The sequence below is a fragment of the Poecile atricapillus genome, chromosome 3 (assembly GCF_030490865.1).
Source record: "Poecile atricapillus isolate bPoeAtr1 chromosome 3, bPoeAtr1.hap1, whole genome shotgun sequence".
In the NCBI taxonomy this organism is placed as follows: Eukaryota; Metazoa; Chordata; class Aves; order Passeriformes; family Paridae; genus Poecile; species Poecile atricapillus.
In genome coordinates, this window is record NC_081251.1 from 91236342 (window position 1) to 91520973 (window position 284632).

Consider the following 284632-nt stretch of genomic DNA (forward strand, 5'->3'; position numbering starts at 1 on the left):
GAGAGAGGCCGACCAGCTACTGTGTGCAGCAGAGGCACCTCATAGATTATGCTCCGAAAGACACAGCATCCATGTGAATTTGCCGAGGACATTCAGGAACTGAGGACGGAGAGAAACTGCTCAGCAAGATACACAAGCTAAGACCGTCATGGGATACATCAAAGTTACCACCAATTTTTCCAGAGTTGAGACTACATTTAAATTAAGGAAAGACAGTCATGTCTTACAAAGTCCAGTACTCTGGATTGAGTCCAGAGAAGCGCAATGGAACTGGCCAAGGGTCTGGAGCACACATCCTATGAGAAGCCGCTGAAGGAGACAAAGTTGTTTACCCAGTAGGAGATGCAGGGGTGGCGTTTTCAGTCTCTACAACTGCCTGAAAGGAGGCTGCAGCCAGGTGGGTGTCGGCCCCTTCTCCCAGGCAACTAAAGACAGGACGAGAGGACAGCCTTAAGCTGTACCAGGGAGGTTTAGGTTGGACGTTAGGAAAAATTTCTTCAAAGAAAAGGAGATTAGACCTTGGGACGGGCTGCTCAGGGAGGTGGGGGAGTCGCCATCCCTGGAGGTGTTTAAGGAAAGACTGGACGTGGCGTTAATATATAATAATTTACATGGTGGCGTTCGGTTACAGGTTGGACGCGATGATCTCAGAGCCATTTTCCAACTTAATTTATTCGGTGACTCTCGTTGGTCCATCTTTGACTTAGGACAAGTATTTGCCAAGGAAGGGCAGCAGTAGCTGGGGCTCTGGTAACTGCGGCTGTGAGGGCGCTCGGCCGTGCGGCGGCGCCGGTGCCTGTGCAGGCCCGGGCCGGGCCGGGGGCGGGGAGCGCCGCGGTTGGCGGCGGCCGGCACGTGGTGGGGCGGGAGGCGGCACCGGGAAGGGACGCGGCGCCGCGGTGAGGGTCCGCTCGGGTAAGGGGCGGGCGGTGTTCCCTCGGTGCTTGCCTTGCCTGCTCCTGGGACGCTCTGTTTGCAGCCGCTTTCCTAGGCGGGCGCCGCCGTGCTCCGGGCCCGCGCTGCCGCCGCGGCGAGGGAGGCCCCGGGCGAGTGCCTGAGGTGGAGGCGGCGTGGCCCGGCCCGGGCTCCATCTGGGCTCTCGGTGCCGTCCTGGGCGCGGGCTTGTTCGGGCAGGGAGGGCGCGGAGCACTCGCGGGCAGCGGGGCCCGGCGGCGGCCACCTCTGAGGCCGGGCGGGCCGGCTCTGCTCTGCTCGTGGCCGCCCGGAGGCGCTGGGGGCGGCTGCCTCGGGTGCCACAGCTGGGGCGGGAAAAGGGATATGGAGGGCTTATCAGAGTTAATGAGTATGTGAAGAGGAGGCGCAGACAAGATGTGGCCAGGCTCTATGCCGTGGTGCCCGGTGGCAGGACAGGGGGCCATGGGTACAACTGAAACACGGAGGGTCTCTGAGACCATCAGAAGCGCTAGGTGTGGAGTGAAGGTGGCCGAGCATTGGCACAGGTGCTCCAGAGAAGCTCCAGAGAGTCTCCATCCTTGGAAACGTTCGAAAGATACCTGGACATGGGCGGCCCAGCTTTAGCCCGAGGTTGGCCTAAGTGAGCTCCAAAGGCCCCCTCCCGACCTCAGCTGTTCCATGATAACACGCTTTCAAGTCAGTGAAACTGTAGTGCGTATTAAATCACCATTGCCATTCGAAAAAGTACTTGCTATTTGTAACATCCATAATATCAGAGCCATTCGGTTTGCTGCACAGTTCTTACTTGACATTAATACAAGCTGAATGAGCTTTGAACAGTAAAACTGAGCAAGGGAAGTTGTGTGTCATTAATTCCTTGCTTCTGTATGATGTTTCCAAACGGTGATCCAGGGTCATGCCACCGACTATGTAACAAGTGCAGTGAAAACTCCAGTGAGACAGTATGTCATGTGTACAGCAATTCCCCTTCACTATTACTTCCATTTGCATTGTCAAGTTTGGGTGAATTTTGGATGAAATGCTGGAAATAGTTGAAGTTGTTAAAATCAAAGAGAGCTATTTCCCTGAGAAAAATTGCTCAGATAATGCAGGAAACATTATTTCAAGGCAGTGAAAAGGACACTGAAAAGACCGTTAGTGTAGGAAACGTTTGTAATTGTTTTTAAAACCATGTGACCTGTTGTTTTGATTTTTTGTTTCATTTGTTTTTTTGTTTTTTTTTTTTTAAGCAGGCATTTCATAATTGCTAAAATGGTTTTAAAGAAGAAGAAGGAAATTCGGGTGGATGCATTCTTTCTTGATCATCATCAGCTTGAAAAACTTCAGAGTAAGTAGGGTTATTTTTTCTGAACTTATGTGTGATTTCTCTTGCCTTTGAGTAGTTACTGAGATTGATCTGTTTTTTTGCTTGTTAAGTTTTATTTCTAGTGGTTTTGCTTTGTGAGTTTTAAGTGTGTTTGCTCTGTTGTGGTTTGTTTTTATTTTGTAATGACAATAACTTCTTATCTTGGCAGAGTAAAAAAAAAATCCTTTAGAACACTGTGACTTTAGTTTGAAAACTCTGCTTTGTTTTATCTGTGGTGTGAAGGTACTACTTATAATCCTACTTGCAGGCCTGTAATTCAGTGATATCTGATGTGTTAGCCTTAATATGTAGGGTAACACTGAATTTCCAAGAGTCACAGAATGATTGAGGTTGCAAGGGCTCTCTGGAGGTCGTTTTCCCAGTCTTTGTGTTTTCTGTAGTTAATTTGTTTTAAAGCTTCTGTTCAAATGGTGTTTTCTTTAGTGTTTTTTTTTTTTTTTTTATGGTTTGGTGAGAGAAACTGCCGGTGGTAGTGTTACAGTGTTACTACTGTAACAAACCCAAAACAAAGTAATACAAGATTTGCATGCTAGAGTTACTGTGAGGGGGAACTGGTGAGGTCCCACCTGGATTGCTGCATCCAGTTCTTGGCTCCCCAGTACAAGAATAATATGGACATGTAGGAGAGACTCCAGGTAAGGACTAAGATGATGAAGGGCCTGGAGCATCCCTCATATGAGGAAAGGCTGAGAGAGCTGGGCCTCTTTGGCCTGGGGAAGAGAGGGCTCAGGGGGACCTTAGCAGTGTGTAGGAAATCCTGAAGGGAGGACATAAGGGAGGCAGAGCCAGTATTTTTTCTATGCTGAATAATGATAGGACAGGAAGGCATGGGCTGAAACTGGAACACTAAAGATTCCCTCTAAACATCTTTTGTACTGTGAGGGTGACTGAGGACTCGCACAGCTTCAGCAGGGCAGTCAGGGAATCTTCAGCCTTGGAAGTGATATTCCAAAGCCAGCTGGCCATGGTTCTGTGCATATAGGTGACCCTATTTGATCTGTGGGGTTGGACCAGATGACCCCCAGAGGTCCCTTACTATTGTGTTTCAGTGAAACTGATTTTTTTACATTTGTTAAGGAAAACAAAATGTGTTAAGGTGTTGTTACATGACTTAAGGGTTTGTGGCAGCAGTGGGTTTATTGGAACTGGAAAAAGCCCTAAGAATCAAGCAGTCATTTCTTCTTTTTATAGATTGTGTTATTTATACTGCTTATACTGCTTATTAATTACTTTATAAAAAGATTCTGTTCTTCCAAATGTAGGATTTTCAAAGGCTGAAGAGCACAATCTGGCATCTCTGCTTTTGCGGTGGGTGGGCACAAAGAAAAAAAGGATCAAGCAGATCCGAGTAAAAAACTAAACAGACAAAACTGATACTTGCACAACTGAAAAATGGCATCCAGCAGATCCAGTGTATTAAACAGGTATGGTTTCACTGTTGTTGGTGTGGCTTTTAGTAACTGAGAGTGTGTCCTGTGTACTGTTAATGGCAAATACAGCTGTAAGATAAACTTCTAATGTTTTGTATGTTCCTGGAAACACAGAAAAAGCATCATCAGGTAGAAATGTAGTTTTAGTACTTAATTAGCAAGGGCCACAGTTACTGAAAATGGTGGAAGGCAAGTGACACTGTTTCCTACTTTGTATGGATTTTTTTTGTTTTGTTTTTAGAGGTGTTCTTGGAACATTATTTGAACTTGAAACTCAAGGGGAAATGGTAAAGAGGGGACAGTTTTGCACCATGTGCTTGGATGAGAGGGAAATTGGCCACTGTCAAAAATGGTATATCCAGAGTTTTTTGTTCATTGTGTGTTCTTTTGGTTATAGATGATGCCATTGGTGGAGCAGATGGATCAGAACTCTGCAGGTGATCCCATGGTTAAAGCTTGTTTGGATGTTTTGGGAGAGACTTATTTTTCACTAGGTGCAAAGAATCCTTTGAAAAAAGTATTAGCAAGGTAAAAGATTGAGCAGTTAGCCTTTATATTTTTTTAAATGCTTTCCTTATCTATAAGTCAGTAATTTGTCATTCACTATAAATTGCTGCAACTTAATTACTGAAAATTTACAGTACTTAATATGTGCATATATACTGTTTTTCTAAGTTAAAAATCTTAATTATAAATAACATATCATTGGATAAATAACTTCAAAGTGAAGCATTGTTTTGGCCTATTTCATTATTGGAAAGACAACATAGTGTGTAAGTAGTAGTTTGAACTTTAAAATTCTATGCTAGAATAGAAATTTAAAACACAAAATTTCAGCTTTGTCAAGAGAAGATGGTTCAGAGGAATCCTAACTAAATTGTTAGGATTCTTGTGCCTATTTTTATTGCAGTTTTTTTTAATTGCACAACTATTGCTGTATTTCTTTAGTGAGTTTATTATAACCTTAGCATTTTTTAAGATCTGGTGCTGAGATGCCTTCCTTTCTTTGTCTGAAAACATTCACTGTTGAACTGAGATGCAGGGCTTCCATCCTGGATTTGGTTGCCACCAGCCACCCCAAAGCTGGTGCACCCCTCTGGCAGGTTTTCTAGCTGCAAACTGAGAATGTGCATGATAATTTTAAAACAGACTATGTTTTCATGCAGGAAGAAACATCTGTCTGTTTACTGGAGTTTTAGCTGACATGGATTTTGGTGCAGTGGATGTTATACCACCTCAGGAAAACCAAACTAAATGTGCTGCTTCTTCATGTTGCAGTTCACTGAATGGTCTTCCTGGGCATTTGATGATGTCAGCTGTGCAAAGCTTTGTGTGCTGCCTTCGGGAAGAACTGAAAACCACAGATGTGTATTTGTACAGAAAAGTACTGGACAATCTTGCTTCCTGTATGGAGGACTTCAGCTTAGGTACAGTGACATTGGATGTCTTCTGGTAAAAATTGCTCAGCACTGGTGGCACAGCTGATAGTAATGTTTGCTGTTATGTAAAATAGATAGTGCTGGCTAGAAGTCAGTAATTAGAATATATTTTCTTTCCTCTAGGTAGAGCCTGTATTAAGAACCTGTTTGAAGAAGGTAAAGTTACATTTATGGTAAAATATGCTTCACTGCAGGCTATTGAGGGAGGGGTGTGGAGAAGTGACATGAAGTAGACACAATGATCTATCAGATCTGATTTCCTCCTGGTTAATTTTCAATAAACTAGTATCCTTACGTGGTACTTTTTTGTGAAAGACAGGACTTTTAATTAAACCTTTAATTTCCCAAGGCCAGTTTTGCTTTACTTAGCAACCCTGATACAAATCTGAGTACCAGGGAGCAATTATGGCAGGGACAATCAATATTAGGCCAAGTGCATTGGAAACTTGTTTTGTACCAGGTTGTTGCTAAACAACCTGAGATTTTGTTTTAGCATTGCTTGTGTTTGTCTATACTGAAATACCACTTTAATTTGTTGGTGGAATGGAAAAATCACCACTGTACTGGTAGCTATTCATTGTACCCTGGGTATGTGTGATGTGTTGAGATGTATGTGTAATTGCTTTGCTGGAAATTTTCTGTTGTATTTCTCTTGTAAGTAAATTTATACTATAATTATTTTCACTAGTTCTTCAGTTTCTGCAGAAGTTGCTGTTTGACATACAGGAAGAAAACAGGCAAGTGTTTTATATCTGGTTTTATTTCACTCTTGCAAGGTAATTTGATTTGGTTTGAAATATCACTTTGGTAGCCATACATTGATGAAAGATGGGCATAGCACTTTACAGTGATGTAGATTTTTAAATAAAAACTGATTTGTTTCTTTTCTTTTATGGCAATATGATAAGAGAGGTAAGGCACTGGTACTGTTAGAGCTACTGCTAAGGGAGGCCTCTGAGTTAAGGTTTTGCTATCTGAATTGTGACTGAACAGTGTAATTAATAGATGTGAAATTCAGGTAGAGTAAAACTCTTTCATGTTCCATGAGTGTTTAATTCAGTGTTGAATTAAACGTGTTGACATTTTCCAGCACTTCATAAAGTGAAGCTGCCTCGCTGTTGTCTCTCATTCTGTACTGAGAAGAGAAGGGTGCTTAATCAAGTGTTCTGTGCACTGAAAGTTTAGGTATTTTCTGTCTTCATGTTAGAAGAAAGTCAAATCATAGAATTAGCCTTCATACTTGGAGGAACTACTTGAAAAATTAGAAAAGAGCAGCACTGCATTCTGTTGGCCTTTTGGAAAGTTTCTGGAAAAATTCAGCTCTGCTCAGGCAGGATCACATGAATGAAAGTTTGTCACAGGAGCCTGCAGAAAATGTAGCAGAATTTGTTGTTTTTGTTTGTTAAGTCCATATTAACAAACTATCCTTGAGTCTGCTTCTTTCCTGTAGTTACATATCTGATCAACTCAAGCAATAAATTAGTTTGTACCAGTAATTCTACCTAAAGTTGACGGAATATGGTTTTCTGGGGATGGCGAAGACTGGTTTTAATTTGCTTTTTGTGTGCTTGCTTGTCTCTTTTTTTTTTTTTCCCACAGAAAGAATCATGGAAATCGTATTGTTCAGACTCAGCTGATGCACGATTTACTGATAGCTATTAAAGTTTCAATGATGCTTATCCAAAAATTTCAAGAAAATATCCAGGGAAGTCTTTGGAAACACAGTGAATCTTTTGTTTGGCAAAGTATGTGTAGTTTACTAAAAAGTTCCACAAACTTCCTAATGGATGGTAAGTTTAGTAACATTCAAACCCTAATATTTTTATTAACTTGTGTTTGTAGTAAACAACTTCTAGGTATAAAAACATAGTTTAGCTTGCATGGAAACTGAACTACTGAGATTAATGGAAGTGGGAACAGTAGTTGTTTTTTTGGTGAGCTATGATTTGTAGATTGCAGTTTTAGTGTACAGTTTAACTTGTCCCACTACAAAAACCAAGATTAATGTTGTTACTAATAGTTCAAAAACTAACAGAAATGCTTTTGAGAGTCACCTAATGTCTGTGCTTACCAGAAATAAGTACAACTCTATGAAATATGCTGTTCATAGACACACCATAAGTAATGTTTTCTTCTCATACAAATGTTTTTATATAGTAGAATTTAGCATGCATTAGTAGTCTCTGCCACAGCCCTCCTTGCTTTAGTGGTCAGTCTTGTGTTTTCTTCTGTTGAAGATATTAGCAGTTTCTTATTACACTGGAGGATAAAGTTATTAATATTTATTATCCAAGTGGACACTACAGATTTGTGATGATACAACTACAAGTAGTCTAGAAAAATCCAATACCATCTTAATTTTGCTGCATAGTTTTAGCACACAGTATTTGCTGTATTCTAATGTAAAATATTTCTGCTGTGTAGAGACACTCCTGCAGACTGTTCAGACTACCTCAGGACTGGCTGTTATTCTCTTTACCAGAGCTATGTATGAACCAGTTGAGGAATTACCTTCATTGGTAAGTGTATTTCTAGGCTGAAAACTGTGCAATATCATGGTGTTGTTATCCTGTTCTATTGGTATTGCCTATATTGTCTGGAGGCTATGCTGAGGCAGATACCATGGCTTGCCAGCCTCTCCATCAGTCCTTAGCCGAGGTATAATCCTTTCTTCTCTCCTTGCTATATGAGGTAATAAGACTTGGGTTTTGAATTTGATAAACACTATTGACAAGAAATCTCTTCAGATTTTCTAAGCTATGCACAAAACAGGTTTTCTGCTGTGCTGAGGTGCTGTAATAGGTATGCTTTTGGTGTTCCAGATCAGTGACTTGCTCCTTGGGACGGTAGAACACTCAGGTGTGCCAGCGTGGTTCGTGGGGAACTGTGGGGTTCTGTGCACGGCAGAACTCCCAGACTCGGTCCTGCTCTTCCTTTGCCATGGAGCACTGGCTATGCTGGATTGGAAAAATGGCAGCATGGGTGAAAATGGAGAGAAACTGTTGTTAGATATTGCATCAGTCTTGTTGTCTTTGAGTTCAGAGTAAGTTTCTGTTTTAAACTGTGTTGTTTCATGTTTGGGAGGAGAGGTTTATCTTTTTAATTCTGTTTTTGCATGACCCCTGTGGTCCTGGTGGAATATCTCTAATATTTTGAGTGTAATGATACTAGGTTTTGCCACAGATCATGCAGTCTTTTTAATATATTCATAAAAACTCTATAAATTTGAAAAATATAATGATATTGCATATGTAGTTCTAAGTTTCAGTTTTTTTCTTGCATGCTAAAATTTTGTTTTCTAACATGCATGGGATAAATTATAATTTAGTTTATCAATTCCTTTATGTGTTAGTATCAGTTCTTAGGCAGACAGATAAACTTCAGTTTCAGGACATCATGTCCTTTTCTTTTGAAAGTTTAGAGGAAAGCAAAGTGTGCCAGTGAGTGGAATACTTGAAGTGAGATGAGTTTTAGTTGTTTGTTTTTTGTTTTTTTCTGGCTGCTTGCATTTAGGGGCCCACCACCACTATTGGGTTGGAGAAACAAAACATGTATTCATTTCAACGTTTGATTGTGCCTTGGAGATCTGTTTTGTGATTTTGTTTTTGAACATAGGATACTCAGTTTTGATGGTTCTGTATGGCAATGAAAAGTTTTCCTTTTGTTTTCAAGAGGTGCGCAACAACATAATGCTCCTCAAATGTTAGCAGGTGCACAGTAGTTTTTATTTTTTTGTTTTATTATTGTTTCTTTTCCCCATTGTTAGGGGTTTAGCTACAACCACTTAAAAGCATAAGCATATACTTGCATGATCAATATCAGTTGATCACTTTTGTGTTCATTCCTTTTCCTCCATGAATGGCTTGTGTCTCCTAACCTGTTTTCATGTAAGGTAAATGAATGTGGTGAATAATTATTCTGAAATACAAAATTTATTTTTTTAAAATAATGATAAATGGAGATAGTGAACTTTTTTTGTGTTTGTTCTTTTTAAAAGGTTAAAAGAATCCAGTATGGCAACATCTTTGTCTAGAATCCTTGCTATTTGGACTAATTCGGCACTGGCTGCCCTTGTTCCAGGCTCTTCAGATCTTAAAATCAAACTTAATGGGAGCTCTGATGTAATTGGGAAGCTGCTGGAATACATTTATACACACTGGGACCACCCTCTGGATGCCATCAGACACCAAACCAAATTGATTTTCAAGAATCTTCTTCAGATACACCAAACCACCATTGCTGAATCCAATGGAAAATCAGACCCATTCTTTGCAAGGCTGATAAAACATTTATTGAGCTTGGATTGGCATGTAAAAGGGAAATATGCTTCTCTTGGCTGTCTGGTGGAGTGTGTGGGCACTGAAAATATACTGCAGTTGGACAGAACAATTCCAGTACAAATCTTGGATGTGATGAGTGATCAGTCTCTTGCACCTTATGCTAGTGATCTTCTGGAAACTATGTTTACAAATCATAAGGCCTATTTTACTTTGAGTTTTCAGGAAGGCACCTGGATTGACCAGTGGCATAACATCTGGGTTTCTCCTCTTCTGGTAATACTGTGTGAAGGGAACCATGACCAAACTACTTATATAATAGATTACTATTTACCAAAACTGCTCAAATGTAACCCTGACAGTCTGAGCTACATGATAAGAATTCTTCAGGCCTCTGCAGATGCTAATCTGGGTAAGAAAATAAACTTTGTATTTGTAATTATGATTTGATTTAAAAACAACAAACTTAGCTGTGTGATTTCTGGTCTAATTATTATTATTAGAATTAATTTGGGAGAAAAAATCCAGGTGGTTAGTATTGCAATTGATATTTTAAGGTGAAGGTTATAATAATCATATGTGTGACTTCATGCTATGAGCAAAATCCTTCTGTGGATGCCTTTTGGTTCTCTTTACCAGGGTTTGTTAAATTTCTGCATTTCCTCTTTCTAGTTTTCTTTTATTTCTTACACAGGTGTGTCCAGTAACAGATTGTCTATTCTTGTAAATATGTGGATACAAGATTTATGATTCTCTTGTTTTGAAGTAATTTAGTGTGACTCTAACATAATGGCTTGTGAGCCCTCACAGGGTCTTTTTTTTCATATGACATATTTGAGATTAAGCTTTTTGGGAACCAGATGATTTAGAACCAGTTTAATCTATAGCAACACTGTCTTTTGGGATTTATGGAGTAGAAATCAAAGGGGGCGGGTCATGTGTTTGAAAGTATTGGGAGTTTCTGACAAGCACTGCAAATAGTACATTTCTTGTGCTAATCAAACAATAATTATTACTGGTTTTCATTTTCTTTAGGCTCTTGCAGTACTAGAGGAGCTCTTGGAGCATTAATGGCATGCTTGAGAACAGCCAGGGCTCATGGACATCTGGAACTTTCAAATATCATGAGCAGTGGTCTTGTATCCACTGAGTGTATAAAACAGGGTCTGGTTCATCAGCACAGCCAGGTAAAGGGACAGCTGTTTATGTATCCTTTAAATGAGAATAATTGCTTTGATCCTGATTACTGTGTTAGTGTTGTATTAAAGGTGTCATCATAGTTGTCAATAACTCTCTTGTGGTGAACTTGTACATATCTTTCAGGTTTGCATTGATGCTTTAGGTTTACTCTGTGAAACCCATCGTACTACAGAAATTGTGTCTCTGGAGGAAATGAAACTAATTCAATTTTTTATGATGTACAACTTGAACAACCAATCTCCTTCCATAAGGCAACAGATCATTTCTCTGCTGAGAAAGGTAATTTTAAACTATGAGCAATGTCTAATGTGCTTCTTATGTTAGTTATAACACCATGTAAATAGAAATAAAGAGTATGTTACAAAGTTGCTCATTGGAGAGAGTAGAAGCTATGAGACCAGGAATGTTCTTTATGTATTACCCAGCTGAATGATGTTAAGTCATCACAGGCAAGGATGGCTTAAAAAAAATAAAAAGTGGCAGAGGCGTGGTAACTTAATGGATGGCGATGGGTGTTGCTTGACCTGCACACTTTGCTAATAGCAAAGCAGTGTGCCCTGGAGTCAGCAGTGAACCTTGTGTTGCTTTTGCTGGAGCCCAAGGCTGTGCTTATGTGGACTTGTCACACCTCAAGCAAATTCAGTCACTTCATCACCCTCAGAAACCTGACCAGAAACATGTAGCTCATGGTAGAATGATGGGGATAAAATGAGGAACTACATATGTATAAAGAACATCTTGGAAGATGTTTCTGGCAAAAAAAGGCAATGTGTAAGGAGAAAATAATTAATTTGAGAAGGGGAAAAATAAGGGAGTCATTTTGGCAAAAACAAGTGAAATTGCATCTCTTACCTTTCATACCTAGTGCAGATTGCGGAACCTGAGATGGAAAAGCAGTGCTAGATGGGAGTGTGGTAGGAAAGGACATATTACTTATGGGTAGTAAAAAGAGGTGGAGGAAGCACTTTTGAAGTGAGTCAAACTAAGAGACACTGAGGCTGTAGAAATTATCTGTGTTGAGTTTTTTAATAGATCAACAGAGTTCCACAGAAAATGAGGTAGGAGGAGAGGGCTTGGCATGAATTTAAGGAGGGAGGTGGAAGAAGATGTTGGAGGTGTAGAGGGAGGCAAGAAAAAGTTGGTCACAAGAGAGATGGGAAGCAAAACCTTGGGTTTGGAATGGAGAGGGAAGGATCTGTGTTATGCTGTATTGTAGGCAAACTTCCTAAAATTTACAAGCAGTGTGATTTGGAAAATAAGCTGAAAATCTGCCTTTCCCTTATTTCACTGTCAGTGATTCTTGTCTCACCTATGTTTTCTTTTAAAAGTTATTTTGCAGGATACAAGAAAGTTCTCAAGTGCTTTATAAATTGGAGCAAAATAAAACCAAGCAAGAGTTAGTTGAGAACTCAGCTAAAGTGCCTCCTTTGAGGATTTTGCAGCAATACAAAGTAAGTGGACTGCTAGAGATGCAGGTAATAGAGGTGGGATGGGATTTCTGAGGTTGTTCCTGAACACCACTGGGTAAGTTAGGCTCTGTGTGCATGTTGGGCAGTAGTGCAGTGCAGAAGGAAAAAATGTGTAAAGACAAGCAGTGCTGAGGAGCTCGTCCACTGTGATGCACTTCTGCAAGTTTGACTAAATACACTGTTGTTGATGAACTGAATGCCCATTGGTATTTGGAGGATGTCTTTAAGGTAAGTTTTGTTCAAAAGCAATAAAGGTTATTTTGAGAGATTGCTCTGTGATGTGCATTGAAACAGCAGGAGAGGAATGGCTGGAGAGGTACCCTCAATCAAAATAAAAAAATTGGGTAAGTGTCCTATCATGTGTTGGCCATTTAGTAGTGAGCTTTAAATGATGTATGTTACTTGGGCTTAAAATAGAGATCAGCTGAGCTTCAGTCTTCTTCTAGGTCTCCAGAATAATCAGTGAGTGAGAGAATAAATGACAAGAGCTTTAGCATGAAGAGTTCTTTTGTATTTGTCCTTTTTATCCTATTTAAAGGCTCACGTCATCCGTATCTTTGTGTCAATCTGTTCCTTAAGTTCTGCTTTTCTTGGTCAGCTAATTTTCCTGATTTGATACAATGGCTGTCTTTTTTTGGGGGGTTGGGGAAGGGAAACTGTTGTATTTAAAAACTCAAATGATTGTCCAGCCTTCAATGTACTGTTAAGAAATTATGTCTGTACTGTGAATATTGGCCTCCTGTTTTTCCAAAATTAACTCTAAGGTCATAATTTTTGGGGTAAAGCAGAATGTGCTGAATTCAGTTACTCAGGCTTTTGTTATAGGGCAGCAAGTAAATGGTCTTAATTTTTTTTGTTGTGATTTTTATTTTTTTTCCCCCCAAGGATTTCATGTCATCTGTATGTGCCAGACTTTTTGAGGTATTGTTTCCTGGTTCATCACACCCAACCAGGTTTTCTGCACTAAGTATTTTGGAATCAATAGCAGAAATATTTTCTGTTCCAAAAGGTAAGAAGTCTAATTTGTAGACTTTAATAGTAGGAATGGGAGGTATTGAAGAAGTGTCTTTTATAGCAGCTAGTCAGTGGTTGTCAAAGTAAAAGGATATTCTTACTCCTTAATTTCTATAGCATTTCCTGGGTTGCTTTTGTTTTACCTTTAGGGAAAGGATAGTAAGTTTTATTGGAAAAAGGAGTATTGAAGTAAATGCAAATAATTAATGTTTATTGCATTAATTGCATTATTAATTATCTTCTATAAATTTGGATATATATAAATTTTCTTACATAGCCTGTTTTTAGGAAGGTTTATTTTTTTATTATGAGGAAAACTTCTGGACAAGTTTCAATGTATTCGATAACTTCAGTCCTTTTTCCTGCACATATATCTTGATAGCTAGAAATGCTGAATTCACAAAAACTCTTGCTTGAAAACTAGTGCATATCCTCGTGATAGTATGCTAAATAAAAAGCAGTTTTATTGTCCATTTAATGATGACGTGCTTAAATAAATAAATGATTTTCATGATTTTATGAAAACCTTAATTCAAGAAACGTTTGTTAGAGCCTTGGAGTATTTTTATTCTTGCTAAATCTTGTCTCTGGATCATATGGCCAACATAAAAATATGTTTCAGTTCTAAATTGTAACACTTTTCTTTAAAGAAAGGAATTGTCTAAGATTAAGATTGATTTTGAGAGGGAATAAAAAATGCCATCTTTCTAAATCGTTTCTCAAAGCCCCTTGATAAATGAACACATTAATGTTGCTATTATGAGTATGTAGTATATTGTTGCTGCTTTTTTTTTTAAGAATAGAAAGTTATCCTCAGCTGTTCATAGTAGCAGCCAAGGATTTTATAAATTGGACATTACTTCTATAAAGGCGATTCAGCTGTTGTATTCTGTGCTGTAGTATGATGCAGTTGTTTACATCCTTAAATTTCTGCCTTCTTTATGGCATTAAGTCAAGTGACCAGAATTCACAACTCATTTGTATCTAAATTAAAACCAAAAGAAATTGTAACAGCTTGCATTTTAAGGGATTATTCCTATGACAAAATAACTCAAAACACCTGAGTGCCAAAACACAATGAAGCTTTCAACCTCTTTTTTGAAAGGAGCTATTTTCTAATATTACATACTTACAGGAAAAGAGTTTTTAAACAAAACTAAATAAAGATTATTTTTAATGCTGAATTTAAAGGGAATAAATGGGATTCTGTTTTTGGCAATAAGTTATTTTCTGTATTACTAAGAGTAGTTTTTTAATAAGGTAAGCCTTTCTTATTCCTAACAATGGTAAATACGGTATTTTAAGACCTATTAAGAAAAGTAATATTAAAATACAATTTAGCTAAAAATTTTAATGCTTCTTTAAGTATAGCAAAGCAGAATGTGTAGACAGTGGAAAGAGTTACAGCACAACTATCTAAGGCATTAATTTCTTTGAGCAGGCCAGACACAAATTTTTCGGTTGGATCAGGAGATTGATTCTGCTCGTGTCCAAACGTTGATCCAGTGTTTTGCCAGTACTTTTGAGGAAGTAAAAATTCTGGCATTTAGACTTTTGATGAAACTACGTGATGTTGCATTGAATTTACAGGTATGAACTTTAAGATTTTAGAGGGAGTAATTTTGTGGAAGATGGATGTTTTGTAGTATATCAGGTGCTTGTGTTAGGTACAGAGCAGGAATCCTGAACCTTAGAAGCTGGTCCAAGTTGCCTGCAGTAGTGTTCATCACTAACACTTTCTGTACATTTTTATACAGCTTCTGCCCTTACCTAAGGAGGCTTGTTTCACTAATGGATGAAGGAGTTTGGGATGTTCATTGGGTATGACTGTGAACTATCAAAGAAATAGTTAATGCGAGCTCTTGGCTTAGCTGTGACTTCCCTCTAGAAATGATTAAGACATTTTGACATGGTTACTCTGGTACTTTTAGGAAATTCAGCTCCCTGTTTCCTTTCTTTTCTGATTGATCTCAGATTTCATTATCTGATTTTTTTTTCATTTCTCACAAATTTTGCCCATTGAATTGATACTGATTTGTCTGTAATAACTTCATGAAAAGTTCTTTTTAAATTCATTAGTACAGATTAGCAAATACTGCTACCAAGTAAACTATCCGTCTCTTTAATGTCCATTAGCAGATAAAACACTTGAAATTTGAAAAAAACCCAAAAACTCCTGTGAGGTGCAGTGTGGTTGAATACTGCATTATAAATGGGTATCCTCATCCTCACTGTCTGTGTAATTGTATCCTTGCTAAATACATGCACATGCATGTTTTGCATTTAAGGTGATCAGTGCACAAAACAAGTGTTTCTTAAGAAATATGTACCAGCTAACTTAATGAAAAGCAGGTTCTCAGATTCCAGGGTGGTAAGAAGCTTAATTAAATCAATCCAGAAGCTCAATTAAATGAGCAGTGTTACTGTTTAGTTGTTTTTTTTTTCAGGATTCTGAACATCTAGATCTTCTATTCCAAGCAGCAATTGAACTTAGCACAAGTACCAAGCCATATGATTGTGTAACTGCTTCATATTTGTTGAACTTTTTAGTATATCATAAAGAACTGCAGCACATTTGTTTAGGAAAATGGCTTGAGCATAACCCCCAGCTGGATAAAAACACATCAGTGAGTACAGTGGAGAAGAACACTTTGGCAGGTAAGATTTTGGGGGGAAAGTTTTTTTTATATGTATTGGAAGTTTGCTGCTTTTCCATAAGGCTTTTGGTGGGAGGCTTGGTGAGTAAGAGATGCTTATTTTTAACAGGATTTTAAATGTATTGTGTTTTGCTGTTAAGCCTGATTCTTTAGTAAGATCTTAATCTAGTCCATGTTGTGTTGAGGCTGTTGAATATTCTCTAAGATGGCTTTTGTTATTGTTTTGACCAGTGACATTTGAAAGTGTTTTGGAGGCCCAAGCAGTGAGCCTGGTGAAGCTGAGTACATAAAGTGCAGGGCAGGACACTCTGTTTCCCCCGAGAGCTCGCTTACCCAGGGGGAAGGCAGCTGTATTTGGTCTGCATTTGTTTCAGTACTCGATGATTGCAGTGCTGCCCCTTGGAGCTCAGTTCACTTGGACCCATTTTGCTGTGTGATTTTGCAGTCCTGTGAATACGCATCCACATTAATGTGGCTTTGTTCACATATGGAGTATTTTTGTTCGTTTTAGTGCCCCTGGATGAAAGATGACAGGGCTCTAGATCTGGCAGGTTTGGCAGATTTGTTAATCAAATTTCCTCTACCTTGAGTAATCTTCAGTGAAACTAAAATACTTAAGTTTATTATTTGTAATAAAACATTTTATGTACTTTGCAGTAAACTCACTATTCTGTACTTTTTTGTGCTATTCTTGGCTTTTCTGTTAGTACTTTCTTTGTATGCAGTGAAATAACAATTTTGAGACATGGTTGTGGTTGCCATAAGTGAAGGAAATGTGTGGATAACCTCATGTCTCATTGCTCTAGGGTATCTGCTGCAGGTGGTGAGACATGGTTCCTTCTTGGAATCTGTAATTTTTTCTGATTCTGGCACTGAGATATCACAAGCTATAAATAGAATTAAAATAGGCGCATGTATCCTTGAAAATTGGTCAGGTTGTTTAGTGGGAAACGTAAGGTTCAAATGTATAATCATGAACTTCAGATCTTTAATATTCTGCTGTACTCATAATTGTATTAATTTAAGGGTGAAGTCTGACTTGCAGTATGGAGTAGGTAACTCCTTGTGACTTCATCATGAGCTGTGGGATTGTCCACGAGCATCAGATGTGGGTTGTGCTTTTCACAGCTGCCATTTGGTTCAGAGAGACAGATTAAATTGACTATAACAAATATTGCTGGAATTTAGGTAACTGAAAATCAATGGAAACATATATTTCAATGACAAAAGAGGGAAAAGTATAATAAAGGGAATTGCTGTGTGTATTCCATTGAATTGTTGTGTACACGTTTTATTCCTGTGTCTTGAAGCGGATGTGTTTCTTAGAAGATACCATATATGAATGTTCAGTACAAAACTGTGTTTTTTAAAATATTTTAGTTATCAAGCTTTTGTTGGTGATTGTTGAAGAAGAAGTACTCCAAGCCAAGAAGTCTCTGCTTCAAGCAGCAGCATCATTCCCCATGTATGGGAGAGTGCACTGTATAACTGGGGCTTTGCAGCAATTACCCTTCAAGTAGGTAAAATACACTAAATAAGTTATAACTCCATATTTTAAGCAAAATATACTAAATGGGAAGTTGTAACTCCATATTTAAGGGCAGTGGAAGTTAAGGAGAACAGAAAATCATGCCATATTATTTATAAGGAAATCCAGTACCTGTAGCTTTTCAAACACTTTCTGGCTGCTGCAGTGTTTGATACCTCCTTTCTATGTGTTAAACTCAGCCTTAAGACTTTTCAATCTCTACCCTATTTATAGTTTTCATAAATATTGTTGGACAAGTGCTTGTAATTTTGATTCTTTCTTTTAAATATAATATTATTTAAATCCATGTTGTGATGTGTTTTTGTTGTGATTTTGTTTTTTGTTTTTTTCCTTAAGTAACTTGACACTGGTGTCTGAATGGAAGGAAGTGGTGACCAGGCTCATTTTGATGTCATACAGCCTCTCTGCTGTAGTATCACCAGTGGTACAGAGCTCATCACCAGAGGGTCTTATTCCAATGGACAGTGATCCAGGTAAAGAATGAAACAGGATCCCAAAAGAATTCTTTCCAAATCTGGTGCTCCTGAAGGTCTCTTTGTTTTGCAGTCATTCAGAACTAGACAGAGCACCCCTCCCTTTCAGCTTCTCATTTTATGTCATAATTTTAGGTCACTTCTAATTTCTGATGAAGTTTTCTTGACTTCTTCACTAAAAATCCACAAACATTTGCAGACTGTGCTGTTGCATCTCTTTCAAAACTGGAGACTGTAAATTTGTTTTTTTTTTTCCTTGATTGTTCTAATCACCATAGAAATTTGTGAGTTGCTTTTTTTTAATGCTTATAGCTCTTTTTTGTACTTATACACCCAAAATGAATTGCATCAGTATAAAGAACTGGAACTAGAAGAAAAAACTATCTCAAATATCCCTCTTGTTTAATGTGCAGAAAGTGCAGGTCGCCTGCAGATGATTCTGCATGAGATACAACCACAGGACACAAATGATTATTTTATGCAAGCACAAATTCTGAAAGAACACTGCAAAGAAGAATCTGGAGAGCTAGCTGATCAGAGGCCAATGAAAAATATTTGCATGGAAATGAGAGGTAAATCCAAGGCATTATTAGTAATTAAATCAAGGTGTTTTTTATAGAGGAAGCCTTTTATGTGGATGATCAGTTGGCAATTGCTTGCTTGTGTAATGTTTCATTTTTTACCTGTCAGAAGCTAGTTATCCATGGACATGGTTTTAAAGACAAATTCACTGTGCTTCTGGAAGATTGTGATTAATCTCTCATAAGAAACAAATGAAAATTAGTTACTTTGATACTGGCTTAGACTCTGTTGCCTTAGCTGCTGCACTGGCCAGGTAATCTTGAAGACCTTTTCTGTCAAGCAGTGCTTCTAATGTATTTCTTGTTGAGAAGTGTTACTGTGATTTTTGCTCTCCAGTGTACACAAGGCTAGTGGAGACTATGTTCATGCAATGCAGCTTGTTGCACGAAATTACGTAAGTAGCAACTTGAGTTTGAAAGATTGCCGTGGTGAAATATTAGGTAGTATTTGTCTGTTTTGATGAATAGCAGCTATGAAACTGAACCTTACAACAATCAAGAAATTGTAAATTTCTAAGAATTCGGCATCTTTAGTTTAGACCAGAATAAATTTATAGAATATTCGTAAATTTTAAAATTTAATAGTTTATGCAAGCTTTTGAACTTCGTTTCCCCGGTTGCTTTTTCCCGTCTTTGAAATGTTTTGGTGGGGCCGTGTGTTTCCTTTCATGAGAAAGGTGAGTAAACACGTGCAAGAGCCGCAGTGGCCACCAGGTGGCGGCGGCGCGTCACAAACGCTTCTTCCTTCTGGGACGCGCCTAGAGAACCGGCAGGGAGCGATGGATGGGGGAATGCCTGCCTACTAAGTTGTACTTGTTTCTGTAGCTCAGTGTACAATAGTAATTGTGACCGAAAGACTACTCTTTAGAACAGAACTTCCCCGGTAAAATGTTTGTACCACTGCCTTTTCCAAGTCCAAGAAACTAAAGCAACTATTGAGCAGGGAAAGTAATTAGGGTCAACAAGATTAAATTATCTTTTGGGCAGGCAAGTTTAGAAGTTTTCTCGCGGTTAATTGTGTTTCGTAAGGCAGGGTAAATGAAGTTTAAATTACACACCTACATCAGAGAACCTTGAGTTACACTATTGCATTTGTTATTTTTTTGTTTTTAAGGCAAAGACAGGCAAGCGTGTGACGTCACAGCTCAAATGGTTCTTGTATGTTGCTGGAGAAGCATGAAGGAAGTATCTCTGCTCTTAGGGACACTGTGTAAACTTTTGCCTTCGCAGACCACATCTGAACCTTCAGATGGGTTGATTACTGTAGAACAGGTAGGGAAATAATTTTTATTATAAAACCTGCAATTTCTTCTTGGGTAGTGGTGAGGCAGTTTTCAGAAATTTTTTTTCTTAAATTTGTATTCGATTTGGGAAAAGTTGTAGCTTTTAAATTCCTTTTAATTGCCGTGGGCTAAAGATTTTCTTTGTTATACTTGGTTATCAGTCCTGTTTTGATCCAGTGGTATTCAGAAAGCATAACTACAATAGAAACAGGTAAGTTAAGAAGTTATTACACGTAACTAACAAACTCATTCATTCTAATTGTATTGGGTTATTTATGAGATGTGTGCTGTGTTTAGGGATACCAATGCCTGCCTGACACCCTCCCTGTTGTCCCTCTCTCAGGTTATATTAGTCTCTAATAGAATTGCTAAAAAACCTTCTAAACTGGCTTAATTTTGAACTCTGCATATTGAGATTCTGCTTAACGTTCTTCCTTAATTAGCCTTCAAAGTCAAGCGTTTTGAAAGTCAAACATGCTGACTAGTCTTAGTCCTGTCTCCCCCCTATCCATTGTTTTGAATAATTTGTATAAAATGTGACTGGATTTTTTTCCTGTGATACTTTGATCTGAGAAATCAGAAATCTTAATATGCTATCTGGGCCTCTTGCAGAACGTTGAGTTCAGTGTTTGCAAGAAATTAGATTACCACAGGCATTTATTTGGGAAATTTTTTGTGTTTATTAAATTTCTGTTTTAATTGATGACCTTTTCAATTCCATATCTTTCAACAAAACCAGTTTGCATGAAAGACTGAAATATGAAAGACCGACTACTTTTTAACCTCTTTCTTTGTAACAGAAAACACTTACTCAGTTTTTCCTTAGGTGTTAGAACTTTATATTTAAAAATAGGAAATAGCAATATGTACTCAAGATTTTATTTCTTATCTAATGTTGTGGTGTCACGGAAATAGTGTTGCTGTCTTTATGTTTGCATTGTCTCCAGTCCTCATGTTTTCATCTGGTTAACAGCTGTTCTTGTATTGTTGCTGGGGTCTGGAGGGCAGATGAGAGAACAGATATGCATTTCCACCATTACGTTCCTTAATCTGCACCAAGTCAAAGAGGAATTGGTGTTTTAGAATGAGTCAGTTCTAACTGTTGCATCTGTTTCTGAAAAAGCAGACGTTGATAGGTGCTCTTTCAGAAATAATACATTATTAAGGAAGGAGCTGGATTTCCATGGTCCTTGTGGGTCCCTTCCAGCTCAGGATTTTCTGTGATTCTATAAAGATACCTGCTTTTCCTATAGATGCTTCTTCAGCTTGTTTATGTTTCAGATGTCTTCCTGTAAAACAAAAGGCCTGCATTCTCATTTGGAGAATGCTAATGGATGAGAAGTCAGTTTGAAATCCTGGTCTTCCTCAGGCTTGCAAGGAAATACACAAAGAAAAACGTGGGCATCTTTTCTGTACTTTTTGTAACTTTAGGTCATTACCTTGTTTTATACAGAAACAAACAGGAAGAGGTTTCATCAGAAGTGGTAAAAAATGTCCATGCCATAACTGCTGGGGCTTCAGACTTATTAAACACTTTTCAGTTGACAAATAAGCAAATTGGATTTTGTTATCTTATGCATGTAGAACTTCTCTTTCAAGTTACCCATTCTTTTTCTTTGTTTTGTAGCTATTGGAAGAGATTTAAGAATACAGAAAAATAAAACTTTGAGAGAAACCTAGGTCAACTTGCCTTGAGCCAGGGCTAAGTAATTGTTGAAAAAAATCTGGTAGCATCCCTTGGCCAGTGTGCGTCATCCTGTTGCAAACCTTCCTCCTGTTGTACCCTGCTCCACATCTAGGCCAGTAACTGTATTGAATTGTGCCTTAGGGGATCAGTGCTGTCATAACTTACCCTAAAGATCATAATGAGCATTGAATTTGCTCACAGTCTTCTAACTGATTGTGCCTGCTTTTTTAATGGAGCATGCAGATGGAAAGACAGTGTCTTACAGTGCTGGTGTACATTAGGGAGTGGCACAACAGAACTGCTTCCTGGCAGGCAGTGGGGTGCTGGGGGGCTACTCTTTGCAGTAGTAATGCTGCCTATTGTGCTGTGTACCTGTGGGGAAGAGGTTGGCAGGGAGGCAGCTCCTGCATGATACTTTATTGCTGTTTGTGAGAAGTTGGGACGACATCAGATTTGCACTCTCCTTGTTTTTTGAGTAGGAGATTGGGTTTATGTGACAGTCTTCAAAACATCAGCTATTTTACATGGTGGCCTTGCCTTTGGAAATAAAACATAGGAAGTGCAGTGTGTAGCTGGAGCAATCTCTCTATTCAAGTGCGTATTCTACTTTTCATTTTCCATCTGATCCTAAAAATCCAGAGATGGCAGGCTCAGAGCTCTGCCTATTAAGAAAATCAATATAAATAGTATCATGTAACCGCCAGGTAATGGAAGGACATGTAATGAAGATTCTGTGTTGTTTTTGTCATATGACATGAAAATTGTGAATGCTTCAAGTCTGGAGGAACATTTAGCTTTTCCTCAAACTTCTGTTTATCTCACCTGGGAAGTTTTAAGACAAATTTGGGAGATAAGCTTGCCAGAGCTCTGTGCCAAAGTGAAAAGAAACAGGCAGCAGAAGTAAAGACTTGGTTGTCCCATGGCCTGTATTAATCTTTTGGAACATCTTTGAGAGAATTTTTATCTTGAATACCCAGACAATTGCTCTCAGCAGCAAGTGTGGCCCTGTTCGTTGTTGATCTTTGGGTTAGTAAGATTCACCTGTTGTATTCTGAGTTTCTGACCAAGAACTGAGTTATGGTGGTGCTGCTTCTAGCCTGTGAGTTCAGTTTGATGCAAGCTTCTAGTCTGTGTGGCTGTTGCAAGAAGCTCAGAAATATAAATAGTCAAGTTGTGTGACCAAAGAAAAAATAAATTCATGTGAATTCTAAAAGCATAAGTGTGGTACTGGATTGGTTAAATTATCTTATTTAATATATCTTATTATTACAGGCTGGTAAATTGATCTGTATGTGTATGGATTTTTTGATTTGGTTTTGTTTACACACCTGGAGAATTGCCCTGTCCGTGGGTCAGTTCCTTGTGAACAAAGAGTACTTACTCCTCCTTTTTGGACTAGAAGGCTGAAATGAAACCCTGTGGCTACAAAAGCTACATTAAAATCCACTCAGAAATAACTGTTTTAGCTCAAATATCTCCAGTTATTGTGTCTTTAACATAAGGTGGGTTTTAGCTGCAGGAAATAATATGTAGACTGTCTCAGATTATTTTTTTTTTTAAATTATTGTTTGGGTGATACAAATTACTTAACAGGAGGTTGAAAACCCATGAAGGTAGATACGACATTTACTTCCCTGACAACTTAATTACTTGTCAGATTATTAAAGTATTAGAGCAATCGTATAATAACTGAACAAACAGAATTTTATAAGCATCTTGCTGTGATTTTAGGCATATTTTTCATATAGAAGGTTTGGAAAAACTTATTGGAGAACTGAACTTATAGGAAGGACCTCTGAAGTAAATTTTGACTAATGGCATTAAGTATTTGCTATGCATTTTAAACAAAATAAGTGGGCAGTTTGATTTAGACCTTGAAAGTTGATCAGAATTAAAACAAAAACCCAACAAACAAGACAGCCTATGCTTCATGGAATGAGGTTGTGTGGATCTGTAAACTTCCAAACAGATTTAAAAGCTTTGTATTGTAATAGAGCTCTAGAAAATAACTATAAGTGAAAGTTCAGTTATCACATTTACAATTGCAATGCTTTTGAAAATAGCTCATGTTACTACAGCATCATCTTCATTTTAAAATTGTTTCTAATGATCAACAGCAATTATGCAGAATTCTGGAACATCAGAAAACTGTATTTATCTATGTATTACTTAAACTAATTTAGATTTGTTTCCCTTCAGTGCAACTTTTGGAGTTTGAATTTCCTATCTTAAATATTTTTTAGATTTTTTTTCTGCTGTTGTGCTTTAGTTGGGGTTTTCTTTGGGGTTTCAGGCAAGAGTGTAGGCAAACAAGAAGGATTCTGCATTTGTTTCCCCTGAAAATCAGACTTGTCTTTTTCTTCTCTTAAATCTGAGTATGTCCGTCATGGACAAATAACCAATTTCATGTCCTTTATATTTTTTGATTTTTAAAAAGAATAGAGAACTACTCGCTTAACCTAAGAACATGAGTTTAATATTTTTTATCATTAAAGTAAGTGGTTGTTTATTACAGGACTTCTAGTTGCTTTTTGCTTGTACCAGTGACCCTTCCAACCAGGGGAGGATTGCTGCTTTGAACTGGAAAATATTTTGCATATATAAATAAATTATGTATATGTAATTTTAAATGGCTTAGTAACTTTTTCTTTCTTTTTTTAGGTTAAAAATATTGGTGATTACTTTAAACATCATCTGCTGCAGTCAAGGCACAGGGGTGCATTTGAATTGGCATATGCTGGCTTCGTGCAACTTACAGAAATGCTTTCCAGGTAGAAGATGGGCAACTTACTGTGTTTTTAATATAAGTTTTACCAAATTTTGGCATTGATCCTGAATCCGGCTGTGCAAGCAGATCCTTGCTTTCATGTGGATTTTATTTAAGTTTGGTGTAGGCATGATTGTGACAGTTACATGATGTCTGTAACTGACTTGGACTGCAATATTTATGGTTAGAGATGGTGCTTAGGCATTGAAAAATGATACAGACATATAATGCTCGCTGCATTTTTCTTCATTTCTGGCATGTTAGTTTCCTGAATAGCTCTTAAAAACTCTTGGGAAAAGTAGAAGTGTAGAATTCTTCCATCTCACTCCCTTTTTCTGGTCCTTTATGAAAATGTATGCCAGACTTTTTGCTTTAGCCAGGACATTTTCTTGGAAGCTTCTATTACCTGTCACTGAGTTGGTTATTGTGACATTTGGAAGACTACTTGACAGTGCATCACAGGGTGTGATATGCACTCTGGCTTTTTTCTTTCCCCTTGTAACTTTTTAGTTTCTTAGAAGAGCTAAATTAACAGAATTGTCCTGAGGTCTGGGCAGGATCATTGGAATTTCCATTACGTGCTTAGTTACTGATTTCAAGTGCTGGTTATGTTTCTTAGCAGTATGAAGTGTTTATATCCCATCCATGTTTTAATAAGACAAATTAAAATTTCTACTGACTCGGGAGAGTTTGGTGGGATTTTTTTTTTTTGCTGTTGTTTTTCTTTTTAAATATGAAAGACCAGTCAGATTTTCAATTTGAGGTACCTGCATTTTCATACCAATGCCAGGTCAAGTAACCAATGTTCCCCTTTTGCCCCACATCAGCCAGTTTGAGGTGCAGATCTGTTTCTTCTTTACTTCATACTGGAAACAGTTTTGGTGCTTTTAGTACAGACTGGCTGGCTGATCATGTTCACTGTGTGTCCCCTCAGAAAATTTTCTCAACAGAACTGAGGCTTGGTCTCTGCTACAGGATGATGGGTGAGGCTGCTGCATCCATGTACCAGCACTGCTACAATAATGGTATTTGACACATGGTGGTGTTCATTCTGTGTGCCAGTGGGCTGTTAAACCGCATGCCATGATTCTCTTGGTGATCTTTCTCTCCAAGGTATATTGTTTTCTTTCAGGTGATAGCAATCTAAGGCTTTTCAAATTGGCCTGAGGAGTTTGTTGAGTGTTCACACAACCTTGCTTTAACACTTGGTTGTTTACTCAAAAAGAAAAAACAAAATAAATTACGGCTTATTTTTTTGCCTGTCCATATGTTTTATATCTACTTGTTAAGATATTGGGATATTCTTCTATACCATGAAAACTTGTTTCAGGAAGTTCTAAGGTGATGTTAAGTTTTCTCCCATCGACATGAAAAGAGAGTCTGGCCATTAGAGTAATACAGTTAAAAAAGAAAAACAACCAACAAGCAGACCTCTTACTACCACGAGTCTATTTGAGAGGAGAAAGGAGTAATCTAAACAGGTACAGCCCCACTGGTCTGATCTCAGTCAGTCTGCAAGACTGTCTTGTAGCAAAGGCAAAGTAAAAAGCAGGAAATAATGGAAAACATATAAAACATGCAGTCAGTTTATAGCAGACTTGCTGTTTTTCTTTGATTTGCAGTTTTTAAATTTCTTTTAAAAGCTGAGGCAAATAGAATAGAGCAAATCTACCCAGACTTTGGAAAAGTTGCTGGTGTGTTTGTTGCCTCTCCTGCTTTCTGCCATTGTATTTAATGGAGCACAATCCACTTAACAGCAACCTTAGGTTGAAAAATTAAGAGCTGAGAGAACTCTGCTTGCCTGAAAATTTTTCAAACATTAAGTGATATGTATGTATCATTCAAAACAAAAGCCCTTCAAAATTAAAGAAGCTTCCTCTTCTGAATTAGCAGGTGTCAGTTACAATTTTTTGGTTATCCATACTGCCTAGCATTTTTAAAGTTAAGGTATTTCAAGTAGAGCAAGTGTTCCTTTGGGAAGAAAGATTCATAAGAACTGGAGAGCAGCTCTGTGGATGTGCATTCATTTCAACGAAAGACAATATTTTCCAGGAACTACAGGTCTCAACACTTACATTTGTATTTAAAACAAAGGAGAAAGGAGACTGATACCAGAGCAGGAAATGACTCTTTGATTTGGTGCTCTGGGGATATGAGGAGTATTTTGAGACTCTCCTCCAAAAGGGGTGAATTAAGTCTTGGTGAATGCAGCTGCCTTGCAGGTCTGTTGATTGTCATGGAGTCTTTCCATGTCCCTGCTGCAGCTGGGGGCGCTCCATTCTGCAAGTAAATCACAACTAGCCTACCTCTCTCCATAGCTGAGTGGCTCATGGGCAGTCTTAAAGCATATATGTTGGAATCTGTATTAATTTACTGCTGTGTCCACAAATTCCAGAGGAGAAATTTTTTGTCCGAGGCAGCTTATAGTAATGTACAGCTCAGCATGATACCTTGTTGAACAGGATTGAACTCAAGATGTACAGAAGCATCCCTGACACTTCAATTTGTTCTTTCTGTAAAACACAGTGAAAAATCTTCCCAGGCATTTATGAATTACTGCAGTTGAACTTACTACTTACGGCCAAACACTTCTTTAAAACTTTATGCTGCAGTCTTTTATCTGAGCTTGCTTTTAGCTGTACAGCCCTTAAACACCAGTCTTTATAAGAACCAAGAGCGGACCTTTTTTGAGACAGAATGATGGTATTCAGACCTGTTTGACTTAGTGGTGAAAGAAAAATGTTTCCTCTGCTGAGAGTTCTTACAAACTTGATGAAATTGATCTGTCCTGAAATTTGGATGTAAATTGCTGAGTCTGCTCTAATATGCAAGTTACCATTCTTCTGTTTCCCTGTTGATACTCCTTCTGGGAGTGTAGTGCTCCCTTTGTCATGCCTGCTTAATGTTGCCTGCAGCTGCACCTTCAGAAAACCATACAGTTACATAACAAGCAGCATTCATATTAATGAAATAAGCCATGTGTTTTTTTAAAAAGACTATTTCCTGTCAAAGGCCTGGAGAAATTTAAAAATGCTCATTTGGTCTGATAACATGGTGGTTCAGGAAAGTCAGAAATCTGTTTTAAACTTGAAAACTCGAATCTCCTGTAATCCTTATTAGTCAAGCAATTTCTCTGTCCCAAGTGACGTTTTTCCTGCTTTGCATTTCTTTTTTCAGTGGTATCTTTGCTGAGAGACCAGGTAGATTTCTGGAAATCTACCCCTATTTTAGGGGATGTGGTAAGTTAGGTCCATAATTGTTTACTGGAAAACTGTAACTTAATAAAAGAAAGAGATAAAAATCACGCTTTTATTTTAAAAATGTGTGATCTGTCAGTATCAGTGAAAATTACTTACCTGTACCTAGTCAGTGTCTGACCTTCTGTAGTATTTCTTTTGGGGAACTGGAATAGACCCCTGCTAATCTTTGCAGTAAACTCTGCTTCTGTCTCAATTTGTTGCTCTGAAGTGACTGTAACTCTTTGCTTTCCCAGCCTGCTATGATCTGCCAGGAAGACTTGTAAAATGGAAATATCACTAATGGACTTGCTAGTGAAACTTACCAAAATCATAAATATTTTTTCAGCGAAAGTGTAATGACAGATGTAAAGGAAAGAGTGTTGAAGGGAGACAAAGAAAGTGGGGGAGAAAAACTGTTCTTATATATTGAGATGCTTGTAGCATTAGGAAATACATGACATAAGGAGGTATGAGATACAATGTTAAGACACTGCTCAGGTTGAAGATGTGTTAATTTTTAACACTGTTTGTATTTTCACTCCTATTTATTTTCCTGCTTGGTGTGAGAGAGAGATGGGGTAATGATAGTGTATTTCTGAATTTTTTAAGCCACCCAAGGTTCTCCTTGCTCTGCTTTACTGACAGAGAAACCTCAAGCCCTTCTGCATGCCCCTACGTAATCTGGATTTTTTTTTTTTTTTTCATGTGGAGCAGATGCTATGGAAAGGAAGATGCAAGTGGAAGGACTTTGTAGTTTCAGAGGAGTTGTTCTTAAAAGTTGTTCTTATACCTTGAATAGTAATGTGTTTCTGAAGTTAGATTCTGGTCTGTGAAGTACCAGGGGCAGTATTGTGTCTATAAAAAAAATGGTGGTCATATTACTTAGGTGAAAAAGAATAATACTATAGGCCTGTTGAGAGAGAAAAAATAGTGAAAGAAAAACACTTTTTCCCTAGATAGGAACTGCTTACAGTGATTTGAAACACTGGATCCTGGATATACACATGTAGAAAAATGCTTCTGGTCATGTGATGTTTATGCCTCCAGGCATTGCATCCAGCAAGGCCGAATTCAAGACTGACCCATTGTTAACACACCATTTATTTCACATAGGGGAAAATATAGTTATATGACTTAGGGAGAGGAGTTTAGCTTTAACTTAGGATTGCTAGGCTTTTGTACTCATTGATACTGACCACAGAAATGGTTTGGAGCATGTATGAAATTGTTTTAACAGACAGAAAATTGTGGGTTACACTTAATGTACTGCATCTTAAGTAATTAGTGTATCAACTTACTGTGTTATATTTTCATTATCAACAGTATTTGTTTGATCTGGTAGAAATAATTACTATTTCATTCTGGAGAATGACATTTGATCTTGAGACTTTATTTTTGTATTGTAAAGCTTCATTATTCTTAAAATTTAGGGCCACCTCCTTCTTATGACAATATTCTCTTTGCCAGACCACAAGCAGACTGAGCTGCCAAATGGAAGGGAGTAGTCATCTCCATTGCAAAGTCAATAGTCTCTAATGTTTCTAACTCTACAGCAGTAACTCTTTCACCTTCTAATAAATAAAAGTGCATTGGTAGGTGACTTAACAAGGTAGTATTACTTGTGGCAAGATTGAAGCAATATGGCTTTAAGAGAGTCTGAAGTCTATTTGACTTCAGTATACTTATCTTTCTACTAATCCTGAGAGAAGAAAAATCCCTCAGTTTACTTAAGAATAAAATATTCAGTGTGCTACATAGCAACTTCTAAATATTTCTCTAATGCTTTACTTTCTACTTCTCTGCGCCCCAGCAGATGTAGGTGTTTCTCATGAGGTGTTTGTGTTAAGATAACATAGTGAAGAGAGATGAGCACTGTTCTTTGCATGATTGAATGGAGACATTTAAATTCTGCTTAGCTAGGGAGGTAGGAGTAGGTGCCTCAATGATCAGAATGAGGAGATTTTGCAGAATGTGGATTTTGATGTGGATGAAGAGAACTGCAAAGTAGTGTTTTAACTGCTGAGGCTCGTGGAGGAGATCCGTGAGAAGTTTTGTGTGGTCTCAATTCTAGAGTTGTATCCTTGTTGTGTACCCAAAAGTGAGCTTAGGAACGCATCCTGAAAGTAAGCAAGGGCAAGGCACTTACCAGCAAAAGAAGAAGAGTAGTTAAAGAAAAGAGAGCTCACTGTGAGTTTCCAGCTTGATCTGATTGCCTCTGTCATAGGCTTGGGGCAGAAAGTGCCTTACTTTTTTGCTGTGGTATGAGGTGATGTATCGCTTGTGAAATTTAGTTCCTCTTGAGCTCTGGACTGGTGGTTTGCATTCTGACTGCCCTTTTGAAGAGGTGCTGCCCTTAAAAAATGGGGAGAATACCTGGCAGCAGTGTAGAAAATATGGTGAAAATCCTGCAGGAATTACTGAAGAATAAGGAGTGTTCTGTGTCTTCTGCTGACCTGTCTGGCACTTCCTGTGACCTCAGTTCTCTGCATTACTAGTTTTCTGGGTTTTTTGTGAAAGAAGGAAAGGAGTGTTTCACTGCAGATTAAAGCCTCATTTATTGTTCATGATCAGGTTTTTAGCCAATGTAAATTCTTGCTTTAATAAGAGGAGGAGGAAGAAGGGAATATATGCAGACCTTCCATTAGATTTTGGTTTTCACATCAGTACCTGTTGCCTTTTACCTTTTCTTTTAAATTATTTATTTCAGTCACCCAGGTAGAAAACTTGATTGTAAGGTCTCACTATTTAGTAATGAATTTAATTATAGTTTATATTTTTAGGTAAGGCAAGTCCTGCATGGTTTGATAATTACAGTTGTATTGCCCACAGTGATGAATTATTTCTTCTGCGCTGAATCACTTGTCAAACCAGTGTGACAGGATTTAATAACAGTGTCCTGTTAATAGAACTTTTTGTAACAATGAATGATCCTTTTGGAACATTGACATAAGATTAATGGGCTGGTGTTGCACACAGAATGTGGTGCATTTCATTGAACTGAACAGCACCAGTAATTGAAGCAGACTTGAGCTTTTCCTTGTCCTTGGAAGTCCTTTGCTTTCAGGCAATGCTGAGTTTTATAACTGCAAAGGGGGAGTATTTGATGATAGGAGAGCAATTTAGGTACTTTATGAGAAGTTTAACTGACTTAGTGATGAAAAGAGCACTATAGGTCTTGTTTTTGATTCCTTCCATTGCTCTGAGGTTTGCGAGGTTATTTACATTATGTGTACTTACTTTGAGGGGCTTCGGTTTCAGTTTGTATGGTTATGAATGTGATTATTAGTGTCAGGGTCTCACATCAGCTACTGTGTACTGATACAATTTGTGAAGTGTCACTTCCTACACAGTGGCTGATGTGCGTAAGTCTTTTTTTTACCTCGAGAAGATGGTAATAATTTTTGGCAGAAGAGAATTGTTGCAGCATGGAAGCAGAGAACCTTATTTTCTGTTCAGTTAAATATATTTTGCTAGTGGCTCTAATAAGAAGGGTTAATATAATTTGTACCAACACTGGAAAAATGTAATCTTTTTTTAAATTCCTTTTATTTCATAATAAAAATCAGTGTATATGCTTGGAGATGTTAACATACAGCAAGAAATACTTAAGGTCACTAAATGCTTTATTTGACTTTGTTCTTGTTTTATTCCTTTGTTTCATGTTTCTTTTGTATCTGTTTGATGTAGATGTAACAATGAGAGTCTGCACAAGATGCCAGAGCACTGGCTAAACTGTGTGTTAGAAGAAATCAAATCGTGTGATCATTCTTCCACACTGTGTGCAACCAGACGGAGTGCAGGAATTCCATTCTACATACAGGTACCAACTAATGTCACTGCTTCTGATTTAAATGTATTCTTCACAAAGGACATTTAAAAAAAGGAAATTATGTATTTATTTTCCTCACTCCATCTCCTTTTGATCAAACAGTTGTTTTTTTCCTTTTTTTTTTTTTTTTTTTTTTTTTTATACAGACTTTGATTGCTGTTATGCAACCAAGAAATCATTTGTAGTTAAACCATGTTTGACACCACAGTTCTGTTGGCTCTTGAGATTTTTGGTTTGTGGTGGATTTCAATGGCATTTCTAAAGACTGTGTTTAGGCTTTATGTTACAACTTTACATTATTATGACTGTAATAATTTTGGCAAATTCATAGATTAATTCACAGATTAAGTAAGGCTCTGTTAACCATGTAACTATGGGCTGCTTCAGTATGAAGCAGGAGGGGTTAAATATGAACAGAGCTTCACAGAATTGTAAAATAGTAGCCTATTAAATACTGCAAAGAATTTGGGAAGGCCACTCAACAGCAATAAAGCACAAGTTAATAGTGTCACACTAACTGGTGTTGACTGACAGTCTCAAGTGCAATGAAGGAGTAGATTACTGAAGACTTTTATCTGTGAATGTGGGGCCATGCTCCCACATTCTTCCCACTCCCTGTGCTACCTTCAGCTCCATTAATCCCAGCCTCTTTGACTTCTGCCAAGTTCAGAACTGATGGTGGGATGGCAGTGTTTTGTCCCTGCTTGATGTGTCACCTCTCACCGAGTGCCCCACATTTGTATGCAGCAGCTCTTCTACATCCTTGTGGGGTCAGCCACTGCAGAGTTGGTTTTGCATATTATACTTCGCCTATTTTCATTCCTTTGTTCCTTAAAGGAGCCATATTTGCTTTCCCCTAAATTAACCTCTATGATCTTGATTTTCCACCAGTTGTCTAAGACAGGAGTCCAAGAGTAACTATATGATTTTTAATTTACTCCACTCTGTGAAGTACAATCTCAAGCACGTTCCAAGGAACTGAAGGACTGCTGGGAGCAAGCTCTCCCTGCCAGAATAATTAATCTTGCTTGTTTTCTACTCTGAGTTTGCCCTGAGAAAGTTGAGGCAGCCGGCTTCTGTCTGACCCTCTTATGTGAGTGACAGCTTGTTCCTGGCTTTGCTAGATGTGTGTGCAACGCAGCAGAGATCAGAAGCAGGGAACTACTAGTGCCCTAGTAGGTTTTAGAAACACTTTTCCTGTTCAATTTCAGCAGTTAAATATTTTTGTGACTTCTGAGAGTAATTTGTCTGCAGATGGAATTTGGCAATTTCATGTTTTCTAGTTTCCCCATTCACACTACACAGTTTGAATCTGGTGGACATTATCTAGTTTTAGTCTTGACAATGTGGGGGGGAAAAAAGCATGTTTGAATCAGTTTTTTATGTGAAAAGTTAGGTTACTGCAAGGACTTGATGAACCCAATGATATCCCACTGCAGAAAACCTGTGTAGTCTTCAGTTGGCCTACTGACTCCTTAGGACAAAATTTGCACTGTGCCACAGCTCTATGGATAAACAGGTCAGAGGCTTCTATTTTGACACTTCTGGAAGAGTACTAAGTCTAGGCAATTAACAGGAAAGTTTGAAATTAACATTGGGATTAGTCTGAAATAAACTATTTTCAGATATAATGTTATAGTAAAGAGAGGTGATATTGTTCTTTGGCAGTACTTTTGAATAGCCCTGTAGACTCAGTACAATGGATTGAACCTTCAATGTCATGTGGCATTTAGATAATAAAAATCCAAGTTGTAATGTGTATCCTAACAGTAGTAAAAGAAGGTTATTTTATTAATGCAGTGTGATCTCTTTGCTAGTTACATCCTGTGATGTGTTCTTGTTAACCTAAAATACACCTATTTTAATAAGAATATGTAATTTTTAATGTTGTAACCCTTCCATGACCTCTTTAAAATAGGAATGTTATTACTGAATAGCACAAAGGTGCAGCTCCAGTTAGTGGGTGGGAAAATACTATTTTCAGCTTTAGCATTGTGAAATTTCAGTCTTCAGGTCGTTTGCCTCTCTTTTATACTTAACAAACACCTTTTTTTTTCCCACCTGCCCTCTCTGCTTCTCCTATCATTAAATATACTGATAAGCTGACAAACTACTACTCCGTTTCTGCCTAAACTCTGTAATTCACTTGGTTCTTACTGATGCTGAATAGACTCTAGGCCCCAAAGCACAAATGGATAATAATCTTTTATTGGTAATAAATGATTTATGATTATCCATTTGTACTAACTTGGAAAAATTCAACAAGAGCTACTAGAGAAAGAGAGACTAGTCTAAATTCAGTCCTGAATTTTAGAAGACTAGTTTAGCATATTTTCATCTCAGTTGGATATCCCTATGCACTGAAATACTATTTGGAGATGGATGCATCACTTCTCTTTTTCCAGAAATGCTCTGCTTGTTTCATCCTGTGTTGAAAACCAGAATTTATTATTTGGCTGGCCCTTGTCATCTCCAATAGATATTATTAACCTAAAAAAAAAAATAAATCCGTACTAGAAAATGTAAGTATGTATAGTACAGCAGATACTTTTGCTCTCCAAAATGCTATGGTTTTTATTCTGAGAAGCTTTGAACAAAGCTGAGTTGGAACTGAAACTTAATCATTTGCAAATTTTTCTTAGTCATTCTGTATGGTCAGAAGCTAGGCTGTGGTATGGTAAATACAGGAATGGGAGCAGAACTAGCAGGACAGTAAAATGGCTAGAAACATCGGATTTTTATTTTTTTCCCCTTATTTCTGTAGGCTTTGTTGGCATCAGAACCAAAGAACAGAACAGATTTGCTGAAAATGACAATGAAAGAACTGATATCTCTGGCTGCACCTTTGGGTGAATCTTTAAGTGTAATTCCACAGGTAAAATTCAGCCTCTCATTTGAAGGCATATGCCAAAAGTGTGTTTACACTATTTCAAACAGTTAAGGAAGGCATGTGTTTTTATTGAGGATATTCTGTTCTTGTTATCTATATCTAGATTTTAAAATGTATTTGCATGTGCAGAGGTTATGAAGTTACTGTAAAACATACTGAAAAATGGATTGGGCATAATTTCATAGGTTTTTTTCTAGTACAGTAAATGAAGTCATATGTGAGCAAATTACTGCCTAAAGTATATTTCTAAACAGACAGATAAGCAACTTCCTTTTTACAAGTTTGTAAATGAAGAAGCAAGCTTTGCTTACATTTCAAGTAAATAAATGAGTTATTTATGCATGAATCATAGTAAAACACTACATGAAAACTGATTTTAGTCATACTTAGTTACTTCTAAAACTGAAGTACATACATACTTCTAAAACTGAAGTACATTTGGAATACTAAAAAAACTTATTTTAAAGGCAAGACCTTTATCTTCAAAACGTTATCATTTACATTCTCTTTGTAAGTGCAAGCCATAATTTGTTCACAATACACAGGAGGATGTCCAAATGACTCTGCCAGATTTTCTGTTGGTATGAATTTATGTAGCTTTGCCAATGTCTATGAAGCCATGTGTATTACCACCTTCCCTTACAGAGGGTAGAGAAATATCACAAAATGCTCCACATGGTAAAGCTTGCCTTAAAAAGCTTGGCTGTCAGTTTTAGCTTAATATTGCCCTCCTGTGAGTTGTAGTTTATTTTTTCTCACAGTATCTACAGCATGTCAAGAATGTTGAAAAAAATGATTCTGAACTTCAAAAGTTATTTTTACAGCTATGATAAGCTAAGAATAAAAGAATGTTGGCCTTCACTTGCAATGCCTGGACTATAGTTGTTAGAGGATTATATTTTTAAACTGTAACTTTTTAACAGTGTTTACTGCAGCACTATTTTAATGCATTCTTAAGCAGCAGTATTTCCTGTATTTAATATGGAAATAAAGTGCTGTAAATGTGTATATAGATTGGTTTTGCTTTACATGTTCACTGTTGTAATTACATGAACTAAATTTAAGATACTTACTAATGAATTTGGTTTTTTCATATATTTCTTCTCCCACCACAGGTTCATGCTTTAAATATCCTCCGGGCACTGTATAGGGATACACGTTTAGGTGAAAACATCATGCCTTATGTTGCAGATGGAATAAAAGCATCAATTCTAGGGTTTACATCACCTGTCTGGGCAGTAAGTTAATAATTTTGCTTCTCTAGTTTAACAGGATATAGAGTGGTCCTGTTCAGTGAAGCTTTGGTCATGTTTATAAATGGCAGTACTACAATTGCTGGAATATGATATTTTAAGCTACAGTAAAAAATAATGTAGACCTGCAAAAAAGTCATAATTTTGATCATACTTTTTTTTGTTTAGTTTTTCTTAATGTGAAGTGCTGATACCCACAAAAAGTAGGGACAAAGGTTACATTATAGGTTAAAGTCTCTCTGGCTGTTAAATTTTGAGTCAGTGCAGTTAGCTAGTAAGAAAGGTATTTGCATTCATTCTGACTGTTACTTTGCTCTTGAATTTAAGATTCCCATATGGCATATTCAGGTAGAACACTTCATGATCTGCTGTGCATAAGGGTGAATCCTTTGAACCACTGAAAATCTGTATGCATTCCTTAAAATAGACATCTCCAAAGAACCTGCACTTTCCAGTAGTACTTTCTTCATTGGAAAGATGTTCTGAATTAATAGTTTCCATGTACTGACCTGTAGCATGCTTTTCACTGAGCTGTTGTTCTTTCGACTGTACATTAATGGCTGTATTTTTTTTAAAAATCGTACATTTCAAAGAGATTTTTAAAGTGTAGTTCTTATTTTTTCCTTTAGGTACGAAATTCATCTACGCTTCTTTTTAGTGCTCTGATAACAAGAATTTTTGGAGTTAAAAGAGGGAAAGATGAAAATTCCAAAAAAAATAGGTAAGCTTCACTTCATATCATTTAGAAGTTTGCAAAACATGACCTTAGCCAACAGCAATTTGAAAATGTTGCCTGCTTTCTGGATATATTTGAGTCATCATGTTACAAGATCATCAGTGCTTAAACTGTGCTGCCAAGAAGTAAGTGGTAGGGCCAAAAATATCTGCTGTTAAACACAGAGTTAATTGTACTCATGTGCAATTTCACAGGAGTGGAATGTTGCTGAGAGATTTTGCTACCAGTGGCTCTTCCAAAAACCAGGGGCTCTCATGGTCACAAAACAGACTTATAGCTCTTGAGTGCAAAGAGGAAGAGCGTAAAAGAGAAGAGGAACAGTGGTTACACATGTGTTCCTTACTTCTACAGAAGGGCTGGAGTTGATTTCACCCCTACTAATTTGAGATTTTCCCCTTTAGTCTTCCTGCTTTAGAACACTCTCATATCTCTTTCCTCAAAGCTCTAATAACTGCATCTTGCAGAGCCATTTCTCTTCCAAGGGATCCTGCCCTTGGATTCTGCAGTCCTGCTTCAAATCCCTTACTATTTCACTTTATGTAAAACCAGTTCTCCTGTGACTCTTAAAACTCCACAGTCCTGCGCATTCCGGTTTCTTTGCACCCTCCAGTTAGTGCACAAGGACCCCCATGTTTTCTTTGGCCTCTTCTGTTCGCTTTTTCAGCAAATGAAGCATATCCATGCCCTGTACTCTGTAACTGAGGTTTCTGCTCTAGCAGGGATGTGAAAATAACCCTGAATGTAGAATAAACTCAATAAAAAATATTCCTGGGTAAGCCCGTGGGGCCATAGAGTGGTCACGGTATGGATATTATGGTAACCATTTCAGTAATTTCTAATGTGTTTTCACATCACAGGCAAGGCATGCGGTTTCTGAAAGAGGGTAATTGTTGCGATTTACCTACAGAAATTCCACCTTTTTTATAGTGGTTCCTTACTGTTGATCTGTGTAACTAATAAAATTTTCATGGATATTTTGAAAAACTAAATGTCTTGGGATGATATTGGTCTGTCATCCTTTAGATGCTACATAAGTGACGTTTTAGCTGTGTGAAATAATTGGTTTCAGGTGTCACTTGAAAAACTTAGTTACTTAGTGCATGTATGAATATGAGAAAGAAATACAGGTGGGAAACTGGAGGGAGATTTCCGTTAGAAAATAACTCTTTCCTCAAAACAATTTGAACTGTTAGCTGCTCTACTGCATGAAATTATTTTTGTTTTGTCACATACCTGAGTCACTTCTAAATTCACTTCTGTAACCCTCCTGAAGCCCAAGCAGAGCAATAAAAAGTGATTTTAATTTCTTGCCTTCTGACTTTGGTTTTATAACAGCATTTAAAGCTGTTTTTTTTCTTTCTTTTTTTGTTATTGAGCTCTTACTGAAAGAGACACCCTGCCTTTTAAAATTTCTGTCTTTGGGAAAGATTTAGCACTAACTTCTGCAGTGGGGAGGCAAACTGACTTCTCAAATGCATGTATTTGATGATCTGTAGAATCTGAAATTTCTGCTTGTGAAGCTGCAGAAAGTAATGCATTTGAGCATTACTTTTAGTCTGTTGGGGATGGGAGATACCAGAATGAAGGAATCTTTTATGTAGCTGAATTAAAATTATTAATGACAATGTTATTTTTTATGTAACTGGCCCTGTTGACTTGCTTCTCTGAAACTTTTGTTTACAGTAATTCTCTGTAGTCATTTTAACCAAAAGATGTTAAGCCTGGGCTGGCTTTCTTCATCTGTTCATTTAGCAGTTGTGCATTAAGCATTGCATGTACTTCTGCTGTTTTCCATGTATTCTTGTCAAAACCGTGACACAGGGATTAGGAAGGCACCTCTTAAGACAGGTCAGTGAGATACAGAGGGTGTGAAAACAGGCAGAGATTTGGTTTGTACCTCCTATCTCTGCAGAAGAACCCCACAGGTGGGTATAAGGTGGGTTGTGTTTGTGAAGAGAGAGGTCTGTGTTTCTGTGGTTTGGAACCACGAGGTGTCACCGTTGCTGCACAGCTCCCTGCAGCTTCATCCCTGGGTGCAGCTGTGCTTGGGCACTTCTCTTTGGGAGCTTTAAACTCGGGGAGTGTTTTGCTGGAGTATAATTCATATATTAAAACAAATTAATTTTTTCCCCACTTCCAAAGCACTGGCATTTTAGCAACTTGGATCTATAGGAGCTTTTGTGAAAGTCACCTGGGTTTAAACTGCTTGTTCTGTTGCCTTGAGGATGTGCTGTTTACATTAAGGGACAGTCTGTCCAGAAACCAACTCTCTCATTAGGACCCTGCCTAGGGGTTTCCAGTTTACCTGATTTTGGATTAGGGGGTTAAATCTGTCACTTTTGTGTCAGTAGGGAATTAGGTTATTACTGGGCTATTCTGGGCATCTCTAAAAAAGGATGAACTTTCTGTCTGGTTTCTCAAGAATAGTTCCTATGATACTGATAGAAGTGGGGTGGTTTGTGTAGACTTTCACAAAGAAGCTTTGTTGGAACATGAAGTATTCATGCATCTTTTTAATTTTAGCATGGACGAAAAAGAAGATGAGTTGGAAAATTAATATGTGAAAAATAACAACTGTGTGCAGTCTTGCTAGTTGGAGAGGAGTTGTGTGAAGGCTGTTTACAGTGGTCCATGCAACTATATATGTTGAGCTTTCTCCTCTAGTGAAAATGAAGTTAGAACTCTTCTCTGATGTTTCTCTTTCTGAGAGACTGTGTCAAAACTTCTAATGCTGCTGCAAGTGTGTGTAATAGTGTCTTTATATAGGTGTATGTGTGTGTATTTGGCTAAATGACATTCTGAATTTCAGAGAATATACACTTGTAAAATGGCCAGTTAGCACTTACCTGTAGAGTGTTTAGTTTAGATTTTATATACTTGATTTGGCAGTACGGTTTTCTTAAATGCTGTAATGATTTAAAATCTGCAAGCCTTGGAATGAAATTCTAGCCACATAAATTCAATGTACTGAGGAAGGTTGGAAAGTTGTCTTTGCATTTTGGTATTTGGTTACAGCAAGTGTGTTCTACACAGGTATATCATGGTGTGCTTTAGAGAAAACAAAGGGCTCCCCTTCTCGGAGCCCTTCACAGCACAGGTGTTTCTGCTGGTGCAGTCAGTCACTTCATACTTGCTGTGTCCGCATCCTATCTTGCCTGGCTAAGGTGGGATCAGCTGTGAGCTGTTCCCCAGCCCCAGTGCTGTTCAGCACTTGAACTGTGCCCTGGGATCTGCCTTCCACCCAGGCAGTGACTCAGGAGAGGGTCCCACTTCCAGGCGCATCCTCCCTCTGCTGCTCTGTCATCACAGAATGATGTCAGTTGGAAGAGAGATGAAGAAACAGCTTGTTCCAACACCCCTGCCATGGAAAGGGACCTTCCACTAGACAAGATTGCTCAAAGCCCTATCCAATCTGTCCTTGAACAATTTTGAGGGACAGGGCATCCAGAAATTCTCTGGACAACCTGTTCCAGTGCTTCACAGTGAAGAATTTCTTCCTAATACCTGATCTAATCCTGCCCTCTGTCAATTTAAAGCCATTCTCTCTTGTCCTATTGCTACACACCCTTATAAAAAGCTCCTCTGCAGCTCTCTTGGAGGCACCACCCTGAGGGGCACATTGAAAACCTGAGTGCTGTGCTTGGTTTAATGTGAATTGATTGACTAGAACTTTGGACAGCAATGAGTTCTGTAGGCAAATGATTTTTTTTTATTAAGTAGCCACTTCTTTTCTTCTTGTGCAGTCAAATTTGCAATGTAGATTTGTTCATTCCATGCACTTTTAAAGACGCTGGAGTGTAGTGTGTACTTCACAGTTCTGTTTCTTCCATGGTCATTTCTTTTTTGACTTAGTGTTGCTACAGATTGAAAATCATCTGAAGTAGGTTTTTGCTGTAGTTGATTGTAGGTTTCAATGTCACATAAAAAACCGGGATGTCTTGATATGAAGCTATATATATTATGATAGTTAAGGCAGACATGAAAATCAAAATGAAAATCAAAATGAGTAAGTTACATGTACAGTTAACTGAAATTAATTTTGAAATGTGGTTAAATTGTTTGTTGTGGAGGAATTATCTTCTGTCCAAAGGAGTTACAGTAATAATAGTGGTACTTTCATATATACATACATATATACATATTTACACATACATACATATATATATATATGTCAGATACCTTTTTGGTCTGTAGTACAATGCAAATTAAAGTTGCTACTGCTTGTTAGTCAACAAGACACTTGCCATCAGACATTTGATGAGACTATTCTTATCAAATCCATGGTATTTCAGGCTTTACTTTTTTTTTTTTTTAAATTCCCCCTTCTCCCCAAACCAAACGATAATGATGATCAGGAATTGCCTTTGAGGCAATTTGCCATTTGACTTAGAACAAGCTTCAGTCTTTAGGGTAGTAAAAAAGCATCATCCTGGTTTATCTGAGAATGCAATTTTTTCATCTGGAACACGGATGTTCCAGAGTCCTTAGGAAGAGTCACCAATGTACTCAGGTGTAGGCAGAAAGAAAGAGTAGGAAGTCGGGAGAATTAATTCCCTCTGCTTCTCGCCTTGGTGGAGGAGATTTCAAGAAGGAAAAACTTCAACTCTTTAATTAACAAAGAGGGTTTTAAGCAAGGCTGAAATGGTACTGTGCAACCTGATGATTTTTATGTTTCATAAATAGAGTATATATGTATATATTTGCATTTTGGGAGGCAGGAAGCTCCTATGTATTTATAGCGTAGTGAAGGGATAATGCATATCCAGAAAAATACCTAGATGTCATCAACACAGATTTTCTGTGGATTTAACTCATGCTGCCTGGAATTTGAGTATGGATGCTGTCATGTTTTCAGTGTTGGTTTAGATCTATTTGAAAAGAAAGAAAACTCTTCTTGCCATCTGCATATTACCTTGTCTTTATTTTCATTTATAGCTGTCAACAGATGTTAATGGCTTCAAACTCTGGAAAAGGGAAATTTATCTTTTTAGTTGCAATAAGAGGAAAACTATGTAGATGTTAACAGGTTGTGAAGATGCCTTGCTGGCTACAAGGCAGTCACCATGCGTGACTGCTCTCTGCTTTCCTTGTTTTTATTTCAAGTTGAGTGTTCAGCACTTCTCAGTAAGTGGTTCCTTGCACACTTGAAAGTCACTGAGTAAAATCAAATTAACTTCTAAAAACACTTAAGTTGGTCTGTTTTTTTCCTTCTAAATTATATGCTTTTTCTTTAACGTTAAGATTTTTAAGACCCTAAAGAATCACATTTAACACTGAAAAGTTAGAGGAAAACACTAGATAGTGAATGCTGTCATGCAAACCTCTCTTTTCATAATATTATCTCTGAATTAAATGAATGTGATACTACCTTCCTTTTCTCTAAGCTGCTTTTGAGTTGTAGCTTCAAATACATGGAGTACATCATAAGAACATGATTCCTATTATATATTCCACTCCTGGCAGGCTAACAGTTCCAGTATTTCTAAGTTAGCACCTGAAACGTCTGTCTGACATCAAGGATGTTTTGTCAATCTTAACAGCAAGCTTTTTAGACATTTTTCAGTGGATCATACTACGCTCTGTAGGACTTGTGAGATGGGTCGGTGTTGCCCACAAGAGGAGTGGCCAGTCCTGTTTTGGGGTAAGCCAAAATAAACATTGGTGGTACTAACGTGGTCAGGCTATAGTGGCACATCAATATGGTAAGATGGGATAGCTCTTAGTTGAGTTCCCTGGAATGGATGCTCACAGTGACTCCAGCCCTTAAACGATTGGTGCCGACTTGGAGACGCACCAGTGGCAGAATTCCCTTGTGCCAGCTGAAGTACGGCTCAGTGTGAGGGGATGGTGACCACGGCCATGGCTCCAGGAATGCTGAGCCTCTTGTGCTGCCTCCAGCAGGGATACGCATGTACAGCTCGATTCACAAAACCAGCCTTGCTGAGCTCTGTGCCTCTTGGACTGCATGCTGTGCAAGGGTTGGGATTTGCTTTATCTTGGCTCTTGTTAGTGACTCCCTAGTGGATTTTCTCTGGCAGCATTGGCCGGTTGCAGCTCTTCAGTTGAAATACTCTGTCAGTGACATTGAGGTTTCATGAGGTGACTGTGCTGTTGAAATGCCTCTGATGGTTTTCCTCTGGCTCCTTCTGTGTCACCTTTTTCAGCCTGTTCCCTCCATGCCATCTCGGTTGTTCTGGTGAATGCTTTTGAGGTAGTTATTAAGGATTTGTTGCAGCACATTGCCTTGTTAGGGGTTATTTTTTTAAGGAAAAACATCCCTTGCCCTTCTGTGTGCCAAAAATAGGCCCCATTTATTTTGTTCGACTTTTTGTTTTTTAAAACTCTGGCTCTCTTTTTTTTTTTATTGATTTTGACAGATTTAGAAGACCTAATCTTAGAACTGTCTTAAGAAAACATGCAAAAGTTCAGGCTTACTCAGATAACCATTACAACTTTTGCTGATTAATTAGTTCAATAACAATATACTTGTTTAAACGTTATTTTGAACAGACTCCCCAAGTGCCTTTATAACAAGAATAATGATGATAAGGCGCTATTAATTTGTAATAATTTTCAAATATTTTAATTTGAAGGTAAAATTCATGGAAGTTGTGTGCAGAAACAGAAACAAATTGAAAACAAGCTCCTAAACAAATCTGTTTCCCTCTGTGTTACTGCTTTATTTACTCTGTTTGTTTTTGAGGTCTAATCTAAATCTCTAAAATTTCCTGTAGCAGAAAATAGCGACTTTTCTTCTCAAGGCTGAGGATGCTCTCTCTCTGTATGATTTCTGCTGGTATTTGGAACACAGTGTGTGTCTCTTTTTGATAAAATACCTAAAATCTACAGAAACATTTTTACTTCAAGGTCTTATCTTGTCTATATAGAGTCAGAAAAGCAATAACCCACATAAATCCCATTCACGTTTCTGGGGCCTAAAACACACTTAAATAATTGGTGGGCAAATGTGTATCTCAGTTCTCTGAATAGGGAATATCTTCATAACATCCTGTCTTAAGTCAGCACCAGAAAATAGAAAGATGAATGTGCTAAAATAACCTGAGTGAATGTTTACCCAAAGTGAAACACCCTAAAAATATATATGCTGGCCCAAGGTAACTCCAGTTCATTTGTTTCAAATAAATTAGGGGCATAACATTAATATTTATTTCTACCAAGTGAATAAAATGCATTCCATGAAACAAAAATTAATGTGAACTAGGCACATGAGTAGGTAATTCACTTTATGCTGTAGTGATAAAAGTTTTCATTAGAATGAATAGAGGTAATTATTCTGTTTTGATCTGAGCATGTTATACATATACCTTTTTCATTAAATTCACTGTGCAAAGTAAAAAGCAGCTACTCATCACAGAATACTCAGAGAGAAAATGTGGATTATTGCAGCTGAAATTAAGCATTTACAACACAATTTGTGGTAAGACTAGAGATAATAGTGTTATAGGCAGTGGTTGAACAGAATTCTTGGAGACTTTCTAGATATATATAAAAATATATGCATATCTCTTAATATTAGTTATATATGTTTGTTTACATCCATTTGTATGTATATATAGTCATATACACAGTTCAGTGTCCTAAAAAAAGTTTGTTAAAAGTAACTATATGTAAAATAATGATTTCAAACTTAGTTTTAGATATAGTTTTATATACATGTGTGTGTATATATATATGGGTACACTTGTCTATGTGTATCAAAGTTGAGTGGTGATTAATGTGTTGATACAGGTGCCAGGTTGTATCTGTGATGTTGGGTTCAAGTGCTGGTCCCCTCTTTTTATTCTGAGCCCATTGTATGCATACTTCTCTACCTAGCATCACAGCAAAACTGCTCTTGCAGAAGTATTCTTCACAAGTTACTTTATTGAACTGTGTTGCATAATTATTCCTCTTAAGTCATACTTTTCCTGATGTATTTGTTCTATGCAGGTGCTCTTTCCATACCTGATCACACAAAGAGTGTAATAAATAGCAAAACAAGAGGTAGAAAGAAACTTGTGCTTGAGAGATCAAAGCACACCAGACCATGCAGTCCTTTGGAAATCTTGGCTAGCTCTCTTGTAAATAAAAGTCCCTCTAAAGCAGAAAGTATTTTAACTACTGTATTTACACAGGTTTTGATTGGCAGTTCAGTTATTAACCTCATAAAAACACGACAACGTAAACTAGTACAAATGTTTATTCTAGCACTTCTGTCTGAAGGAAAATGAAAACCAAGATATAGTGGCATATTCTTAGTTCCTTTTAAGTATTTATTTTAGGTCTGTGTAGCATAAAAGAATGTTTTTTCAAGTCAATGAACTTAAACTATTTTGCTTACTGTTCTGGGATTTAAGTGTTTTCTAATCACTAACAAAACAAATGTTAGATTTATTGAAGGTAGAGTCACCACATCTTTATTAAACGTCCAAACCCCAAATCTTTATGATGATGCTTCTTTCCCCTTCATAGTGTTTTCCATTTCATGCAGGGTAAAAATGACATCTGAATTGCTTTTTTTTAAACATTTTTGTAACATTTGATTTGATGAGGTTACAGAAAAGTTGTGCCTTCTTGTCTTGGAAGAGGTGTCTTGTATCATGTTAGGTCTAGGAAAGTATGCAATAGTCTTCTGTATCCTTGCTCTTGGGCTTATTAGTCAATGCATTACATCAGTTTTTTTTTTACAGTTGTTTTTTCCAAGCTTCATTGTGGCCTCCCACAAAATTACATGGTCATTTTGCCTTCTGTGGCAGCACTGAAATTTTCTTTTGCGTGTGAAATGTTTTATTGAACGCAGTTTGTCATGAGTCCTGAGACAGCATGTGATTTCAGGAATTTAACCTTTAGGCATATTCTTTAGAACAAAATTATCTGAGAAAAATTAAAATTCGTATATAACCTCTATTTCTAAAGGAACTTTCCTGCTGCTGTTGTCTCTGTCTCTTAGTAAGAAAATAGTGATGGTTCTCTGGTGACTATCCAGAGGGACTGATAATCAAGAGCTTTCATAAATGCATGCTACTTCTGAAATAACATTTTAAGTGATTATTTTTATATCTACATCAAGCTCGTATTTTAAATACTATTGTACAATGTGGCAAAAATAATAGTTTGTGCTGAATTGAAGACTAAGTTACTAACTTAATAAGAACTGTTAAATCTCAAGAATTTTGTTCTGAGCAGGATTTACCGTTTACTGTACTTGTTTTGGCTTATGATGGTCAGCAAATGCAAGAAGACAAGAAAAACATTGATCTTTTAAGAAGGCAATGTTAAAACCATGGTGACAAAGTGGGAAGGTAGCTAAGTGGAACCATACAAATTGTAAAGAGATCTCTTTGTCCTGTTTCCTGGATTCCAATTGAGAGCATAACTGCTAGCAACCCTACATTAGTTAAAACCTCCAAAGCTTCAAGTATATTTCATAACTGATCTGAGTACTTCCTTTGCCCAATTTAAAACTTGCCCAGTTTAAAACTTCCAAGCTATGATTTGTGACCATTGGTCCTTTCTGCACTCTCTGCAGCTACTGCAAAAAGATTATTATCTCTCTAGTCTCTGATTCCTTCAAGTGGTTGTAGGCTGCTGTAGATCTATCCTGGACCTTCTCTTTGTCAAACAGAACAAACCTGGCTCCTTCAGGTTCTTGCAGGACATGTGTTGTAGGCCATGCCCATCTGAGCAGCTGTTTGCTGGAGCCTCTCTTCTAATCTCTCCTGAGCTTGGCCACCCAGAACTGTGATAGCGAATGCTGTGTTGTAGCCTCACTGATCTGTTGGGGCTCTCGTTTTAATGAGCACAGTCTTATGTGTGGTTTGCCCTGTGAGCAGTGAGGATGTGCCCTTGGCTCACACTGAGCTTGGCATCCACTGTAACCCATGTATTTTTTCCCTTGGGGCTGCTGCTTTCTGAGCCAGTTGCTTTTCAGTCTGTGCTGATGCTCAAGCTTATTCATTCAGGTACAAAATCTGTTGTTTTGTGAATCCTTCTCCTTACTACCACTTTTGAATAATTTCAAATGTTATATATTTACATTTGAAGTTGGATAATATTATGCTGTTTTGCTGTGTTCTAAAATAGAAGATAAACTTACCCCTTGAGTCAAATATAGTAAATTCTTTGAGATTTGCTTCCCCTGTAGCTAGAAACTTTGTGTTTTTTGTACCTTTATTGCTGTTACTCATCCTGTCATGGCATGAAAATGATTGTTATATAATTTAGTCCTATTAAAGGAGCAAAAAATTAATGTAATTCTTAAAGCATGTCTTTACCATAACCTCAACATAAATCAATCTGCCAAACATTTTTTCTTGGCGTGTTTTTCTGTAGTTGAAAAAAAAGTTTCCCATTTATTTTGAGCTTATGCTTCTGAAATTATCTTTGTTAGCAGGGAAATAGGCTTCCTATGTTTTGAGACATCATCTAACTCTTCAATATGTGATAAGGGTGATCAGGGAAAGAACAGGAATGTTCAAATGGGCAGCTATGACCTAGTCTAGTCAGGTTAACCTAGTTTGGTTGCATTGTGGGATTTTTTTCATAATTCAGTGATGTCAGAAAAAGCAAATATGTAAAATGTATATTGTCTATATAAATCTGTCGTTTTGAATGACAGTTTTGCCAAAGTCCATCCTGGTTTTCAGGTTCTTTCAGCAGCAGTTTGTCCTTGCAGTGCCAGGAGTAAGTTGGGTTCTGTTTCTGCATTACTGCTCTTTAACATAAAGGATCATCTGACATATGGTTAATGATTCCAATATAAGGATTGATGAAACAGAAGTAGATTTTACAGGAGACAATTAAAAATATTTAATTTCATCAAAACTATGTTCTTGGTGCTGATGTAAATGTGTCTTGTATATATTTTTTTCACATCCCAGTTCTATTTTTTTATTTTTAAATAGTGTTATTTTTCCATGTCAGATATCTGGCCATGCATTTTTGTCAGCTGACATGAGATGTTAGCAATATTTATGTTTCAAAAAGAACACCAGAAACGCTTGTTGCGCTTGGAAGATCTCATCTATACTATATTCAAATATGAACATATTTGCTGAAAATGTTCTTTTACATGTCAGTTACTAAAAATAGCCTACAAGGTAGTAAAGCTTTGTTCTTCTGAAAAATAAATGAAAGAACAGAAACAGGTAATCTCTGACACATGTCACAGTAAAATTATCTGTATGCCCCAGTGTCACAGCAGAATTTTAATCTCCTGGAGTGTTCTCTTAAGAGTACAGCACAGTTTTAGAAAGAACATTGCAACATACATGGTTTTATTCTTAAATGTATTTTTAAAATGCAGTTAAATAATGAACCCACTTGTTATGTATAAAGGTGGAATAGTTTATTAGAAAAACATTAGCTAAATAAACATAAATGTTAACCCTTGAGTTGTGTAGCATCAGGTTGCTACTGAGACAAACATGATGTGTAATCACTGGAGTTGTCACAGTTTTCAGCAGCATTTATGAATTGGTTCTAGAAGTTTGTTGTTACTGATATCTCCACATGCAAAGCACATGAAAACTTTAAAGCACATGATTCTTGGCTTAATTTAAGCCACTCCAGGTTCTGCTCTGTAAAGTGAAAAAGCCAAAGAACTGGTGCTAAATGAAGGGAAGAACTGCTGACACTCAAGAATATAATAAGAGCTTCTGAGTTAGGTTATTTCAGAATTAAGTAAAACAGACTTTGGTGTCTTTTCTGAAGAAGCATTATCAACACTCTAAACTGTGTACCATGCTTAAACCAGACTTTCCCTTCAAGTTTTATACACTTACAGTCTGCTTTGTGTTTTCTTTTTTTGTTTTCTTTTTTTTTTTGTTTTCTTTTTTACCCCTATCACTAGTTGGTTTTTTGGAACTTAGCTGTGACTCAGTTGTTTTCCAGGTGCTTACTGCTAGCTATTAACCTCTGTCCTTCCTGTCATCAAATGACTTCAAAGTAACTTCTTGCCAATTGATGTGACTTGTATATTCTGTGAAGGATTTTTCTTCCCCCCGCTTTTGCCTGCTCCAGAATCTATTTAAGAGCAAGAGTTTGACTCAAGGGCACATAGAGAATTGTTAGGAATGGTGGGTGTTGGTTTATTCTGTATGACATGGTACAGAAGATACCTCTGTATTACCATTTCTTGTAAATGGAACATCTTTTCAGGTGGGGAGAACTGAATGAAAATGGCAAATGTGTCTCTCTACATAAACATTCTTTGTCAGTCTTTCTTCTGAGTGCTAAACCATGACTGCAGTGTCTAGCCATCAAAATGAAACCTTTTGTGAATGGATTGTACTCTGTAATCTGGCTTTTGTGCGGAATTGTTTGCATGAAAAATAGTTAACATTGTTAAACTGGAAACTCTCTGAGACGTAAATATTGCATCTTTTTAAGTACTGCAGTATTCTGCATGTATAAAGTTTTTCAAATTATTTTTACAAGTGAATTTAGTAGGATGACTGCTTCCATCAGTTTCTCTCTTGGCCTTTCTACATCAAGCATAATTTTAATTATGTACTTAAATGATATTTTACACTGGGGAGAGGGATTTTATAGTAAGCATCATCATCCCATTGATAACTTTTCTGTTTCATTACTCTACTTCCTTTCTCACTAAATAACCTTTCACCAGTTGTGTAGGTCTCAGTAATCCTGTTTGAAATTCTGGAATGTGAAATTGTGCTTCTTTGAGTTATGAACAGGAAAAAAGAAAATACTATTACAGAGTCTGTGGTTGAACATACTATTAAAAGATGATCTCTGAAGCAATATAAAAATAGTTTCAGCTGGACACGGGGTAAAAGACTAGTATCTTAAGGCTCTTCTCTGTTACTTCTCTTATAAACACATTTTTAGGGGAGTAGATGTAAAATCTTATGATATGCAGAATGTTTGGTTTAAGACTTTAATTATGGTAGCTCTGTTGCCAAAAACCTGTGTTTGAACTATATCAGTGACTAATGGGAAGGTAGTTATCTGTATTTTTAATTTAAACCTATTGTTTCCTGTCAGATCTGTTGTAGAATAGGGAGAAAAAGTTTGTTTCATGAAGACTGTTGGCAGTGGCTTTTGGGTTGTTTCAGTCCACATTTACTTGACATGTTCTTTTATAGATACGTCAGGGATGTCTTTTAAAGATATATATAGCTTATTACTTGCAAAGCATAACTCACAGTTGTGTGTTTCTGCACATGCATGAATCTATATCACTAGCACGCATGGGACATATCTCAAAATGCTAGTATTTGTTTTTCAAAGGAGTTTGGTTTTTGATGAAATGAATATAAAATATGTGGCTTAGTGTCATGAACAGTTTTGAAGAGCAGAACCATTGTACTTTTTTGTTGTTTCACAGTACACAAATAGTTGTGTGTGCATGTTTCCAGGAGCAGAAAGCATGGTCAGCATTAAAAAGTGAAACAACTAAATTCCTCTCTTCCATACTGTTTAGCTGTTTTGCTTCCTGCTTATTCCCAGCTGTGCATCTCCTTGCCTTGACATCCCCAAGTAGTGGATTCACACTTAAATCAATGCTTTGTATTTTGAGCACACTTTTTAATTTTGCAGCACTTCTGATAATGTGTAGTGTTCCTTTTTCCCTTCTCAACTGGAGACCCTTTAACTGTCTGCTCAGACAGTTGTGTCTTCTTTTTTCTGAAAATGCCTGTGGATATCTTCTCTGCAGATAATGCCTGTCAGTGGTTTTGATTAGGCTGCCGTCTCCCATCAATAAGCTCAGGAGCAGTAAAGCAAGTAGGAGGTTATGTAGGTTATGTAAGTTACCCACTTCAGTAGTTATAATTTTCTTTTCCTGTCAAAAAGATTTATGAAACTATGCTAATTGCAAAGAATTTTGAGGCTGTGTAAGGATATTCAGTTCCATTATTTAATATTGATTCAAATGTGTCTGCTGAATTTTTAATACATTAAAAATGGACCTGGTTAAAAGTACTTGTGAGGTAGTACTTGTATGTAGTCCTCTCTTAAATCTCTAAGCATCCATTCCATAGGAAACTCTACTCCAATTCTGCTTGTTGCGCTCTGTAGCACAAGAGACGAAGATGTCACAGCATTTTTGGATAGACCTTTTTATTTTTAAATACTGAGTTCTTAATGTTTTGCATAGGAAAATTCAGTAGGACGGGCTGTTTGACCTGGTAGATCTTAGGGTTTGTGCTGTCTCTGGCTTTGCATCTTCAGTTTGCTACGTACTGTAGGTGCAAAAAAGTTGATGTAGTTTTGAGGACACTGTTAGAAAAAATGGCATGGGTGTCTTCTGCTTGAAATAACCAGCCAATTATTGTCAATATTGATGTCTTGAAACAGTTCTCATTATTGCTTCAATTTACATTATTTCACAATTTCAGTGCTTCCATGTATTAACTTCTGAAATCTTTTTTGTAGATATAACAGCTATTGCAGATTCCTTGCTTTTAGTTCTAGCAGTTCACTATATTGCATGTATATTCACAGAATTTTTTCTTATGTGCCTTGGGAAAGTTTCCTGTCCCTCTTTAAACATTTGTTTCCACCTAACAGTCTGGTTTTGCTTTGTTTATTCTGTGGCCTGTGGCTAAGGCATGTTATGTTAGCTGAGTGCTGGAAGGAGCTGTGCTGATGTTTGCCATGTGCTCGTTTACTCGTGCGTGATTTTTTTTGTCTGCTTATTTTTACGCACATTCATTCTTGCCATCTCATCGTGTTCTTTTTCCAAACCTGGATGTGTCTGCTTATTGGAAGCTTTGCAATGGAGTCACGCTAACATGGAACATTTATCTTGGTTGATCTTGTGGCAAGCAAACTCTGCACTTGGCTTTGTTTTTCTAAATGATGGCCTTTAGTTTATTTATTTTTAAAGGAAGTCTTTTTTATCTGCATACCATATATGTCTAATTAGAGCTTCCCCACATTCAAGTAACATTCAAGTGGTTCTTGCTTCGATGATGCTGAATGGTTTCGTATAAACCATGAAGCCATCCTTTATCTGATCAAAAGGTTGTAAAACAAATACAGATTTTTACTTACGTCTTTTTAGCTTGGATTGATTTGCTGTTGCAGCTTTAACTGTGCTGCCTTACTGGTTCTGGCTAGGGATGAGTTCATGAGGTGTTTGTGTGTTGCTGTGTTTTGAACATGGTTGCTCCATCTACAGAAGCAGAAATGTGGCCTGCAGTGTCACTACTGCCATGTGCTGGAAGCAGCAGTGTGGAAAGAGGGACTAGAATGGAAGCTCAGATTCTTCTGCCACTGCTTTTTTACAAATCTTCTGTGAATTACTGTTCTGAGGTGCTTTTTAGTATATCAGCAAGCTATGAGTATCTGTTAGTACGTGTCTATTAAGTATATTCTATGAGTGATTTAGGACATGAGCCATGCTGAAGCAAGTGTCGTCTTCTCTTGTTCAACCAGAATATTGTTAAAACAGTGTCAGAATTGAAACTGCTATATCTTTTTCTTTTTAGTGTGACTAAGGGGCTAAGATCCTTTTTTCCCAGAAAGGCCTGATCAGTTTAGCTGTCAAAGTGCTAGTGAGCACACAGAGAGAGACAGTTACTTAACTTGTGAAAACTACACTATATTACCATTTTTCATGAAAACATACTGCCTCATTTTAGAGTTCAGTGTGTGTGCTTGGTGCTTCTGCCTCTTTAGCTTCACTGTACCATCAGAAATACAACAAATGAACTGATACTTTGACGGTAACTAATTACTGCAGAACGCTAATTATGACTCTTCATAATTTTTTTTTCTGTAGAATGACAGGACGGGAGTTTTTCTCTCGGTTTCCAAGCCTTTATCCATTTCTTCTCAAGCAGTTAGAGGTTGTAACCAACACTTTGAACAGGTAAGATGATGTCTTAGAAAACTCTGAAATATAAAGTGAAGTGAGAAGGTTAAACTGAGTTGTCACTTACATACCCTAATGCCATTTTATGCATCAGTGCTTCTTGAAATGATACAGTTGTAATGTTCTTGCTAAGGCTTTTTTCATTTAACTTTGGCACATTGCATTAAGTCTCTAAAGATTGAACTACAGCTGACTAATTAAGAGTTGCTGTGTTCTTAGGATCAGATGTTAAGGAACTTACAATTTTCAGGGAAACAGAACCCAGGTGTTCGAGTGTCTCACATTTAACAATGAGGTTTCCCAGCTTGTTTAAGTGATACAGGGTCATAGGCCTCTAGTAACACCACATGAATACTTTCCAGCCTGTGGCACAGTGACTCTGGGAAGGTCCTTGATCTTGTTTTAAAGACTCCACAAATGGTGGCTGAGAGCTACAATTTGATCAATGCAGATGATACCATTTGGGATGACGCTGTTACCTCCAGGTTCATGAACTTTGAAAGTAAACCAGTGCAGGCTTTGTTTTTCCTTAAAATGCTATGATATAAACTGTGGAAGTTGAGCAGCTGATTTATGGGTGAGGTTCAGCTGACTGTTTAATGGGCCTAAGGTGGACACTTGGAAGCAGGAGTTTCACCAGTCATTCCATTTTGCAGTCTCTGGTCTAAGAAAAGAGGTTGTGTATTGCACAGCAATCCACGCTACCTGACGTTATAGAAGGTGACAGTGTCATCACTGGCAAATTTTGGGAAGTTTTTCAGTTGAGAAAGACTGAAAACTGCTGTTTCAAATGTTGGCCGTAAATGCTTTTTTGATGGAGATTAATAAAATAAATCAAAAAGTATTGTTTTTAACTTGGTTTTCTGATTGTTTTTACAATATGAATAGTAGACCCTTGGTGTTAATGATAAGAACTATTCCTTAGTAAAACGTATTATTTACTAAACACACATTTCCTTTTGAACTGATAAAAGTACTTTTTTTAAGCCACCTTTTTGTAAGTCAGCTCTTTGTTTCCTGGTTCATAGAGAAACATTATCTGTGCAAGTTTTTAATATTATGTAAAAATGAAAGCAGCTCACCACATTTGGGAATAAAGGAGGCTTGGAATAATGTAGGAAAGTGAAGGCAATACAGCCATGAGTGTCTTCATCAGAGGGGGCTCCTGCAGAAGAACTGGATGCCATATTTGATCCCAGCAGGGCTTGCACTCCCATGTAATGATCAGCCTAGGATAACTGCTTGAACCAGAAATGCAGAAGGCTATTTTGTGGGGAAGAGGCTCAAGACTAGCACGAAGGAGGATGCTTTTTTCACCAAATGCTTCTTACACCTTTTTATTTAGTGAAGCTGAGGAATTGAAAATCCATCCAAGCCTGTTTCTTTTGCTTTTAATCCTGGGAAGACTCTATCCATCTCCAATGGATGGCTCTCACTCAGCGCTCAGCACAGCACCGTTTGTCCCCTTTATTATAAGGTAAGGTGATTTTGTAACGGTTTCTTGTGTGATCGGAGTTCTTGCTTGAATCTTTGGAATTTTTTTTAATAGAATGCCTTTTTAAGTTCTCTTCAGTTTTAATCCTTAAAGGAAAAATAGGTATTCGTTGGTTGGACTTTCCTATACTATTAATAATTGTTTTGGAGAATTAGAAAGAATATTGACTTATGCAAATCATTGTATGATTCATTTGTAAATCTTCATCTGTAAATACTGTATCACTGCTGCCACTGAGAGGGTACATTAAAACTGATGAGCTTGACAGATTTAGGAATGCAAGATTTGCTATGCATGCTTCTAATGATTTTTTTCAGTCCTGCAGAATGATTGTTTGCAACATATAAATGTAGTGTCTGACATACAGATTTGTAGAGGTGTATGTATCTCTTTCCATATCCATCCATGAATATACATAGCTAGATAAAGATATGGATCTGTCCTTTATTTAACATGTTTCTAAGATGACTTTTCAAATATTTATTCGGCGTGAGTTTCATTTATATGGTGGTTATAAGAAGATATTCAGCAGATATTTTGCTACTGTGTATGCCTTCTGTTTGGGATTAGGAGCCTCATAAGGGAACCAGGGCTGTGGTGGGTAGGGAAAACTGAGCATCACCAGTGTTTGAGAGGAAGTATTGCTATCTGTGTGAAGGCTTCAGTGCAGTAGGGTAAGCAACTTCTGTGCTTAATCTTGCTTGTCCAGTAGTGAAACAAGACAAAGTTGTTACCCTAAGATCTTTCAAAATTATTTTAAACTGCAGTTCATGTTACAAAACAGCTTCTCTGTCTGCTTATTTTTCACAGCAGATGTGATGTATCTCCTGCCTGTTTTATAAATTTTCAAGAGTAAATAGTAATTAGCATTTTTCTCTGAAAGGAAAAAACCTGTAGTAGGAGTTTTTAAATATACTATATTAAACAATTAAATATGTTGGCTTTCTGCCATATCTGAATCTTAAATGCTTTTTGGGAAAATGTTTAAAACTATTTGTTACATGAGTCCAAAGATTGTTTTGATAAAGGCTCTGTTTTGATGCCTTCGTTAATGCACTGAAGAGTGCTTGGGTTTTTTGTTTTTCTTTTCTAATGTAATATTTCAGCGTTGTTTTGCTTTTTGCTAATAGATTAACTTTTGATAAACTTTTGGTTACAGCTTTTTAGTTCTGTCTTTGTTTCTGTTATGACCACTACTTTTTGCAAGGTACACACACCAGCAAAATAACTTTTCACACTTAGCTAGCTTTGATGATGCCTTGAGAAGCTACCTAGAGCAGAGGCTGCACAGTGCTAAAGAAATGAAGTAAGTATTTATTAAAAGACCTTTACAGGATACACCTTGGGCAGTACAAGAATGTGGCCAAAGCTCCATCCAAGATGGATGATGGGACACATGTTTTCACATTGTCCAGTTACAGTTTCAGGTTATGAAATCCCATCCTCCCAGATTGCTCTCCTCAGTTCGCTATTGTTTATCCTTTTTGGGCCTGAAGCTGCAATGGTGTCCTTGGTTCTTGGGCTGGAAAAGGATTGTTTTGTCTAACTACGCTGTGAAGAGAACTTGCTAACACTTTATATGAAGTTCAGAGTTATATACCAATGCTTCAGGCATCACTTATTATCTTGAGGTTATTTAAATTCATTCAGAAGATGTGGGGGGAGAACTCCAATAGAATCTTTAAGCTGAGAACCTGGAATATTTAAGAGACCTGTACTGTTAGACCTACTTTCCTTTAAATGTGTTCCTAAAGAGGCAGATAAAGATGATGTTTTCTGCACTTCCTTTCAATTGATTTTGGTAGTAAATGCTACAGATGCAGGTGTAAAACTAGCATAAAATTACTACATATTTGTGACAAAAAGCTGTAGGTGGGTGTATAAACATGCATTTTCTGTCTCATTACTTAGCAAAGTATTGAAATTTTTATGGTTGCTAGGGGATAATATCAAGGATTCTGCAGAGGTCAATGTATTTATGATGTAGCTCAGTGTGTTGTTACTGGCTGTATTTCTATCTACAGTTCTTACACCCTTGTTCTTTGAATGCTATGACTGTTTTCTGTTCATTCTGACTGCATTTGTTGGAATATGCAGGGATGATTTATCTTAGTAAAAAAATATGTTACTATTTTCCCTTCTATTTTTCATTATGCAGTAGCAAATTAACAAAAATAAAATTGCTTCCTATTCATTTGGTTGTTCTTCGGAAGGTTGTGAAGTAATTGATTAGAGAAGATCAAAGAGAAGGTCTGGTGCCAAAGGCCCCATGTACCAAAGCATTAAATTGTGTATATAAAATTTGAATTACTTGGTGCAGTGTTGTGTTCTATAACATTAGCACATACATATGATTACGTGGTAGTCCAATGCAATTATAACTTGTAATTGCCATGCCTTACCGTGAGATTTTTGTTTAGGATGGTGTACCAGGGTCAGGGAAGGATACAGCCATGCTGTGAGGAGAGAGGAGAAGTGAATGTGACCCATAACTGGTCTTAATGTCCCTTCCAGGGCTGAGCCTGCAGTGGGGTGACATTCAGTTGTTGCACTGAGAAGATGAACAGAATATTGTGTTTGCAAGCGAATAAGCAGTTCTGTGAACAAAACTGGGTTGAGCAGAAAGAATTCAAATTGAGCTTTTGAAGATTTTTGCTTAAGCTCAAGTGGAATTTTCCATCTAGTGGGAGTAGAGTTGTGGTTGCTCTGACCGTGCTGAGATGGATTGCACAATATGAACAGGATTAAATGCTGCAAGGACAAATCTCAATCTCTGTGCATAGTTGTTACTCCCTGTTGAACTAGGGCATTTGATCACCTATCTGCAGTTCTATTAAGCTGTTTTCCCCCTGCAGATGTTTTATTTGGGAGGGAACACTTTGATTCACAGCTTATTACCTCACTTTTTTTTTTTTTAAAAAAAAGAGCTAGATAGGTCTGCTTTAATGGTTACTTTCTAAGATGAAAGAATGTACAGCATGTTTTTGATTAACAAGGGAGTTAATCAGGAGGTAATGTTTTAAGTATGAAACAAAAACATAGCCTCCCTTTTGCCTCCCTCTCCCTTTCTCAAAGACCTGTAATCTCTTCAGAATGATCTAGAATTGAGTTACCTTGTGTCCTCTCGTACCATGGCATTGACAGAGTGTTTGTTTAGTGTTAAATGTTCTGGCCTGAATGCTCTGAAGGAGTAAAATGGATATTGCTTTATTAACTTGAATACTTTTTCACTAATTGAAGTCTAGCTCTATTTAAGGTTGTGACTTCATAATCTTTTAGAAAGTTTTTATAAAAATTAGCTTTAAAATGTCAAACAATATAAGGTTTTAAAACCTTGTTGGATGTATGTGCCTTGGCTTTCGCCTGACAAAACTTAATTCTTCATGAAATTTACTCTTTAAAACTTCAGCAAATAGATTTCAAAGCAGTGCTGCTTCTAGGTGTATTATGTTGCAAGAAATGTGAACATCTTTCCATTAAATTAACAGTTATGAAATAGACACTGTTTTCTTGGGCAGAATTTTGTAATCTGTAGTGTGTGTTCATGCACAATGGAGGAGCTAAATTCCCAAGTGCCTTGATGCTGTTTCCAGTCAGGGATGAGGGTAGGTGGCAGTGGGAAGCACTTTTTAGCTGTCCTCTTTACCCTTCTACCATTCTCCATCCACTAGTCTGGACTGATAGGGTTTTGGTTTTGCACTTGAGCACTTTGTCACTGATGTACATGGATAATCTCTGTGACTGTTAGTTAATGATAGACACTAAGATGCAAGGAAAACAAAACTGTGTGGGGTGAGGAAAAATTTTCTGTGTGATGGAGCATTGTCATTTTTTAATTAAAAAAATTAAAAAACCCTGTAGCCATTCCTTACAGAGTGTTTAGGGAAGGAGAGAAAAAATTCTTATCACCTATGGGTTTTGGAAATAGATTGATCTGGGTTTATTTTAGCTTCCTAGCAAGCAGAGCAGCTGACCTTGAATTCTGGGGTGCTCTGTAAGTTTCAGTTGTGTCTTAATGTTTCATAAATGTGAGAGAGCTCACTTCTTAAGGAAGAGGATTCTGATGCAGTAGTATTAATATTGCAGAAGGTAGTGTGAATTTAAATTTTCACCAATCAGTAATGTTACTTGCATGTAGGTTGCTCATTTGAGAAAGTTATTCTTTTTGACTTGTGCATATAAGTTTGATTGCTCTGCATTGTGTTTAATTATGTTAAATTCTATCCAGTCTGTCAGGTGACTGGTTCTGTTCCACTGTAGCCCTGTACAGTGTAGACTGCACACAGTCTGTATTGGTTTCATGGAAATGGGTCTAGGGTAAGATGGAATAATAAAGAAACATAATACAAATGTAAAATCAGAAGTTTCTGTGAGACTTTGCAATAAGCTCTAAATTTGAGATTTAATAAACAGCACAAGAAACAGGCAATTGGTGTAGTTCTAGTAACAAGATACCCTCAATTTGTTTGAGAAGAGCTTGGTGGAAATAATTCACGTATATATATTTTATAAGCTGAAACTGCTGTTTATGTAAGTTTAAATAGATTCACTGGTGATAGTTCTGTTTCACACATGTACACTTATATGTGTGGGTTTAGTGTATCATCCTGAATCCAACTTGAAAGCAGCTGATTTTCTGTAGGCTGAGCACTAGTATCTTTTGGTAAGTGGCCAGACAAGCTAGCTGACTGTGCTAACAGCTATGTGTACTTCCTCTTCCTTTCTTCTCTTTTCCCTGTATTTTAGTGTGGCATGGCAACACTAGGAGAATTAATATTAAAACTTCCCTGTTTTCAGCTGTCATTTCTGTAAGACTGGGAATCTTACCAGGGGTCTGATAAGGAAAGAGTTTTTGTGGGAATGTCTTTTCATATTAGATTAAAAGAACTACATGTGTTTGTTGTAGCCTTGTTGTACCAAAATAGCTGCTTTTGATTACACTTGTTTATGAAAGCATCTCCCTGGATTCCATTATCAATTGTGTATCTTCTCAGTCTTTGGTCTCTGGTTTTTTAATTTGTTTTGGGGTTTTTTAGTTCCTAAGGTTTGTTTAGTATAACTTCTCAGCATTAAAGCTGTCTGCATTAAATACTGCATTATTTGGAGTCCCTGTGAGACTGGGAGCAGGCTCTGACTCACTGGAATGCCCTGTCCTTCTTGAGGAAGCTCATGGGGCTGACCAGTTGTTGCAAGATGAAGACAGATATCCTTTTTATTATGGGTAAGGTTCCCAAAAGATGGGCTGGTCTAGACATTTGGAAAAAAGAAGCAATGAGCACCCCTAAAGTACACATTGTTTTTTAGATTTTTATTATATTTAATCTCTTGCTTGACACCTAAAGTTGAAATTTTGCATAGCTGGGGGAGAAGGAGGGAAGGATGGCAATCCATTTCCCCATGGAGTTTATCACTAATGAATTTGGGGCTGTATTGGAAGTCTCCAATTTCTGTTTAGTTCTATCCTGTGTGCAATCCTGATGGCATAGTGATAAATACTGACCTGTAAAAATACTTATGGGTAACTGTAAGTATTTATTCATTTATTCAGTCTTTTTTCTTCCTTTAGCAGTTCTAAATAACAAATTGTAAGCAGGTTGTAATTTTTTCCAGTGTGATTAAATTAAAATTGTAGTGCTAGGGAAGAATGCAAAGGACTTGATTGTCAATAGGCTACTCAAGACCCTCTGATCTACTAAAACTCTTCATCCATCTTGAACATTCTTTACTGTAGTCCTGTCTTTCCTTTGAAACTGTAGACAGATATGTCATAGCTAAGTGGTGCTGATGGGAAATAACACAACCCTTAGGTATTTGTTATTAATTTCTTATTCCAGTTTTCACTGTGCTCATCAGTCATTGGCAGATTATTGTCTCAAACAGTTTAGGAAATACGCACAAACTGCAGGGAGCTGTCAGATTCATGGGAAATAAAGGGTGACATCTAGCAGAGAGGCATTCATGAACACTGAGAGTAACTCTCTTTTTCCAGTGTTGCAGACTCCTGAAGAGGACCAATGGCTGGGATCCTGGGTTAAGATTTGATGTAGAGTGAACTTGATGTATACTTGAAACGTGATCCAGTAAAAAATATGACAGGGTGCTGAACTCTCAACATATGATTGGTTAAGTAATTTTATTATTCATTTATGTACTTGCAATTAACCACTAAGTACTTTGCTGGTCAAGGTAAGTATCCAAAAAATAAGATTTAGCTTATTCTGGAAAAGTATTTGCAGGGAGGAATAAGAAAACAGAGAGTTATAATACATTATTATACAAAAATACAATACAATACTAACTATCCAGAGGGTGATAAGGAAAACCAAGTAAAATGATGTTTTAAAAAGCCAATAGTCTTTAAAAAGAACAGTCTGAGTTTGGGAAGAGTCAATACTGAGAAGGCTTTTTAGCAATGGGCTATGTAGTTTTGGTGGGATGGCTGAAAGGGAAGTGTCTTTGACAGCCCAGATCCTTCAGATATTTTCATGAGTCTGGTGAAGTTTTTTTTAAATTGCTCATATTGCAGTTTTGCTTACAATCATCTGAAGCTTTGAAAATCATCACAAGGTGCTGAGACTTAATTTTTCCATTCAGCTTCCCTTTCGCAGAGTTCAAAATAATGATAGAGTTGCTAAGACAGAAAGTAGTCTTTGTTTTGCTTTTTTTCCCAATTGTTTGGATAGTAAGTGGTGTTTTTCTGTTATTCTGCAGTTTTGAAACATCATGGTAACTATTCACAAATTAACAAAGTAGAAATATGGTTGTGAATGAAATTGTCTTTTACATGATCTTGAGTTAAGAGCAGTTGCAGGCTCTACCCTTATGTAACTTCAATGATAAATAAACCTAGAGGCTTCCTACATAGACAAATTCTTTGAGATTTCTTGATAGGAATTCAAGAACAGATGCCATTTAAATTGTGTCAACATGTTCTATAGGAAATCTCCATTTGACAAGAACATATTTCTGTTGCTCTGAAGTTTATACCCAGTATTAGTAATAGTTTCCATAGACTCAGATATTAGAGATCCTAGGTGTTTTGGCTTGCTAAACCACAACAATTCAAGTTTCTGATGTTGATTCAGCTTGGTATCAGTTGGCCACATGTTTACATAAACCTGAACCTTGGTTACAAGAAGAGAGAAATGTCTGTAATTTTTCCTTAGAAAGCCCTTGGAAACATATGGAGAAACAACTCCTGGCAGGGCTTGTGGACAGCTTTCACAAATAAAAGCCTGTGTACTTTGCCTACATACTTTCTTCAGTATTTATGGCTACTCTGCTTCATTAAGTGCTTGTGTGGAAAATACTGCCCTTACAAAAACATGGGGTTTTATCTTAATTGCCCAAGTTGGAAGAATAAAATACTTAACACAGTGTATAAAGAGACTAGCAGTTTGGGCAACCATTAACTTAACTTTAAAGGAAATAGATAAGAATTTAGAGGTTTAGTACTGCATAAGTAACATGAAATTAAATTTGGCTTGTTTCTGTCCATGGTTTTGTTTAAACATTTTCTGAGCTACATTTATGTGTTGACTGTAGATCTAAAACCTCCAGCAAACTGTTAGGAGTTCTGTAGTATTTTCCTAATCTTCAGGTAAATATTGAGAAGCTATATCAAGTCTCAGGTTTTTCTGTGGTTTTTTTATCTTAATATTATAGAACAAAAACTATCTTCAGACCAATTACAATACAGGTTTCCACAGATAAATAAGTTTTTTTAATTAAATGCTTTGGATATTTTAATTGCTAAGAAACATTGAAAAAGCAAAATGGAAAGTGGTTGTATTTCCTTAAAAGAAAAACACAAACAAAGGAAATCGATAAATGAACAAAAGAAGCTATAGGTACATGTGTAGCAAATTACCATTGGTATTGCAGGAAACCTTACTCTCCCAGTAAAAAACAGGTACTGCCCTGCTGATTCATCTGCAGTATAGAAGTCCAAGAAGCATGAGTGTTATTTTTAATTCTATTTTAGGACCTCACTTAGCTTGGAAACCTGTCACACTGCATTTGAAGTTGCTAAAGGTATTCCTTTTGGCGATAATTTGAAGGGGAAAAAATGAACTAGTATATAATCATGAGGAATGCATACAATGCTCTTGAATCTTAATAACCAAACTCATTGTAACAGGAGCTGAAGCTGTTGCTAAATACTTTTCTCTCTGAAGAGAACGCCTCTGACTACCATCCATGTTTTCCCCTGCTCTGATTTCTTCGTTTTTATTCAGGCTTTGGAACTGATGACATAACTTGGACTATACAGAATCAGACAGACTTACCACAATTATTTTCTTAGAGTGCATTTGTTAGGATCTTGTGGCACAACTAACTTGAGTATTTAAAGAGTACCATTTGTGTGATTTTTGTTTATCTATATTTTTCAATCACCTTTACCTTTTAAAAGGCCTGGTGGCTCTTAAAATGCTTTAACCTGCAGGCAGGGGTGGTTGATTTAAATTGCAAGGGCTTTCCTGCCTCATGCTGCACTCTTCTCCCAAACTCTTTGTGATGGTGGTAGGATACTTGGTTTGCCTTAGAAGCTCAGAGACCCCTTCTTCAGAACATTCACTGTTTCATTAATAAGCAATGACATTGTTAGTAAAGCACAAATCATGTGACAACAGCCAGTAAAACCTGGAAATATACATTAATTTGTCTCCTTGTTAGTCTTTGTAACAACTGTAGGAATTATTTAATATAATGAACATATTTTCAGCAACAGGTGTAATTTTTCAAGTTAATTCTACTCATTTGTTTCTGTGACCTTTATCTAAAAGGCAATCCTTATTTGCGTTGTTAATTTGGGTAATATGAAGTCTGTTGAGGGGGAAAAATAAGATAGGGAAAACAAGCACACAGGAAACACCTGCAGGTTTGTTTTTTCTTTTCTTTTTTTCCTAAAGAAGCTTAAGATATTATTATTTACAGCTAGTGTTCTGTTGTTTGTAGCAAGAGTAATAAATTAGGTCCTTTGATGTGTGCAGAGGAGTATAGAATCTTTCTGCCTTATGAGAGTTGATCATAAATCATGTCAGTTGGGAGGCTGGTTCAGGATCTAAGTGTTGAAGCTGGAAGGGAGCAGTGGAAGTCCACTGAATTGAATCTACGGTTACATGGAGCGAAACCTTCTCAGATTTATTGACTTTTTGTTCTTGATCATGGACTGCTTCAAGTAAACATGTTTACATCCAATTCCTTATGCACCTAGATAAACAGTACTGAGTTCAAGGTGAAATACTACAGTTGTTAATAGTTGTTAATCCCTCAGGATTGAATAGAAGCATATCACATGAGGATTTTGCAAGTTCTTGTTGCTGCCTTGAAGCATAATAAAATTAGGTTGGCATAATAAATGTTGTTACATACAACAATATTTTATATAATTCCTAGATTTTCAAGTCTCCTTATATCAGACCTGCATGTAAAGGTAGTGTCATATATTTGAAACACTTCCCCACGCCACTCCCGAGCACCTTTCAAATCAAAGGAGAGGGAACAGTTTTAAATACAGCTTTGCACACACATCCACTCTGTCCAAATGGATGCAAAACTCCATTGCTTGTACTTCCTGCAGAGACGATGAGCCCGCAGCAGATTTGCGTTGTGCTGTTGCCAGGCGAAGCTCAGAGTCTGGATGGTGAAGTGCAGCATTTGGAGGGTCTTTTCTGCCAGTGTCCTGACAAGGCAACTGCCATCACATAAATGAAACTCATCTCAGGGATGGCAGTATGCTAAACTGCTGCAGGAGGAATAACCTGAATAGTTTCATAGTCTTAGAATGCTTCTTTCTTAAACAACTGGGGTTTGCTGCAGATACAAACTAAGTTACTGTGATTGCTAAAATTGTGCAGTAATATTTCTTGATGCAGTTTGTGAGATTGCTTCCCATAATGGTTGCTGAATTAAAGATAAAATAAATTTTTAACAATACTGGTAGAAGACTCAGTGTTAAAGTGTATGGTTTGGGGCTTGGTATAACAATGAGCAAAAAATTGATGTATTTGGTTAGAATGTTATTCTTCTATTCCTCAGTTTTTTTATTTGCATTCAGTCTTTCTGTCCCTTTTTGAGAATTGATCCTGTTTACTTTTATTTGCATGTGAGAGGTTAAATGTAAGGGGAATCCAGTAAAATCAAAACTCTGTTCTTCTGGGGTGCTGCTAGAGGATGGAAAAACTAGTGTATGTTTTGACATTCTCCTGGCAAACTTCTTGCATGATTCAAGAATGAAGCCAAGTGCCTTCAAAACATGAGGGATGTACACCTAAGTGCCTTCAGGGTATGCAGAAGTTCAGGGATAGGTCACTAGCTGGTGACTTGGCATGGCATCTGGCATATGCATGTGAAAGAAGGAGTATTTTTCAAGTATTATCAGTACTCTCTCTTGCTGGGGGCTAGGGATTGGAAACAACTGATTTTCTTTGAGTGTTGTATTTTAAAAAAAAATATTTTAAATAAATGAGAAGGAACAGTAGGAATCTTAACCCCTCGCAGATTTGGGAAGCTATTTGTTGATGTGAAATACCTTCCATGTGTTCCCATATATGTTCCTATAAAGCAGATGCATTATTGCTCCTAAACTTTTGTGATGCTTTTGTTCCTTTGTACAGACTTGGTAGACCTGCTGTTCTCAGGGTTCCCACTAAGGTATGAGTCTGTGTGAGCACCCTGCACCCTGCGTGGCAGCGTGGAGTGTGAGAAGTGTGCATGAATGTACAGCAGGTGTGTAGGACAGTAGCAAGCTAGTGGCTGGGTTACCCTTTGGGCAGGTAGGAGCTGTGGGATTACATTTCCCTCAGGCACGTGGTGTCTTGGGGGAGTTCTCCATGAATGGGCATCTGTGTGGTTGCTCTGCAGGAGGACTTCAGGCAGCTAGGAGAATTTTTTGCCTGTAATGTGAAACTATTTTCTTCTCTCTAAATATAGAGCAGTCACTTCTATTTTTATAATAAATTTGATAAAATAATAGAGTCGAACAAAATTTGGCATGTAAAATACTGTATCTCCATATATGTAGGGGTTGTAAGTCTTTATAAGTCTTTGATGTTTTTACAAGACAAAGTTAGACAGGTTATTTAAAAATATGTAGTAATTCATTGCATTGTGTTTGAGGAAAAAAAACAACCTCTTGAAGCATGTAGTGTTGGAAAGTACCCTTGTACTTTCAGGGTACTTTCCTCACTTTCCTCAAGTTAGAGGAAACCCTGGAATTTTACCCATTTTCCACTCCTCCTGTGAGAACATGTCAGATTCCTTGGGATCTGTGAAAGGTCATAAACAAAATCAAGAAAACGTGGTTCAGCAGAGCTGGAAGAATGGTTGCAGACAATAACTTCCTAGGTTTCAGTTTACCGTGAAGTAAAATTAAAATGTTTCTGTTTTGAAAAAGTAAAGGAAGTTCTTCTTGCACCTTGTCAATACAGGATTAAAGCTTTTCCCTATGGCAGAGCTTCTAATTGTGACTGTTCTGCTTTAGTATTCTGTTGTGAAGGACGTCCAGTCTGTGAAAAGGAAATGTAAAGATGGTCTTTCTAAAAATCATAATAGAACATAGAGTATTATTTGTAAGGGTGCAAATTGCCTCAAAACCTGTTGTTTCAGGGGTAGTTCCTCTCTCTAGTCCCTCTGAAGGAGATCTGTGTCTTTCAGGCATGCCATGGCATAATATATATATTTCAGTTAAGACTGTTTAGTTTCTTAGTGTTCAAAACCCTATTAATTTGGTTGCTGGTTCAAGATGGAATCTGTTCTCTGTATTTCTTTCATGCAAACTAAAGTAAACCACTACTTTGAGTAGAATTCTAAAAATCATAAATTTTGATTTAAATTTTTCTACAGATACTTGAAAATTTAGAATACCTTTTAATTGCTTTAATTTTTTAAATATGTAGGCATGACATTGCAGATTTTTTTGTTGGTTTTTTTTCAGCAGGGGTCAAAATAATTTTGGCAGGGGATAATCTCATCTACATTGTGTAGATTGCATAAGCTGAAAATACATAGGAAGCAATTCAGGAAAGGATGAGAGTATTGGAGTAGGGAAGGCCATCTCTCGACTCACCACAATCATCTGGGAGGCATCAGAGCATAACTTCAGCTGTCCTGCATTTTCCATCACCTAAGACATCTGGCCTTTTATGTCTAAACCATGTAGTAGTTTTCTCAGTTTTCTGGGTGGCTGAATTGTACCTGCATCACCAAAATTGACACATGCAAGAATTGCTGGCTTCAAAAGACTTAGTCTAATCTACTTAGCTGATTAGAGGACTCTTACTCATGTCAATTCAGTATGCACACTACTGAAGTAGTATATGACTTGTCAATGTCTTAATATTAGCTCATTCTCTATGTATTTTCATAAATCTACAGCCAGTTGTCAAAACCTTAATAGAACTAAAAGATAAGGTTCGTTTTCGCATTTGCTTTATATAGTCTCGCATCTTAGCAGTTAATTCTAAATAAAAAGTATTTTTCTTCTAGATACTAATTATAAATAACGGAAAATTATTTTTCCAATGTGTCTTTTATTTCCTGTCTTTAATTATATTCTAAAAGCAGCCAAAAAATGTTTGGCCCAAAATTCAGTAGACACCATGTTGTGTTCTCATGGAAACATCTGATGAACAACATGGAGCTAACAGTTTAAGTCAAACTCATAATACATTTGAATGTGATTAGTAAGTAACGTAGACATCCAGAAAAATGCTACAGGACTATATTACTTACCTGTTTAATGGCATAATTGCATTATTTCTATTTTATTTCTTCCTTTCTGTAAACACCAGAACTTGTGAATGAAAACAAATCCTCTGGAATAGCTCTAGTATGATTTACCTTTTACTACTGAGAAGACTGTATATTGGATTTGTGAGAAATACGTTTTAGTTTTCACTGCGTTATCCTTTGTTCTGTTTTAGGCAGCCCAGTGGATTGCTGGATGACAAATAACAGGTATCTCTCCTTTTTCCAGGTGTGGGCACTCCCCCATGTACCGCTGCCGGGAAATGTCAGGCCGGGCCCTTGTTCCGTTTGTTATGGCCAATGAAGTTCCACACATGGTGCTAGCCCTGCTGAGGGGGCTCCCAGACTCTGCCACTCATGGCATGAGACAGAACAGTGTTCATGGAACCCTGCTGCAAGTAAGTTTGGCAGGCTTGTTTTGCAGTGATTTGTTTCTGTTTTGTGAGGGGTTTTTTATATTTTTTTTTCTGTAGGGATTTTTAAAAAAATTTTTGGTCATACTTGACAGCCAGATAACATATTAAGTTGTGCTTAACATTCACACGTTGTCAAAACATACATGAAGACTGCTTTTGAGTTAATTCTGTCAGATGATAAATGTGGAATGCACATTTCAGCTGTCATTTGAAGGCAGTAAATTGTAAGTAGTAACATTTACATTTCATATAATGTTTCATCTCCAGAGATTAAAGTGCTTTAAGAGCAAATATCCCTATCTGAATGTATTTACAGAGAGATCTGTGTGACTTGCCCAAGATGATCGAGCAAATCCAAGGCAAAGCTGAACTCCATGCACCAATAGCATTGTATATATATTCAGACTTACTGCTTACCCACATAATTATTCATTTATTCATTTGCTTTTCCTGCTACACCAGCAGCTTCCTGTCAGTGTGCTGTACAAGTTGTGTTAAGCTTTATACTGTTGTCTTCTGAAAACATTCTGGAGAACAGCTCACTTACCAGAAATTTCTTCATTCTCCGTATATCATTCCCCTGGTTTATGGCAGTCAGTTCACTGTGTTTCATTTTTAAGCTATCATGGTAATAAGTTACTGATTTTTATTGCCTGTTTTTCACAAGCAGCGCTCCAACAAAGCCATATTGTATGCGATCAGCTCTGTTGGTCTGTCTTAGTTGGCAAGCTTTCTACGTACACGTTCCCACCGTAAGCTGTGTGCTGGGGCGTGTATAATTGTTTTGATTTGGTTTTTAAAGGTATGTTTTGCAGCATATTTTTTCCCCTTAAAATCAAGACCTTCAGGAAATCTAGGAAATGAGTGAAGTCCCTCTTGGGCTATTAATGTCACCTTTACCTGTAAAGGTTTTTGGGCAGTGGAATCTGGATTTGGATGATGGTTGGTCACAGTAAAGGGTTTTACATGGGCTCCTGCTCTGAAAAGCAGTTGATACACCTGATAACATGCAATTGATTGGACCTGTGAGCTACTGTGTCTGTGTGGGAAGGGGGAGATTGCCGTCCTCAAATTAGCTGTGCAGCGCTGGTGTGTCACAGCTCCTGAAGTGTTAGGAAGAGAGGGTTGTTCCAACAGGGAGAATGCAATGCCTTCTCAATCCAAAATTATTATAACTCTACTCATGAGGGTGTGGACTGGCAGTAGTGTATAGAGTTAATTGCCTTCTTTTCAGTTACCTGGAAAAAAATGATAATTAATAGTAATAATACTGCTGGAGGGTGGATATGAAAGAGGCCAAAGGATGACCTAATTTTTAATTCAGTTTTGCTAACATGATCTTATGCATAGGTATTAGGGAGCTTTCCATACCTGTGACATGGGAGATATTCCCAGAGCTTTAACCTGATTTTTCATCAGTTTTGAGCAGCTCCTAGGAGCTATTACTGCAGTTTGTACTGCACAGCGCTGTCAGAGAATTATATTCTTCCAAAAAATGTCAGTTGTACTGTAACAGTTCAGTGGTTTGGTGTCTCACATTTGTCTTGGGCTTTGCTGTTATTGCTTATGAATCAAGGATGCTCAAAATCTTTATTTAATGCTTAATTTAATTTAGTGTATGTCCAACATATATAGCAACTATCTGGTGCTAGTTTAAAATAACTAATTCAAAAGAAATACTTTAGGGTGGAAAAAGATGTGAAAAAAATGGAGGCAAGGCAGTGGTGTTTGTTGTAGCTCCAAATTACCAATGCCAGGTAGTTCAACCTGTAGTTAGCTTGCACCTCCAGTAAGCAGTACAAAGAGGAAAGTTTTTTGACTTTTTAGGAGTTACCGGATGCCTGGTTTCAGTTTTCTTTTTATCAGTGTTAATTGGGACTTGCAAATCTGCTGGTAAGGCTTACTGAAATATGCAAAATTACTTTATGGGGACTATTGGTTAAAGCACTGTTTCTCAGAAGGCTTACTTGAAGAGGTGGTGATCTGGCAGTGTTCAAAATTGTTTCCACTGCTTTTCCATGACACTGTGGAGGGTTTATCATCCTCCTTGATATAAAACCAAAGCAAAAAAATGCTAAAAGAGTGAGTCTGTACAAAACTCAATAAAGTACACATTTTTCCAGCAATGCAAGGCCAATATCTTATGAAAATGGAATTCAATAATTTTATTTTTCCAGTCACATGAGAAAAACATGAGTTTTTTATTTCAGTGTTTATTACTGTCAAGTTCTGAAAAGGAAGGCTGGAATTATTCAGAATTAGGTGGCAGTGCCAGATGTAAATGGTGAAGGTGTATTTCAGTTATGTTTCAGAGTTATGTAATCACTTCATCTGTTGCAAGCCAAATGTTAATTTATAGAAAGATCATTCAAAAAAAGTTCAGTATGTGGTGCTTGTCCAGACATGGCTTGGTTTTCAAAATACTGAGATTGCCAAGAAGTGTTTTTTTGACAGTGAATGTAGATGTGTTGTGTTTAACCTCAGACCTCTGCATTATGTGAAAACAAGTATTTTTCACCATAGTGTTTTAACTGTGGCTCAATTTGCATAGGAATATGAATGTCCATGAGGATAAAATAATGTTATGCTTTACAGATTTTACAGAATAATTCCTTTCAAGAATTATCTAAGAGGGGTGCTGCTGTTCTGTCACACTTGGGGAGCTGATGATGTTCTTTGAGAAGCATCTCTGTATCATAATCAAATGCACTGACTTGAATAAGGCAACCGAAAAATCTTTTCTGTGCTTAATGTTTCCTTTATGACTACAGTTTCTGCTTTGCTCTATAATCCAAATTGGCATGGACTGGGGGAAAGAAATCAAGTTTCCAATTCACAAGAAACTGCAGCAATTTTGTACTAGCTTTCTTGAATAATGAAACATTTCTGGCTTTTTCTGTTTTAAGATTTAGGCTTTTTAGATGATCAGCTGAAAGGAAAAGCTCATTCATAGCTTTATGTGGGGACTTCTGGAAGAGTATCAAAATTTGACTAGGGAGGCCTTTATGTTTGTGAATCTTTCTGACTTTTGGCAGTTGCCAAGGAACTTACAGATATTTGGAAAGTTTTCTTATCAGAGGATCAAATGTTCTTTTGACCTTCTGCTTCTTTAGTATTGGAATTTCTGCAGTATATATTTAATCTTTCAAAAAAAATTGAGAAATTCAGAATGAACTAGGCAAAGCTGTCTTTTACATTCACATCCTCCATCCTTGGATGTTCCTTGGTTGTGATTGAGTTCCAGCAAAGCTCTTCTCCTTGTTTCCTCTGCTGCTTTTATTGGGGAGTTGTCATCAGTGCTCTCTTGGAGGCCTCTGAGTTGCCTACATGGTGCAGTGAGTGTCACCCAGCAGCTGCCAGGGTGGTTGAAGCCCCTCATGAGGAGCAGGGCCAGGTGACACAAGGCCATTTCCAGCTGTTTGCAGAACCCCTTGTCCACTTGTTCTGCCTGGTTTGGCAACTTGTAGGAGACACCCCCTGCAGTGTCACCCACACTTCAGTCTTTAGCTGTAAGCTCCCAGCTGGCTCATCATCCATCCCCAGGCAAAGTTCTTTGCATTCCAGTTGTTCTGCTGCAGAGAGGTCAACACTCACCTTCTCATCTTCTGTCCTTCCTAAAGAACCTGTATCCCTCCATTGCATTACCCCAGACATGTCAGCTATTGTATCTTGCCTCCATGATCCCAGCAAGAGCACAGACTGCATGTTCACAAAGACCTTTTAATGCCTCTAATTCTTTAAACTCTTCCTTTGAGTGCTTTGAAGTGAAGAAGACTTACAGGGACCCTGTAAAGATTTGTCCAGAAAACAAGGCAGCAGCTTTAATTCATCTGGTTGTGGATTATTTATGATGATTAAAAAACCCTCCCAAATGCATAAACTTTCAGATTGGTTTGCCAAGGAAAGCAGATGTTAGACTTCAGCTTTTGTTTTAATCTTGAGACAGTCAGTTAACATGATTGATGCTGGATTTTGAAGCCTGTGTGATGTTCATAGATGGAGAATCCAGTTGTTTTTAGTACAGTGGAATAGTAATAGTTCAGTCACAGTTCTGCACCCATTAGTTTCCAGAAATCTTTTTCACATTTGTATACTGGAAAAATCTGTACTCCAATGAGAGTGTATATACCCTTACATGCTGTTCATATCAAGAGGAATCCATTGTGCAGCTGCCATTAATCATGAGCAGACGTAATTACTGGTAAGGTTTATTTGTTTTTCAAATGAATGAATCTGCACATCAGTTGACACTCATTATCTTCTGTTTTATCAGTTTGCTCTTCACATTCACTTTGGCAAGCCTACAGTTACATATTTTCAGAACACAGGGGATTAGGTCAATGAAAGTTATTAAAAGAGACATGGTGTTTTCATTAACTTGTCTGTGCCTTGTCCTGAAATGTTGGAGGTGCTGCCTTACTTTATACATGCTGACAGCATCTAGCTTGAGATTGGGATACAAACCAGTACAAAAAAGTTTGCTTCTCTTATTTGGCCATTCTATTTGAAGATCTTTTTGCATTCTCTTCGGCATTTTTTGAGCATGGATTAGGAGGAAAGAGGACTCAGTGTCTTCTCCCTCATCACTTGCTGCTTTATATATGGAGGGAACTACATAACTTTGTGTAGCTCCATTTTCTGCCTCCACCAGGAGATGGGTTGCACAGTCCAAGATAAAGCTTTCAATAGAAGTTTCTGGCTGCACATATCAGAACAATTTCTGTCTGGAATCTGCTTTGGTCATGCTGAATATTTACATTTTTGGTGGTACTTTGTACAAGCAATCAAACGATGACATAGAATAATTATTTTTATTTTTAAATCCTCTGCTGGTCTGTCATGTTTTTGCAGGTAGATCCTTCCTGTTGTGACTGGTTTTGGTCACTGCTGTAACTCAGAAGTCACAGAAATTCTGCTTGCTTTGCTGTGGTCCCTAGGAACATTTCTCTCTATCCCCCATCTTCTCATCTGAGGCCTAGCTGGTAGCTTCTCCTCACTGCCATCTTCCCACTTATTCCTGTTACTTTGTCACTTCTACTGATTTATCCTGAGATTTGTTCCCTGAGCATATGCCAGTGTTTTGTGTTGCAGGAGAAAAACTGTATCCCTTCTCTCTGGGGATCTGTTCTTAAAGACATACAAAATATAACTGGCAGATGAAATGGAGAATTTGTTATGCTTTGATGCATGGTTAAAACTTCATGAAGATAAAAATGGAAATTCACTTACTTAATGTTGTTTTGAGTGTCAGCAATCAGCAGTCATTTGCTCTTCACAAATTGTTATGCTTAATATTCAACCTTTCTGCAGACTTAATTTTTATCCACAAAATTCTGTGGTGTTAGAGCAGCCAGCTGGTTCAAAGAAGTGTGTTTGTGTGTGGAATTGATTTTTCCTTGTTTGTTTGTTTTTTGTGATCACTAACTCAAACAGTTCTGTTAGGCACGTGAATGCAAAGTTTCATGCAAAGAATGTTTTGGGATTTTTAACCTTTTTTGTTTAGTTTTTTTAAACAAGCAACACTTCCATCTCAAATTTAAAGAACAGAATGAGTCACATTGACTCAGCTGCATGTGACTGAAATTAGACTTATAGGACATACTGGGCTTCATAACTTCTTTGTTTTTAAAATTAAACTTCCTACCGACTTCATTGGGTGAAGAAGTTGTCAGTTACTTTTCAGGGAATAGCGGCATCTTATCGAATTAGACCCATTTCTCTGAAAATTCTTCAAAATGAAAAAATCTAGAGCCCTTGTATTAAGAAATAATATTATTAAAACATGGTTGCATGGTTGGTTTTTCTCTACAGGTGTTTTATCATAGAATCATGGAATTGTTTGGGTTGGAAGAGACCTTAAAGATCAGGTTTCAACCCCCCTGCCCTGAGCAGGGACACCACCTCCTACACCAGGTTGCTCAGAGACCCATCTAGCCTGGCCTTGAATACTATGACAGTTATCTACTATTTCTTTTTTTTATTATTTCTGGAGTTTATTGAATGCCTCAAAGTTTGTGCAATGGTAGAACTTTAAATTATCTGTATCACCTCTTTGGATATGCTGATTCTTTAAATCATAATGGAGAAAGTGATGAAATAAAGATGAAATAATTGATTTAAAGGATGGTTGGAGCTTTAATTGGAGCAGCAAGAAAATCAGGACAAGAACACAACCTTATAACAGCCATACTGGGTTGTGTAAAGATAGTTGTCTGAGTCAGGGTGCTCCCTCCAGCAAGGACTGATAACACAAGCCTAGGAAAAAGAATAAGGCAGACAAAGCAGCTGGAGAAACATCTGCATGTGCTGTCTTAGCTTCCAGCACTTTTGAGCCAGAGATGTATGGATGTGACTTTTTGGAAGATAAAAATTCAGTACATGGTTGTACTAATGAAAAGCAGCAATTCATGATGAAAACATCAGTATGTTAGGTTGTTTAATTATCTGGCAGAGTTGTATTAAGATAGGTTGTTGTTGATGAAAGCAATGAAAGTATTCTGTCTAATGAAGGCAGATGCCTCTTTCCTTTCTTTGAGAGGAGGAGGATTTTGGTTGAAATGGCTCCAAAGGAAGGTCAAGCTTTAGGTATTTCAGATTATGATCACTCTTGTGTTTTATGAGTTTAATACTTGAATACTTACTCAGAGGACTAAATGCAGTTTAAATAATTTGAAAATAAAGCAGGGAAGAATGATGCATGAAGGAGAACTCACAAACAGTCACTGGACCTTCCTTTTATTGGACTGAATAGATAATAAAACCCCATGGACTTCAGTGACTAGGGTGTGAGAATATGAGGTGACAAGTCAAATATATTTTGAAGGTCATTCTTGCATGTTGGTCCTTGTTGCTGGGTAAAACAGAGGTGTACTATTTATTAGTTTCACCTAAATATCCTTAATGTGAATTAGCAGCAGTGTTGTCAGTGACCATATTTTTTTCTTGTTTTGTTTTGAAGAACAGAGGATCTCTAGATTCTGAGAGAATTAATGGGGAATTAGTATATCGTTTACTTGGCTTTATTCAGTAGCCTAGAAACATTGTCTATGGTGAATTATATTTTATTTGTCTTGGCAGTAAAGTCTGAAGTGTAGCAATTCAATGTTGGCTTATAAAAACTCAATATAGTAAACAAACCTTACATTATCTACTGATCAAAGAAATAAACCTGTTAAAATTAAATGTTTTCCAATGCAACTTCCTTTCAGCTGTTTCTTTTCTAACCTCAGTTTTTATTGTTGAAGATAAGCCTTACTTTTAAGATTAGTACAAACAGAAGAAATACTGATGTCAACTTGGAAACATTCACTTATATGGAGCTGGCAATAACAGAATAGTTGTCTCATTTCTTTATGTTGTAAATTTGTACTGACTGTTACATAAGGGTACACTGATATAAGGAGGCAGTAAGCTTTTGAGAATGAGATTTGTATCTATGAATGCAACAGAAATGCATCTGAGTTCCAGGAATGGGAGGAGGCAGTCTCTGAAAGAGAGTCATTGATGAGATTTTGCCAGTGGTTTTCTTTCAGCTGTTCTTTTAATTAAAAAACACAAACTGAGAAAAAGACACATAATCCGACTGATTGACTGGGCAGCCCTGCTAGTTGTACATTGGCTTGAAGTTGCTTTAACTGTAATTCGTAATGCTCCCAAATATTGTCTCTGATTTAAGACATGTCATCACTTTTGAAAAGGACATAGATGTACACAGCTCTTACAACTCTATTAGGTCTTTTCAGTTTCTGCATCATTATTGAGTTCCTTTCTACAGCAGTTAAGGATATGCAAAGATGCTGTTGTTGTAAATCTTGTGGGGATCATATCTTTCTAGTTAAAAAAAAAAAACACGGTTTAGTACAGAATGAACATTTATCAGTCAGTGAAAACAACTGCTGTTTTAATTGAGAGGTAACTGTAATAATGATTACTCTGGGTTGTGCCAGGGAGAGCGTACCAGTTGCCTCTTCTGTACAGAGAGAGAGATGCCTTGATGGATGCGCTGCTTCCCTCTCGCTCATACCCTAGATTTTGACACTTGTTACTCTGGTTATGGTAAACACTTGCTTTGCAAATGTTTTTGCCTTCCTGTTCTAGTGTACCTAGTTCCATTCCTTTCTGAATAAAAGGTCCTGAAACCCTGCTGGCAGAGGTTTTGGGTGCCTCTGTGTGTGTGGCCATTTGAGGTAGCCTGCCTGGTGTTCAGTTACAGCCATCCATACAACCTGGCATCTCTAGCTGTGTTTGTGGATAATTGTGCAGTGACTGAAAACACTACCTATGAATGCAGTTGTATAAAAAAGCTTTGATTAAATGGTAACAAAGAGAAATCATCTTTATAGCTACAGTGGGTACATTATTTTGTCTTTAAATGATGGGCATGCGAGAAACAACTGTCAGCACAGTGTTTTACTTTTCATTACTGGAGTCTTCCTGAAGAGAGTTGAACTATTCTAGGCACTGGCTGAGTAATTTGATTTAGACCTCCCAGAACAACAACTGAACTGTTGTGAAGTCTGAATTTTTAAGTGTTCCATTCTGTGCATATTTCTTGCACCTGTTTTGTATTATGAATCTATAAGTATCCCTCATGATTAGTTAGGAAAGCAATCCTATCACTCTGTCACTGGCAGAGGATGTTTTTACAGTTGGGAAGGGAAAAGTTGAAACTTGTAAAGCTTACCGAAGATATAATATTCTCCTAGGTGGTGCAGTGGATTAATTTAGTACTCCATGGAGTTCATTTTTCATCACCAAAAACATGTTTTCCATCCAATCTGCATAGGATTTTTTCCCCCTTCCTTTTGATCTGGGAGCCATGTCTTTAAAACTTTCAGAGCCAAAAGAAAGACAATCCTGAATACACTTTCTGGATATACTTTTAAAAATACCAATCCATGATAAGTTTTGACTGTTTGAGGATGTATGAAAAATACTTACATATAGTGAGGCTTTTTTCCTATTCTCTGTGTTTTCAGAAGGTCAGGCTATACTCAGAAATAGGGGAAGGTGCCTTCTATGGGTTTTTTTAAGCCATGAAGGGAAGAGAAAGCTGGGGAAATGGGCTTTCAGAAGAATGCTGGCTGGGAGAACCAAATGAAGAGGGATGAGTGTTTGTAAGTGGGTAACTACTCAGTAGTTACCTCAGTAAGGACTTACCAATATTTAAGACTAGGATGCAAGAATCTTGACTAGTGGAACAACAAAAAAAAAAAGAATGGAAGAAAGGATGAAAAACCTGGATATATAAGGGAGACAAAATAAACCAAAACAAGAATAAGACACTTTTCCAGTGTGTGAAAATGGATATCAAGAGTGTTAATAAATATAGTTATAGTGTTAATAAATATAGTTAATAAAGCACGGTGTGTTTTAATGCAATTTAATGCATGTTAATTGCTTTGGATTTTTTAAATATTTGTATGTCATAGGCATTTCTTACAGTAGTGTTTCTTACCACTGTGTTTTCTTGCCTTCATATATTTAAGTATTTTAAAATAACAGCATTTTTTAAGTAGTTCTTGTGCTAAAATTTTCTAGGAATATTTTTTCACATGGGTGTTTGACTTAAAGTGTGTTGTTTTTTTTTTACTGAGGCTGTAGATGACTGAATCTGAACTTGAACATACTCTGTAAATGTGTTCCTCTGGTTTTGTTCCTCCAATGCTGTTTTTGCATAGGCCAGAAAAGAATGGTAAATGGATATTCAGGGATAGGAAGGGTTGTACAGAAATTTGACAGACGTAAAGAAAGTACATGGGACAGAAAGTTTATGTGGGTGTGTCTTTAACAAGGAGAAGCTGTGTTATGGTTGTACCTAGTGGTGGAAAGTTTATTTGGAGGAGTATGGTGCCTTGCAGTAAGGGTCTGTCTGCATGTTTTGCTTTTAGGTCAGGAGCAATGTGGGGAGCAAAGCTCTGCTGAAGAACAGTCTGTTTTCCACTGTCTAGTACAACATGCTTCCAGTTCTGGGGCATTTCTGCTCAAACCCTCAACTGAAAGCCAGTGACATTAAACTGGGAGGATCTGTCAACTCCCTTGAGGGCAGAGAGACCTCAACAAATTAGAGAGATGGGCAGCTGCCAACTGTATGAAGTTTAACAATGTTAAGTGCCCAATTCTGCACTTGGGACAGGGGTGCCCTCCTTGTGTGTATAGATTGGGAAATGAGAAATTGAAGAACAGCTCCATGGAAAGGGACCTTGGGGTCCCGGCTGACGGCAAGTTGAACATGAGCCAGCAGTGCCCTGACAGCCAGGAAGGCCAACCCTGTCCTTTGGAGCATCGGGCCCAGCATCACCAGCCGGGCAAGGAAGGGGATTGTCCTGCTCTGCTCTACACTGGGGCGGCCTCACCTTGAATATTGTGTGCAGTTCTGGGTGATGCAATATAAGAAAGGTAAGAAACTATTAGGGAGTGTCCAGAGGAGGTCCATGAGGTTGATGAAGGGCCTTGAGGGGAAGCCATTTGAGGAGTGGCTGAGGTCACTTGGTCTATATAGCCTGGGGAACAGGAGACTGAGGGGAGATCTCATTGCAGTGTGCAACTTCCTTGTGAGGGGAAGAGGAGGAGCAGGTGCTGGCCTCTTTACTCTTGTGACCAGGAATCAAGGAAACAGCATGAGTCTGAGTTGGGAGAGGTTTTTGTTGGATATCAAGAAAAAAGCAGAGAGTATGGCCAGGCACTGAAACAGACTCCCCAGAGAAGTAACAGCAGCAGCCTGACAGCATTGAGGAAGCATTTGGACAAAGCTCTCAAGCACATGGTGTGACTCTTGGGGATGGTCCTGTGCAAGGCCAGAAGTGATGATGTGGATTCTAAGTTGGGTGATGAAAAATGTGGCTTCCAGTGAAGCTGCAGGCAGCTCTTGGACTTCTAGTACCCTGCAGAGCCTTTCTCAGGTGCTGGAAACAGCCTAGGTGTGGTCTAACAGCAGAAGAGAGCAAGAAGAGAGAAGGGTGAGGGATGCTTCTGAATTTATCATCTATCAAGGTCCCTCCTTTTCTCTACTTCATGAAAGGTGCCAGTTGTCTTTGGATCATCAGAGTCTCCTCGATGTTTGGGAGTGTAGAAACCTCCCCCACATCTTTAAGCAACCAAAGAATTAATAAGGCTTTTGAGGGAATGATAAGCAGCAGGTGCTTCTATTCTGCCCTCCCTAATTCCTTCTCAAGCTTGTGCCTCTGTTATCTCTACCCTGTTTCCTCTGGCACCTTCATTATCAACTCCCTTCCACCACCTCTTGTTTCAGATGTTTGCTCCTTTTTATCTCTGTTTTGGACCTCATCCTTTCTTACAGAATAGCTGCTGTCGTGTCATTTTGTTGCTTATTGCACTGGAGTAATTACCATACTATCAGAAATGCATGCCAAATTTATTTGTATATTGATTTAAATCGGAAGTGTAAACTTCAGATTCAGTACATTTTCACATCTTCAGTGACTGTCTCAATCTCTATTTGGCAGGTTACCTCTGCAGATTGGACTTGTTCCTTCTGGCCAGTTTTTATTGTGAGAAATTAGCAATAGTTTGGTTTTTTCCCCCTCAGATATACACACGCATTTTCAAAGCTGCAGAAGGGTCTTTGTGACAGAAGTGTGTATTGGGAAAACTTTAAATCTTTAAAATCGGATTCATCCTTTTTTGGTGCAAATGCATCAACAATATTAAATCTTCTTTTGCACTTTGAGAAGTCACAAATTCAACACTAAAACATTTGACATAAACAGAAGATATTGAGTATTTACAGTTCATACTGAGTTTTACTTGAGTATTGTTGAATTCTCGTAGCACCTTTTGTTCCTTTCACCAGTCCAAATGCATGAATTTGTTTAGCTTTATAATACTAAATTTGTAGTCTTAAAGGAGAAAAAAGAATAAGCTAGGAAAAGCCATCTTCTACAAAACACTTCTATAGCAAACAAAACACCTGTTATGTGCTCATCTCACATTTGTAAAGTGCAGAAAATCTTTCATTTATTCTTTCAAGTCCATCTTGTTTCATAGGTGAAACAGATGCTGCTGGAAAATACAACAGGAAATTTAAAAAGCATAATGTTCACTATTTTTTTCCACATAGGTGGAACCATGCTTGAGTACATGCTTCATTTTTGTACCTATTGAATTATTTTGTGTCATAAGAAATAACCAGGTAGACTTTGCTGTTTGGAATGAAGTCACTTTCAAACCCAAAGCAACTCAAGACAAAGAAGAAAGGTTAAATCACATTGTCTGTTATGTGAAACATGCTACATGCTTAATACTTTTTAGGTTATTGTATTAATAGAAAAGTAAGTAATATCAGTATAAAAATGTATGTGCTCTTGTGATTCTCCTGTTTTCCCATCTCGTAAATACTACCCACTTCCGAAAAAAAGCCTCAGGAAGATGTAGATATGGACATAGTAACACTCTGAAAGACTTCACATATACACCCTGTTGCCAGATTTTTGTTAGACTTTATTTCCTGATGTAACATCTAATAAAAAAACATATGCTCTGTGTATGTATCCTGTCTTGCAGCATAAAACTGTAACCCCCAGAAAATGCTGAAGTATTTCAAAGGGAAGGGACTTGGTGTAATCACCTCAGGGTACCACTTTCTTACAGGAGCCTTGTTGAGCACGTAGGATTTCAAACCTCCATAGTGGTACAGATATTAAAAGTGGACATAAATAGAATTAAATGCATCAAGGGCTTCCAGCAATAGAAACACCTTTTTTTAATTTTCTGGTTTGAGACAATAACTTATATTTCTGAATATTCATATTGTATGCTATTTTATTTTATTAAAATAAGTGTGTAGATTTTAGGAACTGAGGAGGGAATGCAGTTCTGATTGTAGTTCTTTATCTTGGATTATTGTACAATAATTAGAAATATTTAAAGTTTCTATTGCAGCATCAAGCATCTTCAGTTGTTGGAAGTGAAAAAAAGATTATGAAAACCAAAATGAGCTTTTTAGGTTTAACGAGTTTTGAAATATATACAGTATGGTCTCTTGCGGCCATCAGTGGTCACTGGTGAGGATAAAAGTGCTGTTTTTGAAACATCACACTGCTTTTAGCAATAAAAGGAGAACATTGTTTTCTCTAAAAAATAGGAAGTGTTGGTAAAAGTGGTAGAGACATAGTATTAAAGGAGGAAATATAACTACAAAGTAGTGTAGCTCTTAGAGTTGTTTCATTTTTCTGAAAAATCCTATTGTGCTTATAGAGAAGAAAAAAATTGTGTTAGTCTTTCAGACAGATACATGGAATATATAGCATTGCCATTCAATCCAATTTGACACAAGAGTTAGTAGGTCTAATGACATTTAAATCTGTTTTCAGTATTGCATAATGTGCTTCGTGAACAGTTGAAGAATTTAATTTCCTGTAAAGCTGAATTTTTGAAGTTCTGTGATCACATGTTCCAAATAAATGATCTCATCCTAAATATTTCTTAAGTCAAGTTGCAAATGTTCCTAAACTCATCATGTCCACCTCTCAAATTATTACAGCAGTAACTTCTTGGATTTTTTATTCTCGGAGTGCAGTAGGCTATTGGATTTCCTCAGAAAGAGAAATATTTGTAACCATCACAGCCTTTAACACTGTCTTCCATCAAGTCTTTGACTAGTTGAGTCTTACTAATATTTTTGCATCAGCTTTATCCTTTCAGAGGAATTAATGTTCTATCCACATGTTACCTTTTAATTCAGTTTTATATCAGTGATATTTATAAAGATTGGGTAGGGCAACAGGAAGAAAGGCTGAGAAGTTGGGAGTCAGTCATATATTTTTGCATTCAGTCAAGAACAAGGCTTATAATGGGGTTTTCTACATATGAAATCCCCAAGGTTTTTCACAGACAACTTTGTTGAATAGAATTGCAGCAACGTAATTATGCACCACAAAAATCCTCAAAACAGTTGCAGCGCTGCAATTATAGAAGCATAAAGTACTTTGGAAGTGTCCCTGTACGATGCCATTCAGTTGTGGTGCTGTGAGCAGGAGGTGTTGTCACAGAACTGAATTGGACGAACTTGGTTTAGGCTTTTTTCTTTAATTGGCCAGGTTTCTTGTGAATAAAATGGGTTATTTTGGATGACAAGTATGAAATTTTCACAGTTTGTACAGTAACTAAAACAAAGGTGAATAAATTTGAGGAACTTTTTAATTTCTTTCACTGTTAATAATACAAAATATTCGTACTCAGTATTGCTACTGTATTGTAAACAATGCTGTCTATATCTTCACATCTCTACACTGGTTTATGTAGTGAAATCTGTAATGTCAACAATAAGTATTTTACTTTTAACTTGCTTATCAAATAGCTTTTACTCTGTTGTTATCTGTAACTAGAAGAGAACTCGTCCTCCTTAGCATCAAGTAAATAAATTTATAAATAGGTGGACTTCCCTTTTGCAGCTGGTTGATAATTTTTAATGTACTCTAAAGCCAACAAGACTGATCAATTGCACAGAAAATGCATTAAAAAATGGTGTTTGGAGAGGGGAAGAGGAAACTTTCAAATAAATTTCAATATAAATTTCAAGTGAGTTTCAAATAAAGTTATTTAATTTTTCCAAGTGTAAGTAAACTATGGAATTTTGTGGAATTTTAGTAGACTCTTAAACTACCTCTGTGGATTGCCCAACTTCTGACATGTTCTTCTTGTTCATTTTGTCGTCTTTTTTTGCCAAATTGAAATATTTTTAACATTTATGTTTATTTGAAGCAGTCATACTTCATACTGTTACATGTTCTTTATTGTAGTTTTGGCTCTTTAAATTCTACTGCTTAAAAACCAAAAAAAAGCAGCTTTATGGGGTGATCCTTCAACATAAACCTTAAATCTCCAGCATAAGCAGTGGATACTTGGTGATCACGACTGAGGACAGGGTATGGAACAGACACCTTTATAAAAATGGTGATAAGGGAGATGTACACAAGATCTGTGTGAAGAGGAGCCATTCAGTGTGCGGCACCTCTTCCAGCTACTTTGTATCAGAGATTATGAACAAAGTACTGGAAACATGAGTGAGGGTAGTGCTGCCTTCCACTCATTTCTGTTCTGCCAAATTCAGACTGTGAAGTGACTTGAAACCACAAGCTCTCCCTGGATTCTGGTTTAGTTTATCTAAAGGTAGTGAAATAGTGTTTAATCTGTTAACTAAAGAAACTGTTGATTTTAGTGGGTGATTTTGCAATTGCAGCCCCTGGTAAAATACAGAAGCACAGGATATGGCCTTTGGAGTGGTGGGTGGAGGTGAACACAAGCATGATGAGATTGCTACTGATTGCAAAGGGATAACACAGGGAAGAACCCATTGAGATACTCTTACCACTTGTGTTTGGTGTTTATTTGAATGAAAAAGGGTATGAAGTATCCTAACAGTCCCTTCCATCGCTGATGCAGGGTGGTTTTCATTTGCCTCGAGCCAATCTGGCATTTAGTGAAATGGATGCCTAGTTGTTCTCATTGCCAGTTTTGAGGCCCTAATGCCAGAGGATTTGTGTAGGCTCATGCTCTGCAAATAGCTTGTGCACAGCAGCTCACATGCAACTGATAATCACTAGTCCTCTGGCTGCTGGGTGTTGCAGCTGCCACAGATCAGCTGGTGGTCCTCTTGGAGCCATTTCAGCAGAAACAAACAAGATTTAAATATTTGGATGTTATTTAAATGTTCCAATTTTAGTATCAGGCCTCTTCTAACCTAAATGGTGTGACTGAAGGGAATGGGGAGCTTGCTTTCATTAGAAACTTGGGTAGGATGTTAGAAATTGTCAAACTTCAGTAGGATGTGGTGTTGAAAAAGTGGTGGGCATGGTAATATTTGCCACTGGCACCAGTGTGTTCAGAAGGCAACAACCTCTTTTTGTTCAATATCCAAAGCTAAGTAGAGGGTTAAGTGGCTTTAAAAAACTGGTCTTAGAGACAATAAAACAGCTGTACTCCTCTGGGATAATAAAATCAAAGACAAGCATGTGCAAATGTTGGAGAAGGTGGTCTTGAATAAGGGAACGTGTTGGAAGAACTTGCTTTTTAAAAAAACATTTTCTAATATAAAAACTCCTGTTGTTGACAATTCCCTTATGTCAAAAACACATCAATTGCATGCAAGTTGAAGAGAGAAGGGGAAAAAATAACAATAAAGAACACATCTTTCTGACCAGCTTCTAATTCCTCTGAAGAGAAGAGACCCAGGAAATTTCATTGTTTTATTCTGGGTATTGTCTGTTACTGGTGAATTCACAAAGGCAGTGTTCATCTGCTGTGGTGCTGCTGATTGTAAAACAAAGTGCATGGTCTTACTAGAGCTTGGAAAATGTTTGATAACTTTGAGTTTGGCACTTGCTATGATAGCGTAGGATGTTTGTTTGTCTGGGAAAAAAATCCACAGGGCGATGAAGCATTTTCACTAATTAAAATCAGAAGGAATACTTGAGCCGTTTGGGGAAGATGTAATCAGCTGAATAGTGAGATTAAACTTTGGAAGCAAAAGGCAAATACATTGCAGGTAGAATTCCAAATGTTCAAAGCAGAGATGAAAAATTCATTAACGTTGCTCTCTGATTATGCAGTTAGCCCTTTCCTTGCCCTTAAGTTTACCTTGGCTGGGGCACTTGCAGTTAAATGGCACTGTGGAAATTACTGGAAAACATTAACATTAACTTGTTATTGTAAGCTGACATCATGCTGAGCCTGATGGGAAGTGAAAATTTATAAATAGCTTGTCCATATGTGTAAGCAAAAATCTGCTGATCTTCAGCAGTAGCATGATTCATCTATTTGCTGTAGTTTAAACTTCATTGTGAGTTTTCTGTGTTTCTGTGAACTTCATAGTTTTAAAAATTTCAGGAAGATGTGGTCCAAAACTGACAGAACTCTGATACTCTGACAGAACTGTTGATATTTTCAGTGCAGTTTTGGTTGTACAATCTATGTTGTACTGATACTTGGGTATTTTTCCCTCTGTGTTTTCTGAAGAGCTAAGTGCTCCCAAAAAAGTATACTTAAAGCATAATTTTGGCATTTTCTTCTCCCCCCATAAATTCTCATGCACATGCCTACTATCTATGAACTGGAACTTAGAGGATCTGAATTGTCTGTCTCCGAGATGTATCCTGTGTATATCACAAATCACTTGATCTCTGTTTCCTTGCCTGCAAGACTTTATTCTATAATCTTTTGGGATTGCGGGGGGTGGGGTGGGCGGGGTGAGGTGTCATATTGAGAAACAATATGTGATTACATAATTGAAAGCTTTATTTCTATATCATTCACGAAAAATTAATGAAAGAGATGTGTATTTTAGGGAGCCAATCCTCTTTCCTATCAGATGCTTTTCCTTGTTGGAAAGTGGCTGTATACCACATACACCTGGGCTGAACAGTGCTGCTATGTAGTCCAATGAGACTGAAAATACAGGGGGGCTATTGGGTTGAGGATTGTCTTTTTTCTCATGTGTTACAACTATGTGGGATCCTCTCACAGAAATTAATTTCTAGATGTTACTGTAATAAAAGAAGAAAAAAGAAAAGGAGTTTGCATTAAATTCACCTTCTTTTTTCGAGTTGTCTTATGTACTGCCCTTGTAAAGCTGAACTCGTTATTTATGTTTATGCTTGGAATTCAATGTGACTTATCTGCAAGTTAAGCCCACCCATCAGCTATGCTGTCTAGACATAAAGTTACTTTTATTGCATGTTTCAGTTGTATGTTCCCTTTTATAGGGATAATTTTGACAGAGGAAAATTCTTGTGAGTTCTATTTGCATTCAGCTGTGTTGCTCTGTGTCAGAGGAATTTGGCATTTGAGGCATGGGGGTCTGGGCACCAACATGGATGGTGTTTGATGGATCTGCATAGCCGTAGCCCCCCATGTTCCCCATGTGACCTGTATCTGACTGTGTGAGAATTTTCTTTAAGGGAGGGACATTTGCCCTATTGTTTGCAATCAGGTGCGGCAATCCCTGTCTTGGAAGAGCGATCAGTCTTACCTAGGTTCAGCAGGCTTTGAAATGTTGGCTTAGAGTTCAAACAAAAGAGTGCAGTTGGTAGTTTTGAGTTCCTTAGATGCAAATGGAGCCATTAATGGTGACAGAATTCTTGTAAATAAGCAACAAGGGAAGGGAAGTTGATCCTCATGCACAGGGACATGTACAGTTACAGGTTATGACTAACAATGTACAGATGGGGAAGAACTTTCAGAAGTTGTAATACAACCTTGAAAGACATCACCTTTTTTTTTTTTTTTTTTTTTTTTTTTTATTACCATGGTTTTAGCTAGCTGCACTGGGACTTTTCATGTGTCAAATTATTCCTCAGACTTTAAAAATACTGAATATTTTTCTTTTGTTTGTGAGAGACCTATTTATTTATTTATTTGTTTCTCTTCTGTAAGTTTAAAATCATTAGTTGAGAGAAGTAAATAATTTTCTGTAGCTGCAAGCTTTATTTCACTTTATAACGTGAATTTTGGGAATTGATTTAGCTTACTTCTAATTATTTTCTCAGCTTGTGTGTTAATACAGACATTCCTGAGGCAGAAGATCACCTCTGCTGAAACCAGCAGAGCTGTGAGGTCAAGTGGCAGTGTACTTCTGAGCACTTGCGATAAACATGTTCATACTGTGTCTCTTACTGTGTCAGCTTGTTTGTGTCAGTGGGGACAATATTCCTCCAAATTGTAAATATCCCTCAGTAAACAGGAATGTGTGCCTTGGTCTTTTATTTGTATTTGTTTCCTTCATGTGTGCATATACAGGAGAGCTGTTACAAAGGCATAGCCTGGAAAAAAATAATTTCAAATTGTTTCACTGCCACCCCCCCCAGAAAAAGGAAGAGGGGGAAAAAAAAGCTGGGGTATGTATGTGTGTAGCTTTATATCTTTTGAGGTAGCTGGATTAGGACAATGACGGGTGGGTTTTTAGGATGGCAGAATATAGATTTGGAAGAAGAGACTTCATTGTATCCTTCCTACTGTTTGTTCTGATCAGAAATACAGGCTGAGGACAATTCTCAGCTGCTCCCAGCAGTCTGGTTTGTTCATTTCTCTAAACTTGCAGGTTTTGGTTATATGCTGTGGGAAGATAATAGGGATGTTTGTAGAGAGTGGAAATTCTGCCAGCTTCACACTAGCCTCTTTCATTTCTGGTCAGGGTGGTTGGTTAGGAGGTTGTGTGTGGGACCCATTCAGATTTGCCTTTTCTTTCTGTGACTTGTCAGGTAGACTGGCCTTTTCCTAGCCCCGTCTGCTTATTGGGGTTTTCTCTTTTCTCATCAGGCAGTCATGGCTGGGTTTCTCTGCCCAGCACATGTGCCTTTAGTTGAATGACAGCTTAAAAAGTACCTTAAATCCTAATGATAAAAAATGGTAAAAAAGTCCTAAGAATGATAAAGTGAGACCTCAGATTGGGTTTCTGTGTGAATAGGCAAACTGTTTACTTCGAAGAGAAAATTCAGCTGGGTCTTCCAAGTAAAATGAATCTGCTGTTTCCTGGCAGCAGTCTTCTCATTGTTTTGTTTTCTCCTAGTGAAAATTTTGAGTCACATACACACATTTCAAGCTGCAATTCATTTTCATCGTGACTAAAATAGGAAGAAAAACCTGGAGAAAAACCTAATGAAAATGGTATTGCAAGAATTTTGATCAGTGAAATTTCACATTTTTTGGGCTTGTTTTAGGCAAAAAATGGGTTTATCCTAAATGTGAACAACACGTTTTTAATGATGGATGTTGTGTGATACATGTCTGTCACTGAGAAGAAAGCAACTTTGCTATTTTTCAGCATCTTCTAACTTTCATTAGTTATGGCACTCATAATTTTCAGATGATTAAATAGCTGTGTTATTCTTCCTGAATTATACAGAATTAACTGGTATTGTATTTTTATTTATTAATTTCATTAATTTAGATGTTTTCAAGCTTTTATTTCTTAATTCAGTCAAAACATGCTTGCCTTCATTTTAATTAAAACAACTTTAATTAGTGAATAAACCCAGCTTCACAAATTTTGGTGGATATATTTGGAGGAAGGATTCAAGTGCCACAATTTCTCCTTAAGAATAAAGCAAAACTGGATAAGGAGATAATGAAATGTGCTGACAAAACAAAGCTAAAATTCTGGAAAAATTGAATTGTGAGCCAGCTGTTGCTTTAAAGAAAGAAAAAGATTTTATACAGTTTTCATAAAATTATTTGCAGAAGGAAATAGTTGAACCTCAGACTGAGTTTATTAGTCCATACAAAAACAAATTTAAGGAAGCAATATTCATATGCAATCATAATAACTCTCTGGCAGAAATAATAATCTGATCTGTTAGTTGTGAAACTACTATTATGACTAATATGTAATGAAAGACTTCTAAGAAAGAAAATGGTAGGAACAAAGGGGGTGATGCCTGTAATAATTTGGTATATCTAAATGATCTAGGACTGTGACAAGAACGATGGCTTTTCTAACACATTTGTTTGTGGGTGACAAGAGAATTGATAAACATTTGAAATTTCAGTATATTGCCATTTAAATGGGGAAATAAATTTAGAGTATTCACTTTTTCCCACAAGCATCAGATAAAAACTTCTCTCACAATTAAATACCTCAAGTGAAGAAAATCCTTAAAGACTGTAATAGAGTTATCTATCTGCAGAGTTGCTAAACCTCAGTATGACAGAGTCTGGGTCATGAGGACACAGAGCACAGGGTGCCACCAGCAGTGCCTGGTGCAGCACCTTTATGCCCCATGGTTCTGGATTCATTTTAAACTCTGCATGTGTGTGGCTGTCTTTGGGAGATCAGCATGGACAGCAGGCACTGTGTTCATGCCATATTCTCAGGTGATAAAACTTCATATTTCTTTTCCACAAATACCAATTTTTAACAGAGTAAGGTGCTAAGCGGATAGTTATAAATTCTTCCATCTATTTTTGGACAGATATCTTATTGGAAAACTGGGGGTGGTAGATGAGGTTTTTAGTCCCATTGTAATTATCACACTGACACTTTTCATCTTTAAGGAAAAAAAGGGGATTTTTAAGACTTGTTTTTCCCTAGAGCTAATTATTGTAACTTCAAACTTTTTATCATACTTATAAAAATGCTTTCACCTGTCATGGCAGCTTGCCAGTTTTTTATCTACATGGTTGTAGTAAAAAAAATTGGACCTAAGTTTCAAAATACAGAGATAACTTGGCAGCTGGTTTATCACAGAAGAAGAATAAAATTTTATCTGCCTTTAAATGAGAAAAGAAAAATTATGTTTGAGGGTTTTTTTACTAGGATGTTAATACTCAGGCAAAAGCTTTTGATGGGACTATTCTGAAAACCCACATTTAGCTTACTAAATCTTCTTACTGCTGCCATTTTGCAAATGCCTTTTTTTATTTTTTTTTGCCTTTGTTACTTCAACCTTCATAGCTTGGTGAGTGGCATATTTTTGAAAGCTCAGTATTTACAGTGTTTTCTTTCAGCAGCTGAAACATCTGTATTCTTTGTATTTTTTTTGGGAATTAAAGGATATATGTTGAGAATGTAAAGTTTTGTGTGATGTCAGTTTGGTTTTTTGGTTTGGTTTGGGTTTTTTTTCCCCTAGTAAGCACTGCATTGAACACTGAGAGCATTGTTTCAGTCTTGCACTTAGGAATGTGAATATTTGTACTGTATACTTAATTTCATCCAAATATAGCTGAGGGCATGCATGAAAAAGTTTTTATTGCTTCAGGTCATCTTAAGCGGGGGAGGAAAGCTCAGTGTTGCTACTTCATTGAGAAGTGTGCAACTGGATAACCTCCTGTTTTTGGCAAATCTCATTGTTTGAAAAAGGCAACGTGCTGTGCTTTCTTTCAAATGCAAACATGTGCTCATGTACGCCAGGTATCCACCTAATCATTGTTTTATGATGGAAATTAAAAGTTCATTATGAAATTGGAAACCTTAGTTCCTCCTATAAAATTATTGCTAATGGTATGAAATGTTAATTTTAATTTGTTAGAAAGTGTGTAATGCTAGATCATTTTTGTGGCTATTGAAAGTTTGTGCTGCATTTGCAGTGTCTCTATATGTATGCAGGGGAACTCTTGGCACCAAAATTAATTTGCACTAGGGAAATTTTGTGTTTGATACAAGTTTTCCTCCATCACTACATTGCTTCTTTATTTTGATTGTGTATTTCCCAGCAATTCAAGCTGATATGAGAGCTGCTAAAAGATAATGATCTGCTGCATATCATAGCAAAGTTAGTGTGGGGGAAAATATCTCTTCCTGCTTCTTGTGATTTGCATTTTTGACTTAGCTGATGTCTAACCATTTAAGTATTTGTTGTTTTTTTTTAAAAAAAAAAAAAAAAGCAATGTGCATTTTTTTCACTTAATCATCCAAAACGAACACTTAGAAAATAGCAGATGTTATGTCTTAAGGCCTTCTTGGGTACAAAGAAAGCACTCAACTTTCTCATGTCATGACAGGGCAACGCAGTGTTGCATCTCAAAGCACACTGTTGAGTGGGGGATGGATGTGAACAGGACAGAAAGATATGTGTGCTGATTGACCAGCTGGGAACCACGCTGGCTGTTCCCTTTTCTCTCTTCCTTTTTGCATCCTCCTCTGCTTTTTCCCCTTTTCTAGAGGCTTCTACAGCTGGAAAACCAGGGTGAAACATTGAGAATACTGGAAGTTGAGAATGGCTGAAGAGCAGAACGTCACTCCGTTGATGTGCTGAGTCCTTGGTTCTTGCTCATTAGGATATAGTGTCACATCTGGGTTGTCTTGGTGGAGTTTGTTTGGGTTTTTTCTGTGTTATTTTGCACTAAGTAGTCCTCCCATGCAGGTGGTTTTACCTGCAGCAGCATAGGACATGCTGGCTTAGAGTTGGAACCTTGTGGACTGAGTGGTCTCAGAAAGATCAGTCACTGGACACTGTTGCCCATCACGTATGCAAGTATCTGGGCTTCCCGTGGCTTACACTGTTTTAACAACTCTTGTCCAGGTTGATGGACAGTCTCTGCTGTCCTGTTGATGTATTATCCTGACTCCTGAACAGCCTGCATAGGGGGAGGAAAAGGTTTCTGAGCATACATGAACTCACCATCTTTAATGCAGGATTCCACAGAACTAGACTCCTTGTCCCAGTGAAGTGTTGTATATATTAAAAAGAACCATGTCGACCAGTAAGTCTTCATAAACCTTCCTCCACAGATAGTGCAAATCTTTGGTAAAACTACCTTTAAAAAAGAAAAAAAAATCATTAATATATTGCCTTTGTGTAATAAAAAAACCAATACTGCATACACAAGAACACCATGACCTCACTGCATTTACGTGTGAGGAATTCAGCAGAGGATTTTAAATCATGTAGTGTTTTGGACTTGAGGAGAGTTGTGAGCTGGAAAGCCTGTCTATTTTATTATCTATATCAAACAGTCTCGTAAAATGTGCTACCTCCTCATGAAAATATTGCCTGGCTTGTAGTCTTAGATCATGGAAGCCATATGGAAGCCAAAGAATGATGCATCACATGTGATGAAAGCGAAGAACTACTGAGGTTAAATTTCGCACATTGCTTTTTTGGTTGCCTCTGGTTTAACTTACATAAAGTATGGCTTTGTATAAAACAAGCTGACAATTTCCAGTTTAGCTTAGGCATTCTAAAATCTCATTCTGAGAAAATAATTTCTTTGTGTGGAAAGCTTTCTATGTGTCTAAAATTGGTGAGGGTGCCTGAATAAAAGATAGAGGGTTTGAAGTGAAATAGCAAGAAAATCAGGATTTTGTGTATGTCAAAAAAAGAACAGTCTAAATTGTGGTTGAACATTTTCTTTGATAGATGCAAGCACTTTTCAAGAGTGCATCAAACTCTCACATGAGTTGCACCCTCTAATTCTGCTGGTTAAATAGGGCTCATGTCCCATGATTTTTACCATCTGAATAGTATTGAAAGGATTGGTTCATACAGAGAATTAACTCCAGAGGAGTTTTGGTTCTGTTTTCAGTACTGAATTTCCTACCTGGACAAATTTAAATCCACCAATTTGACCTCCTTAGTACACACAGTTCTTTCTCTTTCAAGACCTTTAGCTTGAACTATCAAACTACTTAGGTTTCCTCTGCCTCTATATGGAAGGCACCTTGAGAGTTGTTTTCAGAGCTGAAGAGATTAAATTAATTTAAGCTTCTAGGAAAAAATGTGATAGCCCCTTCATAATTGTGAAACAGATTTTATATTATTGCTTAGAGGTAAATCCATTGTTGTTCCTGGAAATGAACACAAGCACAGAAGAATAAAATTGGAAAGGTTAAGGCACCAAATGGTTTCCAATTAGCAGAGGATATAAAAAGCAAAAAGAGCTTCTGAATAAATATTATTTTCCATTTTTGTTCTTTTTCTTCTGTCATGTCTGGGACTTAACAGGGATTAAGGGCAAGCCACAAAAAATATAGAGAAACTATTAGTAGTGGCAGCTTAGTACACTGGTTTTCATGAAGAAAATGAGTAGATACTTATGTAAACCATTTTAGTAAGCAAACACTTGCACACACCAGAGTAGACTAAAGGTAGACATCGCTGGTGACACTTTGTAATGTCTGCAAGCTTGCACTTCTGCAAAGTGTTTTGTAGAAAAAGATCAAGATTCAAAAAGGTCTTGGAAAGGCCATCTTAGAAAGATGCTATCAACAAAAGAATGTTCAGTTTAAAGGACTTCAGAAGATTTGAAAAAAACCCCAAAAGACAAGCTACTTCTCCAGGATGTCTTGCCTACACAGCACCTGCTAACAAAGAGAGATGGGAATTTATTTCATTTTTCCTATCAAAGGGCCCCAGTGGGATCTCTGTGTTTAATAAGTGCCTCAGTAGGAAAAAATCTGGACTGACTGAATAGTGTCCAGAGAACAGCTGTTTGCAGTGAGGGCAGTGGTGGGAGCAGACAGCAGGAACACCTTACCTCAAGAGCTTGGATTTTGAGGGTGGAAGACTAGAGGAGGTTGCATTTTGCTTTCTTGGCTGTTTTCAGGATTAGGACAGTCAGGCATTTGTTTCATTGAAGAATGTTTAGACCCTGCCTCAGTATTTGTATGGATTAGATAGTCTCTTGACATGTCTTTGGTTTCTGTGCTTATTTGAAATGACTGCAGCTGTTTTTCCACTTGAATGATTTCACAAAAAATAACCCAGATGAAATTGTGTCAAGTTAATGCTATGTGGCACTGCTTGTGTTTCCAAAACAAGCAAACAAACAAAAAAAAATATAACCCCCGGAGCAAGTGACAGCTGGAATGTGGAAAATCAAATTCGGAGATCTAAAAATCTGGATACAAAGGTTTTTCTTTTCCCAAAGTGAAGTGAAGGCCCCAGCTTGATCCATTAGTCGTTAAATTGTCACTTCGCAAGTATGAAGTGCTAATACTCTCACATATCAAGAGTGTTGCTATATGAAATGCTCACAATATGTATTTTCAGAAATGGTCTGATAACACCTCTTAACCTTCCTAAATTCTGCACATGGTCAGTTTCAGTAAATAATGGCAGATGAACTTTTTCAATTTGCATAGAAGCCCTTACTGTAAATGTAACTTAGCTGTATAAGTGAACAGAATTTCCAATTTTGAGGCTGTAATGCAGAATTCCTTATGATGAGTAAGATCTTTTCCATTAGGCTTCATTACTGCAACACACATTTCCATGTGTTTCTGTTTAGAAATCACCTTACCCAGGTGTTTACTGTTCACTTGCATGTGAATGGGAAAAGTTAAAACCAAGTGGGATGATGCAGGTAGTGTCACTTGTGTCAAGTGCGTGTCATGCACCCTCTGCCATATGCAGGATGGGCTGGGCTTGGAGAGCCCTTCTCCACTGCGTGGTTGCTATCAGCTTTCTTATACTACTGAATATTTTCATTTAATGCTTAGATAACTGTACTTTTTTTTTAACAAATTCTTTTCTAAACACTTTTCTGTAAATTCAGTGCTACCTGTTTTTAAATAGGAAGGAGGGTCTCTGAGAATATACATTTTTGTTTTAACTGTCTGACCAGAAAGCTACAGCTTTTGCTTTCTGTTCTGCTACCTTGAATTCTTTCCTTCATCAATGTTTGGACATGTCTATTAGGCTTTTACATAAAACTCTGGAGGAGAAAGTGCAGAACCCCAGTGCAGGAACTCAGTCCTTGAAAAGGGAAAACGTGAGCATCTCCCTGCTCTGTGAAACCCAGCTGGCCACGGTGTTTAGCTGGGGTCCAGAATGAAGGTTCTCAGGAGCAGGAATAAAGATACTTTTCTGTCACCACTTCAGAGTTGTTATAGATGGTAATTCCCCTCCATGTTTCCTTGGTTGTACTTGTACAGTGCGAGCAGTCCTGCTCCATCCAGTGTGCCAAGCTGCCAGTCTGTTCCCCAGGCAGTTGTGCTGGCAGTGGGGAGCAAATGGCACAGCAAGAAAGCTGAAAGCTGAGGGATGCTTAAGTTGGAAAAGGCCAGAGGAGTGATGTTCATCCAGCTGCCTTCTATTCACTTCATGGAGGTTAACACCTTCTAGCACTTCTTGTTGTTTGTGCAAAGAATGAGTTTTAAAGAATGGGTAACCTAGGGATTTAAGGATTCTATCTGCTGCAAGACCAAGTGAATACATGTCTTTCCTTGATTAATCACTGTTCATTTTGCAGGCGACTCTTTCATCTTTCAGTTATTTGAAGGAAAAGCAGTGGCTACAAACTTGTTTCAAAATTATTTTTTTTTTTTAATTTAGGTTTTTCACTTGCTGCAGTCATACCTGGAATCAAACCAGTTTGTTAGTTTGGACTTCCAGCAGGGACTGGGTGACATCATTACCTGTATGGGAACCAAGCTGTGGCTGGCTAAAAGGTAAGATAAAACACAAAATACCTGATTTATAAACACAGTTTAATGGAAGACTTGGTTGATTTTTTTAAGTTATTTTAGCAAGGTGGACAGATTTATTTGTCTATAAATATGTAAAAGTTAGATGCCTTATTGGTTTGCTGATTTTCAGTCGAGGTGATTTTTTTTTTTTCCCGAAAGCAAGGATGGAAAAACATTGTAGTCCAGTCATTAAAGAAAAAAATAACTGTGAATGAGCATTCTGTATGTTCTCCATTATATTCTACATATATTATCTACTGTTTATGTATTATATCTACATATAATACATATATGTATTCTACAGAAACAGACATTTTGAGGATAACTGTTACTTCTTGACTAAGAAAAATATGCCATATATATGAGGTTTTTATGTTTCTATTTTTCTGACTTTGACCTTTACAGAAAATTAGTAGGAAAATGTCATAGCAATTGTTTAAACTAAATTGTTTAAACACTAAGTGTTTAGCTGCCCACAAACAATCCAAGAAAGATTCAGAAACATTTTTCGTAAGTTCATCTTAAGGTGACTATACTATACTATACTATACTATACTATACTATACTATACTATACTATACTATACTATACTATACTATACTATACTATACTTCCTCCCTGTCTTCCTGCCTCCCTTCCCTCCCTTCCCACATGAGAATTCCTGCCCAAAACTCTAGAGAAATCAGCTGTGAACAAGAGCATGTGTCCTTGCATAGATAATTTGGAATATCCCACATTTTGCACTGTGGCGTGAGGCCCCAGTGCAGGTAATGTGGACCTCTGATAAAACCCGAGTCATTTTCTGATCATCAAAACCAAAATCTTTAGAGGTTTGGAGAAGAGGGGTATCTAGTGGGTGGGGAAAATATATCAGTGTTAACTGAATTGGAATAATGAAGATAGAGTTGATCTTTGGGAATTACAGAAGTGTCTTCTCAAAGAGTAAGAGTGATGATATGGCAGATAAAACTTGATGCAAATAATTGGAAAATGGTGCTCATAAACAAAGTCTGGACTTTACATGGGGAAAGAGTGGTTTACTGAGCAGATTTTTTTGTTTGAAAAAAGTTACTTTTTTTCTTGGTAGTGCCCAATCAGGGAGGGGGCAAATATCATTAAAAAATGAAGAAAACCACAGAAAATCCATCTGTGTTTGGGTATTAATCTGTGTTGTATATTTAAATATTGCTTAAATCCCAAAGGAAATACAGCAGGAATCAGAAGCAGTATAAAAACTGACAAGTATAGAACAGTTTCTACTTGCGGACTGATTAAATAGGCTGAGATTATTTTTTTTAATCATGGAAAAAGGACAATTGAGGGATGTGAAATATGAGTCCCATATAAAGGGACAGGAAATTAGCATTCTGTCCAAGGTGGTAGATGTAAAGGAAACCAACTAATGAAGTTTTTAATGTAATTTTAATTTGTCTATGGAACTCTGTCTCATAAGATAGTCTTAGTTTTAAACCTGTCTGAATTTTTAAACAACCATTTAATGGAGTCATGGAATGAAAGTCCAGTGAGGTTACTGAATATGTGGACATCACAATTGGCTCAAGAAATTCGTCAGCAACATTGGGGGTTGACACAGAGATTTTGGCAAGTGTCACTATTATGCTTCCATTTCCTGTGCATCTGCTGTCTGCCCCAACTGGAGGATATCATGGTGGATTTGGTGGACCTTTTCACTTGAATCACTTTTCACTTGAAATGTAAGCATTTTTAAATGTTTTAATGAGAATATTAATTTGTATAACTAAATTAAATTCACTGATACTGTTACAGAGAGTTAAAACCCAAACACTGAAGACCAAATTCAGTAGAAAGACACTCATGCAAACTAATTCAAACCTCTTTCTCTTTCAGCAAATACATAAAGGCTGGGCTCTTTCATGACAGATTTTAAATAAGTTCTATTTCCAAAATATTTTTTCAGAACTTCCCTTTTTAATACATCAGTCACCAACTGATGACTGGTTGGGTTTTTAGTAATTTTTTTTTTATTATTTTATTATCATCCCTGGAAATTAAAACTCTTCAGGCCCTCTCTAAGAAATTCTTGTGCACAGTAAAGGTGTTTTCCTGAAGAAAAGTGTTTTCTCTTTCACTTGCTTGTAGAGTCACAGCTGTATGTGCTGATAATAACTCCCTGATATTAACTAATGTCAGCAACACATTCTAATTTTGTCAGTTTGTTGTAGCCTTGTCATTGTTCTTCACAATGCAGTTAACGCTATACATAAAGGGTTTTAGAATGTCTTTCTCCCCAGATAGTAAAATTTTGTATTCTGCGCACGCAGCCTTGCAACACTTAGAGCATAAGGATTTTAGCTGACAGGAACAATTTTTGCCAGTTTCTAATGTACTTTGTAATTCCTGCACACTTTGAGTTTCCCTTCCCTTCCCTTCCCTTCCCTTCCCTTCCCTTCCCTTCCCTTCCCTTCCCTTCCCTTCCCTTCCCTTCCCTTCCCTTCCCTTCCCTTCCCTTCCCTTCCCTTCCCTTCCCTTCCCTTCCCTTCCCTTCCCTTCCCTTCCCTTCCCTTCCCTTCCCTTCCCTTCCCTTCCCTTCCCTTCCCTTCCCTTCCCTTCCCTTCCCTTCCCTTCCCTTCCCTTCCCTTCCCTTCCCTTCCCTTCCCTTCCCTTCCCTTCCCTTCCCTTCCCTTCCCTTCCCAACCCAACCCAACCCAACCCAACCCAACTCATTGAAGTGGTTTTAGTGTCCCACATTCACTGTGCAGCTTTACTGTTCGTAGTTGACTGGGTGAAGGTGAACAACTGCTCTGTGATCACCAGTGGAGTCTGAGGGTCTTGTTCTTGCTTTTCCTTTTTCTTCTTTTAAAGGAGTTTTAGAAGGTTGCTTGGCAACTGGGTTGTGAAACTTTGTGTGTGTGTTTCTGGATGTTGGGAGAGCCTATTGGGAAACAGCACTTAGTTCTTACCCTGTTGTTAGACCTCTTGGTATGCATCTGCTGTCAGAGAGGGTGATGGCTGTCTGGACCCTCAGTCATGTACAGACATTCTTACCTTATTTCTGTTCAGGCAAAGAGAATGAGCACCACAGAGAGAAGTTAATGGATTCCCATCTGGTTTTTCTGCCTTTTTCATAAGGAGATAACTTACCATATCACTGATACCGCAGGGTAGAGACTGTTTGAAAAGAGGGTATAAGAGGCACTCACTATTAATCTTAAATGGTTAAAAAAAAGTTAAAATAACAGGAAAGTGGTTTGTGAATCTGGGGAATTATTTCCAAACATCAATTTTCAGTCACATTTCTGTGCTAGTTCTGTAAAGTTCTTGTTGGTGTTCTTTCAACTATGTACTTCCTTTGTATTATGGAACAAACTTCTCTGAGAATCTTGAATTACAAAACTTTGGATTGCATATGTAGTTCTTAAAAATGAGGCTCAGTTGTCATGTGCATGTATTTGGAGGAAAGATTATCGTTCCTCAGTGGTTTCTTGAACTGGGTGGGGTTTTTTTTTGTTTGGGTTTTGGTTTTAGGGTTTTCTTTGCTTTTTCAGGGCCAGAATGTAATTTCCTTTCATCAGAATTTATTGGTGTAGAATAGCTCAAGATTCTATTGCATATTCCATGTAATATACTAATCTCTTTTTCCTTTTCCATGCTACAACCTGATTTTCCTTTAGAGAGTAAAATAATGGGTTACATTCCCCAAATTGAATTTCATAAAGCATTCACTTTCTCAACTGGTATTTTCTATCTATTGGCAAGGCAGACTTATTCTGATGGGGCATGGTTGCTTTTTCTCTTTGGCTTTTTTTATATATCTTCAAAGCACTAACTTTTCTGTGTATTCAGAATAACCAGTATTTTCATTTTTGATATTTTGAATGAGACATGCCTTCCATCCACTTCTCAAGGTGATGGTTGAATTTTTTCACTTTATTTGTATGTTTATACTTTGCTTGGTGTTTTTTATATGTTTTGAGATCAAAAGTGTTTAGTAATGTTACTGCTTTCCTTCACCTTCACATCAGTGTTAATTTACTTCAGTTTTTGAAAATGTGAGAGATGCAAGGTATTTGTGAATAACAGAAATTTAAAAATTATATAAAATCTGCTTTGTTGGAGAATTTAGCTGATGGAATGAAGTGAGGTAAATTAGTCTGATGAAAGCTTTAAAATATGAACAGTTTATCAAGCTAAATCTTTGGAAGAGTTCAAAGCTCTGTTATATGAATACATTTTTTATAAACAAGCAGTTTTTAGCTCAACTGCATACCAGGGAGTTACAAGACTAACTCTAGATGCCTTCTGCTTCATAAATACAGAATGCTGGAAGAGCAGCCTTTGAATTTGGTAATTTATTGTCCAGAACTCCCAGAAATAACTCTCTTGTTTAATTTGTAGCCTTTGTCATGACAAAATATTGGTATTGGAAAATGTGAGAAATCATGTCATCACATGGCTTTGCTGTAGGATGCTGCTTTTCAGTATTTTGAGTTGGATTTTTTTTTTTTCTCCCTTCCTACTTCCTGGAGACCACAGAAGAGGGAAGAGACTTGAGGTTCTGCCAGAAATCAAATTACATACTCCGCTAACCTCTAGCGATGTGCCGTTTCTTAGCTCAGAGCTTGTCTGCACTGGGAGAGTTAACATCTAAGAAGGTGGCTTTTTTGAAACTAACTTGTGGGGAGCAACCTTGTATAAAACCAGCTGGCTTTGTGTTCTGCAAGGAGTCGCTGGTTTGTGTGGAATGGGCCACCTGTGGTGTTTTTATAACCCAAATAACCCATGCTCTGCAGTGCTGCTGCTTGCAGCTCTCTGCTTTATGGTTGGCACTGTTAAAAATACAAATAGGTTCTGCACAAGATTCAAGCTTGCACAACAAATACATACAAAAGTTATTTTAGGCATGAGCTCAAAACAAGGTTCAGTGTTTGCTGAGGTATGTGCTGCTTGGATTTCCCCCGGCTGACTCTCTGATGATCCAGCTATGACTGCTTTGAATGAGGAAAATCTCATCAATATTTTGTAGCCCTACAGAGTATGGTAACTTGCCAAGTTCTGATGGCTATGGAACTCCATCAAGATTGTTGTATCCCTTTTCCCCCTCTGCTTTTGGCAGCACTATGTGTGTGACAATAGATGATCAGTCTTAGGTCCTTCCTAGGAGGAACTTTATGTGAGGTGCACTTAAGCCATATGTGGAGAAAGCAAGAATGTGGCCTCTGTGTTTTCAGAACCTCATGGCTCAGACTGTAACCTAAATATGCCTTTTTTTCTCATTTCCTCTTAGTGAGCAGACTATTACAAACAAAACAGGACCACGTGGAGGCATACCTAGACAGAGGTGCAACATGCCCATGGCTCTTTGCAGTTGGAAGTGTTGGGAGTTGGAAGTGTTTTTTTGTAGTTTCAAAACAACAAGAAGTGGGGAGAATGTAAGGTTATCCTCTTCAGCAGATAGAGGTCCTTCTCTTCTTTTACTACTCTTGCCTCTTCTTCTTCCACCACATTAAGATGAACCTTCTTGTCCTTTCAAGGTCCTGTTTTCTAACTTTTCCACTTTCTCACTTCTGTCTTTAAAACCTACACATTGAGATGTGCAGTTAATTACCTTCGTTCATTAGTGGTCTGTATGCGTTGTACAGCCAAGTTCAAAAGTTGAAAATAGTTTTAATGATTGAGCCTTTCTCTGCAGAAGTTTTTTCTCTGCAGAAGTCAAATTGAAAACTTAACTTTGTCAGCTGGAGCAATAATTCATGTTTACCCTTGCATACATAAAATATGAAGGGAAATTTTTGTTGTCCTGTTCCAGCTGAAAAATGAAGTGTACCAGTATGAACAGCTCAAAGAATCACAGATTATACTGAGTTGGAAGGGACCCACAAGGATCATCATCAAGTCCAACTCCTGGCCCTGCATAGGCCATCCCCCAGAGTCACACCATGTGCCTGAGAGCATTGTCCAAACACTTATTGAATGTTGTCAGGCTTGGTGCTGACTCACAAGTAATTTGTTAATCTGCACATTATAACCCATGGGCCTTGTTTAGCTTTGTTTGTCTTTGTTTTTGGGAACAGTCATAGCACATAATTGTTCATAAATGTATTCCTAGAGGCAGTATTTTAAATTTTAGGTGCTTTAGCAAGCTAATTTAGGTTTCTGTGCTGCTCCAAGTCCACTCTTTCATCAGTTTTGATAACACTATCCTTAACATGGCTACAAGCTGCTTATTTAGGCAGATTGGTGATTGCTTGTTTTGGAACATCCACTTTAGGTATCAGTAGAGATGTTTGGGCTTCAGGCTGAAGTTTAAGATGGACTTTGCATAAGATGAAATAGTGTTTGACTCTGATATATTCCTACACTTAATTACGAACATTTCAGGAATATTAAGTTTTGGCTAAGGTTGTTTAAGGTTTTTCCGTCTACCAGTGCAACATTTGGAGTAGGCAGAAATTACAGAGTTTGGACATAAATCCTCGCTTATATCTGAATATGCTCTTCAGTAAATAAACATAAGCGTTTTCATAGCTTTTTCTTCATAAGTAAGCCCCCTGATCTTAATTGTTTAAAATTCATTAAATTCGCACATGGGGGATTAGTTTGACCTTTTAAGTATTTTAGGATGTTGCTCAGGAATCACATGAGGTTCTCATTAAAAGAACAAAAAAGAGAACAGCCAGGATTATTTTATCAATCAAGTATGCTAAAAAAAACACCAACAAAACACAGCCTTTCAGTATCATTCACCAAGGACAGCTGGAGCACAAATTAATTTTTCTTAACAGCTGAAACTCAAGATGCTTTTGGTGGTATCACAATGAAAAAATAATTCGTGTAGCTTCTTTTTGAAGCAATAAATTCTCTGTCTTTACCAGGAAAACTAATAACAACATAATAGTCAGGCTTTGAGGGTGGTAAAAAAACTTAAATCACCAGACTAGCAACTCCCTTTGGAGACAATGCCTGCTTTAATGCCGGATGAGCTGTCCCTATAGAATGGGCAAGCCAGGGGACTGTACACATGGTAATTACTTGGAGAAGATCTCAACAGTACCAAGTAGGCAAGCAGATGCACTTTTACTAATGTTTGTATTTCTATTTCTATGCGGGTGTTCCTGCGCTTCCAGGAACTCAGCAAGGTTTACTTGGTAGCACAGGCTTCATTATTACTTTTTAAAATGCTTTCCATTAAATGTAGGTCTGTTGGCCGTGATGTTCATTGATGTGCTGGTTTTGTATTACATGGTTAAAAATGCTATGGACAAAGTTTAATAATTAAATCCATTATTAATGTCTCCTTAAGAAGACAAGAGGAAGGCCATGCATGTTGATTTGGTGCTACAGATGTGGGCTCTGAGAGAAAATATATTAAAATATGAATGCTGCCCTCTAAACAAATACACCCCCAAAAACCTCAGTCTTTAAAATACTGCAGAATTTGAAAGCTAATAACCAAAACAACAGGAGAAGATTTAATCTTTTAATCAGCCGCTTGCTGTATGTGTAGGAGTGATTTCCATAAGCTTTGTCGCCTCCATAAATGACAACTGATCCTTTCCCAGATCACGCTGCAGGTAAAATGTGGTCAGTACAAAGCCAGCTTGGCCTGGTTCATCAGCAACCCCCCAAGGACAGGGGTCTCCATGGACAGCCCTCAAGGATTATGTAGAGTTGACTGTATCGAGAGTGAAGACATCACAGATGATGCACTTTTTGGTGTGTTTAGAAGATTTTTAGCTGACACAATATCAGGTCACATATCAGAAGAATCTGGCCACCAGAAGTAGGAATACTTTTGGAGGTTTGCCCTTCTTCAGGAAGGAGTATGCTGGGAGCTGATAGAGAGGGAAGGATAAACTGAACCCAAAATTTAATTGCCAGTGTGCGAGCCACAAAAGCTGAGATTATGGAAGACATAGACACAGTGGGAAACTGAAAATAGGAAGTTACACAGATCCTGTCCCTGAGTACCAGCTATTAATGCATTGGGCTGGAGCTTATCTGGCTCTATAACTTCGGCCTGCGCCAGGAGTGGGTCACACCCCGGAGCAGGATGACCCGAGGTGTGACTAGAGCACTTGCTCTACGGCTTTTTGGCTGTCAGTCTGTAGTCTGAAGAGGCAAGGACGAGAGGGAGGTCTTTTGCATGGGATAATAGAGGATTTATTGCTCTGGGGAATCTTGGGGGCAAAAGACAGAAAATGCGAGCCTGCAACAGCTGAAATAGGGAGACAGTTCAAAGGGAGGGTACAAAGCATCAGTTAATCAGAGCTACCCTGGGAAGGATAAAAGGCAGGGCTCACAAAATCATCATCCATTGAGGGAGGTGGGGGGGAAAGTTGGGTCACATGGACTAATCAAGGGTCAAAGTTTAGGGGATTTCCGAAGTGGAATTCCAAGCATGCGGTGGGCTTAAGACAGATTGACAGGAGACTCAGGATAGATTGACAGTGTGGGGTGGGAGGGTCTCATTTGGACCAAACCATCAACTTGGGCAATAACAGAACATACCATTAACAAGAAACACACTGCAACAAGCTATGACATGTTTGACTTAATCAAAATTCTTTACTGTGTTTATGTGGAGCTCAAGATGAAATTCCAGCCTTAACTCTTCATAAAATTTTGACTTATCAGAAATGTTTATAAAGTTCAGAAGTACAAGAATTTGTACAGTTGCATCCTGTGCATTACCTTGAATATGATGTTCAGGAAGCAGATTCTATTGATGTGTTGGAATGAAAAACTGTATGTAATACTGATGGCTAGAGAGTAGGAGAATTTGGGGTTTAAATTCATCACTACCAAGCTGATCTATTTTCTGCCAGGTAAAATATAAATTTCTTTGACAATAGCATGTTATTTACACAGAAGAATAGGGCAGTGTTTAATAATTAGAGTGTTTCTTCTAATATGGGACTTTCTCTAAAACGTTATTGATAGGTTTAATCATAAGAACAGGTCTTCCTTCCAGGAGCTTTAGTCCTTTTCAGCCTTTCCAAAGTCTCCAGAACATTACATACAACATTACAGTAAGAGTGACTTTTTCTTTGAAGACCAGAGAGAGAGTTGTTGAGAGGCAGTTGATTTAATTAATTGATCACTTCGAAAATTGAAATGAAAACAGTCATGCAAGTCATTAAAATGAATCTCTTCTTCTTCACAAGGTCGCTGTGAATTGACCTTTGGAGGGGTTGCTCTTGTAGTCTTGACAGCTCTGGTGTCTTTACCCTGATGTTTAAGACTATGTTGTAGCATTTTTTGACAAAATAAAAAGATTTGTAGGTGACTTTGTAAGTTGTATAATATTGACTAAAGTTCTACATCAGTTCTACATCTAATCTAATTAAGGTTCATTATCTTAATCTTGTCATCAGTTTTTAAAGTTTGGACTTGAGATTAACCAATCTGAATTCCTAAGTGTCGCTTAAACACTGTATTAAAAAAAAATATTGTGTGACACTGTTAATTATTTACTGTTTTACTGTGACCAGACCTGGAATGTACATCTTACATTATTAGGAGAAAATTCTATTTTGTTAGTTATTTAATAAAGTTATATTCCCATTTCAGAAATAAGATTAGTAGTTAAAAAGATTGATAAAATAGCACTTGGTAAAAAATTTGCAGTCTTTGAGACTTTTCTAAAAGCTTGGAGACTGCAAAATGCAGAGCTTTTCTGAGACTTCTTATAAAAGGTTTTAGAAATCCGTAAGATAGCTAACTGCACTAAGATACCTGTAGCTAACCTCATCCACAAGAGAGATATTGTGGATTTTTATTTAAGAGACATTAATTGTCTGGTTGCATTTGAAATTTCTTAGTGCTTATTGAGAGTTTGATGAAATATGCTTTGATTTTTATGTTGTTAAATTTTTAGTAAATATTGTCAGTTGCTGTATATTAAGTAGTGCTTGTTCTGCTAATGATTTTCCAACATCTGTTTCCTAATGAGGGAAAATATGAGCAAAATAAACTACCTCTTTGTAAAACATTGAATTTTTAGAATAACCAAAAGCTAATGCAATAAACATTAACACAAACTGCTTTGATTTCATGATCACTAGCTTGTATCTGTCTTATTTATGTAACAAATGCAATAAATAAATGTTACGGTTGTTGTTGCCCATCTTGAAGTGAGGTGGAAAAAGAGGAATGATCCAGGATAAAATAGCTGTTAGCTTTGTAAGTCATCTGACTGTCACTGAAAACTGAGGCTTTGGGAAGATAATGAGTATCTGCAGAAGCTGTGCATCAAAATTCTTTGGTACTTGCTATAAAGGGGTGTTGGCATCCTGACTTTTATACAGAAATCTGGATGGTTATAAATGGTTCCCTTTAATAAGCAGAAATGCTGTTTAAGGACCTCTGCAAACCTTAGTGGTTACAGAAGCAAGAAATTGTCTTTTTCCCAGTGTTCTGACAGGACTGAGGCCAAATGTGTGAGCTTTCCATGTTCTTTGCTCCTTGTTGTTTCTCTTGGAAAAGAAGGTAATTTGCTCTGTAATTCATTGATGTTGATCTTGTTTAAATTAAACAGTAATACAGGAGAAACTTAATTTTAAAAGTTAAGCCATGTGTTCCTGATAGAGTTGAAGCAATGAAGTTGTGAGAGCCAAGTACACAGGACGTCTGTGACCACATATTACTGATTCCTTCAATAAATGCCAGTTTGGTTTGTGTTAGATCTGCCATCCAAAATAAGCAAACCGACAACTACCTCAAATTCAGCATGACTTAACTATAAAAGGTGAATCAAACATTTTAAAGATAATATTTGTAGAGCTCCAAGCTGTGAGAGTCTAGGATTGATTTCAGTTGCATAGACCTAAGCTGCAACCAGTGATACTTAGTGTAGGTAAAGGCAGAGCAGAAATGAAAGCAGCCCTACTGCTACTATGGATAGCCAAAGCCAGCTGGAGCAAACCCCAGTGTTGCACAGGGAACTTCTGAACCTGCCCAGTCTGATTTACGTCTCCAGAGAGGGAATATGTTCTGAAGGGTATGCTTCCTCATTCACCTACCAGGCAGTTCCTTGTTGAAAACAAATAGCTCTTTGTTACTCTGGTCATATAATATTCTACAAGTGCTTAACTTTGGCCTCTTCAAAGGCCTGTGAATTTTAATGGACTCTAGCTTCATTGACCTTTTTCTTTGAAAAAAAGTCCCTAGACTCTTAATCGCTAACAAAAGGTTTCCTCCTGCATGTGTCTTGAACTCTTTTTAAATTTTATATTCACATGCCAGAACTGAAAATGCAATTGCAAAGAAGTCTGCTATTCTGTCCCCAATTACTTGTTCAGTATTAATGACAAGAAGTTGAGTAGGTTTGGAAGACTTCTATTTTCAGGATCTAATCCAGAAATCTTCTATGAAGTGTCAGTAGTATGCAAACTGGGACCTGTGTTTTCAGATTTTCTACTGTGCAGCCAGGCTACCTAAAATAGTGAGGAAAAAAGATACACTTATTTCCTTTATACAGAAGATACTGTTAAGCTAGTGCTTTGGGCAATTACCCCCCCCCCAAAAAAAAAAAAAAAAGGAGTGTAAACCCTTTAAAATCTTCAGTTCCTTTAACTTCTTTGGCTTGTGTTCTTTCAATAACCTTGTATATTCTGTGGAGTTCCATGGTCATAGAATCCTAGAATCACCTGGGTTGAAAGGGACCTTAATGATCACCTAGTTCCAATTCCTCTGCTCTGAGCTTGGGACACCTTCAACTGGAACAGGTTTTTCAGAGCCCCATCCAACCTGGCCTTGAACACCTTCTGGGATGGGGCATGCCATTGTATCTGGGCAACCTATTCCAGTGCCTCACCACCCCCACAGCAAGGGATTTCTTCTTAATAAGTAATCTAAGCCTGCCTTTATTCAGTTTGAATCCATTCCGCCTTGTCCTGTCACTACAGGCTCTTGTAAAGTCTTTTTCTTTCTTGCAGGCTCCCTTTAGGTGCCGGAAGTCTGCAGTTTTTTTGAGGCTGAACAGTCCCAATTCTCTTAGCCTGTCCTCATAGGATGATCACGTCAACTCCTCCCATCGTCATTTCATTTTCCTTGATTAAATCAGAAATAAATTATCTTGTTCTTGCTAAGTAGTAATCTGAAATAGTAATTCTTTCTGTTCCTGCCTGTTGCAGGAGTCTTCCTTCCCTCTGGCAGGTCCAGTCCGTGACAGTGCTTGACTTTCACATTATTCAGGGCGAGACAGCCTTTGACCTCTCTTTGGTCAGATATGTTGAAACATTCTGCAGTATTAGCTGTTAGTGGAACTTAATGCAGCAGTTGCCTATGACCTGGTTTTTATTTCCACCTGGACGGTCAAACTCTAAGTGAGAGCATTATGAAGGAGTACTAGAAAGTGTGGGGCAAGCTCCTAAGCGCAGTAGGATTCCAGGAGCAGGCTGGCTATAAGCTCTATATCCAAACACAAAGCAACAAATTTGACTTCAGAAAATTATGTTTCAAGGCATCTGAACGCAGTATGTCAGGTGGCCATTGGGTCTTTGGTGCCAGCTTATTGACTTCCAGATGTGCTGTTGTTACATTAAACTAATGGCTAGCCTGGACAAAGCATTGCTTTAATCAGATCACCTGGCATCACTAGCCTGCTGTTAGTATAGATGTGTAATGGTATGAATATTGTTTTGATAGCTATTTTATATTTCTGGGTGGATATACCCTTAGATATGAGAGTCCTACCCATCTCTAGCTCTACCCCGTTCACAATCATGTACAGTTTGTCATCTGGAGTGAGGCTATGATGTATTTGTTTCCATTCATAACTAGGTTGGAAGGGAAATGAAATAATTCTTGGGTTTTGGAAAGAAAAAAGGAATGCTGTTCCAGATGTCTGGAGCTCTCACCTTTTGCTACTGCTGTGACTTTCTTGTTTGGAGGAAGGTTTCCTCAAATCTTGTTTATGAGAGCATCACTTTATTGGTGTTGGTGTTAAAAAGGAAACATCTTGTACTATTCCCACTCTCGTTGCTGAAGTTCTGCACAAACAGGTCATGTTAAATACTGTGCAGTGCATCATTTGAAATGTTCAGCACTGTGATTTTTGGTTGTCAGATCTGTTATGTAAATCACAGTTTGATTGTCTTCAAGATTGAGCTTTCTGCTACAGTCTGAACAATGCTGAGGTTTCTTGGTTTTGGAAAACTGAATTTCCTGTAGTGTCCATCTGGCACATATGGATGAGAATTCACTAGCATCACCAGAGCAATGGAACCAGCCAAGGACAAATGTTTGGCATGTTTTATGCTGGAAAAGTCTCATTTCAAAATCAAAACATGCATATGCACATACTTAAAATGAAGTGGTAAATGCTTAAAAACTGGACTAGAATAAAAAACATGCCAGTGTTGCTGTTGCCTCTTCTTCAGTAAAAGTTGCATGAGCTATATTTTGCCCAAGGCACAGTTTGTACATTGGAAATTTTCTTTCCACTGAAAACATGAAATGATAAGCAAGTCATCCATTTTTTGAGGGAGCTGAAGCGCAGTAGACCCATTAGGTTGCTCCTATTGGCTGAAAACTGTTGTGGCTGCTTTCATCCATTTGTGAGAGACCCCTTGTGGTTTGTTTTTCTTCTGAGCCTTTGACTGATCAGGCCCTCTGTTTTCTCAAGGCTTGAGCTCCCAACTCTGTGAGTGTTCCTTGGTGGCATTTTTACACGTTTGTGAAGAACAGCTTAGGCAGCAACTGGATGCCCAAGATACAGGAAAGATCTTTGCTTAACCAGGGTGGATAGAAATTAAGTCTGCCTAATACGACTTTTCAAAAACAGGCCATATTAAAATTGCTTTGGCTTTTTAAGGCTTTGGTTCTTGATGATGTGCATCTTCTCAGTAGGCAGCTCTTGTGCTTTAAGACGGGTGGTAGGAGGCAAGCATGAAGAAGTTTGGGGAGGTATGAACCTAGACTACTTCATTATTAAGAAAGTGTCCAAAAAGTCTCTTTTTATGCAAAAGGAGAAAAAAAACTCTTCTAAAGAGAGATCCTGGTAGCAGATATTCTGCTGTGCATTATGCAGATGAATAATATTGTAGTCCATAAAAGAAGGCGTAAGTATTTTAGACTTCTTGCAGAGTTTATTACTGAAAGTGAGAGCAATGTTTCTGGTTAAAGTTGTCCTTTTTAAGGTTTTTTAGGTTCATAGGCTAACTCTCCATAGGCAAATACAGCAGCCAAACTATGTAAGAACCTCAAACCTTCCATTTTTATGATCACATATCTTATTTGAAAAACATTCTATTTTCTTGAATTTTAAAGATGTTAGAGTTCAGAATGTTTGTTGGAACATTTTTAATTCACAATTTTTGGAAGCTTCAAACATCGAGATAAGCATACAAAGAAAGTGCCAGATAAAATAAAAATTAAATACTGAGCAGAATTAGTCATACTTCAAGCTTTTGCTGCTTGATTCTGGAAGTTTTTGTTTTAGTACAAGTCCCATTGGGCTCTTTAGAATAATTTCTGTGTTTTGAAATAGATTTCCTGTTTGTTCACATTTTAAGTTATATTTTTAAAGAGTTTTAATGGCTAAATATGTTTCAGTGATAGTAATGCAAAGAAAAATGAAGTTGTTAACCTAATTTTTTTTTTTCATATTGGAGAGAAAATAGATGTTTCTCACTTGCAAATTGAAAAAGTAGAGCAGAAAGTAGCTTATTGCCAGTTTCCATTATATACACAAAACCCCTAATATTCTCGTTTGGAAAAAGAAATACCTAATTTTAAAAACATGAACACCCCTGGTCATCATCAGAAGAGTGAGAGAGCTGTGGCCATTAAAAAGATGTACCAGGTACCTTGCAAGGGAAGTTTCTCATTTATGAGCTGTAACAGTAAGAACTGAAGAATTCTTTTTGTGGATGCATTTAGTTCAACACATTATCTATAAACAAGACAAAGACGATGTAGGTGCTACAATGAGCTGATTCATCCAGTAATAATGAAATTTATCAACTGCCATTTAGTGGAATGGCTGGAGGAGGAAGGTGTTGCCAGTTCTGCAAAGGTGACTGTCACTCAGAGTGGACCAGGAATTGAAGCTTAGGTAACTTGGCCTAATTATATTGTATATACAGTCTAATTTGACCAGTAGTTTATATATTAATTAAAACAGATATGCCAAACTAGTTTGTTTTACTGCTGTTTCTGAGCATAAGGTTAAAGCCTTAAAAGCTTGATTTATTTTTTTTAAGGCTAAATCCTTGTCTGGTGACCAGAGCTGCCTATCTTGATGTCCTTGTGATGTTGAGTACTCACCTGGAAAAGTTTCAAAAGCAAGGTAAGTCAAATGTACTATTCTATACGTTGGATTTAATATCTGTATCTATTTCTGAGCCCTGTTGAATCTGGAGAAACAATAGTACATTACTTGTGCTTAAGGTATCTACTGACTTCTGGAATCCTTTAGCTGCTTTGTAGAAGTAGGCCCTTTATTCTGCCTTCTCAAAAGCTAGTCCTAGGTTTTGCTGAGGAGAAAACCGAGGTAGAGCTCCATGCCAAGGCTTGAGGTGATGATCTTGTAGTATTCCTAGTCCTAGAATAGCCAGCAAAAAAAAAATCCTCTCCATGTTCCAAAATGTTTTTTTGATCCAAAATCCAAATCCTGGACTATTGCTACTTTAACCTTTCTATAAAGCCATAGAAATGTTTCTTTGTGAGACACCTGAAATAGTTTTAGGGAAAGTATTTTCTAATGTTTAGAAGTTTTATAAAATATAGCTGAGAGCTTATTTCAGCTTCTTTTTTTCATTTTTATTCTTTATCAATGGGAATTTTTTGAAGGACTAGTGAGAACTATCAGTGGTTTTAATGTTGTAGATTATAGTTAGCAACAGCACAAAACAAGCTGTGAACAATAAGAAAAACAAAGGTATGGAGGAAGGTATGTCTCTTCACATGTGCCAGCGTGTAGGCAGCTTTCAGTCAGCTGTAAGTAGCTTCCTTGTGGGCCTGTTTTGTTCATTTCTTATTAACAAGTGAGTAATAAATTACCTTGTCAGTCCAGGAAGGCAATTAATGAATAGTTCTGTCATTTCATTAGAACTCTTAACACTGCATTTAAGTCACTGGAGCCGTTCTTTATTTCAGGTAGTCATGTTGTGGGCACTGTTAATTTTAAAACCAACTCCTTTTGCTTGTTTTTTGCCTAGACCTTTAGTTGATGCACTTCCATTCTAATTCTAAAATTGCTATTGGTATGATTTCATGTTATAGTTCAAATAATCATACTTGTTAGGAAAGCAAATTGGTGATGAACATGTCTGAAATTAACTTCTTCAGACAGGTTGATGCAGAACTAGCCCTTACAACAGAAGAACAGACATACAGAGTGACCAGGCAAGCGCCACATGCTTTATCAGGTGGAATGTACCACCTTACCTAAAGAAGTTTCAATATAACATGTCTCTAGGGATAATTTTTTTCCAGGCTTTTTAGTGGTTTTTCTGAGGCTAAGCTCTATCTACCATCAATAATTCTGATATTAAAAAATATATTTTCTTATTTTTGTTATTACTACAAAGTAAAGCTTTTTAAATCCTCACATGCCATTGGCCTTAGTGATAATCCTTTGTACTGAGAAGTCTAGCTGTGTATCACAACTACAAAATAAACAAAACCAAGCCTCCTTCAACCATATTGGGGCTCATCACCCTTTTACTTTGAATGGTACTTTTAAAAAGAGAGATCCTTTTGGGAATATTAATTTTAACACTTTTTTAATGATTATCCTGTACCTCTTTTTCAGCTCCTTGGTGGTATGAATCATCCTGTTTTTTCTGTGTTCTCTTAATCTGAAGTTTTTTTACTCTTCTGATTATTCCTGTCGCTCATCCTTCAACTCTATTTTTGTATTTTCTTTTAGGAAGGAACAGCCAGTACTCCAGGGGAGGGCTCCTCTTTTGCTTACTTAGTGGTTAGAGATTTCCTTTATCTCTTTCCTATTTCAGTTATCCTTGGGGTTTTTTTTTTGTCTGTTGTGTTTTTTAAACAATTGCTGCACATTTGCAAAGACTTTTATGGACCTCTCCACACCAGGAAACTCCCCTTCTTTTTTTTTAATGCCCCTGACTTGTGAATAGTCCTTTGAGCCTGAGGGGCTGCACCATGCTGTGACTGGATTACCAAGTGTAGTGAATTCATTTATTTCTCAAAGCTTATGTGGACTGTACTGAACCTGGGTGCTGTAAGGTACAATTTCTGCAGAAGGAAAGCAATTATTTTTGCAGATTCTCTCTGCTTGGGTACAGTTCATTAGTATTGTTTTGCTTAAAAGTTTCATTCCTACATAGGTTTAAAATTACATTTTTCAGGGAGTGTCTACAGAGAGTAAAAACTTAGGCTGGAGGTACTGTTTTGAAAACTTGAAGATACATTGGGGACAATTTTATGTATCACAGGCAAGATGCCTTTCTGAAAGGAAGGAGTAATGTGTTTATATTAAATAGAAACTGAGTGTCTCATGACACAGTAAGAGAAAGACTAAACTCACCAGTTAAAGCTGAATGTTTTGAGTCTCCCATTTAAATGTTTGTAAGATATGATTATAAATTGAAGCGTTATACTTTTCTGAGATTAAATATATTACTCATATATGCATATCTCTGGTTATGAGCCAATTTTTCTCTGTTCTAATGTTGATTTGTAAAGTTGTTTCAATGAATAAAGGGTGAGGGACAAATCCAAATAAAACTCTTTCTTGATGTGTTTATCTAAGAGGCCCCAGGAAGTGCTGTATATGAGTTCCAGGCCACAGGCTGAAACTGATTTTCATCAACAGAAATGGGAATGCAATGTAATGAGCCTGCAACTGGTTAAAATCAGACCACTTCTAATTGATTATGCCTGTCTAAAGAGGCTACAATTACAAAGAGGTTTTCAGAGTACAGCTCTGCCTAGGCCTTTCCTACATTATGATTATTTTCTGTAAGTGATTTGTTATTTTCAATTAATAAAATCTGTCTCTTAAAGTGCGGGATAGCCCTTAGGGAATTTACTTCACATATTCAAAAAACGTCTGCTTTAAAATGTCAGCTAAGGAAGGCAGGGAGTAATGGATAACAAAAGCATCTTGTCCACCTAAAAATTTACTGCTGGTTAAATGATGATTATTTATCTTAAACAAAGCAAAACAACCCGAACTCCACAGTTATTTCTATTTGTTGGACTGGATGGAAGTGTTGCCTGATTCATGTTACTGGGAAAAGACAGTTTTCTTTCCTTGAGGTGATAGGCAAAATCTAGAACATTTTTATCAGCTCCTGATATGACTTGAGGGCTTTCAGATATGCTGAGACAATACATAATGCCAAGACCATAAAAACTGTAAAATATTTTTATTCTGTTATCAATTGTGGTTGGAAGCAAGTCTTAAAAAAAAAAAATTAAAAATATAGAAATACAATTTTTACCTTTATTGAGAGTGAAGAAAGCTCTTACCAGGTGTAGGATTATTTGATGAGCTAATGTCTATTGTCACTATTAATAATTACTAATTGCATCCAGGGAATTTGTTCTTGCAGTCCTCCTTGATGTATTTTCGCCACATTAACTGTTTTTATAGATGAAAAATCATAGATGTCTAGGGCCTTCTCATGGGAGAACAATGCAGTCCTCTTGCAGAGGATATTCTGGCACTTCTACCCTGATTCAAATATTACAGAGGAATAAAGTGACATTTGTAGGCATAATTAGGGTGGGGAAAATGACCCCAAGTCCAGGTGAGAACATGTTCAGCCTTAGCTGTGTGTATGATTATTTGCAAATTCACAAGTTTTGATCGGGAGGAGTTAGAAGCAGAGGTCTGTAGAGCTCCAGATCCATGTGTGCATCTGAGGTTACAGGCTTTCCTGTGCACTCAGAGATGGTCTTTTCAAGAGATGGAATACAGAACTCTGGTGTAGGACACTGTCTCACTAAATAAGATTCCTCTGTTGAATATGTGAACTTCTGAGAGGACCTGTTGTAGGCATTCCTGCTTTAGATCTTCTGGAAATTGGTATTTGAAGCAAAACAACAAGTTGAGAGTATTACTGTGGTTTGCAGTGCTGGTGATGCAGGAGCCAGAGTGTTGAATTGCAGTGAAAGCTCAGATCTGGGATGCTCTGTCTCTCTGTAATACGTGAAGTATGCCACAAGACGCAGCGGTCACATTTTCCTTCTTGCTCACATCTTGAAAAAGTTTTCTTGTAGTATTTTGTCATTTTGAGAAGGGAAAAATGGATGCAACTCTCTATAATATACTTGGCTAATAGAAGCGTATTTTGGCCAGGGTTGTGTTACAAAAAATGGCCCTTGTTGATAGAGCCCTGTCAACGTAAGTGAAGTAGGATGTAGAACAGAAGAGGGAAAAGATGAAAGAAAATTTTGCTGAAGATAATCCTGCCAAATTGTTGCTTTATCCTGTATATATGCTGTCAATGTTCTGGCTGGTTTGGCCTGTTGTCAGTGTAGTGTTTTCAAAATTCAAGTTTGGTGGGAAAGAGAAAATATTTTAAAAGGATGTCAAATAGGAATAATCAGTGATTTAGGAAAAGATGCCACTTGTAGTCTAACCAAGCATTTTTCTTTTCTACCTTTGAGGTGGAAGAATTTATAAAAGTTCTTGAAATTAACCAAATTTCAGTGTTGTTGTCAAACTTGGCAGCAGTTATTTTGTATTTACGTGATTAATCCTGTTAATAAAGAGATTGTTTGGTACCAAAATGGACCAGACAGTATTCTACTCTTACTTGTTTTCTTTCCTTGAGTTTTACAAAAACATACTTCCATTTTCTTGCTGTTTTCCAAATACCTAAACATTCTGTAGATGTGGCTTGGTTAAGATTCTCAAATGCTGCTCACAGTCTAAAGAAATGGTTGCAAAAAATACTGTGCACTGTATATGCGATCAGAAACATGGGCTGTAATTTCAGCTTTCTGCAGGCTTTGTCCTCAAATACAAAATACTGTTTTAAATAACATACAGTGCAAATACCATCCTCTTGGTTATAGATGTCCTTTTTAATTAGAAGTTATAAAATACATTTATAGAAATAGTACAGATTATCAAACTTCTGGATGCTTTGCAATGTTTTGCAAGGAAAGCACATACTGGTCTTCACATAGGAATCTCTTAAATGTTTGTCAGAATTTCATGATTTCTAGGACTTTTAAATAGCATTTGAAGGCTATGGCCACTTTTTTCTGTATCATACTTCTTAATATTTTCTTATTCTGGAAAGAAGCTAAATGATAGCCAAGTTCTTCCTGCAGGCTAACTTTAAAAAATGATGATTTTTGAATGGTGATAATTTGACAGGGATAACTAGGTCGATTATTTTAGCCGTACTTTAACTTTCTTTAGCTAAATTCTTAAGAAGTGTGGTCAAAGAAATACTTGAATAAAAACACTGGCAGCTTGTTAACGTGTGTTTTGGTTATTTGGTCTAATTACCTTTAAGTGAAATTTGCTCTTAACAAATTAAAGGCAGTTTTTGTTTATGTTGTCAAAAATTATATAAAGTTTGTTGGTGTATTAACTGTGGCACTGGGTAAATATTTTTATTTTGGCGTAAGGGAGGTAAAGAGTTAAAACATATTTACAGGATCATCTAAATGATGCTTAACTAAAGGTTCCTACTAACATTAAATTAGACAAGTCAAAATTAAATATTTTTAGGTACTCAGTGTTCTAATTCAATGCGGACAGGAGAATGAAGAAGTTGAGGGTGGGTGGCATTGTTGGAAGTCCAAGACATAGGGAGTGACTGGGAATTGCCTGGACAGTAAAATGCCAGAGGCAGAACAAGTAAGGGATGCTGAGGTGGTCCAAAGACTGACCAAAAGTTAGTGTGAGACAGAAGAACAAAACAAATGGGCCAAGGCTGAAAAGAATAAATTTTGGGAGAAAGGAAATGGATATGTGCAATACCAACAGCTATCAAAGAAACAGTGGAGGCAGAACTTGTGACACAGGTGGAGGAGGATGAAAGTAAAAGTGATTTTAGAAGGGTGGCAGAGACAGTAATCAGAGGAGGGTTGTGGAGGGTACGCATGATACTGCTGGAATGCTGTATTGAGCCGGGAATATGGAAAGGTGTTTCATGAAATAAGTGACACAAGGGGAAAGTGGAATTGGTCATGTTTACTAATGTTAGCAGTTAAAATTCTATCCCCACATGAAGACAGAGACTGCTCATCCTTTCAAAATTAGGTTCTGTTCAGATTCTAACCACTGACTGATTTGCACTGTCTCCATGGGGTTTTATGATTTTATATGAATGCACAATACTGGAAAACTCAGTGCTGGGCCAGAGAGAAGCTGTAAGAAAAAATACCTTTGAGAAAAAATAGCTGTTTCAGTGTCCAGATATAATGTGGGGTTTTTTCCCTTCTTTTTTCGTTTGGAAACTTTCCCTTATGCTGTACAAAATGCAATGGGATGCTTGTGTCCTCATCAATAAATGGTCTGTGGATTCTGGTAGTCACTCATGTTTGTAGTTTTGGATTGTATTGTGAGTTCTGATGACTAGTCTCTGATGTTGAAGAAATTGCAGATGTCTTTAAAAGAAAACATCCTGCTTAAAATACGCCCTTTTTATGATCATCAACAGTCACCTTAGTATGGCTGTGTAATGAAACAGACTTTTCTGTTCTCTTTGTGGTTTTATTTCCATTTAGAAGTGACTTTGCCTAATCCACTTTTAATAAAAAAGGAAAAATATGAAAGAAAATACTTTTCCTTAGTATTTGTCTAGGAAAATCTCTTCTTGGCACTGTTTACCTCTCAGCCTACTCCCTATTCATATGATCTGTTCAGATGTCTGTGGATGGTTGAGAGTGGATTTTAATCTCAGTTCATAAACAATTTCACTTTCTTGCAGGGCTTGTTGAATAATGATGAATATTCATATTTTTGATGCTCAGAGCCCCTTCCCATAACAATGTACTGCAGTCACAGCAGCATATTATTGCAATTTTAGTCTGCCCTTACACAGTGTCAGTAAGTTTTCTGATGCTGCTAGTAACCTCCCCCCTTTTCCCCTGCTTTGTTCTTTTTTTCTGGAGCCTCTAGTAGGGATATGGAAGATGGTTTGGATGCTTGAGGGCCTGCATACAGGATTTACTCTCAATATTTATCTAGAAGCGTGCAAATATTTAGAGCTATACTAATCACTTGTACAGAAGGTAGCCCCTCACACAGTACACCTGATGATCAGGAGAGTTGTCCATTTGGCAGTAGCTATATAATCACTGTGACATTACCAAATCCTCCAGAAGTGTATCAACTCTGCAAGGAGGTGAAGCAAGTTTAGATTTAAATATGGAAGGAAGTCAGATTACTCCTCTGATTTTTGAACACTGTAGTGCCTCTGAGATGAAATACCAGCTGAGCTGTCCATCAGCTGATGGTTTGTTACTCCCTGAGCAGGGACATTTTTCTGTCCTTGCTCTTTGTATCTGCTCACAGAACAGACTGAATAGGTCCTGCCTGCCACTGCAGGGAAGAGCAGAGGAGAGACAGGCAGGGTGCAGGTTTGGGAGCCACTAAATTTTCATGAGGTTCATAACTGGAGATTCATCCAGTCTGCTATTTCCATTTTGCTCCTCTTCCTTTCCTCTTTATTTTCAGATGGTGAAAGACCATTTTACTTCATATACCTGACTGAACATCAGTTGATCGCAAATAGGATTTTAAAAAATAGCCCCCCCAAACCTATATGCCATGACATAGATGATGCACGATCAGTGTGGGGGATTGAGGATGTTTGTGTTGGGTGTGGAGGAGAACCAAGTGCTTGTGTAAGATGTCTCCTGTACTAGAAGCAGCCTGAAATTCTTCCTGTCCCACAAATGAAGCAACCCTTTAAGGGAAAAAAATAAAATTAAATACACTTAATTCTTGGGGGCTCTTTTGCATCTGTCAGCATCCTGGAAAGACTGCTGTTTGCCAGGACCCTTCTTTGGTCAGCCAAAATTTGTTCTCCCTTCTCACAGCAGCTGGTCATTCAAACTGTACAGTGATGTTTGTTTGTAAATAAAAGTATGTAGTTACTGTATCATAACAACAGAGGCTGACATTTACTTTGGGAACCAGTGTGGTTTTCTGGTTTAGTTGGATATTTTGATGTAAGCCAAAGGAAAGAGTTTACTTAAAGCTAAGCAGAGGAAAAAACATTTACATGAAAGCCTTTTCTTAAAGCCTTTTCTCGTGATTTCTTTGTGATGAAGTTGAAAGCAGGAATATTTCCACTGCACTGTAATAAGACAGGGGCATTCTTTCCTTTTGTACATATTTGTGTGAAAAAAGAGTATTTGAGAGCATGTGGAGCACAAGATGAATGCAGAAGGATTTGCTTTCTGGTGTGCTGAGGCTAAGCAAATATTCAGACAGTCTTATTTTGCTGACAGCCTTGCCATTGAGACATCCAATTTTAAAGAGACTTTCTGAAAAATAGATGAGCCACAGTGTCCAGTCTTTCACAATTGCATAGGAAAAAAATTAGCCATCCAGAAGGCTTCCAAAGCAGAAGTATTTGATATGTACAGAAAAAGAGGATCTGTTGCCCAAGACTCTTGTATCACAGTCTCTGCAAGCAGTAGTTCTGGGAGTGAGTAGCTCTGCTATGTTTTTTATATAAAAGTAGTTCTTGCCTTCAAAGATAAAGGCATAAAGAGAAGTTGTGCTGCAACTTGCAAAATACAAGTGAAAGTTTGCTGAGTTGCAAGGTCACTGCATGGCCAGCTCCTGGAGTCCATGGGAGGGTCACCACTCTCTCTAATGTTGGGTTGCAGGCTCTGGCAAAGTTGACAATGTTGACACCAACAAAATGGAAAACACCCTCCCCCCTTCCCCTAATTATTTTTGTCTCTCTTGCTCCCTCGTTCTCTCTCTCTCTCTCTCTCTCTCTCTCTCTCTCTCCCTCCCTCAATGTAAAGCAACGTGGACAGGAGATAAAAGCATTTCTCTTGCAATTTACTTACAAATACACACTTGGTCTGAAGAGCTGAGCCAAGTGACGTGTGTATTGCTGGAAGGCAGCTGAGCAGGGGAGCAGATAGGAACCCGAGAGGGTGCGCTGCTCTGAAACTGAAGCTGTTTCTCTTCCAGAACTGAGGCGTTTGACCTTGAACCTTTTTCTTTCAGCTGCCTGGGATTATTTCTGTTGTTAAACTGCTGTCTGTGGAGTCAGGCTGTGTAATAACTGAGATGAAGGCTTAATCCCTCTCCAAGGCAACCAGACAGTTGAGAAATTAAGGGGTTCTGGCAGTTGGATACGTGTCGTGTGACACGAGCATTAATGCTAGTTTATGCTATGATGCCAGTGTGCAAAAGCAGTGTGTTTGGAGGGGTTTAGAAATGTAGCAAATAAAATATACAAGTTTGCACGGCTATGAGAAGGAAGTCAGCTGTGTCCTGTAGAGGATAATGCTCTGAGACAGCTTTGCAGTGATGCTGGAGTTCTTCTTACTGCGTCAAGTCCCTTCAGGAAAGAAAATGTAGCAAAAATGTGAATGACAGAGCTAATGGTTGGCCAATATGTCTGAATTTTTTTCACAACTACTAGATTTCTTTGAAACATGTCCAGAATTACTCAGAAATTATTCTGTCTTACATGCTAGATGGTGTACAACCATGTTAACTTTCTGTGTAAATGTCAAACAAATTAAGATGGCTTTGGAAGAATCTGAATATGAAAGGGCAGGATATTTAACTGTAAATGGAAAGCTTAGGGAAATGTCTTCATGGACAGCAAAATGAATCTATATTTGTGCTATGGCTTCATGTCAAATTCAGGAATTTAGTAGGACTATTTGGACAGGCTTCTAGCAGTGCTCAGTGTTTAATTATAAATAGCAAAGTTACATGACAATGAATTGTCTTCTTGCAGATACTGAAGAAATGTAAGTTTATTTAATCTTTGTATTTACCTTTAGTACATTTTCACATTTTTAAAAACCTAAACTTCCAACATCCCCTAGCACTAATGGCTCTGTTCTCTGTTCTTTTGTGATTTTCCTCTACTTGCATTTGAATTTTGTGGAGTATAGCATGTTCATTTTCTTGCAGTACAAGCTATACAGACACTGAACTCGGAAAAAAATATTTCAATATTATAAAATAGTTCATTCCTGCTGATGATGGAGAAGACTGAATTCAAAGCACATGAGTATTTCAGTCTGTGTGGGTGTGAAATAGGACCATTGATGACTTTTTTCTTTCATTTTGTGTCTACATTGCCAACTCTGCTAACGCCTTGAAACCCTCTGGTATCACAGATGGCAGTGGCCTCTGTTCGCTCCAGGAGGTGGCCAAGCACTAAAGAAGGTTCTTAGGCTGTGCTGGGCCATGTGGATAAGGTTGCACCAATGTAAATGGCTGAAATGTCACAGTTCTTGTGCTGATACATAAGAGGGGTTATAGTGCAGCTCCTTTGTTTTCTTAGCTGTATTAACTGTTCAAAATCAGTAAGAATAGGAAAAGTATCCTGGGTTTTTTAATAAATAAATTCTTTAGATTGATACACACAGGACAGGTCTATTTATCTTGAAGGAGCATCTTCTTAATAGCAATTTTTTCTAACTAAAATGATGAAGGCTTGAGATTTTCAGTGTTATCAGTATGGCCTCTGTGCTTATTTCTCCTGATTTCAGTTGAAGCCGAGTAGTCTGACAGACAGCACTTTGTTCAGTGTGGTCTCTGATTTTAGAGCTAACTATCTACATATTTTTCCTACATATATTTAATTTATTATTAATTTCCTATTTATATTTAGTTTATTTGTGTTAATCATTTCTGCAGTGGTAGAAATGGTAGGCTTGTACAATTTGCGATATTGTATTACTAGTTTGATTTAAAGAAATACTTACCAAACAGATGTAATTGGTAAAGATTACAGGCAATCTGCAAGGTACTGTAGCATTTTTAAGTTGTTTGAAACTTTCAACTCGTGTGTTGAACAGTCATGGTTCTCTGAAAAATTTGTGTCCTTGTTTCTTTTGATTTTAATATGAATACATGTGATATTTAGCAAAGCTTTTTTATAATTTGGAATCAATTTAAAATGAAGGAGAACTCTGATTTTCATCTCATGCCTGAGTTTACCTTTTGCATACCTGGTATTAGTCAACTTCATGATCTGGAGCAGATAGTAACATCATCTAATGTTCACTTTACTAAGTGTTACTCTCATTCCAGGGATGCAATTTCTTGACTTTTGGGAGGAGATGAAAAGAGTAATTTCAGACTCTGAATTAGTGTCTGGTATTCCCTACTCATCAGCAGAACCAGGACTGATACAGTATCTTCAGAGCACCACCAAACTTGTAATATCAGTGCTGTCAGTGAGTGCAGGTCTTGACATCCAGAGCTGTGATTCAGCTGCTGCAAGGGAAATGGCCAAGCCCTCATTGTCAGTAACTCATCTCCTGCACTGTGAGTTCCATGAAGTGCGTCTGCTGGCATTGGAAGCAATACTGCAGTGGCTGAAACAAAGAAATTCCAAGCGGATTGCAGAAGGAAGAGGAGGTGTATTATGTGTACTCACTGATTTGGAAGACACTCTTCTCACAATGGCTCTGACAGAAACAAATGCCCAGTGTTTTTGCAAGGTAAGAGGGTGCTTTTTTTATTGACATTTTGTATGTTTTCACTAAATCATGTTTTTAATTTTTTAATTATATTTGTAATTTTCAAAAATATATTTCAAACGTGCATTTTGCTTTTTAAGTAGTAGGTGAGTAGTTGAGGGTTTTTTATACTGAACAGGAGCTGTGCAATAATTTTGTAACATGTTCTTGTGTAAAAGCAAGAGCTTCTCTGCTTTCTTAGAACTGTCCAGAGAGAACCTTTGTGTTCTTGGAGTGGAGCTTAAGTCAGTGTTTTATTGATATCACATTCCTGTTGAGACTGTCTGTAAATTCTTAGTTTGTGAATTGTGTCTGCAGGTGCTGGAAATTCTTTATAATATGGATCTCAGAAATGTGGTTCCAAAGACTGAATGCTCTATAAAAACGCATCCAAATGAGCTCTTAACCTGGAGTTTAAACCTTGCAGATATCTCCAGCAGGTATGGTCTGTCATGCATGTTGAAATACTTACGTTTTAAAAACTTTCAACATTGAACATAAATATGTTGGTTTGGGACTGCCATTTCATTTAAAAATCTGTGTTTCAGGAAAGAGAGTGTGGCTTATTTGAATAAAGTGGGCTCTTGAGAATTTTTCAGAGAGGTAGGACCTTTATCTGAATTATTAAAAAGGCGCACAAGTCATACTAGCACCCTGTAAATGTCTAGTAGTACAGTTCCTGAAAAAAAGAAGTTATTCTGGCTGTCCTGTGATAGCCAGTGAGCATAGTTCTTCCTGAATGGTAACTGGGACATTCCCACTTTACTATAGAATTAACAATTAGTATCAATGATCCAAACATACACTCATTTGCTGTGAATCTGCTATCCCTCCTATCCTATCCTGGTTAATGGGCAGATGGTTCGTAGAAAGAATGACAGATCTCATTTAACTTGTTGGATTGGCAGAAATGTTTAATCCTAATCCTTAGGGTTTGCACTCCTTATACAGACTGTAAAGTCAGCAGAAAGCAATGAAAATGTGGAGCTAGTGTGTAGTTCCTACTGAATTAGAAACTGTGTCCATCCACTCATAGTGGAATGGGTAAACAGACTTAGAGTGTCCAGGCTCTAAGCATATGACATCCTATTTCTGATAGTTTTTTAAGCCATGCAAACATTGCAATCCAATGTTACAAACATTGAATATAGAAGGTATAGAGTGTAGAACAGCATTTTACAGCTGTGCATATTTGCTGCTAATTTGCACTAAATTGTTCAAGTTCAAATGATGATGACAGGGAATGCTCGTTTCTGTGATGAAGTAAGATACTGGTGGTAAAATAGCACAAACTGGTGCTGTTAGAGGGAAATAGCTGTAATAGCAGGCCTTGCTGCCCAGGTGTTGCCATTCCCCATGGTGGGAACAGGCTTCAGAAGCCAAGGTGCCAAGAGCCATGTCCTTAGATCCTGCTAGGCAGCAGGGAGGCTTGGAAGCTGGCAGTAAGCATATTCTTCACTAGGAGCATTTCTAGCAGCTGTAGAAGAGATATTCCTGCTGCTAAACACCAGCTTCAAGAGATGCACTTGTTCACAATTTAAAATAATGTCTGGTTTATTTATTAGACTCAGGTTCCATTTTCAAACATGTTCTTCTATGAGAAATATGTAAATAGAAAATAAACATGAGAGAAGTGGAAGTAAGGGCATGTTTCATTTACCTATCAGCTGAGAACTTAGCTAACATCTAGATCTCTAATGTAAAAACTCCAAGTGCTCAGCTTGAGATATACCCATTGGTGATAATCAGAAATAATTAAGAGCTGGCTGGTTTTCTTCTAGAGATGAAATGATGACAGAACTAGCTGGCTTTTTGATATGTCCTTTGCCTTGTTTTCTCAGCCCTGAAGGTCAAACCATAGCTCTCAAATTTGCCTCCAAATTGATTATCCACCATTTGCAGAACCATCAGCAGGTAAGGGAAATGGAGCTGGTTAACAGTTTTGTAATCCTGGAGTTTTTAGTGATTGCAGTAATGTGGCTTCTTTTAGATCCAAGCTCCAAGCTTGTGTTTTCTTGTGTCCATTCATCATTTTTGATATTATGTCATCCTCTCTGAATACACTGCCATGTTCTGAAATGACACAGCCATGAATGTCATCTCAGTACATCCCTCTCAAAGTAATTTCAAGTTAAATACATACATAAATATTTCTGATGGAGTAATTTCAGCTTCTGAGCTCATCCAAAATGGTCACTATAATGTGGAAAGAGAAATGCCTGTGGTGTTTAATGCTTGTTCTGAAACCAGCCCATTTAATGAAGTGCAGCTTTGTTGTGGTTTCTTGATTTTTGGAGAACCCACAGGAGAGCACATCGGGTGGGAAGGCACGAAGCTGAAGCAGTGGTTGGGTGCAGTTTGCAGTTCCCAGCCAGCTCAGATTTCTTTTGATTTTAAATTGTCAGTCTGTGATGTCACGTATGTATGTGTAAAACAGTGCAAAAGCGGCTTTAGTGATAGATATTTTAAAAAATATTTTCAAAGACACAAAACCCACTTAGTGGATATTTAAAACAAACAAAACTCTCATGATCTGTTTTAAAAGGAAGATTATTTTCCTTACAAAGCTATTATTTTTCATTGAATGAACAGTAGAATGGATTCATATTTTATGCCAATAACCATGTCTCATTATAAAAAAATATAAAATCAGATTTGCACACAAGAATTGAGGAACATGAATTATGATGTTAAATCCTTTTTGTTAAAGGAAAGGCATAGTGTGAGTACTTAAAGTTAGCATTTTTTACAGGAATTAATGAAAAATGCTGTAAAAATCTTAACTAGAAATGCTGCAATAACTTACTCTAATAACTTATAAATCATGGGAGATGTAAGATATACCTACAGAGAGAGCTTTTGGCTTTGGGAAAGACCAGGTACCTCAGTTTTCCATCTAAATTCTATGTTTGGGCTTGCACAGTATGTGCATCTGTGGAAGGGATTTTCTCTTCCATAAGGTAAAAGTTAAGTTCCATCTTTCTAGATAGTCTGTCCATGTGTCTGCTTGAAGTTTGAGTCATTGTAACATCTCGGGAGATTTTTAATTTTTGTTTTTGCCTGTTATAGAATCTATAGGACACGCTCTGGCTGTGTCCCTTTGTGCAGTGCAGGTACATGGCCCTGTACAAGGCAGAATGAGGCCGAGTATGACTGAGGTTTCATTTATTCCTCAGTTAATGAGGTGGCTTGAGAACTGGCTGAATGGCACATCCCAGAGGGTCATAAGCAGTGTCACAGGTATAGTTGGTCTGTCACTAGGGGTGTTCCAAGGTTCAGTGCTGGGCCCAATATTTAACTTCTTCATCAGTGACTTGGATGAAGGGGCAGAGGCCTCCTCAGCAAGTTTACTGACAACACAAAGCTGGGAGGAGTTGATGATACCCCAGAAGGCTGTGCAGCCCTTCAAAAGGACCTTGACAGTCTGGAGAGATGGGCAGAGAGGAACTCTGTGAAATTCAGCAAAGGACCAGCATATTTGTCCTTGGCTTGCATGTGTAGAAGGACTGAGGACACAAAACTACACTTTGACTTTTGTCGTCATTGGTGAGTCTGGTGTGAAGGGAAAGAGTGAAGGACTTGGCCTGTGAATACTGCTCTAACTAAAAGAAAATTTCCCAACTTTTTAATGTTCACATGGGGATTCACCACTTTGAAAAAACCGGGAATTTGCTAATGAACAGTATCTCTTAGGTAGACCATAGCTCAGTGTGATGGTAAGAGGTAAGACCAGCTTCTACAGCACACTTCTCACATGTTCTCTGCCTTCAGATTTCAGAAGAAGTCTTGAAAAAATGGGTTCAGCTGATAGTGTATTTTTGTGGAGATGAGCAAGAGACAGAGATGCTCTTAGCAGCTGCTGAAGTTCTTAAAAGTATAACATCATTCCTTCTGATCAATGAGAAGCTCATTCTTGGTAAGTAGCTTGAAAGTAATTTTCTGGATCTTTTTTGATGAAATCCATTAATACATTATTTCAAATGTATTGTGTGTGTATGCAGTCAAAACATAATTACTTCAAACAGGGGTTTTTGAAAATTTTGATAGGATTTAATTACTGAACATACAGATTTATTTGAATTCTGGTAGAAACAGCACATGTGCCCAGCCTCTGACAACAACTCTGCAGAAGGGGCACATAAGATGTTGTTATGTCTCCTGGTCACTATACACTGCTGTACAGAATTACTGGATTGCAGTTGTTCTGTGGCTTGAATCTTTCTGTAGTACTCTATTGGTGAGGTGGACAGAGTTTCGTTTAACACTGGGAATGTAACAAAGCTGTGCTGGCTGGATGTTGAAATGAAGGACTTCAGTCTAGAAATGAGACACGTTCTGCTATAAGAATGATTAATAATTGGATCACATTATATCTCCCAGGTATAAGGATTTTTGTTTTAAGTTAACATTAGACTGTCTCTTTAGAAAATAAAGAAGGAGAACAAGCAAAATCTACATGGCCTTATTCAACAGTACATTAGTGACTGGGAAGCAAAGCTAAGTGAAACTCTGGTTTGTTCTGGAGAATAGATGGGTTTTTTCTTTTAGCTTTCTTTCACTCCCTGCCTTCTGTGAATAGAGAATAGGGGGATTTTGTAACTAAAGGGCCAGGAGATATGAAAAAATAGGTAGTAATAGATGATAAAGAAATTATTTTGCATCCTGAACAGGATGGTCAGCTTTAGATCCTTTCAATTCTGTGATACTTCATTCCAGTGTAGTTATATAAATGTTTTTAGTTTAAGTAGCTTAAGTCCATCCATGTGGACTGGATACAAATATCTCTTACACAAAAAGAACAGTGTATTTCTTAATCTGTAGATAGTGATTTTGTGAAAAATTAGCTATTATTTTGAGATGTGCCTTTTAAGAGGTATTGATAACATTTACCAGAGCTAAATTTGCTATATGAGGTAGACATTGCACTATTAAGTGTTCATAGTATCAGCTCTGGAAATCTTGAGCTTCACCATCTAGATAAAGCTCTTCATAGGACAGACATTATTACCATTTTATGTCAGATGAAGACAGGGGAAGTATTGGAGTGGAAAACTCCCAAATGCTGTGCTTCTCATCTCTTGTTATTTTGATGTGGTCCATAGATGATGGACAACAGTTTCCTCCTTGATCTTGTCAAAACAGTTGCTGATTTCCGTGCTTTCCAGTCAGGCAGATGTGAAGGTCTGAAATAAAAAATAGCAGCAGTTTGTTCCCTGTGTAAAATCCTAACAAAACAAATGAAAACAGACAAGTAAACAAAAATAAATGCTCCTCAAATAGCCCAGAAAATAGAGCCCCAAGGCCTCAGTGGGCAAACCATCTGAATTAGCTCTTTGCTCTGAAAATTGATCTGGGGAAGAAAGATGCAGAGCTGACCCTTCATAGTACCTAGAATTGTCAGTCTGGGGGTGTTCACAACTATGAAACTGTCAGTACTGCAATGAGGAGTTTGGAAAATCAAGGGCGTGGGCTGGTGATTAGTGTTAGTGATATAAACCCAGAATAATTCCCTTAAAGGGGAATCAGCTTTGTAAACAGCATGTAAACATACTTTGACTTCTCTGCCTCCTTCTGCATCAGCTTGCTTGACCACATATAGTAAAAAGCAGATGTTGAAGGAAACTGGTTGTATGAAATGGAGTTGTAGTCATTCCCAAGAGCTTCCATTACTATGTTCCGAAGAGAAAGAGGGTGAATGCCAGTCTGTATATTCTGGGTGACCCCATAATCTCTTCATCAAGCTGCTTGAGGGTTCAGAAAGTCTTTATGCAAATTCTCTTTGTAGGCTTCCACTGCTTCTGGAGATACAGTGGAAACTTGTCTAGGTGGAAAATCTGGCAATTGAATCTGTAAGGGAATAATTATTCTGCCCTAGCTGTACCAGTGTAACATTATTGAGTGTGTCATGCTATGAATAAAAGCAACTTCTTTCTGAAATAATTATACTTCATGCCATTGCCACATAGGAAAGTTACAGGTAATACAGGAATGCTTCTTCTGCCTGTGTAGTAAAGCCTAGAGCAGTTTACTTTGTCCAAGCAGTGAAATACAGTTGTCTGGCTAGCCTTGTAATACAGATCTCTGATAAACCTGCTGAAAACATGGTAGAAGAAAACCAGCAATGAAACACAACTCTTGTATTGTCTGTGGTCACCAGAAAGTAATATCTAACAGCTGGCTGCATCTAAAAGTGACCTTCCAGTGGATTCCTTTAACCAGGATGTTTAACAAGACCTGAAAAGTCAGCTGAAAAATACCCCAGCAAACCTAGCTGTGTAGTACAGATGTGTGACTTGAGCTAGTCATGAATGGTGTGGCAGCAGTAAATGGCACAAGGGTTTGCAAGGGAAGGATGGCTTGTGAGGTGTGAATTGCTACTGGGGTGGTGTGTGCTGTCTGCCTGCCTTGGGCATTACCAGATGAGCACCTCCCTCATGGCACTTCTCTCTGATTAATGTTAGATGTGTACCTGTAATCACCCCATGAATTAAACTTGTTTCCAACAGAGAGTGGATGTAAGGTGTAAGGGCATGCTGGTGAGTAGTGGGGACAGGTGGAAGGAGGAGGTAAGAAGCAGATCCCTGAAAGGTGGAGTCATTTGCTGTTTCCGACAGGGAATGGCATTTGTGTCCAGCCCTACTGGCAGTATCTGAAGAAATCTAGGAAGTATCTGAAGAAAGCTTGTTTTGGCAGCCTCTGCTTCAGGCAGATTGCAACACCAAATCTGTGATCAGAGTGCGTTGGTCAATCTCCAGCCACAGAATTTTTGATGTTGCCAAACAGGAATTCTGCACTCCTAGAAATTGTAGAAAATTGAAAGCACTCACGACTAAAGTTGAACCCAGATAGAGAGGCCCATTCTCTTATCTGCTGCCCACTGTTTAAATCAAGCTGGGTCTGCCACCTAGATAAGGTTCACAGATGCTGTAAATACTTTGATTGTATTGCCAGTCTTTTTCCCAGTGGTTTGCCAATGCCTTTCACGTATTGTGTTTAGGTGTGGAAACAGAGCTCTCTAACTTCCTTGAATGCATGTGAAAAATAGAACTCTAATTTTTCTCCACAAATACAGGACTGTCTGATACCCTTGGTCTGTGGAAATGTGTGATTCTACTGCTGCAGAATGAAGACTTGGTAGTAAGGGATGCTGCTGCTGAAGTGGTACAAGTGGCACAGTTGGAAAAAAAGAGCAATGAAGGAACAGGTATGTTAATATTATATTATGTTAACATTATATTATTTTAAGTATTATGGCATGTTTGGGAGGCAAAAGTATTTCTCATCACAAATTTCTTGCTAACTGTAAAGTGCTTCATCCATCTCCTATAAATACATACCATAAAAGATAACAGCAAATTTGATGCCCACCATGCTTTATTATTTTGCTTTTACTGTTCTTGGTTTAATTTGCATATGGTTACATGGAGATGTAAAAAAGACAACAGCAGGACTCAGCTTTATGGTTTGTGCTGTGATGAGTCAACATTCACATAATTTCAGTTTGAAAGTTCTTTAATACCAGCTCTGCTCTAATATAATGCAGTACATGACACTCCTTGAATCCCACATTGTTGTAAGAGCCTAATCACAGAGAGATAGGAATCTAGGAAGCAGCATTCAACTCATTGATTCATTATTAGACCTTGAAATCCATTTAGATCCAGATCAACAAAGACAATTCACAGCATACCCACAATGTGCTTTTGAGGATGTGGGCCTTTTTGTCTGCTTGCCCTAATTTACTCAACCTTGTTAATTTTAGAATAGCCACAAAACTTGAGTAGGCTTAACTAATTAATGTGCTTCACTTTGAGACTCTGCTGACACATTCTTCCATGTGTTGTGAATAAATTAGAATTTACTTCTTAGCTCGTCTCTCTCTGGTGGTCCCTGGTCTATGCTACTCAGTAACGTCTGTACCAACTTGTCTGCAGTCAGTTCAAATTAGTCAGCCCTCTCCATGTGAACTTCTGCTAGGCTGGAGATAAAGTAGCTTTGTGGTTAAAAAAAAAATAAGAAAAGGCAGAAAAATCATGTTTGCCACTATTGTAGATAGAAGTAGCCAGGAATCTGCTCATGTGGCAAGTATGGTTTTGAGCTGGTGCAGTTCAGGCACAGAGCTATGGGGTAGAAGAAGATAAAAGGAGGGATATGGCATGGACAGCTTTCATCTTCCTGTTAAATCCCAGAGGCTCTGGTTCTAGCACTGGCATCACAGCTCTGACAGTTTCTCTAGTCCCAGCTACAGCTCTCTTGAGAATCAAAGGGCTTTGTGTGCATGTGCCTCAGGTCCTCAGTGCTGGCCTTTGGAGACATCCTGAAGTGTGTCAACATGATACTTTCTTTGGGAATAATACAGTGCTGGATTGTCTCTCTGACTCCTTGTATCTTCTTCCTTCTTACCTGTCATATCCTGGTGCCAAGGGATATTTTCCTCTAAATGGATAAGAGCTCTGTCCTCTGTCTCCTAATTAATATTAAGGTCACCTCAGCACTTGCTCTTATAGCTTACCACTTTGTAAAGCTGAAGTGACCATAATTGAAAAGCTGACATAATAATTGTTTTTTATTTGCTATGTTCCTAATTAGGATAGGGACCCTGCTCCCCAAACATCTGTTAACCCCTCAGTTACACTTAGCTGTGCCTTCCTGTTTTTTCATTTAAAGTTCTTGCAACAAAATGAGTGTCTGTCTTCTGTGACCAGAAAAGAATGCTGCATTTGAAAAGAGATAATTTAGTTTCCTTTCATGTCCATTTTTTATCATTGTTGTTTCTTCCTGTGATTTTTTTCCCCACTAAATTCTTTTCACTTTTTGTGATTTGCTTTCTAGATTTTGGAGAGCAATTTTGTCCTTGTGGGTTTTATTTATAACGAGATTAAAATAAGTTCACCTTTGTATGTTGTTTGTTTACTTTCATTTACCCCATTTCTTTTCATGTGCATGTGAGAGTATGCCGTATGTTTGGGTCTGTGGTGTAGACATTTGATGGATCACCAGACCTCTCTGTCATGGGAATTTTTAAATTACATTCAAATATCTGCTTATTTTTTTCAAGTTTTCATACCATGAAAGTCTGATTTTTCATCACAGCACTGACTTTAAAATAATTGAACCCATAGACTGAAATCCATAGATGTTGTGAAACAACTCTCTTTAAAATTCTTACTTTATAACAAATTACTGGATATCATAAATTAACTGGCTTTTCATTTCTACTATATGATGATAAATTAGTATTGTGGCCTAATAGTTTTATCATGATTTCTGATGTATTATTTCTATAATATAATTTTATTATATTATATATATGTAATTATATTATTTTCTATAATATATTCTTATATATCACTTCTGATCAAGAGATCAGAAAGATAACGTGAGATCAGAAAGAGGAATGGATGTTTAGAAACCTGTTTTCATACATTCTGTGATTGTTTTACTTTTATGTCATTACCATTACTACTAGCTAACATGAGAGTGTAAAGAGACAATTACAATTTCAGCTACATTTGTGCATCAAAAGTGTTGTGTCCTAGTAGCTATTACATTTCCAGAAACACTGCACTGTAAGGAATAGGTTATGGTGTGTTTCACCTTTTACTGCTGTTAATTTACCATACAGAGAGCAGGAATGCTGTTCACAAAATAGAAGCACGGGACTTGCCAGAAATTTTAGTGCTAGCATCTTCATATCCACTCCTCACAAAACCCACTTTTCTCACTGTGTACACAGCATGTAAGGGAGGAGTAGCCTATAGCTGCCTGCAGAAGAGCTGCATTTATTGTCAGCTTAGGGAATCAATGCCATAAGTGCTTTATTTATATTGAGATCCAGAAAAATCTGTAATTATAGCCTGACAACTGCCCCTGCCCTTCCTATGTGATATAAACTGGCAGCTTGTTTTCATGTGGAGGAGTAGAGTAGGAAAGGTTATGTACTTGGGTGCTACAGTTAGACCAAGGCTGAATTAGCATCCTGTTCAGCAGAGCAAGGTGAAGTTGGACTGTTGTTAACAGTAGCAAAGTTATTTGCATAGACTGTTCATAGAGTTGTTGTAGCATGGTTTTCCTTTATATGCGTGTTACTGAGTAACAGCACAAATGTGTAGCAGTATGATAGTGTCAAATAATTGGTATTTTCATGTCATTTATAGATGGTGAAACTGGAGGCAAATGATCCTGTCTTTTATGGTGTGCTTTCACTTCCAGTGACAGCTCCTATATTGTGTAGTTCTTTGAAATGCTACATGAGCTCCTGGAGGAGAATATGAACTTGGTTTCTTGTTGATCCCTTGTGGCTTTTGGTGAGAGCAAAACCCCTAGTCTCTTCATGCAGCTTTGGATCACTGAAATGATGAAAACAGTAAGGTTGTGGAGTCAGAAATGTGTGGCAACACATGTGATGCAAGAACGCTGTGGAAATTGCAACCCCCATTTTCGTTGGGAAGGAGTAAAGCTCAAAAGAGCAAACGCTGATACACCTCAGAGCTCCTATCCTCACTCTACTATTTATCCCCAAGTAAAACCCTACAAGCCCTATTTTCTTACAGAAGGCAAGGACTTCTGCTGTTAAAATTTATTTTATTCTTACAGAGAAGCTAGTTTTATGTTTTTAGAATGTGCAAAAGCTCATATTTAGTAGAGGAAGTTACTGAGGTTGGATGATGGCAGTCATTTTCTGAGCAGAGCAGGTCAAACAGAAGCCTGTCTCACCAGAAAGGAGAAAAGCTTCTGTTTTCCATGCTAAAAATACCAGTGTAGCAAGTTAAGGTTTTTCTAAGAACTGGAACAATATAAACCCCATCTGTAACTCAAGGTATTGTGTGTACACTTTGTTGTTGTTTCCTCATGCATTGAGGTGTAAACCTTTGGAGGATTGTTTTAGTCCTTTTAGTATGAGGGAGGGTACAGGAAGTATTGTATTCAAGGTAAAGGTGGAATAGTTGCTTTGAAATCTAATTAAATTAGTGACCCATGGCTGTGTAAAGTCTAGACCTATTCACAGCAGCTTTTTTTATACAAGAGGTTTACTCCTTACAAGAAAGTTGATTTAAGCTGGGGAAACAAGAGTGCTTTTTTCCTACTAGTGATCACTTTGCTAAATATCCTGAAAAATTCAAGTAACTGTGCTAGAACAAAAACTGTATTTATTTGTGTCATTTTCCTCTATGGCTTTGTTTTAATCTAGAGAAGAATTACATGAAGTAAAGTTATGTGCTTGTCAGTATTAGAGAAGTTCAAATAAAATAATTTCTACCATTATATCCAAGCCAATCAAATTATATAACATTCTATATAAAAAAACCACCTTTAGTCAATTTAACCTTTATGTTGGTAAATTACCAAATTAACCTTAAATGAGTTTAAGATAATTTTTAGTGTCATCAGCATTAGCACCAATTTAGCTGATTTTTAAAATTGAGCTGAATTAAGCTTAGATGAGCAATTAGATTTGCAGACTTGAGGAAATCTTTTGAAAGTGCCTGAATGATTTAACAGCCTAAATACTCTTCTGGAATATAATTGAAGGACTTCAGAAACTTTCTGCTACTTTTGTTGTGAAATAGCAGTTTTGTACAGAGATGAGCAGGTTAGCTCCTGGGCTCAGCTGTGCAGGTGCAGCAGAGCTTGTGCAGCCCAAGGCGGGTAAATAGCCCACTCTGAGTAACACCATCACTGGGTGCAGTGGGAGCATCTTTGAAAATCAGTCTAATGTTGTTATTGTTACATCCCTAAATTCTTGAGTAATTCTGAACATGATGTAGTCAGTTTTAATCCAGTGGCCAAAATTTCAGATATATTGACTCTGTTCCTTTGGTTCCATTCATTTACTGCTTAAGAAATAAGCAATAGCTGATGCTCCTGTGCCAGAAGTTTCTGAGCAAAAGGCAACGCAAAGTTCTTTTCTTCTCTTGATGGTTGCTCCCTTCTTGGTAGATTCTATGTTTTATCTTTTGGGAAAATAATCAGTGAAAATGACAAGTGTTCTGGGTTTTTGTTTTTTGGGTTTTTTTTTGATTCACCAGCAAGGAAAAACAGAAATTATTAGCTGACTGGTTTAAAGAAGCTGACTTCACCTTCAGATCTGACTTTCCACCATCCATTGGGAAGGGGATGGCACTACAGATTAAGATTCCTGTGGAAGTCTTCACTGCTGGGTGTTGGCTGTTTTTGTGGTCCACATTATTTCAGGCTTATCTTACTGTTTCAGGCATGTAGGAGCATTTCAGCCACTTTTATTTGGTTTTTTGGCCAGCGATATAAATGTGTGTAAAGGGAGAAGTGAAAATGTGCTGCTTTGGGTGGCGGTGGAAGGAAAGAAAAAATATCATTTAATTAGATTGAAGCACTAAAACATTTTCGAGGTGTCTCTGAATTCTCTTCTAGACTTAGAAAGACTTTAGACCTAACCATCTGACTGGGTAGAATCTTTCTCTTTGAACCATGCTGTGACCTCGGCATGGAGAAGAGCAAAGCTGCTTGTTTCTTGCACCTCAATTTTCTTTTTCACACATAATTAGTGTAGAAGTCAAGGCAAATTCAAACCAAACTTCTTCATTAGCCTAGAGTAGATGTGGCTATCATGATTGTAGAAGAACGTTTATGTGTGATTTTTGGTTTTTTTGGCACAGTGATGGTTAAAATAAGGCTTAGCAGAGGTAGGGGAGGTTGAGAGACAATCAGACTCGCTTTAACATTTGAAAGAAGCAAGGGGAGAATAAATCCTGTTCAGATTTATGTTTCTTGTTCCTGTCCTCTAAAAATCTTCTTGGTGAACCTAAAGCTGTGCAAAAGGTTTCATACATACGTGCCCTAAGAAGGTCTAGTAAATCACTTGAGCAAGAGATAAGAGATAGCACAGTGTGTGTAATGTTAATGCAGCACAATGGTCTGGCAGTCGTCATCAACACCATAGCAAATCATGGGTGAGTGGCATGATCCCAAAACTTGTACCCCAAATGTCCTTTACAACTAGTCCATGAAGCATTTCAGGACAATTGGCTCAGATTTCATCTACTCCAGTTTCTAGTGAAACAGCTATGAGTAAGTGCTAGGCAAGCCTAAAATGCTAAATGGACCTTGGTAGTGTCTAAATGCTAAAAATACCATTGATGGTGTGTAGCTGCACGATAAAAGTATCCCACGTATTGCATGGGAAACAGTAAAGATATTTTACTTTATTCATTGCCTCATTTGATTGTTGGCATTTGAAACTGTTTCCAAACTGTTCATTAAAGTAAGTGCCAACTTTGTCCATAGCAAAAGGAGCTTTTCTTTCCTCATCTTTATCATTGGGTAAATGCATTAAATAGATTTCTTAAAGCTTTAGTTCATGGGCATGTCAAGCTAACCCCCCTCACCCCGGACCTGTTTACTTACCAAGTGCTAAGTCTGCGCTGTGGGATTGGAGATGGGAAAATAAGTGGAGGTTAGAACCTGTGCCCCACTGCTGTGTAATATGTAATATGTAACATGTAATATGCATGTTTTGAGCCTCTGTGTCTCTCTCAATGAAATATAAAGAAGGGATGCCAGCAAACTGTTCAGAATTCTCCTTTTCTTGTGACAGATGTGTTCATCCTCTTGCCAAACTAGGGGATAGATTAACCATGTTTTGCTCTACTTGTGTGCTGGTGTAGCCTTCCAGTGAGGCAAGTGGGAGGACCGTGGTGAGTAAAACAAATGTCAGTTTACTCTGATCCTGGACAAAGATTAGTGTGTAGGGTTCTGCTTTTCTCATGCACTAGGTGACTTGCCTTGATGTTCATGTTAGGCTAATGGGCCTCTGAGGCCCTAGACAGCTCCTTTAGTTGTGGCTCTTAAAACCAGTTCTGGCAGCTGCCTGGCTTTGAGGAATAAGTGGTAATTGCCCAAACATAAGCTAGGGAATTGCATGCATGCAAACTGGTTTAAGGATGCATTAACTGGCAAGATCATAAGTGATAAGATTTCCTTTGCTTGATTTAAATCAAATCTGTGCATTTTCTTCTCTATTCTGGGAATAAGAACAATATTTGATTTTCCTCTGTTTAGAGATTTGATGGAGGAGTTACAAAAAGCATGAAGTCAGAACCTGGCTGTAGAAGGGGCTTGCTGACACTGCTGCCTGGAGCTCTTCCACTAGCCAGCCTGAGAGTGGAGTGGTTGCTAGTGCTGTGGGTGGGTGGCTACAACTGCATGCAAGAGACTGCATACTTTCATTCTAGACATGTGACTTGCTGGGATACAGCTGCTATGGTGTGGAAAGTTAACAGCTTCCCTCAAATGGATGAATTTCAGGTCCTTGCTAATGCCATGGGTAGGTAAAACCAGCGGTTTGGAAAGACCATTTAAAATGCACTTATTGCCTTCCATGATGTTCAAGCTGCCTTGAGAATTGCTTATAATTTTGGAATCTCTTGCTCAGAAATATCTCCCAGACAGATCTTGTGATATGCCACGGGTGCTTGGGCACAGTCCAGAAGTTCTCACAGTGTTGTCTGGGTTACTAATGGAAAACTGCTAAGCATATTAGCCAAAATATGTTTATGTTCCCTGTACTGGGGACAACTGGAAAGAAGGTTAATGAAATTTTTTTCTGGGATCAGCTCAATGATTTCTTCCGCTTTGTGAGTATTCTTGATAACTAGATGGTAACTAGATGTGCAGCTCACTAAACAGAATTTCTAAGCCTGCTATGAAAGAGGAGCCTTTTGAGCTGAATGTTAGGATTTAAATGGGAGGCGTTTATCCAAATGGCCTTTAAGCAGTAGAAAGCAGAATAGACATAGACAAGATGCATCCAGGCAGAAGAGAATATGAAAAAGATGCAATAGAGTCAAAAGCAGAAAAAAAGACAGCAAATCAGAGCTGCTCCTGTTGCAGAATTATTTTCAACAATTTTTTTTTTCAAAAGATTGTGTTATGGAATCTATGTGATACCCTGTTAAAAAGCAATACACCTTGAGGCTTCAGTGGAGAGGTGTAAAGCAGTGGCAGCAGTTTGCAGTATTCTATTCAAACACGGTGTAGAACTTTGTATTCAGACACTGTAAGGTGATGACATCTCTTCAGTTCCATTAGATAAGGCCTGTTGAGGACAGGGGGAAGGTCACACAGCTGTGTGTGTATTCTGGGAATGCTCTGACGTGGGCCCTGGCAAAGGAGGCAGTGGGTGCTGCCTGGAATAACCAGAACACTCAGCAGGGTGATGTGCACCACATGTTACTGAAGTAACTGGTGTAAACCATGGAAGGACAGACACCCTTAAAGTGTCTGTAATTGTAAGATCATAAGTAGATAGTGTTCAAACAGAAAAAAAAGACAACATTCTCCTTAAAATGTTAAGTGTTGAACCTTATGCTTAAGGGACCCTGATTCTGGCTGCATTATTTTGTTCTTTCCAAGCTTTTAATAGTCAGTACTTCTCATGCAGGGAGAAGGATTTATGTGGAGAGACAAATAGGTAACAATGACCATTTAAATCGTGGCAAACTAAATAAGTGGCAAGCACCTGTGCTATTTGGTGACTACCTGATGACTATGATGACCTCACATTTAAGAAGTTTCTTCCAGAGAGCAAAATGACACGTGGTAGACATTATGAAACACTTACTGTGGCTAGAAGCTGTAATTTGGGTGTTTTTTACATCTTCTGTAGTAATTCCAAGAAGGTAACAATTACAGGTCAGTTGCAAGGATGAAAGAATTGAGGTCTAGGAGTGTAAGTGAATTCATCTGGTCTTTCTGCTAGAGTAAATTCAGGGCTGTTTCAGGAGCAGATTTGACCTATAGGCTGGATGCATCTTATTTTTGTGCTAATAGGTATATTTTGTGTCTTTGAAATAGTATTTCTGTTATGTGTGTCATTCTACTTTTGCATCCTTAAAATATCTCCTGTTCTTATGAAAACTTTCAGAAGATCTGATTGGAAAGTAATTAGGTCTTAAAATTGCATTTGCAATAAATCGTTTCCTGGTTTAATGGTGACTCTTGAATACTGTTTAAGTATTTTCCTTAGATACAGAGGAATAAGAGTTGGCTGAAAATATGGCTTAAATATTTTTGTTCAGAAACCTCTTAAGTGATTACTTTTGGGCTCAGTTTCCTAAACTTGGGAGTCTTTGTGTGTGAGTAAAATACTGATGAAGAAGCATTGACTTGAAGCCAAACTCAATACACACACTCCTGCAGTTTTTTATGAAACTTCCTAAGCTTATGAAGCCAGGTTTTCTGATAAAAGTGTAGAAGTGTTGCTCCTGTTAGCTTAATAAGTGGGTGCCCTTTTGATATGAGCAAAATAGCACCATTGATGATCATCTTCTGCTTTGAAAGCATTTCATTTATTTCTGAGAGAGATCGATGATGTTTTAGTTTTTTAAAAATTGCTTAGATTTTTACTCTTGATTAATTATAGAAGAAGTAAGCAGCAGTCTTAATTCTCTTCATTGAAAAAGTATTTTTGCAAATTAGGCCAGTAAACTGTGTGAAATCAGCCTCTGCAGAAGTAAACAAAAACTGAAGGAACTGATCATATTCTTGTGAATAGAGCTATTTTGTACTCTATCTAAACAAGCTGGAAGTGCAGAAGACTCAGTGCTTTGGAGCAAATGTACTCTGCTCCACAAGAGCGTGACAGATTGTCAGGGAAGGCCAGGGGAAAATAAGAAAATAAATTGTACTATTCACCCTACATTGGCTAGTTTTTACAGCTAGTCCAGGAAGAGTTTGCTGTTTTGGTTTCTTGTTTGCTTTTTGTAGCTGGCATTCTACATTGCTAATTGTGGGCATGCTAATAATCAAGAAAAATGTCAAGCTCTTAAATATCTAGACTTGTCAAATATTATTTTAACAGATTTACTTAGAGATGTAATTTAAGTTCTGTGATACATGAAGTGTGCAATAGCTGGTCTGTAGTCTCTATGGCATTTTGCTACTGTATTCAGCTCTTGTTGCACCAAGGTTCAAATGTTTTATTTGAATAAATTGACTCCGATTTTATTAATTAAAAATACTGAAATGAAACTTGCACTTATAAGGTTTTGGCTTTCCTTTATCTGTAAAAATAAAGTCTGGGCACAAATTGTGTTATTTTGCTGACCAGTTGCTGCAGTTCTTTTATTAATACTGCTTTTCTGTTTCACTGGTTCTGTGAAAGGGTAAAGATGTCCTAAGCAGTTTCTTTTTGAAAAAAACAATGGCTACCTGAGTAATTTGATATAGGGGACAGGTACTATTAAAAAGTAATCTTTAAAGCTAGGTTATATTGAAAAGTAGTCAAGCAACAACAATAGAAAAGAAATCTTGTTACTTCAAGAAGAATTGTTCATTGGTTAGGAATTGAGAAGAGGGAATAAGGGAAAGAAGAATACTGGAGGAATTAAGGGGAGTTGTGTACAAATTAAAAGAAAATAATTTCATTTTAAATGGAGCTCACCTTCTCAGAGCATCCAGCTAAGGGCTAGACATAGTTAGAAACTGGAATATGGAAGCTGGTGGTAGCTTTTTGATCCTTTGTTACCTGGCACAGGTGAAAGCTGGAACAAATAGGGTGCTGTTCAAGGCTTTGGTTATCCATAGCCTGTGACCACCCCACTGCTCCTCAGATTGCTTAAGATGCAGGAGTCCAAATGGATATGGACCAGCATCTCTGATATTTTTGGTATCCTGCATATTAACTTCCCACACAGAACAGTTGAGTACTGCATGCTAGAATTTCTGAAGGAAAGGACTTGGGAGAGCCCTGGGCAGGCACATCCACACACACATGGAATTCTTTATAAAGGCTGAGCTGGAATGCCCGTCAGATCCCACAGGTATTTCACCAAGAATGAGGAGAGGATCCATTCCTGCAAGCAGATTTTTGCACACAAAATTTCATTTGTGTGTTTGTGGGTGGAACTGAGGTAGAGGATATAAATACCTTTGCAAACTAATGTAAACCACCACCTTGTTTTCACGTAAGTCAGTCAAGATTTTTAATGACCAAGATAATTCCTACCTGTGACAGAGTCAAAGTGGCACCTCAGAATCAAAGTTGGTTTTATTATATTACTGATTTCCTGTGCCACAGCCTTCCCACTGATTTGGTTACTTTAATTCCTGGTGTGTTGGTGGAGGTTGAGGGAAGCAGTTGTGGGACACAATGGGCTCTTACTTCAAAAACCTGAGATGTGTAAAACTCAACCTTTTTTTTTTTTTTTTTTTTTCCTTCTCTATAATCAGTTCCAAATGAGCGCTTACAAGGAGAACTCGGAACTGGCTTGGTTGAACAAATTGATTTCTCATGCTTGAGAAAGTAAAGTTAAATATCCTTGGGAAGCCTAGAAATTTAAATTTTGAGAACTAGACTTTTTATAAAGGGCTTTTGATTTATTAGATTTAGAGCAAGACTGTTGAAATCACCTTGAGGAGCAGAATTATTTATGGCAGCTGCTTACAGTACCAGTGTAATGCCACTTTCGCATGTTTTTAATTTTGTTCCTTCACATGGTCTGTGCTGTGTTAATGATCACCTTGTCATGCTGCCAGTGGAAAGCAGCTTTATAAATAATTCCCACTGGTAAGATGAAAGTGTTAACAGAAATACTTCAGTGAAGGTCTTGATTAACTTATACACTTGGCTTGATCACAGTGAAGCTTAGACTTACAATATCTTGTTACCAGAACTAATAAAACCCATTCATTTTTTCATGTACTGTGTTAATTACCCTTTTACTTACCCTCATGGGCAGACACACAGAGGCAGATTTCATGTCTGTATTGAAGACCACAGTTACACTTTTGGACTTCTCCTTGCTGTACTTAAAAGTTCCTACCCAAACAAAACTAACCTTCCCTAATTCCAGAATCTATATAGTAAACCTTCAAGACTATAGATTACACTTAGGTGCTGTATTTAACCTGCCTTTTCTATAAAAAGCTGAAGAATGAACTTTTAATTTTTATTTTTTTTTCTCATACTTACTGAAAGCTTGCTGTCTTATGTTGCATGCACTAAGAAGCACAACTAAAAACGTAATTTCCAGAACATCTTTCTTTTTTAATTCAAATTCCCCAGATGTAAATATTCCAGTCAATTGCCATTTTGCAATAGAGACTACTAACATATCATATTCCATCACCACCACCTCTGAGAAACATCAGGAAAACAGGCATGTGCCACCTTCTCTGAAGCTTAATAGCAATAGAATCACATCAACTGTGTTAATGAAGAAAATTTTTAGAAATTTTTTCTTTTAGAAAATATGTTCGCCATACTGATTTCCATCCCCTAAAGCAAACTCCTTGGGGTTGGACTAGATGATCTCCAGAGGTCCCTTCCAGCTGTGAGGATTCTGTAAAAGCAACATATGTTGGCTAGATCAGTTTAATTAGGCAAGATCATACTCAGGTGGGCAATAGTCTTTAAGGTTATATACCAAAATACAGATTATTTGATACTTTGGGTCACTGCCCTCATGCTCCCCTAAAGCAAGCTTGGAGACCTTGGAGTTCAAATACTGTGGGTGTAGGGAAAGCCTAGGGATAAAATGATCTCAGGGTGAAGTAATACTTAGATATACACAAACTGAATTATTTTCTAGGCTGGTCTATAAAACTCAACAGTGGTTTCATTTCAAATTTGTATGAGTAGAGGCAATACAAGCAGCCTTTCCTTGTTAGCTGCCTATTTTTGCAATGTGTTTTGGTTTTTAGCGTGGTCGTCTGTGTGTCATTGTGAAAGGCTGTCACCAGGTAGAGGTAAGTTCTCCAAATTAGTTCTCCATGAGTCTCACAATTTGTGATTAAGTCTTACCTAGTGCCATCCATGGCAAGGTGAAGTAGAATGTTGTCTTTCCTGAAGGAAATTCATTTGAAATAAACAGATTCAAAAAGAAGATGTTAAAGACAGAAAGAGTCTTTATGTTAAAATGCACATTACAGTCACAGTGTGGACTGTAACTTCAAATGGCATTACTAAGTAAAAAAGGTAAAAAGTTCCTTGAGCAGTGAAGTGAGTGAAGCTTAGGTTTGGTGGGTTTTTTTCATAGATTTGTTTTGCAGGTAAATGGATTTCTCATGTGTGATGACTCAGGTTTCATCCTTTCAGTAGGCATGACAGCAGTAGGGTCTTTTTTCTTTACCCAGATGGCTATTTCATAGAAACAAAATTAAATGTTTCAGTTTCCCATATGTTTTCTTGTCTGGATTGAAACTAGCTCACAAGTTGTGGTGGGAAACACATACACAGAAGTGTGCCTCCTGATTTCCTTATTTTGTTTAAAAATGGGGGGAAAATCCCTTTGGTGTTGTTTATTCTTTCAGATAGCCACTCTGACTGAATAAAATATACTAGAGCTGTTATTCTTTTCTGTGCTCTGAGTGCTCTCTTCCTTTCTACCTGCTCTCACATTTCATCTCCCGTGGCTCTTTCACCTTTTCAACAGATCTTGAATTGACCTCTGTAAACTTACAGCCTTCTGCTTTTCTGTCTCATTTGTGTCTTTGTAAATTTAATTGTGTGAACTGAATATTTTTATAAGGAGGGTTGATGGGCTGTTGTTATTAGGGTTGCCTAACACTCCTCATTATAAAATCCTAGTTTTCAACTACTTGTATTAATCCTTACTAGTTGGTAATGAGATTTTTCTTTACTGTATTTTTTTAAACTTTAATTATTTGGGTTTTGTTGCCATAGACATGATTCTACATTTGAAATTTAGAGGAAATACTATATTTATGCAGGCTGTGAAAAAGACTGAAGGCCTTTTCTTTGAATACTGTTAAACGTATATGCTTTAGATATGCACGCTCTTTTTGGTAAAATATGTACAAGTTTGACTGAGAAATAGTATAAAATGCTATACTTTTCATAACTATATCTCAATAGAGATTAAAAGGAGCCTAAAAGCTAAAGCCTCAGAAGATATTTGTGCTCACAAAGCAGCTTAAATTTCTCTGCTCCTGAAACGTTTATCTGCATTCTGAGCAGGGCTACTGAGGATGCTCAGTGCCAGGAACACTGCCTCAGGATTGTGTAGCTCTGGCTGTAGGTAGCTCTGGTCCAGGCTGTGTTTAGATACTTGAAATCATGAAGGTACAGATCTCTTTTTCTTTTTGGTTATTCGCAAATTATACATATATGTTGCCATCTTCCTCCTCTAGCCTTTCTCCACGCCAAGAATATTCAGGAGATTGCAAGGTCAGGTATCCAAATGTTAGGAAATTCAACTTTAATTCAACCTTATAATGCTGCATCTATGAAGAAGCAAGTTTCACTATCGCTTCACTGCCTGGGTATTTTAATAGAAGTTCTTTTACAGTTCATTAGACAGTGCAGATTTGCTCTGGTGGTGAATCAGGAACATACAGTGTAGGAAACTATCCTCTCCAGCGGCATTACTGCCTCAGCTGCAAGCTGCATGTGATAAAGAGAGTAAGACTAGGATCACAAGAAGGGACGTGCCAAAGCTGTTTAATTTTGCCCTTGTGATTTTGCATTTTGTCCCTGCCTCTCCCAGAGAGCTGTTTTGTGCAGGTAAGTAAGTTATTCCAAGCAAAGTTTGGAAAGGAGGTCACCATGCTGAATGCTTAGCTGTATACCTTGCAGGCATGATTAGCAGGAGTTCAGAGCTCACACAGCTGAAGCCAGAGGGAAGGGCATTTTGAATATTAAAGTATTATGGGGTGCTGACTCCTCAGTGAAACAAGTCATAATGTCTCAGATCAGTCATCTAAAACCAGTCAAGATTTTTTAATCTTCATGACTGTCTGCTCTTCCTGCAGAATAGATAGTGCCATTCCTTCTTTCCGTGTATATCGTTATAAGTGATTTATGAAGCACTCCATATCACGATGAATGACTGAGAGCCCCAGGTTACTTAGCCATTCTGTCTTCCATGCCTATTTAGAATATTTTGGAATATTTTGAATAAGAAAGGTTCAAAGCCATTACATGTGTAGAGAATAGGAAGAGAGATTTCTTCCCTGTGGTGGGGAAGTCCCTGGTGTTGTACAGTTCATGTCTGTGTTACTATGTGAGACACAAATGTTTTTAATTTTTGCCTTGTGCAGAGAACACTTCCATACAGCACATTGGGGAGAACAGTCAGCACTTAGTTCCTTCTCAGTTGAAGAGGCATAAACTAATTCCTCAAAGAACTTTGAAGGAAATGAAAAAGACAAATGTAAAATCTGTATTAGACAAATATATTGCTATCTATGCTGGATTTTCAGTTGAAGAACTCTGGTTCCTGACTGAATACTGTTTATCAGTCAAAGAGTTTGTGTATATATTTACACTTTATGCAAAACTAAGCAGCTCCTGCTCCTTACGTAAATTTACTTGGATGAGGGCCTTGAAGTAATTCATACAAACCATGTTACAATTTACTGATCCACCTGGGCATGCCAAGGCCTCTGGAATGCCATGTCTGCTGAAGATGCAGATGAAGATGCAGCCACCCCACTGATATCTGGGATGGAGATACACTATCCAAGTCCCTTGGAGCCTGCTAGAGGATGCCCTGATGACAGCTAGAAGTTCCCTAGCAAATCTTGAGCTGGCTGTTAACACATTTAGACTACAGCTGTAGGGAAATGCTGGAGCGTGAGGTATTTCAGCCAGAGAGATACAAGTAAGTCATGTGACTTCCAGAGAGGGGTAGACCTGCCCATGTAAATAGAAGTGTACTGGGTCACTGAAGGTGCAAAATCCAGAGGTCACCTAGGTGGCAAGAACTTGAAGGAAAGGACGTGAAGGAAAAAGGGTGTGAACCACTCCTTTGGATTTCTTTAATGTGAACATCGTGTTGGGAAGAAACATAGAGTCCCGATTCTAGAAATGGCTCAGTCACAATACGGTGGTTAGGATCAGCAGGTCTTTAATGTGAATCAAAACTTTTGGTAGTAGAGTGAGGAATATGTGTATGTAATCTCACTTTAGAGTATTTCTGAAAGAAAGGGCAAAAACCAATTTGCTCTCAAGTGAAATCACTGGTGCGTCATCTTCCCATTGAAAAGAGCCAGTGGTTGTGTCATGGAGTGAAAATGCTCTTGAAAAAATCTTTGGAGATAGATATTTTCCATTCAGGATTGACACTTGGGGCTGTTTACCTGTTACACACCTGCAGGGGAACTGGCCCTAAGTTCTCCGTAGATCACTAAGTGACCTGTAATCACTGTGTTGTTGAATAGGATAAACAGCACCTGCCTGTCTGTATGACTGCAGCTCAATAGTCCAGCTGACTTTTTTGCTGGAATGTCAGAAAACTTAAAACAGATCCCATTATACTGCATTGAAAGCAATTTGCCAATAGGCATTGGAAGACATTTTGATCTTGACAGAAAAAAGCAAGAAAATTCTCTTGGTCACTTGTACATCGCACAGTGTGAATGTTTTGTGGTCTTGGTAGCTTCTCACATTACAGAGCATTTGCAAATTTAGTTGTATTTTCATAGCATTATGTATCTGTGTCCATATATCACCAAAAAGATAAAAATAATGTGAGCTGTTCCTTGCACATATTTCATTCCTTAGGTGACATCTGCATAAGAATAGACAATCTGGACTGTATTGGAAGCTTTTCATGTGAGCGTGGCTGGGTTTTTTCTTCATCAGGCATTCACAGAAACCAGGCAGTGGTTTCTGTGGGGTTTTGCTCTTTAGGTGTATTCTCTTACATGGTGAGGAAATTGGTTTAGAAAATTGGCCAGTAAAGAAGCTGAGACTGTATTATGAACATTTTGGACATAAATTACTGTACAAAAGATTTATGGCACTTTCTGTAAGAACAATTTTATGGCCACTTCTTTTCAAATGTCAACCTCTTTTAACAAGTAATATGAAACAAAGATTAAAATTAAATACAAACCATCCTAAAAACAGTGTCCCCTCCATAGCATTTTTTAAAAGGTATCAGAAGTGATGCAAGGACTGAGTTATGGAAGTTTCCAAGTTGGTTTTCTTCCTATTCTGCTCAAAAATACCTTCCTTCAGTAAGTCACACATGCACTTGAATCAGATGTGTTGTAGTGAGTTAGCAACTGTCTTCCCTACTGAGATGTGCTAAATAGCCACAGTTTGCAGGAATCTGCAACTCTGCCTTGTTCCACCCTTTAAAGAGAGCTGCTGGAAGAAGGATGAGAAATACCAGTGTAAACCAACATTTAGGAGAAAGTGTAGAACAAGATCAAAACATGTTGTAACCTAAGAGGCCTTGAAAACCAGAACATTTTTCAATAATCTAAAATAACTCTGAATTCCAGTAATTCCAAAGTGCAGAGTTTCCTCAGCAGTTGTCATCAGCTGAGTTAAGCTTGCATCTAGAACAAGGGTTATAGCACCAAAAAAGTTTAGTGTTGTATCAGTACTTCTGTATAAATAAATAGCATTTTTATGCTTGTTTTTATGTCTTGCAAAAAATTCACCAAGATACACTTAATAATTCATATGAATTGTCTTAATTAAAGAAGGAGAGAGAACTTTTGCATTGAGACTTAAAATTGTCTTAGCAAGATTTACTGGTGAGTCTGGAACTTGTTAAAATCAGTGACTTTTTCAGGGGGAACTTTATATTACTTCTTTTTGAAGAATTATATTATATAGAAAATGTGTAAGCACTGTGATTTCTTTTACTTTATTCCCAAATTTATGTCAACACATTACATGTTGTTGTCAGCCCTCTTATACAATGTTAGATCATCACATGGCTGAAGGAACTGTTTGCTTTCTAGAATACAATGCCACTGATTAAAGTTGAAAGTGAATGGACTGAATTAGAATCAGCTCATCCATCAAAGACTGGCTACTGATTATTTACTGACAGTCCTTCATTTAGCTCTATTAATTACTCAGTGGCACTGTTATGTAAAGGTCATGCCTGAAAAATTAAAAAAGAATACATGAAAAATTTTATTTTATGTGTGCTGGAGTCTGGAAGTGGTAAATGTTAAGCAGAGTGTTCATGTGAATAATCTATTAAATGTGATTTTTCTTATCAGTGTTTTAATTGTGAGTGAGTAAACAGGACAGCAGCTTACTGATCTTGATAGGCTCCTCATGCAGGCTGTGATGGTCATGGCTGTGGCTCCATAGGAATAAAGGAAAGTTAGCCTTTCTATTACTGCTTTTAAAATAGTTTTGGTTTTTTGTTGTTTTTTTTTTTTTTTGTTCTGCCCAAATTAAATGGGTTTACAGGTATTGCAGGGAGAAGAATTTATTTGTAGTTTTTTGTACTCATTACCCATTATTTCCTTATTCCTTTATCCTTTAAATAATAAGCCTCTTACCATCATTCTCCAGATGTCACTCTAAAATTCCATCCATGATTCAGAAGTAAATGTGTCTCCTGTGTTCCTACAGCAGAGCTGTAACATACAGCTCGTTCACATTCAGTAACCTTTATCAATGCTAAGCAAAAACTTCTGTATAGTTGATAGATGCCAGTAACAAGAGTCTTCAGTTGTATATTTAATTCTAGTCATTGATACTAGTTTTGAAACTGTATTTACCTTCATTTTTTCCAATAAATACATAATTTGAGTTTAAAAAACTATATGTTCTCATTGGCAGTGTTTTAAAAGTTAGCTGAATAATATTTTTACCCTATAAAAGAGAAAAGCGTGAGTTCTGTGGGTTTAGGCAAGGCATACTGTCCTTTTACTGTTTAAATTAGAACATGGCTTGGAGGGGGGAGGCTCTGCAGAAGTGGTAATGTAAGAGGTAAAGTCCAAATGTTCATTTCCTCTGACAGATCTGTGAGCTGTGGTTGTTTAGTATTAAAACCCTTCGTGTACAGGAGCATGGCTAACATGGGAAAATCTTACATATACATACATATATATTTAAAAAGGAAAAATAACGTAATAACTGAATTGAAAAATACTGTTTGGTTCACATTCCAAAAAAGGGCTTGAAAAGATGATGAATATGTGTGTGCTCTTTTGCTCAAGAAGGGACTTTAATTTTCTGTTCAATCCTGAGCTGTAAGTTTCCAACAGTAATCAGACATGTTATTAACTCAGATCTGTTTATAATCAAAGTCAAAGCTGAGAGCAGCATCACCACTGCTCTACTCAGAGACTGCAACTATTAAGAAATTAGTTTTGATTAGTTTGTTTTGTAATGGTGTTGTGTTTTGACATCGTGTTGTGTGATGTCAGGAAGGGCCTCTTTTTAAAGCCATCCTGAAAAAGCACTGCTACAAAACAGACTCAGGCAGGGAAATGGAAAACATATGAAGCGGTTGTACGTCATTTAGGAAATGGTATTTCTCGAGAGGATAGAAATTATCTAATTGCCTTTGATTTTATGAAACACTATGAAAAGGAATCTGCTTATATATTAGATTTTACATAAATGGTCGTTTTAAAAAGTGGAAAGTCTGATGTTTGCAACTTGTATAGACACAGTGCAATTGCAAGACCCATCTGCCAACCATCCAGATGCAACAGTTACCGTTTTCTTTCTGCAGGTTTTTGTTTGCTTTTTTTTGGTTGGTTGTTTTGCTTCTTTGGGGTCTTTTTTCCTCTTGTTATGCTTCTCAGTTGTCTTCTTTTAATCCTAGTGCCCAGAAGGGTGAAAGCACTCTATTATTGAGGAGACCGGGTGGGTATGAAAACCCGTTCCTTTCTTTTATTCTGCCCTGCTATTTTCCCAGTGGCAAGACACCTATGCATTTTCTTGCTGTGGAGTTGCACAATTCCTGCCTACCTCAAAGTAGAACCTATTTCAACACAGAAAATGTATTTTCTATCCTCACTTTATTTACCAGCTCTTTAACTCCTGGGTTGGGCCAATGGTTTTTTTGTTGTTTTTTTTAAATTTGAAGGCTTTCTACATTTTGTGAAGTTTAGGCATACATAAACACAGCATTTTAAGTAAAAAATATATTGGCAGCACTGCCTCACTCAGCTCTCTTATATTTCATATACTGAGAATAGAACAAGCTTGATTATTACTGAACACCAAAAGGAGGACAATGTTTATATAACAAAGAAGTGATTAGTGATTAGGTGAAATTTTCCATTTGCAAATCTAATATTACAGGTATTAGTGACCATGATGCTGAATCTGCCATCATTTGGATGAGAACCTGATATCTTGCTTGATACTCATCATCTTTTACATTGATGTATCAGAAAACGGGAGATAAATCCCCAGTTTTGCCAAGCAGTTGTTCAGTGATCTTTGCTGCTTTAAATGTCCATGCTTGCCTCTGAAGTAAGAATACTACCTCATTTTACCAGGGTGTCATGAGGTACCGTATTGGTAGTGATGTATTAATACTTATAACTTGATGGGCAGCACTTTGTGCAAGCAAGTAAAAAATATTTCACCAGTTGAGATGGTAATGGTCTACCTAAAATACCTAAAATACTTTCTGTAATTTCAGTTGGAGAACTTACCCTATATATTTTCCTTGAAAACATCACTACAGTGTTCTTTGTGAGATTTTCTCTTGGAGCTGTTACATGAAGCTTCCTTGCAGATTCACTTCTCTTTCTGTTTGTTCTGAACACAGTAAATTTTACAAAAATTGCATTTCTCTTTGATCTAGAATGAACTTCGGTTAACAATTCGCAATACAAAAATTAAAAAATGCTTTTTTAGGCAAGGAATATGTTCTGCTTTTCTCCTTTGCCTATATTTTATCATGGTTGTCCTTAAAATCTGTGTATACACTCTTGATACATCCTTTCAGTTCCCCATAATATCACCGAGGCTTTAACAGAGAACAATTGTATAGTTGGAGGACACGTAATAGGCGACTAGAAGAAATATTTACATCTGGCATGATCAAAGCTTTTGGACTATATGAATGTGTATGTGGGAGGTCTAATTTTAATGTGGGCGCATTCACAAAGACTAAAACACTGCAGTACTTAACCCCTTTCCCTTTATGAAAATTCAGTTCCTCAAAATGAAAAAAAGTATGTAGTACCTGATTCTTATCCTTATTTTTCATTTTGATGAGTATTCTGCTTGTAACTACTTGTTTTAAGTCGTAGAGAATTATTTTGGTATTTCAACCCCTGTAGTGGCTAATTTAGTAAGATACTTATCTTGCTTGTGATGTTTTTGCATGTTGGAACATACACACATTTTCAAATTCAAAAAACCTCATCTTTTTAATATGGTTTTGATAGTCTGTAGAACTGCTGTGGAAGGAGCTCTGCTGTATATTTTCAGTTTATAGCACTAGCTACATCTTCAGGTTTGGATTTTGCAGGTTTAGTTCCTCAGGCAGTAATCAGCTGTGAGCCCTGGCTATTTGAATTTTTCTTAATTGAGTTACTTCAAATAGTTAGATTACAAAAGGCTATTAACACTCAGTCATTTAAATAATCTCAGCATTTTGTTTGCAAGGCTCTGATGGGGATGTTAGGGATGATAGCTGACCTAGGCTAACAGCTTGCTGAACGGGGAGGTCTCGCTCTCCCTTTGGCTTCTTTCCTTCCTCCTGCTGTCCTGTGATCTTCCCTTCCCGGGCCCCCAACTACACCAATTCTGACTGCAGGATAACCAGCTCAGCTTGCCAGCCAAGCAGAAGAGCCCACACGCCAGAGTTCTATGCCAAATGCCTATTGTGCTCTTCTGAGCCTTAATTTACCAGGTGATCAGCAGAATACTCGAGCTGGCTCCCAGGTAAGCATTAGGGGCCTGGGGGGCTGTGGTGAAAGGGGAGCCACCTGCCTTTTTTGCCCCTAGTGAACTTGCATTTTGCTCAGAGCACTCTCTGAAGTCATAGCATGAGTCATGAACACAGCATCATGTGTAATATGTGGCTTCTTGAAGATCAGCCCTGCCTTTGCAGGCAGGTGATGATGTGAGGAGCACTTCTTGTAAACAGTGAAGACTATGCATTTCCTTTGAGAGGACACACATCTTTTGTTGGTGTCTTCAAAGATTCTATGCATGCTTACAGCATTCCTGGTGATTACTTTTAGAGCTGGGGGTCATCAAAGCAATAGAACTTTTTCCCCCTGTGAAAGTGTTTTTTACCTATTAAATCATGGGTACCTATGTAACTTTAGCTGCTGTTATCCATTTGCATTACTTCAGCACTCAGGCTTAGAAGAGTTAATATACTTCTTTTGGATATATGCTATATCTCTTTGTTACCCTTGTGGCATTGACAGTCTAATCCTGAACTTGCATCAAATTTATGTAAACTGGTATCAAAGTCAATATCAGGGCGCTCTGGGAGTAACAGCAGCTGAGGGAGCATTTCAGAAGTCATGGAGCAATTCCTGATACTCTGCAGGAGTGGGATAGAACGAGTGGGTGGAAGTAAAAATCCTTCATCTGCCAGACATTGGTATGTTGTTGAGTCTCTATGAACACCTGAAGTACCAAGATGATGGTGTGCTAAGCTTCTCTAACACAAAGCCCTTGCAAGGTAGGCAAGCTTTTACCCAGATTTTGGAACCCTAAGTTTTAGTGTTATCAAAGTGATGTGGCTTTGTTTTTCTCTGGTCTCAACACCAGAACTGACACACAAGATAAGTTCATCAGTTAAATGGCATCTGCAGTTCACAGAAAGGTGGTGGGTGTGTTCAGGATCTTCATGTTTTTTGTGAGTGCTACACATCCTTTGCATGTTTCTCCTGTATTTTTTCTCTCTTTTTGAGTCTGAAGAAAAAAAAAAAAAGGCAACAAAAAAAGACTTGCCATTTCCTTTGTTGCAACTTGTAGGATTCTCTACAAGACTGCTGTACTCTGTGACCACAAAACTGCCTTTTCTTCTGTGTCATGCTGTTGGAAAAACTGCTAGCAAGCAAGTTTAGTCTAAGCAGAACCTCAGTATTACTTGTTTTGCTACCTCTTAGTAGTTTTCAGCATGGTCATGTAATACCACAATTAGAGGCCCCAGTCTATTTCTTGATGCATTTCTCAGCAATTCAGTGTTCTTCACAAAGAGAGCCTCACTGTATGTATTTATACTTAAGGAGACTAAATGTTAAAAAGGTTCAGAACTGGCAGTTCTATCTAAGCAACAGTTAACTCAGCAATAGGAAGTACCATGTTTGGTTTTTAGCTCCCAACATCACCTAATCTGTTAAATATTCAAATACAAATAAAGTGATATAAGGAAGAGGCCTTACATAAATACTTATAATCGTAGGGATTTAGTAATCATCATAAAACTCAAAAACATCATCAGAATTCAAAAGAACTGAGTTTAAAATACTGCATTTTGTTCATAACTAGCTGTTTCAGGCTCAGGACACCATGGAGAAACACTCCATTTTCATCTCTGTTCTTTCAGCTCTGAAGATTGCCAGCATTTCTGATGTCCCTATGGCACTTGAATGAAAGTGTTTCCTGCCTAAGCAAACCAAAACAAAGAAGACAACTATTGTGTCCATTATTTAGTGTATCAGACTGGTACCAAATGGGGCACAGCAACAGGGAAAGCAAGGAGTTTTTTTAAAACAAACAAAAAACAAACACACACACCCCACCAGAAAAAATAAACAAATAAAAAAACCCCAAGAAATTCCTGGAAAATAATGTCAACAAATAGGAATGTCAACAATACCTAAAAACCCCAATACCTAAAATTAATGGGATGGAAATGTTGCACTACCCCACTTCTCAAGCACTCCCTCACAGAAGAAGCACAGGGGTGTCCTGATAATGTGATAATTCCTGACATGAAGAAAACAGATTTGAACATTTGATTTTACTGTCTAGCAGAGACAAACTGTGTATGTAGCATTATTAGTGTCACGAAGAGATTGACTGCCTGCCTTCCTGTTACTTGTTCAAGGAGATTTCCATTTACCCTCATCTAACTCCAAGATAAAGAAGGGACCATCTGTTCTTTCTCCTTCACTCCCTTCCTTATTATGGTCCTTTGTCCTCATCATCTCAAATATTAATTCATTTTTGCCAATGTCCTCGGTACATTGCCTGGTCTGTCAAGTGCATGTACTTGTCTTTCCATTGGTCTGTTATGCCCTTAGATGTTTTCTTATTCCTTAGCATGTGTATTTGCCTAATCCTGATGTTTTAATGTTTCTCTCCTGTGCCAATGTACCCCAGAAAACCTGAGGCCTTGGGAGGGGTTACAGCACAGGGGGGTGCGTGCTCCAGCTCTGAATGGGGAGCGTCAGGGGGAAGTCTTGGCTACACTGCTGTTCCTCCTCCATGTAGATGGTTGTTTTCCTTCAGAAGAAGTGCTTAAATACAGTCACACACAAAAAGTAAGGTGTGCCTTCCATATCTGTATGGATTCTTACCAAATAATTCTGACTCTTCTGTGTTGTCTGCTCCCAAATTACAGCGTTCAGGAATGGCATGTCCTTATGTAGCACTACTTAGACCATTCAGTGAACATTTTTCAGTTTGCTGGTGACTGTGGACATGGATTAATTTCGCCAAAATCCTTTTTACAATAACAGGGATTTTGAAAAGTCTTGTCCACTAGCTCTCCTCTTTCAGTCCCCTTCTCACACCTCTTTTTAAAAGAAAAATAAAATTGCATTAAAGTTACAAGTGGAGAAACTCCTACCTGTGGACACATAGGACTTGGGGCATTTTTATATACTGTTACCAAAGGCAGCCCTAGGACCCAGAGAGTCAAGTCAGCCTCTCCCCAAATGAGAGCAGTGAGGAAGTTCAGGGAAGAAAGATGGTGTGGATGACAGCTTTGTGTACTGCTCTGGCATGATGCCAAGACCTGTATAAATATAGCTCTGTGATGGGGTCATAAACAGTGGCTGCCTTTCCCTTCTCAAACATCTTTTCTTAGCCTGTCTTCATGCCTGATCTCTCTTATGCATGTGTGTGTGTGTATATGTGTATCTTATTATATAGAAAGAGATTACACACCAATAATTACTCATTTTATATCCCAGTCCTTTAAAAACATACCATGTGTTGTAGGTTTTGAGTTCCAGTGAAAACATTACAAGAGATCTAAGGCATACTGTTGTTTGGCAAAAATAGTCACCGTGTAACAGTGACGGGACTGTCTGGAGATGTTTCTAACAGACATATCTGTATATTTAAACCCGGATTAATAAATGTCACTACATGGGCAGGAGAAAAAAAAAATTAAGCATCAGCATTTTCGGTTGCTTCATTATTATGGAATTGAGAGAAGGCCCCAAGTGGCAGAGAAGTAAACACACATTTAATTTATTTGCAGTATTAATTTATCATTCCGCATGTGTTTGTGTAAGTTCGGCATCTGAGAAATCATTTTTGTGCTGATGTTATTTGAAAATGTTTGCAGTCTTGCTCTGTATTCTTACACATATTGTCTCTCAACAGAGTTTGCATTTAGGATAGTGAATGCTCCAATGGCCTTGGATTTAGCCTTTGGCAAAGTGTGTGAGCTGCTCCAGCGGTGGGAGGAGATCAATGCTGGTGTCCCAATCCTACTGGAGTGGCTTTTGGGAGACAACGACTTGCAAAGAGATGGGGAGACTTCTGCCCTGGTAATTTTAACAAGCAGTTGCTGTAGCATGTTAGAAGCACTATAGTTCTGCAGTCTCGTGGTAGGAATAGAATGAAATGTCTCGTCTGATGAAACCCGATAATTGCTACTGCAGTACTAACTGATTTACTGTCTTATAAAAAATTCACATGGATATTATTTAAAATTAAAATATTTTTATGTCTTGTTTCCTGGTAATGCCAGCATAAAATTAAAGAGATCAATAAGCAACCATTGAAATAAATCAAGAGTTACTTCACAAGGCATTGCTGACTGAAACATTTTGAGGCTGTAATGTAACTACATTCAGTATTACTGCAGATGATGGCTTCCCTTGAATTTAAACTGTTTTCGGGGTGCCAGCCACATCTGGGCATTCAAGACCAGTGTTCTATCAGTGCTGGCTTTCCCATAGACAGCATTTAAATATTGGTAATTTTATGCTGTCATCCGTGTGACTGGTTCTGCACAACACATGAAACAGCCTTGCTTACATCACCCATTGACTTCAGGATTGTTTCTGTAAAGATGAATTATGCCATCTTTACAGATCTTTGCCATCTTTACCATCTTTGCCACTGGTTCTGTAAAAGCTATTACTGTATAATGCACTGTGTTCTTTCTGTCTTGAAAAGACTGTAAAGGTCAAAATCATGCTGGAAGGTAAACCAGAAGGAGCAGGAGCAGCTACATCCTTGAGAAGTTTGTTGGCAATTAATATGACCCATAAAATACATAACGAATCTTCTCTTAAGCCTGTAGTTTAGGTGTGCATTTCTGATGTTTTACTGACTGATACAATTTTCATTTAATCCAGTCAAAAAGTGCTATGATATAGCAAATTACCATACTGCTTATGGAGGTCTTTGTGAAATACAATACTGTTTGACTGGAGAAGGCAAGCACATGTAAAGGATTAGGGCTACTATTTACTGCCACTGTTTCTCAATACTTGTGCCATAACTGCCTGATCTTCGAAGGCAAAATTTCTTTGGCAAAGTAGGAACCTTTTAGCGTGTTTTCCCAAACTTTTAAAAAAAGGCATATGAATGCTTACCTTGTTTTTTTAATATAAAACTCTGTTCTATGACAGCCTCTGTTGTCATCATTTCTAGATATATCCTTTTTTCATATATTTTATGATTTATCAAAATATCTTTTATGATGTTATCAAGCCACAAATCATTATGTAATCACTGCTCATTTTCTTTTTATTAAGGAAGAAGATGATTCTCTGTTTGATAAAGGGGAAGTGAATTTTTGGGCAGAGAAGCTGACTCATGTGAGACAACTTAGTAAGCACCTTTTATGTCTTATATCAGTGACTCACCTCACCTTGCCAGATCATGGGGAACTTAATCGTCTGTCAAGAATAGCACTGGATCGAGCCCAGTGCATTGAACACCTTCTTGGAGCTCTACCTCTGGTTCCAGAGTTTACCAGAACTCCAGAATTCACAAGATTGGCTATTCAAAAGGAGAGAGTATCAGTCTGTCTTAAAATACTAAATCTGCTGAAGCCTGATGACATTTGCAAAAATGAAAATCTGGAAAAGTAAATTACTAAAACTTCATCCTCAGGGAGCTGCACACATTACTGGATGGGCAGGGAGCTGAATTCCAGCAATGTTCAAGGAATCAGGGATTGCTGTGATGACTTTGGGAACCCTGCAGTACCTTCAGTATTCAGGCTAGAACTACATATCTTGTATTGATTAATTGCCCGTTGATTTTTTTTTGGGGGGGGGGCGGGGGGGGGATGTGCAGTGGGAGACTTTTCCTTTTAAATGCATTTGTTCATTTCATTCAGCTGAGCATTGTTTATTACAGCTACTGTAGGAAGTAAAGCAGCTAAGCCTAATATATTCCATTCATCCAGGTGCAGGCCACCTGTAGTTCTGTTACATTTTGTCCTACATTTTTACCTCCTGTATGTTAATATGAAGAAAATGTTTATTTTTTTTGTCTCCTTTCAAGATGCAGCATGTTAATTATTTAATTAATATGACACTTTTTTAAAATCTCTAAATGTTTCTAATAGAAAAACAAACTGTGACTTCTTTGTTTATGGCCATTCTTAGAGTGCATTTTAAATTTTACAACATTTTCCTCTGGAGGAAGACAAGGATTTTCACTTTGGTAGTAACTTTGTTTTGCACATGGAAACAGCATTAGTTAGATTTCTGCATGCCTCTTTTCTCCTTTAAATCAATTAACCGCTTTCATAAAATGGCTCTAAAATGAAGACTTGCTGTGTTCAAAATGAAGCAGCTGTTCCATTGCAAACAAAACAGTTTCATCTTTACTTGAAACACCTTGCTCTGCAAGCAGGCCTGGAAAGTGAGGTCCTGCCAAGGAGTGTGAGGCCCTTGGAAGGGTACCAGAGGTGATTCTGTGCTGCAGCCCTCGCTTTTGGGAGATGCTCTCACCAGGTGGGGCAGCTGTAGGGATTATTCTGAGTGCTCCAGGGTCTTGCTGTGTCTAAAACCCAAAAAAGCTTGTTAAGCATTGAATGTTTTTTTTCTGAGAATTGGAATTGGGTTTCAGTATGAAAATGAGACATCAAAAATAAATACTGATGTGAAATGGTTGTGTTACCTTCTAATAGCCAGGGGCTGCGATTGGATGTGTGGCTGTGGTGTGGCTTGGCCGGCCACAACACGGATGTGGGGCCCTGTACGCCGTGATTTCGGTGTCTCTGGAAGAAGGACATGTCCGATAAACGCCTGATTGCTTTCAGCCTCTTCACCTGATGGTGTCTGAGCGCTGTTTAGCCCCAAATCTCGGTGACTCCCAGGTAACGCCCGAGCGCTTGTCCCGCGGCCGGGCCCGCCACAGCAGCTCGGCCTGGTTCGCCGCGCGGCCGCCAGATGGCGCCACAGCACCGCCGCGCGCGGCCCGGGCCCGCGCTCCTGCCGAGACGGGATCGGGATTGGGATCGGGATCGGTCGGAACGGGATCGGACTCCCGGAGTGCCCGGTCGGGCTCAAGCCAGGGCAGGGTAAGGCTTGAGCCAGCGCTTCTCGCAGTTCTGTGTGCTGCGGTGCCCCATAGCCGATCGCTGCCCTCTTGAGTTCAAATACTCTGCTGTAAATAGAGCTAAGCTGCCGAATTGGGTCCAGTGGACATCTGAACACTGCACAAAATCACCACTTAAAAAAACCCAACAAACAGAATTTAGGAATAAAAGTTTAGTATTTGCTCTAATGTTCCAGGATTCAGGGTTACTTGTATAAAAAGTAATTTGTAGTGAAACTTGAGGCTTCAATAGGCAAAAGAGCAGTATTGGAATCTGAAATTATGTTTCACAGAATGCCCGCTATCCAACTTAACGAGACATGCATGCGATTTAGGCTGAAAATTAATTTGTATGCATCTGGTTTGTGGTCCTGGGGAAAGAATAGCCCAGATTGTGTCTGGAAGCCACTCTTTAAAAAGTAGTCAAGACCTGTACAATTAATTAATAGCTGCTGATTTTGCCACATCTTTCCATCATTTCTGAACTAGGTGTGGTAACAGCTTCTGTAGTAGGAGACAAAAAGAACTTTGTATGTATCAAAGTCACTGGAAAGTTCTGAGACCTTGCTCATGACAATGGGTAGCATAAGAGTATCTAATAACACTGGCTTTTTAAAAATCGGGTAGAATTTAAAACGCCTATGCATATATATTTGATACTGGCAAATGGACAAATGCAGACAGGTGACAGCACAGTAATAGACCCACAGTGACTGTAAAACTTAGTGAAGCCTTGAGGAGTTGGTTAATCAGTTACCAAACAGCTCGAAAACTCGGTCTTCCTTATTGTGGTTTTAAGATGCAACTGGAATCTCTGTCATCCCCTTGAGTTTATAAGAGAGCAAATAAGACTTATATCAGTGCACATACATTTCACCACACGGTGCTGATGATGGGTTACTGTGTAACTGCTCAATGAAGAACCTTTAGACCCCGAGCAGCGATTGCAGGAGAGTTAACAAAACCTGATGCCAGAGCATTTATCGGACGTGTGTTTGATCAAAGTCAGTTTCTCAAAGTATTCCTTCCAATGGCGTTGACACATTGATCCGTGCACGATTGTCACAGTTAACTGTTGCCTCGGTTGGCTGGCGGGCAGGATCAGCTCCGAGGTGATGCTTCCATCGCAGAGTTGTGTGGGAAGAGTTTGAGCTCGGGTCAGTGCGGAGGCGACTCCGATGGGCCCCGGAGACGGTTATGGGAAGCGATGCACGTTATGGCTGCAGCCCCACGCTCCGGCGGCTCCCCGTGTGCGGGGCAGCGCCTGTCGCCAGGACGGGAGCCGTGTCCCCCCGGCAGGGCGGGAGGAGGGGAAGGAGCAGGAATGTGTCCCGGCATCGCTGGGCCTGCCGGCGGGCCCGGCGGCCGCTGGGGGGCGGCACGTCCCCGCCTGCCGCGGGGGCAGCGGGAGGGGCCGGGAACGGGGCCGGGAACGGCGCCAGGAGCCGGCCCGGCCGAGTCCAGCAGCGCTCGCCGAGCGGGGGACGGGCCCCCAGGGGACTGCCGGGACACGGGAGGGAGCGAGGTTTGGGCTTTTCGCCGCCCGGTTCCTCGTCTTGCCCGGGAGATTTCGATCCCCGTTTCCGGGCTCGTCCGGCCCTGGATGACGGTTCACGGGCGGTGGCAGGCCCGAGCAGGGTCCCGCCTGCAGCCTCCCTCCCGCGGCGGCGTGGGAGGTGAAGGACGAGGGCAGGAAGCAGAGGGGCGTGAGCCGCTGGGCAGCGGGGGCCGAGTGCGAAGCCCGGTGCGAGGGGCTCTGGTGACACCCCCGCCCCCAGGCCCGAGGTTTCTTTCCTTTGCAAATGTGTTTGCACAGCGCCGCGCTCCTGCTGACGTGGTCGGGTTTGCTCCCTTGGAGTACGCGGGACTGCCATCCCGGCGCGGAAGCTAAAGAGGATCAAACGCCTCTGCTGGCTTTAGCAGCCATAAAACTTGACATGTCCGTTCGTCTCTGTTCCCCATCCCATTTGTCCCAGGGCCGAGCAAACGCGGGAGGGGACGGGGGTGCAGAGGAGTCGCCGCCGTTCCCACGTCGTGTTTGCGCAGCCTTATCGACGCGGGGGGGGGGGCGGGGGTGTTTTGCACGGCGGCTCCCGGCCCGCCCTGGCCGGCGGCCGGCTTCGTCCCGGGAGGGAGCCCCGCCGCAGGGACCGGCCGCTGCCTTCGCTCACGGTCCGGCGGTGGGGAACTCGTTGGCTCACAAGACCTTGGCGGGGATGAGGAGAGAAGGGCTGAGCGTGGCAGAGAGACGTGGGAAGGGTGCGGGACGCGAGAGGGAGATGCAGGCAGGATTAGATTTATGCAGGGGGTCGTTTATCAGCCAGGCCGCTGCGAGGATAATGCCACCTCGCCTCCGCGCCTGGCCGCCAACCCCTCCCAAACTTCAGAAAGAAAGTGCCAAACCCGAGGTCCCCGCAAAGAGGGAAGAAGCGGCCGAGCGCGGAACCCATGCTCGGCCCCGTCCCGCCAGCCACACCGGGGCAGCGCGGTCCCGACCTTTGTTTCAAGCAATTACGTGGCAAAAGTTTATTTTCGGCGGGGCGGGGTGAAGAAGTGTCCCCGGCGCTGCCGCGCCTCTCCCGTGGCCCTGCGCATCCTCCGCTCGGCGGCAGCCGCCACCCGGCCGGGGACGCGGCCACCAGCAACGCGAGGGCGCCGGGTCTTTGATGCGAAGAGGGGCGCTCCACAGGGGCCAAGCTCCGTAGGGCACCGTGAGCGCTGCCTCGGCTGGTTCCCCGCTCCCCCCGCCTCGTCCCGCCCGCACCCCGATCGGCGGGACCGGGGGCCCACTGCAGCACAGGCGCTCCGCGCTAAACTGCCCCGCCACCGCTGCCAGCGCCCTCTGTAACACTCGGGGCGGCCCGGCCGGCGGGCTCGAGCGGGGCGGGCCCGGCGGGCGGCGCGGGGCGGGCGGAGCGGGGCACCGCCCCCGCGACCATCGGCGGCCGCGTTTATATGGGAGCGGCGCGGGGAGCCTCCGAGTTCCCGCAGTTCGCCCGCTGCTGTGCAGCCGCCGTCGCCGCCTCGGCCCGGCACCCGCCGTCCCGCCGGGAAGGAGTCGGGACCGTTTCGGATCTCAAGCAGACGGCCCTCTCCTATCTAGTCGTGGCTTTTCCAAACCCTCCGAGGAGAGCGGGATCTTTCGGTCCTTCCTGTATATCCGACCATTACAGGATCTAGAAATGTCGACGACACTTTTATCTGCCTTCTACGACATTGACTTCTTGTGCAAGGTAGGGAAGAGCGCGTTTGGCCGGGTGGGACGCGGTCTGCCCCTGCCGCCGTGTGCAGAGCGACGCTACCGCGGCAGCGCGGCGGGGCGGGAGGCCCGTGCCGGGCTGGGCTCTGCGGGCGGGTCACGGTCTGACAACCGGCCGAGAACAGCGGCTGACGCAAGGCTGCATGCCCCGGAATGCCGCCCCGTGGTCTCCCGGCGGCAGGGTTCGGGGCGGGCTGGTCCTGCAGCCGCGGGGGAGCTGGGCCGCCCTGCAGCCCCTGCCCGCGTGTTGCGCTGCCCGGAGGAACTTCAGAAAAAAGTTGCAAATGCAGCAGAGCTGGCGCGGGGGCTTCTCCCCGGCGCTGTCCTGCCCCGCTGGCGCTGTCGGCAGACCCGCTTTGCGGGGCGGTCGGGTGGCGCGACCCCCGCCTCGGCTCCCGCGGCGGTGCTGCGTGGGGAGCCGTGGCCGTGGGCAGGCGGTCACCCGCAACACCCTCTTTCTCTCCCGCTGTTTCTCCCACCCCCTCCCCTCTCCCCGCCCCGGCAGACGGAGAAGTCCCTGACCAACCTCAGCAGCATGCTGGACAAGAAAGCCGTGGGGACCCCGGTGACCCCTCCCAGCTCCAGCTTCGCGCCGGGCTTCCTACGGCGGCACTCGACCAGCAACCTGGCGGCGCTGGCCGGCGGCTCCAAGTTCCCCAGCCCTACCGGCTCCAGCTCTTCTTCCACATCCTCGTCCTCGTCATCGTCGTCCTCCTCCTCCTCGTTCGGCAATCTGAAGGAGACGGGCTCCGGCGGAGGCGGCGGCAGCAGCAGCCCCACGGCCCTGCTCAACAAGGAGAACAAGTTCCGGGACCGCTCCTTCAGCGAGAACGGCGAGCGTAGCCAGCACCTCATGCAGCAGCTGCAGCAGCAGCAGCAGGCGGCCGGCAAGGGGAGCGGCTCCGGCGGCGGCGGCGGGGCCCCCATCAACTCGACGCGCTACAAGACGGAGCTGTGCCGCCCCTTCGAGGAGAGCGGTGCCTGCAAGTACGGCGAGAAGTGCCAGTTCGCCCACGGCTTCCACGAGCTGCGCAGCCTCACCCGCCACCCCAAGTATAAGACCGAGCTCTGCCGCACCTTCCACACCATCGGCTTCTGTCCCTACGGCCCGCGCTGCCACTTCATCCACAACGCCGACGAGCGCCGCCCGGCGCCCGGCGGGGGCACGGCCGCCCCCCCGCCCGCCGCCGCGGCCGGTCCGCACCACCACCCGCACCACGCGGCCCCGCACCCCGCCGGCAGCACCGGCGACCTCCGCGCCTTCGCCCCCCGCGACCACCCGCTGGGCGGCGGCGGCTTCGGGCACCCGCGCGGCGGCGGCGGCGAGCGGCCCAAGCTGCACCACAGCCTGAGCTTCTCCGGCTTCTCCGCCCACCACCACCACCATCACCCCCCGCACCCCCACGGCACCGCCCCGCCGCCGCCGCCGCCCGGTGGCCGCCTGGACGCCGCCCTGCTGGAGAGCCCCGGCGGTTCGCGCACGCCGCCGCCGCCCGCCTCCGCCTCCTACTGCGACGAGCTGCTCTCGCCGCCCTGCGCCAACAACGCTTTCGCCTTCTCGGGGCAGGAGCTGGGCAGCCTCATCGCTCCCCTCGCCCTCCACACCCAGAACTTCGCCGCTGCCGCCGCCGCGGCCGCGGCCGCCGCCGCCTATTACCGCTGTCAGCAGCAGCCGCCGCCGCCGCCCGGCGGGGCCTGCCCGCCGCCCCCCGCCTCGCCGCCCTTCAGCTTCCAGCCCCTCCGCCGCCTCTCCGAGTCGCCCGTCTTCGACGCGCCGCCCAGCCCGCCGGACTCGCTCTCCGACCGGGAGAGTTACCTGAGCGGCTCCCTCAGCTCCGGCTCCCTCAGCGGCTCCGAGTCGCCCAGCCTGGACTCGGGCCGCCGCCTGCCCATCTTCAGCCGCCTCTCGATCTCCGACGACTGAGGGAGGATGGGGCAGCGGCCGGGGGGGCCCGCGGCGTCCCTGCAAGTAAGTTACCGAGCGAAGAAAGCGAAACCTCTCCTTCCTCTCTATTTTTGGTTTAGTTTTTTCTTTTATATATCTATCTATCTATACACCGAGAGCTGAACAAAACGAGAAACAAAGCATTTTGCAAAAGGGCAAATGACACGAACAGAACAAACCTATTTTTATAGAGAGACCTTGGAAGAAGGGGATTTTTGTTTCGGGGTTTTTTTGTTGTTGTTCTTTGGAGACAAGTTATGATACGCACCAGCAGCAGCCATTCCATCTGTGTTCGAAAAAAAAAAAACAACAAACAGCATTAGAAAAGACAGCACCAGAAAGCAACAAACAATCCGAGGAGCGTCGGTCCACCAGCCCAGCTCCTCCAATCCTGCAGACACAGAAAGTTACAAACTAGTTTCTTTCAATCCAGTTCAAAAAAAAAAAAAACACAGAACATACTAAACCTATAAGCTTTTTTTTTTTTTAGGAAAAAAAAAAAAAAGAAAAATCCAACATCCTGCCAAGAATATGCCTTGATAACAACCTTCTTTTTTATATATATCTATATATTATTATTATAACAAATGCTAAAACCTTCATTCCAAAGTTTAATATTGGTTCCATTGCCACCACTTAGTGGATGTTTGGCTTAGAACAATTTTTTGTTGTTGCTTTATTTGGAAGCACTCAACTGAGTTTAGTTTGTAATTGTTGGAGAATAACTGCTGATTTTTTAAAAATTTTTTTTAGCTGTTTGAGTTGATTGCATGAATGAGTCACTGCACACAACTCAATATGAAACTATTTAACTTATTTATTATCTTGTGAAAAGTATACATTGGTAATTTGTTCATACTGTATTTATCGGGTATGATGAAAAGCAATAGATATATATTCTTTTATTATGTTTAAATTATGATTTTCATTATTAATCGGCAAAATGTGGAGTGTGTTCTTTTCACAGTAATATATGCCTTTTTGTAACTTCACTTGGTTATTTTATTGTAAATGAGTAAAATTCTTAATTTAAGAGATGGTATGTAATATTTATTTCATTAATTTCTTTCTTTGTTTACGTAAATCTGAAAGATTGCATGGTTTCTTTATAGAAATCGGTCTCGATGCTGTGGAGGTAGTTTGCGGAATTTCTATGGGTTTTTTTTAGAATGTAAATGGTTGTAGCCCGTCCGAGTTGAAAAATGAGAGAGAAAAAAAGAAAAAAAAAGACTGACTTAGCAATCAGACTTCAAAGTGGCAAATCTAATTCAGATTCTTGTTAAAAATAACCAAAAAGTGTTTTTGTTGCCTAACTCCACGAATCACACTGTGATATAGTCTCAAAGTATGTAGCAATAATTGGGGGTCCCAGTATTATGTCTCACAGTGCCTTCTTGAGGGTCCATGCTTGCCTTAAATATCTCTCAACCAAATAAGTATTTTTCCTAATGCTTGAGATAATTTGAATGTAGGGATGGGTTTTGAGTACAGCAAAATTTCGCCACTCTATTTTATAAGAACAGAGGCCATCTTTGGATCTGAAACTTTCTATAATACAGGAACATATCTTGTTTATTGAATTCCAAAACCTGTAACTTTTTTTTTTTTCCTAATGTAGAAAGTTGGGAGTTTTCCAAAAGTTTCCTGGACGGTGGATGAATGAGCAGTAGCTTAGTTTTGTTTGTGCATAGGTACAGATTGAGCACTATGTACTCTTTTGGACTACTTTAACAGAAGTATGTTTTGAATGTAACTAAAGGATAAGTCAACTTGAGTTGTAATATATTTTTCGGGAGTCAGTTCACTACAGATTATGTGAGACTGTAAACTTTGTACTGTAAATGTTTTGTAGTTCTCCCAATAAAATTTTTTTGAAAAAAACAAGACCAACAACCCCAGTAACCCTTCCAAGTGCTGAAGCCCTGGCTGCCAGGCAGGAGTATTTCTTGCTAAACGCCACCACCCCCCAATCACAGATACATCTAGCTACAGATTAACCAGTGTGCATTGCCACTCCAGGCCGCTCCTGCAGCCCTCCCTGGTCTGTGGCCAAAGTTAATAAACGCTTCCAGAAGGTTCGGGAATGTCAGCGCTGTACTGTATCCTGCTTTTTATTTTCTGTTTAATTTTTTTTTTTTTTTTTTTTTTTAAGAGGGTGGAGAATCTCAAACCTCTGCTGCTTCTAGTGTAACAGCTGGAGTGGAAAAATCTAGTAGTGGCATTTATCAATCACATCGCTTATGGGGCTACGTGAACGTGCCATTAGCCTTCCTGCCTTGTTTGGGGTAAGGAGGAAGTGGCAGTTTGGGTAATAAAAAGGCATAATTAAGGTTTACCCTTTGTCCCAAAAGCTTTGTTCCTCTTCACTCACAGGAATGCGGACTTCTGCCTCAATGCTCCCATCACCCAGCTGAGGGCATATCTGTGTTAATCGGGACAGCTTTAAATGTGCTAATCAGTTTTCAGGGCTTGGGTTTTAAACAAATTACCTTTTCAAGGCTGTATTTATATAACTAAATACTTGGCAGCCTGGGGACTGTGTGAGTATTAATACTGGAAGAATTTTAGCTAATATCTCCAGTTTGGCACCCTATTCCAATCAGTCCCTTAAACTTTTAAGTCACAATTTCTACCAGCTTATCTTTGTTCTTTTGTCATACTACTAATAAATGTTGTTAACATTACGCCATCTCTGCGCTGCCTGGGCCGCTGCAGCACTTTCTATAAATACTAGATAGAATGTAATACCGGTGCCATATGTTTGTGTAACAAACCTTGGACTGACACTTAGTTTAAAATTAAAAGAAATGTAAGCAGTGTATGACAACACAGCCCAGCTACAGCAATCACATTTTTTTTAATGGATCCAGTCTGACATTCTGGCTCAGAATTTCTCCCTTTGATTCCCAGACTAATTTCTGATGGAACTTACTTTAGTCACCATCTACACAGTGGCACTGAGCTCTGATGGGTCCTTCCCTAGGCATCCCTGGTACAGATGCTTTGGCTGCAATGAGTAGGCCCATGCCAGTGTTTGGAGGAACAGAGTGGCTGTTGGTCTGACTGGTGTCTGAGCTGATGTCTTAACTCACTATTTGGATTTTGAGATTAATTTTCACACTAAAACTGCATTAATTAGGAGTGCATGCCTCATTTAATTTCATGTTTTCTTTCTTCTCTAGATACAGTTTTTGCTTCTCTCACTCACCCACCCGTTTCCCTGAGCCTGCCTTTTTCTTGCCACAGTAGATAAGGACCTTATTTATTTCTATATTTCCTGTATCTGGGACAGCTGTACTTGTATCACTGCAATACTTCCATCTTCCCTGTGGTTTTCTGTTGGTTGAACGGGATCTTGATGATGGTGTTGGGCTTGGCTTTGGTGTCTCCTGGCTGGAAGAGGAGCTCTGGAAGCTTTACAGCAGCTGCTCCACGTGAATCGCAACCATGCTGGTGTCAGTGCCAGTGTTCTGTGTGTTAAAAAGTTGCTGCCAGGACAAAATGGGTGATGGCCCAGCAGTGTCTTCCAGCTGGCTGCTGGCATGCCAGTGTGGGGACAGCTGGGCCCGAGCTGCTCTCTGCCCAAGTGACACTCTGAGGCCCCTGTGCTGCACCTTGCTCTGTATCTCCAAAGTGTACTGCAACCTGGCCTGTTGCAGTGTTAATGTTCCGCTGTTCAGAAATCTGGGAGTCCTTGAACTGGGAAGATAAAGCATCTGTTTCTTGTGCTGCACAATCAAGTGTTAACCTTTAAACTGGTGACTTATGTTGTTGACTTAAGCAAATGTTCTCTTGCTTTCATTTCAAAATTCATCAAAGTGTGTAAAGCTGGTCAGGCCATTCAGAACTTTCTGATACATTGCAATAAATTGATAAATACTGTGTAAAAAATAACTGGTTTTTTTTTCAAGAGTTTGGTTAAGAAGGAACTCTTAAGGTTTCTGCTATTGCCCATCAGAGTTCTGATATATCTCTTAATAGATGGGGCACTTAAAATTACTTTAAAGATCTGGAAAATGGGGACTTTACCATATCAGTGGTTAGGACTGAAGCTTGCATGCTTGTTTTAGTTTATAGTCTGAAAGAAATTGTATCAAAGTCTTAAACTCAGAGAAATGGATGTAATGGTATAGGTCTTAAAATAGGGATTGATTTAAAATGGTTTGGTATGATCATTAGAGGATTTTCAAACGTGTTGAATTAGTAGCTTTGATTTTTTCTATCTAACCCCCTCCACTTCTTGGGGCCTTTTCTCAGTGTCTAGTGGTGTGCTGTGACTCCTCTTTGGTGGGGGGATTGCACGCCACCACACACACTCCCAGCAGACTGCCATGGAGCAGAGGGATGCTGCTGGTCACCACAGGCATCCTGGTTCAAGCGTGAGCTGATTGCACTGTACGCCACGGTTACCTTCATTTCAGGTGTAGAGCCTGGAGAAGCAGCATGGTCTGTGCCACTCGTGGACAGGGGCAGGTGGCCATGGGAGGAGCTGATGGCCACAGGAGGAGCTGGTTACCACAGGTGGAGCTGACAGGCTTCTGGCTCCTCTCTGCTGTACTGCTGAATGCAGAATGCAGCAAACCAGGGGTTAAATACACAGGTGGGGGATGAGCCCTTTTCCAGAGCATCATTTAAATGTCCAGTACAACTCTACATTACTTTGAAAAATAAGTTATTGCCCTCCTTCCATTTACTGCCCACACTCCATCCCAGCATTAGGTGTGCAGCTTTGATTTTTCCAAAGAAAGGGTGCATTTGAAAACCTCATTTTCAAAGAAGGCCTGAGATTTTAGTTATGAGTTTATGGTCAAAATATGCTTTTTTTTTTTTCTTTTGCTACTATAGCATTAAAGCTAAAAGAGTTCCATTATATAATTTTATGTGGTCTGTCTTTTCTTGCTGACCCTGAGTGTGAGTATTATTTGAAGGAGCTTCAGGCAGTGGTGCTCTGTCATCAATAAAATAAGACATTTCAGGTTTTACCTGCTGAGCCTACAGACCTTGGTAGCACATTGACTCTGGAAACTGAAATTTAATTTTCTTCAGCTTAAACTCAGGTCCTCAAGAGTTTTAAGGTGAAGATAACGGGCTTCTTGCTTTATTGCATCTGAAATACAGTTACCTCTTCCCTTTTGCCAACTGTGCAGCTGGTTGGTATCAGTCCAGAGAGGGGCAGGAGCATCCTGAATGAACACAGCCGGGAACCTGAGTGCTCATCTGCTGAAGAAGTAAGTGAAGGGTTGGGATGAAAGTTGCTTGCTCAAGATGATGTAGCAGTTTCTCCACTCTGTTCGTCCCTGGCCCTTTCTGACCCATTCCCTGAGCCAGCTCTGGGAGAGCCTCCTGCTCACACCATATGGCCCAGGGCTGGTGCTCTGTCCACTGCCACCAAAAGGTCCCATCACCCCCAGCCAGCTCTGGTGCTTGCCACATTTGCCTGGGTGTTGATGCATTTTATCAACCAGACAGAAAAAATAGTTGTTTTCTCCTGCAGTAGAGTTGAAGTGGGTCAGTCAGGAGTCTGATGATTTTCAGAGCTGGTGCAAGGGAGGAGGAGGAGGAGGAGGAAGAACCCCACATCCTGGAGAGAGGCAGGACTGATGGGATGGGTGACAAGGTGTCTCCCCACCAAGCTGGTAGGTTGGCTTATCCCTCCTGTGTAGATTTGTTTGCAGAAACATTGTTTCCTCACAGTTCTTTGGGAAATTCTTGGTGTGCTCATGTTAGAACTTCATTTTTATATTAGTGATTATAAATCACTCACATGAACCTTGAGTACTTCTTGTGCCATTTGAACACACACACCAACATTTAAGGGAAGGCTCATTTCAACACAGAGTTTAATTAATGTGACTGTATCCCTGAAAAATTTGTTTTACTGGAAATCAAGTAATGGTTGTATGGCAAAGCACAGCATTTTCTGAGAAGTTCTCAATGTTAAAGGAGACACTTGTTATCAGCTGACATAGATTGAGCAGGTTGTGTAAGTTTTGAAGCATATATACGAAAGAACATTGGTTTATAGGTCTAATTCCTTTATTAAAATTAATTCAATATTGGAGAGGAGGGTGGAGGAATGAGATTCCCCCTTAAGGTCTAGAGGGCCTTGTCTTTAAAAAGAGTTCTTTTGTTTCAAAGCTTAGCCAAACAGATATGAGTAATTTCATCTCTCCTTTCAAAGGGCTATAATGGATGTGTTAATGGAGACATTTTGGGGTGAACCCTGCAAAATTTGCATTCCTGAGGAAACCAGGGAAAATTACTCTGACAAATCTCTCTGTTGCAGAAGAGGGATAGATGACATCTGCTGAGTAATTTCTATTCTGTACACCATCTGAGAAGGAAATACAGGGTAATTCAAACCCCCTTTTTTCTACCATGGTTAATAACATAAACAGGGAGTTGGATATGCTGAAATCTAAATACGAGGGTCCTATATCAATGGATTATTACCTTATCTTTAATGAATGACGTTCACTTGAATACCTGGAATCGTAATAGCTACTCAAGATAAGAAATGGAAGGAAATTCAATAACAGTAAGAGGCCTGGTAACTTATGAGATCTTGATTAGCCTTCAACTGCACCTAAATGTTGGGGAAGGATTCCCTCTACTGTACTCAAAGGGAGCTGAATAGCATTGTGAAAACCATTGCCTCATTGTAGAGAAACACAAACTGGTTTTTGTTATTATTAAGGCTTTCTTGTGTTCACATATATATGTGAACCTTCTGAGTCTTCTGTGGATGAACATTTTTCACCTTAATTTTTCATTTCTTTAAAATTCTGGCTTTGCTGGTGGCAGGTGGCTCTGGCCCCTGGCAGTGATCTCAGAGCCTGTATGGGGCATACAGGTACAGTTCTGATCCTCCTGAATCAAATTTGAAATTGGGCTTCCTCTTCTTGGTAGAGTATGTACTCCTGCTGATGCCTTTGGGCAGTGGTTTACTCTTCCCATGGCTGAAGGAGCATGGGGAAAGAAGAAGAAGACTCCTGCCCTTCCAGCTGCCTGCCCTGGGAGTGTCCATGAGCTGGGCTGATGCCTTGCTGCTGCCCAGCAGTGTGGTGGGAAGGGTGGGCATCTGCCAAAGGGAATGCCCAGATATCTCCTTCTTGGGCAGCAGGGCCCTGGGTCAGTTTGTGCCTGGCCTGTGTCTGCTCCTTGTGCCAGATGCCACTTAGCTCTGTTGCAGAAGTGGCACAGCAGCACAGACAGGGAGGGTTCCAGCCAGAGTGCCAGTTCTGCTGCTGTGTTAGGAGTGCTGAACAGCACAATATAAATCTTAGGAGCTGAATTCAGAGTTAACAAATACTTTTTCTAAAGGTCAGATTAGATGAGGAATGCAGTGGTTTGCCAATCCAAATGAGCACTAACTCTAAAAAGACAGGAATTTGTTTTCTGCTAGATTAGTGCTCTGATCTGGACTCATCCCATCGCCTTATGGCTGTGGAACAAAAGCAGGATCGAGGGCAGGAGTGTGTGAGTTACGTGAGGCTCAGAATTCTGCTTTCACCATCAGCAACTTTATATTGACTTGAAATGCCTGTGAAACCGCAGTCTAAGTTATTTTCTGTGGGGCTGTTTCTTCACATGCACTTGAAATCCCAGGATTTATCAAATGATATCCACAGCACAGGGGGAGGCAAAGCATCATGCAGTGAGCTGTGTTGAACTTTCTAGTGGTGAACTTCAACATTTTACTTCAGCTTTGCTGTTCAGCATCTGGGCATGTGCAGATAGGGAGACTGGGGAAATAATGTCAAGGAAAGAGAAGCCCAGAAGCTTGGAAAAGCCGAGTCCTTGGGAAATGGTACACAGTTCTGTCAATGTAAACACCAAGTCATGACCTCTCCTGTTTACTCAAAATATTTCTTATGGTAACCTGGATCTCAAAATAAAATTCAACATGGAATTTAGAATTCATCACAGAAAAAGTTGTGAGTAAACTGTTAACTACAAGAGCATTGCAAAGCAAGTAATAAACATCGCTTTTTAGGGGGTATATCTCCATCTGCAAATACAAGGCAAGCCAAAATGTAAGGCTGTCATTTAAGGGTTGTCTCATTTGCAGTAGACTTTTTATGATGACTGTGAACAAAGCACAGTGAATAGCTCCAATAATGCAGCTCTTTGACTTTCACTAATGAACAATCACAAAAAGTGAAAGGGATGATTCACCTGAAATCTCCAGCTCTATAGAAGAAGGTGACAGCAGCTCATTAAAAAGTTTCTCTCTGATTTCCCATCCCACAGCAGATATGAGCACACAGGGACAACTGTGAATTTGGTTCTTGTGACTGAAACAAGTATGTCCCAAAAGTTCAGCACCTGGGGAATTAGTAGGACTTGGTGGAAGAAATCTTTATTCTTACAGCAATTACTGAAGTACAGCCTGACTGGGGAGTACAACCTATTGTTGCAAGAATAATTGTGAGAGATTTGGAAAGGGTTTCTGTCAAACCACTGGTAAATACCAGCTCTCAAAGAGGCAACTGGAGTACCATAGACAGTGTATATATAATGAATGTCCAGTGGTCTGTAGGTGTATTAGGGGATACTGAATTTCTGATCTGGGGAGCAGTCCCTTGTAGTTTAATAAAGAATAGATGCTTTTATGTTCGTAGGAACAAATAAAATGTGATCATTAAGAAATGGTTTCACTGTTATTGCTGTAGAGATGGGTAGTTTAGATGAGATTTACAGATTTATTTCTTAAAATGCATGTTACCAAAACTTTTCAGAACACAGAATATTTCACGGAATTATAGAATCACAGAATAGTTTGGATTGCAAGGGTCCTTAAAGATCATGTAGTTCTACCTCCCCGCAGGCAGGGATACCTTCCACTAGATCAGGTTGCTCAGACCCCCCCACCCCAACCTGGCCTTGAACACTTCCAATAGCACTTTGCCACATGGGATGTTGTCACCTTTCAGCTCTGAAAGCTCATTGGAAAAAGCAATTGTTAAAGCTGTGTGGAATTCAAGGAGATCAAGCAGATAGCGATATCTAGATGGAAAAGCAAATGCTAACTGCCTCGGCAAAGTTTTCTTGAAATGATAGAAAAGGTACTTTCTGTAACTCCAGAACTAGTAGTAGAAAAGGAAAAAGAGGGAGGGTGAAGATCAGACAGTTAGGATTACAATAACATAGGAAAATATGTCATAATTTTGCCAGCATTATGGAAGCAAAGGACAGCATCTTGTGATCTAGAAAATAGAGCCGGTTCCCTTGGCTGCATGGACAAAAGTAAAAAAAATTGTAAATACTGTTGTATGCAACTTCCCCTTCCTCTCATACTGCAGTCCACATAAAAAAAATAATTTAAGCATTCAACCTCCCACAGTTTCTTAGCATAGTTAGCTTTTATGATGCAAATAGTCCATCATTTTATGAAATGAACAATTCTCAGGGACTAAGATGTTCCAACAGAATCCCATCTCATTGAATTAATTTGTTCTCAGTTCTCTTAATGAGCCTGATTAAGTCCAGGTGGGAATATTAGTGCTTCAAAATGACTTGCAGAGACCCAGCTATGCTGGGGTGGTTTGGGTGAGAGGAAGGTCATATTTTTCTGAAACCTGCTATGTAATTGTGTCTGTGAGTCCCAGGAGCTGTTGTGCCATTACTCATCAAAATATGTAAGTATGTGATTTCTTAGAAATTATTTTCTAAGGAATTTGTGAAGTTTGAGGAATGGAACTCTTGATTTTTCTGAAGAATTTGTTATACTAATAGGGATGAGTGGGGGAATTTAGGGGAGTGCTGGTGCCCTTGTTGATGGAGCTCTCATCCCACCATCAGTGTTTTGTTAACGTCAGCTGTACATTTGGCTTCTTGAATTTGTATTTGCATCTGGTGTGGAAGAATTCACAGTGATCAGAGCTGTGCTGTAGTGGTGGATTTGAGTTTACAAGAAAGTTTTCTCCTTCATCCTGAAGCCCTCTTGTAAAGGACTCTCTGCATTCACTCAGGATGAGAGGTATGTAGCTGGTATTTGGAGAGGACCAAGAAAAGTAAGTCCTAATTTAGTTGGTAAATCTCATGATAACTGATAAATATAATTGCTTCAGTGAAATGAGAGAAAACCAAAACCAAAAACTTTCAAAGAGTGAGCCCTTTTCAAGGGTGAGCTTGAAGTTGTGTTGAAGCCCCAGGCATAGTGCTGGCACTTCCCTGAGAGCACTGACAGGGACTCAGACCTTGCCCTGAGAGAGCCCAAATCTTTCAAGTTTAGCCTTTGGTATCTCTGTTGTCTTCAAACACACACACATACACACATACACACACACACACACACACACACACACACACACACACATACACACACACACCCTCCCCCAAAATTTGTTGACTTTTAAATAAATTTAATTTCTAGTGTGCCATGTACCTGGACGGGAGTGGCCTAAATGAGCTGTGGTGGTTTGGGATCTGGAAGATTCTTGAAATCCTGGAATAATTTGATCCTTGTGAGTTTTTGTTGTGTTGTTTGTTTTGTTGTGGGTTGGTTTTTTTTGTGTTTTTTTTTTTTTTTTGTTTGTTTTGTTGTTTAACCAAATTGAAACAAATAGGAAAAGCCGAGTAAAGTGTAAACTTCTAAGGCAAAACTCCTGTGTAACTCTGCTCTCCTTACCTGTGGCTGTGACTTGCAGCCTGTGCTGTCCATCCTGGTTCACAATATATGCACATACTGCCCGTATAGAATGGGTCACACTGGATCCTGCTCTGTTGGTAGAGCTCCCTACTTCTCCATGTTTGTTGGAGCTCCTATTTCCTTCTGGTGTCACTGGGCTGTTTGGATAAGTTCCCTTTCTGAATAAGAGGTGGAGTAATGCCTAATTAAAAGTAATAAATTCTTTTGAGTGGGAAAACTCTTTTGCTTAATTCATCTTCCCCCTCCACCACAGTTTTTGGTAATGTTCCAGTGATACTGCCTGTGTTCAGGGATTGCCAGCTGTGGGAAAACACCAGCCCCACATAGCTGTTGTCCCATTTCTGGCTGTGCTGATGGTCACTCGGGAAACTGTAACTCCTTCTGGTGGGCCTGGGAAGAAATACCTCATTCTGCAGGGCTTGGGTCATGCTGGTGGCACCAAAGCAGCGTGGAGAGATGTGCATTGCCCCGTCTCTCATCTGCAGTACATCCTGGAGTGGGTAGTAGAACCTCTGGCTGCTGCTTCTCATGGCTTGCTGCCAGTCCAGCATGGTTTTCCTTCAGACAAAGGAAAGCCCCACACCTGCCAGTCCCACACCCTAAAGGCATCCTGTGCTGGCCGGTTTCCTTCATTCCCATGTGCCCATTTGCTCTGTTCTTGTCTGTTACTGTCTTGCCAACCCTGACCTAGGCACAGTTACGGGTATAGTTTGATTGTATCTTCAACTGGATGTTAGCAAGTTCACTGGTCACTTCCAATCTGTCATTGAATTGTCATTGAATACACCAAACTGTAACCTTCGTATTTCCAAAAAAAGTGGTCTCCAAAGAACATTGTAAATACCTCTACCTTCCAGCAAAACTGCTTTAACAATTTCTAGCTGCATACGGCTAGAGGACAGCCATACAGTTGGATGGATGCCTTGTATCTCTGTTGTGTATGTTCTGCTTGAGTTAAAAATTATCTTCTGATGTCTGAAGAACCAAGGCAGAAACCTTTTTTCCCCCACTTTATTTGACCAAAGATATCCGTAAGTGCAGTGACACTTATTTGCTGTCTGTCTTTGCATGCACTGATCGAACTTTCCCAGGCCAGACTTAGATCTGGTTGCTAAAAAACAGAGTGGAATTGCTGTAGTTCATGGGGTTATTGGTCTGGCCTCCCATTTAAAATTTATTAGCTTCCTCAGCATGTTATTCTTAGCATTAACCTTACATTTGTCTTTTAACACATTCCCTTGTGGAAAACCTGAAGCCTGGCATTAGGTGCAGGAACAGCAGATTTTGGTAGTGGATGAGCTGCACTCTGTACCAAGCTGTGCAAAACTGTTTATTGGTCTTGTGATTGTAGAAGTGAAAGAGGTGCTTGTGTGTTAGCTGGGCTGGTGTGTGGTATGTGTGGCTGTATAGATTTACATGTGCATATGTATCTTATTTGTTTATAGTTTCTATATTTAAATGCAGTTGCATAGTTATTTAGTCTATATTAATAATGTATGTGCTTTTAATAAATAAAAATCATATTATTCATCATGAGAATCCTGCTAGGCTTTTGGCTTCAATATGGGCCAACACTTAGCTGGTCATGATGTGCAAGATTCTCATAGAGGTAAAATTTTCTGTGTGAGGCTAGAATGCCTGGCTGCTCGTGGTGCTGTTTGATAGTACTCACAAGTACTACAAGTCAGTTAATTGTGGCTGTTTTGTGACCTGGGACATCAGCTCTGCTTCCTGAAAAGTTTGATGTACAGTCATGGGATTTTTTTTGTTTTGTTTTTTTTTTAACGGAGTATTTTACTTTTGCTGTCTGATGAACTCTTATCACCCTGTGTGCATGGCTGATGAGTCATATGCACAATGTATGATGGGTTTATGAATGTGACAGTTGTGACTGTGCCCTCCTTAGTCATCATTGAGATAAAAACAAGTGCTGGACACTTCTCACTATTCTGTTATGCTGGCAGAACTTCCAGCAGATGCTGAGGTACTGCTGAAGGTGAACTTGTATCATTTATGAAGAAGCAGGAAAGAGATTCTGCAGTTCCCAAACAATCTTTCCATGACTGAAAAGTGTTCTTGCCCTGTATATATCCTGTGTTTTCATACAGAAGAGAAGGCATATTAATAATCTGGGAATCACCAGGCACCTGACTCTGCTCTTGTAGCATTATATCCATTTATCCAAATGTTGTTTAGGGTGGCAGCTTTGCCATTCTTGAGGTAATTTATTTCTAGTCCAGTTCAATTTATGTATGCTGTGCCCCAAAATGATGAATTTCCTGATCTACTAATTACTTAGCCTGGGGTGATGGGTGCTGCATTGTTCAGCCCTCAAGGAATCAATCAGTTGTTTTGCTGTTCTGACTCAGGTTGGCACAATCTGAGTGGTTCAGTCCTGCCTTTTCTTTCGTTCTTCCATCAGTGTGGGAAGCTGAAATCTTTTCTGTACTTACAAAAGGCCTTTTTGAGAAGGTGGCTGCTTCATGTATTGCTTTGTATTGGGTCACAGTTTTGACAGCAAGATTTGGGTTGTTTTTTTTTGTTTTGTTTGTTTTCCTATTAGACACCAGGTAGACTATATCCCTATCTTTTCACTGACCTCTATTGAAATAAATTGAGTGACTGGCTGTAGGCTTAGATTTAGGCGTGTTTGTGTTTGGAGAAGCTGTGGTGGTTGGCATGGTTAATATTCGATCAACCCTTTGTCATTATCGAGATGAGGTGACATCTCTTTATGTGGCAGTTTCTGGATGGATGTGATGCTAAAATATTCACCTGTTGGTCTGGAGTACTGTACTGAAAACAGGGTTAGTTCAAGAAGACATTGCACTGTTTTGCCTCTTTCACTCCCCTTCCAATCCACCCAAATTGACTCATCCCTGGCTCCTGAGTCCTTAGTGTCTCCTGTATACATAACACTTGGTTGTAATTGCTGAGTGGTTTGTCAATGATTATTTACTTGGTTATGGAGGGACTTAAAGATGTTATTACTGATGCCAGCTCTAATAAGAGGTTCTTCAGATGGCATATGTTTTGGGAAAGTAGTCCTTAATTAGGATATTCAGATGTCAGAAACTAACTGGAGACCATCATGCCTACCTCTTCACTGCAGCTCTTGGGAACTTGCTGTTGCAGCGGGAGTCCGATTTTCTGACTCATTCACATCTGCAGCCTCTGTGCCAGTGCCTCATTTTGAATTGAATGACTTGTGGTGTGTACAGGGCTCTGTTCTGCTGACCTGAAGGAATTATCTTCCCATTTTTCTGGGGATCTGCTTGGGGAGGGCCTTGAGGACCTCCAGTACTCCCTTCCAATCTTGTCTTTCTGTGAAACTGTTACAGCTTCCAGGGGCAATTAGGTTATTTAGAGGACTTTGGACTCTTGTAGATGTAAATTGGAGTTTGGCATACACGGTGCATCTCTCAGGAGAATTGCCCCAGGAGTTTCCTTTGGTCTGTAGCCATGAGGGACATTACCCTAGCTGCTGATGCTGGCTCTGTTGGAAGTGGGCATCGTTTTAAAAAGCAGTGGATGTGGTTTGATGTGAGAGTGTGTAAACAATAGCCCATGTTTTCATTTACTGCCTCAGTATTTCTAATGCCAGTTCTGGTCAAAATCTGTACTTTCTTAGAATATGTACTCTGTGTCTACTGAAGAGCACTGTGGTGTTTAATACCATGTGCTCTGACTCTAAGCTCCTAAACATTTATTTTTTTTTGGTCACCTTGCAGAGACTTGTCCTTCCTTGTGTTTATTTCCCCTCAGTATAGGTGACCCAATGCATACCTGCTTTGCATAGCATTTTAAAAGCTACAGACCAAAGGAACACCTCTGCCATGGAAAACCACCCTTCTGTATTCTGTGTACAGCCCTTAAGCATGTGCACCCACATGAACATTGTGAGCTGCATTTTGATGCTGGAGCAGCCACTGCTGCTGCTGGGGACTGTGCCACAGCTCTGATGAGCAAGAGGGAAAGGCATGTAGGGTAGTTTTTGGAGAAAAAGCCTTGTCTAGAGTTGTGATGACTATGCTCCAGTGACAAGGATGTAGAAAAATCCCTCTGGGCAGATTTTTTGCCTTTGGTTGTTTTTCACTCGACATTATGAACTTGGTCTACATATGCACTCACTAATGCAGAAAGAAAGCCCAGTCTACAAAGCCTTGGCAAAAGTCTTTAAAACTTCTGGGGTCTCTAGGGCAGGGATCAAGCTGTTTCATACATTTGGGATGCAAAACCATTTTGTTTGTGTCTGAAATGAAAGTGAGTTGTTGAGTTCTCTGCTTTTATTACCACTGTGTTCAGTGTCCGTAGATCTCAGCTTCCCAATGACCTTGTGTCCCAGAGACTAAGCCTTCATAATGTTGATGATCTATTAATGTTTATCCTCAAAATGCATAAAAAGGAATTATGACCTTGGCATAAGAAATGAAAATAAATAGGTAAGGGAAGCTATTATTTATTTTTTCAACATTTGCATTCTGTGTATGACTTCACAAAATGTTTTTCTAACATGAATTCATCTTTTCTACACTCTGGTACCCCACTGGTTTGTTCTTAAAATACTCTTTTCTGCACAGCCAGCTCAGTGCTTTGCAGACCACCCAGAACAATTGTATTCAAACTGTGAGCTGCATTCAGTGGTTGAGCTTTTTTAAACTTCCAAATAATATTTTGTCTTCCTTGACTTTTTGTTAATTGGATCTTATATTTTATATGTGGGATTTTGGTGGATTAAGAAAGGGAGTGGCTGTTCTTCTATTTGCTAAACCCAAAGGGGCTGTTTAGCCTAATCTCATTTCAGCTTAGTGTTTGTCTGACAGAGCTTACTTAGAGGGTCAAAGGGGCACAGATTGCACCTACACAAATAATAGAAGTATTTGCTCATCCTAAGAGGTTGATCGGCACATGTCCATCAGTGTCTGGCTGTCCGTCTTCTCTGTCTTGCTGGGCAGTTTCTGTCTGTGGGTGGTTTCTGCAGAAAAACTCTTCCTTTGAGTTTTCCAAGAGTCTCTCCAGCTATGGTTTTAAAGAAGTGTAAATTCAGTTTTAAATACTGGAGTAGGTTGCTGTGCTTGCATCTCTTGGAAGGAGAGCTGAGGTGCAGAAGGCAGGGAAATAGGAGCTGCACCAAGCCAAGCCTGGGGTGGGAACCCACCAGTCAAAGGGGTAAATTGCACTGAAAAATCATCCATAATTTACTTAGGGCTCAAGGCCTGGAAAGGGTTTTCTGCTGCAACAACTCCTGTCTGTTGTAAAGATGATTGTTAAAAGCAGCTTCACAAGTTATTATGGAAATTTGCATTCTGTAGGATTTGTTTATGTGCTTATGCCAAATATCTGGCACACCAGTGAGGAGCTGCTGACAGTGGACATGGGAAAATCAACTCAGTAGTTGCCCGTTGAGCCATCTTGCATCTCCTCAGAGCAAGCTGGGAGATTCAAGCAGATGATGATGTTGAACTTATTTTCAATGAAGGAGCCTTGGAGGTGTTGAGTGAGAGGGAACAAGTTGGAAACAGATCTTGGTTGCAAAGAGGGAAGGAAAACCCCATTCTTGGCTGCTAGATAAAAGACCCTCAAGAACTGAATGGGGGAAGGTGCTGGGCTTGGCTTCCATTGTGTTTTAGTGGATGTGTTGTTGATGAGCGTGCGGGTAACTAAAAATGAGAGTGTTGGTGAGTGTGTTGGGTGGCTTGAGGTTGGTGCACATTGGCAGTGCTGGAGCTTGTCCCTGTGTGTCCTTGGGAGCCTTTAGCTGCAAAAACGTTAAAGTCAAAGGCATCTCTGCATCAGCAGAGATGAGTCAAGCTGTTGGTACAGTGTCCTGCTACACAATGTGGAGCACAGCACTCCCCACAGACCACTTTGGCCCTCTAAGCTTCCCACTGCCATTCCATCTTCTTTCCCATCTTCTGTGCTGCAGGTCACGAGCTACCAGAGACCTGTCTCAAGTACTTGGCCCCCCACTCAGGCCCAATGCTGCTGGGAGCTGAAATGTGCCATCAATATTTCCTCTGTCAGTGCCCCATGCAGTGTGGCTCCTGTGCTGCTTCTAGGCAGCTTCCTGAGCTTGGTTCCTGGAATGGCAACAAAAATCCAAAACCAGTTGATGAAGAAACTTTCTCAGCAGAGCTCAGGTGTCAGAAAAGCAGATTTCAGCTTGGTTGCTGTGTGCACTGAATGTCTCTCACTGTGGGGAAGATGAAAAGAAACTTTTATTTTGGAATATCTTGTTGAATGATGATTGGTAAGAACTGTTCATCACAGGGAAACTTACTCAGAAGTCAACAGGTGCCTCTTCTGCATTCTGCAGTCATGGAAAAAAAAATAGCAAGAGCACAACAGGTTATTCCAATTTGACATGCAGTGCCTGGGAACAACAACTGACAAGTCCCAATTTGTGTCCAGCTGCTTAAAAACTACCACCCAGCTTGGTATTATCCCTCTGCCCTCGGGAGGCTTGTCTTGTGAAAAGAGTTATTGATGGCTGATTTCAGCATTCCTCAGGGCTGTGCTCATGCTGAAGTGTCTGCCCCAAGTCCTGATTTCAAAGTAAATGCACTCTGGGTTGTAAATAAGAAATACCATTCTTTAATATATTCCTTTTGTCTATATCTTCAATGCTTCTATCTATCTATCTATCTATCTATCTATCTATCTATCTATCTATCTATCTATCTATCTATCTATCTATCTATCTATCTATCTATCTATCCTTTTGAAGCTTTCTGTATGGTAAGACTGGGAATTTGAGCAGGGATGATGCTAGTGTTTTCAGTCCAGATACTTAATAGAGTGTAATACATTTTCTGTGCCCTGAATAGTTACTCATTTAAATCTGATTAATAATACCTGTTTTGTACAGCTTTCTTTGCACCCCAAGAGCATTGCAGAAAGAATTCCCCTCATTCTGAGAGTCCTTTTTGTGCATTTGGAGTGAAGCAAAGGCTTTTGAATTGTTGTGGGGCTGACGGCAGAGGCTGTGGTGTGGACTGTATGGCCCGTGAGCAGGGTCCAGGCTGGCAGAAGTGTTGCCCTAATGTGCTGCCTGCTCAGTGCAGACCCCTGTCCTCGGGGCCCTACAGGGTGGGCAGGGCCAAGGCTGGATGGACCATCCTGGCAAGTGGCTTTTTATTTTCTCTGAGCTCACTACCTGAGACCTTGGCATGTGCTGCACAGCCAAACCCCAGATACTCTGTGGGGATGTGATGTGGCTTTTTAAGTGCAGACATTTAATGTCACTTACCTGTTGTGGGGTAAGGACAGTCAAACCTGGAAGAGCTGGTTTACAGCTGCTGCCCCAGAAAGGCTGGGTCTTCTGCAGCTCTCAGGGCTTATCTGTCAGCCCTGTGCAAATGTCCCCAAACACATCAGGGCAGATCAAATGACACTAAATGCATACATTTTGGTGTTTTGTGCAGGTAATGTGTAGTAAGTGTAACAGCCTGGTAAAAGACAGGAGCTGAAAGCCCCCAATGATGACAATATGTGTTGTAAAAAATGGGGTATCAGCAGTCTTCTCTGTTTCTTTGCTAATTTGCACTTATTAACTCTGTATTAGCTTCCCTTCTGCTCTTCCTGTCTTTCCTTTTCTAATATCCCTGACGGGTAAGTCCAGAAACAAGGATTGGTGTGCACATTCTTCTCCTGGAAAGAGACTTCCTCTGAGCTATTTCTTCATTTTCTCTCCTGTCAGGTTGGGAGCCCTCCCAGCTCCAGGAGCAGGGCTGAAGCATTTCTCTTCGCTCTCTGTGCAGGTTGTTTACATAAGTATCAGTGGATCATGACTCAGAGTGCTAATCTCTGTAACCCAGAAAAGAAAACATGGTCTTGCCAGAGACATGCCTGGAGTCGCATCATTATTAATCACCTGTAGCAATTGCTGCCTGAAAAGCAATTCTTGTGTACTTATTAATGGCTGCTTTGTGTTAGGGTATAAACACAAATGAGAGATAATCCTGTTTTGATGAGTTGAAATCTAAATAAACAGGGTACATGAAGCAGGGAAGAAAGCAAAACTGTGAAATGCCTTAGTGTATAAAAACCCTTAATCTCTCTGTTTTTCAGCCCCACTTTTGTAAAATGGGGTAATGGTGTTATCTTCTAACTTAATTTAGATTGCAGCCCCTCCAGAACCATTACGGATTAGCTTTTAATTATTGTTTTTTGTTCTTTTGTGCTTCTACTGTGCTTAGCGTGAGATTCTGATTCTGATGTAGGAGCTGGGGGTACTGCTCCACAAAAAGTGTGTGTTGAGGGCGGTGGATATTTTCATCTCAAGGAAAATTATGAGATAATCAGAATGGTTTATGATCCATGTAAACATCATAAACTAGTAGCTAAACGCTACTTCTCATTACCTCATTCACTCTGCATATGCAGATGTGTCCTGCTGCCTTGAAGTGTCCTTATGCAAAAAAAGAAGCGAGAGGGAAGCTATAACTGCCATTTGTACTATAATAAAAGTCTAGGTTTTTGCAGTGAAATACAAATTTCTGAGCTTGATTCTAAAGCTTTAGGAGAACTAAAAAAAAAAACCAAAAAACCAAACTTTTAGCAGTTATTTACTGCTTGGTTGTTTTGGGTTGTTCTTGTTTGGGTTTTTTAAAAAGTGTATTAAAACCGCTGATTTATAAAAGTGACACTTTTGTCTGGTACATTCTAAAGGCCTTTTTATAGAAACAAATGATCTTACTATTTTTTTTTGGCAAAGACCAAAACCATCTATTTGTGTGAATCCATTGGAATTTTTTCACAAAATAAAGCTAATCCTGTTCCTTTTCCCACCCCAGCTGATTCTGAATTGAGATGCATATATAGTGTACTTTTAAATGTTCTGCTGACTTGTAGGCCAAGTGGAATTTGTATTAAAAAAAATCTTTGGTAAGCTTCTTTTGCCAGTGTTTAAAAACTAAGTAACTCATAAATAATAAAATCATATGATAGGCTTGGCAGGATGATATTCAAACAACCCATACACTTTTGTGAAGTGTGAATTCAATGTGTCATCAGTCACTAGGGAAAAAAAGTACTGATCCTGGATGGATGAGTGCTTGCAGGAGGGGAGGCTGGACTGCAGATATAGAGGACAGGATGTGGAAGCAGCTCTCGTCCTAGAGCACCCCGTGCTCCCTGAAGTGTTTTGGAGGTGGTCTCTGTCTGCAGGGTGGGGCTACTGGGAGCAAGGAGGAGGCTGTCCTCTTCCTTCCCTGAATGTCAGCAGCCACGCCGTTGCTTTGGACCTTGTTTGGTATCTCCTCAGCATCCTGGATCTAGCAGAGGGGGATGAGTAGCTGAACAATGCAATATTCCTTCATGCAAATTTCCCTGGACTCAATGGGAGTTTTGCTAGTGCCAGATTGGATCCCACTAATGGAAAAGACTGACTTGGGGGAAGGACTAGATCAATGCACTATTGTTCCTTATGCTATATTTAAAAGCATGCATTTCATGGAAATTTAAAAATTGAACTTCTAGGCCACATGTATCCGTAGCTCCTGTGAATAATTGGAGCTATTCATCTCCTGGGCTGCCGTAAAGCAGCCGTTGTTCCAACGGGGCTGTGGCTTTCCTATCTCATCTTCAGCGGCGGTGATGAGAGAATAATTGTGGTGGCAGCAGACAAAGGTACTTATTTTTGCAGAGATGACTGGCCAGGCTGGGAGTAAACTGAGCTGTGCTTATTCCTTCCCCACCTGGGTTCCTGGTCTGAGTTTTAATTTATTTTGTTGGTTTAAATTTGTAATAAAGATGTGGATTAATTTCACGTGCCTGGTGATCATTAGAGGACAGCTGCTCTTTGCCACTTCCCTTTAGCAGATAAATGTGTCTTTGTTATTTTTGTATTTGTTTTCCTCCATTGGTTTTGTATTTATCAGGTTTTTTTAATTAAAAAATCAACAACAGATGAATGGATGCTATTTCTGAAAAGAAAAAGCCCACTGCCCCCAATACAGACAGTCAGTGTCATTTTGCTGACGAGATGCTTTGCTTTTAAGAAAATCTGGCATTTGAGTTTTCCTTGGCTTTTGAGAGGAGCCAAATGCATAATTCACTTGGCCTCTGTGCACTACTTTTGAATTCTGCTGTGGATCCATTTGCAAGAGAATAGCAGGAAGGATGTACAGTGCCTACTTCTTTCTTGTGCCTGTGACACAGAGAGAAGGGGTGTTAGTTTGATTAACTATAAGCCACTGAAGAGACAGATGAAAAGTGGCAAAATGTAAATCAACTTTGTCCCAGCTACCTTCATTGTTTGCCATTGCTTGTGTATGCTTGCCCATGACACTGAAAGCACAGTCTCTTTAAAACTGGTGGTGTGTGAGCTTCCCTCGGTGCACTCTGAGGGCATGCCTGAGATTTTGGAGATGTATCTTGAGAAATCCCCCAAAGGCTAGAGTGCAGGATGAGTGTGGTGGTTGTTTGTGAGGTGATACCAGTGGCACCACTTTAAGTGTTAAATGCTGGGACACCTGCAGCGAGTGCCTGTGCACACAATTTTGCTGGAGCAGGTTTTGAAACCTGAGCTGTTGAATGTGATCTTACTGTGGCTTAGTGTTAAAAGCCTTGTTTTTCTTGCTTCAGACTCATTCCCCTGGAGCTCTAGAGCTCTGGCTAGTATAAACAGCTACACCTGAATGCTACCTGTTGTATAACTTAAGGCTTGAGGGTTTTTTCCCCCCATTACCAGGCTTACAAAGGACTGTCAAGGTGCATGGCAGAACCACCAGGATGAGGCAATGCCCACGCCTCTGTGCTCAAGCATGTTAGTGGGTGGAGGCTGTTGGAGGGAGCATCACCATTATCCAAACTCTTGGGAAGGTTCTTGTAAAGAAGGAGAAATAGGTGAGATGTCCACAGTCCAAAGAGCCTCAGATTGCCAAAAGCAAAGGTGAAAAAATAGTTTTTCCATGTCCTGCCAAGGGTACCAGGAGTGAAGTCAGAGATCACTGACTAGGGAGCTGCATGAAATGTGCTAAAAAAAAGATGGGGCAGACGAGAAATGTGTAGAGTATCTGCTCTACTTCTGGATCTCTTGACTTTGCAGTACAAATAAAAAAAATAAAACTGAACAGAAAGCACTCCCTAGAATGTGCATAGGTCTTGCTTGGTTGTTTGTTTTCCCCTACCAATATTAATCCTGTAACATTACCAGGCTTAATATACTTCTGTTTTTCTCTTCAACATGTTTTCCGAGTTCTTTGCAAGTATTAAATCTGATGAGTTCCCTATTGATCCAACAGCGAAAAAAATCAACTTCACTTCTCTCTGCATAGTTTTGACTGTAAATATTTCCTTTCAGTATAGTGATGACAAGCAATGCAGTATCATGGTAATCAAATCACCTTAGATAGCCACTAAAGGTAACTGTCTGTGGGAAATACAGAGCATTGCAGAATTTGAGTGGTAAGGATATATTGGTAGAAATATCAAAATCCCCAGAACCTCTCTAGTACATGCTGAGGCAGTATCCTTAGCAAGGTCTGTATTTTTGAAAGCAGCCTTTAACTAGAAAGGTAAAAAAATTGCATGTATTTTAAATGCCTGAAATAGGTAAAGGGCCAACTTCTTTCTAGATATCTTGGTGGTCTCTTCTGTGTGCAGGAGCTGTGTGAGAGATGAGCAGTGCAAAACATTGCCTTGGCACGAAGGTAAATTTGGCCTCAGCTAATTCACAACCTACCTGATTTGACCGGTCTGCTCACACTGACACCATTTAAAGTGTGAGGACTATTGGTCTGCACGTGCCCAAGCACAGACACCAGAAAAGTGGAGAATTTGGGATTTGCACTGGTGAAACCACACAAGCATCAGCTGCTGGGGGTGCAGCCAGTGTGACTTGAGTTCTGGCACTGCCTTTCTGCTGGGCTGAGGCACAAGTGGGGGCACTGCACTGTTCAAAGCTTGCAGTAAGTGCTGGTGTGGAGGTGCTGGCAGGACCAGGGTCCCTGGCACCTCTGCAACCCTGCAGGGCTCAATGTGCCCCTCACCACCTCAGCTGGTTCTGGTCTGGACCTGCAACAACAATAGGGATGCAGCCCCCGCCCCAAATGCATCCCCAGTGCACAGACACACCTGGCACAGACATACCTGGATGGCAGCTTGGGAAACTGATTCAAATTAAACCAGCTTAGCAGATATAGCCCAAACACTTTGCTTTTGCTGAGATTAGCTTCCCAATTCTGGTCTGCTGTGTTTCCTCCTGTTTGTGCTGGTCTCATCGTGGGGTGAGCAGCTGGACAGGGTCAGACTGTGCATTCAGGATCAGTATGGCCTTATACTGCCCTCAAGATACTCCTGAAACCTGACTTTAGATTTGCTAAAATGGGGTTTCCTGTTTTTTAGTGAAGTGTTTGCCTTTTTAGTATTCAGGGAAGAGCACTGGTGGCCCTAGGCTACTCAGCAGTGTTGATCACAGCATTAATCCTACAGATTAATTAAACACCAATAAAGGGTAACTTTGCCCCAAATCAATTAAAATGTTATAAGCTAAACCACATGGAATTATGTTAAAAGAAATTGTTCCTTTTTTCAAAATTTTTTTAGCATGGATCATTTATTTTTGGTGGGCACTGTGGTGTGGAGCACTGCCTCTGAGAGACAGTCTTTCCACTGTCTAGAGAACCTTGACAAACATATATATTTATATATATATGCATCTGTATACAAAGCTCTGCTATACTACTAACAGTGGATTGCTTCCAGTTATCACCCAGCACTTGCCCTCTTCTTTCACACTTTCTTTTTTGGCAGGAGGAAGCCAAACCCAAAAGACAGCAACAACAACAAAAAGCCTGAGCAGTGAACCTAGAATGTGTTAGATCAATGCAGACACCATGAAAAATAACCAGGACATGCCTTTGTGGCTTTTGATGTAGCTATGGCTGTGGCTGAAACTAACAGATGCAAAAGCTAACTGCCAGATATCCAATGTGTGTGCCAATGCTGACAAACCTGCCAGATGCCTGGCAGCTGGTCTTGCCCCAACTCCAGTGGCTCTCTTGTATATAGATTGCCTTTTGAACAACAACAGAATGTTTATCTGAGGTATCTCATGAAAGCATCTTCCCATAAATACAGTAATTATTTTTTTTTAAAGTCAGTAATCTAGTGAGTTCATGTTAGAAGGAGGAAGGATGCTGAAGCCTTGATAATCTTTATCCGGTATGCGTCAAGCATTTTGGGGTGTTATTCAGTTGCAGAAATTGGATGGTCTGCAATTCAGACTGTAAATGGTCATTCTGTCCCCTACAGCAAGAGTTGTTATATGTAAGCCAACTGGGCAGGTTGGAGAGAAAATGCTATTTGGGCTTTTATAAACAAAGCTTTTGCTGTTCCAGGCTATGATGCAGAAAGGAAATCAATGTTTTTTCCACTAAATGTGGTTTTATCTGGCCAGAATAAACAGTTGTGACAGGATATTGGTGCTAAATTTATTAATAGTCTTCTCTAGCTTTGACATTCTGGGAAAAATTACCTGAGATAATTTGAAGCTAGCCAGAAAAAGTTAATTTTTTTCCCCCTTTACTTCCTGTTTAGGCTTTAGTTAGATATATGGCAGTTTAAATAGCTGACCTGGAATATACCTTTAAATAATAATAAATTTTTTAAAAAATATGTAAATACAGCTGAAGCTAGGATAAAAATATTCTGTAGAAAAGCACATAATGTGATCCTCTGAAGAACAGAATCTCCGGATCATCCATTAACTTGATGCTGATATATTTATCAACCTCATGCTGCAACTTGTGCTTTTAATTTTCAGGAACTGCTATTTTTTCTGTCCAGGTTGCAGGGCAGGCCATTTGACTTGCAGCTCTTAGTGTGTGTGAGCTTTACTTCCAGATTCTTTAAATTCAGATTTCATTTTGAACTACAATTGAATTAGTGAGGTTCTGATCTTTAAATGATTCTCCAAGATGGTGCATGAAGGATGGAATCACCAGTTTCCATCTGCAAATGTTTTATTGGGCATTTGGCTCTTGAGGGGTGAATGAGTGGTTTTTGCTGTGTGTTATGTCCCAAACCCTCACCAAACCCAGAAGGACCTGGCAGTTCCTCCTGTGGATTTATCTTCAGCACATTTACAACATGAGATCAGGTAGCTTTATTTGCAGTCTGAAGTATTTTATTAACTTCTCTAATTCTTATATTTTTTTCCAAATACAGACAACAATGCTACAACTGAATTCTTCTATCCAAGCATCCAGGAGTAGCCTGATTTATCTCTAAATGTACAGGGGGAATAATTATAAAGGTCATCAATCTACAAACCTGTGTGGTTTCAGTGCAGCTCATGAGTAGGTGCATCAGTTTTGTCCTAGCAGCAATGACATATGGTAGTTTACAGAGAGAAATCAGCAAATGAATAAACCTTTCCACCTGCAGCTTTGTGGGAATTCTGTTCTGCTTAATCTGCTGCAAAGCTCCTTCTTTTTTCTGCACTTGTTTTCAACCTTGCACTTGGCCCAACTAAATGACACCATTGCTCCTAGTGTTTCTGTAGCACCTCTGCTTACTTTAGGGGGAATGGTGAGGAATGCCTTGAAAAATCAGTTATTATTTATTATTATTTTTTTTTTTTTTTTTAGGTAAAGGTGACTGTAGCACTCTAGTTGCTCTGTGTTTGAAATATTCTATCAAACCCACCATTTGCTCTTCAACCCAAGTTACCAAACATGCTGGAAATGAAAGGATTCATTCAGGGCTGGGGTCCTGCCAAGCTGTGGCCATGTGTGCTTCCCAGGACTTTATTTACGAATGAGTTCCACCTTCCCAAACTTGTAAGGGTTTCAAGAATATGGAGTTTTCAGACAGGATAAAAAGAATCATTTATTTTCTTGCCCTATAAAGAGCTGCGTAGCAAAATCTCTGTGAGGTGTTTTACATGTTGAATTGACAACTGGATGGGAGCTTATTTACCCCTAAAGTGCAGTATGTTGCAAAACTGGAAAATACTTCTCTGCTGCCCTGGAGTCAAAGGCAAATCTGCTGCCTTGCTTGAGAAAAGGTACAAGGCAGGGTTTGGTCTTGAATAGTCTAGTTCCTCATGCCTACCTGATTTATATGATAATTATTTTAGCATAAAAGACTTCTGAAAACTTTATCTTTTGAGCTACTAATCCTGTTCCTTTTTTGAATGCCTCTATGTGAAGCACAGGGGAAGGAGTTGAATAGCACTAAAGCTGGTGTTTAAGTGATACAAAATCATCTGTTATTTGTTCTCCTGTGCATAAGGGTGTACAGAGGTAATGAACCTATGCCTTGATATGTGGCTTACTAGTAGATGATGAGGCAAGGCTGAGAAGATTATATGGCAAATTACTGCTGGCAAATGGCACTAATGGATGGACTCTGGATTTCCTCTCCTCTGATATTTCCAGTCTTGGATTTGCTTAGCGTCATAGCTGTTTTAATGTGCTGCCATCTATTACAAAAGTCCAGGTAGGAGTCTGGAGGTAGGAATTACCCCCAAATGGTGAGATGAAACCTCTCCAGGTTGTCCCCACAGTGCCCTGTCTCTCCTTCTGCCTTCTCTCTTTTGCCATCCTGCTGTCAGGTCAGGCTGAGCAGCAGACACTGATCCTGCCATGTTTTCCAGCAGGAACAGAAGTCATCTAGAAATCACCTGTGAGAATTTTCATCCTGCCTCTATGCTGATGCAGCATGGGAAATGGCAATCAAGGATCTCAGCATTTATCCATCTCCTGGTACTAGCAGTGGCCTTTGTAATTTCTTTCTCACAAAGGCAGTGAGTGCTGGACATCTCTTCAAGCAATTGTGGAAGAAGGACAGTGAAAGGCAAAAGGCACTTAGCAGCATAAGCTGTCTCTATCCTTGGGGCAGAAAAAGGACTGATTTTGCTGTCTGACTTCCCATGAGGGTTCTTCTGAATTCTGGGAAATAAGTGATAAATTGGATGTTCTAATCTGCATATTGAAACCAGGGGTGAGGTTGCAAAGGTTTAGGCAAGCAGTCAGGATGTGACGAGTGAGACATGTTCTCTCAAGCAAAGGTAGAGCAGAGACAAGTGTGGGGAGCGGTAGTACTCTCCTAGACATGTCATGCCATGCCAGCCCTCTGCATAAAATTTGGTACAAAAATTTGTTTATCCGAAGGAAGCGGAAAAACTGCTGCCTAAAAAATGAAATACTACTCTCCATCAGCTGCTTGAAACTTCCACTTCCATGGACTTCATCCCCCAGAGGAAGGTTTCCAGGATAAAGTGACTCAGCTGAAGTTGTTTGGGAATACCTTGATTTGCAGTGGGAAGCACCTTGCAGAAGGAACTGTGTGAGAAATACATTATGGCCTGTGGTGACATCCTGCTAATGGCCACAGGGACACTTAGGGTCTAAAGCACAGGTCTTATGAGGAGCAGCTGAGGGAGCTGGGCTTCTTTAGCCTGGAGATAAGGAGGTTCAAGGGAGACCTTATCACTCTCTACAACTACCTGAAAGGAGGGTGCGGTGAGGTGGGAGTTGGTCTCTTCTCCCAAGTAACAAATCATTGGATGAGAGGAAATGACCTCAAGCTGAACCAGCGAAGGTTTAGATGTGACATTCTGGAAAAATTCTTCAGGTTGTCAAAGACTGAAACAGGCTGCCTAGGGAAGTGGTTGAGTCACCATCCCTGGAGGTATTTAAAACATGTTTGGATATGGTGCTTAGGGACATGGTTTAGTGGTGGACTTGGCAGTGTTGAGTTAACTGTTGGACTCTGTGATCTTCAAGGTCTTTTCCAACCTAAACAGTTCTGTGATTCCATGATTCTCTATATGGCTGTGATGCCTGGGCAAGTGAATGCTGGTGGAACCAGCCCAAAGGCTGTTGCACAATTTTATTCTACAAGTGTTGGCTCATTGCTGTCAACCTTGACAGAGACCTCCTGTGGGCTTGGATGCTGTGGGTGTTGTAGCACATCGGTCTGCAAGGGAACAGAAGGCTGCTTTGATCTGTGGGGCAGTGAGGAGGGAGGGGGGCCTCGGCATGAATTGATGTGGGGATCACAGAGAGCCCCGTATGGTGACCCTGTCTCCCTAGGGAAACGCGGCTCTTGTCCAGCCTGTCTGTCTTCACAGACACAATGCAGCAGCTCGTACTCCAACAGGGACACATCCCCTGGAGGAAGCTATTTAACAGCAAATTGGCCTAGTAATTTTTAGAGATGACCTTGTGTTAATTACAAGTTGCTATATTAGTAAATGCCTTCTGAAGGCCAGCTGTTGTGTTGGCATTAACTCCCAGACTCAACTGCTAGTTTACTAAGTCCCAGGGCAATTAAAACTTTTTTTTTTCCCCCCTTCTTATTGTTTTTTATTGAGCTTGGTGCAGCCAGGTGATGAACACTTCTCCCCTCTTCCTTTTCACTCTGTATTCTTGCATGGCTGCTGGAAGGGTCTGTGTCTGATAGACTTTTCCATGTCAGTCCTAGGTGTTTGCTCGCCTTTGTGCACGATGCTGGCACCTCCATTCTGGACCGGTGCTCCAAGAGGCATTGTACAAAGAGGAAAAAGGCACTCGAACAGGCTTTGTTTAAGTGAGGTCTCGGTCACCCTGAAGTTTTCTGGAAATGTAGAATAGTGGTTTGGAATGGCAGTGTTGGGAATAGACCATAGTGGGAACAGGTCTCCAATGACACAGTGTGGGACTGGAGGGGAAGATTTAGGCTTGAATTGGGAAGACTGTTGGCTGCAGCACTACCTGAGATGTATCCAGGATCACAAAACAGCCCAGAAAAGTGTCAAAAGGCCACTTGGGATAGACAGTCCCTGCAGCAGCTGGTGGCTCCTGTCTCCTACTGGAGATAGCATGTCTCCTTTCCCAGTGGTGCAGCACAGAGCTATTCCTTGCAAGCCCCTGCCCTATGTTCTAGGGGAAGAGGGTCTCAGTGCAGGTTGCAGCACCATGTCACCAACAGATGACACAGTTTTGGAACAGAGTAAACTTTTGGTACCGAGTTCACATTAAGATTGCAGTGCCTATTGGAGTGGGGCAGGGACTGTGAGTGGAGCTGGGTTGCTGCTTTTCCCCACTGGTCTTGCAATGTCCAGCTCTGCTTTGAGGTCTTCTGGCACCTCTGGATGCAGGTGCTGCTGGGAAAGGCTGACTCCTGATTAGGAAGGGCCCTGTATCTATGTCACCTATGCCACTAGTGTTTGGGCATTAACAGTGCCTGTGTGTAGTTTTTTAAATGAGTAATCCACATGATGGTTTGCATAGAAGGATGCAGGGAAGAGGTGCAGGATACTGCCAAAAGCTGTGTGGAGCAGCTCCCCTGGGCATGAGAAACCTTACTGATGTCTTTTCCAGCTCAGTTTTCAATAAGAAATGATTAGAGAATTGAACCAATAGGAGGGTCTACGTTCCCTGAAAATCAGATGTGGTTTGTTCACATGTGCATTTCATATAACAGTAAGATTGTAACTAAATCAGCCAAAGTATGCAAAAGAGTACATTTATACAGCTTTTCCCCACCATAAGTCTCAAAGTGTGCAGAAAAGTGGAAGAGAGGGCTTCCTATGCCTATTTCATAGACAAGGAATTTGCATTTTATGTGCCTAAAACATCCTTTGTTTCCTTATCTATCAATCTCATCCACTGGAAAACAATTTGTATTAAAGGCTTAGAATGCATTGGGTAGAATAGATTTTTATCTGGGTACTGATTAGGTTTTTAATTTTCCCCCAAGGGTTTCTTCTCTGTCTCTTCCTGCGAAGGCTACAAGAGAGTCTTGTACATCCTTGTACATCACAAGTGTCTCACCACCAGTGGAAGCTGCAAAGCAAACTTGTGTTTTTGCAGTATTTCTGCCCCACATATTCTGAGTCTGTGTCTGTACACAGCTGCACGCTTCCCCTTGCCCCAGGCCCAGCTCCCTGCTGCAGGGCTGCCTGCTGGGGTGCACATTCAGGGACATCGAGGGTGGGTGGTGGTGGCGGCAAATCTTACTTTCATGTTCCCATCCTGGGGGGGCTCCTGTGCACGTGTGACACAGCTGGAAAGCTCTGAGCATATGACCTTGCCTTCTTCCTTTCAATGGTCAGGCTGCTGTTTTCAGACAAATAATGAAGTGGGGGTGTTTTTAAAGCTTACTTGAGCAGGGATACCTTGATGTTTTGGCATGAACTGTGTACATAACAGTGCATTTGCAATTCAGCTGCACCAGTCTGCAGCAGTGCTGTGGGTATGTGTATTTAGGTGTCATGGTGCTTACTAGGCCCACTCCCATTCCTGTCTTGACTGGGAATGATACTGGTTATACAAGTTGCATAGTCCTCTTCGCAGAAGGTGCTTTCCTTCCTGTGGGAGCATTACCTTCAACCATGGGGCTGGGCTTGGGTTTCTTCTTTCTTTCCCCTTCCGGAGTACAGCAGCAGTTTTCATAAATTGTATTTGCCTCTGAACCAATATGTATGCAATCAAGGACATGCTTCTGTAAGGTTTGTGACTTAATTAACTGTAGATGATTCACCAAAGCATTTAAAGTCTGTAAGTTCATCAGCATTTGGGAAGTCCTGCCGTAAGTGTGGCTTGAAGGCAGATGCTCTGGGCCATGTTCCTGCTGCCTTTATCTGTGAATGTTCATCCATTCCTGGTGGATGCCACAGTCATGCTGATGGATGAGTGGTGTAGTGTGGTCTGGGAATGGTTACTGGTTTTTGTGAAGGAGGAGGATTTTGTGAACCTGATGAAAAAATGATGTGTGTATATGGAATTGATGATAAATGTATTGCTGTACAGATCTAGGAGTTGTTTACTTCTGTGGGTTAGAAATGGTCCAAGTAAACTAAACATGGACAGTGGGACGGGGAGGGCACTTGCAAACTAGGGTTAGTACTCCCCTATTTTGTGTGTTAATTAAGTTGAAGGGTAGAGCTTTGTACTGGAGCAATAGTCTATGGCTCTTAGTAAAAGCAGTTGAGTAAGATTGGAGATGTTTTAGCAGTATGAGGCCTTGCAGGCAGCATTGCAAGGGGGAGGGAGGTATCTCTAGAGTCTAAAATATGCACCTTCGCTGCCCTTTATGTCAGTCTGTTTATGCAGAGTTATTATTAGCTTTAAATCAGGTGTAAAGGAGCAGCTACAAATACTTTTTAGGTATGGTTGTGTTGGCTGGAGTGGTTACAGCTCCTGGCCAATGTCCACAGTGCTTTGGGGGGAAGTTTGGTTTAATTTTTAAAAAATAAAAAATTTTTACTTCTAGGATCCCCAAAGAGAAGAAACTGCATCTGAAGCAAATAATGTAGAAATTACTCTCTGTAATTGACATAAGAAAATTTCTCTTAGATAATAGATCTATATATGTATGCATAGATATGTTAATATAAAAGCAAAACCATTAAATAAATACTATCAAAATATAATTTAAATTAAAACCTCACCCCAACTCTGGTCTTAGAGGAGGATAACTTGTTTAAAATTAATGAGGTTTCCAGGAACTCTGCTGGAAACTTGGAACCTTCAGCTTCCCTACCATCTTCTGCCTACCAGCTCTATAGTGAGCAGTCCTGGTATCAAAGGTGAGCTTTGGGCTAAGCTCAGGCACTGCAGAGGGAGCAAGTGCTGACTTAATGTCCAACCTGTCCTTGATATGTTTCCAAATTAGGCAAAATTGCAGCTTATGCATTAAAATAAATAAATAATGGAGAAATTAATCCTGAGAGCATTTTCAAAGGGCTTGTTTTTCTGTTCATTATTTTATACATATTATCTAATCAGCATGATGGCACTGAGAAGAAAGAATTATAAAATACCAGGGAGCTGTACTAAGGGGCTGTGTCTATAACCTTTCTATATATGGAGTATATATGCTCATGTAGCTGCACATTTCCTTTCTTAGGGAGTAGGATGGCCATGTTTTGTAGTTACTCCTGGCTGCCTTTGGTTCTATAGCAAAATAATCTCCTTGTTGCTAGAGGCCAATTTTGCACAGAGCAGCTAAAATAATTCATGTCACCACTGTGGTACATCACCTTGTTAAGGTGCACGTCTGCAGGCACAGAGCAAGGTTCTTCCAGTGCCCCAGGCAGGTACAGAATTGCTGCCTAGATAGGAAAGGGCACCACCAGTGTTGCTGCTGGCAGTCTGACCTGCTCCTCTGCCCTGGCTTGCTGCCCTCTGGGAGAGGTGTCACAAAGATGGCGTGTGGCCAAATTTTGGCTGCTTTCAGCAGCTTGAATAAAGATGCTAATCTGTGACCTGTGATGGTGGAAGGGGAACATGCTCCCCTTTCTTCCCTCTCTGCAACCAAGTAGCTGTGTTGGGTGACAGGGCAGCAGTGAATCCTACCAGGGCAGGTACAGTTGGCTGAATTGGAGGGCTAAAAGCAAGCTATTGTTCTTTGCTTCATTTCCACAATAGGGTTGATAATCTCAAGTAGAGGGTGAGGTGACTAGGTGGGTGTTATACACCTCTAAATTGGGTTCTTGGCCTGCATGCTGTTTTCCTCTCCTCAGGGAACCCCTGCAGCAGTGCTTTTGCTGTTATAGATACGTGCTACCTATTTGCTAGAAGTGGCCATGCCAAAACATAACTGGACAGAACTTTACCTCAGTGAGGCTATTGTGCATCTCAGCCTCGTGTCTGCCATGATTAGATGTGGCTGTGGCAAGGGGCCATGATAGCCTGCTTGTAAAAGACACTAATGTGGGGAAAGCCAAGTGAAGGATGAATTGTATTATTTGAGCAGATCCTATGTATGGACTGCAGTGCTGTGACAGTGTTTAGTAAGCCTAGGATATTGTCAAAGCCCCTTACCTGGACATCAGTTGTTCCTGGGTGTTCAGAATTGTTCAACAGCTCTGCAAAGTGCATCATAATGTCGAATTATTTGCCCAGGAAATCAGGATATGCTTTTTAATGACTGTGCAGGAGAGTTCAGTTTGGTTTCTGGGAAGTTAGTGTGTTCTGTTTTCTTTAGCTGATTGAACTACCAGAGAAGAGGTAAAGGCAGGTTTATTCTCTTGTCTTCAGAATTTGTAGGTGTTTAGTACTACTTGAAGAAAAAGGCTATAGGGATTATGGTAGGCTGAGAAAAGAGACTGTTAATTTTTTTTAATTGCATTTTCAGCACTAAATTGTCAGAGTTAGTTTTCTCTTGAAAACAAGTATCAACAAGGGCAGATGCCTGGTATGTAGCACTTCTGCCTAAACAATAAGAATTTAGCAAAGTTGTTAATTGCTAGAATTTTATGATGCCAAGCCTTGAATGACCTTTATTATAGGCCATACTGTCTGTAAAACGTGTGAACTGTTTGTGTGACTGGGTGATGTGCAGACTCCCTTCATTCCCTTTTTATTCACCTCCCTTTGTATTTTAGTATCAGTCTGTTCTTCCAAAACAGTTCACCCCTAAGGCCAGCTGAGGCCAGAATGATTTCAGCTGGAACTCTATATAGATAAAGCAGAAGAATGCTGATCTTTTAACAGCATTAATAGTTTGTTCATGTTCAGTAGGAGGGACCCTTAATCTGGTGTAATCCATATTCCACCAGAGCAGCATACTGGGACCTGTGCTGCTCCCTGGTAAACTCGTCCTACCTGGTATTCCCACAACACTCACTGCTGTGAGTCTGGAGGCTGTTCTGCACTGCTGAGTGAGCCCAGGAAGGAAGCTTCTGTATTTTAAATCTACTCTTCATCATCACCCATGTGATGGGTAACCCTCTCCCTGCATGCTGTTCTTGTTACCTCTCAGACATTCTAGGGCTCCTGGTGACATTGCTGAAGATGTTTGCTTATATATAACAGCATGTAACAGTGCACCATCATTAGGAGAGTCCTCCTTATTTTTTACTCAGGGTGACCTGTTAATTTGCACAGAAATTTAATTTTGTTTGGCAAAAGGCATTTTAGAAAGCAGTAGGATGAGAGTTTTAAGTGTATTGCAATCTTACGTGATGTAAATGGGAGTTGTAAAACACAGGGAAATGATTTCTGGTGAGTTCTAGCTTGTGATTCATAAGTATTTGGTGTGGTGCTATCACCTGGTTTAGGGTTACCTTTTGACTGTTGTGGCTGATATTGCTAATTTCATCCATTTGGAAATCATGAAGCTGTGTTAAAAAACTTGGTAGTTTGACATAGGGGTGTCATTGGCCTGTTTGCACCTTTGGGACTTTCTAGGGTTTGTCTGGAAATCTTAAATAGATTAGTATATTAATGTTGCCTATATTTTAAAAGAAAGCTGAGAGCATTAACAAAAATGCAGAAGCTGGGATTTGAGAATAAAGAAGTACCTTCAGCTTCAGGCCCTTTTGAAAAAAAAGAAGGCTGGCTGATATATCAGGATAGATACTGGTTTGGAAAACAACACTGAAAAACCAGAACATCTGTCAGGTAACATTTAGGCATACAGATTTTAAGAAAAGGCATTGGAAATTAATGTCCTTTGAAAATGAAAGTTTATTTACTGACTTGAAAATTATTTTTAGGTAATTTAACTATTTAAGCCATATTTTCTGCTTAACTTATTAAAGAGTACTGTTTAGACTCCCTTTTGTTGAATATTTAAAATGTGTCAAATATAGAATGAGGTGCTGTTTCAAAGCTGGTATTGTTTCACATTTAGACAAAGTGACTTCAATTTGAAACCATGAGTGACCAAACTATGCTTAAAATTGTTTTGTTGTTTGTTTGTTTGTTTTTTAAGTTTGTCTCTTTTAATTTAGCAAAGACTTCCATCTTTGTCCCATAAGACAGTAACCGGAGACTGAAGACCTAATACATAAATTTCTTACTCTCTCCATCTCCAAGCTGGAGTTCATGGGTGCTACAATCAGGAAAATTTGCAGTGATTCTGTGCAAGCCTTCCTGTTGGAGTGGCTTAATTTTTAGTTATATTAATCAGATATTGTAAAAAGAATGAATTTTGATTTCTCTTAGGAGCTGTAGAGAAATTTAGTTCAATTCTTAAATTTACACAGCTTGAGGCAGTGTTAAGATACTGTAGAAACCTATAAATGGTGATGAATGAATGTCATTGTAGGAAAAGCAAACTATACCTAAAGCCTTATTTCCAGTCACCCTTTCTTAGAAGCTCAGTTCATGTTTGCTAGTGGGTTTAGCTGGGAATGCCCAAACTGTTATCCATCCCAGTGGGCTGTGTGTCTGTCCCTGAGGCTGCTGTGTTTGTGCTGCACTGACTGGATGAGATGTGCCTCCCATCCTCAACAGTTCACACCGTGCATGTTAACCTCTACTGCATTTTGGCAGTAGCTTGCAAGGTCAGTTTTCCATTTCCTAAAACTGCTTGGGGAAAATGGGGAAAAGAATTGAAAGTAAAATATTCTGGGACCCTTAAACATTGTGAATAAGGACATGATTTGTAAATTCTTACCCTTTGTTTCGATCAGCACGGAGGAAGTCTAGTTTAGAGTAGGACTCTGTGGAATGCCATTTTATTCATCCTCATTTAAGACTTGTGCTCTTGCAGAGAGCACTCCAAACCTCAATGCCCACCACTGCTTAATGTCTCTTGAAGATAAAATATAGTCATGGTATTTTTGTCAAGATTTTTTTCCCTTCTACTTCCCACAGTCAAGGAGACAACGGGAAGCTGAGCAGATGTTGTCAAGGGAAGCAGCATCAAAACAATTTTGGGAGTTTGGTTTTAATGAGGATCTCATTGATACTGACAAAAGTAAAACTGGAGCATTAGCATAGTTCCTTGAAGAGTTCAGAAAATCATTGAAACTAAATGGCGTGACAAAGTATAAGTGACAATTAGGCTTTGCATCAAAAGTGCTTGCTGTTTGGTGGGTCAAATGACTGCCACGCTTCCTAATGCCATGTAAAATGTAACAGTGGTATATCTGTAATGCAGAGACCTTTTGCCAATTCACTGTTGATGTCTGAATCGTTTTTTCCTCCTGCTTCTCAGGCTGAATTTAGACTGTGGGACCCATGATATACAAAAGTCTTTATTTTAGAGATAATTGCCCTCTTGACGCTCATCAATAGTTTAGTGTCCAGTGGTGAATGCCTCAAGTGAACGGGCCTTTTTTTTGGCAAGTGTTTAAAAAAAAAAAAAAATAGAAAAACCTCCTTGTGTTTTGGAATTTTATCTTTCATTATTTGTTTTAAAACTCACTGAGATTGTGTTCAGTTGTAATTAATGGGTCTTCTTGACTTGTATCTGTAAATATGATCACATTTCAGAGAATACACAGCTAAAAAGCTGTGTGTGATCTGGTGTTTCATGTGTTATGTTTTCAATAAGTTTTGGGGATTGTTGCAACCATTTTAAAAAAACCCCTATGCATAGGTCTCTTGTCTGTCTTTGTCTGATGTCCTTGGATAATTATAAAAGAAGCAGCAGTAGAGTTGTGTGAAAGAGATTGGCATCCTATACAAAATTAAAACCACATGAGACTTTTCTGCACCACCATTTTTTCAGATACAAAATTTATCGGCAGGACCACTTCACTCGTAGCTCTAATGTAGTTAAATGTTTTACTGCCACTGGTGTAGATGGGCAGTTTGCAAGCAACTGTAGTTGAGGACAGTACCTGCACCTAGCTTTCACCATCATGAACGTTGACTTGAGGCACCTTTTGCCAAGGTCACTTTAGTCTGATCTCTCCATTAGTTTATGAGAGTGCAGGGCATTAATGAGCTTGGAGGCTGAGAGGTGACTTCACTGTGCCTTGCTCCTCATAGCTGTTCTTTTAATTAGACATCATTGCTACCCATTCACTGAGGAAAAATTATAATCATAGGACACAGCTCTTGCTGTGTGTTCACATCACCTAATTTGTGGCCTGAAAAATAAAAGAACAAAACACAGGTGCAGAGATGGAGGGCCATTCCTGGAAGAAGACCAGGTAAGACCTGGTCCCCCATCCTCCCTAGTGATGCATGCAGACAGCTCAGCAAGTTCACCATGGCCCTTCACAAGAGAGCATCCCCTGGGAAAATCTACCCTAGTACCCCTCTGCAGTAGCCAGCTGCTTCCTGTCCTTCTCCCCTGTGTGTCGTGCAGTCCTGGTGTTGGAAATGCAAGTGTGGAATGCTCCGTGGACCATTGTGAGTCAGCCTGTGGCAAGTAGAGGCCAGAAATGCTGCTGTTAGTGGCTATGACTTCATTTGTGTGTCAGAATTGGGCTTGAACTCCTGACATAGAAAGCCCCTGGGAACCTACAGGAGCAGTGATAGTTTGTGCTGTGCTTGCAGCTTGCAGAGTCATGGGAGTCCCAGGGCTGCCCAGTTTACTGCCTTTTCTTGCTATCTGATGCTTTTGTAATGATGGAAGCCTAACAAAATTCACCTTTTGGTTAAAAACACTCACACTGGAGAAGATTAAAATGTAAGCCCTAAAACTCTGCAAGACAAGTAGGAGAAAATCACAGGTTTCTATTTGTTTGTTTGTGGGGGGTTTTATTTGTTTGTTTGTGGGGGCTTTTATTTGTTTTTTTTTTGTTGTTATTTGTTTGTGGGGTTTTTTGTTTGTTTTTGGGTTTTTTTTTAAAGTCTCAAGAGTATTTTGGAGCCCTTCTCAAAATAGCCAGCTAATGACTTTGAATGGTCAGCCTGGGCCCTTCAGAAAATACTTGTCTTTGAAGTCAGACTTCAGCTGACGTGGTGATTAGTTTCACCATGAGCTACTGATAAGCACAGAAAATCATCTAGATGTCTTTCATCCTGTGTCTTTGCTCCTCTTGTATGTACACACATAAAATCAAGTCCTTCATGATGAGGGGTACCACCTGGGCTTTGCTGGAATTTTAAAGTCTTCATTATTTTTTGGGTCATATTTTGAACAACTTGCCTGTACTGTAACAGTCTGAGGGGTGTTTGCTGACTCATCTTTAAGGCACAAACTTGAGTGGTATTTTGGTTTCAGGATGAATGTTTACCCTGCCTATCCCTGCTCCACAGGCAGTCAAAGCTGAAACAAACGTTGGCCTAAATAATTTGTTTCATAAAGGCTTTTTTCAGTGATAATCTAATGGAATTATTGTTTGCATAGGGGTGGAAACATTCTCTGTTGTGCTTGATGCTGTGCTCTTTCTGTGGTATTCTCTGTGCTGAAGTGCATGTGCTTCTGCTAAAGAACAAAACATAGCTAGGTGGCTCATGCAGGACTATCCTCCCTGCCAAAACACAAGGGTTTTGTACAAATATGCCACCATTTTTCCTTCCATCAGTAGCCAAAGTCAGCTGTGCCAAAGAAAGATCCTTTTTTTTAAATTTATTTTTTTCAATACAACCAACACGCCCACACCATGGAAGTTGCAGTCATATTTTCCAGTAACCACAGAGCTGTGAGTGATTGCACGTGTGTTTTAAATAAAACTGGGAGGAGAACTGATGTAATGCTCTCTGGGTTATGTTTTTCTTTTTTTTTTTGTTTCTTTTTCTTTCCATATTGCTCCCCTTCTTTCTCTTCTCCCCATCTGTTTGCTGCTACATAGGTAATTTTTGTTTTGTTTAAGATTTATTTTTTTTTCCCTGCTGCAAACCACAGTGAGGGAACTGCTGAAGAGGACAGCTGTCACCTTGAGCTCAAGTATGGATGGATTTCTTCTAAGTCTTTAAAATTATAGGGCAGTGAACTGTACCAACTTGTATAATCTTAAGAACTATTTTTTTCTTTTCTTTTCTAGAAGTGAATTAATTGTGATAATCTGATAGATCGAGAAATAAATGTATTTTTTTTCTAGTGGCACACTGATCTGCAAATGTCTGTTTCTTCAGTGAGATCACAAAATAGTTTTGGAAAAAAACAGGTATGTCAGTTTTAGGGTAATAAACTGCAGAAGCTTGTTCTAGAACCGCAATTGAAACCTGTTATTCCTCTGCTGCTTTTCCTACTGCTGCTTTCAATGGTTGAATTAGTTCAACTCCTGCTTATAATGGTCCGTTTGCATAAATTTAGATTGGGTTTCTATAAATTTTCATGGAGAATCCCTTGAAAGGGTTCAAAAGTAGGTTTTGTGTGTGTGCATTTAAGAGAATAACTCTAAGTAAATTTCTGTATTTAATGTTGAATTCAGCTTTGAAAAATAAGTTCAGCCACAGAGCTTTGTGTGTGGGTACACACCTCGCTTGCAGACCTGCTCCTGCTGTACCAGTGCAGCATCTCTGCTCTCCAGCCCCGCTCAGGAGGCTCCAAGGGATGGCTCAGTCTGCTCTGAGAACACTGAGTAATTGCTATTCCTTAAATAGGAATTCTGAGGTGTATTATGCAGCAGTGTGCTAGGACACCAGGTCAGCCGGTCTCTTTTCGTGCCCTTAGCAAGTGGGAGGTGCCTTCAGTTAAGCTAGAGGAGCTGAAGGGTTAAACCTGTGCCATTCGGGTGTCAAGGTTAAACCTGGGCCTTGAAGGTGAGGATAGCTCAAGTTGCCTTGTACTTGCTGCGGGCAAAGAGCACAGGCAGACGCTGCCTGAATGGATGATGTGGCCTGTAATTCATTAAGCTAGAAGCACCTGGTTTGTGTCTGTGCCCCTGGCCACGCCTGACAATGACACTTAAAGGCGTAGTCCCATTTTCAAAATAATCTGAGGATAGGGAGCCATCTCTGGAGCAGATCTAACTGGGGGCTGGCATGGCTCTTCCCCAGTCACTCCTTCCCACCCTGCTCTTGCTCCTGGACCATGTGTGAAGCTGCTGTAGCTCTCTAAACCAGCAGAAAGCCAGCTGCTTTTAAATTTTATTTTATTTTAATTTTGATAATGAATTTTCTGATAGCAAGAGTGCTTGGCACAGCTTTATGTATGGTCAGGCATATGCCAGGGAGTGGGAGCACCATAGGGGTGTAAATCAGTTTGAGATGTGGTTGCACAGCGGTTTAATCCAGTCTAAATTGTCAGACAGGCAATGTAAATAAACCATTACTGTAAGGGAGGCAGAGAGAGATTTGTCTTGCTTAAGCTGCTATAAGCAAGAGACAGCTGAGGGAATGCAGAGAGGCAGCGTTGATTCGCAGGTCTCTGTTGCAACGTGAAAAATACTCCTAGGAGATGTCAGAACCAAAGGTCCTGTACTGTGAGAAGGAACAGATCTCTCTTGGATGGTGCTGAAATGTGCTGTTATTGACAGCAGCTAGTGAGTCAAGGCAGGAAAAGAAAATGCTGAATAAGCCAGGTTAACAAAGTTTTGACATAACTGTGGTACCAATGTTTTTTCTCTCTCTCTCCAAAAGCTTGTCCCTAGAAAGAACCTGAAATACTAGGTACAGGTCCTTAATCTCATGGCCTAAGATCGGCATGTATAACAATGCAAATTAAAAGGATGTTTAATGTTAAACCAGTGGGATACCTGCTTTGTTTAAAACTTTTTTTTTTTTTTTTTTTTTTATTTTATTTTTCCTCAGCAGGGAAAACCTGAGAATTATGTGTCTGGAGGGAAAAAAAAAAAAGAAACTTTGCTTAGAAAAGAAAAAAGAACTAGTCTATGGATGCTGAAAGCAGGCAAGGAGCACAGTGCCTGTGTGAAACTAAGTCTCACTCTGGCCTGGGAAACCATAAGGAGGAATCCAAACAGTCCTTGGAGAAGGACAACAACCTTTGCAGTTGTTGTTTAGATCCTTGTTGTTTTCTTGCAAGAAACAGTCAAGGAGTGTAGTTCCTAATTGTCCAATAATAGTGATGTGTTGGTTTAATGGCCAATGAGAGTTTTACCTCTTGGACCTATCTATAAAAGAGGATATGGAATAATAAAACTTGCTCTCTTGTGCTTTCAGCTAGAGAGTCTGTCATACTGCTTCGCCATTCCTAATATAGTGCAACACTGGTCTTCTTGGGCTTTGATCTGTTACTAATTTTTTTAAGTAGTTTTTTTTTTCTTTTTTCTTTTTTTTCTTTGCCCTTATGCTGGGAAAATCTGCTATTGGGAATAGACTAGGATTAGATCTTTTTGGGTGTCTATGTTGCGTTAATATTGAAATATTACACCCTCAAGAGAAAAGCAGACCTATTTTCTCTGACCACTGATAAGTTTATACGTGCCATGTAGGTTTTAAATTTTTCCATAAGAAAACCAGAGTTATCTGAAAGTATGTATATTTATTAGTCAGAGAAGCAGGAGGAACTAATTTCAAAAGACTATCTTTGCTGCTTTTAGGAGTAGAAGTGAGTTGCTGTTCAGCCCAGAGGAAATGCCAGGAAAACAAGTGTTTTTGCAGCCTTTTAAAATAATCCTTAGTGCTTTCTCTGTCAAAGTCAACACCATGTGCAGAACAAGGGCTCAGGGGCGATGCTGTGTGGGGAATGTGGCAGGAGCTTGTGCACAGGAACTCCTCAGGGTTGGCAGTTGTACACCACATTTTGATAAGAGCAGAAGAGTGTGGCTGCAAAATATAAAACTGAGACCAAAGCACTGCCGTATCAGTACAGCTCAAACCCCAACAGTTTATGACTGTTAGCAGCAGTACTTTGCCCTGCTCAGTGTGTGCTTCAAATGTTAGTCAGACCTGACAGTAGGCTTGCAGGTCAGTGTAATATTTCTGCAGCGTAAATGCTATTTATAAGAGGTATGACTATAATTTATTTACGAGAGGGTGGGGGAGGAGAGCAGACAGATAGGCAGTCACTTTATCCTGCTGAAGTGAATGACCAAACTGGAGTAAAGTCCAGGTGCCCCTGAATCTAGTACTTCCACTAGGTTTTCCACTAAGCTGTATCTATTTAGCATGACTGATGCTATATTTTTATAACTGCACCTCCTCAAGAGGTGGACATGGAAGCCATGTGACTATTTCCCTCAGTAGAAGGGAAGACTTCCTACTCCTTTGTTCTGCTTCTAAGAAGAAAGGCTCTGCTACCATTAATGTCCTGCTACCATTAATTAGGCTTGCAGCTCCATAAACAAATAAAAAATAGTCACACATCCTTTTTTATGGGCCAGAAAGGTTGACTTTTTTCTCCTGTAGCACTGAATGAGAAATGTTGAGAATAGCAAAAACACAAGTCAATAATTATTTTTCCTCCATTTCTTTGTTTTGATACAATTGAAGATCAGTTTGGAGCCCAGTGTTTTTGGGATGGTTTTTTTCTTCTTGAAGAGATAGCACATGCATTTCAACAGCCTCAAGACCTACAGGGTGCATAGATTATGTTCTGGCTTATCTTCCCCAGGGCAAACTGCTGCAAACTACTCACTGAGACAGTGCAAAGTTGTAGCAGTAATACACACATGCAAACAGTGGGGTCACAATCTGGTATTCAAAACACATATAAGCTTTGGGTGTGCTGGTGACTTCGTGAACCTCCCTTTGAAATCAGCCAAAATACACTAGAAAGGAAAATAAATACATGCAAGCAGAATAATTTTGATCTGGGAATGAAGGTGATTTGCAGCATTAAAAATCATGTCTTTGTCCCTAAGCACAACCTGCTTAGTGTTAGGCAGACTGGTTTAGTAACCACAATAAGCGTTAACATTTTCCTGTAGAAAAGCACATTGCGTGCAATAAATGTTTCTTGCTATACTAAAACCAAGTTAGTTAACAAATGCTTTCTGTCAATCTATGGATAATACTTGTGCTGACAGTCAGATAGAAGACTTAGCCATCATTTTGACAAGATGAATCCCAAGCTCTATTTCTCACAAAATATTCTTTTAAAGGCTTGGTAGCCTTTGTTTGGCTAAGCACATGTAGAGAGAAAAAAGAAAACCTTTTTATTTTTTCTCTCTCCCCCAGTCTTGTCAGTAACTCATTGTCCTGTTGTTTGTTATACCTGGCTTTGTGTGATAGCCTCTAGCCCTAGCTTGCCTTAACAGGAAAAAATAAAAAGAGTATGTGCATGTATATGAATGAGAAGTCTTGCTGCAGACTGAATCCAAATAAAGGAAAAGATTTTTGAGGTGAGGTTTTGGACAAGCTGTCATATATCAATGCTGTCCTCATGGGTCTGATTCTGGTCTCATTCCTCTCTAACTTAAAACAAACTCCAATAAAGACAATAGTGGCTGCTGCGAGCTGCTCTGAGGCCAGGCTGAAATACCATGATATTAACTGTAAACAAATATTGTAATGCTTCTGCAGATTTCAGAAAGTGTCCTTCTCATATTTTAGTAGTGGCATTGTTGTATTTGGGGTAGTTTAAGATGCAAGGGCTAATCTACTCAAAAAAGAAATTCCATTTTGCCATTTGCAATTTAATGGAGTACAAAGAGACAGGGAAAGCACTCAACATAAATACAGATGTCTCCACTTCTGAGGCTTTTCTGTGTTCCTGCTACTTAAATGGGGATCAAGAATGATATTGTTCTGTGGGCTTGCTCTTTGTTTACAATACCCTCTTTGAAACTAGATGTCAAAGTGGGTTTCCTGGATTGGTTATTGAATTCTGCAGGCTGACACTCCACTGTGAGCCCTGGGAACCTTCGGCTTTTTCCTTAAAAATAGCCCAAGTTTTGAGATTTTAAAAGCAGCCTTGCCACCATGTGGAAAAGGCTTGTTTTTCTGCTTCTCTAAATTTCAAGTATAATGTTTGGACCAGGGCAAAAAAGCCTCAGTAAAACTCTTCTCTGCCTGTATTGGTAGAATTTTATCCATCCTTTGTATGACCATAAATAACCAAAACACAGGGATGAGCGTATTTGAACCAACGGTTTTATGGATTCCTGAGCTGGTGGCAATGAAATATTGTACAGTTAATGTAAATTGTCAAGGATGGCAGTTTAACCTCCTAAACATATACACAGAGACCCTCTTGTTCTTCCTCAAGCTGTACCATGTAAGTCAGTTTCAGCCAGGCACTGCACAACGTCACATGCCTCATGCCACATTTTCCAGGCAATCCTTGTTAAACCTCTACTTTCCCTTAAAGGATATTTAAACAGACTGACTCTTTTGCCAAACTCTTCTCTTAGGGTAAGGAGAGTGCTCCCCAGAGCATTTGCCAAGGTGAATGGAACAAATAGGTTCAGTTTTAGTGTTACCAAATTTGATGCTGTTCTTGATGGGTTGTACATAGGGATGTAGGTATTTCCATGTGTGCAGTGTCATACATAGCTTCTTATGCCTACTGTATATGAGAGAAGATGGCTTAATGACAAACTTCTAGCCTTTGCTCCAAATGTTGTGGTTATCTATTTTTTTTGTTTCATTTTAGTCAGACCCCTGAAGTAATTAGCGCACTCTGTGGGGTTTTTGTGTGGTTTCTATCTGAATACCCATGAAGGAGTTAATTAACTTGTTTGCAGTATCTCATTAATTCATTTTTGGCTGTGAACTTAATTGCTCCTTTATTACTGATGAGTAAAATAGCTTTAGGCTCCCAATTAAAATGGACTTTGATGGATGTATAAGAGCTGGGCTTTCAGCTTTTTGAATAGACAGTGGAATTGCCATTCTGCATCCCATTGCAGGCCAGGCTCCTTCATGGCAGCGCTTCTCAGGGACAAGTTTCTCTCAGTTACAAACTTGGTCTCAGGGTTGAAGCCATTAACTTCCCCATTGGGTGGGAAATCAAATGGGAATTAGTGTCTGTAAACCCCCGAGGAGAGATGAAACTCAAGCAATAGGTGGACCCGCTGGAAAAAAGGCTTATTCCTGAGGCGGCAGATGAACATAAACTGTATTTCCCTCCATTATGAAATGGCCACTCTACTGAAGTCAGGTTCCCACTGCTGAAGGTCTGGATTTCTCCCTGTGGGCATCCTTAGTTTTACTGGAGGGAAAGAGCTGTTTTCACATGTTTGAGGGCATATAAAATGTTTGTTCTTAAAACAGTTTTTCTTCCTCCTGGTACATAATTGATGAGCTGGGGTGCATGAACATCAATTTGCTCTTCTGGGTTTAGACTTTTTCTAGGACAGTAGTACTTTCTAATGTATTTCTGAGACTACTGGATGTCAAGCATTAAAGAAGAACCAGGAATTCTATACATCATACATATATATTGTGTATCATATCATCATATATATTCCAATCAATAGAACCATATTATAAAGAGAAATAGCTGTAATAATTTTAAAGAAGAAAGCTGCAAATCTGTCTCTCACTTCTCCCACCCACCCCTTCTCTGTGATTCAATGTGAAGAACACACAGTTTATATTCCCAGTGGTGACTGACTTGGACCCAGTGACCTTTGCAAAAAAATCCATTGCCTGCATGGAAAATGTAGTAAAACAATGTAAGCGTGCTTACTGTAGGCATGTATATTTCTTAACACAATAGGGTCCTGAGACCAACTGAAGTCTCTGGATTCTTCTGCAAGAAATGTTCCCACAGGGGAGCTATTATGATACTCCCTCTGCTGGCTCTCATTCAGCCTCCAGATTTTCCTTAGGAGACCTCACTTGGGCATTGATCCACAGAGAGAAAAATTGCCATGTCTTGTTTGCTTATGTGAGGAGTCAGTAAAGCCCCAAGGGTGGAGACTTGCCACTTTGAATGGACAAGAACCAAAATTGTCAAGAAAAAGACATCTACTTTTGGGTAAGACAATTACAGATAGCAAGTGGAGAAACAAAGTCAAGCACTACTTACCTTCAAACCTTTAACTGAAAATCTACTCAAAAGCTGTTTGAAATGCTTTTAATACAATCTGTTTTCATGAGAAGGAAGCACTTATCAATCAGTGGTTTCTTTTCTACCAAAAGATCTAGAACTTCATAAGCTAAATTCCAGATTGTTTTTAATACCGTGGCAGCTTACTTTCTTCACTAATAAAAATCTGAAAAACCCTTCTGACTTTTCTTTAATGATGGCTTTTGGGAAGAATTTGTTTCCTGGAATAGTGAAGGGGGAAAATCCTGTTTGCTTTAGAAATAGCTCCTTTTTATGCTTTTCTCAAATCAGAGGGTCACAAGATGACCAGAGTTGATGACATGCAAATTATGAAACAAAATGACGATGGAACGCAAATTTAAACCAAATTAAAAAAAAAAAAAAAAAAAAAGAAAATAGAAATGCTGACAAGCTTGTGGCAGTACAATCTGCTAACAATTTACCAATTTACTCTGGAATTCTCTATGAAAATTTCAATTATTGTGCAACATATGAGATCTAGCTATGACTATGCTTTTTTAAAAAAGCCAAATGAGAGGAAAAAAGGAGCTTCCTTAGATGATACTATGGCACCTCTGTCCCTGTTTTAGCTGACTGCTTAAACTCATGCTTAATAAATGTGTTTAAGAGTCTGCTGACCTAAGCTTTGCTTTGTTACCAATTTTGACTCTGGAGTAACTGAAGTTCATTATTGACATCACAGTCCAGCAGGAAAATTGTTTTTCCTTCTCAGGAATAACTCGTCTTGCTGCTTCAGAGGGTGTACCCCTTTACAGAAGAGGGGAGAATGTGCCTTGGAAGGAAGTCAGACTATGGCTTTCATCTGTGGTGGGGAGCCCAAATAGTCAAATTAAGCTTTTAATTCTATAAAACGGGAACTGAAGCAACAGGATGTGAGGAGGAGAAGGGAAAGTAGTTAAGACAGCTCATAGGGGTGCAGGCAGGCAAAGGACACAGCAGAGGCCATGTGGGGCTCTGAGTAAGCCTGATCCTGCTTGTGGCTTCTCGCTTTCTCTGGGTCCTCGTGAGGATGAAGCTGCCCTGAGTTTGCACGTTGTTATGCTGGGTGTTGCTGAAAGGAACTACTGCTCATGGGAACCTCAGTTGCTGGCAAGAGCTGGTCTGCCCTGATTCTGGCAAATCTCTCTGGCCTGTCATCGTTACCCCAGTGCCTACGCAAAGACTCTGAGTGGAATGGATGATGGTTCTATTTGTGGTGCCTTGGCTCCTGTTTCTTCGCAGGCACTGGCTTACATTAAGGAATCTTATTAAAAGTATCTTTCCACTAGGAAGGTTTGTTCTGACTTGGTCTGCAGGGGAATTAGACAGTGGTACCCAGACCTGTGAGTGCCTGGCTGCTCCGTGTCTGTGGTGAAGGACGAATGTAACCGCGTACTTTTGGATGTGCTTTCCAGGAGTCTGGAGATTAAAGATAGCTGTCAAGCTGCCAACCAAAATCTAACCCAACTGTCCTTGCCAGCTTGGACTCCACTCTTTATCAAACAAGGCTCATGATTACTGGAGTAACAAAGCTGATTTAAAGTGGTGGCAGTGAGGGGTGGGGAGAGGTAGTAATAAAAGTTGCCACACTTTTTGTTTAAACTAGTATTTGAGGCTTTTGTGGGTTGTGTTTGTTGATGACTTAATCAAGTATCTTTAGGTCTGATTATTTTTGTGGGGCATTACAAATTATTTTTTTTTTCTTCTGCTGTGTGATTGCCACAATGTTTAGGGAAAGTGACTTTTCTCATAGTTTCTGCCCACCTTTTACTGAAACGTCTTAGTATTCCTAGTCATGTGCTTTTCCAGGTCTATCTGATGTGTCCTTGCTGCCTTCTTTCTGTGCTCTTGTGGTATTTTTTTTTGCTGCTTATCTCTTAAACACATGCAGCTCCAAGCAATAGCTCTCAAACCCTCCAGAAACACCCTGAGACACTCAGCACAGCTCTGCTCCTATTCCAGCCCTGCATGTGGCCTCTGTTTTGGGTGGTGACTGCCCTAGTTTTGGTTATCTGTCTCATAAAGTAGTTTCAATGCTGTTTTTACACTGCCCCTGAACAGGAGATGGTTGTTGCACCCATCAGATTAACAGCACTGCCTGTGACCACTTCATCAAAGGGGCTCTAGGGAAGTCCAGCAGAATGACAAGCCCAGACCATGGTGAAATTAAGGAATATAACCCATGATGTGTAGGACATTAGCTGTCATGACTGTATTGTTTTAAAGCTTTATTAAGTAGCTTAAGTTACTTTTTAGACTTGAGTATCACTGTTGCTTAAGTTTGCACATGGGTATAGGCAGCGTCCATGTAACCTGCCTTCATACTTTCCTCAGACATCTACAGTTTCCTCCAATTTATGTGGCTTTGGTACAAGGTCTGGGGACTGCCAAGTGGGTAATCTAGGTTGGCCTAAATTCCACTGCAGTTAATGGCAATCTGTCCATGGGCTTGTCTAAGCACAAGGTTCATCCTTTTGAAGGAGAAGATGGTAAAGAGGTAGAATGGAGATGCAGTAAAAAGCATCTGAAGATGTTTGTCACAGCAAAATGTCAAGTGATATTTTTAGTTTGCAAAAGAAAAAAGGAGAAAGCATACAATATTGTAATTTTTAGGAAAGTTGTTGGTTGTACTGTGAGAGAATTCTCTCACTTTTATGGTAATATCATTTAATTGGTTTTGAAAAATGGTGTACCTTGCTAATCTGGACAGGGTTGGAGACACTGAGATATATTCTTCTTTGGTATAAATTGGTGTAGCTTTGTGCAGGTGCTACACACTTACTGGCAGATAAAAAACTGTCTTTTTGCGTCTTTTAGAGGAAAATTTCAAGAACTGTACTTCAAAGAGTCATGTTTTCTATATTGTGTCAGCCACAGGCTTAATACTACCCTTAAACAAGTATAAATGTTTCCTAATTGCTACTCTGATAGGAGACATTTGACTTAGCTGCATTCTCTGCTGCAGTATATCTCACCATGCTGTGGTGAAGTTATTCAGTACGGTGTGTTTCTGCAACAGCATGACAGGGCTTGTTGCCCAAACAGCTTTGGAAAATGTGATGTTTCCCCTCTCTTACCCTTAATGACTTCTGTGTTAGTACTGCAGAGTTGAAAATCTGGTAATAGATGCATATAGCATTAGCATCAGATCTAGGAGGTGTTAGAACCATCACACTTTGAGGAGCTGTGAAATCCTCAGTATCTGTTTTGCACCTTGTTGCTATCATAAAGAGGAGGAGAGTGGCTGTTTGCAAAGCTGAGCTCTCTGAGTCCTGGCCAAACCCTTTATAGAAGAGCCAATTTCCTCCCTGAATGTTTGATCATGGTGCTGCTGCTGATGCTCCAAAAACAGCCTGGCAAATGGCTGCTTTTAGCTAGCAGAAAGGACCAGTCTTTGGAAATTTAATTCTGAGTTCACTTATTCCTGGGAAACTGAGAGGCAAATCTTAATGGATTCAGACCTTTAATCTTGGTCAGTTATCCCTTATTTTCCCTTCTGAAATCCAGAAATGTTACTTAGAATGCAAAGAGCTGCAGTGAAATGGAAATGAGCTATAGTTGGGAAAATATTTTCAAACCAGATAACAAAGTCCAGAAAGTCCTTCTGTGCTCTGGAGTATTGGGCTCAATTAAACAAGATTTTTTTTCCTGAAAATGAATATGCTTTTTCTTGTTTTACATATTTAATTAAATCATGATGGAGAATATTAAATACATGATATTTCAGAAATTTAGCCTGTTTTGCTGACAGTCCTGGAGCCTCTTTTGTCTTTCAATAAGTTTGCCTCTGACTAAATGTTTCTGATTACTTGGAACTGAAGATTAATTGCTGTATTCAACTCTACCCAACCATGCAAATGTTTCTGGGAAGCTGACTGTAAACTGGGCCATAAGTAACCAGAGTCCCATAGATTATGTCCCAAAGCCAGCTGCTAGGATATTAGAATATGTTATGTTTTGTTGAGAGATAACACAATCCTATTCCTGGATTTGCAAAAAATACCTGGGGAAAAATTGCTGGTGAGAAAGCTCTAGGGAAACTGGGTCAGAGCCAGAAGAAACTATGGATGGGGAATATAGCTGTAATCATGGAAACTTCTGCTTGCCTGATGCTGAACCTCTTTGGATCCCCAGGCACGTGGAGCTCTCTCCTTTCACATGTGTTTGTGCCCAGATGTTCCTTGGTCTCAGTGTGGTGGCAGGGGGGTGCCTGGCACACGTGTGCTGCCCTGGCCCTGCGGTGGGTGGCCCTGCCTGCAATGTGCTGCAACTCTGTGCGCAGTGCCTTGGTGGCTGCTGCTTTTAGAACGCACTGGAGAGAGAAAGGCAATGCTTCCTTTAGGAGAGCACTCAGTGCTTCCAGCATTTGTCCCAGTTTCTCATCTAATCTGATTTCAGTGGGGAAAGATACAGGGTGCCACTTCTGATCCAGGAAGGATCCTTCTGCAGCATTGCTTGGGAAGGGAACAGCAACCCTTCTCCCTGCATACCTTAGCCATGGGGCATATGACACATGACAGTGTGTCTCAGTCTTGCTCTCTTTCCCTGGCCTAGTGAATGTTCTTATGCAAGGCACAGCGGTTAAATTGGGAAGGAAAGACATAGGAATATCTCCTTTCAAACAGGCTCCAGGCTGGGCACACAGAGACAAGAGGACTGAAGTCTCTGCCTTTGCATTTCCTGTTTCTATGTGGTCTTCAACCACTTCTTTATTTTATCTATCAGAGAAACTATAGATAGCTATGCATTAGTAGAAAAGATGAAGTCCAGGGCAACTTTTTGAGCAAAGAGTGTCATCTGGTATCTTCAGAGTCTGCTTTACTGACAACAAGTCCAATGGCACATGGAGAATCCCCACCTGCCCTCTGTCCTTGCTTCTAATGGGGTGTGCCAGCATCAGCCAGAGCTGCTGGCATGTGGCAGCTACAAAGTAGAGTGTCAGATGTTGTTTTTCAATGGTCCCAGAGGTATGGGGCTTGACAGTGGTCCTGAAGTTCACTTTGGGACCAAAACCTGGTTTTTTAATATTAAGAGGAAATTAAAAACAAAATGAAATTTCCTTTTTCCTCACTGATGGGTGTGTTGCTGACACCCAAATCTGAGGCTGACGTTTCACCCCATGGAAAGCAAGACAAGCTTTACCTTGAGAAGGTGCTAGTGGTGGTGTTTCTGACTCGGGGCTTCTGGCCAGTGATTGCCCTGAATCTCCCATCTCAGGGCTCCCCCTGGCCAGCCTGCCTTGTGTTGTGAGTGCCACTTGCTCCTCCTGCACTGCTGCTTGGCCCATTGCAATGGGTGCACCACACAACCATAACCTCTTCCTCTGGCAAACAGTGGTAAAAACATCGCAAGGGCCAACTGTGGTTTATTTTTTCCCTCCTTCCTCTGAAGACTTGCTTTAAATACCTGTAAACTGCACAGAAATAGTACACCACAGTGCATCTCTGCAGTCTAGCATGCCTCTGAAGTGATGGATTTAGCAAGCCTGACACAGATCCCTTGGTGTGCTTGAGGAAAAGAGTACATTAAGAAGGGTCACAGGGGAGTGGAAGAAGTTGCTGTCCCAGCTGTTTCTTGCTGCTTTTCCACTGAAGATTTCAGACTGGTAGAGGTGAAGGTGGGATAGGACGAGTGCATACATCTCAACTGCTTGGGTGAGCAGCTGTGGCTCAGGCAGATTTTGTCAGAGGATTGTGCCAGAGGGTTTCTCAGTGATGACACAGCTGTGTCAGTCTAGTGGCTTTTCACCACTCAAAGGGATGTCCCTCCTCTTCCCTCTCACCCTGCATTTGTGGTCTTTCCTCCTTGCAGTGGGATTAGCACCTGTTGGTTTGGTTAACATGATGAACACAAAAAAAATTAGTAGTTTTTAGCGGGCTGAGTTACACATTGGGTTTGTTTGTGTTTTAGGTGGTTTGGTGGTGTTTTGGATTTTTTTTTTTTGTGTGTGTCTTTTGTTTTGTTTTTTGTTTCACCCTCCAGGTTTAGTGAGCTGAGCTGTCTCTGGGAGGCTGGTAAGCTGGGCAGCCTGTGCAGAGGTGGTAGGATTGGCGAGGAGGAGGGGCTGTCTGTCACTTTAGTCAACAGTGGCTGTTAGACCAAGCTCAGCTGCGGTGGCAACCATAGCCTAATTAAACAGCAAGGGCTGTGACATGCTCAGCATTTTCCCCTTCTCTGAATATCACAGAGCTTAGACTGAGCAGCACATTTGCAATGCCAGAAATAAATCTACCTCTGTGCACAAATTAAAACCTTCTAATTATCTCTTATTTTTATATAACACCTCTTATAATGTCTTTGCTGTATATTTTTTCCTTTTTTCCCGTATTTTCATTGCCACAGAGAGAAGGAAAAAAAAGCCACTGTCAGGCAAAAAAATTATGCTTTTTGTCTAATGGAACTAAAGTAATAGAGTATTTTATTTTTTTTTTTTTTTTTTTTTTTTTTTTGGTTAGTAGAACAAGACTTTCAAATACTAAAAGAAAAGAGCTGGTGAAAATTGTGGGTTCAGATGGCTATTTTTTCCAGTAAATAAATCCATGTCAGTAATTTTAAGCCACTTCATATCCCACAGGTCAGAAAAATGGAAAGCCATTCCTTGAATTTTCAGATGTTTCTGTAAATAATTCCTTTTGCCCTACAATGAGAATTAGGGGATCTGCTCAGACGTTCCTGGTGTTTTCACTGGAGGAGGCTGGACTTGCCTATGTGTAGGCAAAGAGCAATAAAACAAGCAGCCAAATGGTTAAAGAGGTCTCCATAAACATATCAAAGTTTAATGCTCAGTTTGCATAGCAGGCGTCCTGCATCTGGAGGAGATGGTTTAAGCTGGGCTGCCAGACTTGTAAGCAAGGCAAGCACAAATGCATACTTGGTTTTCCAGCGCTGCTGAGAGGGGGAAGGAAGGGGACCAGAGAATGGATAAAATTTTAAATGTTGTTTCACAAGCGTTTGGTATGAGAATGTGTACCAGCACGCACAGAAAAGGGAAGATGTGTGGTGTTTGGTTTGTTTCAGCTTCTTCTCCTTTCTGCAACCCTGGCACTTCACAGAGAACACCAGGGCCTCAAACAAGCAACAGCTTCTGCCATTGATGCCTATAATAGGACTGTGCTGGTAATAAATTACAGCAATGAGCTTGTTAGCAGAGTGCAGGCCTTAAACACTTGCTTAGTTACCGTAGCTATAGCTCCAGATCATCAAAGTGCTCGAGGCAACCCAATGCCTGTGACAAGAGAGCATCCCTAACCCAGGCTCTGCCAGGGGAAGGAGCAGGATTTCCATCTCTCAGCCTTACAGGGCTGTCAGTAAAACGGCTCACCAGCACTCAACGTGGCTCTGCTGCAAAGATAAATAGTGACGGCATTTTTACTTTTTTTTCCTCATTTTTGCTGTATTATTTGACCTTCTATTAAGGTGTGTATTGAGTAGTTGCATATAGGAAAACCTGCCTCAACCTATTCTGCAGGCAGAGAACAGCTTATCTTCAGTCTTCCATGAAAAGACTTAGATGAAAGAGAAGATGAGAGCTTGTTTCACTCAATACCAATCAGAGTAATATAATATGTATTTGCTTTCCTCAATTACAGGCCTGAAATGGGAGGCTCTAGGGGAAACTTTTTTTTCAGTTTTTTTTTCTCTCTGACAATCTTGTAATTTTAATGCTGCCTGCTATTTATGCATGAAGGAAGGGAAAAGAGAGAATAACAGCATAAAACACTGTGGCCCAGGCTTAGAGCAACAAAAGCTGAGGAGATTTAGCAGCAGATCCAGAGTTGCAGGCTGCTGCATGCAGGCCAGGAGGAGGAGGAGGAGGCAGAGGAAGCAGTAGCCAAGAGCTCCATTGCTGGTGATGTGTCAGTGTGTATATACTTGGTGATCAGGTCTGGTGGCCTCACTTCAGCCCTGTCTGGTGCACCTCTGATATGGAGCAGAAAAACTGCCTGAGGGGAAAGACCAGGGGCCAGGTGGGGACCCCATGGCTGCACAGCCATGGACTCCACACCTCTGCTCAAGGTTAGGCCGTGGCTCCTCTCAGAGCAGTGCCAGAGGCTTTTCCAGCCCTCCAGCATGTGGCCTTTGCAGCATGAAGGACGGTGACAGAGCTCCATGGGGCTAAGAAGAGGATGAAAAAGTTTGCACAGCTCCTGTGGGAGTAGGGGAGAGCAGGGAGTGCCTATGGTATTGGAAAGTTTGGTGTCAGGGAATGGGACAGGTGGTCCCTGAGGGAGGCTGAGAGCAACAGAGAGATGGAAGGACCTCACAAGGTTATGTGGTGGGAAGGCTGGAAAGGCAGCAGCTTGTACAGCTACATTTGGGGTGACGTATCAAGTGCGTTGCTTTTGAATGGGTAAAACAAATCGCTGAACTTGGCTGAGCTTGGAGAGATATGTCTGACCATCTGTGTGCTTAATTAGTTTTCTTTGCTCATGTAGGAGCTCGTCCAAACTCCAGTAAAGTCAGAAGAACCTTATTGACTTAATGGATTGTGCCATTAAGGAATTTTTTTCACAAATATTTTACAGTTTGGGTGGTGGGCAGGAGGGCAAGTGGCCAGTTCAACATCCTATCCTTGCAATTAATTTTGGTCAGTAAAAAAATTGTTCTTTTTAGAATTTATCTTTTTTAAAACCAGAATGCATGTTTTTGCAAAAGTATGGTTAATTCTTTAGAAAACTTTTAATGATTAAATGAAAAAAAAATACAGATATTTTTTGTGTGTGTTTATATTTCTAATTTATTATTTTGTCCTGCCTCCCTTTTAAGAAGCTAAAAGGGAAGGAATAAAAGGAGTAATTATAAATTTCTTTTTCAATAAGAGGCTTTTGAAACTGAATGTCTTGAAAGTCCCAAAGGAAAAAAAAATCAGTTTATACACAGTCACCAACTTCTTGCCTCTGACTTAAGTAGAGTTCATAGGAATTCTAGGTAGTCACCCAGGAGGAAGAAGAATCATAGAATGGTTTGGGTTGGAAAGGTCACTTAGTCCAACCTCCTTGCAATGAACAGGGACCTCAATTAGACTGGGTTGCTCAAAGCCCTGTCTGACCTGACTGTGAATGTTTCCAGGAATGGGGCATCTGCCACCTCTCTGGGCAACCTGTTTCACTATTTCACAACCCTCACTGTAAAATAATTGTAGTCTGAGTCTACCCTTTTGTATTTTTAGAGCATTAACCTGTGTCCTGTTGCAACAGGCCCAATAAAAAGTTCCTATCTTTCTTATAAGCACCTTTATGTACAGGAAGGATGCAATAAGGTTACCCCAGAGCCTTCTCTTCTCCAGGTGGAACAACCTCCAATCTCTCAGCCTGTTCTCATAAGGAGAGCTGTTCTGATCATCTTCGTGGTCCTTCCCTGGGCTTTCTCCAACTGGTCCATGTCCTTCCTGTGCTGGGTCCCCAGAGCTGGATGCAGGGTTCCAGGTGGGGTCTCAGCAGAGCAGAGGGGCAGAATCCCCTCCCTGGCCCTGCTGCCCACACTGCTCTGGATGCAGCCCAGGACATGTTTGGCTTTCTGGGCTATGAGTGCACATGGCTGGTTCATGTCCAACCTCTCATCCACCAGCACCCCCAGCCCTTCTCAACAGGACTGTTCTCAGCATGGATTCATAGGGGGGGTTACCCCAATATAGGTGTGGCACCTTGCTCTTGGCCTTGCTAAACCTGATAACATTTCCACGGCTTGTTCTTGTCCCTCTGAATGGCATCCCATCCCTCAGGCATGTTGACAGCATGAAAGGGAATTCAGTTTGTACACAGAATCACAGAATGACTAGGTTGGAAGAGACCTTCGAGATCACCAAGTCCAACCCAAGCCCTAACACCTCAACTAAATCAGAGCACCAAGTGCCACATCCATTCTGTTTTTAAACACATCCAGGAATGTGACTCCACCACCTCTCTAGGCAGACCATTCCGGTACTTTATCACTCTTTCTGTAAAATATTTTTCCTAATATCCAACCTGTTTTCCCTTGATGCAGCTTGAAATTGTGTCCTCTCAGATCTCAAATTAATTTGAAATCTGTGGGGGCAAAAATGTTTTCTATTTTTTTATCATCCTTCTCATCAGCGGGTCACTGTCCATAGGGCAGCTCAGAACTGGAAGGTTACTGAAGTCAAAATTGCAGTATGTCAGAGAGTGAGGCTGATGTGTAAGTGAACACATACAAAGATGTTAAAGAAGCCTACAGGTAGATATCAAGGTCTTATTCACTCCTAAAATCACTAGCCTATTTTGTATATTCAAGCTTCCGGTTTTCTGTTTAAACCAATATTTATACAGAATGAAAATATTCACGCTATAAAATTTTTAGTATATAAACCTCAGTATCCTCCTAATTATTCAGTCAGCTGTTTGGATGTGTGCACTGACAGGGACAGTATGAAGGAACAGTGGCTCAAGTGTGTTTCAGTGTGAACGGTGTTTTTATCTGTGTCAGCAAGTGTTCAGTAGGCAGCAGACCCTTAATAATAAATATTTTTTTAATCCCGATTTTGTTTTATTTTTTTCTCATTTCCTTATTTTACAGCTTGCCCATCAGCTTCATGCCAGCCTTGGTCAGCATCATCTGAGGGATAAGAGACAGTGAAAACTGTCCAGTGTGGAATTTTTCTACTGCATGGCTTTGTTTATAGGATTTTAAAAATTTTATTTCTCTAAAGAGCCCTTCTTTTCACAGAATCCCTGACACCTTTAGTGGATTTACCAAGAAGCACTAAAAAAGTTTTTAATGTATTGCAAAAATGCAGCTACCTCTGAGGAATAAGGTGTTATTTTTACAGCTTGGGACAAAGTGTGAGACAAAAATATCTGCCTGAACTCAGAGCATGGAGCACTGGGAGGTGAATTTCTAGGATGTTACGTTTCTGAAAATAGAGAGGATGTACAAAGTATCTGAGTGTTACCTGAGAGATGGTATCTCCCTGATCCTTTATCCCTAGTTATGAAATCAGATATAGGTTTGGGAAACAGTATGCAGTCTGGGTCAGAAAGCAATTTTCTCCCTTGGTGGTTCCCTCTAAAATAGTAATGAGACTGAAAATTATTGATCCTTTTGATGAGGTGTTTCAGAAAGGCTGGGCATACAACTGCAGGCCCATGCCCAGCAAAGCACAATGAAATTTCAGTGTGTAGAAGGTTCTGCTAGTGCTGAGGTAATGAGGGACCCCACAGCTGTGTTACTCCAAGGTTTCTCATAGTAATTTTCCATGAAGCTATGGAAAAATATTTATCCTTCCTTCTGTAAACATGTCTGTAAGAGATTTAAGGGAAGGCGTGCATGCAGACATACGGAGAAAAAGTCCCCTTTACATAGCCATAAATAACAAAATGTCTATGCTTTGATATTCTAGGAGGTTTCAAGAAAAGTTGTGTTTGCTGTCACCCACTCCATTTTGGTGTGTAATTAGACACAATGTGTGTAGCAGAGAGGTCTCAGGTTCTTGCCTCCTCTGAGGCAATCCGTGTGTTACAAGCACCATTTTCTGGGATAGTATAGGTGAAAGAAACTGTCCTTATTTCATGTCTTCAGTAAGTCTGGGGCGTACAGCATGAAAATAAATGCTTATGAGGATGACCCACCTCTCTCTTTATTCCCCCCTTGCTCATGCATATCTGGATTTCTTGTCTTTCCTCCCAAGCCTAGTTTTCACTCAGTTCCTGCCTCCATGAAATCCGTGATATTACATTGCAGCAAGGCCCTTTGTAATAGTGAGACGTGCTTTTATCTGCAGTTAGATCTCCCCAGCATTTTGCCAACATGCAGAGTAAGGTAAAAGGGGGAGCTGAGCACATGCATCCTCTCAAATGAAAAGTTGTGTTTATGTGGTTGTGGTTATGGTCGGACAGTAACCAGCTCTGCATTCCTTGGCATACACAAGAGATGTGTCTGAATTTTCTGAGTCTGCCAGTTCACTCAACATTATTTCAACAAAAGGTCTTTGATTAGGTCACAAAATGCAAGATAAGAAAGGACTTCTTTGACCAGGCCCTATTTCTCTTGTTGGTTCACAGATATAGAACCTAAAAGGATGACTTTTCTGTGGGAGGAAGAATCTGAACTGTCTAAGTGGGGATAAGCTAGCCATTACTGAATCAAATATTTCTTCAAGCCAAATCAAGTAGGCAATGATGTTATTTTTCTCTGCAATGAACAGCTTTCCCTAAAAAACCCCCAAGAAACCAAACCAGCCAACTACACAAAAAAACCATCCAGCCCCACCCCCTGCCCCAAACCACCAACCAAATCTGTCCCGTAGAGCCAGTCATCCCTATAATACCAGTTTTGTAAAGAATCATGACACTTTGAAATTGATTCTTGCTTTGCAGTTGAAACATTTTTGAGAGCTCACTTGCCATCGTTTTCCTTAGGTTTTAAATTACAAGTTCTTTTCTGTGTTTGTGAGAGCATCAAGGTGTTTCAGTGCCAAACACATCATATTTTGACTTAGAATAGGAATGGTATTTCAATCAATAGATGAATTAGAGTCACAGCAGGATTCCTACCAAAAGCACACAGGCATGAACTAATTCAGCTATTCTGTGCTCATGTTGTAGGCAATAGTATAGAAATAAGAAAGAAGAAAGGTCATATGGTGGGATTTTAAATGACATTTCTTAAGTTTCCTCAATTAAATTTTAAATACCTATTCCAATGAGGCTTTCCCTAAAATTAGTTGAATTTTAGCAAGAAATTGTGGTTTTATCAAATCAGACTTTTGGAAAGTTATTCTGACCATGTTTTATTACTTATCTGCTGGGTTTTTTCCTTTTGTGCTTTTGGAAAAATGCTGGTCACAGTTGGAAAAAGCTGGTTGCAGGGCTTGTTTGGGGTTTTCTTGTTTGTTTGTTGGTTTGTTTCTTTTCCCTTGTTTGATTTTGGTTTTCTTTTTGACTGAAATATCAAATATAGTAGTAGTAGTAGGACACCACTAGGGGTGCTTGTGCTGATTCAGTGTTTAATTCCTACTTGGAACTTTTAGCACTAGTATTATTAATGGGGAAATCATGGGCTGCAAGCACATCCTGCTATGAATTGCTGTATTATGCAGACCAAAGGGAACTGGCTGTTTTTGTAAGAGAATAATTATGCCTTCAATGTTATAAAGACATTGGACTGGTAAGGGAGCTCAGGTGATGGAGTGCTATCGCACTCCAAGCTCAGCTGTTCTCCTGATACTTTTTTCCCCAGTCCAAAGCTTGTTGCCCCTTTTTGATCTAAGCATTGTTTTTGTTTCAGGTTCCAGACAATGTTGTTTTTTTGCCAAATTACAGATCTATCTGTATGACTTCCATGCCTTTTGACATCCACCCCGAACCTTCCCTGATTTCAGCTTGAGACTGTCCTCTCATCCTACTGCTGGTTGCATGGGAGAAGAGGCTTACCCACCCTGAACTCCTTTCAAGCAGTTATAAAGGGCAATAAGGTCTTCCCTGAGCCTCTTCTCCAGGCTAAACATCCTTAGCTCATCCTCACAGGACTTACCCTATAGACCCTAGATTGATCAGTCTTTGTTACTACTTATCACATTTTGTCACTTTTTAGTGTTACCTGCAATTTTAAATTACATATTTATTTCTTTGGATTATTAATATGTGTTGGAGTGTTGACCACAATGTGGCCAGCTGCAGGATTTCACCAGGAGCATGTGTTGTGGCTGAAGGCCACTGTACTGCTGGTCTGCAGTGCCCAGTGTGAGCCTTCGGTGGGTTATGAAGAACTGCTGGTTTTAGTAGGACTCTGTAAAGCAGTTTGTGAAATCATAGTCTTCTGTAAGACAGAGATCACATTGCCACTTGTATATCTTACATATTATGTCCAAAATCTTGCAGTGTGATTATTATAGGGGCAAGAAGTGCCTGTCATAGAAATTCCCTTTTCTGCCTGAGACAGTGGTCTCTAGGATCATCATTTTCCCCTACATATTCCCTATGCCTGATACTTCTGGCCTAACAGGACTTGGCAGAGCTGACTAGTGTTGATTCCAAGTTATGACATGTAAGTAAGCTGGGAATCTTATTGCCACAAGGAATCAACAAACCTCAAGGCTTTAGCAGGATACTGTAAAGAAAGAGAAGCTCATTTGTATGCGAGCAGATGAATAAGAACATCCATAATTATATGAAGAAGGTACTGGCCTGTCATACACAAGACTTGCTTCTTTTTCTAGATTACCATCACTCCTCTTTTATCCCTTCCTGCTTTGCTTTTCCCTTCTCCTCCTTCCTCTAGCATAACATAGTGCTTCAGTCTGCATGTGTTTAAATTTGTTCAGCAGCTATATGATATCAAATGAAATTCCATCTGGTTCTCATTCTAATATAGAGAACTAGTCAATTTCTGTGACCTGTATATAAAATTAATTCAGAGGGAGGAGTTTTTAGGAAAGTAATCAAACTGTGTGTTTGGTTAGAAGCAGAAGGTGAATGACTTAAGTAGGATAGTTGCAGTTCCTCTCTTCTTATGGGATTTACACCTGTGTAACTGGGGAATGTGTTGAGCCCTGTGCCTTGATGTCTGCTACTTCTAGTACCTCTTCACAGTTATATTTGCTAAACCTTATTTAAATATTGACCCTGTCAAGCTGGGAAGAAACAGAAAAGGGAACTTCAAGAATGAGACAAAATATGATGTAAAAATACTAAAATAAACATGGTGCAGGAAAGGCAGGAAAGTCAAGTTCAGTGAAAGCTGTAGAATGAGCTGAAAATCTTTGAGTGGAAGGTTTTTTCCAATGGAAAATGCTGATTCATCTAGCCCTTTGAGAAAGGTGTTAATTTCAAATAAACCTTATTTAGAAGGAGTGATTGAAAACCACTTCCATAACATTATGGTCTACCTTTGAAGGTCTGAAATTGCTGCAATTTTGTCTTTGATATTATTCAGGCTGTTTTGAAATTTTGATTAGCTGGGAATTTCAATTTCTGTTTAGCTGTTGCTTTTTTTAATAATGGATTTCTTAATTAGCAGTGTTTGAGTTCTTTCCTTTTTTTCTTTTTTTTTTTTAATAGAAATGCTGTTTTTTCCCATAAAGAAAAAAAAAAATTAGGTTTTTCAAATCAGTTATAAGGGAAGGGTAGTTGAGTAAGAGTGACCTGAAGGGAAAAGTCTAGAAAGAGAGTAGAGAAAATCTTCTGCAGTGGTGCCTACAGCAGTACCTGATGCTGAACCAGGGGTTTGGGTGGCAGGATCTCTGTGGCGCACAGCATGGGATGAACATAAACAGACTACAGAGGGATGTATTTTGGTGAGACCTCAATCCTGTGTGGTGGCCAGTAAAATCTGTCACTGGGCTTCAGCAGGAAGAACCTGAGCTTCCCTTTCCTTATGATTTTCTTGATCTCAACTTCCCATTTGAAAGCCAAGAGTGTGGAGGAGGATCCCAAGCGGCCACTCCTTTCCATGGTGTAGAATGGCAAATTCAGTTCCTTGCTTAGTGTCTGGACTCTTCAAAGTTTGGAAGAAGCTAGCAGGACCCATCTGCCTGTGTTACTGGCATTCATTACATTGTAAATTTGTGGTCCTATGGAGCTCACCTTGTCATTTCTGACCATTCAGGGGTGCCCATGCTGGAGCTCTGCTAGAAGCTACTGTACTTCTCTACTGCCAGGACAAAGTGGACCTTGAGGGCCAGAGCAGGAAAGCGGGATGAAAAGCAGCATTTGCTTTTATTACAAAAAAAATAGAGTTCACAGAAATTCTAGGTAGTCACCCAAGAAGAGGAGCAATCATAGAATGTTTTTTTACGAAAGCAACAGTTTTTGTAGGCTGGCTTCTACTCTGATGAAAACCAGCCACTTATCCTTTAAGATACAGGTATGAGCAACTAATGAGGACCTGGGTGGGTGGCAGAGCTTAAAACTCTGTAGGATTTTGCTTGGGGAAACTGAACTAGAGAAAAACAGTAATTGCTCGGTAGACATAACTGTTGAAGTTTGTTTAAATGGTGCTTGAGGAAAAGAGTTTGTGTGCTAAATAATCACTTTGAGGCTTGAAGCTTGGAAAAGTAACTATCTCCCAAGTCTTTGTTCAAAAACAGTAAGACTTTGGAATTATTATTTTACAGAAACATTATTGCATCAATGAGAGAGCAGACTCTGTCATAAATTTTTTCACTTAATGGAAACAAAATTTTGGCTAACTGCCCAGGATAAGCAAAGACTGGGAATTCAGATGATGCTGTATTCCTTACACGGCACATAGAGAGCTCTAGGTGACATGACTCAAAAGAGATTTGTATCTTAGCTCCTTAGAAGAACATAGGTACGATGTTTTGCAGCTGTGATTTGTATCTCCTAAGTCAGGAAGGAGGTTTTAGCCATGGTAACCCTCTGTAGCCACTCCCCTGGAAGAAGCAGTATGTCATGGAGGGTTAGATGGAGAAATGGGGACAGCTTAGCTTGTGGTGAGGACTGTGATGCTGCACCTTTGCCAGTATTGGTTTGCCTTCATGTTTTGGGCTGTCAACTACGGCAGATCAGCTGTTATTTCAGGAGCAGCAGAGCTGTCCTGGCAGGAAGGGTGAAAATCTCTGGTGTAGGTGTGGGAGGTAAACCTGGGGAACTACTGCAGAACTTGCAGGGTAAGCCCTTTGCCTGCATGACTCAGTGCTCACTAAGAGACACGGGTTCAGCACCTGGAGACAAACACATGCCTTTATTGCTGCAGAGGGGAGCAGTTTGGGGACTGTGTGGACATGACCCGTGTGCCAGCAGTGCTGCTGACCTGGCCTCAAACACCCTTAGAAATAAGCATAAAAAAATGCACAGATGCCCATGTTCCTGAATGCTCTGGGAGGGAAACAAAACATGCCTTTTAGAAAGAAAAGCAGAAAAGAAGATCTGATAGCACAGTCTGCTGAGCCCAGCATTCCTGCTCTTCACAAGGACAATGTTCTATGATGATGCCTCTTGCATATGAAGATGAGGGGATACATTAGTAGGATGATTATATCTGATTTGCTGTCACTTAGCATATGAAAAGCTTGATGAAAATTGGGTAGGCAGTAGGAATGAGTTATGATATTAGAGGAACCTGCTGAGCCACCTTTGAACTACAGTGTTGTTACAAGGGAGAGGCAAAACCCAAGTGCAGTCACCAACCTCCTTTGCAGTAACAAACAGCTTCAAGGTGGGTGAACAGATATTTCCTGAGTTCCTGGAAAAATCTTTTGTCTAATGCAGATTTGACCTCAGCCAGGGCTTAGCCATCATCACAAACCATATTAAAAACACGTTCTCCTGCAGATCATATTTAGACCATGAAAACAGAATTTTTAAAATATGTTGGTTGGTATGTTTAGTTAATACCGGTTAAAAATGTTCAGTCTGTCTATAACAATATTTAAAACAATGAGAGTATGCATATGCATTTTTGAAAACTTACTGAATACAATTAGTCCCTCTTGCTAAAAGGTGTAATGTATGTGCAAAATTTTGCTGCTCACAAAGCACAGACTAGTAAAAGTCAAGTTATTTTCCCCCTGTAGCTGTGGCCTAAATCTGCATAGAGATTATTGGTATTTTAAGAGATAGATTATTTCAGCTGCCTCCTTAACCCTTTTCAGACCCGGTTTGTTTTGTGCCGGGTGTAGTGAGGTTGCAGCACGGGCACCTTCCCGGGAGCCGAAGGGAAAGCCAGCAAGGTGGCACGCAGCAGGAATCGGGCCAGAGCAGTAGCGCTGGCTGAGCGCTCAGGTTAGCGCTCCTCCTGCCCCAGCCCTCTTTCACAAGCACGCATTTTAATGATGAGCTAAATGAGCTTGCTTGTTTAATTGTGCGATGCTTTTGGCTTCGCTAGTGAATCATCCTCAGCGCGAATGCCGGGGCGCTGGCGCTGCCTGCGGAGCGTGGGGAGCTGCTGGCAGGGCTCCGGGCGTGCGTGTGCCCAGGGCTGCGGCCGCAGCTGCTGGCCCTGGGGACCTGGCACCCTGGAGGTGTTTGCAGCTTGTGTACAGCCTGCCACGAGCCGTTCCGGATCACCCAGGTTCCTTCCTTTCCCTTCGCTTTCCAGCTGGATGGGCGGCTCTGGCTGGGGACAGATGCCTCTACTTCAGTTTGTCTAACGAGCTTCGATTTTTGCACCCCCTCTAAATGTAAATATTTTTATATCTGCTAAAATTAAGTACAGTTAAAAGATGAAGGGAAGCAGGAAAGCTGGTAAGCTGGGTATCTGTTAGGCTCTGAGAAACGCCAAGCTTAGGAAAAAAACCCCAATTTCTTATTTAGGTATCTAGGAGAGTCTTACACAGGATTACTGGTAACACAGGATGGAGGGGTGCATGTATGCACATGTCTGCAGGACTGGCTGGCTGTGGAGTTAAAAAGAAAGAGAAATGGTGTCCCATCCGGCTTTAAATATTTTTATAGTTCTAGTTGAGTAGGAGAAGAATATTTGATTTCAGTTGATGCAAACACAAACGGTGTGTTTCTTCAATTCTATGGGGTGAGGGCCTTCGTCAACTGAACCCATTTCCCCTCCCACCTACATTTTCTGCTAAAATAGTTCCTCTTGGGGCTGTTTCAATGCAACTCTGTCTTTAATTTTGCTATCAGTTTTGACTGCCTTTGGACTGACTCTGGTGCCTGTGTAGGCAGAAACCAGAAGTTTTGAAAACCAGATGTTTTTCTCTGTGTACATGTAGTGCTTCCACTCCTGCAATACACAAAACTCCATTCCAATCCCGTATTTTTATTGCTATTAGATTCTTAAGGAAGAGGAAGGACATTAACTGTCTGTAAGGATTATGAACAAATTGTTTTTGTGCACTTTCATTTTAGATTCTTAGTATTTGAATTTTATTAAATTCAAAAGTATATTGAAACCTCTTTTATCTCATTGTGCAATTAACAACATAAGTAATTGTAGATATTGTATATATAGTGTATATACATGTATGTATAATGTATATATTGTAAATTTTTGCCAGCTAAAGAACAAAATCAAATTTCTCCAGAGTTTTCCCTGTGACCCCATTGCCTACATCCTCTCCCCACCCTCCTTTTTCTTCTTGCTTTTAGGAGTGCTGGTGAAGAATCCAGCATAAACTCAGCTGCTCTCTCCTTCATTTGTGCTCCTCCTTTAAATGGGATGTCTGTTGTGGTCATGGTTAGGACTTGGAAGCTGCCTGCTCTTAGCACTAGACTACAGCTTTCTGCTCTTCTCCTGTTACCTCAGCATGTGCAGCCCTGGCACTGTTAAGTTCAGGCATGTCAGTCCACCAAAGCCTGAGGTTAAACAGATGTGGCTGGCTTTTGGTTTAATCTAAAGGTAAAGAGAAACACAGAACTATTAGCTGGCTTTTTGATATGTTTTAAAGAAAAATATCCCTGATTTCAAGTTAAACTATAAAGATTTTAGGCCCTGACTTTGGAATGGTTGATAGAAGTGGGTGCTTTTATCAGAGAAGCTATAATGGACAGCAGGTCATACACAAGCAATGGTTTTTAGAGACCTACCCTTGTTCCCAGGAAATAGACATTCCCTGTCCCTACTAGAGAGAAGCACGTCTTGGCAAAAAAGGATGATTTCTTCAGAATGCTTGAGCTGCCACAACCTTGCAGGATGAGGTTGTATAATGTGCTGGCTTCAGTGGTAGACCTGTGTGAAAACATTTCCCAGCCCTCCTCTCCTCCTCCCTCTCCTACATCAGGCTTTGCTGCTCCCTTGTCTGTGCCAGTCAGCAGCCTGTGTGGTGGGGCTGATGGTGAATGACCTGCTCAGAGACACCCTGAATTCAATCATGCCCAACCCCCAGGTCTGTGGGAGGAGGAGGGGGAAAGGACCTGCAATGCAGAAAGGGAGCTGGCCCACCACTGCAGGGCTGTGATGGTTTGCAAAGCCAGCTGCTCTGTCTGTGGCCTGTACCCCTTCTCCCCAGCACAGAGGGGAAAAGGTTCCTGGTCTCCCAGGAGGTCTACCAAGGTCTGGATAAGCAGCAATGATCTCTCCTGTCTGTCCTTTTGCTGTTGGAAGCATAATGTTATGGTGACATTTTCTGAAGAATCAAAACCCAAATACACTGGGGTGAAGCGATGAAGGCTGGATCATGCTGCCTGTATTGGCTGATTCTGCCCTGTTAGGCTACCCTTGTCTTCATTTACATGGAAAAAAACTAGGTTCAGTGGGGAGGTGAGCATAAAAGAATAAGCAGAGGTTCTTGTAGGCATAACAATGAAGAATCTGGCTAAGAAAAGTGAACTAACTGCAGCAAAAATGTATTTGGCAGATATATCCTTTCTGTTTACCAGTATTATGCAAACTTCTTTTTTTTTTTTTTATTTTAACCAGCTTTTCATCTTGCTCAGTGAATGGTTAGAGGGAGCATAGCTGAGTCTGGAGAGTACTTGTATGTGATTTGAATATTTGTTATTTGTTTTACCTCTGTTAGTTGCTTGCAATGAGCTGTAATTTTTTATTACTTTTTTTTCCTCTTCATTTTTTGATACTTGCCTTGGGAATTCCCAAGCCACAAGAAACTTTTACATTAGCTCTGCAAATGCTTTCAATGCAAATTGTTATGCCAGTTTTTTAGCATATCTTCATGAATGGATATACGTTTGCACAAGAACCTCAGTGTTATCCATATTTGTGAACCTTCTGGAAGATGAAACTAAGTTGTTTGCAGTAAGCTTATGAAAAGAAACCTTGAACACTTCAAATTTGTAGGGGTTTCTGGAATAAATATCTGTAAATACTTCTCCTTTCCCCTACTGTACTGTTCCTCCAATATCCATGTAGCTGGGAAAAGCAACACCTCCATGCTTTTAAAAACAAGATCTTCACCACCTATCACAGGAAAGGATATATTTTCATGAGCTGAAAAGAACGTATTCTTTAAACTTTCACTGCAGAGCAAGGGGATCTCTGGGCTATTGAGCTCAGATGCTTCTGAAGAGATAAAGGGTAAATAGCAAGGTGAATCTTGCCTATTTCACATCATTGCTTACTGGAAGTAAGACCTCTCTGTACTGGCAAAACAGGAGTAGAATTTGCAGCATATGTGATTGTCCCAAAGCAGAGAGCAATGTGGAGCTGGTCTGGCAGCAAGGCCTCCCACCTGGCTTGTTTAGTGATGGCGATGGCCAGGGAGAACCCTTGGGTAGGGTCATGGGTCCTGGTTACTGCCCCACCCTCCTGGATGGAGACAGTTCACCTGGGAAGGTTCCTGTCCTTATCAGGCATTTTCTGAAGTGAGAGCACTCCAAGTTCCTGCATGCAGCCCTATTTGTTCATAAAGCTCTCCTGTAGAGATGTCTATTGCAGCAGCCCTTTTGTCTCCATCAAGATAGGAAAATTCCATGTAATAAGTGATGGTTGTTTACATATTACCTATGGTGTCCCTTAAAATTTGTCTCATCACATATGCAACACACTCTATGCTTGAATTGTTTGTTTTGACTAGCCCTCATTTACCTGAAAAAAAATCCTTTTTCTAGTTTGGCTTTTGGTTGTGTTTTTTGTTTTCTTTTTAATTTCATGCCTTGGTATTTTAGAAATTCTTGAGTAGTCTTTGAAGGTAGTTTCATGTTGAGGCAAGTGTAATCCCTTTTTGTGAGAGGGGAGACAGCTTTGACTGTTTTTTGAATTTTTTCTCAGAGGCATAGGGTTTTCAAAAAGTTTATGCATATCTATCAGTCAGATGCTTTTTAGCTTTTCCTTTGTGTCTTGCTGTTCAAGTCTCAGCAGAAAGGATGTAGTGTTGTCTGCCATGTCTGTGGTTTTGCCCTGTGTTTGTAGAGAGTGTATGTATTTACTATTTTAGTGAAATATATGCCTGTCCATTATTATGTTATACAAATGGGCTTTATCTGTTCAGCCTGTGTTGCTTGATTCCAAATGCAGTATTTGTCCTGAGGAAATAATTTAATTCTGGCAGTACCTCCTGGTTTTAGTTCTGACAGGCTTTATCAGATAGCAAAGACTTTGAAATTTGCATGTCTCTTCCTTTTTGTCTGTTACTTCAGCTAACGCAAGTAAAAGTAACATTGAGCTTATGTGAGACCTGGTATGTTTGCAACTCTTGTAATACACTCTGGAAATTTTGGGGGTGCTATCAATAAGTCTTGCACCATATTCTCTTGAGGTTTATGGCTGTTTTTTCAGTCAAATGGTTTTACGTTATCTGCTCAAGGCAGATGAACAAGATCTGTCATTAAATTAATTGAAACAGGAATATAAGAATACATGCTGTGGTTGTGAGGAAAGCTCCTTGATGATGCTTTTGGTCTTTCCAGGATACACATGCACAGCTGCCCTTCACACATGGTCCAGGTTCAAGCATGCAGGAAGTAAAAGAGCATTTCACAGCATGACTTCACACATTAAGCTGTCAGGTTACCCAAGGCAGAGTAGACACATCCTGTGCTACTACAAAAGGACCCATTTAAAATTTGTCTGCTGTGGGTTATATCTTTTGCACTCTGATTTGCAAATATCTTTGGTGCTCCTACATGTGTTATGTAAGAGGCTACACTATGAGATTTATCAAAGCAGGAGTTTTGAATTTATAACATCAGCATTTCTCAGTCACAGAATTAAAGTGATTTCTCTAACAGACCATCTCTGAAGAGGTGTTAAGATAAGTATTTTGGTGTTTGGAGAACTGCTAGGGTAGCTTGGTCCCACTGCATGTAAGGCAATGTCCAGAACCAGAGAACACTGCTTTCAGGAAAAGGTTGATTACTATAAGCAGTTCATGCAGAGGAAGTAATAAATGCTGGACAGCCTTGGCCCATATTTTCATGCTTAAGCGTCAAACTCAGTGTCAGAAATAAGTTCCCTCTTGTGAATATGTGAAATCAGAAGGGATCTTTAGAATACACACAAGCAAAGAACACAAGTGCTAACAATATGAGCCAAGAAGGCTTTGACATTGCTCTAAGTACGCTGGAAAAAGAAGGAGAGTATCAGATACTTTTGAACCATTGATTCACAGTACCTGCTATAAATTCCAGAAGGACCAGGGAGCGGAAGCTTGAAGGAGCCTTTATAAAATTCCAGGTGCACTCCAGAAACATCTTCAAATAAGGAAATTCAGAAAGTGTCACATGCAAAAGGCTTTCATCAGCCATTGCTGGGAAGTGCTTTATTAATATCATTGGTGCAAACCAGATAATTTGTGTAAACATAAAATTTCAAACTGTGCTTCAGTGATGAGAACAGAAAAGAATTCTGAGCAAGGCTGCACAGAGAGCTATGAATAAGCTTGACAAACATTACAGCTTGTGTTCCAAGAGAGTGAGATAGCTCATATCAAATACAGTATAAACAGAGAGAGAAAAAGAATAAATATAAGCTAAGTTTTTTGCAGGAGCAAACACATAGAAGAAAGCAGGAGAAGAAAAACAAATGCAAAGGAAGTTCTGGGAAGAAGAAATTCTGCTGCAATGAGAAATGCTCCAAGTACAGTGCCACCTGCATCGATTGTAGCAGATACTATCACTACTGAAAAGTTTTGTAAGCATGTGTAGACAAAAAAAAGTCTGTACAAGATAGTGCTCCAACTCTACAATAACAATGTGGAATAGCTGTAAACCTGAACATAACACCAGCACAGGGCAGCTGCTTGCAGACAGAAAACTCACGTGGTGAGGGCATTATCAATAAAGTCATTGCACTGTTAAAGAGAAGAATGTGAAAATATAATCAAGCACTGCAAATATTAGTTAATATTTGCTAGCAAAAAACTCAGGGCAGACACCAAGGGGAAGTGCAGTTAGTACTGGTGTCGCTACTCATCTACATACTAATAAATTCATAACTCTTGTGACATGCAGTGTGAGACAGGCAAGTAATTCATATAACAGAGATGCAAAGATCTCTAAAAATCTAGTCTGAGCAGACATATATTGTGGTATCCCTACAGCAAAACTTCTGAAAGATTATCAAAATGTTTTTGAAAGTCTGAGTTTTCTTCCAGGCACTCTGCACCTGGAAAAAGATTAAAGAATCAAGCTGCTGTAATGCTTGCCCCACAGAGTAATTGCTGTATGAGGAGAAAAAATTGTGAGATATAGAGAAATGGGGGAGAAGGGAAGGTAACATTGCCAATTGTAAAGTCTACACAGGTAATTGACATATGGTCATCATGGAAAGACAGCTACGTTGTAATTTTGAAAAGCTGAGCACCTTGGAACTCACTACAAAGTATGTGTGTGACTGGGGAACCAACAGCAGAAATGAAAAGCAGCCATCTGTGACACTGAGTATTGAGGGTACTGGCAAGTGGATGACACTGACCTTACAATTTTGGACATTGGCAAGTGAATGGAGGTGGTTGAGAATATCATTAAAGACCAAAGCTAAAATGGAGGTTATCAGGGCTGCCAATAATATATTTTAGCATACAGGATCTGTAACCAATGATACTTTTGTAGACTGATACAGGAACTGATTCCAGAGAAGTGGAAGCTGTGTCAAATCAAAATGTCAAGCTGATGTTGGAAACAGGGACATTACTCCATGGCAGAATGGAAGTAAGACAAAACCGTGGCTGTCTGCAATAATCTCTTTAGGATGGAGTTTCCAGTTTGTGATGTCCTGACCCCAGCAGTGCCAGTGCCATGGTAGGATACCCTTAGTGAACTAGTATATCAAATACTAGTATTTGATCAATTTAAGTTCTTACCCTTTCTCAGGTTCTTCCTGAGAGTATTTATTCCTAGCTTCTCAACAGCTACTTGGAGATCTGGATGTGAACATGTATCATGGGATATTTTCCAGACTTCCTACGCCTGATACAATTAGCTGTGCCACACATAGACAGTGGCATAACCATCAACATAAATGTGCTGGTGATCCAGCTGTTTCCTCTGGAGATTATACCAAACACAGTGCCAGTGAGTTTCTTCTTCAGATGTTCTTTAAAAAAGTTAGTTGCTTTTATGTCACACTATTCTGATTACCAGAGCTAAGAGTCAAGGATGTTGAAAAGGGATTTTGGTAGTAAGTTGGGAGGGCTTTTTGGGCCAGAAATATGAATTTTGTGTAGAGGGATGTTGAACCATTTGAATCCTGTGGCTTTTAAATCTTCTATTTTGTTTCTATTTTGACAGCTGTGTCCTTTATAATGTTACATTCATCTTTGAAGACAGTTTATTGTAATAGAAACATAATGATGACAGGAAATGTAAGCACCAGAAGAAACTTTGACATTAGGCCCTGTGAGTTTTAATGATGGAAATGTCTACCCTGAAATGGGAAACTACTTTTCTGTAAAGTGCCTCTGAAAAAGTCTGTATTGAGAAGTACCTGTTTCATGCCTTAGCCTACCACTTCTGCTATGAATGTGCTTTGAGAAGCAGCCCTGCATGCCCATCTCCTGCCTCGGTTGGTAGTGGGCAGTCTGGTATGGCAGATGCCACTGTCAGAACTGCTCTGAAGAACTGCAGGCTCCCACCCTGGTGAGTCTAGCTGCAGATCTGTTCATCTGCCCACCTCTTGTAAAAGAGTGAAGGCATTTTAGCAAAAAATGACCAACAGCCGCAAGAAAACAGGTCACTAAAGCTCCTGACATAATTTCACAAGTCTTTTAGGGAGAACAGTGTTTCAAACAAAATGCAGAGTACTATAAAAGATACTGATAAGTATATGATTACCAACCTGGTGTAAAAAGAGCTTGTAGCAAGAAATTGTGCAACTGAGATTGTAAGATCTCTGGCCAGATAGAGAGTAAGCCAAGCAGATATGGGCCAGTGTGTGGGCAGTGACTGGGAAGAATTGTGGAACAAGCCACTCAATGCAGACAGACGTGTAAGAAGGGGATGGACGAAGGGGAGGAGCTGCTCATGTCTCCCAAAGTTAATGAACAAAAAGTCCAAGATAATATCATCTGAAAGCAGCTGGATCAGTCTGTTGAGAGCAGAAAATATCTAAGAAAGACATAATGAAACAATGTATTAAAATACTGGTGATGTCATACTTTTGTCATAATAACCCTGGTTAGCCAACACCTGATGAGCAGTTGTAAAGCATGATGCAATGAAGCCAAGGGAAAAAAGATAAAGAAGTACACAGAGTTTCTGAAAGGCCTTGGAGACCTTTTCACCTGAAGCCCTACGAATTGCCTCATGGTTGTAAATTACTCTTTGGATTTTGAGAAATCCATTGAATTGGTAGATGTTGTTATTGTGTCTGTAGTGAACCGATCATAAAATCATAGAATGGCTTGAGTTGAAAGAGACCATAAAGATCATGTTGTTTCATGCACACACCTACACCCACAGTCACACCTCTTTCCTGTCATGGGCAGGGATGCTTTTCACTAGACCAGTTGCCCAGAGCTCCATCCAACCTGGCCTTGAACACCTCCAGGGATGGAGCATCCACAACTTCTCTGGACAACTAGTTCCAGTGCCTCTTCACACTCACAGCAAAGATTTTTTTCATAATATCCAATCTAAACCTATTCTCTTTTAGCTTGTGCTCATTTCCCCTTGTACTGTCAATACATGCTCTTGTAAAATGTTCCTCTCCATTTTTCTTGTGGGCTCCCTTTGGGTTTTGGAAGGCTGCAATTAGGTCATCCCAAATTAGGTCACCCTGTATCTTTTCCAGGCTAAACAAACCAAATTCACTCAGCTTTACCTTGTAGATCAGTGATGCTTTCAGATAATGTGGTGTTCCAGTCTTTGATTTTCCATTGGTTGACTCCACTGTGCTGTTGTTGAGTTTCAGCTATTTGCTTGGCAAAAAAAAAAAGTTCCTCATGACACGTTATTGCCATTCTACAACCATTCAAATGGGGGATTAAACCTGCATTTCTAGGCTGCTATGGTTTTCCTAGACAAAGCTGCAGCAAGGGAAGAAAATAGATGGAAAGGTTTTCCTGCCCAAAGAAAGCACTTGGAGAAAATATAAGAGCATCTTGCTGCAAAAATTGATGTCAAGCTGTGCTTGGACTTTGGTGCCTATTACTCAAGCTTGCAACAACTGTCTGAGAAATAATCATGTCTTAGTGCTATGTAGAGTCTATTTAGACAAATATTCCTGGGTTCTGGATGGGTGGTTCCCTATAAAAAACATTATTTATTTATTTATTTATTTAACTTTTGACTCCTAAAATATTAGCTTTTAAGGACCAGTCTAGTTTTTCACACCTCAAGATGCAATATTTACTGGTTTGCAGAGGGTGAACTGTAGGGGAGAAACTGTAGTTTTGCTAATTTACCTACAAGACTAGTGATAAAAGAAACTTGACAAATATGACATAGACTCACTGGTGAAAGAGGAACAGGCTTCTCAGAGCAGACTTTCAAGAGTCTGGGCCTCACAGAGACATGCATTTTGTGGGCAATCAAAAATCATGGAAGATTTTTTCCTCCATTCTTCAAACTGGAATGTGTAGTATTTCTGTTTATGCATGTTAGTTGCCCTTCTGAGTTCAGAGACAGCACACATACATAGCTATTCCCATGAAAAAATTCTCTGGGTTGAGATTTCATTTTGTACTGCTTGCCTGCCTTAGAAAAGGGGAGTTGTCTTCCACTTGCTCACTAAGAGCACACACTACTCAGGTAATGGCCAGTCCTTGCCAGTGTCCTCCCAGGCTGAAATAGGGAGGCCACGATGTTGAGTTGGTCCCAGTGATGTGTCACTTTCCTTATAAAGCTGCTTTGGCCTCTACTTCTGTTTCCTGTTCTGTTTTTGTTTTTCTTTATTTTTTACTTCTCTGCCTCTTTCCTCTAAAAACTTAACAAGCAACCTGATTGTGATAGTTTGCTTCCCCCATAAGGGTTTGTGTGGATTAATTAGTTAATATATTTTAAATTTTTTAAAGTTTGAAGATGAAAAGCATACTTTAGATTTAATCTAGGATCAAACACAATTATTAATGAGAGTATTGTTCTGGAAGTTCAGCACAATATACAATATTAAAAAAAAGTGCATTTATAGTGGTGCAGTTAGTTAATATTCATAGGGCATTTTTCAGCCGATAAGTTTGCAGTGAATGCAAAAATGGAAAAGAGAATAAGGGATTATTGTAGAACATGGCAGAATGCATGTTATGAACTCATTTAACAAGTAGTTTTTCCACTATAAAACCATCTTCAGACAGCTGCAAGGATTTTCATGTACTGGAGCTGGAACAGGAGAAAAGGAATAGATCTTGGTAGGTTTGCTGTTATAATAAAAATCCGTTTTCCCTTCCAGGCAAAGCCACAGGGCTAGACCTTACTTGTTGTGATGTTTAGTCACCTTTGCACTTTATCTTACCTGCAAATCTCAGGCTGAGAATCAAATTGTAGCCCTCCTCAGCAGATTAAGTCACTGTGATCCACCTTCTATTGTTAAGGAGTCATTGCTAAACCAAATGCAGGAGGAAAATTACCTGTCCTGGGGTGAAAAGCAGAAAAGCAATGCTGTCCTTCTGTCTTGGGGAACCTGAAGGTGATGAATCAGGAGAACTCTGATTCTATTTTAAATTTGTTTTTAGCTTTGGGAACCAAACCTGGGGTGTTTTGTTGTTTTTTTGGTTTGTTTTTGTTTTAAATTCCCACCTGCTTTCACAGCAGTATTTCTTTGCATGTCTGATGTATGGTCTGAAACCATGACTTCTGTGCTTTCCTTTGAGTTAATATTTAATTCCTTCTTAAACATTAACTGTGGCTAGAGTTGCTTTTGTCAAGGAGGACTGCTGTGCTAATAACACTAATAATTCCCTTTGAAAAGCATGGGAACAATGTGGAGCACTGTACATGTCTGAAAACTAAACTGTCTCTTAGTGGCACACGTTACTGTTTCACAATACAAATGTTTTTTTGCTCTTTCTTCTGATGCTTACAAACCATTTCTGCCCAAACTGCAATCCATGAATATGCTGTGGTGCACCCATGTCTTGTGTCATCGCAATCTTGGTTGGGAACAAAAGCTGGGGAGATCAATGTCCTCTTACTCTCACCAGTTCATGCGGTATTAAGTGCAAGTCAAATACAAATATATATGTGTAGCTATAGCTACCAGATGAATGGCACTTGGCACAAACATTTCTCAACCACAGACATCAGGAAGGGATTTTTTTTTAAGTTATCAGACACCAAAGACTGGATGGTCTGATGCATAATAGCTGTTTCTGCAGCAGTTGTCTGTATTGCCATGGTACTCTTGAGGTGGGAGCCTGAGCTGTCTCACAAACCCTCCTCAATCGATATTCAGGGCCTGGGACTGTGGGCAGCAAGGGCTAGAAGAATAGAAGACCCATTTCCAGATGCTTAGGATGGGCACACCTCTGCAGCTGGGAGCAGGGAAGGTATTTTATTCTGGAGGTGTTTGTCCCATGAATGTCAAACCCATGCAGGAAGCCTTATGGTGAAGATGGAGATTGTCAGATTTAATGATTTTTTTGGGCTTCAGTTGCTATGAAGTGTTAGAGGCAGAGTCCATGGCATCCAGACCCAGCAATGGTGGCTGTGTTGGGTGCTGCTGGCAGGAGGAGATTTCAAATCACTGAGCCAGGGGTGCAGCAGCATGGCACCAGAGAAGATACTGAGGACTGAAGGAGTGCTACTAGGGCAGGCAAGGAGAAAGACGCATAATGGTGGGACAAAAATTTGGAGGTAACTGCCCTTCCTTTTGTCAGGGAAGGAGTATGTACACTGCGGTCACATGTCCCTTGCTAGATGCTGACAAGAAATGCTGAGACTCCACGAGGGCCTCCACTGGGAAGTTCTTAAACCCCATGTATTTTGGGTTATTTCTCCTCTAGGGAATGATTAAGGGTCTCACTAGTGCTGCAGTCTCAGAGACCTCCTGACTGGTCCTGAATGTCCCTCCCTGCACCATTAGCATGGGGACGTATTTTTGTGTGAGGAAGAATGGGACCCCTGCCTGTGTTTATCAGCAGTTGGGAAAGGAGGTGCTCTCCTGGAGAAGGCACAGAGGAGGTGGAGGTGATGCAGGAGGAGGTATTCTGGGTGGTGGGTAGCCAAGAAGTAAGAGAAGTCCTTTCTGGACACGCATGGCTGGTGTGGCTCTACTCCTCTTGCAGATGCTGTTTGGAATACAGTTAGCACAGACTTTTAACCCTCCACTGATGCAATTAACTTCTCCTAGATACCTTTTCTGCAGGGCAGGAATTGTCCTAATTATTTTGCGGTTCTGGCAAAATCAATTTTTGTTGTTATTCCCCCCACATTTGCATAGTAAGCCATGCTGACCAGCCAGCAGCTCTGAAGAAAGCATCCCAGAAATGCTGCCCCTCCAGTTCTGTCAGCCTGGGTGACTACCCAGTTTATCTCCTTGGATGTGCTGGCCCCACTCCACTCCACTTCTTTGTCCTTCAACAGCACTAGGAACAGGAGATGTTGGAGCAAAGGGCTCATTTAGGAGTTTGGTGCATACTGTTTTGCAGGATAAGTGTGAACAGAAAGCTGGGTCATTAGGTATTTCAAAAAAGAAAAGAAGCGGTTGAAACTTCCTTGTTAAAAAAAGCCCTGAAGCTCAGACACTGCTTTGCAGTCATCTCCTCCTTCTACCTTGTGAAACTATACCAGTCCAACAAGATCCCTTACTCCTCACCTTTTGCTTCCGGGAAAAAAAAAGACATGCAGAACTGGGAAAGACCGCCAGGATTAATGACTCTAGGCACTCCTATCTCAGCAGACAAGTTGCATTTGAGTGATCCTTTTCTTAAATTCATGGGTTTTTTTCTAAAAGCAAAGTATGTTTTTTGGGGTTTTTTTAGGCCAAAACTCAACAAGGAAGCCAGGGCACCAGCACAGTGACTAGTACCTTTGTTCTAATTCTTGACACCACCACCCCTCCCAACATCCAGCTGACATCAAATGTCAGCATTGTCTTGCAGCTTCCTCTGCTTGTCAGAGGTAACACTGCTGTATCTCAGCTTCCAAGAGATGTTCCACTGCACACCCAGCTGAACTGGGTGCCTGGGTGCCCCTTGCTCCCCATGCCTAATGGGGACTTGGCTCTCTGCATGACCTCGTTTGTGTGTCACTGCCTCTGCCAGCTCCCCGCCCTGACAGGCTTCCCCTTGGCTCACACCAACCTGGTGTGCAGGGCAGCGACAGATAGGAGTGTGTGGAAATGTTCTTGGTGCAGAGATGGGGCTCAGAAAGCTTCACAAAAGGAGTGGTACTCAGAAGAGACCAAGGCAGGTAGAGGGCAGGAGGCTGCCTTACCTATTAGACAAGGCCAACGCAATATGTGCAGAGATGAAGTGAGATAAAAACAGGCAAAATCAAGGTGAAAATAAGGGCAGATGGGCAGATGGACAAAAACTGAGCCATGGGGAAGAGTGGGCAGGCTGCTATTTATCTAGAAAGAACAAGAAGCACCACAAAAGACTGAAGGGCAAATTGGTAGCCAAGGAAAAGGATTTTCACTGTTAAACTTCTGTGTTCTTGCACTGACAGATACACTGCTGCTATGCAGCGAGCCATGTTTGTGTTAGGCAGCAGGTATGGGATGACTGTGCGCCGTGCAATGCCAAAATATAAACTTCTCTCTTTCTTTGTATAAAAGCTCCAAGGATATCCCAAACATAAGACCCTGCATTTCAGATTTCTCTGTTTAGTCTGTGTGCTATAATTTAATCTAATATGACAAAATATTTGTAAGCGCACATTTGGTTTGTCATGTGTATGTTTCACTGCTGATCCGAAGCAGAATTAGCATCCCGCTTCTAATGCTCTTTCCTTAAAAGAAAGAAAAAAGCCTTCCTGTCCAATGCTGACCTGATCTTTTGCTAATCTATGGCGATCAAGTTTTGTGACCCAGGGTCACAGTAATCCTCAGTGGTCATGTAGTTACTATAGTTTCCCTGATAGAACAAGGTTTGCACACTGCAAAGCGATGCAGGGTCTGTTTCTGGCCAGGGTAATTCTGAGTGTTTGCACGGACCCTGCTCCGACCTCTCAGTCTCCCCTGTAAATAGATTCGGTGACTCTTTGAACCGAGGAACGCCCCTTTCCTGCTCATTCAGCTCTTTCTTCTTTGCTCACATGCTTCTGGGGGGATTTAGCGTGGACTTAATGTGACTTTGGAGATTGAAGTTGCATGGTGGGAGTAAGGGTGGGGGAAGGGACAATTGCTCAGATTTTGTCCCCTGCTTCATAAAAATTTGTGTTGCTATTGACTGGCAGATAAAGTAATCTTCCTAGGACAAAGGTTACAGTAAAACTGCAAAACCATATGACTGGCAAACTTTATAGATTATGGCTGCAGATATTGCTAGTTCAGTAATGTCTTAAAAGCTCAGCCTCTCCCTCCCTCTCCCTCCCTCTCCATCCCTCACAATGTTTCAGATTGGAATAACGACAATTTTTATTTACTTTTTCACCAATTTATCTTAGAAGAGAGGATAATACCATATTGATTAGTGTGGGGCAAGGCAAGCTCAGATTCTTATCTGCTGGGTTTATCTTCTAACTAGCAGGTATGCTATGAGTCTGTTTTATGCTTGTGAAAAGGAAAACTCCATCAAAAAGTGTGATATTGCTTACATAAATACTGCCATGACTGCTAGTGACTGACTATTAGAAACCCATACAACTTCTAGAGTTCACTTTAAGTCACGTTGATTTCTCAATCCACTGCTTTAAATTAAACTCGAAATTAAATTCACTGGTTTAGACTTCAGTGAGAAAATAAGTATTCTCAACTGGTATGAAGTTTTCTTGTGTGCTTCTTACCCACAGGAGGAAGAGCTGAGGGGGCTTGGTGTGCAGCAAGGCACAAGCGATACCATGCAGGGGTACTTAATCTGAAGGTCCTGCTCGGTGCTGGGCAGGATTTTTCACATGCATGTTCCCACCCTCCATCTCTGCCCTGTGACCTGTAGAGGGGGAAGCTGGTCAGTGCCTCCTCCTGTTTTGTTTGCCCTGCAACTGGAGAATGTCCTTCTCCAGAAATGTCAGCCCGTGTCAAGCAGCTTTCAGCAGCTCTGAATTCGCTAATGGCATTAACTTACTTCAAATGCATTTCCCCTTTCAGAATCTCTGCCTTTTGTCAGTGGGATGGGGTTGGTCTCCTTTTGAGTTTGAAATGTGGAAACCTTTCTTCTCATTTGGTAGACAAGCTCTATGTTGGATATAGCAAATGCAGTTTGATATCTCCAGCAGACTGTCTCCTCTCTGTTGTGTATCTCATCCTGTAAACTCTTCTCAACCTGGAGGCAAAAGCTGAAATGTCACAAAGCAGGCAGCTGCTTCTTCCTAAAACACCTGTGAGTCAGTCCCCAGTGGGCATGAAGATGAAGATAACCTAGAAGACTTGCAGGGGCAGGCTCCATTCATATCCTCACAGTTCATTGCTAATCTGTTTTAACCCTTCCAAGACTTTTTCCCTCAGTCTTAAAAAACAGTCCAGACCTCTTGTCAGTCAGGGGGACTATGCTGACCACTGGATACAGGAGGAGGCTAGGTCTCAGGAGCATCTGATCTGAACCTTAAACTGACATGCAGTTAAGGTGTCTGTGAGCATTGATTTCAGTGAATAATGACAGCTCTTCTTATGTCCATTATTGTGAAAGGAGCTACTGACACATTGGACACCTGACTACAAACTAGTGTTGTTGTATGCTGTCTCCTTGGTGATGCAGATACCATTCAGTAATAATTACATAACATTAACCATGATACAGAGATAAATTGTTGAATTTTTTTTCATATCTTGGGAAAAGTTCCATAATTGTCCCAGATGCAACATAAGTATGCTATTTATCTGAGAGAAGAAAGGAGATTATACATAGAGGTTCTGCTTTCCCTTCCACCCCTCCTTTTTTTTTTTTTTAAATACAGTATCTTTCATACTTCAGGTTAATGAATGTGATGTACTAGTTGATGGAGGAGAGTCTGTTGTAAACTGTAGTAGTGTTATATGCCCAACATGTTTGTGTGTAGTTTTAGAGGCAAAAGCCTGTTTGCTGAGGCTTAATATAATACTCCCTGCTCTTTTGTTTTCGTGTCTTGTAGCTGAGCTGTCTCTGGAGAGAGTCAAAAGAATTTAGGCAAAAGAATGAAAAAGGTTGGATTGCTTAGCCATGAATCAGGGCCCGGCTGATATAGGATACCACTGCCTATTGTATCTTTAGGCTGCAGTGTCAGGCTGAGGGTGAGGTGACAGTTTGCTTCACTTCATGGGGCTTGAGCTTTGTAGCTGTGCTCTACCCTATGTCCTCGCATTGTAAAACTCATCCTTAGAGTTAAATAAATTCAAAATGTACTGATTTTTTCTTCTTTTTTCTTTTCTTTTATTTTTTTTTTCCCCCTGTGCATTTGAGGTTGTGGAGATGCACCCTTGATCATATTTTTATATTATCTGCCACAACCACAAAGGCTAGAGCTGTATTTGTTTAGAAACAATCCATCCACACCCACTCCCCAAACAAAAGCTGAGTAGCTCACCTAATCATCTGGATGCAAGGTTTTAAGAAACTCCAGGAATAACATAAGAATTACTGAAAATGGGTAATCAAAATGAGATTTGTACTTGAGTTCATGGTAAAACACCTGATCTTTGATATGAAGGTCCTGACAAGCACCAACACCAATGTCATATAAAGTCTGTGAGATGCTTTAAAAATGTTCTTACAAGAAGTTGGGTGGAGGAAGCATGAATATTTCACAGAGTTGTTTGGGGTTTTTTTTATCTTGCATTGCTCTCTCTGATTAGCTACTCTTCACAAAAAGTGGACTAAAAGCTTTTTATTTTGTTCAAATGTTTTCACTTAACTCTTTCTTAAACAATTAGTTCCTCTCATAGTTTACTTTTCCATCCATGGATGCAAAGGCTTGGTGGATATATTGGTTAAAAATAGATTTTAAACCTAAGAAATTATTGCAGTAGCTAATGTAGCATTTTTGTGTACTTGGAAACTTAGGACACTTTTGCGGTTCCACTAACAAAGACCTTGTGATTTCTTTAGAACAGCACAACTTACAGCAGAGTAGTTTGCCCAGCTGACAGGCCTATGGTCCAAATTTAATTGGCAATGATGATTTTTCCTTGGGAATACTCTTATTTTTCAGTGGTTGAGACCACTAAAAGAGAGAGAGAGAGAGATATCTATACTGTCTCATGTATTCTTTCAGACTAAACATAGGCTTACAAAGAATACTGAACCTGATGATATCCATAAATATTCCCTTTCCCCCTCCTTTTCCCTCCTTCATTAGAGGTGATCTTCAGTAAGGGCAGGCAATGAGAAGCTTGAAACACAGAAAGGAATTAAACAATGATTAAAGGTAAGTAAATTTCTGATACTGTGTTCTGATGCATGTGTTCTTTTTTAAAAAAGCAAGTATCAAATCACACAACAAGGTATCCATCAAAATGAGTTATAAGAAATAAAAGAACTCTGTGATAAAAGATAATCACAATTTACAAAGCACCCTTCTGTATGGGAAGGTGAAAGAAGGGGATAGAATTTCACTGGAGATGAGGCTTGCAATTTATTTTACAAGAATTAATATGGAAGAGTCTTCATCTGTTATAAAACACAGTGAAGTTCATTAATTAACAAATTATGTTAATAAAATATGAATAATCTCATATTATTGCTTTTTATCTATATTACCTGGGAGAGTTTGTAATAAGTATATAAATTGATCTAGAAGATACAAAAGTGGACTTGCTAAAGTCCACTGTCCAGACTCCAGTTCTAGAGTGCTCTGCAACAAACTATCAGTGTTGCTGACTTCTGGGAAAGCCCTGCCATGGCTTTTTCATATGGTCTGCTGTGGAGACATTTCTTTTTTGCTAGAAGTCATGACCTGCTGATAAGGATGTCCTGAAAATTTACTTTTGTCTATTCAAAGCTTGCTGTGGGAGAAGCACAGAAAATACCCAACCACAGTCACTGCATTAGAGCAAGACCAGGTCACGTAACAGTGAGGTTTTCTGCCAAGGAAGAGCAGATATCTGCAGGATGGCAGCTTACAGCTTTCTGCCAGCACCATCTCACTAGAGTGCAAGTGGTGCAGCATTGTGTATCAGGGACGATGCTCCAACTTGAGGCAAGCTGGAGAATGGTGAAAGGCTCTTGACCATGTCACCCTTGGCTTGGCTGCCCCTCTTCAGCAATTGTAATCAGATGAGGATAGCCCTGTGAAGGGGCTTAATATGCCACATGTGGCTGTGTCAGCCTGCAAATTTAGCAGCCACCTATACAGGGAGTTGGTTCAGAGTGTGGCACAATTGAAGCAATAAATTGACAAGTCAGACTACCAATGGTGGACCTTCACTTTAAACTTGTTGGGTAAAAACCTATTCTGTTGACCTCAGGATACCATCAATTTCAGGAACCTTCTGCTTCTGGAGAACTATGTGTGCAAGCAGAGAAGGAGGAGGAGGAGGAATTTAGAGTGGTTAGTGGTATATTTTGGTAATTTGTCTACCCCCAATTTATCAGGGCACTCTTCATTTTGTTCCCAGCTTTCCTGCTCTATGCAGCCTCCTGTTGATCTCTAATAACATCAGTCATGGTAGGTTTTCTTGTAAATAATTGTGCTTTTGTGTTTCAACCTATGTTTTCACTTTGAAATATGCTAAAGCTAAAGGAACATGTGAACAAATTATGCAAGACCGTGAGGACTGAGAGGAACTTCTCTCTGAAACTCTGTGAGAATCTCTGAGTCCCAAACACATATACTTCAACCTGGTTTTGGTTGCAAGTATTTCTCAACTGTTCTGTGGTTAGACTGATAGTATGTGAAAAATGAGACTTGTACTCAAGTTCACAGTAAGACACCGGACAAGCCTCAGTATCCTTTTGGTTACCAATGGTCCTAAATGCATGCTTTATTGGCCATTCTGCTGTGGCTCCTGCAGAAATATAGTTAACATGCTAATACAGAGGTGATGCATGCTGTACCAGCTAGGCTCTGCATCTGCAGTCCCTCCTGCAGCATAATGCAAGCCTGTGATGCTTTCTGCTGAGCCCCTTGGCTCATTCCTCTTGTTTGTGTTTGTTGTAGAACTATCTAAGGAACTTCTGTGAAATGAGGTTCGTGGTGTGGGTTTTGCTCTCCTCCACACCCACGGCTGACTACTCTAGAGGTTCTGATCAAATTCCAAGTTTGCTGCAGCACAGAGCCTTTATCAAGGGAAAGCATGCTGTATGCAAAGCATGTTGAGGTGCCCTCTTATGAAATGAGGTTTGACTTTCTGTGATATCAAAACGAACACTAACCCAGAATTTAATATATCCCGGGAAATCATATTTCACAATCTAATGCCTGGAGCCCTTTTCTTTTTAATATGAGGATCAGAATTCTGATCTCTCTCATGGTTTGCCTAAGCATTTTATGTTAAATGACAGTAAGTTAATAAGTACAAAATAGTGGGTGGTTAAGTACCGTTTAGCAGTCTAACACTGTCTAAATGGGAAACCTCTTGGTATAAGATAAGGAGCACATTTAAAAGAGTAAAACTAAATCAGTGTAGCCACATCTTGTAGACATCCTCATTTTGATATTAAACCAGATGGGGTTCTTTTAGCTTACTGCTTATGAAGGCTTTTAAACTAAATAGTGAGTCTTACCCTGCCTTATCCTGGAACAAAGGTCTTTTCATGTAATGGAATTGTGTTAATGGATCTCTAGCTGCTCAGCCATCTTGGTAGGATTGTTTAAAGCCTTTGAGGCGAGGAGAGCTACTGGAACTGTTGCCAGGGGACTTAGTGAAAACAAAAAAGCTGTCATGTGCTAAATGTGCAGTGACTTCTTCGATAGCATGTGATAGTGTGGAACAATGGAGTGGGCAAGCTTGATAAGAATTTCCAGTAGGTTTGAACTGAGGGAAAGGGGCTATGATAGCTGTGCAGAAAGTGGCTTACCATAGCCTGGTGAAATGGCAGCTTTTGAGAAATGAAACATGGGGAGTGGGTGCCTTCTGCCTGAGCCAGTAATGGGCTGGTGAAGCCAGGGTTGAATTATCACACTGGGATACTGCTGCAAGAGCTGCCATGTGTGTCACCTGCTCCTTCCACAGGAGTAATAGTAACAATAGCAGTAAGATAAGGTCAGACAAGGGGAATGTTAGTATAAATTACAATGAGGTTGTTTCTAAGGGCTTTTTGAAACACTTTTGTAAAAGGGTACTTTTGTAAAAGGGTTGCTACTATACTGCTCTTATGATGAGAGTGTAGCATCTCCTGTGGTAATCTTGCATGACTCTGCATCATCTTTTTCCATTGTCAGATGGGCACATCCACACAGGATTGATAATAATTTCTTGTGCTTTGACTAGGTATGAATTATGCAACCGTGCTTGACCTAGCAGTCAGCTTGAGTCTTTGGAGTGGTTTCTTTAAAGACAAAAAAATAATGGATGGATGATAAAGTTTGGTATGTATTGGATTCAGGCAGATTACAAACAATATCTATAAATCCCTGAACATGTTGTGCAGTAATCAGCAGCAGGAAGTTTCCTAGCTGATTGTACTTTTTTCTAGCTAAGCTGGTTATCCATAGCTCTTTATTAGATTTTTCCCAAAGAATTGCTAAAAATCCTTATCTGCTGTCTATTGATTGCTGTGCTTTGCTTGTCTTCTCTCTCATATATGCAAGGCTCCAGTTTGCTCTTTTCTTCCTCTGCCTGTGTTTTGGTTTGAAAAGACAGGTGTGTGCTAAGGAAAGCAGAAACTTCCCTTGAAATGGAAAAATGTAAACAACCCCCCTCCTCTCTGAATTATTATAATCTTGAAATCAAGGGGCTCTCAGACAAAGATATGGGAATAGGAATAACAGTTCTTTACTAAGAAAATGAAAATAAAAATACAGTAGTACAAAAAAGAAAACTAATAAAAAACCCAGCCCACTGACAGAATGCAAGCTGGTAGCAATCTAATTAAATAGTGTCTGCAGTCATCCTGGAGTGACAGATATGGTTCTGTTGAAGTAATGATCCAGTAAAAGGGTATGGTTTTCCTTTGAAGGTCCGGTGGTGTAGATGCTGCCTTGGACTCCAGCTCGTACTGGAGCTCCAGCATGTCCGGCACGGCAGTGCTCAGTGGTGGAGTCACTTCATTCAATGCACGATAGTCTACAGTCAATCTCCATTCTTTGTCAGACTTGTGCACAGGCCAGATGGGGCTGTTGAAGGGTGAGTGGGTTTTGCTGACCACCCCTTGACTCTCTAGTTCTCGGATCATCTTGTGGATGGGGATCACAGCATCTCGATTTGTCCTATACTGTCGGCGGTGCACCGTCGAGGTGGCAATTGGCACTCGCTGTTCTTCCACCTTCAGGAGTCCTACTGCAGATGGGTTCTCTGATAGTCCAGGCAAGGTGTTCAATTGCTTAATGTCCTCTGCCTCCACAGCAGCTATTCCAAAAGCCCACCTGAGTCCCTTTGGGTCATTGTAATAGTCATTTCAAAGGAAGTCCATGCCCAGAATACACGGGGCCTCTGGGCCAGTCACAATGGGATGTTTCTGCCACTCTTTCCCAGTCAGGCTCACCTCAGCTTCCAACAGAGTCAATTGCTGCGATCCCCCCGTCACCCCAGCAATGGAAACAGGTTCTGCCCCCACATGTCCTGATGGCATTAGGGTACACTGTGCACCAGTATCAACTAAAGCTTCGTATTTTTGTGGCTCTGATGTGCCAGGCCATCGAATCCACACCGTCCAAAAGACCCGGTTTTCCTGTGCCTCTTCCTGGCTAGAGGCAGGGCCCCTCTAGCACTGGTCATCCTCTCCTCCCTGGGCATACATGCTAGAGGTTCCTTCAAGAGGATCTGACACATCATCCTCCCTTCTGAAATACCTGGCAGTTTGGTCATGGGAAGTTGAGGCTACCTTCACTTTAGTGGAACTTTTCTGAGTTGACGCACTCGTGCTGCCAGGGCAGAAGTGGGTTTCCCATCCCACTTTCCCATGTCTTCCCCATGGTCAAGTAGAAAGAACCACAGCTCAGTTCGTGAGGTGTACCCTCTCTCTCTAGCTGGGGGACGTGGGGCTTGGAGTTTTGGGCTTGTGACTCGCACTGGTGCCATATGGGAACTGTTCTTCCTCATCTCCTCCCTCATTTCTCTCATCTCCTCTTTGAGTTCCTTAATCACAGCAGAGACCTGAGCCTGCAGTGGGCCATGAATGATACTCTCAAAATTTCTAAGCTTGGTGGTGACACAACCCACTGTCTCTTGGTTGTTATGGGCATTAACCATTGCAAAAAAGGTGGTGTATTCACTTGGCCTTAGATTTGCCAGATTCCACAACATCTGCCCAGTGCACCTGACTGTCGGGGTCATTATCATGCTGTCCACCCCTCCCAAAAAGGAATTCAAATACTGACACTTTTCTCAGCTGTTGGATCCCTTCCTCAAGGGTTTTTCAGCCCCTTCTATGATAGTGCTCTTCCATTCTTTCTGTGGACAAACCTCTCTCTTACACTCATCAAAAGCTGCTCCCAGAGGGAAAGGGGCCCTTGCTCCCTGACGAATATCTGATTCACACCTGAGTTCTGGGTCAAGGGTCCCACATTCCTTGCCTCACCACCATCCAGCTGCACACCTGTACCCATAAGGTCCCAGACCCGAAGTACCCAGGTTGTATAAGCCTCACGCCCCCGCCTCACAATGTCTTTTTGCAGATTATGGAGACTGTCATATGTCAGGGACTCAGTGATGATTTCAACCTCTGGCTCCCCTGCAGGTTGTGAGGGCCCTCCTTTCTTATCCTCTGATTTTCTTAGACTTCCTCGTTTCCACAGGGGCAACAGCTGCTGGCTGTGACTGTCCTTGTGGTTCATCTGGAACCTGGACGGTTGTAACATCTGTGGGTTCCACTGCAGCACCATCAGACTCTTCCTCTTTGAGGCAGGGGGAGGGTTTCCCAGCAGCTGAGGAAATGCACTCCTTTAGCATCTGGCCCATCTCACGTATCTCTCTCACCAGAACCCCCACCGACTCTGAGGTGGGCTGTGGGGCCAGGGTCACGTTCTGGGGCAGCATCCTAATTTTCTGGGGTAGGTGTCCAAGGGTGGGGTGGCGTGGTTATCCAAATCAATTTCCTCTTATCTTTGAATGTTAAATAGAACAGGCCTATCAGCACCAGCAGCCACTGTATGATATCATTAGCATTTAGAGATGATTTGAAGCCTTCAAAGATTGATGAGGTAGACCTAAAGAGCTGGGTGAAGGGTTGGGGGAAAATTTCCCCTGGGCATCATTTTCTCCGAGTAGGTACCATTATTAAAGTAACTTCAAAACCATCCAGTTAGCATGTGATAGCTCTGAATCCATGTGCTTGCCTTCCAGAGGAAGGTAAAAGTCTACGAATTTCTCACCTTTTTAATCCACAAAACAAACTTAGCCTTAGTTATAGGACCCATGTTTAGACAAAGGCCTGCAAATGGGAGAAATATGGCCACACTCACATGCTACCTGAACCTAGGGTAAGATAGACTACATGATGTTACCTAACGAGGTTCTTATACAAAAAATTAGGTTACTCAAGAACTGTTATTCCTTTTTTCACCCTTTTTCTCTTGAAGCCCTTGTGCCGCGCATTGGGCGCCAAAATCTGTGTTAATTTGAAAAGACAGGTGTCTGCTAAGGAAGGCAGAAACCTCCCTTGAAATGGAAAAATGTAAACCAACCCCCCCCCCCAATACATATCCCCCGGTTATGAGGGTCATAAAGATGAAGAAAATTGCCTCACCTGGTTTCAACAGATAGTAATGGAATACATACTTTTGGTGACATCTTGCACTGTAACCCAAGACAGTCTGACACATATTTGCATTTAAATTCCATGGAAGACAGCTCAGGCTGCCTGGCTTGATTCATATTTGTAATTTTTTCACAGAATATTTTGCTGGTGTTTTGTATCACCCTAGTTTCCTGTTTCGTTAAACAGCTTAACTCTCCATTCTATGGGCCCTGGCAATGCAGCTTTGGTGGGCCTGTGTGCTGGCACAGCATAACTGCTTGAAGTGAAAAGAGGTGAAAAATTTAGATATTGATGCACTTGAAGGTCTTTCCTAGACTAGACAGAAAAATATAATGTCCTGAATAAGGGTTAAGGCATCATACAGAATCTGATCTTTTACAGAGAGTACATTGGAACAGTATGCAACCATTTTAAAGTGTACCAGACCATACCAGTACTGTTCATAAATGTGAAAAATGAAGAGACTTTTAGGACAATTTCAAATTGTCTGGTCTACATTGTGGGAGGTAGTAAAAACGTCCAATGAGGCTCAACATCTCTTCCCGGGTGAGATTCAGCTAGCTCAGTGGGTCTCTGCATAGTAAAAGAAACTTTGATCTGGTGTTGCATAAGTATAGATGAAATACAGAAATATTGTGATATCAGAGTGCTCCAAGGATGAATGCCTACACCAGGGTGCTATGACTGGGACAACTCTGTAACTGACATCAGCAGATTAAAAAAAATTGCATTGTAAAAGGCAAACTAAACCATTTTCCTTTTCTTTTTTTTTTTTTTTTCCTTTTCAAACTGCCTCAAGAAGGTCTGAATTGTATGAAATTGGCAGGTTCAAGTGTGACTCAACTCATTGTTTTCATTCTCTCATTTTGGCAGCCTTCAGTAATTCCAGATGTTATTTCTCTAACCACATGGAAAAATTCTTATTAAAAAAAGGGGGTGGGAGGGAGAGAAAGGAGCAGTTTTCCTGCATTTGGTACACTTTTAAAGCAATGCTGATATTGCATAGACAGTGCTCATGTGCAGCAGGCACTAAGGCTAGCTGGAGGAATGCCCAGGAGGAGACAGCCCAAGATAAAAGGCCCTGTGTTACAGGGGAGAAATGAGAAGAAAGCCAAAAGCAGTTAGTTAGTTCAGTGAAATGGTGTTCTGTCATCCTAGGACTCATTTGTTGGGAACTGTGAGGCCAGGACAAATGGGGACTTTACTCTGAACCCACTATAGTGAGCAAGCCAAGAGAATTATAGTATCGTGTCAAAAACAGAATTAATTTTTTTCTTGCACTGTGACCATGGTGGAATATATAGTCACAAACAGTGCATTGCTTTGAATGGAAAAGGATTCATGTCTGCTTGGATGGTGTGCTTTTAAAGCACATGAATCCACTTTGTTTGGCTCATCTAGCATTTCTCAGCTAAGGGAGAAATGGAGAAGGCCCTATATAATTTAATAATTAGAAGACCCCTCTAATTTAATAGAGGATAGAGGCTTGTGTGTTATAGTAACATGGCTTTTCAAGGTGAATCCAGTCTCTCCTTCTGCATTTTTGAAGTCTACTTCAGGATCCAGGAACTCCAGAGGTCTTAACCGGTGCTAGAGGAGCTAAAGGACAACCCCTTTCAGCAGTTCCCAGCCCAAGGTGGAAACAAAAGTGGTGGACTGAATCACATAGCTACAGTGCCTCCAGCTAACATGAGGTATACCTTGGCTGAGCAAAGTTGGTCTCCTATGATCTTGTCCCATCAGGAAAAGAGTCCTCAGGATGTGTTCACAGCCCCCCTTTGAAGCCAAACTGCACCTTATACCATCACTGGTGGCTTGCCTGTCCAACCCAGCAAGAGCATTGGGAGCGTAAGCATATAAGCCAAGCTCTCTTAAAATTTAGTAAAATAATAAACAGCACATAGAAGATCACTGACTATTTCTGAACTATTGTACAGAGTACTGAATCTTATTAATAAAAGCTGGTCTGGTGAATGCACTTAGAGCAGCAGGCTCAGAACAAAGCATACAAGAGGAAAAATGTGCTTTTGAGAACTGTAGGTTTGCCCTCAGCTTTTACATAAAAGACCTCGTTGACACTCTTTATAAGAACAACTTTTGGAATCTTCTCACTCTTATGGGGAAAGATAAAACCCTTTCACTATGAAAAGAAAGGCCAATCTGCATCTAATTGATTGGCTTGCCATGGTTTACCTCTCCTCCTCCTGCCCAGTGCACAAGATGCAGTAAAATGTCGTGGTGCTAGTATAAACGAGAATGGTTTTCTCTCTGTAGGTGGTTCTCTATTGAGAGTGCAGAGAGGTTAAAAAAAAAACACAAAAAAACCTACCAAGCTCTGTTTGGTCTCTTGCTGGTAAAAGTGAGAACTGTTACTGGAAAATATTTTTTTTCCTGATTAGTTGGTGGTAAGCCATGACTAACGCTTATTATGCCAGTATGTGCTTGTGTTTGGGTTACCAGCTCCCTTCTGCCCCCTTACTTGTTCTGTATAGTTGATAGGGCTAAAACTTGTACTGTAGGGTCTTTGGTGCAAGGACTACTTTTTTAAGATGACTTGCACATTCCTTAGTGAAGTAGGCGTTCTGGCTCTGGACTAAAGATATTATGATAGCAAAAATAGTAAATTCAGTGGTGGTTCTTGGTTGCACTGACCTTTGCAACATCTGGGTCACTTCAGTTTTAGGACTCTTGGGACCCAGAGGTGATGCTGGGTTTCATTCAGGGAGTGGAAGCCAAGTCTCCAGCCATGTTCATTGTGAAGTTTTCAAAATGGAAAACAATTGTTGATTCAAGTCCAAGACATTTTCTGGCTGCGGTAATCTTGTGTTCAGCATAATCACAATGAAATACATTCAGTATTTGGTTTAGGGGCTTAGTGGGATGTATTGTGTTAGAAGCAAGAGAAAACAATACATTTGTTTCATTTTTGTTTTATTTTAGACCTTTACTTGCTTGAGATTCTCTGGTTTTGAGGATAACCCTGAGGATCTTCCTGCAAAGCTAAAACCGATTGCTTTACTTTTCAGTAAAACTAAAAATGAGCAAGAAGACCACACATAGCTTTTCTGTCCTTCAGGTTTTCCAGAAAGTTTTTGCTCTATTAAGGTCCATCTGGCAAATTAACAAAAATCTCTGTCCCCAGATGATCAGTGATAAGATACTGCTGGGAACTGATGTGATGATGCAATTCTAAGAGTGAAGAAGCGCTTGTTCCAACACTGACTCTTGGTGACCTACACTGGACTGGATTCAGACAGGACTGCTACAGCCAGCATCAGCTGCACGGTTATAGCAGCATACATTTTCCAGAGCACATAAAAACTTGCTCTAAGGATTAACCCAAAATTAAAGGAAACATGCTTGGAAACATTGCCTCTAGGTTGAGTTGTGTCCTACTGCTTATTGCAGGAAGAGAACACAAGAAGTCTGCCTAAAAGAAAGATCTAAAGAAGTGAGTTTTCACATGGAAGGGATTGTTTTTTGTTCTGTTCTCAGGGCACTGTTTTAAAGAGGTGTTTGTATATCTTGGTGACATCAGTTGAAACAAACCATTAAACATTCTGGGTTTTCAAATTTCTATTGCATGAGACAAGGTAGGGGGCACACTGTGGAGGTCAAATATGTCTACAAAAATATTGAATCAACCAGCCAGGCAAAAGTTGACAAAATTGTTGCTGCCAGTATTTTTTACTACAGTTTCAATTATCTGCAATCTTTAAAAATCTGCATTGATATCTTACAGGATGAGGTGTTAGACAAGGATCCTGTCTGTGGACTGAGATCCCACCATTTTGTAAAATCCTTCCTAAAGGGAAGTTTAAGAAAAAATGTTACAGTTTAGAATAAGTTGGCTGCCTGAATTCAGTTAAAGTGTTTGGTGTACTCCAATTCATCCTTGTTCTCTGTACTCTGTTTGCAGATAGGTGTGTGCTCTGATAGCAATTTAGAAGAGCCACCACTTGGTCATTAACGAGAGATGCTTTTCTGAAGTTGCTGGTCATAATTTTTCTGTTCCTTCTCCAAGCACTAGCAAATTCTGACATCTCTTTCCTCTGCATAAAGTAATCGTGTGCAACAGCTCTGCAGTTAGATGAATGGTTTATATATAGCACACTTTTTCTATCTTTCATTCATTCATGGCATAGTGATAAAGAGAATCCTAATGTGCCACTCATAAAATAAGGGTAAATAGGCAATGTGCTATTTCTATTTTGCGGTTAGACTCATAAAAATCAATATTATTTTACTCAAAACCATGAAGTTGTCTCCCGACTACTGTCTAAGATTTTTCATAAGAAGGAGGTGTTGAGCATGCTAGGTTTCTTAGCAACAGGGGAAGTTGCTATAATTTATAGGCAGGAGAATCAGGAGTACCAAGCACAAAATAAGATACTGTATTGTATAGTGAGGAGTGTGAAAGTTCCTGAGGCCTGTGTCAAATAGGTCCATCTAGCAGTACAGGACTTTAGTTTGACCCTTCATGTAGCTCTCCTTATTTCTCGACTACACGGAATGCCGATCCCATCAGAAAGTGGAAGAAGGTGGAGTCAATTAAAGTAAATGAAAAGTACATTTTTGCAAGAGATAAGGCAGAATGTAGCCAGTGTATACACAAATTAAGAGTTTACACACCGGGGGAGAACTGGCCCTTTGAAAGCCTCTTAAAGGTATAATTGCAACACATTATTGAGTTATGCAATAACCAGTATTATTGAATACTAATGAGGATGAAGGATAGGTGGAGACTTAAAAATTCTGCAGTTTCTGCATTCAAGGGATGTCTGCCAAAAGTAAGATTGTCTGAAAGCAATGTGACCATTTCTGGCAATAGTTAATTTTTAAATAGTTGACATTTTCAGTAGTTTTAAGTTGACTCAGGCAGAGAAGTTCTTAGTTATGAAACTGTATAACGGCAGTAGGGGAAGATCCACACAGCAGTCAAAACTACTCCAGCTTATGTTAATTATAAAGTGGGACATTTTTAACAGAAGAAGATAAAAGCAACACTGGAAAGTGCCCATAACTGCTGTGAGGGTGAAGTGTTACTTTTGTTATCCTAGGGAGAAGATGAGTCTGGTCAAAGGCAAAATTGTGGCTTGAGAAAGAGAATGAGAACAAGAGCAGGAGTGTGTGAAATGGAAGATGTAGAATAATTCTTACTGGTCAAACTCTATGGAACTTGCAGAGATGTTGAACAGGGGCTGAATGCTGACCCTTGCAGGCTCTAGCATGTCCAGCATCTGTCATTTTGATGCTATTTGTTGGCAGTCCTTCACCAGGGCTGAGGTTATCACATTTGTGTCTGGTCCAGTGGAGACAGGAGTGTATGAAGAAGACAAGCTTTACTTGGGAACTTTTGCTTAATGGTCACCATGATAATATTACCTCCTGCTGTCCTGCCTTTGACAGTGCTCAGTAATGAACTAAAAGAGAAGGACAGACTTAGAGGTGCTCCTTGCAGTGAAACTCTCCCAGTTTTCAGTAGTGTGTTGCATTCTGGAGCTGAAGTTGGTACCTTTGAGCTTAGTAGCCCTTGATGGATCTCAAATGGCTTTGTGCAGCTGCTTTTGGACTCCTTTCAGCGCCGAGATTTGCAGTATCCTGTGGCAATGCACTCCACAGCTGAATATTAACTAGGGCAAGAAACAGTCCTTTTCCCCTTTGTTTCAGGGTAACTTTCTGATGATTTCATTTAGCGTGCCCTCATTTGCCTATTTTTCTCTCTCTATCACTACCTCTCTCTTTGATAAAAAAGCTATATATATCTATATAGCTTTCTAGAAATCTATAGAAATCTATAGATCTATAAATACCCTGATATAACTTTGCATGTGACCTCCCAAACAGATTCTAGTGTTTTAAAATGTTTATCAAACAATATTTCCTGAAGGTCAGTGACATCCATCTGTTGAGTTGGTTGTGCGGTGGGATGTAGCAAGGGTGATGGGACTTCTTGCTGCTGACACTTGCAGGGCCTCATGAGAGAGGAGTCAATTACTGGGCTCTTCAGTACTGTCTTGAAAGCAATTAGGCTGACCACTTAGGTATCATTATGTGTAGGTGGGAGACAGAGATATGGTCTAAGAAGCTGTGGTATGACTCAGTTGTTGTACTATGCAGTTAGGATCATAAACTAAATAAAACCATCATCTGTTAGAAATATTGTGTCTGAGCAGTAAGTGACAGATGCAGTTTATCTAAAATCTGTAACTGTGTCTCATCCAAGTATTTGTAAGAAGAAACAAGTCCACCTGAGTAAGGGTTTCAAGATCAGTCTTGTAGTGGTGACACAGGTAGATGAGTTAATCTCTGTACAAAACTTTAATTTCTAGAAAACTACACTGGAGGAACTGCTTCAGTGATCTCCGCCTGCCTAATACTGTTGCTTTTTATGACAGACAATGTAGGTTTTCCTGTTTACTTTCCCAACCAACAAGTCAGTCAAGTAACCTTTTAGGAAATACTGTAGGCCACTTCTGAAGCATGCCTCACTGCATGGAAAACTTTATTGCTGGGATGAATTATATTCTTAGATATTCATGGGAAATAAAGAGCAATAATCCTGACAGGAGGTGTTGGCAGAATGAAGTGTGAACAGGAAGCGATTAAAGATAAAAGGCAATCTCAGGAGTTACCTGTTGCTCCTTGTGTGATTATAGGTGTGGTTGGAACAGGTCACAACACAACGTAGCACCTGCCAACAACAAGCAAATCGAGATCCCAAGTTCATGCCTCTCCCAGGTTGGCCCCCTGTTATATAACCAGGCTGGTCACATCAAATAAAATACTTGGTGTTTAAGACATGCTTTTTAGCTTTGACTGTGTTTCTGTGTAGACTGTGCTATGTGTCTTATAAGCAAAGCTTAGGTGACTCCTTCATCAAGCTTCCAAGACATTTCACATTAAAACCTTTACCTTCCATTTTGTTACAATTATGCACTGAATGAGGCAGGAGTCTAGGCAGTATGTGATCACGTAATAGCAGCTGCCTCATAATGACAAGGGAGGCAAATGGTTGCACCATCTGCCTTCATTAGTGTATTTCTCAACCATTGTGAATCTCATGAGTTGCTTTTTTATTTTATTTTTCTTTTAGTCCCAATGGCCACCTTTCTTCAAGATTTAGTATAAGTTTTAAGTAACACTATACATACTCTGTGTAAAGAAGGTCATGCATGTTTTCTTTGTGACAGTCAAAGTATCAATGGTTTCTGACTTCAGGATAACAGGAGTAGGCTATGTATTCTGTGCAAGCTATCTTGCATTTCTCTCCATACAATGCCTAAATACTTGGGCTTTTGGCAAAGAGTCAGAAAAAATGAAATAATGATTAGTATCTAGGGTTTTAATGGAGCTCTCTGAAGTTAGTTCTCTTCCAGTTTACAGCCTGGAATTGGTACCCTTCCACACCAATTATGTAGCTTATCCTTCTCGCCTCCACCACCCTGACCTGTCTTCAGAGAAATCTTCTCAGTCAATGTAGAAGAGAGATGTTTTCCTGTGGGGAGCAGGATGTGCAGGTCTTGCATGGGACAGGCTTTTTTCATAAATGGGTAGCCTTTATCTAAGACCTATCATTTACATTTTAAATAATGTGGTCAAGAGATGAGTGGACTATCCAGTGTAATTAGGACATGCATATGTAGCAGGTGAGTTTGCAGGCCCTGAGCATCCCTAAACCGGTGGTGGTGAGAGGAGGAGGTGGTAGAGAGGGGGAGATTTTGATGCTCCATACCAATACCCTTCCATGCTCACGTCTGTGACTGGTCTCTGATGTTTCAGATGGAGAGAGATTATCAATCTCCCTTATTTAGTCCTATCCTTTTCTCTTTGTGACTCCTTTGTGCTTGTGTTTGCCTTTGTTGTCAGGTCTCAGCTTGCTCAAGCTTTTCAATAGTTTGCCTAGGTTTAATCTTCTTTGAAAGGTCAGTCACAGGATGAACACTGTGTCAAACAGTGCAGTTTTGGTCAATCTCTGCAAGCTCTGCACAAGCTCTGCAGTTTGGGAAGTTCACACTGTGGTACTCCTCATTAGCTAGAGCAACCAAATTTACCAGAAGCAGAATGCATCGCTTATGCAAGTCTTACGTAAGATACTCGGCTAAACGATTTAGACATAACCACTGAGGTAAGAGGGTGGTTCTGAGATGAACCCACTGTTCTTAAAATATTAGCTCATCAAATCAGCAGTAGGTAAGCATAAGGAGCAGACTAGTTAGCTAAGCAGGTTTTTTTTGTTGATGAGTCTCTCTAAGGCACTGCCCTGCCTGTGATGAAAAAAGACCAATCTCCTGTCTTGCAAACTGCTGTGGAGAAATTTGCTTGGACACCAGAAATGTTGCTGCATTCCCTCACCTGGAGAGGGAGTAATTGTTTGGGACACAAATGATTTGCAGTTCAAATTCCATCTCCTCCCTGGGTAGGTCTGTTTACTCTAAACTGTTGGCTGAGTTTGGGTCTAAGGGCATTCACACACACACAAAGGGCAAACAGGTTTGACTTGACTGAGGACTTCACAGCAGGGAGGTTGAAGGCAAATTGCAAAGCCCCAGCAAATGAAAGACATGAAAAATGAAGGAGCCTAGTTATGTTTAAAAAGTCTTAAGTATATCCAACTTTTTGTTTCCTTTACTCACAGCTTTGAGGGGAAACTGGCTTAAGAGGAAAATAATAGCTAGCTGCTCCCAGAAGATGTGTATCTTTGCTCAGGCTGTCTTGTGCAGTGCTTCCCCAGCTGCTTGCCCAGTTGTTTCATTCCTGCATTAAACAAGGCTAAGTGGCTTTACCCTCGGAGCTGTCAACTCTGTAAAGGATTGGGACCTTCAAAACAATGACTGAACTATTTTTCAAAGTTTCTACGATTAAATGCTAATTCTCAGTCATGCCTCCCTATTGTTTTACTATAGATATGAACATACGTTCTTTGAAAACACAGACCAGTAATCACATACATTTTTAATTGCTCATAAATTTAAAATTGCCTTTGCTAACAACTTTCAAAGCAATTTTTTCTGGGTTTCTAATGTTTGGACAGAACAGTCCTTACAGATATAATGCAAAATCTGAACATATTTTGCTTTAGAAGATGCCTTTCACCAGTAGGCTAATGGAAATATTTCTGATGTGAAGGAAGGGAAGAGTCTGCAGAAGGTGAGCTGACTCACATCTTTGGAGCTCATAAAGGCTGTTTTGCATTAGCTTTGCCAAGTGTGCACTACTGAAGGCTTTGCACTGCTTTGGGGATTCAGTGGAAGCTGTGCCTGAGAAGGGCTCTCATGTAGGCATGAGGCTATGGAAGCTGGTCAAAACACAGCTAACAGCATTTGACAAAACAGTGAACTCTTGAGTCCAAGGCTCATCTTGCACCTGCTCTAACAGAGCTCTGCACTGCCACAGCACCTCCTGGTGCTGCCCCTTACAGCACCTACACCTGCGCCCCTCAAATTAGAGCTAGGGCTCACAGTTTTGCTAAGGAAATGATTGTTTGGAAATTTTACGTTCTCATCTGTGAAGCAAAACAGGCACAACTTCTTTGATTAAAAAGATGTGGCATGGGAAATAAAATGAAGTACAAACAAGACAGCAAGGTAGACAACATTCATGTTATTTAATATAATTCACATAAAGAAATGAAAAATTGAAGTCCACCAAAAATTTAGCTCACTGAAGCTAATTAAATAGATGAAATAGATGATATGTGGGGAAAAGCTACATTATCCAGTGTAAAATTTCAAATTAATTTGCTTCAGGTAATACCAAATATTAATTTGTTCAGAGCTCTGTACCAGCTTTCAGTGAATATTCCCAAGTTTTGTGGAGACTCATAACATATGAATCCCTCTAAAAGTTTTGAAAGTAAAGTGTAATTTTGCTTTTTACAAGGATTAATATTCAGCAAAAAGAACTATACTGGGTCCAACACTGTTGCTATAGTTTGTATGTTAGCATTTGGAAAAAATGGGAGAACTTGTGTGGAGAGTAGGACAGAAAAGCCAACAGTAAAAATGTTTTATGGAGACACCACTTTGAGAGAGGAGAGTGATTGTGGACTAAGGCCTTGGAGCAGGAAGGTAAAGACAAATCCTGCAACACTGTGTTGTAAGGTAGCTTGAGACAAAAGAGAATAATAATGCTAAAAAAAGGGAATCACAGAATATGCTGAGTTGGAAGGGACCCACAAGGGTCATTGGGTCAAACTTCTGGCCCTTCACAAGACACCCCAAGAATCACTCCATGTGCATGAGAGCATTGTCCGAGCACTTCTTGAACTCTGTCAGGCTTGGTGCTATGAGCACTTCCCTGGGGTCTGCTTCAGTGCCCAGCCACCCTCTGGCTAAAGCACCTTTTTCTAATATCCAACCTAAACCTCGTCTTACAGAGCTTCAGGCTTTCCCCTTGGGTTCTGTCACTGGTCACTACAAAGAGATCAGTGCCTGCCCCTCCTCTTGCCGTCATGAGGAAGATGTAGACTGCGATGAGGAGGATTGTGCCTTGTCAGTGTTCATTCCCACCTGTTGTAGTAATGACAACTCTTCTTTTTAGTTGTTTGGGTTTTTTTTCTGGGTTTTTTTTTTGGCTGCTTGCTTGTTTTTTTGGCTGTTATTTGCTCTGTGAAAGGAAAAGTGAATGCTGGAGATGGTGCCCTTGGGAGCACATGGGGCCACATGGCAGGGACAGGGAATGGACAGAAGTGCTTGCTTCCTGCAGCTCTGAGCCATTGCAACGGTTGGTGCTGGTGCAAGCTAGGAATCACTGAAAGCTGTGGCAGCAGCTGGGGGTTTATATCTCCCATGCCAGGCCCCTTAAATAAACCTAGGAAATAAACACTGTGAGCTGGTGTTGCAGGCAATTCACAGGTATATCCAGGCCCTTCTGTACATAGGAAGCTTTTGCTCACCCTTGTGTTACCCTGGGTTGTCCTGTTTATTTGTGAGGCATCTACTGAAATTTAGTGACATCACTAGTGCTTTTATTTTAATCCAGGAAATCTGGGCTGATGTTTGCAGATTTGAAAACTAATGGCAGAACCCATGCCTGAGATGTTTGTAATTTTCTCTTGGGAACAAAGAAAAATTTATCCCTTATAACTTCTGTGAGTCACTGCTGATATTCAAAACTATGTACTGTGTAAAATATTTCTATAAAAGTAAAAGAATTGTATCTATTCCCCAGGAACACTGCAGGTCATCCAGCAGTAAAACAAGTATTTTCACTGAAGAGACAGAGGCTCTTCTTCCCAAGAAGCCTTCCTTTTTCCTCCATCAGTATGTATAAAAGATATACAAAGCCAGCTGCTCAGATGGATTAGAAAGCATTGCACCACGTCAATGGGCACCCTTGTTTGTGTTGTTGAGAAGAGATTCTTAGTTAAGAAAGAAAGAAAGGAATGCCTCCCCTGTAATCGTCACTAACAAGGAGACCCTAGTGAAGTTTTGTGAAGTTTTTGTTTTTCAAAAGGCTTTGGCAAAAGACATTTTGGACTCTTGGATTAGTTTATGTTCCCTCCCACTCCCCACTTGATCCTTGAGGATTTGCCTGAGTCATGGATTTTTACTGGGCTTGTTAACTCTGTTGTTATTTTTTTTTCAGTCAAGGGAATAAAGAAATCTTTTGGTGAGAGCCACTCATGGGGGATTAGCTGCGAGTGGACTGAACAAGTGACTCCCCAGAGGGGGTGACCCCTGACTCCTGGGCAGTGACTCATCTTTGCCTCATAGCCAAGGCAAGCTGAAGATTCCCAACAAGTGTTTTCTCCGTCTTCAGTGATCTCCCTCCATGCAGTGACAGGCAGTGCAGAAGATGAGCTCTGTTATGACAGCTGCTATTCTACAAAACTGGGGGAAATGATAAAGTAGATAGAATATCAAAGGGTATAGGAGCTGTTATTTAAAGGAAACCATAACCTCTTTTACAACCTAAAGGGACCTATCTGCTTTCCTCCTTTATAATTTTCAGAGCTGCAGGGGTTTTCACTGCACAGCAGCAGTGCTTCAATTCACTGAAGAGCTGAAAGGTGACAAGAGTGGCTTTCAGAGAAGTTTCTCTTGTAGATGTTAACTCTACCCAGTACTGATGTTATTGTGGATGTTGTGGTGGTGACAGGAGGTTTTGAGGGAACTGCTTTTACAAGCTTTATGAATTGAACTCACTTACTTTGGCTGTGAAGTTACAAACAATGGATTTGGGATGCAAAACACAGTAGGAAATAAAGCCAAAAATCAAACTGAAAGCTGACATGTATCAGAGGTCAGATTGAGTGTGTAAGGCTAATATGTAGATGAGTATCACTGAGCAAATGAGTTATGCAGACTAACTCTGCTTTTGATAAAATGGGTTAAATACTTACAATATCCACTGTTTTACAGTCTTTGAAATCCTGACTCTTTACCGAAGCAGTCAACTGCATCTTTTTATCAGGTTATCAAAGGCTTGGATCAATTCATGATGAGTAAATGTCCAACCTCCACTATCGAAAGGTCTGTCAGTCATTGTAGTGTACTGAAGGTTTTCAAGAAACAGCTGTGGAGAAAGAACCTTTCCCTCCTAGCTATTGTTAAGGACAAGTAACAATACACTTTCACTGTTGAAAGGGAGTGTTAGCTCACACAGTCAGGTTCAGTGATGTGTGTTGTTTTTTCTGTGAAGAAACTGGACAGAACTAGGCAAACCTCCACTGTATTGCATTGCACTGTACTGCATTGCACCTTAAAATGTCATTTTCCAAGTCACAGAAATTAAGCTCCAGTGGAATTTAGCTGCCCTTGCATTCAAATATTTGAGGGAGAGGAGAAAGAGTAATATTACATATATTATAGATACTTAAGTATATATGTATTTGATACATATTTATGTGCACATACAAACATGTAAGTGTTAGATTTTTGCTTTCTGGCTATTAGTAATTGTAATTGTATTTAAGAGTATTGTATTTAAAAGTATTGTAAATGTGCATGGGTGGAGCAATGGTCTTTGAGGCCTTATAAAAGGAACAGTGTGCAGGAGCTGTGTAAAGGTAATTAGGTAGGGTCTCTGTGTGTGAGGAGGTATGCAAATAGGAAGAATTGTCTGAAATGCTGGCAAGGAGCAGGAGTAGTCAGCGAGGGACAGGTGATCTGCAATAAGGACAGAAAGAGGAAAGCCTTTAAGATTAGGAATATGACAAACTTTGTACCTTTCCAGTATCTCCTTTATCTCTCTGTGCAGACCTGTTTTGGGTTTGGTTTTTTTTGGTTGCAGGTGGCAAAATGCCCACTCAGTATAAGCAACCTTAAAACTGTTAGCCATGGGCAAGTGGGTATTTCTCCACCAGCAGCAACTGTAACGAATGCATCAAACTTACTTTTTGCCTTGGCTGTCCATAGGGTATTAGATAAGGTTCAGAGTGTCCCTGTTAGTTTTCAGAGCCTTTCCTTACTGGGCTGAGGGTTCATGGCATACTGCTGAGGGCTCAAGGAGAAGAGCTGCAGCTGTTTCCCTCTTTGGCTGCAAAGAAACCTCCTTCCATCAGGGTCAGACTGCTGAAGGTAAAGTGACGTGTTACAGCTGATCATCTCTTTTTGTGCTGGGATATCCAGGGCCCTATCCTGCTCTTATGGTTCCTCTCCCCTGCCCCTGGTCAGCCGTATGTCTAGTGCTACTCAGCCCTGCGTGAAACAGATTGAACCCACTGGTCTGGAAGAAAACTAACATGACAAAAAAGTGAATTGTTTGCTCCTGGGTTAATGAACCGAATCAGCTCGGTGAAGGCTCTAATGAACATTAGTTTGATGCAAGAGAAAGGGTGTGTTAGCATGGCTGGGATGGAGAGAAGAGAGGGCAGGGCTGGAGCATGGGACGGGCTACTTTTGGCAGTGATGAACTGTGAGAGTGACTCAACTCTGACATTAACTTCCCATCGGTGCTCTTAATACAGGACCATGAAGCAGAAACTCCTTTTAGTAGAAGCTGCACCATTGCCTGTTATTATCATAAACAGCCAGTGGCATGTTTGCTGAAGCAAGGGATCCCAGTGCACACAGAGGACTTCCAAATTAGTTCAGAGGCAGAGCAAAGCACACATGATGTATGTTGGCCACATGGGTTGAAATGCTGCTGCAAGTCACTTCTGGAATGTAAAAGTAAAGGTTGTATCAGAACTTACTGGTGGGAGGATTGTGTGTGTGCATGTGAAATAAGCAATCAAGGTGAAAGGAGACTTATACACGGTCTCCCAATAATCATTATGAAAGCACTGTCCTTCCCTTCCCCTTCCCTACATTCTTTCTGTAGAATATGATGAAGATGTGTTAATCACAGATTAATTTCCTTAAATTGAGTTTACAGAGTATTCCAGGACTGGCATTTATTTTGGTTCTGAAAACAATTTTTAACACAGCTTACCTAAGGTTCATGTCGTAAACATTTTGGAAACTCTGTTTCATATCAGCTAGCCAAATTGTTTTTAGTTGTGTTGTTCTAGAGGTCAGGGCAGAGACCTTTATGTCAGAATGCGACTCAAGAATTTGGGCAGATTATTATGTTCTAATTCATAGAAAGTATGAAGAAGAAAGTTTTCATTTCATAGTGTGTTCACAGGCTCAGTGAGTCTGAACAATCAGGAGTAATAAGTACCATGAGTTAATATTTTCCTTTACTAAAAGAGGAAGGTTAGATATTTGAGATTTTTACCCTCATGTCTTTTTCTGTTGTAATTTCATCCTCAGCTTGCAAGATTTTTTTTTATTATTTCTTTTTCTTTGTCCTCTTGTGTTTGGTATGTGTAGCTAAAGCTACACATTGAATATATTGCTCTCTACCCATAAGGTTTTTGTTGCTCATAATGTAAGGTCCAACTATTTGCAATGGTGTGGTCTTTGGCAGAAGAAGTGACAGTGCTTCAGCCCTGGGTTGGCTGCAGAGACGGGTTCAGGACTCCATATTTCCTTGGAAAAGCTTTGGTACAGTGCAGTAGGACTGTGATGGGGCAGCCTGCGGGCTGGAGTTAGACCTAGCTGGCTGAACCAGGCTTATTGGTAGTAACTTGCCTTTGAAGGCTGTGAAATGGCACTTGAGGACATCACATATTGCAGGGTCACCTGCCAACCAACTAGCAGCTTTCCTGCTGAGACAGATCACACAAAGCTCTCTCTACTGAGACTCTATCAGAGAAGGAATGAGCTATGCATTTTTGTGTTGCTTACACTTAAAGGGATAGCCCTTAAACTTCAGAAGATAAACATGTATTTTTTGTTCATTTTGATAAACCCAGCCCATCTTTAATACACTTTCAACTTAGTTGTAGCTTTTATTGGTATAGCTGAAGTATTTAGGGTAGGGACATCAGAAAGAGCCAGACACTGTAGAGCTGTCCTTGATACATTCAGGATTTAGGTATTTCCTCAGATACTGCTGTGGCTTTAGGAAACCTTGGGCCTTGGCCCAGTTTTGAAAAGTTTGTAAATTCTTAGCAAGAGTTCTGCTCTTGCCAGAGCTGGCTTTTAGCTTTCCACATTATTGGTGTTAGCATGGTCTCCTTATCTCAATAAAAGCAACAGCCCTTATTCACAGAACTACTGAAGACTCTTATTTTAGGTTTTTCTTCTTTTACTCATAAATGGCCTTTGAAATAAATCTGCAAATGCAAGATATAATTCCAATCAGCTGGAGCAATACATCTAGTGGATCATGCACAGAAAGTAGGTGTTCCTCATATGTCATCCAGGGCTTTTCTTTTTTAAATATTCTTGGCTAAAACATGATGCCCTGTTGGTCCACCCAACCCACCACTAACCACTTGGAATTAATTTATTTTTGTAGTTGTCAGGTTTTCTCTAAGCAAAATGGTTCTGATTTGACAGCTGGATGGAAATACCTGGCATGATTTCTTCCTTGATTGGTAACATTGTAGGGTATGGCAAGTGTGCTTGCAAGCATGTGGTTTGTGTCTTTGCAAAGGGGTTGATGACAGGTGTAGCGGAGTTACAGAGGCATAAACCACCTAATCTCCACATTTAAGATCTCCTAAAAGATTGGTATATCTTGAAGCTGGGAATTGGGTAAATCTGTACTGAATTGGAAGTATCCACAAAATCTGAGTGTAGAGCCCAATGGGACTGTTGAACCTGGCATATTTGCTTAACCAAGATTTGCCACAGAACGTATGATATATGCTGATATTCTTTTACAAGTGTCATGAAGTATTTATTCAGCACTGTTTGAGAGGCCTTTAGAATGACAGCCTCGGTGGGGACTCTTCAGTGTTTCTTTACACCTCTTCCCAGATGCCAAAATGATCTGTTCACCTTTGCTGCTCTTTTGTCTGAACTCAGGCAAACTAAATAAAGAGCACTTTTGAATGACCTTCCCCTGGGTCTATGTGCTGTCTAGGCTGTGACCCTTGGATTTCTACAGGAGGAAAGTAAATTGCGAATGTGTACAAGAAAAAGGATAAAACTGGATTTCTTTCCCCTCACAGTCCTCACAGATTAAGAGAACTTCCTTCACTTTTCCAGATCCAAGAAATAAATTCTTGAAATGGGTAGGACCATGACAGAGTGATGGTTCAATATGGCATTTGATTTTGTTGTCTCCACAGAAGCTGATCCTGAACACTGGGATTTCCCACAGGTCCCACTGGGGTGTGAGTTACTGAACCTGTGAGTGGCTGGCAGGTTTCCCCATACCAGTGGGCTGTAATTCTGAGTGCTCAGCATCACGTTTGACTTTGTGAGTTTAACCTTGCTGCAAGGCCCTCAGTCTCTGAAATTCCCACACATTTTTGGCAGCAGAACAGTGTTCAAGTGATATTAAAAGAGATAATGGGAAACTGACAACTGAGTGTCAACAGGGTCTCAGTTGTCAATCTTTCCCTCAGTCCCCCTGTTCTGGTGGAGGCCAGCTTATTGACCCGAGTGCCTCAATCCCCGGATGTTATTTGTCCATGGTTTAGGACAGAGACCAGCAATGTGGTGTCCATAGGCTAAATTAAATTTCCCTATTTCTTCTTTTTAGCCAAAAACTGTGTGCATGATCCTCTTTTAGTGCAAAGCTCCAGTAAGCTTTTGAACATGGGAGCTGTTAATGTGACAGGGCTGGGATTTTACCCCAGGTGCTTTTAAAACTGCATGTTTAATCTGCTCTGAGCAGCTTCAGACAGAATTGTGATTTAAAATGCCTGAGCAGGTCTCTGCAAGCTCTGTCCCTGTTCCGCATTTCATAGCACTATACTGGTGTTAAACACAGGAGGTGGCAGAGGGAAGAAGTGCAGAGTGAATAGTGGGCAGATAGTCTTCAGGGACATAGAAGAGGCAGCTTTCTTCTAATCATTCAAGTACTAAAACAGGGTTTTGCTTATGGGCCAACAAGGCAAGATACTTGCCTGAGGCTCCCAGCACTCATTCTGAGGCACTGTAATGCTTGCAGAAAATTTTCCCTCCAGCTCTTTGCATTCGGTTTACACTACTTCCATCTGTGCCTTTCTTGTTGCCTCCCATCTTGGTGGTCTGTTCTGCTTGAATATGATTCCTGGTCGTGCTGCACTCCTGCACCCTCCTGTTACATTGGGAAATGCCTTACCCATTACCTTTAAATAATGTACACAGTAGGAACGACATTGGTTTTCAAAAAAAACCACAGCATGGAGATTCAGACCTGTTCATTCCTTGCCTTTTAGTTCTGGGGTTTTGCTTTGATCTAGCCTCACAAACGTTAGGTCTGAACTTGTGCCAGTGTCTGATCTGACAGTGTTTTGGTTTCAAGAAACATGCCTTTTATTCTTAATTTTTTTTTTTCATGAGAAAAATTAAACTTGAGTGGTTTGAGGGGGAATATTTTAAGTATTTGGAACAGTTTTTGTGATATGAAACTCTGTGACCCATAGCTGTTGAAACACAAGTGCTTTTTCCCCCTCCAGTCAGAAAAAGGCCTGAGACCAAGTGAGCTGGGGAATCCTCCTAGGGTCTACAGTCCTCTTTTGGTAGGTTCATTAGCAGGTAAAACAAATGTAAATCAATTTAAATAGAAAGCTAAGTTAAAGTTATATGGGTGGATAGTTCAGGAGGTGCCCTGGAGAAAGCCATTGCCACCCTTTGCTGTTGACCTCAGTGAGTTCCCCATCACCAGAGAGTACCTGCCAAACCTCGCACTTTCTGCTGCACATTGTGGGGGGACCGCTTGGACAGACTGCCTGCAGCAAAGAGATGAGCCTTTTGTCCTGAGAAACTTATTTATTCCCTCTTGTTTTGATCATGGAGCTGTTTTGGCAATGTTTGGGCAAATTTTTCTCACTGCCTGAAGTGTTACTTGGGTTCAATTCTGTTTGAAGGAAAAAATTCCTTGTGCTGGTGCCTATCCTTAAGTAGCTCCAACTGTTTTGGTGCATGTAAATCATAGCTTGCTGTTACTTACAGCTTTTCATTGCTGTCTGTTTGACAGCTTTTTTTGCTAAGAAGGTCCATCTTGAGAACCAAATTATTTATGTATATGTAAGGAATGAAAAGTTTCCCTCAGCAGAGAAGCCTATTGGTAAAATCATATCCAATTTTCTTTTTGGTGTCCTAAGGCCATGGGAAGACTTTGCAGACCAGACAGTTGTATGCTGAGCCTGGAGTACACTTGGCAGCAATATGAATTGCCTGAGATGTCTGGGAGAAATAATTTTCCTCAGTGTCTTGCTGATCAGTTTGGTACACAATGTGAACCTCTGAACAGCACACAGCGAGTATGTCCAGCTGGCTTCTGCCCCCAGACCCAACAGGCACAGTCCCTTGTGAAGAAGCAGCATTTGAAATGATGGGGTTGTCAGAGAACACTTGACTGCACCTAATTTTTATGGGACAAAGTTAGCATCCCCTGTTTGATGTTTGGAAGGAGGACTCCTCTGCAGAGCAGTTAATTTCTGGCAGTTGCTGTTCTTTATAAATGCCTGGAGTTGCTTCAGTCTGCCAGGCATATGTCCAGCTGGGACACTGATCTGCTTGTGTCTCCACGACCTTATGGAGACTTCTCTGAATCTTTTCAAAGGAGTTCAGGATGGCAGTCGCTGTAGCTGGGACTGTGCAGTTCTGTGACTTAAAATCCCTCAGGTTCATGGTGCCCATAGCCTTCTCTTTTAGCCAAGATTCAGGTTATGCATCAGTGTCATCCTTGTCCTCCCGCCCATCTGCCGTCATACACAATTACTACTTCTTTTGCTGTGATGCTGAAGTGACCCTACTGAGCTGTCTCAGGGAGCTGATCCAGCGAAAAAGTAACTCGAAAATGGAGGAGTAAGCTGTGTGAGCTGGCTCCTCAGGAGGTCACATGAGTAGTGTTAGTGCTGGCCCATGAGAGAGAGTGGAAACATGTATCCTTGAGAGAGGGAGGAGCTCTAGCTATGTGTTCAAAGCATTTATACTGCATACAACCTTAGTGATTTAGATAGTGAATTTATAAATGTGAGCTTTATCTAAGTCACTAATTGTAACTATTACCACATTTGTCCTGCAGCAATATCAGGAGCTTTCAGTTATGATTGCAGCACTGCTGTGCTTAGCTCTGTGTGCACACTGGAGGAAAACCGCATGGTGTTTTCAGTCTCTGGGGACATGACAAGCACAACCAATGACAATATAAATGTACTTTGCAAAAAAGCCACACTGTTCCTTATGAGAAGTCCCTCTCACCTCTCTTGCTCTGTGTTCTGTTCAAGAGGGCAGTAGTTCTGGAAAGGATGCAGGAAATATGGCATGTATGATGCTGCTCTATGATATACACCTGTACAGCTTAGGGAAACTAGTCTGCTGCATTGTAGGTTTTCTCCAGCTCATAATAGTTAGCAAGGGATTTATCCTACAGGAGTTCATCTGAACTGCCAGTTTTGTCTTCAATGCCTCTCGAACAAGCCATTGCAATGAGCTGTTGTCTTACCAAATGATGTTTTAATTGTGTTCTAAAAATTCACCGAATGTTCCTTATTTCTTGTATCTGAGATAAAGAGAATAGTTTCTTATTTTTCTTCCCTGTGGCATTCTTAACATTCTCAGCCAGTGTAAACTGAGATATATTGCAATTATTTTAAGTGAGATATGACCCAGTCTTTTATGATCTGGGATGTTAGCAGCTGAAAATCTGCAGCTATAGGGATGGGAACTGTATGGTGCCTTATAAAAGGCACTTCCATGCTATTATCTTCTCTTAGTAATACTGGGAGTTGAGGTGTGTTCTTAGTTATATTCTACAAATGGAAGGAAGTATTCCTCTATACATAGCTTCAGGATTAGCTCTTTGTCTTTATTCAGAGGTATGAAGGAGCTCTTTTTGGTTGGATTTATCTGTCATTGGGCATTTCCCGCTTCCTGAAACATTGCTGTGCAGTAGAAGTATGAATGAATGAATGAATGTGTGTATCCATCAGGTTTTCTGCCACCACTGCCTAGTGCCTGGCATTTGAACCTAGACACTGCTTATTTTAGTATTACCCTGGGCTGTGAACTGCAATTGAAGAGCAGAGATATGTAGACACTACAATTGGGCAGCAACACTGGGTGGAAAAGGGAAGAACAGCAGGGGCTGGTATCCTTTCTAAACATTATTATCAATTCTTTATTGCTGTACCATTTAAAGGCCAAATGAGTGAACTACAAGCTTTAAAGAGGTTTACTGCTGCCTTCTTTTTGTGATGATTGTGGTCGCACATCTCAGCATGTCATCAGCTGAGGGCCACACTGCATCAGCTACTGCAGGTGCCTTAGTGTTGTTTACTGCTGAATGAACACAGTGTCATTTGGGGGAAGAAAACTGGAAACATTTGAGGAATTGGCAAGTTTGAGATGATTTAATCTGTTGCGATCAGTTAGATCCCGGCAAATATTTGGGGAACAATTCCTTAGTTCGATTCAGAACAGAACTCGAAAGTGAATGCCGTATGTCCGAGTCTTGTTTCTTGTGTAAGTACAAGCAATATAAAATAATTTTCATCAGATCTTGTCTTAAGAACTAGGGATGGTTTCCTTCCCCCATTTAGAAAATCTAAAGATGTAATTAGATGTTACATAAATTGGAATTGACAAAAGACAAACGAAGGAATTCCTGTTCCTACCCCTGCTGCTCACACCTGCTTCTGCTGCCAGTTTTTTGCTGCTCTGTTGTGCTGATGCAGCTGTTTGTGGGTCCATGCTGAAATGATCCAGGTTAAACATCTCCACACAAAAATATCTGGTAGCAAAACCTTTTTTTTTCTTATTAGCTCAAATCTGCAGATCCAATCCGATTTTATTTATACATATCTCTCCACAAAGTCACACTGATGCAAGGAATATGGTACTGAACTGTGGTGTGGCTTTGGACCCAGGGAAAATGGGTAGCAAAACAGGGGTCTTTTAACAGAATTATGTAAACTAGTGATACTGGCAATTCCTGATGCACCCTCTGGCCTGAAACAGCTTCTGCTTTCAGCTTGTATGCATACAGAGACTCAGATGGAAGTGGCCTCAGCTGGTGGACTGCCTATCAGTGGGGCAATATTCACCAAACATAATATCTACCTACCACTATTCTGAGTTGTTTTTATACCAACTTTATATTTAACAAGAAAGCACTGGTGTTCTCTCACAGACTGTTTGAATAGTAGCAACTGTATTATGTACAAAACCTAAACTCAACACAAACTGGCTTTACAGTGACAGGAATGAAAATGCAACGTTGAGAAAATAACACAACTGACTCCAGTTCTATCTTTGTGTTTAGCTGCCTAAATTCTCCATTCTTGCCATGGCAGAAGATAGGTAGAGACAGCTTCTTTTGTAGATCACTTAGCATTTTCCACCACTTTTGCTTTCCACATCACTTTGTGTGGAAAATATGGAATAATTTCTTAAGGAGTAAAGGTTTTTCTCTCAACCCATGCAGTTACTGTCTCTAGTACAGTAATGTTTGGGTCTAAGATGCTGCACAGCTCTCTGAGTTCTATACTGACATTTGACAGCCAGAATATCAAGATGGGTTCACTCTTTTAAATGCAAGGTCCTTAAAAAGTAGTTAAGTCTGCACATCGTTGAACTGCATCCTGCATCCTTTGAGCCTGCTTAGGAGAGAATTTTACTCTTCCTCTAACCTTCACAGGATGGGGTAGATCAGAATAACTCCAGATTTTGCCTTCTCTGAGTATGCCAGATAGAATTAGTATGCAAAGCCTTACCAATTAAGAGAGATAATTACAAACTGGCATGCAGGGAACTCCCATTCACTTGCAGCATTCACCAGTTGAAAGTTTCTTCAGAAGAGATGCAGGGATAACACTCCAGGGTGGGAACACTTCCTTTTAAAATTACTAAGCAACATTATTGTCTTAAATGTAAATTAGACAATTAGTGGGGTCAAGAGACCACACAAAAGATTTTATTGGTTTGAATAAAATGCAGCCTGACATCAACTAGTATAGAAGCAACCAGATTTACTAAGTGTGAATCACCATATTAGATGTAATTTCACCTTGTGTCTCCCTCACACATCTTCTGTTCCAAATTTATTATAGGGTGGTAATTATTTAAATCCAGCTTTTCTTGCTGTAAATACTGTATTTTACCTACTCTATTTCTACATAAGGGCTTGTTTATAATTTCTATGCAGCCTTCATTCTACGCTTGATGTTTCTTTGACTTTTCTCTCTTTGGTGCTTATTTTCTTGGGGTTTTGCTTAGAAGTTATGTAGATTATTTTTTAAAATCGTAGAAGCACACATTTAACAGATTGTAAATTAAAAATATTGAGTTAAATTTTTGGCTAACACCCATGTATTTTGGCTTTTACTACTTATTTGGCATGCATTACCTTTTCATCCAGATGTAAGCAGTATTACCAAAGCAAAAAAAAGCTGTGGCTGTACTACAGTAATGTTTTTCACAAAGTTCTTCTTGTATTAAGGGCTGTAGATCATCAAAGCAAAATAAATCAGTTATTCTCCAGCTTATATTTCGAATGATGAGAGAAAAGATGCCATATCATCTGGATCATGTGCAAAATGAACAAGGGTACTGGGAAGATATGGTGAAAACATATGTGAAGTTTTTAGTAAGCTGGAAACTAAATTCAAGTCAAGATTCAGTGTACTGCAAGTAAGAACTACTCCCTTTCCTCCAGAAAGGAAACTACTTCCTTTCTCCCACCCTAAGTTTTGGATTGGCATGATTATTACAGCTTTAAATATTAATAATATGTAAAGTTTTACCTGAAAAGAATGTGGAAAATTTTTATTAGATCCTTATTTTCTGGGAAATGTAGTTCAAAAAACATTGTCTTGCCTTTATTTACACATGAGGGATGTGGTACTTGTCAGCCAGCCATGGATGCAGGGTTTCTCCCAAGTGAAGAGCACTGTGAGGTGTTTAAACCAGCAGAGCTGGAAGGGAAGAGAGGACTAGCCCTGCCAGTTAGGAAGATGCAGCTAAATAAATTGAACACTTTATGCAGTGGCAGGAGCTGAATCATGTTCCAGACAAAGCAGACAGTAGGCATAAAACCCAGTTAGCATCCACCAGTTACTAAGAAATATCTGACCACAGACATAAAGATGACAGAATTGGATTTTATTTAATTCTTCAGGGGTCTGTGGGATTGCAGTCCTATGGTTTTACTGCTAGAAGTGCAGCATGAGGCTGATGTGAAACCTAATATTTGCTTTCATGTCTCTTTGAAGCAGTACAGCACATGGCCTGGTCAGGTATGCTGCGTTTTGCTCTTGCAGGGGGTATTCAGTGGACTTGGTGAGGGAAGGAAAAGTTATTACCTTTCAGTATACAGACAATTATTGCAGCATAAAGGAAACGAGGCCCAAACTCTTGGAAGTTCTTTGCCTGAATTTAAGTGATTTCAAGGGCATTCAGGCCCAGCATATTTCCAGGGCTTGAGGCCAGTGTGATTTTGTGTGGTGCCACCAGCTGCACAGGCTGTGCCACAGGCAGAGCTGGGATTTCTAGGTCCCAGTCTATTGGCTTAACTGCTGGACCAGACTGGCCTTTCCTAATCTTTTGTTCAGATCTGTGCCTTTAACCTGTCTGTTCTGCATGAGGAAAACCACTGTGGTTTTTATGCTGAAGCTGTGCCTTTGAGTAGAAAAGACTATGTACGTCTTGGGCATGGGAGGACTGTTTTGTTGAACTTGTGCACTGTGGGAATAAAAAGCCCAAGTTGCAGTGGTGGGTGAGCAATACCTGGCACCCATTCAGCCCAGACCTCTTCACTGATTAAATCCTGTGCTGTGAGATCATAGCAAAGCAATAGCACGAATCACCAGAAAATCAGGAGTGCTTAGCTTGTGTTTAGCAGTAAAATCTTGAGGAAAGAGTCCACACAGTAAACAAAGACTGAAGTGGAAAGAAGTTTCTACAAACTCTTTGATCATGAATATGTGTGTTACATCTTTGTGTGCATAGAAACAGAGCTTAATAAAAGCATGGATGAATTCCAGGTAATTAGGACACTGAATTTTACCGTGGTTAGAGAATTCTGCAGAAGTGTACTTGTTTGAAAAAAAAAAAAAATTCTTCTTGATGGCATGTGCCTGGCTTAAAAAGGTAAGTAAAGCTACTCTTCACTTGCTTTGAGTCTGCACATTAGACAACTAGTAGATAATTTTGATGGTGATTTAGGGAAGGGGGGGAGGAAAAAATTAAACTGGGCACAGAGTATCTGTGTTCACTCCCCCTGCAAGGTTTATTGATGCTGTCTGCAGATTTGTGTTTGTTTTACTGCTGGTAGTTAGAACTGGTGATCAAAGGCGAGTGTAGCCATACCCATGAAGGGACATAATTGGTTGGACTCTTTGAGTCCTCTGTAACAATACTCAGTTTGTTGTGTTAGGCAGCGCTCCACAAAGTATAAAACATTGTATGATTGCTGGGGCAGTCGGTCAAATGTTTTCTTCTCGTCTCGATTCCTTTAATACAGGAAACCAATATAGCTCAGAGCGCAGGGATGAAAGCTTTAAACCTGGAGGGTGCCTGGTGTTTCCTGAGAATCTCATGGGGGAAACATTCAGTCTCAAAACAGCTTCGCTGACAGATATATTTTTTTAGCTTATTTTTTTTTTCCTCATTCTTTGTTTCATTTGAATATAATAGGCTCTTTATTTTTAAATGCTCATCTGTTCCTGCCATTTATATCCTCACCCAAAAACCATAATTCTCGGGGTTCTTTTCCTTTTTGACATCACGTTTTGGTTACTGTTTAACATATGTGCTACAATGCTTGTATAGAAGGGACATTGTTTATTTTTGAGTAATAAATTTCCTATTTTCTTTTCTGTTCTTAGAAAAGAATCCCATATTCCAATTTGAAGCAAAAGGTTATAGACCTATTTATAGTTTTTGAATTTTGGCAGTGATGTAAGCATGTTGTGTGGTTTTCTGACTTCATGAGACAAAAAGCTGGAGTTGCAGATGAATATCGAAAAGTGTCACTTTCCTATTCTTTTTTCTTTATTACATGAAATGGAGAAAACTCTGATGCAACTCCACCTGCATAGAGCTTGTATATTTTGAGGACCACACTTGGGTCCAAGCAGATAAACTTACCAGATAAACTACCCATGTCTTTAAGCTACTGAGGCAGGTTTCCCAGTGAACTCAAACATGCTAAAATTCAATGAAATAAAATGTACAGGATGGCTTAATTGCTTGGCAATGTTTAAATGTGGAGTGTAAGCCACATGCTACTAATAGAGTTATTTTTCTCTTCCATACTTGTCAAAATGATTTTTTTTTAGTCATTGAAAAAGAATATACACAAACCACCGGTGAAATACTTTCTAATGCAGACAAAGAAGTAGCATAGGGTAGAAAAAAGATTTTAGGGAGCATAAGTTTGCTTACGTCCCATTGGTTATGGAGCTGGGCCTCCAAAAAGCAGTATTACCTCAAGTTACAGGCTGTGGCACACAGAAGGCTATCACAAAAGCGACACAGCTACCTAAGCCACACTGTTAAGGACATTCACCAAGCAAAAGAGTTCAAAAGAGATTTAAAAACTGTGTAAGAGGCAGGTAGCATGCCTTATTCTTGCATTCTCCATGTAAAATCTGTTTTAGTGTGCTGCCTGCGAGAAGCAGCCCCCTCCAGCTCTGGGGGGCAGAGCGGTGATGTTTGCCCACCTGCCCTTGGTGTGCCAGTGACTGCACAGCTCCAGGTCAGCGTGACACCGACACATCACCTCTGGCACCGTGCAGCAGATTTCAGTGTGAGTTCCTGCACCTGGAAAGCAAGGCAGGCTGGAGAGCCAGAGGCGGACTTTGCTCTCCATGTTGCCACTGGCTCTGAATGACTTTTGGAGAGTTCTAAATCTGATTCTTTATTACCTGTCTACAACTAGCAACTACAGTGTTTGTGTCTGAGAATATTTGAGACTAGAACTGGTGGGAAAAAAGACTTTTTTGTTACAGAAAAACTCTAGAGATTGAAAAGTTATATATAACATGTGTGTGTGTGTTTCTGTATATAATTATTTAATATACAACATCACTTTATGCAACTGTAAATATATACACTTAATCTCCAGGTTAACAAATACCCAGATGAATAATGAAAACCCAAATAATGAAAATCTTCATTACAGAATATTTCCTTTTCTTCAGATTTGGTAAGGTTCGGTCATAATGTATCTTACTGAGACAGTTAAATATGTTGTTGGAATTTTGATATTCTGTGGAAAGAAATATTTTTGCTAAACTGGGATTTGCTATTCAAAAGTGGTTTCAGTGATTCCTTCCTGTTGCTTGACTTAAGTCTGGAAATAATTTTAAGCTCCTTGCAAAAGAACAGCCAGAGATCTCTTACATTATAATTAATAATTATAATGTAATTAATAACTACTACTATGATTACTTAACCCTTTGAAGTACTCATGTTCTTTTTATGTGCTTTCCTCCTTGCAGACTAATCATCTAAATTATTTCTGTTTGCATGCACTTAACACCTATTAAAACGGAATTTAAAGTACATTCTCAAGCAGATTAGAAACTTTTGTATATTTGGAGGCCATCTCAGTGGGAATGGACTAGCTTTTTCCACCTTCCTGTGCTGATGGGCTTGGACTTTGTGTTGTGTCTTTTTTCCAGACCTTTGACAAAAAGCTGTCTCTCTCTCTGCTTTCAGCATTTTGAGCCTTACTGGTAATGAGCTAATGATTAACTCTTGAAGCAATGGGGAGCCAACTGTTTGCAATCATCCCAGTATAGTGAATTCTGCCAGCTCTTAAAAGAAAGAAACTTGTGGAAGTTTGTAGATTTGACACATTTAGTAACTGCATAATGAATGGCTTTTCATGTTTCAGTCAGTATTAAGGGTTACAGACTCTTTGTCACTGTTCACAAGCCCCTTGGGAATAAGGATATTTTAAAGTCCTTGGTGGATGGAGGTCAAGTATGCAACTCTGCCCGGGAACTGTCTGCAAGACTGAACAAGTTATAGGTACAATTTTAAAGAGACCTAGAAAACCATATTTTCCACCTTCAAAATAAATTAAAATAATTAAACCATCTGCATTGAGTGGTCTCCAAAAGCTGTGAGATTAGGCTTAAACTTGAACATCACTATGCTGAGGGTCTGGACTGTTTGCAAAGTCCTGTCTATACAAGAAGTACTAGTTCAGCTTTGCGTTTGTTTCTTTCGCTGGCTGCAGTGGGATCATCGGCTGCAGTTCCTATTCTCACTCCCACGGAGGAATGGTGCAGCAATGCTGTCTCTTAATGCATCAGCTTTCTGAGCTGAGTCAGTGTGCCTGCAAAAGTGGCTCACACCTGCTGAGCTGCTGAATCATCCTGCATGTGCTGGAGACTTGAGGTTCTAAAGTGTTCTGTAGCTCTTCCTTGTCCTCAGATAAGCACTTGCTAACTGGTTTATATGGTACCTCCTGGCAGTTTTCCTATTCTGCTTCATTTGCTTCCCTCAGTACAGCCTATTATGGGTAGGTGTCAGAACTTTTCCTCTTGCTTTCAGGTCTAGATGTCTATTGTTGAAGTACTGCTGAGACTTTGGCATTCAGGAGATCTGAGTGATATGGGTTTTTTTTAGGCTTAATTCTGAGACAGTCATTCTTGCTCTCTGAATAAAGAGGAGTGATAAAATTTGCCTGCCTCAGTGGGTCATGCAAAGGTGTCTGTGAAAAGTTTGGAGATGCTTGCAGGAAAAAGGGCTACTGGTGGTGTTAGTGTCGTGCTATAATCTTGTCGAATTTTCCCTAACTTAAACACAAGACTTTAAGTTTTCTGTACCTCACTTTGGAATCTGTTATATGATTGGGTATCTGTTATATCACTGGAATCCAAGGCCCTCTGTACGCCGGTAACATACTAGGCAAAGGGACAAGAGACAAAAAGCAATGGATGAAGTCTTTTTTCATGGATTGGAGCTGATGTTGAACAGACATTGCTTTTCTCTCTTCAGCTCAATAAACTTTTTCAGTTTCTTCAGCCTGGTTGCTTTTATGCTGCCATATTTATTGTTATATGGTTGTTGCCTTTTTTATTGCAGATAATAACTAATTGAGACTCAAGGAACTTTATTTGTTTAACCTTGGATCTCTGGAAGAGAAGCTGGTTACTTTGAACCTTTCAGCCTTTTGCTCTTAAATGCATTGAGAGAAACAACTTGAATTTAGTGCTTTTATTGCAATTTTAAAGACACAAATAGATGCCTTCACTCTTACGAGCAACATCAAAAGGCCAGAGAATCTGGAATGTATCAATCATACACTGGTTGCTCACCATTAATCAACCAACACACTCCTGTATCTTGATCAGGATCTTCTCTCCTTCCAACGTGTTTGGTCTGCCCCACTGCTGGAGGAATACAGTCAGGAGGAAACCCAATAGGGCTCAGTTGTCATGTGCTGCAAGTAAGGACAGCTTGACTTCCAGACATACTTTGGTATGAGTGTAGTGTTTATCACGTGAATGGTCTATGCTTATTTATATGCAGTGCCATTACAGTTCAGCCATGGAGTTTGGATATTCTGTTTGCAGTTCTCATGAAGATTGGTTAAAATAACAGATCCTAACTGTTGCAGACTGATTAGTTCATTTTATAGCTGATAAAATCAATAAAGTAATAAACATCAAAGTGCTTGGGTGCAAAGTCCAAAAAATGTAAAGTAAGAACAAACATGGGAATGCTTGATAGTTATTCCTGGTCCCCATGTATAAGTGTACTTGTGTGTTATGACCCTCCCCTTTTTTGTGTTCTGCAGTCTGTGCGTCATCATTGCTTAACTCCACTCTGTGTTGTGCAATTTGTTTGGGCTTGCATCTCACTAGTCAATATATTGGTTTTCATTAGTGCTCTGGTTTCATAAACTGAATTATCTCTTTGGATAGGAAATACAGTAAAGGAACAGATGTGTTGTTTTAGAAGGACAGTATTCTTGTTTGTGTGGATAGGTATTACTTAACAGAGGTTGTGTATACGAGACTGCATGCTTTTTGGGGTTAGCTAAAATAATACTGGATTGCACTTGTAATACATGGAATAAAATTTTAAAACCTCATTTCTACCTAGAGCAGTGGAGTTAAAACCTACTTCCTTATTGTTTCCCTTCTGATGTTTCCTCTCAACCCTGCTATTATTGCTTTTTTGCACCAAAGATAAGCTCACTTGCCCTATAAATCTCGTGACAGGAAAACTCTGCCCTAGAAAGTTTATATTAACACACAAGAGCTCATATTGTTGCTAGACAAGAAAATTATGCAGAAAAAAGAAAAGTTATTTGATCACATGCAACCTGCAGTCCTGTAGGAAGTGTGTAAGAAATACAGAATTTAACCCAAATGTCCCAAATCCTAGTCAGTCAGTATGTCAATGAAAGAGCTTCTGTCTGTTGTTGATTCCTTCTCTCTTCGTCATCCACATCTTAGGTACCAGCTTTGTGGTGATAGTCCCAATGAGCACAACATGAAGACAGTATATGGAATATCTAGTGGGGAAATATAAACCTCTTGGTTTGTTATTTATTGTTGTTGGGGATTTTTTTTGGTTTTGGATTTTTTTTTTCAGCCAGCAGCCTGTTGCTTGATGCTGCTTCAAGGAGCAATTGTGGGAAATCAGCGCTCCTCTTCCTAAACATAAACTAGGCTGAACTGCACTCTTCCTGTCTGCTATTGTTAGCTGGAGCATCAGAAAATTGCTGTGTACCAAGTCAGTCACGAAAAAGCAGGACAATTACCATTTTTTTCCACAGCTTAATGCAATTCCCACCTTTTCACCTGCCCCACATAGGATCCTTTGCAATGGGAACTATGTCAAATAGTCTTGATGAGAGGGATGATTTCATTTGCTTTGATAAAATTATAAGGGGGAAATAAAGCAAACAGATTCCCTTCCTTTTTTTCTCAGCAAGGCCATTCTTTTTCAGATAAGTGTTAGCCCATGAAGAGAACAGTTGAATGTTTGTTCAGCAAGCATGGAGAGAGCTTTTTCAAATTTATATTGTCACTTTAGCTGAGATTATTATTAAATAATTTGTCCATAACTTCTTCTGTGTTGTCACAAGAGAAGTCAGTGAAATTCTCTCAAACGTAGAACCAGATAAGCAACTAGTTGCTATATGCCTTAGCACTTTCCTACGTCAGATTGAGATTAAGTGAAAAAAAAAATAATCAAAGTTTCTATTTCTGGATTTATTCATTTGCAGCAAAAGAAGTAGTATAAAATAAGTGTTGAGAAATGCATGACACAGCTACTAAGGAGGATCTTGCTGTTAATTTGTAATTTTAAAGCCTAGGGAGTTGGAATGAAACTCTTTCTCCTATTAAAATGTTCTCTATCTGTATGTCCTGGAGATTTACTTTCTCACTTCTGTGAGAAAAGAATCTTGGTTTATATCAAGTGTGAAATATCATATGGAAATTTCTAGTATGGAGGAACAAATTTAGTTCTGTGTTTGTAATTGGGTTCTAGCTTTTGTTTCTGTTGTTTAAAAGATACTGAAATTTTCTGACAAACGCATCTAGATGCCAACTGTTTTGAAGACCATGATTTTCAAAACATTGTGACGTAATAGTATATTTTCAAGTCTTTAATATGGCTGATTTGGGCCTGGGGAATAAGTCAATTTGATCCTTATAAGATGGAGGCATATATCATTTAATGACATGATTCAGAGAAGCATTTCATCCTTATGGTTAGGGTAAGAAAATTTTCTTTTTTTAAATCACACAGTGAATGATGATAAGCATGCTTAAAGGGTTTTTAGGATAATAAGGCACGAATATGTGTTGTCTTTCCACAAAGAGATGAATAAAGTGATTGTATTTACTGTGGCTGAGCAAAGCGTTTAAGAATATCTAGTACTGCTATTCAAAAATGCTCTTTTAATAACCTTTTTGTGCAGATAACTGTAGGCCCATGTGAATGTCGCAGTCAAAAGTAAGGAGTCTTTTTCTGCATTGACTTGCCCAGCTTTAGAGCTGAGTTTGAAACTGCAAGTCTTCTCCAATAGAAACTGGAAAGACAAGGGTCCTTTTGCTAGAAAAAGTGAAAATTGGAGGCCTTGAAATGTGAAAGGAGACCAGTGCTGCAATGAATTCTACTGACCTACATACACTATCAGCTGAATAAGCTGACTGGATTTTAAGATAGCCAGCCATCTTAAAAATATGTTTTCATATTTTGTATTCCAGAAAAGTCATTATTCTGGGCTGAACTGAATGGCTTAAAAAGTTGAAACCAGTTACAATTTTCTGTCAAAAATAAATATTGCCAGGATTCCGTCTAGGGAAATCAACACCTTGTTCAAACTGAAACATTTAAACATTTAAATTTAGTAAAAGTTGTTGAAGCAGAGTCTATGTAAAGCCTCATACATGGTCTCATACATGATAGCCAGAAACATGGTATAATTGACTATTAATGTGCTTGAGAGTCTGCTTTTTAAGGAATTGTTATTTGAAAATACTTATTTGAAGTAGTCCTATAGCAAAACAGTCTTCCTTACCAATTGTGCTCTTACACATTTGGTCTTTGTATCTTAGGGATTAAAATGAATATTCAGCAGTTCTCTAGTGGTGAGGAATAAAACCCTGATCAAACTGAAGTCAACAGTTTCATGTTGAGGTCATATATATCATATATATTGGTTTTGTGTCATAAAATGTTACATTCCTTCCCAGGTTTGGTTAAGTTGTGCTGAGCTGGAAGAGCATTTCTTGGCATAGGATGAATGATTTTGAAGATGTTTGTCCCATCTGGACTTCCTGGCCAAACTGTAAGAACCTGGTAGGGCAGAGGGAGAGTTGAAGAATGCCACCAGCCTCCATAAGCTGCTGTAGACAAACCCTGTGCTTCCTGTGGGGCTCAAGTACTGCCACTTTTACAGCTATGGGACACATGGGATGACTAGTGAAGTCGTCCTGACACTGGAGGACAACAGTTCACCATTCTGTGCATGAGAGATTTGCATGAGAGCATGGTTTATGCATAGGGCCTGTTGTTTTAAAGAGGGGTGTAATGATTTACCCATTGCCTGCCTGAGCACTCCTTTTTAATGTTAAACATCCATGGAACTAGTGCAAGCAGCCTCAGTTGGCCACATTTCTGAGAAAAGCGCATCACAATAGCACATTAGTCATCCTCACTTGATAGAAACAAGAAGGATGAATGAAAAGCCGTAGCCCAATGCAGAGCTCACAAGAGCAGCTTATATTGAAAGAGCTAGGGGTTTTCCCTTCTTGTTTTTAAAGTGTGTGTGAAGACACCAGTGCTTCTTGAAAGCCTCTTAGCTTTAGGTTTGAAAAAAACCTACAGAATCCTTGGCATTTCAGGACCTGTACCAGTGGTTGAGTCAGGCTTTTTTTACCCTTTGGATGGAGAAAACCAAAATTCTGGCCTCTGCCTTGTCATGAGGCCATCTGATGGTCCTTGGAAGCAGCCAAGTAGAAAAGGTTTACCTGCTCTGTGTAAACATTCAAGAGCACACAGCATTTTCTTGGAGAGCTGGGCTTTTGTCCTGAGTCACTGCATTCCTTCTCCACAACTGTGCAGTTAGCTGCTGCCTTCCAGCATGTTGCACAGAGCAGCTGGATTGCATCTGAACAGTTCTTGGAGCACATGAATTCTCTTTAAGTAAGTTACAGTGACCAATGGCACTATACTGAATAAACACTACTAGTTTTTCTTTGTTTCAGTGCACAGTAAAGGGCAGTTTTCCAGGATAAATGATATGATAAATGATATGAAATGATATGAATAAATGGTGCAGTACCAGATGAGAGGATGTGTTTAGCTGTATGTAGATCTCAGAGGAAAAAAAAAAAAAAGAAGCAGATTTGATGATGTATGGAAAAACTGCTTGTAAAAGAGAAACATAGAAATGGTCTCTTAGTTGTTGGCAAAAAATAATAGATGGAACTCTAGATGCAAAAACATTATTTGAGCAGTGGGTATGTTAGCTGGGCAATCAGGATATTATTATATCAGGATATAATGGTTTCTGTTTCTCATTGTAAAATAATGTATCAGATGTTAGTCATCATTGCAGGAAGGTGGCAAAAACACAGCAGTAAAGAGACCCCAATATACCTACCAGATTATGCTCAGACTGCTGATGGCTCCAAGCTCACATCTTTAAATTCAAAGACTTAACACTTGGTCCTTCATTCCCACGTTTGTTCATCCAGCTGCTTTGGCTCTCTAGGCAAAGTTTCATCATGGGAGTCACTTGAAACAGACTCATGAGTTCACTGGCATATGAGGAGTACTTTAAAAATATAAAACATTTTTACATGCAGTGTGATTTATAAGTTTGCTTTTTTTCCTGTATGACTGATTTCATTGTAATTTCAAGCTGTGATGTTACACAACAGAAAGAATCACCCTCTGCTGTTATAGTCTCTTTTATTCTTTGCCTCTTATTCAGTTTGCCATTGAAATATTGGGACAAATGCCTCAAGAAATGGTGCAACAGTCTCTCTGAGGCTTTGGAGGCCTGGACAAAGCAATGGAAGGAACATGCAATGTGCAAGTTATGCACTAGGGAATCATGAAGACATTCAGTTACTGTTTTTTGTATTCTGAGTAAAATGACTTTTGTAATTTCATTAAAATGCAGAACCCAGGCTCGCGAGGTGCTCAGCACTCTCTGCTCCTTGTGAAGACAGCCTGTCTGAAGAGTGACAGATTTTTTTTTCCTCTCCCCTCCTACGCCCTATATACCACAGTGACATTTGTTCCAATCCTGACATAGCATTTAGATTAAACATTTAGAATTGAAGTCCCTAGCTTTGCTTAAAAAACTAACTCCAAGACAGATATTAAGACTATTAGAATAAACTTCTACTTCAATAAGTGGAAATATAGTTTTAAATGTGTTTAAATGTTCTTGTGTCATAGGAATTCTGGACTTGGGTTTTTTTTAAACTTCTTTTTATTAATGCTGGGTTATTACTGGGCATAGTATGTGTTTGTGTTAAACTAAAATATAATTGACTATAAAACAGTCTTGACACGTCATGAGTTTTAGGAGGTCACTACTCCTATTTTCTTTAAAAAGTTACAAGTGATGTGTCCTAAAATATCGATTTCCAAATATGGGTTAGATCTTACAATATAAAATAATGTTACTCATGCCCAAGCAAATAATAAGGTCACTTGTCTGGTATAATGGTCTTAAGGTACAACTAACTAAATATTTCTTAAAAAATAAAAAGAGGGAAAGGAAGAGCCTTGAATACAACTTCAGAAGGGCAAAGCTTTCTACTTTGTGTATGCTCTCTGTTCACATGACTTTGGACAGAATGACAGCACAAGAGTGAATTTTGAGAATGTCAAAGGGAAAACACCAAAATTCTATTCACTAAAGTCTGAGAAGATGTGAAGCTTAGCTGCATGTCAAAATTACATGCAGTTGCTTCTGAAATGAAGCTGACAATAAAGAGTGATTAGACAGTGTCTGTGACTGATTATTTATGCATCTCACCTTAAAAGTCTACAACGACTATGAAGACTGGCCTCACCAAGAGTCTGGGCTAAGGCCCCCACCTACAAGAAATGCCATCAATGCAATTTCAGTTTTGGAGGAGTGGAAGGTGATATTAAGTCTGAACTTAACAGTAATGTAACTGAATAGGTTCCATAGACGTCCTGCATTGCTCCCAGTGTCAAATCCTGTTGCTGCTTTTTATGTCTCTATCACTGAAAGTGAAAAAGGAGAAAGTGGAGCAGGAAAGGAAAAAAAAAAAAAAAAAGGTTTGTCTTCACTGTTCTCACTGCTCTTTGTGTGGTCTTACCTTTCAATCCTGATGCCAAAGAGTTGCAGAGTGATATTTCTCAAAACTGACTTTGTTTTGGAGAAAAAGACTACAACAATTATTTCTTCTCCTAAAAATCAGTAAACTGAAGTTAATTAAGGGTGCAGGCAAAACTACAGAAATACTTAATGGAATGCATCTGAGTTTCCACATCCTGTGCTGAAATGAGAAACCAAGGAAAAAAGGTAGCTGTAAAGCTATAGTGATTTGAATGCTGGAAATTCAGTTCAGAGGATGACTAGTGTTTTTGGTGAAAAAAGACTTTCTTCGGTTTTTATTGTTAATCTGATAATATAAACTCACAAATGAGCTTGAATGTAATGAAATGTGGGATCAAGATATGGTAGTCAGCAATGAAAGTGGAAATAACTTTCAAATTATTTCTGTTAAAAAAACACCAGGATGTTGGATGGATCTTCTCCTGTTTGAAAACATAAGGTCTTGTATGTCTCAGAAAATGCACTGAATTTGGCTTCTAGACTTCCAGTACTTTGACAAGGCTTTAAAAAGAGCTGAAAATGAGGGAGTCCTTGCTTGAAACGTCAGCAACTTGGCAAGGCTTTGGACAGTTGGCATTAACATCAATGCTAGTATTCAGCTGACACCCTTGTTCAATGTATCTTTCTTACTGCAACTTGCAGGGACAAGGGCTTTTGTGACTGCAACTTTGAAAGTAATGTTTAATTAAGTAAATTGATGTGTTCATTGGGAAACTGCAGACCATTTTTATGTGGCCTTTTTTTTCTTTATTAAAGGCTCTTGAAGGGGGGTGCTCTTTGCATTCAATGAATTTTTATCTTTACAGTGAGCACTTAGTGGTTTGCATGCTTCAGCTTGCTGCTCAGTGGGCATCAGGGGCAGTGTTTTTCCTTTAAATATCTTCATTCTCTACCTACACTTTCAGGAAGAAATAAATTTGATGATGTTTGACTTGTGCTGAACATGCAAATCATCCTTCTTATTAAAGGATGTTATTCATTTCTGCTAAAGGAGTAAATAAGGAAAAAAAAGTAGCATTTCAGTGAGTTGCTCCCCCCTGCTCCCAAAAATAATTTTATACACTCTGCTCATGGAAGTAAAAAGGAGACATTTGCTAATGCTTTGGAGGGAAAGCAGCTTGTGCAGGGCAATGTAACCATTATCCTCTGCTTAGGCCTCCCAGAGAAGAGGGAGAAAACAAGATGTGAGCACTAAAGGGTTGAGCATAACATTGAGAGCAATTTGTCTATTTCTCTGCTAATATCTTTCACCAACTTACCACTCATCACCTTCTCCAAGTAGTCTCCATATAGCAACAAATGGGACCACAGACAAATCAGATGCAAACTCATGTTTTCTTTTCATAAGCATTTGTAAATTTGTTAAAGGGAAAAGTAAGGGAAATAGGAGAAAAATGTTTATTTTGTAGAAACCGTACCAAGCAGCATTGAGAACAGGGGACTCTTTTTGCTGTAACCCCCTGTGCTATCTGATGGACCTCTACAGTTCTACATGTAATTTGGCTTTCTTAAAGGAGTTGTTCTGTGGCATTGAAATGAACCTAGGTTCTCCTCACAGTACTCTTGAGAATCCTGAGCTTGTTTTCTGAATATTTAGAGCATGTTGATAGAACCCTAGGTCCAAAACTGGACTCTTATATTCCACCTTTAACTTGCTGCTAATTTTTATCTCTCATTTTAATGCCAGAACACAGTTTTCCTCAGTGATATATCTGCATGTATTATTTATTCTAGCAATAAATAATTGCTATGTAATGGCTATGTGTATGTTTTCCTGTCTGCAGCACAATGGCTTTTTTTTTTTTTGCCTCTAAGCTTTTTTAAGTTAAAGATGAATTTAAAAGATGAAAAATGTTTATCTTTCTTTACAAGGAAAACAACCATATGCTTTGTTTGAACATAGGTTATTTCAGTTAAAAAAAACCCAACCAAACAACAACCAAATACCAAGCA

At 39.8% G+C, this 284632-nt stretch overlaps 2 protein-coding genes across 2 annotated transcripts; both read left to right on the forward strand.

Annotated features, from left to right (window-relative positions):
• The first annotated feature begins 872 nt into the window (after positions 1 to 872).
• On the forward strand, positions 873 to 154027 carry THADA (THADA armadillo repeat containing). Its single transcript, XM_058836463.1, has 39 exons — positions 873 to 915; positions 2169 to 2263; positions 3565 to 3613; positions 3681 to 3726; positions 4130 to 4260; positions 5011 to 5159; positions 5295 to 5327; positions 5860 to 5912; positions 6775 to 6961; positions 7596 to 7690; positions 7994 to 8214; positions 9169 to 9860; positions 10484 to 10635; positions 10772 to 10927; positions 11977 to 12099; positions 13003 to 13126; positions 14573 to 14721; positions 15579 to 15789; positions 17169 to 17304; positions 17674 to 17810; positions 18224 to 18382; positions 19506 to 19663; positions 24023 to 24132; positions 31055 to 31187; positions 33961 to 34071; positions 35202 to 35324; positions 35969 to 36060; positions 51827 to 51916; positions 53265 to 53396; positions 66394 to 66562; positions 93307 to 93422; positions 108629 to 108714; positions 119614 to 120026; positions 120363 to 120484; positions 121886 to 121958; positions 123816 to 123960; positions 127117 to 127248; positions 152293 to 152459; positions 153678 to 154027. The coding sequence occupies exons 2-39, from the start codon at positions 2188 to 2190 to the stop codon at positions 154014 to 154016; spliced, it is 5790 nt and encodes a 1929-aa protein (XP_058692446.1). The 5' UTR covers positions 873 to 915; positions 2169 to 2187; the 3' UTR covers positions 154017 to 154027.
• A 4421-nt stretch (positions 154028 to 158448) lies between these two features.
• On the forward strand, positions 158449 to 164570 carry ZFP36L2 (ZFP36 ring finger protein like 2). The gene is made up of 2 exons (XM_058836462.1): positions 158449 to 158708; positions 159240 to 164570. Exons 1-2 carry the CDS (start codon positions 158658 to 158660, stop codon positions 160656 to 160658), a joined length of 1470 nt encoding a protein of 489 aa, XP_058692445.1. The 5' UTR covers positions 158449 to 158657; the 3' UTR covers positions 160659 to 164570.
• Positions 164571 to 284632: the final 120062 nt, after the last annotated feature.

Excerpts from the sequence above, each read along its gene's own strand:
- THADA (XM_058836463.1), top strand. The coding sequence starts at position 2,188 with ATGGTTTTAAAGAAGAAGAAGGAAATTCGGGTGGATGCATTCTTTCTT. Across the intron at positions 35,325-35,968 it reads TTACATCACCTGTCTGGGCA|GTACGAAATTCATCTACGCT; the intron begins GTAAGTTAATAA and ends TTTTTCCTTTAG. Across the intron at positions 120,485-121,885 it reads CTTGCAGATATCTCCAGCAG|CCCTGAAGGTCAAACCATAG; the intron begins GTATGGTCTGTC and ends TTGTTTTCTCAG.
- ZFP36L2 (XM_058836462.1), top strand. The coding sequence starts at position 158,658 with ATGTCGACGACACTTTTATCTGCCTTCTACGACATTGACTTCTTGTGC. Across the intron at positions 158,709-159,239 it reads ACATTGACTTCTTGTGCAAG|ACGGAGAAGTCCCTGACCAA; the intron begins GTAGGGAAGAGC and ends CCGCCCCGGCAG.